Source organism: Furipterus horrens, unplaced genomic scaffold, assembly GCF_987537825.1.
Source record: "Furipterus horrens unplaced genomic scaffold, mFurHor1.1.pri manual_scaffold_8, whole genome shotgun sequence".
Classification (NCBI taxonomy): Eukaryota; Metazoa; Chordata; class Mammalia; order Chiroptera; family Furipteridae; genus Furipterus; species Furipterus horrens.
Window position 1 is genome coordinate 40,754,021 of NW_028327178.1, and position 223,317 is coordinate 40,977,337.

Genomic DNA, 223,317 nt, shown 5'->3' on the forward strand with positions numbered 1-223,317 from the left:
GTTTCTCTTGTATGTAATTAGTTGTTTTGCTCTTGCTCCCTTTAAAGTTTTCTTTTTATCTTTAACTTTTGTCATTTAAATTATAATATGTCTTGTGTGGTTCTCTTTGGGTTTATCTTGTTTGAGACCCTTGTGCTTTCTGGACTTGGGTGTCTGTTTCCTTTCCCAGGTTAGGGAAGTTTTCAGCCATTATTTCTTCATAAAAGTTTACTATCCCTTTCTCTCTTTTCCTTTGGGACCCCTATAATGTAAATGTTAGTATGCTTGATGTTGTCCTAAAAGTCCCTTAAACTAACCTCATTTTTAAAACTTCTTTTTTTTCTTTTGTTTTTCTAATTAGGCCATTTCCACTATTATATCTTACCAATCACTGATATGTTTTTCTTTATCATCTAATCTTCTGTTGATTTTCTCTAGCATATTTTTTGTTTCAGTTATTGTATTTCTCAACCCTGATTGGCTCTTTCTTGTATTTGTATTTTTGATTAAGTTCTCAGAAAAATGTTCTACTCTTCTCTATTCAGTGAGTATATTTATAACCATTACTTTGAATTCTTTATCAGGTAAGTTACTTACGTTAGTTTCATTAGGGTTTTATGGAGTTTTATCTTATTCTTTTGTTTGGAACATGTTCCTTTGTATCCTCATTTGTTTGGGTTTTATCTTATTCTTTTGTTTGGAATATGTTCCTTTGTATCCTCATTTGCTTGACTTTATGTATTTGTTTCTATGAATGAGGCAAAACAGCTACCTCTCCTAGTCTTGAAGGAGTGACCTGCAGAGGAGTGACTCCTATGTAGACTGTTTGTGCCAGGCAGCTTTGACACACTAGCTGGAGCTGGAGTAGATGGTGGTCAGGGAGTCCAAGGGTGCTCAATACTGGGACTGCTCTTGTGTGATGGCCAGTGCTTGCACAGACATAGTCAAGGGGTTTCAGGGCACTTTACATTAGGGCCAACCTGGCAGGATGGCTGGTGTGCACAGGCCAGAGGTCCTGGGACATGTCACACTGGGGTCACCTTTGCAGAAACTGCTGAAGTTAATTTGGGCCAGGGGCCTGGGACTCACTGGGGCAGCTTTGTCAATCCAGTTCAAGTGCCTAAACAGTGCTCCCACCCATGCTTTTAAAGTAGTAGGGAACACAAAACATGATATTTGCCAACATCTCTGATACTGGAGATAATTCCAGCAGTTCCCCATTCATTTGGCAAATACTGTAGGGTTAGTAAATTGATATCTTTTATGTATAGTCTAGGTGCCCTTTAAACTGCTGTTTTGTTTTGTTTTTTTCTGTGCTGAGGGCTGGTGAGTCTTTGTGTGGGCCCCTCAATAATTTCCCTCCCCACTGCAGGACTCAGAGTGGGGGTGGGGTTCTCATTATTACCTTGTCTCCATTTCTCCTACTTTTCTCTCTGTGGTCCTTCTATCATCTGTTGTGTAGAAGCTGTTCAATCAGTCTTCCCTCAATTGTTTTTCAGAAGAAATTGCTTTATATGTAGGTATACATTTGTTGTGTCCATGGAAGGAGGTGAATTCAGGGTCTTCATACACCACCAACTTGGACCCCTGCCCAATATTTTTTTCTTTACATTTAGTTTTCAGTAGTTTGATTATAATGTGTCTGGGTGTGGTTTTCTTCATGTTTATTCTGTTTTACTTTCATTGAACTTCTTGAATTTTCAAGTTAATTACTTTCACTAAATTTGAAAAGTTTTAAGCCATTCTTTTCCCAAATATCTCTTGAACAATTATTTTCTGCACCAATTTTTTTATTGTTTTAAATGTTAGGTTTTTGATGTAGTTTATGACTCTCTGAAGTTCTATTCAGTTTTTGTCAATCTTTTTCCTCTTGTTCTTCAACTTGGATGATTTCTATTAATCTCCCTCCAAGGTCACTGATGCTTTGTCATTTTCATTCTGTTGTTGAGCTCATTCAGTAGAGTGTATGTTTTAATACAATTTTGTTCTTTTCTAAAATTTAATTTCTTTGCTAAGAACTTTTATCTTTCCATTTATTTCATGTGTGTTTATCTTTACCTCATGGAGCTTATTTTAGTATCTGCTTTAAAGTCTTTGTTTTATAATTTCAACATCTATGTCTTCTTGAGTTTGGCATCTGTTGATTATCTTCTGTCCTGATAATTGGTCACATTTTTCTTGTCCTTGGTTTATTAAGTAATTTTGGATTGTATATAAACTTTTTCGACATTAAATTCTGTAGATATGACTCCTGTTAAAATTTCCTAAGAGATGTTTATTATTATTATTATTATTAATTATTATTATTACTGTTTTAGCAGGTAATCAACCCAGTAAGCTTCAGACTGTAAGTTTTTATAATCCCTTTCTAGACAGCAGGCAGGACATCAGAGTGTGCAGCATCTTCAAACCTGCTAGCAAGTGAGCAGATCCTCTGAGTCCCCCAGGGACTCTGGCCAACACCACAGTGGATTCCCAGCATGTCTCAGCCCCCAGTTGCTGGGCCAGCTGTTGGGCCACCTGCATCAACTTCACATGCAGCCAAAAGGGAATTCTCCTGTTTGCTGAAATTATATTCTGCTTGGTCACTGTGATAAGCTTTCATGCCTCAACACTAGAATTCTCCTCCTTGTCGGAGACTGAGATGATCCTTGCTATTTTCTTCTTTGTCTGTACTCAAGTGGCCTGCATACCAAGGTACAATTCATCAACTGGTCCTGGTGTGATTTCTTCAGAACCTCCATAGCAGCGCTTCTCTACCTGATTATCTCCATTGCTGTCCTTATTGAGAAAAAAGATCGCTCCAAAATCATTGAAGGGGTACTGAGCCTAATTGCTACATGCCTCTTTGGCTATGATGCCTATGTCACCTGCTCATTGAGACAGTAAAGACATACAGCAGCCCCTACTGACCCTGAAGATGGCCCTGTATGGTGAATTCCCTTCATTTCTCTCTCCAACCTGAAACTCTTCAAATGAATTAACTCCTACTACCCCTATAACGTTTACTGCCAATTCCCAGCTCTCTATGGAGGTAAAAATGCCTTTATTGGGAGAATTTGTTTTCCAGCCTTCCAATCAACCCTCCTGGCTATGGCCACCTTTATGGTTGTACCTAGGTCCCCATTATGCAGTATCCAAAGGGAGACACTAATTCTGCCTCGACTGTGCTCCAACCTGAGCCACAGAATGAATGAGGAAGGCACCACTGATTTTAGACTTTAGGCTCCAGCTTATAACCCCACTCCAAATAATCTCCTCAGTGTGGGGGGTGGTTCAGTGGAGTGATAAATAAATGATAAACAGATTGTTATAACAAAAAAAAATCACTTTTTGTGGGCAGTGGTTCCAATCTTAGTTCAGTTTCTAAACCTTGTTCATGCTGCTTTGAATCTGTTCAATACATACATCTCTAAGAGGTAAGTTTGAGACCTGGTTAGTGGTTTAATACTTAGTTGAAGTCTCAAAACTTTTGCTATGCCTGTATAACTGCTGCTGAGCAGTTGTGCACTTGGAGCCTGCCTTTGGGGCAAAGTCATAGGAAAAAAGAAGGTAATGATTGGAAAACTCATTCTCAAATGTGTTGTTTCTTTTAAGTTTTGACTCCAGATCACAATTGGCCTGGTTTTACATACTTGAAATAGTGCTCAGGTAATTTTTGTGTGTGTATTTTACCCAGGTATTTTAGTTGTAATCTGGAGGAGAAATAGGCTATAGTTGATATACTCTTTCTTGTTCACAATTGGAAGCCATACCTTGATAATTTATGTAAGGAAAAATTTTCTAAGGATTTTGTAAAGATATGAAAAATTAACATAATGGAGGACAGAGGTCATAGAAATCACACAGTCTAAAGGAACTCCCTCAGTAGTTGCCTGGTGTAAGATTGGTGTTAAGAGTGCTAAGTATAGACAACAACAATCAAGTGCAAACTTAAAATAACTTCCTGAAGACAGAGCTCAAACATTATAGTTAATGCTGAGATATCTCGATGCCCTTTCTCATACATTTCTTCAGCCTTGCACAAAAACCCTTTATTGACGTCTAGGATAGTGATATATTTATTTATTTTAACTTTTCTTTTTTGATTTAATGTTGATTGTATTTTTTTCCATTACCATTTAGTCCCCTTATACCACCCCCTCCCCAGCAATCACCACACTGTTGTCCATTTCCATGAGTCCTTTTTCCTTTTTGTTCAATCCCTCCACCCCCTCACCTCCCTCCCCACTAGCTGTCATCTTGCTCTCCACCTATGAGTCTGTCCCCATTTCCCTGTTAGTTCAGTTTGTTCATTAGATTCCACATATGATTGAAATCATATGGTATTTGTCTTTCTCTGGCTGGCTTATTTCACTTAGCACAATGTTCTCTAGGCCCATCGATACTATCGCAAAGAGTAAAACTTTCTTCTTTTTTATGGCTGAGTAGTATTCTATTGTGCAAATGTCCCATAGTTTTATTCACTCATCTCCTGATGGACACTTGAGCTGCTTCCATATCTTGGTGATTGTAAATAATGCTGCAATGAACATAGGGATGCTTATATTCTTTTGAATTAGTGTTTTGGGTTCCTTTGGATATGTTCCCAGAAGTGGGATTGCTGGGTGAAAAGGCAGATCCATTTTTAATTTTTTTGAGATATCTCCATACTGCTTTCCATAGTGGCTGCACCAGTCTCCATTCCCATCAAAACTGCACCAAGGTTCCCCTTTCTCCACATCGTCACCAGGAGTTATTTGTTGATTTATTGATGATAGCCATTCTGACAGGTTTGAGATGATATCTCATTGTGGTTTTAACTTGCATTTCTCTGATGATTAGTGACATTGAGCATCTTTTCATGCCTTTTGCCATGTATGTCTTCTTTGGAGAAATGCCCATTTAAGTCCTTTGCCTATTTTAAAATTGGGTTTGTTTGTTTGTTAGTATTGGTGTTGAGTTTTGTAAGTTCTTTATAAATTTTGGATATTAACCCCTTATCAGATGTATCAGTTAAAATGTTCTCCCATTCGGTGGATTATCTTTTTATTTTGCAGAGGACTTCCTTTGCTGTGCAAAAACTTTTTAGTTTGATGTAGTCTCATTTGTTTATTTTTTCTTTTGTTTTCTTTGATTAGGGAGATATACCTGATAAAATATTGCTATGAGCGATGTCCAAGATTTTGCTCCCTATGTTTTCTTCCACACGTTTTATGGTTTCAAGTCTAACATTTAAGTCTTTGATCTATTTTGAACTTATTTTTGTTGGTGTAAGTGTGTGGTCTAGTTTATTTTTTCTGCATGCATCTGTCCAATTTTCCTAACACCATTTATTGAATAGACCATCTTTAGCCTATTGTATGTGCTTGCTTCCTCTGTTGAATATTAATTGACTATAAAGGTGTGGGTTTATTTCTGGGCTCTCTATTCTGTTCCATTGATTTATGTACCTGTTTTTACACTAGTACTGTGCTGTTTTGAATACTATGGACTTGTCGTATAGTCTGATATCAGGTGGCATGATTCCTCCAACTTTGTTCTTCTTTCTCAAGATAACTATTGTACTGTGGGGCCTTGTGTGGTTCCATATAAATTTTTGAAATATTTGTTCTAGTTTTGAAAAATATCTCATTGGAATCTTGATAGGAATTGCATTGAATCTATAGATTGCTTTGGGTAGTAGGGACATTTTAGTGATGTTAATTCTTCCTATCCATGAATAGAGTATGTGCTTCCACTTATTTGTATCTTCTTCAATTTCTCATCAGTGTCTTATAATTTTCTGAGTACAGGTCTTTTATCTCTTTGGTTAGGTTTATTCCTAGGTATTTTATTGTTTTTGTAGCAATTGTGATTGTTTTCTTAATTTCCCTTTTTGCTAGTTTGTTACTGGCATGTAAAAATGCAACTGATTTCTGGATATTAATTTTGTATCTTGCTACTTTGCTGAATTCATTTATCAAGTCTATTAGTTCCTTGATGGACTCTGAGGTTCTCTGTGTACATAATCATATCATCTGCAAATAAAGACAGTTTTACTTCTTCCTTTCCAATTTGGATGTCTTTTATTTCTTCTTCTGGTGTGATTGCTGTGGCTAGGACTTCCAGTACTATGTTGAATAAGAGAGGTGAAAGCAGACATCCCTGTCTTGTCCCCATTCTTAAGGGAAACACTTGTAGTTTTTGTCCTTTGAGTATGATGCTGGCAGTGAGTTTGTCATATATGGCATTTATTATGTTTATGTATGTTCCCTGTATTGCCACTTTCCTGAGTTTTGATCATAAATGTATGCTGGATTTTATCAAATGCTTTTTCTGCATCTATTGATATGATCATGTGGTTTTTATCCTTCATTTTGTTTGTGTGGTGTATCACATTTATGATTTCCAAATGTTGTACCAACCTTGCATTCCTAGATTAAATCCCTCTTGATTATGTGTATGATCTTTTGAAGCAGTGCTATATTTGGTTTGGTAGTATTTTGTTCAGGATTTTAGCGTCTATGTTCATCAGGGAAATTGGCTTACACTTTTCTTTCTTTGTAGTGTCTTTATCTTGTTTTGGAATTAGGATAATGCTGGCCTCATAAATTGAGTTTGGGAGCTTTCCCTCTTCTTGAATTTTATGAAATAGTTTGAGAAGGAGAGGTGTTAGTTCTTCTCGGAATGTTTGTTAAAATTCACTGTGAAGCCAATCCGGTACAGGGCTTTTGTTTTTTGGGGGTGTTCTGATTACAGTTTCAATTTCATTAGGTGTAATCTGTCTATTCAGATTCTCTTATTCTTTCTGACTTAGTTTTGGAAGATTATATGTTTCTAGGAATTTATCCATTTTGTCCAGGTTGCCCAGTTTGTTGGCATATAGTTGTTCATATAGGATAGTGATTTAAAAATAATGCTACTCCAAGCTCTATGCATTCCATAAAGCCTTTTCAGGGACAAGAGTAGTGGGAAGTGGCTGGACTTGCTGGTGCTACTCCCTTCCTCAATTAGAGCTGCCCACCTTTGCTTTTCATATTGGACTGTATCATAAGATCTCATAACAATTAAGATTCACATTGCTTTAAAAAAACATAGAAAACCTCCAGTTTACAGTAAAGTCTGGGATTGATCAGCAATAGCCATATGTGGTAGTGCTTTCCAGCTCTTCTCCTCTGATGCTTGTAAAACAGCTGAGATACTGTAGAGAGGAAATACTGAGGACTTTTCAGGGATTGCCTAGTGCCCTAGGGAAGGTTCAGAGCAGTAAAATGTTTCTGCTCCCCTAATTTAAAGTGCCTGGCAGAATACTGGAAAATGCAACATTAGTGGTCATTAAAGTTTTCTTTTTCTTTTTTAATATCGTGGTAATAGAATTTAATTTTTAATTTTTTTTCATATTTAAAAAATTTTATTGTTCAATTACAGTTGTCCATAGAACCAGTGACATGGAAATAAAGAACAAACTGACAGTAACGACAATTGTTGGGGGAGGGGTATAACGGAGACAAAGTTTTCAAACCAAGATGATAGTGACCTGCTTTACCACCTTGGAGAATATTTGTCTTTTACAAGGCTCTTGAGAATGGCAAGTACTTAACATTTAAGGTATCAAGCTAGTGGGGAAAGAGACTCTCCCCTGGCTGTCTTATAACACCTTGATTATACAAAGTAAGTTAAAGTACCTTAAATCCACACTTTAGGGTTAGGATAAGGGCTCAGTAACAATAGCATTTAACAGTTCTTCTCCCAACTTTCTTTGCATATTCATGAAGTAGTACAAAAAGATGAAAATGCACAATAACCCTGAAATAAAGAATAAAAGTCAATTATAAAGGAGGTTTCTGGAAGTTTTTCTGTTATTAACTTTTCAATAGCACCAAATTAAGAAACAGAATTGACAAATGAGTCATGCAGCATCTTTTGAATCAGAAAAGCATAGCTGGAAAATAGGTAAGAAGAACTCTGTATCACACCTCCTTGCTGACTGCCCATAGTTTGGGGACACAGGGCTTTATTAATGAGAAAGCAAAGCAGCCATAGTCTTCAGTGTATGGAGGCAGATTTCTGAATGGCCAGAGTGCACCTGCCTGTCATTAACAGTCCCTCTTAACCAATTCAGTTTCTATAATTCCCATACACAATAAGGATAGGAGAAAGAAAATGGAGACCTTGAGATATGTAGTCCTCTTAAAGGTAAAAATTTCAGGTGAGGTAGAAATAGAGAAATCCAAAACATGGTGAAAGCCAGGGAGGAGTTGTCATGCACCACTCAATGTCATTAAAGAAGAGTAAATGCAGTTAAAGTCTCTAGGTTTAAATTTTTTCTTTTATATAGAGAATCAGGGAGTTATTCTATCTCATGTCAAAAGAACTACACAAGATAAATGTCTGTTAAGCAATAAAAACCAGAATAAGGTTTGTACATATCAAATCACAAAGTATTAGAGAATGAGAGTCCATCAGTACCTAAGTTAAATGGTGAGGGAACTGAATAGCAAAACTCTGAACCTTATCCGTTTTCAAACTTTGGGCCTAGATATTTTTCTCCCAACCCAAAGCTGAGAATAGGGGAGGTGGGAAAGTAACTTGGACCTATGGTATAAATTTCTGCAGCATAAGACAAGGAAAATAACCTCCTAAGAACTTAAAAAAAAAAACAAACCTCTTCATTTAATGCTAATTAACTATAGAAATGGAAGAAATTTTAGAAAGATTGTTTTTTAAAAGTCTACATTTCCATTGATTGATGAGTAGATGAACAAAATGTGGCATATATGTCCAATGAAATATTATTTAGCCTTAAAATAATAGAATTCTTACACATGCCACAACAATGGATGACTTGAAGACATTATACTAAGTGAAATAAGCCAGACACAAAAAAACAGGTATTGTATGATGCCACTTATATGAGGTACCTAGAATAGTCAAATTAATAGACACAAAAGGTAAAATAGTGGTTTCCAGAGGCTGAGTGGAACAAGGAATGGTAAGTTGGTGTTTAATGGACACAGAATTTCAGTTCATGAAGTTAGAAAGTTCTGAAGAAAGATGGTGATGATGGCTGTACAACAATGTGAGTGTACTTAGTGTTACTTTACTGTATACTTAAAATGGTTAAAATGGTAAATTTATATTATGTATATTTTACAATAAAAAATACCCCTCAAATCTATAAAAACCAAAGAAGCCAGTCACAAAAGAGTACATATTGTGTGATTCCATTTCTATGAAATTCTAAAACACATATAACTAACATATGGTGATAGAAATCAGAATATTGATTAACCTTAATGAGGAATTTATGGGACGAAGGAATGAGGAAATATTTGGAAGCGCTCACTGGGTGTATACATATATAAAACTCCATTGAATTGTACATTAAGATTTGTTATTTTACTAGATAGAAGTTACATCTTTTAAAAATCTGTGCCTCTACCCTGATCAGTGTGGCTCAGTTGGGCAAGAGGTCACCAGTTTGATTCCTGGTCAGGGCACATACCTGGGTGGTGGGTTCAGTCCCCGGTTGGGGCACATGCAAGAGGCAACTGATTTGATTGATATTTCTCTCTCACGTTGATGTTTCTTTTCCTCTCTTTCTCCCTCCCTTCCTCTTGCTCTAAAAAATACATAAATAAAATCTTTTTAAAAAACAATCTGTGCCCCTGACAATGAATGCGCTATTAAAAAAGAAGAGAGGCTAAATTGAAATGAAAACAGATTGAGATAAAAACAGGTTAGGAAAGTCTTCAGGGAAACCAAAATTTTAAAACGCAGTAACTCAAATTAAATCCATTCTGGAGGCTAGATATAGCTGAGTTTTCAGTGCAAAAAAATCAAATAAATGTTTTCAAAGACAAATTTGAGATGCTTCCCCAAAATGTAGAAGAAAAGGACAAAGAAAAATAGGAGGGACTAAAAAAAAAACAATTTATTTATAAAAATTGTGTATTTATTCTTACAAATTTAAACTCCAGACATCTTCAAAGTACTCTCCATTTTGGTGCAATACACTTATCGAGATGTTTTTCTACCACTCAAAACAGTTTTGAACTCCTCGATTTTTATGCCTTTTAGTGCTTCTGCTGGTTTTTGCTTCACCTCTTTCACATGGTCAAAACATTTCCCTTTGAGACCTTTTTTCATCACATAAAACAAACAAAAAAGTCACTCAGGGTGAGATCAGGTGAATAGGGAGGGTGGGGCACAGGGGTCATGTCGGGTTGTTTTTGGTTAAAAACTGCTGAACATTCAGCATAGCATGAGCAGGTGCACTCGTAAATCACCCATCATGAAATGGGCAAACGTGTTGAAAGAGTCTTAAAATATTTCTTCTGAAGCTGAACGCAACCTTTCACAACAATGCCAGCTGGTACATTGATACATGTGGGTTCCTAGAACACTCACCTAACAGGGGGAAGCCTGTATTGCAAGGGGCCTGTTGGTCAGAAGGTAACTCCAGTTTTTTGGGGGCCCCTCCTCATAAAGAGAGATAAGGAGAACAAAGATAGATTCTAAGTATTGAGAATAGATGTTTCAAAAGAAGAAAAATGTGATAAATGGAGCATAGGCAATAAATTAACATTATAAGAAAATTTTCTGGAGAGGCGAAAAAAGACCTGAGACTTGAGTACCCTCTTCCAGAAAAAAAATTGTGACAAGAGATCCACTAGTAGGATTATCCCAGTCAAGTTTTTGAATTTCAGAAATATGGAAATAATCCTAGATGAACTCCACAAGAAAATATTGCCTACAAAGTAGCAAAACACAGGTTGGCCTTTTACTTTTTCCCAGCGGCACTAAGTCTGAAAAAGATAATTGAGTAAATCCAATAAATTTTTAGGGCAAAAGCTGTAAGTCAAACAACATCTATTCATGTTGTCATTGCTGTATAAGGACAACATTCTAGACATATGCTAAATCTCATCTAAGTATTCCTCATGTTAAAATTATTTAAGGTTTTACTTTAGACCATTCAAAAATAGGCAAAAATTAAAAATTAAGAAAACAAATTCTCCACAAGAACTGGAAGCAAGTATAGAAATTAAAAGAAACAGCCCTGGCCAGGTGGTTCAGTTGGTTGGAGCATTATCTTGTGTACCTAAAGGTTGAGGGTTTGATTTCCAGTCAGGGTACATACCTAGGTTTTGAGTTCAATCTCCAGTCAGGCTCTCTCTCTCTCTCGCTCTCTCTCCTGCCCCTTTTCTCTGTCTCTAAAATCAATAAAAAAACATAGCCTTAAGTGATGATTAAAAAAACACAGAAGGAAGTTCCTCAAAAATTAAACATGGCACTTCCTTATAACCCAGTGATTCCACTTCTGGGTAAATATCTAAAGAAATGCTAAACACTAATTCAAAGAAATACATGCACCCATGTGTTTATTGCAGTATTATTTACAATAGCCAGGCTAAGGAAGCAACCCAAGTGCCCATCGATAAAGTGGATAAAAAAGTGGTGGTACATGTATACATCGGAAATATATTTGGCTATAAAAAAGAACAAAATCTTATCTTTCACAACAACATGGATGAACCTAGAGTTCATTATACTAAGTGAAATAAGTCAGAGAAAGACAAATGCCATATGATTTCACTCATATGGGGAACCTAAAGAACAAAATAAATGAACAAACAAAATAGAAACAGACTCATAAATAGAGAGAACAGACTGATGGTTGCCAGAGAGAAGGGGGGTTGTGGGGCTGGGAAAGAAGGTGAAGGATTAAGAAGTACTAATTGGCAGATACAAAACAGTCATGGGAATGTAAAGTACAGAATAGAGAATATAGTCAATAATATTCTAATATTATAAATGGGTACTTGAAATATCAGAGGGAATAACTTTGTAAAGTATATGATTGCTTAGCTACTATGCTGTATACCTGGACTAATACAAAATAATATTGAATGTAAACTGTAATTGAAAAATAAAATTAAAAAAAGAAATTAAATATACAGAATAAATCTAAATATTAGTTATAATTTAGTCACAAACTTAAAGGTAAGATTTTTAAACTTTAAAGAAAAAAGTAGGGAGAAAGATAAAGCTGGGAAGAAAATGTGCTAAGTTTCTCATCCAGGTAGAAAATTTTCAGAAGTTATAGTTTTATTCTTAATTTTATAATCATAAAAATGTATATTTAAAATTGTTTATGTTTAAAGGTAACTACTAGACTAAAAATAAGAATTCTTTATTCCAAAATCAAAATCATTACAGAAGCAAAAGGAAAAATAAGCTCAAGATTATAGTATAGCAAACTATAGTAAGCAAAGACAATGATTAAGTGGAAATTTTTTAAAAGAAAGAACAAGTGGAAACCATGGTACCTATGAGCCCTTTCTTTGCTTTAAAAAAAAAAAAGAACTATTGAATAAAGAAACCATTCAACAAAAAGAAGAATAAAAGTGAATAACTCAGGAGGAACTTATGCACAAAAGTGTTTAATGTAGCATTGTTTATAATAGCAAAAATTGGAACCAACTTACATGTCCATTATCAGGGTACTGGTTAAATTGTTGTGCATGCAAAAAATGAACTACAGTAGTCCCTCTCTACATCACGGTTCACTTATCATGGCCTCACTGTATCGCGGGATTTTTAAAAATATTATATATAACTATTTATCTCAGATTTTTCACTATATCGCGGGATTTTGCGGTACTGTATATATATGTTGTTAAAGTTACATAGCTTTAAGAGTGTAAAATATGTTTAAGAACATAAGTAGTGTTTATAAAACTGGAAAAGGCTTATAAGGGAGTGGGAAAGGTTAATAAGGGCCTGGGAACGGTTTATAAGTATCTGGGAAGGGTTTATAAAGCCTTAAAATATATATAAATACTAAAATAAGTGTAAGGTTCCTACTTCACAGATTTTCACCTATCGCGGGGGGGTATAGAACATAATACCCACAATAAGTAAGGGAATACTGTACTCTGTAGTTGTTTTAAAAAATAATATTTATACATTTACTGATACAGGACAATCTTCAAGATATATTATTAGGAAAGGTGGAAACATGGTTGAGTAAAATTCATATAATAATATGAACGATTGTGTGTTTAAGAAAAGAATACAGGAAACTGAACAGCTCTTGCCTTTTGTGTTAAGGGACTAAAGGCCTGAAGACAAAGATGGGAGGAAGAGTTACTTTTGATTGTATACTCTATTGTATCTTTTGGATTTATGTGTGTATTTCCTATACATGTATTAGCCATTCAAAAAATAATTATGTAAAGTTTATGGAATGTGGATTGGAACAAAACATGTCTCTCGACCTCTGTTAGTACTTAAACTCATTGTATGTGTATGATGCTGAAGTTTCTATATTTGGCCTATGTGCAGGGAGAAGTTGAAAAAATTAGCTCACAAACATAAGGAAAAGTACAAAACAGAACCACAAAGAAGCAGAGATGAGGACCTTTCAGGCCTGGAAAAACTAAGAGAGTATCATCGGTTCATAGAGGTTCTCAACTCCTAATTTCAGTCCCTCTTGACATCTAGTTAAACTTTCTGCTCTTGCTTAAATCACCTTATGTTGGTTTCTGTTTCCTCCAACAACCATAACAAAATGCCTAAAACCTTGGCAATACAGCTATAAATACAAATAGGAAAATCCCAAATAAACTGTTAGAAAAACGAATTCAACTGTATATTGAAAGAATGTGTGCATGTGTTTATCTCCAGGACTACAGGGAAACATAATATTAGCAATTTTATTTATATGATACATATATCAATAATTAGCTTAAGTAAAATAAAAGTTATAACATAACCTCAACATATACCAAAAAAGCACCTGATATATATATAACACATTTCTAAGAGTTTCAAAAATACTGGATAAATTCACATGACTCAGACATAGTTTTAACTGTAGTGAGATTATTCCATTTCAGCTCTCCTTGTACTCTAATTACTTCCAGCAGAGAGTTCAGTTTGGTGAACCAGTATATATCTTTAACACTTCTCTAACACTTACTAATGATTTAAAAATATATATTTTTTAATAAGAAAGGTTTGGCATCAGACCTTAAATAAACAGATTTTTAAACATTGTTTTGTATTATTTTGTTTATTTTATGCTTGCCTTTTATTTATGGGAAGTGATTCTGTTTTTCTATCTTCTATAATGAGAAAAAGTTTCCTTTTAAATTAAATTTACAATTTACAGTCAAGTTGGAGGCCTAAACAGACCCGCTGGGTCTCCCTCCATAACTAAGAAAGAATACAACTACCTCAAAACAAGAGACAATCAGAAGTTCCAGAAAATCAAGTTGCATGGAAGTCCAACAAAGATATAAAGAAGAAATACTCATCCAGACAGGTAGGAGGGTTGGAGCCGGGGTGGAGAGGACTTGGTGTCCTGGCAGCAGCAGTGGCGGCAGCGGCTTGCCAGGGGAAAGCGCAATCACATGTTTTAAAAAGTGGGGAGGACACGTGGGGAGTGTTCCCGGCTCCCGACCAGACCATGCAGCTCGTGGTCCCAGTGTCGGGGAAAATCGAGCCTCATTGCTTCTGACTGTGCAAACTGGTGGGGGTTGGGGTGGAGGCAGAAACTGCTGGTCTCTCAGCAGAGTCCACTTGTTTAAAGGGCCCCCACGGTCCTAGAATGTCCACAGATCCACCCACTCTGGGAACGACAGCCAGGGCAACAGGTAGAGAGGCGTCAGTCCCATATGAAAGTGGGAGAAGTGCCAGGAAAGTGCTGAGCAAGCAGCATTGTTCCCTCTCTGACCCCTCCCCCACAGACAGTGCCACAACGCGGTGAAACAGGTTGCCCTGTACTGACGAATCCCTAAGGCTCCGCCCCTTACAACGTAACAGGAGCAACAGCTCTACCTAAGACACAGAGGCAAACAAACACAGGAGCTGCCAAGATGAGGAGACAGAGAAGTATGGCCCAAAAGGGGGAACAGATCAAGGTTCCAGTGGCAGAACTAAGTGACGAGGAGATAGCCAACCTAACAGACACAGAATTCAAAACACTGCTGAAAAAGATGCTCACAGGCTTGACAGATATGCTTAAGTACAGCAAATGCATAAGGGAATAAGTGAAGGGCTATACTAAGTGAAATGAAGGAAAATCTACACAAAACGAAAGGTGAGGGGAAGGAAACCGAGGTTCAAATCAATGATTTGGAACTAAGAAAAAAAAAGTCAACAAGTACAGAATGAAGAAACAAGAATTGAAACAAATGAGGAGAGACTTAGGAACATCTGGGGCAACTTTAAACGTGCCAACATCCAAATCATAGGGGTGTCAGAAGGAGAAGAGGAAGAGCAAGAAATGGAAAGCTTATGTAAAAAAATAATGAAGGAAAACTTTTCAAATTTGGCTAAGGAAATAGACAAACAAACCCAGGAAGCACAGTCCCAAACAAGCTAGACCCAAGGAGGACCACACCAAGACACATCATAATTAAAATGCCAAAGTTTCAAGATAAAGAGAGAATCTTAAAAACAACAAGAGAAAATCAAAGAGTTACCTACAAAGGGGTGCCTATAAGACTATCAGCTGATTTCTCAAAAGAAATAGAATGAAGAGAGAATAATGGTTAAATAAATTATGGTAAACAACTGGGATGGAATATTATGCAGGTGTCAAAAGTTACGTTTAAGAAAAATGTTTCTATGATTATGTAAGGTGAAAAGAACAGTATACAAGACTGTACACACAGCATATAAAACAAGTCTTTGCAAGGGAAAAAAATGAAAGAAAAAATTGGAACTTCTCCATAGTAAGTGGTGGGAATATAGGTGATTTTTGGTCTCTGTCTTACTTTTCCTTATTTTCTAAAATTTAAAAAATAAGCATATTATATTTATAATGAAAAGAAAAACATAATCACTGCTTTTAAAGTCTTAGTTTATATACTAGAGCATGTCGTCGTCGGCAGCCGTCCGTCTCGAGAGACGATGGCGTAGCTTCTTGAGAGTCTATCTGCACCGCCGAGAATGGCTGTGCAGTCCGACTCGGGAGTGACAATCCCTGCCGCACTTGTTACAGGTGAAGGCAGATGGCTGTTGTTGCTGCTGTTGACGCTGCTTCCACCTCGATCTTTTCTGGACCGCCTCCTCGTTGCGCGCAGCCTCTGCGCGTGATGTACCTTGCCTGACCGCGAGCCTCCAGGCTAGGCGGTCGTCTGCTTGAACTTCCCATGTGTTGAGATTGATGGAGCATTGTGTCATGTCCTTTTTGCAGATGTCTTTGAACCGCAGTTTTGGGCGCCCTGTCATCCTCTGGCCTTCTGCTAGCTCGCCGTAGAGGAGGTCTTTGGGAATACGGCCTGCACCCATTCTTTTGACATGGCCGAGCCACCTGAGGCGTCTCTCACTAAGAACTGCATGCAAACTGCTCATGTTGGCTCGCTTCAGCACCTCGGTGTTGGGGACCTTATCCTGCCAGGCGACATGCAGGACGCGTCGCAGGCACCTCATGTGGAAGCTGTTGAGTTTCCTTTCGTGCCTTGCGTAGGTGGTCCACGTCTCGCTGCCATAGAGGAGAGTGCTGAGTACGCAGGCTTGGTAGATGCGCAGTCTGGTTTTCTCAGTGAGGCTGGAATTATTCCACGCTCGCTGGTTCAGTTTGGCCATAACTGTGGCTGCCCTGGCGATTCTCCGGTTGACCTCCAAGTCGACTGACAGAGAGCTCGAGATGGTGGACCCGAGGTAAGTGAAATCGTTGACAACCTCCAGGGTGTATCCGTCGATGGTGATGCATGGGGGAGTCCCCGTGCCTTGAGCCATGACGTTTGTCTTCGTCAGGCTGATGGCTAGTCCGAACTCCTTGCATGCGTGGGAAAGGCAAGTGACTAACTGCTGGAGTCCCTCTTCGGAGTGTGATGTCAAGGCTGCGTCGTCGGCGAAGAGCATCTCACGGATGAGCACCTCTTTGACTTTGGTCTTGGCTCGTAGACGGGCCAGGTTGTAGAGCTTGCCATCAGATCTGGTGTGAATGAAGACACCCTCGCTGCAGTCCTTAAAGGCGTATTGGAGGAGCATGGAGAAGAAGATTCCAAACAGCGTGGGCGCGAGGACGCAGCCCTGCTTTACTCCGCTGCTGACTGGGAAGACCTCAGAGGTTGCGCCGTTGTAGGACACCGTGCTGTGCATGTTGTCGTGAAAGGACATGACCACAGCAAGCAGATGTGGTGGACAGCCAATCTTCCGTAGCAAGCTGAAGAGTCCGCTTCGACTGACCAGATCAAACGCCTTCGTGAGGTCGATAAAGGCGAGGTAGAGTGGTTTATGCTGCTCGTGACACTTCTCCTGCAGCTGGTGTAGGGAGAAGATCATGTCCACTGTTGATCGGCCAGCTCTGAAGCCACACTGGGACTCTGGGTAGACGCGGGAAGCAAGGGTCTGCAGGCGGGCAAGAGCGACCCGGGCGAATACTTTGCCAACGGCGCTGAGGAGAGAGATGCCCCGGTAGTTGTTGCAGTCGCTGCGGTCTCCTTTGTTCTTGTACATGGTGATAATGTTGGCGTCCCTCATATCCTGGAGGATGTAACCCTCCTTCCAGCAGAGACAGAGTAGATGGTGGAGCGGCTGTAGCAGGACTGGTTGCCCGCTCTTTAGGATTTCTGGAGGGATTCCGTCGCTTCCTGGTGCTTTCCCGCAAGCGAGGCAGTCGATGGCTTTGCCGAGCTCTGCCGCAGTAGGTGGGGTGTCTAGCTCCTCCATGACTGGTAGGTCTGGGATGGCGTTAAGAGCAGTGTCTGTTACGGTGTTCCTCGTTGCGTACAGCTCGAGGTAGTGCTCGGTCCACCGCCGCATTTGCTGTTCCTGATCAGTGATGACCTCACCTGTCTTGGACTTAAGGGGGGGCGATCTTGGAGGGGATTGGGCCTGTTGCCTTCTTGATACCCTCATACATTCCCCGTGCGTTGCCTATATCGGCGGCTTCCTGGATGCTTCTGCACAGGTTTAGCCAATAGGTGTTGGCACAGTGGCGGGCGGTCTTCTGGACTTTGTTCCTGGCAGCCTGTAGAGCTTGAAGTGTACTGGGAGTGGGCGTGGCCTTGTAAGCCAGTAGGGCCTTCCTCTTAGCCTCGATCACGGGTTCCAATTCTTCCCAGTGAGCCTCGTACCAGTCAGCGTTCTTCCGCTCTTTCTTCCCGTAAGCAATAATGGCGGAGTTGTATATGGCGTCGCGGAGACGTGGCCAATTGGATTCGATAATGTCATCTGCCGCCATTCCCTCGCCGAGTGCATCTTCCATCCTGTTGATGAATTGCTGGGTCTTAACTGGGTTGCTGGCACAACTGGTGTTGATGTGTGGGCGACCCTTCATCTTGGAGTGGTGCAACCTCTTCGGCGTTATGCACACCTTGCTTACCACGAGGGCATGGTCCGTGTCGCAGTCTGCACTGTGGTAGCTGTGGGTGAGGAGGGTGCTGCCAATATCCGTTCTTCTGGTGATGACGAGGTCAAGCTGGTGCCAGTGGCGGGAGCGGGGGTGCCTGCATGACACCTGGTGGATCTCTTTGCACTTGAAGAATGTGTTTGTCACGCACAGGCCGTAGCACTAGAGCATGTATGAAGCAGCAATAACAAGAACAGAAACAAACAAATGTGTAAATTCAACTAACAGAGTACACTGTCTACAAACAAAAAGGGGTAAAGTGCCATTGTTATTAGCAAAGAATATGTAGAGTGCATATGGGTAATATTTACATGCTGATGGGTGGTTATGAGGGATTGTTAGATTGGACAAGTTCTCCCTCTCTCCTCCAAAGCTGTGAGGTGGCTGGGGGTGGGGCAGCAGGTCCAGGTGAGAGAGCTTGCTCTCTGCATCCACAGTCAGGACAAGGTGCTTTTAAGCTATGTCTCCTCCTTGGGGAGTGGCCCTACTCAGTCTAGGCACAGAACCCTATGGTTTTGGAGTCTGCTGACTGGCAGTGGAATGGGCTGACCTGGGCACTATGCAGCAAGGTGGAGAAGCCCAGTTTTTTGTCACCGGCAGAGGCAGCCTTGGAAGTTTATGAACAGAATACTGCACTGCTAGGGTGTGAGCTGCAAGGGAGACAGGTGCAGGGAGGCTACACCACCCAGAACCTTCTTTTTAGCAGACTGGGTCTGAATTGTGGCGTGTCAGCCAAGCTGTTAAACCAGGTATCCTGGGACTGTCCTCTTCCTCTCACAGTCTCACATGTCTAGGACATGGGGGCAAGCCTTGGTGAGGTCTTCTCAGCCCATCTTCTCTAGGAGTTCAGAAGCCAGAGTACTAAGAGGAGCCAGGATCTGTAACTGCTCTAGGAGGTGACTCTGCTAGTGTGGGCATCTGTGACCAGAGAGAAGAGGTAAGGCCAGGTGATGCCTAGTGTGAGCAGCCCATCATGGCATTGCTGATTCTCCTTACTTTTCTCTCCTGTTCCACTACAACCTTTTGTCTGCAGCTGTTTCCTCTCTTCACTTTCAGTCTTGAGCTGCAAGTGTTCCCAAACTGAAGACAGGGGGTGGAGGAGCCACAGACTGTGAAATATGGATACTGTGGGTTATATAGACCTCAGGTAATCATTCATCTCAAGGCTCACCCCAGAGCCTACTGGGCCATGGTTTGGGGGGACAAAGAGCTGTGAGTGATTTTTCAGAAGGGCTTTAGTCTCTGAATTGCAGCTATGTATTCAATAGCTGGCTAACTTGAGGATGATATCGAACAGGATGTCTGATCATAGAGAGCCTTGTGCTGTATGGGCCTGAACAGTGTGGCCTCATATTTGACCTTACCCTCCTCCTATGTGTGTGTGCATGTGTGTACACACAGACAGAGTTTGCACTCCCTAAGAGTGCATCCTGCCATCATGGGGAGCTGCTTTTCTGTGGTGTACTGTCCCAAGAGAGTGAAGGCAGAGGGCCATGTGAGGACTTTCTCCTAAGCTGTCCTCTTTCCCCAGTCGTAGGTGCATTTTGAGGTGTAGCTCTTTACTTGGTCACATCCTTGTGCTTGAGAAACTGTAGGACACTGACTGGACATTGTGTAGAAGTGTCATTTCTGGTATCTCTTTGGAATTTCTGTGCTTCATCCACTGGGCTTGCCCTTTCTTCATAGTCCCTTCCTACCCAGCTCCTACCTGTCCTTCAAAGTCCTGGATAGACCTAGCAGCTCAATAAGTGATTCCTGAATAAAATCCATGGCTGTGTGTCCTGGATCATATGGGAAGAAAATTCAAATATGACAGCACCTTCCCCCTTCTCTTCTTTGTTGGCATCTTTGTCCTTAGGGAGGCTGTCACTCTGGTCCACCTTGCTCATTAGATCCCAACCAGAGCCTGAATTCATGAGTGGCAGGGTCTTCATCTCCTTGATTCTTCCCCTACTTTTGCCTCAACTCTTATGGCACATGTCTCTTGTTACAGTAGTGCTCTCTTTATGCAATTCTGTTCTCAGGAGCACCAGAACCAAAGGGACCCAAGGCTTTCATAAGTCAGGCAGCCAGAGAATTTTACTCCTCTAACTCAAAGACACACTTCCTTCATGTTGAACAGGAAGCAGTTACAGAAGTATGACCTTTATCCCTATTCCCTCAAGAATGAGGAGTGAAAAATCTCAGGGGGGAACTGAGACAAGGGTCTCATGGTCTGGGGTATTCTTACTAAATGCTATCTTGGTTAAATGTTAAAATGTAGCACAATATTTTATAAACCAGCTGTAACAGGATGACTTGACAGGAACCCAACCCAGTAAGTATTTCCAACTGAAGTCAACATGTAATTGACCAAATAGTGTTTATAAGCAATGGCTAAGCCTTCTTTTGGGGAAGCAGAACTTTGGATATGAATCCTATCTCCTTCAGTTGTTGCAAGTAAATAAAACCTTGCAACAACCATGTCTCATTCCTGAATAGAGTACTCCAAGCTGTAAACCCCTTGAATTTGGTAACAGGATCAGTACCTCTTTTCCATTACAGAGATTTTAAGAAAGATGTTATAATACAGGAGCTGTTTGAATGATGGAAGGGAGGGAGAAATGGTGAAATGTCAGAGGGAGACATTTTTCTGTTTCCAGGTATTTGGTATGGAAGTATTAAAGTTGGACTGAAATGAATAATAAAAGTTATAATGAATAATAAAAAGGGAAGTACATATTGGGTGAACAGCCAGTCACTGCCCAAAAAGGCAATTCACCAGTTTAAGGGCCTTAAAGAGGAAGAGGAAAGAACCTAAAATGCAATGGGTCAGAAAGCACACTTGGACTCAGTGGAGTGGTACTGGGTAGGAGGTGAAAATTTGGATAGGAGGCTGCTGCAAAAATAAGAGAGGTATGTGACCAACTATTTGTTTCTGTTATTAAGTTCTTGATCTGTGCTTCCCTCTCTTACTGTGCTCATGCACCCCCCATCTCAGGGCATTCACAGAAATAACAGTACCCACCCTTGGAATAAATTTTAATATCAGTCATTTGCATAATTGAATATATTAGTGTGGTAACAAGAGGGTCTCCAAGATGACAATGGCATAGAGCAGGGAAGTAGTTGTTTTATATAAATCTGTTTCTCCATTATGTTTTTAGGGGCAATGCAAGTATTTTTGCAGTTGAATGGAACAACAGCTTCTAAGAAATAAAAAAACAGATGTTAGAGGAAGGCATTCCATGCTGAGTCAGAAGAAGCCTATAAGGGCACTCTGCACTCACAGCTTACCCTACACTTTTCCTTGCTATAATACATCCCCAACTCTCCCTGAGTGGCACCAAGGCTGTAGTATACCTAAAAATGTCAAAATATGCTGACTCCCAAGCTCAAATGTCCTTCGAAAGAGGTAAAGGAACATATTTTATCTGATTTACTTCTCAGATATAGAAAAATAAGTACATATACATTACTTTGAGGTAAATACTAATCATATAAAGCCAACCTCTTAAAAGAGAAATGAACCTAAATTTTCACAACTTTCAGTTTACTAAAGTTGTTCAGAATCAAGTAAAATTGTTCTACATTAAAAAATTTAATGCCCTTTTGGAATGTTATATTAAAAATAGTAAGTATCATATTTTCTTAGAAATATTAACTAAGTTTCTGTAGGAACTTAGCCATATCACATTCTTAATCCATTTGTGGTATGCATTTTTGAAATTACAGGCAATTTATGGCACTGAATTACAATTGATATGCAATATATAGTTTGTACCAGAACTTTTGGTATATATATTTTTAGACAGAGTAGACATTATACATTAAATTGAAAAAAACATAAAAACACAGGTAAAATGTTTATATGGGACTATGATAACTTTATAATAATTTTAAAATCTGGAAGCATTCCTTAACTTGTTTAAAAAGATTTATATTTCTTTTGTACAAAGGTTTTGTTGAAGTAAAAACAGTAAGTAAACATGAGTCAATTTGTCAGTCCTTTACAATGCTCTATTGCATATAGCTTTCTTCTATAGTGGTTAATATTAAAAAGTATAAAAGGTTCCCCCAATATATATATCTATATATGTATTTAAATATCAATAATTCTTTTCATGAAATCCAACTACTTTGGTTATCTATTGCTGAGAAACTATCCCAAAACTTATTGGTTTCAAGTAGCAATCATATTATTTGTTCATGAGTCTGCTGTGTGGGCAGTGCTCATAGGGATTAGCTTGTTTCTGCTCCACAAGGCATCATCTGGGATGTTTTTAATAGCTAGGTGCTGCTGGAATAGCACAACTTGGGTCATAAATCTGGAGTCTCTGTTTTCAAGGTCTACTGGATTCCTCAGTTGTCTTTTGTGTGATCTCTTCACGTGGTTAGTTAGCTTGGGTTTCCTCACACCCGGGTGATCTCAGTTTAGTTGGACTTGTAAGAGCACTAAACTGTTAATTGCCAGGCAGACTCTCAAAATTTAGGCCTGACACTGGCACACTGCCATTTTTGCTGCATTCTGTTGGTTAAAGCAGGTTATTAGGCCCCATTCAAGATTCAGTATAGGAGGGAATTCCACAGGGGAATGACTATTGGGAGACATGGTTCATTGGGGGCATCTTTGGAAGCTTGCTACCACATCAATGTTTAAGAAAGAAATTCCATAAACATTAAACTGAATCTATTTCCTACCAAATAACCAAAAGCAAAGGAATGCTCATCTTAATTGTCTTTCACTATACACAAGTCTATACCCAAATCTTTCTGATTTTTTCATGATCTCTATCAAGTATGCCTCATTCAAATTCTTTCAGCACTGAGTCTTTTCATTAAGTCCTAGAACAAGTCTCATCTAAATTAAACATTTCTAGGTGTTTGAATTCCAAAAACCAGAAAAATTAAGGTATGACTAACTATATATTTGTAGAGTTGTCAACTTTGTAATTTTTAAATTTGTAAGAACAATAAAAACTACTATTTAACATTACACTTGCTTCTTAAAGGAAAGTACATTTAATTTTTTAAAAACAATAATAAAAAGAATTTCAGACTTAAGGACAGTCTTAAATTAGAATTGCTTACTTTATGAAAACATATACCATTATGTCTTTATTCTTCTCATTTTAGTGCAGGTAAGGAAAGCTCTATCAATAACTGATACTGGTTCTTGGACCTAGTATTTGGGAACCTCTAGTCAAGTCACTGTTGCTGAACATCATCAAGGTACTTTATATTCTGAACCTTGCTAAAATCATCTCATATCTTTCCCTAGGGACTGTAATCATACTGATCACATTGCAAATTTTATAATTCCCTCTTTTACATGGAATCACTTAAATCTGTGCTAATGCAAATAATACAATTATGACATACTTGTTATTGTGTTAAGATTGGATAGTATTAGAATACTCAGCAGTTACGAACAGGGTCTTGGGAGCCAGACTGTCTCTGTACCAATCTGGGTCATCATAACCTTGAGCAAAAAACCCTTAACCTAAATAAATCTAAACTTGCTGCACCTCAGTTTCCCCATCTATGATGTAGGTATAATCATAGCCGAGTTCTTTTGAAGTTTTAATAAATACTATGTATAAAGTACATGGATTAGTGCCTAACACATGATAAGCATTCAGCATTTTGAGATTGATTTAGGATTGTAATATATGTGGTCCATCCAGAAAAAGTACAGCCATTGTTAATGAGAACAGTTTGTGTGACATTGATGTAACCTGGCAGCCAAGGAGAGTGCCCTGGATTACGCATGTGTGAATGATGATGACTTAACTGTACCAGTCAGTAGGGGCAGTAGATGCCATTGAGTGAGCATGTGTACTGTGTGACCATGATATGCAAGATGAGTAAAAAGAGCAACAAATATACATCAAATTTTGTGTTAAGCTTGAACATTCCTCTGTAGAAACTATTTGGACGATTCAGAAAGTTTTGGGGGATGATGCAATGAGTGCAGTGCAAATAAGAGTGTGGTACAAATGCTTCAAAGATCGTCAAGAATCTGTTGAAAGTGTTCCATGTTCTGGAAGGCCTGCAACAAACTAAAAGCCTGAGAATCCTGAATGTGTATGTGCTGCAATTAACAAAGATTGGTGACTGACAGTGAGAGAACTAGGAGCCGATGGGGGATTCCAAAAACTACTGTGTCCAAGATTTTGACACAGGATCTTGGTACAAAATGTGTTGTGGCAAAATTCGTCCCATAGCTTTTGCTACTAGAGCACAAGAAACAATGTGCTGCAGTTGCTAATGACATCATTCAAACCATTATCTATAAACCAGACTTCCTCAAGAAGGTAATAACTGAAGAGGAATAATGGGTCTATAACCATGATCTGGAAACGAAGGCCCAGTCATCCCAATGGAAGTTGTCTGGTTCTCCACGTCCGAGGGAGGCACAGCAAAATCAGAGCAAGATCAAGATTGTGTTAACTGTGTTTTTTGATTGGGAAGGTGTTGTCCATCACAAGTACGCCCATCCAAGCCAAATAATTAATAAGGAATACTACCTCACTATTTTTCATTGGATGAGAGACGCAATATGACAAAAATGGCTGCAGCTATGGGCAACTGGTGATTGGTAGCTTCATGACAACACGCCCACTCATGCATCACGTCTTATGCAGAGTTTTTTGGTGAAATATCTAATCACCTAGGTGACTCAGCCCCCATACAGCCCAGATTTGGTGCCTTGGGACTTCTGGCTTTTCTCAAAACTAAAGTACTTTTGAAAGGAAAGAGAGTTCAGACCGTCGATGAGACTCAGAAAAATATGATGGGGTAGCTGATGGTGATCGGGAGAACTGTGTGAGGTCTCAAGGTGCCTACTTTGAAGGAGACTGAGGCGTCATTGTCCTGTGTACAATGTTTCTTATATCTTCTTCAACAAATGTCTATATTTTTCATATTACATGGATGGATAATTTCTGGACAGACCTCCTATACCTTTAAGTGTAATCTCTAATATCCACAGTGCTTTTGAAGATTAGTCACAATTGGACAATACAATTTTAAAGTTGGAAGGAACTTTGATGTCATATAATTCTATCCTATTAAAGATAAGAACTTTTATTTAAAAATTACAAAGTATTGATACAGAGTCCATCTATATTATGGTAAAAGACAACTAGTGGGGGTTACAATTATTGGGATTAACCTTATAGATAAGTAAAATATGTAGACCCACATATATTTCTAGTAGCTCTGACAGATTGGTTTTCAGTCCCACTCATATTTATCAATGTCATTCATGTATTAACTACCCGCACTTTTTCTTAAGTGTCCAAATAGAAAGAAACATAATGCCACAGTCTCTGTGAAACGAAATTCCTAAGAATACCTAAAAATGGTAATAAAAAAGGACAAGCAGGGTTTAGAAAATTTTAGGGCAACTGCCAGATTTATTTTAAGCCCTATGCTTAAAAATAAATTTAATTCACATGACTGGCTTAAAATACTGGAGCCAAGAAAAGTCACTGCAAAAGCATTTAACGAAATACCTGAATTGTGTCCAGTTGTCTTTGATATCATTCTTGTAAACTTCCTATCTTAATTTATACAGTGGACTTTATATCTAAGTATTTCTTGTATATAATAAAATGAAAATAGAATAGTTTTTCAAATAATATAATATTTTCCTAACTTTTGACACATCAGAAAGTTGTTCAGATGCTGTTGAATGCTTTTTATATAGAAAAAAAATTGGTTCCTCTGTAGCATTTCCAGTGTGAGGTAAAACATCCATGTTTCATATTTCTAGCAATGCTTCTCTTGACCTATGAGCAAAAAACTGACATTGATTAAAAATAAGGTAGACTTCCTACTGAAAGAAATGAAGAACACTACTTTATCAGCAGATTGAGTAACAAGTCTTTCACCCTCTCATACCACAGTCAATGAAGCAATTAAATTAGGGAGGAAATGCCTATTATTTTCATGTTGTACATTAGCGCTGGTAAAATCACAATTCTGTTTCACTAACCGTTTTGAAATTGAAACAGGAATAAGAGAACAAGGGGAGTGGTAATTGTGTGGGAAAACAAAACTAATGATTTTTTTCCAGAGATTATTTTCCTTTCTTAAAAAAAATAAATTGAGCCTGACTTTCATTGACTATATTTTCTGGAGTTAATATTTTCATGCTCCCCTGGCACACACGCTCGGCTTATGAGGGCTGAGTGCTGATCTGCTTTCTAATTTTCCCATGGAATGTTGACGGCTTAAATGCTGTGGGGTTTACAGAGGGCCTAGGATTAAATACTATAGAAAACCAAACCCCGCTGGTGCTAAAATGCTGGTGCCTGCTGGGGAAAAAGCATCTTGACCTAAAAAAAAAAAAAAAAAAAAAAAAAGGCCCTTATCTCCAAAATAACAATAACAAGCACCCTTTCTTGTCAGAATTCTCTGGATGACTGCTGCCCAGAGGAAGCAGAGCTGGGGCAGCTGCCAGGATGCGATCAGAGTCAGCTAGAGTTCCGCCCCCGCCCCGACCTCCACAGCAGCTCTGCAGCCCTGTGTGGTTCCTCAAAGCCTGCCAAAGCAGGGGCTATGCCCCCCGCCGCACCCGTCGGCTTCTCCCGACTGCCAGCTTCCCTAGTCCGTTTGCGAGAGCTCCCGAACGTCCCGCCTTCCGTCCCACCAGGTTGGGTCCTGCGGGGGCGCCAGCACGCGCGCGCGCACGGGCCCCAACTGGTTCCCCTTCCGAGCATCCGCGCCCCGCATGCGCAGTTCGCGCCGGCGGTCTCCGTTTGTTTAAACAGGAAGGCGGACATATTAGTCCCTCACGGCCCCCTTCGCCCCACCCCCCCCCAGGCATTTGCCGTCGCCACTTGCTCTCTCCCCAGCACGGGCCACAGCGCCTCCCAGAAGTTCCCCCATCCGCAGCCGCCGGGGCCGACTCTTGTCTTCCTCACCGCCTGCTCTCCAGCCTCTCTAAGACTCCATCGGGCACCGACCTCGCCCTGCCCCGCCGAAACCAGCAGCAGACGCCCCAGCAGCGACGGGACAAAATGGGAAAGTGAGGAGCAGCTCTCGGCCGACACGGATCGGTGCGTCTGGCCGGGCCAAGTGGAGCCGGCGATGCGGGGCTAGACTGCCTACAGCGCTTCAGAGCCGAGCGGGCCCGGGCCGTGGCCCAAGCGGCGGCGGCGGCAGCTGGCACAGCTCCGCACCCGCCCTTCGCTTTCGCCTTTCCTCTTTTCCCTCCCTGCTGCCCAGAGGCGTCTCCACCCTGCTTCTCTTTCTCTCCCCCCTCCTGCCCTTCTCGGGACGGGGCACCCTCCATGGCGAAGGCGGCTGGGGCCCGCTAGCCTGAAGCACCTCGCGGGAGCTACAAGGCGGTGGCGACGGCGCTGTCGGCTGTCGTAAGGGGCTGCCTGGTGGGATGCGACTTTGGGCGTCCGAGCGGCTGTGGGTCGCTGTTGCCCCGGGCCGGGGGTCTGGAGAACAGAGATCCCCTAAGTGAGGGGAAGGAGGAGGGGGAACCGGGCACACCTGGTGACCCTAAGGTTCCGGCTCCTCCACCCCGCGGCTGCGAACCCACCGCCGGAGGAAGTTGGTTCAAATTGCTTTCCGCTGCTGGTGCTGGTACTGGTACGAGGGTATTGTCACAGTAGCAGCAACATGTCGACTGGGGACAGTTTTGAGACTCGGTTTGAAAAAATCGACAACCTGCTGCGGGATCCCAAATCGGAAGTGAATTCTGATTGTTTGCTGGTGAGTAGCACTGTTCTCTTTTGCTTATATGAGATTGTGTTTGCTTCCCTCTTGCTTTCAGTCTAGTTGGCTGCAAAAGAAAGTTGCAGCTACATATAATCTTGGGAAACACCTAAATCTAGTGTTTCTCCCCCGAAGAATCTTGGAGTACCACTAAAGTCTCATGCCGTAGTCTTGTTTGCCATTGGGCTGACTCTGGACTACTCTCTGATCTTTTAGCTCTCATTCAGTTCATCATTACACAAAAGATACTTCTAAATCTCTACTGCGGACGTCATATAAAAAGTTACCACGTCAAAGTTGTTACTACTACGTATATAGTTTGTTGAATGGCGATCTTAATATTAATTTTTCTGATCGGTTTGACAGTATTATTGGAAAGACCACTTTTCATTTGGGATTTAGTTCCTAGATTAGTATTTAGACGTGGAAGTGACAGTGGAAAATCGATATTGAGGAAGTGATTGAGTCAGAATGTCATAGGTGAGTTGAGTCTGAAGGAACATTTCACTGGATTATTTAAGTGTAAAAACCCAAGGAAATGATGGTAAGTCATCGCAATATTAATGTCTTTAACAATATTGTTGATTACAAAAGTACCACACAGATATTTATCCTGTCTGCCATTTAAAAAATTTTTTTATTGTTTTTTTCTATCGTGTCTGCCATTTTTGGTGGTGGTGTGCTTAATAATATCACTTCTAAAACATTCTAAAGAAGATTTTATGATGTGAAAGACCTAAATCCTATTTCAGAAATCCTTCAGTGGTTGACAGCATAGACAGGAATTGGAGTCTTTAAGTTCTGTCAGTTTCTTCTTCAGACACTAATACTTGCAAATTTTTTGTGAGTTTCTTTTACTTTACTGAACAACTAAAAGTTATATAATACTCTAGTCCAGACAAAACCATATAATCTCTAAAGTTTCAGAGAGGATGTATATGAATAGTAATTTACAGCCTCAGAATTAATGTTAGATGTACACAATATTTGGTACTAAGATTAAGTGAACAAAGTACTATAAATGCCATTCAGAGAAATGATACCCTATAAAAATTTCACCTTGAATCAGGAAAATCATGTAGATTACTTAAAATCAACATGCATTTTAGTTACTCTACATACCTGTGTGTATTTTAAAATGTGTATGGTTTTACAAGGAAGTTTTTTCCCCAAAGCTTTCAAAATTACTCTTAAGCATCCTTCATTATGGAAATGAGACTTGTGAGTTGATTGTTTGAAATGTTTCACCCACATTGCGGATGTTCTTCGTATTGAAAAACAGAAAAGAGAGTTGATATTTAATACAATTTAAAACATTTTATTGACTGAGAGAAGTGGGAGGAATTAGAACACGTCTTTCTAGTAAGGATTTCTATAACTTTTGAGAAGTTTGATTCTTCTTTTAGTATTTATTCAATTTCCATATAGTATGTTTGATTTTACTTTGCTTTTTGATCACCTTATTCCACCAAGTAGTAAGAAGGGTATAGTAGCTTAGTAGCTTTTTATTTATTTTTTTTTAACTTTAGTTGTCTTTTAGTCTGTTGCCATAGCTTCATTTGGTGGAAACGTCACAGATTTATTGAACTATGTAGACAACAAGGAAATGCAAGTTGTGGAGTCTTTCCTTGAAAGTTCTATCTATTGAGGAAAACAAGACCTAATTTCATATACATAACACAAGAAACAAAACACTTCACAGATTGAGAAAATATGGGATACATTTCAAGTAGTTGGTATAGGTAAGATATGTTCTTGAGTATTGAAAAGAAGCAGTCATTGCAAGTTGGGTGAGCCATGGTATGCTTATGATGGATGGATAGGATTTAGATAAGGTATTCATGGGGGGATGGAGGGTAGCATGAATATGTAGAGGGTGGAGACATGACTGGCTATGACATGTTTAAGTGAATAGAAGATAAAGTTGGTAGGATAGATTGGGGTTATAGTGTGGAGGATTTGATTGTTAGGCTAAGGAGTTTAGATTTTCTTTAGTATGTTGTAGTTATTAACATATTTGTAAACAAGACTGTGGCAGGATGAATGAAAAAAATGAACCTGGTAGCTGTGTGCAGGATGGGTTATGTGGAAAGAGACTGGAGATAGGATGAGATTGGGGAGCTTTTAAAAAATTATTATAAATAGTCCTGAAATTATTATTTAAGTCCAAAATTGGGGCATTAGAATGGGGAAGGAGGCGTTGATGAACTTGATTGGCAGGATTAGGGAGAAGAGGGAAGCAAAGAGAAAGAAACTAGTTGGATAATCCTAAAAATTTTGAGCCTAGGTTATATAGGGAGACTAATGAAAACATGGGTGAAAACAGCAAAGTCAGTTTTGGAAATAGCTTCGAAAGAATAAGCAACAGATAAATTCAGTTTTAGATTTATTGTATTATAGTAGATACTGGGATAACCACAAAGAAATGACCTGTATGTAGACTATTGGCTATTTGAAACAGCTCATATTTAAAGATAACAATTTGGAAATCATTTGTACAGAGATGCAAGTTGAAAGTGATACAATGATAAAAGGGTAAAAGATGAAAGTTGAACAAAAGAAATAGTCAAGAAGATAGGCAATCAAAGCTTTTCAGAGTTAGGATGACCAGGTATCTTGGACCCCAAGATTTCTAAAAGTATTTTAAGAAAGAAAATATTCAACAGGCAGATTTTTTTCCCCTTCTAATCCTATAATCTTGGCCCCTTTTTTGTTTGTTTAGTTTGTTTATTGATAGCCGTTGAAACTTTATTACAATATTAATCTGAACTTGTAAAGATTAAAATTTTCTTTTGAGACAAAATTCTTTTTTTCAGTTTTGTAGTGTGGAGCATGAATTTCCTTTGCATGATATTTCATGTTTATCATTAAGTAATCATTCATTCATTCTACCTTTGAGAAAGACCTATCAAATAATTTTATCTTTTTCTGTGGGTCTGTTCTTACTCTTCCCTCTCTGGACTTTGTACATCTTATATAGGGACAATATGTCTTTTAAATCCTCAGTGAGGATATGTTTTTATTGATTTTAACCTAGGTATGTGCCTTGACCAGGGATTGAACCCACAGCCTTTGGTATATGGGACGATGCTCCAGCCAACTGAGCCACCTGGCCAGGGTGGGACAATACCCCTTTTAAATTAATTGGCTTTCTCTATTATCTTGGCCTTTGATTTATTTAACTGATACTTAGTATGTATTATGTGCCATGTGCAGCACTCAAGTTCTAGGTTCTGTTTATTTTTTTATTTTTGTAATCTCAAATTATGTTTATTCTCCATTTCCTTGCCTAGGTCCTCTCTTCAGAAATGAAAGTTCCTAAACCTTTTGGTATTAGAAGACTTTGTTGGGGAATCTTTTAAATGACTACCCACCAAATAGTTTTTGTTGTTGTTGTTGAGGATGAGTATTAGTATTTATAAAATAATGTAGTAGGAAAAAGCACTGGTAAGTGGTTTTTCAACCTTTCCTTGAACGCATACTTTATTAAAGACTGTATAAGTCTGTTTTTCATATTGCAAATAGACATGCTAAAATAGTCTGCATATACTAAGATAATATTATGGTAACTATTTACTTGTTTCCTACTTCATCCGAATTGCTCAACCTTGTTTTTTTGTAAGTCACATCTTTCCAGGATCTTAATGATTCTATTGCCTAATGGTCCATGTTATAGTTTATAGTAATTATTAAGAGCTGTTTTACTTTTTCATCTTTTTTTTTCTTTACCTTAGAATTATTTTTATCTAGGGCTTGTTAACAATTTCCTCAATAGTTTTGTGTACTTTTGAAAACAGTAACAGGTAGAGTTTAATTAAGTCCTAACTTCTCCAGAAGAAAAAATGCACGTGATTTGTAAATTAAAAAGGAAGAACAAAAGTAAGTGGGTGGAAGGGTTAGGTATACACTTGTCTTGAAGCTTAATATTTCTTGAAAATACAGCTGTCTTGTCTGTAGCATGTGTAAAACACTCCTGCAGGATGCTAGTTAAGAGCATAACCTTTTTTCTAGTTTTTGTTTAGCTGGTGGAGGTGTAGCAATGGATGGGTAAGAAAGGAGAGAAGGGACCAATATTAGTTGAACAGTGCTTACAGAGTTCTAACACTGCTGTCCCCTTTGTACATTTTGTTGCTACCATATTTTATTAGTTAGTTTTTTAGAATGTAAAAAGCAAATCTAAGTTTGTTTTTGAGTTTTCCTTTAAATTCTCTTTTCCTGGGCTGCTTGACCCAGTGTTTTTCATCACTGATTTCTTTTTTTCTTAACCTTAGTCTCTGGCCTATAATATTTATCTTTCCACTCTCTTGGTGAATTTATACATTCTTACAGCTTCAACTACTATTATCATTATGCCGATGATATCCAAATCTTTATTTTTCAGTCTTGTTTGTTTGTTTTAAATCCTAAATATCTGACTGGCTACTAAGAATCTCTACTTAGATGTCATGTTATCATTCAGAATTCTCCTATTTCAAAATAAGCTTTCTCCAATGCACTTACCTGTTTTGTCATCACTACTGTTACTCTCCCTGTGGCTCAGCTGGAATTTTTGTTCTGAACTTTACCTTTGACAGTCTTGTCCACACATTGGATTATTTCAGCAGATTTTGGCTAGCATCCCAGATGCTAGATTATTGCTGTATAATACCCCCATGCGTCCTGCAGGTTGAATTGATCACATTAGGGTTATAGTGCTGGTGCTGAAAGAAGAGACCTGAAGTCATTAAATCTTTGGGCCTTAAAGCTATATGCCTGCCATTGTTCATAATATGTTAATTACATAATGGGTGTTACCAGTATCAGTTGCATACCTGGTTAATTTGGACCAAACTGTTTTGATGTTAATATGCTGCAAGAATTAAAAAACAACAACAAATTACTCCATTGATTTCAGCAAGTCTTTGTGTGGGGTCTAAACTTGGATTCAAATGTAGGCTCTGCAGTTTTCCTTCTAGGTGATTTTGGTGAGTTAACTCTTGAAAGCTGTTTCATTTTCAGGAAAGTGGGGGATAATAGTACTAGATTGTTTTAAGGATTAAGTAATATAGACAAAGCAATTATCACAGCATATGACATTTAGTAAGTATTTGTTAATTGGTAACTATTATTTTTGTCATATTTATAGTATGCCTTTATATTCTAGTCATTATGCTTATTCTAGAAGTTGATATTTATTGTCTTTTCTAAGTGCAGAGGGATTTGTCTGACACCTCAAGCCATGCCTATAAATTCATAACCCAGCTGTACTTTATTGAAATGTCTAAGCCAATTGTAACTGAAAATGGAGACAGTTAGATGGAATTCGGTAGAATGGGGAGGGGTTTTTGGAGACATTTATTCATTTAGTCATGATTTATAATATACCTGTTTTGTGCCAAGGGTTAAGATTAATAAGAAAAGCAATTGGGAGCTGGTGTGTGGAGATTTAGTTGTTGTCTTGCTCTCTTTCTGTGTGTATCTTTTATACTTTCAGTATGTGCTCTGTAAATGGATTCTTGCACTACAAGCACCCTGTGGGTGTATAGAGAGGTGGCTCAGAGTAGCAGCTGAGACATGAATTGGGCCATTCATTAACCTCTTGAGTCAGAAATGTTTTTAATCCTGAAGGAGCCACATATAAAATTTTATAATGAACAAAGAATACATTTTCAGTTTTAGTTTACATTTTGCATAACTTTACAGTTTAATTTCATGATTATAAGTTTTGATACTTGTGTATATGTGGTAAAAATTAGATTCTATTATGATACATGACAGAAAAGCCCACATATTAGGAAATACTACATATTGAGTTGTGTTGCTGAAGATAGTTCAGTACCTCCACTTCCCCATTCCTATCCCCACTGAAAAAGAGGTACATTCATTTAGTTTAAGTCTAAAGACTAGCTGATGACTACCACACACGTGTATGTATAAGAAGAGGAGTAGATAGTACTGGATAGTACTGCGTTTCGCAATGGAAAATATTTATTTCTTAAAGTATACTATTAGCATAGAATAGTGAAAAGAACACTGGACTAGAAACTGAGAGCACTGGCATATCCTTGTTTTGCTATTAACTCGCTGTAACCAAGTAAATCTTTTTTCTTATCTGGGCTTCAGTTTCCCCATTTGTAAAATGAAGAGTTAGGCCATATAATTGCTGATATCCATTGTGTCTCTAAAAATTCTGTGAGTCTTTAGTGTATTTCCGTAAAATCCTTAGAAGTTGTGTCATTAGTTTGTTATTTAAGAAGTAAAATTAAAAAACTTAAGTGGTGCTGAGGTAGAAACATAAGAATAGGAACCATCTTTTTAAGTGCTATTTTTGGAACTAGTTCTGTATAATCTTGGTAGATCATCCTAATTTTTAATTGTTATGTTTGGCACTTCCTCTTTTTTTGCATTTGTGACTTGTGTTCATAACTCTAGCGGTTTATACTTTTTGAACAGAGAAAGTAGTGATTGAATTACTCATTTGTGTATCCTTTAAAATGTATACATGTACTGTATTTTACTTCTCTAATATACCTGCCTTCCTTGTTTGGTAGTGTGAAATATTTGAATACATTTTTCTTATAGTTTCTAGATAATTAGTAGGAAGTTAGATGTTCAAATTTTGATGTCTCAGAGAGGGGAGAGGTTATCTTATACCTATGTCATATTTTAAAAGGTAGGCTAACCTGTTGCTCCACCTTTATTCTTATGTTTATTTTTATTATTTTGTTATTATTTCCATATTTTATTTATAGTCTTTTATTGCATACTTCCTATATTGACTTCTGGCAAGAACTGTAAGTCATCTTATATGAGGTTGTTCCCTGGAACTAATTTTGAAATAGTGGACTGCAGTTAACTCTTCTTTTTTCTCTTTATTATTGTTCATTTACTCATTCAGCAAAAGTTCATTTGGTATGTACCATTTGCTAGGTGCTCTGATAGGCACTAGGGACACCGTGGAGAGGAAGGCAAACATGGGTTCTGCTTTCATGGAATTTATAGTCTCAGGTGAAAGATAAATGATGAGCAAATGTGAATGAGGTCATATTTGAAGGAGAGGTAAGAGATATGATCGTGCCCTTTCTTTTTAAGTTTTGGGATATATTTAAAGATTTGTGGTAGAGTAGTGTAGGTGTATAATTTTCAGATATGAGTGTAGATTGTATCAGATTCACTTGAGGATTTCCTAATGATGTGATCTGGACCCATGCCCAGACAAACAAAATTGAAATTTTGGGGTATGAGTCCTAGGATTCTGCACAAGATTTGGATTCTAAGACATACTCAAGTTTAAAAACTATGGTTATAGTGTGAAGAACATAGATTTTAGTTTTGTTTGGTAACTTATAAATGGAAAAATTTGCACATACACTGATTTAGGGGAAATGGTATAGTGAATCCCCATTATCCAGATTCTGCAGTTTTCAAAAATTTGTCACACTTGCTTCATCGCTCACCATTTTTCTTGCCAAAATATTTAAAGATAAATCCCAGCTAGTCATTTTACCCTTATGTATTTCAATAAGCATTTTAAAGAAAACAACAACAAAGAACATTTTCTTATATTACCACAATGTCCATTATAGTGTCTTAAAATTAAAAGCTCATTGGTACCATTAATTCCCAATTTATACCCAAATTTCTCTGGTTGTCTAAAATAGTGTTTTTTAAAATTGCTTTATTAGAACCGGATTCCAAGTCCACATGTTGCTTTTGTTTACTAGGTCTTTTAAGTCTCTTTTTAATATCTAGAGTAGTCTTCTCCCTCCAATTCTTCTACCTTCCCCCCCCCCCGCCCCCTGCCATTGTTTTGTTGAGAAACTAGGTCATTGGTACTATACAGTGTTTCACATTATGGATTTTTCTTTTTGTTTCCTTGTGATATCTTTTAACTTGCTCCATTATCTTCCACGAGCCCCGTTTACTGTTAATTGGTAGTTAGAACTAAAAGCTTGATTTAATTATTTTGAATTTTTTGTCAAGAAGATTTCATAGATTGTATTTTCTTTTGAGTCACATCAAGAGGTACATAATATCTGGCTGCCTCACCCATCCTTATTGATGCTAAGGTTAATAAATGTGTTCAGGTGGTGACAGTCAGTAATAAATTCTTGTAAAAATCCTTCATCATCCTTTCATCTAATGGTTCCACCCATTTTAATGATCTGTTAAAATAGCTGAATCAGTTATTTCATTAGGCATAGTAAAGTAATGATTTTCTAATTATATTATTTCTTTCACACTTATTAACTGTAATTCTTCTGTTTCAAAAACTTAAGGATTTAATAACTTTCACTCATCTATAGGACTGTTTGCTTACCATGAAACAGAGTTCGTAAAATATAATATTAATGCCACTTTTCAGAGTAAGGTATTTTGGAGCCTTAGTGTGATAGACATGGTACTGTTTGAGGGAGGTTTAAGAAAGGCACTATTTACAAAGACATAGACAATATTTAAAGAAATCAGGATTAGTGCAGTACTCTGCAACTAGTAACAATGGAGAAGAGAGCTGCCATCACCTTTAGACCTGAAGGGACAAGGGAAGAGAGCAGTTGGGGAGGGTAGCTCACTGGAGAGGGCTGTTTGACAGGGGGTGTGGTTTTAAGTAGAGAGAAGCATGTTGATCTGGCAAAAAGGAAACCAGGGGAATATAGGAGTACGTATATTCCTGCTTTTACTTGCCTCTCACTCTTCAGTCTCCTAACTGTGGTTTCCCGTTGCCTGAAAAGCTAGTATGCAAAAGAACTTACTGATTCAGCCCATGAGCGTTAGCAAACAAGGTATACTCTGCTTTTATTCATTTATTTCTCTTTCTCTTTTTTTGAAATTTTTGACATCATTATGGAAACTATTTAAAAATATATATTTGGTGTGTGTCAGTCAACCTTTTTCATTCTTGCTGATGTTTGATTTTTCCTATCTTTGACTAATGGGACCATTTTTGCATTGGCTCCCGTCTTATTTGTGTATGACCCTAATAATCTTTGATAGAGCTTTCTTGTTTTTGTTTGTTTGTTTTTTGTGTGCGTGTGTGTGTGTGTGTGTGTAAGATGCCTAGGCTCATCTTGTACATTTCTTGCCCCTGACTTAGAAATCCCTTCCATAGTCTGGATGCTATGGAGTTGAAATTGCTTCTTGTCCTTGTTTACTGAATAGAGCTATGAAATTTTATTTTTGAAAAGAAGAAAAATGCTTTATGCTGATAATTCCAGTTTCTGTTTATCATCACTTGAGTTTGTATTTTTTCTTTTACATGAAAAATCTTAGTTCTACAACATTAACAGAAATACACCTTTGTTTGATTTCCAAGAATGTGGGTATTATAATACAGTGAAAGAAAAACTGAATAGGCAAGGGGAGATGTCTGAAGCCCTGAATTCTACTCTCTTAATTTAAGGGTACCTGCAGTGGACTGGTTTGGTCTGAGCTGCACAGCAGGAGATGAGCTTGAATCATCCCCAAACCATCCTTCCTACCCCCATCTGTGGAAAAATTATCTTTGATGAAACTGCTCCCTGGTGTCATAAAGGTTGGGGACCACTGCTATAATTGACTCTGTAAATTGTAATTGAGAAATTGTATGCCTTGAACAGATGATACCCAGTCTCTGAACCTTGATTTATTTTAGGAGTATACTACAAGATTCACTAATTGAAACGGTCTTCAAATTAATTTATCTTTAGATATGAATTTATTTAAATTTCCAAACTTATCAAAAATTCTCTTTTAGATATATATCTTCTATTTGTTCTTTCATAGATCGCTTAAATTTTACTACTTTTTTAAGGGAGAGAAGGGGGATAAGTGAGGGAAGGGTTTAGTCAAAGAACATGTATAAATGACTCATGGACATGGACAATGGGGGGTGTGACTGGGAGAAGGGGTGGGCTGGGTGGGGGAAGCATTGGGGGAAAAGTGGGACAACTGTAATTGAAAAACAATAATTTTTTAAAAAGTAGGACAAATAAAATGTTTTTATGATTATCATCCACTCTTAAAGTGTTTACTTATCTCACCCTAATTGTATTTCCTCTGCTTATTTCTAGTAATTTCTAGTCATGGAGATAGTATAGCTTAGTGGTTAAGAGCACGGACTCTGGAGTTCTACTATATAATTTTTAATTCCACCCAGGTCAGCCACTTACTATCCTTCTGACTTTAGGCAAAGTTTTTTTTTTTTTTTTTAATAGTTGATTCCCATTTATTTAAAGTTCCAAGGCAAAGTTCTTAACTTAAAAAAACAAAACAAAAACATTTATTTATATTATTATTATTTATTTATTTTTTTTAGAGAGAGGGGAAGGGAGGGAGAGTGAGAGGGAGAGAGACATCAATGTGTGGTTGCTTCGTGCATGCCCCCAAGAGGGGGCTGGGCCTGCAACCCAGGCATGTGCCCTGACTGGGAATTGAACCTGCGACCTTTTGGTTCACAGGCTGGCGCTCATTCTACTGAGCCAGACCAGCCAGGGCAAAGTTCTTAACTTTTTAGGACTGAAGCGCATCATCCTCAAGTAAGATTAATCATAAACTCTTATAGGGCTGTTAGGAATATTAAATGTGATAATGCAGGTAACGTGCTTTGAATAGTTGCCAGCATTTAGTAAATGGTAGCTGTCAATCATTATAATCGATGTCATCATTATATGTATTTTTATAGTTTGTCCTGGGAAAAAGACTTTTGTGCTAAGTAGATTATTATCCAACTCCCCACTCTGTAGGCCAGCTTTTTATTTAGTTTTGTGATTTTGGACAAGTTATCTAATGTCTTTGAGCCTGAATACATTTAATTTGCAAAATGAGAATCATGAAAATACTTCAAAGATTTTAATTATGAGTATTAAATGAAATAATTTATATGCAAGTACCATAGTTTCATCCAGGTGTTAATAGTTACTCCTTTTCTTGCTTTACTGTTGTGTGATAGCCCTGATGAAGATTCCACTGTAGTGAGAAATAATTCAATACTTGGAAACTTGTGAGAAGAGTGGAATGGGATTTTTTATTTGAAATGTTTCTTGAATCTGATCATTGCTTTCTGTTACTGCTGCCCTACCTACCCAAGTCTAAATTTTCAATCCAACATTCTTGGATTAGTGGGGCAGTAATCCATACTTTCTTTTTCTTAAATTTAGTGTTTTTTATCATGTGGTCTTAGCTTACCCATTTTCTTAGTTTTAATTCCTGCCAATCTCCAAAATAGTCTGGTCCAGGTGGGTTTTCTCACTTTCTACAGCATGTTGCCTGCTCCTAAATTGGCTCTCACAGCTCTAGGCCATATCATTCTCTCCCTTTGAGTTCTCTCCTATGACCTCTTCATCAGTTTTCTCATCTTCATAGTCTAACATAAATCACAACTGTGTTATACTGTGTTTTCTTTTCTGAACTCCTACAGTACTTATAATCTGTCTCATGTAGTTTAGAACTTGATCATAGTTATCTTATATGAGTCTGTCTACTGCCCTCATGAGAATCCATTGAGGGCTTAGCATAATTCTGGACATTATTATTCAATTAACACTTGTTGATTGTTGTGAGTGATAATACCCCTATTCTTTACCCCTGAATTAGTTGGGATTCCTATCAGTTGTATGTGATAGAATTCGACTTGAATTTTCTTACGCAAAAAGAATTTATAGATTCAGGGAAACCTGATCTCATTAAAAGTAAGATTCAGTTGAACTTCAATAAGCATTAGAACTTGGACCTCAAATGTGAGCAAATCTCTCCTTCTTTATTCTCTTATTCTTTCTTTGTAGACTGGTTTTAGTCACTTGTGGAAAATATGGCTGCCCAGAGCACTGGAACTTTGTATCTGTCAGCTCCAATTCCAGCTTCTGACCTCAGACCTTTGAAGCTCAAATCCAGAGTTCTGGAGTGAAAGAGTTATTGGTTCAGCTTGGGTCAGGTGCCCACCCCTCAACTGTAAGGAAGGTAGGATCCCATGAGAACTATGAGAATGGGGAGGCAATTCCCAGTAAATGAGGGCCATGAGGAAAGGCAGACAATAATATAGATATTCACTATACCACCCCTTTTCACTTTCCTGTTTTTTTTTGACGTTTGCTAAGTCACTAAAAACTCCAATAGCCATTTTCACAATTTATAAAACGGAGTTCATAATAATTTATTTCACAGTGGTGGTGAGCATTAAATATTTTTGTGAGGGTTTGAAGCTCACAAAAACAATAGTGTAAGGTAATGGTAAATAGCTGTCCAGTGCTCATCTGGCCTCGCTCAAAGCCTTTTTTAATTTTTTTTGCCTCTAGGAGCTTATCCTGCCATTCCCAGTTGCTAACTGGTTTTTTTGGCATTATCTGACTCAACCCCATCCCCCATATGTAGCTTCTACCATCTTTTTAAATAGAAAGGAAGAAGAAGTTAGTAACATCATGTAGCTGTTCTCATTTTTTTAGCGTATTTATTATACTTTAATGAATTCTAATAATAGTATAAATAAAAACAGTGGGCTTGTTCTGCAATTGTAGCATTCAGGCTTAGTTTCTGCCTCTTCCTTCCTTCTTATAGTAGTTGCAGAGTAGCCAATGAATTTAGTGAATTGAAGGCCAAGGGCTTCTAGAGATTTCTACTCCTTTTTACCTATATTAATTAGAAATATTGATCATAAAGGACTGAACACCTAACCCAAATTAGTTTAAACAATAACGGTAATAGAACAACAACAACAACAAAAGTAAAGAACATTTATTGCCCCTGAATAATTTATAGGAAGATTTGTTTTATTTTGTTTGGTTGATCTAATTGGGGTGGAGGAGGTGACCAAATTTGATAAAGAAGTCCAAAAAAGTGTTACTCTGAATCATCATTGTAACTCCTTAGTATCTTGTTCCTTTGCCGGTCAAAAGGAAAGTATCTCTTTTTGTAGGAACTTAAGACAGAATTGTTTAAATATGAACAGGCTATAAAAGAATAATTTACTATATTAAAAAAGATTTTTTGACAAACATAAGAGATTGGAAATTTAATGTTTCTATGAGATTTAATACATTTTTTCCTAAATGAAAACACATCTTGATTATTTAAATAGCTCTTGGGTTTCTGAGCTATTATTAATTTGGAGCAATTGATGCTTAACATAATGAGTTCTGTCCAGAAAAAGTCTAGCCATTGCTAATATAACGGGAACAGTTTGCGCAAAATTGATGTAATCTGGCAGCCAAGGAGAGTGGACTGGAATGTGCATGCGTGAACAATAACGACTTCACTGTACTAGTCAGTGGGGGCAGTAGATGCCATTGAGTGAGCATGTGTACTGTGTGGCCCTGAATTCAAAATGACTGAGCAAGTAGAGCAATGAATCTGCATCAGATTTTGCATTAAGCTTGAACATTCCTCTGCAGAAACTATTCAAATGATTCAGAAGGTCACAGCTATGGGTACCTGGTGATTAGCAGGCTCATCACAACAATGCACCCGCTCATGCATCATGTCTCGTGCAGGGTTTTTTGGCGAAACATCAAATCACCCAGGAGACTCAGCCCCGGTACAGTCCAGATTTGGCACCCTGTGACTTCTGGCTTTTCCCAAAACTAAAATCACCTTTGAAAGGGAAGAGATCTCAGTCCATCAGTGAGACTCAGGAAAGTATGACAGGGCAGCTGATGGTGATAGGGAGAACTTGTGAGGTCCCAAGGTGCCTATTTTGAAGGGGACTGAGGCCTCATTGTCTTATGCACAGTGTTTCTTGTATTTTGTGTCTTCTTCAATAAATATATCTTTTTCACATTACATGGCTGGATACATTCTGGACAGACCTCATATAAGCTCCTTAAGAGCAGGTATCTGATTGTCTAGTTTACTGATGTATCATTAGTCATTCCAGTGCCTGGAATATTTAGTTTTCAATAAATATTTGGGTGTTGAATTACTAGGAAATGTCTTTTGCTTCTTTCTGTGGCAGAAGCCAAGAATGACTGACAGAATGTTAAGCGATATGGTAAAATTGCCTTGGCCGGGTGACTCGGTTGGAGTGTCGTTCTGTACACCAAAAGGTCGCAGGTTTGATTCGCAGTCAGGGCACATACCTTAGTTGCAGATTTGATCCCCATTTGGGGTGTGTATGTGAGGTAGCTGCTCAATGTTTCTCACATCGATGTCTGTCTCTCTCCCCCCCACACCTCCCACTTTCTTTCTCTCAAAAAATCAGTAAACATGTCCTCTGGTGAGGATTAAGAAAAAGAGAGAGAGAGAGATGGTAAAATTGGTAGTTTAATTAAATCTAAGCTGTATGTATTCTAGGGAAATAACATTTTAAAACTATAAGCGGTCTGTGTAAAGATATAGGTGGGGCTTTTTTTCCCCCTTGCTATCTCTGAATTTTAGATGAAGTGCTAAAAACCAGTAATACCCTATTTTATGAGACTTTGCACATTCATTATTTTGTTTAATCTTTACAACAGTACTGTGGGCTGGGTGAGGCAAGTATTTGTCTCACTTTGTAAATGAAATTACACCTTAGAAAAGGTAAATGAATTGCCCAACAGCATATAGTGTATATAGATCCTTGTCTAGAGTACAGTGAAAAGAGCACCAAAGTTGTAGATAACATACCACTAAGAGAAGTGTTTCCACAGCACTTAGGAGACTGCTTTGTACACAGAATGTACTAACTGAAAAATACTTAAATTGACTAAAAAGTATGGGGATTGGTAAATGGAGTGTAGGAAGATGAGATATGAAGTAGTACGGGAAAGACCTTAGTGTTTATTGACTGGATTGGAGCAGTGATTTGGAATTTAACTGTATGAAAAATGGGAGCTAGTTTTTTGACTGAACCTGTAGTGTATTTCAAGGTTCAAATAGTTGCCTGCTAAAACATATCTTTATTGGATTTGACATATCAGGGAAGTGAGTGTTGGCAGGCAATCTAAGCTATGAAGCATGGTGATCTGAAGTAGAATAAAATTAACAATTACAGTGGTGTTGGTTAGTGACATCATGTACATAATTCGTAAGAGTAGGCAATAGTAACATTTTACTGAAGCGGTATGAAGTAAGATATGGGATGACTTGGGGAAATGTTAAAAAAATTAATATCCCTATAATTGGTTAATGGATTACTGTCTTAGAACTGAACATTTATCGGGCTGGGAATGGGCTAGGGGATTGACTACAAAGAGAGGTTGGAGGAAACATTTAGGGTGACAGAAGTTTTCTGTATCTTGATTGTGGTGGTGGTGGTAGTTGCTACACAACTGTATGCTTGTCAAAATTAATAGAACTATAAACCTAAAAAGGATAAATTTTACTTTATGTAAATTATACCTCAATAAGCTTTTTTAAAATGGAAAAAAATACTTATTTGGTGCAGGGATTAATGGTTCCATGACAGAACTGAACATTTGTTACTGTCAGTAACATGGCCTTTGAATATGAAGGATATGTCTGTGTGATTTTACTTATGTGTATATATGTATGTATCACTTGGGAAGGACCTGTGCTGACTGCATATTGAAGGATGACTGTTGGAAAACAACTGATATTTATGGACAGTGATAAAATTAGAGCTTTTTGGTACAAATGAGAATTTTGGAAATCTTGTATCTGCTACCTCAGATACAGCTTCCCAATGCCTGAAGACTTTCTCAAGAGGTTGATAGTGACATTAAATGTGAGTTTCCACTGTTGTATGATGAAATGTGTCAGTGTTTGGAAGAGTTCATAATTCAGTGAGCCATATTTTCTAACTGACCAATGCATGATGTTATAAAATCACTCATGAGAAAAATCCGTTCAAAGTGTAAGATAGATCAATAAATTTTAATGTTGCACAGTGAGTGCAAAAAGTTCATTGATACAGTTTCAGGTTCCATATTGCAACTGACCTTTAAGAAACACCTCTTGTCAAGTTTGGTGTAGTAGCAAACAATTTCCACAATTATTGGAAAATGCTATTAATATACTCTTCCCTTTTCCAACTAAGTATCTATATGAAGTCAGATTTTCTTATCTCAACCAGGACACTGTGTTGCAACAGAATGAATGCAGAAGTAGCTTTGAGAGTTCAGCTGTCTTCTATTAAGTGAGACAATGGAAATTTGTAAAAGTGTGAAATAATGCCATTCTTATCAATGAAAAATAGTTTTCATAAAAATATATTAACATATAATGAATTTATTTTTATTTTTGTCTTTTAATCAGTGTGCTAAGACTATTCATATTTATTTATTTATTTACTTATTATTTTTAATCCTCACCCAAAGATATGTTTATTGATTTTAGAGAGAGGGAAACATTGATCTGTTGCCTTGTGGACGTGCCCCAACTGGGGACCGAGCCCGCAACCTAGGTATGTGCCTTGACCAGGAATTGAACTCACAACCTTTTGGTGTGTGGATTGATGCTCCAACCAAATGAGCCACATAGTCAGGGCAGTTTGTGCTTTTTAAGGAATTGTCTGTCTCATTGAAGTTATCAAATTTATATGCGGAGTTCTTCATAATATTACCTCATTACCCTTTGTATAGCTGCAGAATCTATATGATAGTGCCTGTTTTATTTTTAATATTGGTAATCTGTGTTTTCTCTTTTTCTTTGTCAGTCTCGCTATGAGGTTGTCAGTTTTACTGATCTTGTCCAAGAACCAGCTTTTTGCTTCATTTAATTTTCACTTTGTTTTCTGTGTTCAATTTTACTGACTTTTGTTTTTTATTATTGCTTGTTTGCTTATATTTGCTCTTGTTTTATTTTACTCAGGTTCTTTTGAGAAAGGAACTTAGATTATTGATTCAAAATCATTAATCTTTTTCTAATATGAGTATTTAATACATTTCCCTTTCAGCACTGCTTAAACTGTATGCCACAGATTTTGATGTTTTATTTTCATCTTTATTTATTTCCATGTGTATTTTTATTTCTCTTGAGACTTTCTCTTTGAACATAGATTATTTAAAAATATTCAGTTTCCAAGTATTTGGACATTAGTCTCTGTTATTTATTTTAGTTTGATTACTTTTTGGTCAGAGAACATGCTCTGATTTTAATTCTTAAACATTTGTTAAGGAATGAAGTATGGCATAAAATATGGTCTGTCCTGTTAAGTATTTCATGAGCACTAATAAAGAATATATTTTGCTATTGTAGGTGGAATGTTCTATAAATGTCAGTTTGATTCTGTTGGTTCATGGTGTTGTTGAGTACTCCTTGGATGATTTTCTCTCCATTTCTATGAATTATTAAGAAAAACGTGTCAAGGTTGCCGACTAAATTTGTGGATTTATGGATTTCTCTTTATTTCTATCCAATTTGTTTTCCATATTTTGCTGCTCTGTTGTTTAGAAGAAATACATTTTAAAATTGCTATGCTTTTTTTTCCTATGAAATCCTTTTTTTAAGTATATTTTATTGATTATATTGTTACAATAGTTCCAATTTTTTCCCCTTTGCTCCCCTCCGCCCAGCACCTCCCCTCCCCCAACAATACCCCCCACAAATCCATGCCCATGGGTCCTACATACAAGCTTTCCTGCCTCACCCTTTCATGTATTCTTCTTCTTTTTTAAAATAATTAATTAATTAATTAATTTAACAATAAAAAAGAACAATCCCTCCCTCTCAGACTTAAGACCCTTTATAATTTTATAAAGGACAATGGGCAAAGGTCTCGAGCTCTTCTAGCTGCTTCAAGCTGGACATGGTCATCGTCCTACCTACACTTGGGTCTAGAAATCCCTAATAAAAGTGGGGGTGTGGAGGGGAGGGTGGCCTTCCCACATGGGGAAGGATCGTGGAGACTCCAGGTCGGTTGGCTGTCCCCGGACAACGGCATGCTTGGTTTAACAGGCTGGCATCCTTGTTGTATTCTGGAGGCACCAGATTTGGCAACAGGGTTAAAAGACATCATTCAATCCATAACCACTAGATGACAAATGACAGGAATTAATTTTTCAATGTCTCACATTAGGGAAAAGAAAGGATTCTTTGGAGGAAGGTGTGCCAGGTACATCTCACCTGTCCAAAACCCTTTTGCCCATTATACTTAGTTTGGGCTGAGGGAAATAGTTTAGGTTTCCCCTCTCTCATACCTCTGGGCTCTTTCTGTCCAAACCATTACAACAGAAAAGAGAAACCAGTTTTAAAGTGAAGCCTACGGACCACCCCATAGTTCACCAACCCAGCCACTTAGTTCAGCCAAACCATTGAGTCTCAGGATGCAGCGATGAAGACAGGATTAAGTGAGGCCTATATGTACAGACAATCACTCAGGTAATGAGATCATAGGCTTATGCCCTTTGGAAACAGAAAACACATGTTAATTTATGTAACATAACCCACATACAAGTCTCTAAATATGTAGGATTGTCTTATCGGAAAGACATCCAGTTGCAAGGCATTTGACATTCTTCTTGCCTGTAAATTAAACATCTTTGATAATACCACAGACATAGTATAACTTTCAGATGAAAACAAATTTTAAATAAAAAGAAACTTTAAAGATGGTTAGCAGCACTACTTTATAGTCTACCACTGAGCATTGTGATTTTCCTTGAATCACAATTTTTCTCCCTAAGATTACCCTCCTTGTCATTAAAGGAACTGCATTAAGTCCATTTTTAATTTATCATGTTCATTTGCATAAACACAAGAGCTGAAAATGATCACTTATGATATTTAGTTCTGCTTTGCTGGAACTTACACAAGGATCATTTAGGGTGACCTTCAATCTGCCCTTCAGGGCACAGAAGCAGAACCACATACCTGGCATTCAGCCTTGCCTGCACACACCTGTCTTTTCCAAGTTCCTTTCTAGTCATCTTTCAGGAAAACAACCTTCATTCCTTCCCTGGAAAATTTCCATGGACCGCACATCCAGCCAAGGTACCAGACCTTTTATCTCGTGGGCTTTTATTACCTTTGAAAGTCAATCCCAGTTCCCCGGGGCTTTTTGGTAACAACCAGAGCCCAAGCATGTCTCCTTTAGGCATGACATTCCAGTCAAAGTCTTAGTCAAAAAAAAAACCTCTATTAACAACTGGTCTTATTAGTTTTATGCAAAGAAACTTATGTCATTACTTCTTTAGAATGCCAAACTCTGGAGGGATCGATTAGGGAGAAAAATATACAGTGTGAAGGAAAATCCTTGTCCCTCCAACATTCACTGAACTTGCATTTCCATTCTTTATATTTTCATTCTTTCCCCCACTAAAGATTTTGTTTGTTTTTTCATTACAGTTGTCCCACTTTTTTCCCCCTCTTGCTTCCCTGCACCCTGCCCCCCCTTCTTCCACATTCAGTCCCCACTCAGTTGTCCATGTCCATGGGTCATTTATACATGTTCTTTGACTAGACCCTTCCCCTTCTTACCCCCTTCTCTCCCTCCCATCTCCCCCTTTGTTACTGTTAGTTTATTCCTTTTTTACATACCTCTGGTTCAATTTTGTTCATTTGTTTGTGTTGTTCATGAGTTTCCTGTAATAGGTGATAGCATAAGGTATTTTTCTTTCATTGCCTGGCTTATTTCGCTAAGCATAATTCTCTCTAGTTCCATCCATGTTGTTGCAAATGGTAGAAGTTCCTTCTTTCTTTCAGTACTTATTCATTGTCATTTCCCCCCTTTGTACTCGCGTTCCTCTCTGTCTCTCTCTGTTTCTTCATCTTCTTAAAGCAGACCCTTTAGCATCTCTTGCAATGCTGGTTTGGTGGAGATGTATTCTTTTAGCCTTCTTTTGTCTTGGCAACTCCTTATTTCACCTTCCATTTTGAATGAGAGTCTTGCTGGGCAGAGTATTCTTGGTTGTAGCCTTTGTTTTTCATTGCTTGGAATATTTTTTGCCATTCCCTTCTGGCTTGTAGTGTTTCTGCTGAGAAATCTGATGATAGCCTTGTTGGAGCTCCCTTGTATGTTATTAGTTGTTTCTCTCTTGCTGCTTTTAGGATTCTCTCTTTGTCTTTGAATGTTGCCATTTTAATTATGATGTGTCTTGAAGTGGGCCTGCTGGGGTTCATCTTCATTGGGACCCTTTGTGCTTCCTGGACTTGCGTGACTCTTTCTCTCCTCATGTTAGGGAAGTTTTCTGTCATTAGTTTTTCAAAGAGGTTTTCTATCCCTTGCTCTTCTTCTTCTCCTTCTGGAATTCCTATGATACGGATATTATTAAATTTCATGTTGTCCTGCAGCTGTCTTAGAGTCTCTTCAGTCTTGTTCAGTCTTTTTTCATTTTGTTGCACTGTCTGGGAGTTTTTGTCTAAGTTGTCCTCCAGCTCGCTGATCCGATCTTCTGCTTCCTCTAGCCTGCTTTTAATTCCTTGTATCTTGTTTTTCAATTCAGAGATCGTATTCTTCATTTCCTCCTGCCTCTTATTGATAGTTTCTATGTCCTTTTTCATGCTGGTGTAATTCTCAGTGAGTTCCTTGTAGTTTTTCTGGAGTTCCTTGTAGTTTCCCTGGAGTTCTTCGTCGTTCCTGCTGAGCTCATTGATTTTCTTCATAATCCATGTTTTGAATTCCACATCTGATAGTTTGCTCTCCTCTATTTCATGTAGCACTCTTTCTGGGGAATCTACGTTTCCTTTCGATGGGGGATTGTTTCTCTGTCTCCCCATTTTTGTGACTCCTATTGTTTGTTGGTGCTTCTTAGAATGATCTGCACTTCCTGGATCTGCCCCTGGTAGTGTCAGATCCTGTACCAGTCTGGGCCTAGGCAGCCTGTTGGAGACTTCCAGGGATCTACTGCCTTTGTCTGTCTCCTTTAGTGATAATCTAATCAATCTGTGATTAGCCATCAGGTTTAAGGACCGTGGGTGTGGCAACTTAATTCCTGTAGGCATGGCTTTTGTTTCTCCTCAGGCTGATGCCACTTGCAGGGGGGGCAATGGTCTGCCTGCAGTACTGGGGATGAGTCAGCACTGGGACCCGGCTGGCTGCTTCCCCAGCTCTCCCCTCAAAGCCAGCACACCAAACTCTCCCCAAGCGTCTCTAGTCCTCTCTGCCTTCCCTCCGCTCGAGCCCTGGGTAAGTGGGGGCCAAAATATTTTTGTATGTGATCCGCTTAAGAGCTCTTTTCCTCCTGCTGTTTCTCTCCGGCTACCAAGAAACCCTGTGGCTTTTCACTTTTCACAGCTGGTTACTATTTTACTTTCCACTCTGTTGCTGTAGGCTGCGAAGCTCAGCTAGGGGTTTAGACCCTGCTAAACCGGGAACCCCCGGCTGCTGAGCTGTTTCTCAGTCCCTTCAGCTGCCACCTGTGTGAGCCCAGCCAGCCCTTCCGCATCTCTGCACTCCCTACCGGTCACGTTGTGATGTAGCGGCCTTTTCTGTCTCTCCGTGGTTATAAGACTTCTCTCCAGCTAGTGTTCGGTTGGTTATTTCAGATGATTTCTCCAAAATTAAGTTGTAAATCCAGACTAGTTCTGGGAGGAGGTTAGTGTAGCTTCCACTTACTCTTCCGCCATCTTGTTTCTCTGCTATGCTTTCTTGGCGATTGACTATTATTATGTAATCTCCCTCTCTGTACTTAGGCATTTTCTTTGCTCTTAAGCCTACATTATTTTGTAATATACCCAATCCAACTCTTTTGATTTCTTTTTGTATGGTATATCATTCCTGACCCTTTTATTTTCAGCCTACCCATATTGTTACATTTGAAGTGAATTTCTTTTTTAATGTTTTTAGATAATATAATCCCTTCTTTCTTTCTTTCTTCTTTTCTTTTTTCTTTTCTTTTCTCTTTCTCTCTCTCTCTCTCTCTCTCTCTCTCTCTCTCTCTCTCTTTCTTGAAAGAAGGGGAGAGAAACGTCCCTGTGTGGTTGCCTCTTACTCGCGCCCCGAACTGGGGACCTGACGTACAACCTAGTCATGTGCCCTGACTTGAAGTGAATTTCTTGACTGTAGATAGGTTTGCCCCACCTCCGCCTTATTCTTTCCAAAATCTCTTCTTTAAGGATCAGTTCAAGTTTCATTTTCTTTAGGAAACCCTAGTTGATTAAGTAGTCCTTTTTCTGTTCATGTAATACCTACTTATTACACTGAGGATGCTGTATTATTTACTTTTTCTACCTAATAACCAAAGAACTCCCAAAGACAGGAAGTATTTATTATTATTATTTATTATTACTACTGCTGCTGCTGCTGCTGCTGTTGCTGCTGCTGCTGCTGCTGCTGCTGTATGTTTTCCTACAAGGGGAAGCAGACATAAATAAATGCAATATTACAATTAAATGTTATAATTCCTATAATAGGAAACACATAGGAGGTCATTATTAATATTTTGTCAGTGTGTTTGGGGAAGACAGCACACAGTAACTGACACTGAGGCAGTCTGGATATAAGTAATGTTCACATTCCAGCTAGAGAAAAGAGCAGGTGCAAAGGCAGTAGGGTAGGGTGAGCTCGGCCTCGTTGACATTACTACACACATGCTGGTGTTATTTAGGACAATTATAGTGCAAAAAAATTAAGTATTCTAAGTATTTAGTAAAACATACAATGGCACTTCCCAATTAGTCTCCAACTAAATATGTCGGCAGCCGTCCATCTCGAGAGACGATGGTGTAGCTTCTTAAGAGTCTATCTGCACCGCCGAGAATGGCTGTATAGTCCGACTCGGGAGTGACACGGTATCTGTCTCCTCCCGTGTTGAATCGACATCTTGCGATGACGCTGGAGTGTCCTCTCCAGTGAAGCTGAAGCTACAGAGCCTGGGCAGGGTGATATGGAGGGTCTGCTGTTGCCCATGCCCGTCCATCTCGAGAGACGATGGTGTAGCTTCTCAAGAGTCTATCTGCACCGCCGAGAATGGCTGTGCAGTCCGACTCGGGAGTGACACGGTATCTGTCTCCTCCCGTGTTGAATCGACATCTTATGATGACGCTGGAGTGTCCTCTCCAGTGAAGCTGAAGCTACAGAGCCTGGGCAGGGTGATATGGAGGGTCTGCTGTTGCCCATGCAGCAGACCCCCCCTCTCTTCGCAGCTGAAGGGTCCAAGGGAAAGACGGAGTCAATACAGCTTGGCTTCAGGTGCGCTGCAGGAGTTGCCGGTGTTGACTACAACGTCAAACCGCCTTAGGGACTCCGGGTCCGGATTTTCTGTCGGGGTTTACTCCCTTAGCCTTTCCCCTGAAGAGGTATGCTGCAAGGCAGCGGAGGTTTTTTGGAGTCAGAGTTTTCCTTCTCTGATGTGCCCTGACTGGAAGATCGAACCAGCGACACTTAGCTCGCAGGCCGACGCTCAATCCACTGAGCCAAACCAGCCAGGACATCTCCAACTAAATATAGACTTAATATAATGAGTACACACTAAGTTTAGACTGATATAACTTAGTTGAAGACTGATTGGGAAGTGCCATTGTAGAGATGTATGCACGTAGAGAAAATGAGCCTTAGGAAGTATTGGCATGTATATAGTAATGTCACGCTGGTTAAATAGATTTTAATTGTGTTTAACATCAAGTTCAAATTTTCTGAGGAAATTCTGTTTTTATTTCCATATTAGTGCTTACCGTTGAGAAATTCCCTGTTTACCCAGCAAAGAGATATTTATGTACCAAAAATATTTTCTTTAAATGGTACATTCTGTCATCAAGTTTGTCAGAAATCTTTTCGTACCAAGGGTCAGCCTAATTTAGAAGTAGTTTGGTTTTTCGGAAGCCTTGGTTTTACTGCTGTAATTGTAGTGGATTTTTTGGTAGTTTCTCAAAAATCATGTCCACATTTAGAATAGTAATCATTTTGAAATTTTAGTTAAAAATGAAAGTTTTTTATACATAGTATACCTTTCTTTCCTAGTGCTGTTGTATTCTCATTTTTTATAACAAATCTAATATTAATAATGGATCTAATCCTAAATCGTATTTTACATGGGACTCTTATTTTTGTAATTTAGACTATCCAGAAAACTAAAGTTTACAGCAGTGTTCAGTTGAATTGCTCCTGCTTTTCCTTTTACTTAAGCTCTCTTGTAAGGCAACACCACTGGAGCTTTTCCCTCTCCTAATGCCAGCATTTCTTAAGAAATGTGAAATGTAAATGTTCAGTTCTTTAGATTTTTGTAAAATGTTATACTTGCACTTAATTATACCTGCCTTTGTGTGTTTATGTGAAAGTACTTCTCCAGTATGACTAGCTTCTTTCACAATATACTGCTATAACTGATCTTCTATCATTCTTAAACTATGAGTAGCAAAGAATTTAATTACTGCAGTTCTTTGGTATTGATTGGTTCCTCCTATACATTCTCTCCCCTACAAATCTTAAATTGATGGTTAAGCTAGATGAGGAAACATGGGACAACAGTAATATTATAGAACAACAGTAAAAAAAAAAAAAAGGAAAAAAATAAATAAATTTTGGAAAAAAAAATTAAAAGTCCATTAAAGAAAAAAAGCTCGAGGATATCGAGGTTGGACATGTTGTGAAAGTAGAGGGTAGTTTTCATTCATGTCTAAATCTTAAAATTAAGTGAAAGAGTCATAGAATCATATGCTTTGGCTGTCATTCCCTGTGAATTGTTTTTGCTCTTTGAGGAATGTTACTTTCTGTTATGGTCCTGAATTCTGGTACTAGAATATAGACTTTAGGAAGCTAAATAATTTTAAATTATTTTATAGAACTTTGGAGTGTTGAATTAAAGTCAGGATTTATTGCCCCCATGTATGGATAGATACAGACACTCCTTGTGTTGTTTAGCTTCTTCACTGCATTAAAGTGGAAGCCCAGTCCTTCTCCTCTTCCTCATGTTTTGACTTTCCTTAGCCACTGTTGTTTTATGTTTTAGATTATGCTAGAAGAATACCTTCTTGTCCATTCTGTTTCTCTGATAAAGGGCATATAATTTTTGCTTATGGATGATACTGAAAAGCCATATACCATCCCATACTACTGTAGGCCCAGACACCTAATGGCCATTAGTGAAGCAGCTAGTTTCCTTTAACAAATGCATGATCAAATTCTGTGGTCAAGCAGAAGTCAGATGCCCCATGTTAAAAGAAAAAAATCATGGATGGGATTACTTCCGTGGGGAAGGGGACTTAACATTGTGATCTAAGACTTACTCTTAAGTTTTTATGACTACATCACTACAATTTATTTTCTCTTTATAATTTCTGTCAGTAGTGAGACTAACTTTCAGCACATGTTAGCTGAAGAAATAAAGGAAAGAGAAGGAAGCAGGACCGTTAAGGGCCAAATATTTCACATACTTCATTCATTTAATTTTCACAAATGTATTTTGAATTGTAGGTAGCTATCTTCATTTTATAAGAGAGAAAACTGAGGCTCAGAAAGATTGTGACTTGTTCTTCCAGCAGTAAAATACCCATATTTTTTTCTTTAAAATTGTTTTGCTTTATTTTTTCATGTTTGAATTATTTGAATCCATGGAATTAATTTTATTATTAAGCATGACTCAAAAATCATTCTTCTCCATAGTGCTGTCCTGTTATGCAAACAAAATTTACCAGAGTGACACTTTTTGTCCCATCTTGCCCCTGGCCTCACTATTGAAGGCGCAGTTCTCTTGCCCTTTCACTGCAACAAGTCGTATAGCAATGAGTAATGCTGTTCAGTTCAGTGGCATTTATTAAGCTCTTACTATGTATTTCAGTTTGGATACTTGTAGTCACAACAAATAGAAAATTTAATGCAAATTGAGTTAATCCATAAGGAAAATATATTAAGAAAGGTTGGGTAAAGTGGCTCCAAACAGAGCAGGTTAATTCAGTGGTTCAACAAACATCAAGGACTCAGGTTCCTTCCATCCTTTGACTCTGTTCTCCTCATTGGGTTTAGCTTTGTCCTCCTGCCAACTTCCTTGAGATTGCAAGATAGCTGCTATTAAGGTGTCGTATACAGACATGACAGTTCTCATGAGAAGAGGGACTATGTTTTACATGTATCTTTTCAAGAGAGAAGAAACTTTTCCCAGATATCTTTCTGTAGGTTTTCTCTCACGTCTCATGTACCAGATTATTACCATGTTCCTGTATTTAAGTTGAACACTGTCAAGAGTAATGAACCTCTATGTTTGCCTTGGATTAGACTAATCAGAACCAGCCTTCTGGAGTTAGGGACAGTCTTTCCCTCCTTGGAAACTCGTAGTCTCTTGGAGGAAAGTGGGTAACCTAAACAAAATCAGGGATAAATTAGGAAGGTAAAAATAATTGTTGTGGTACAAGAGCCAACAGTATCCGCTATGCTTTGAGTAAAATATAGTGCTCAGTTATGGGGTTTAGCTTACCAAAGTCACTTGAAATCTAACTGTGAAGATTGAAGTAAAAAAATAATTCTAATACAAGGAGAACTGTCCATTTTAATAGGTAGTTTAGGGGAAGTTGTGCAGAAGAGTAATGGTATACTAGAGAAAACATGGAATTTTGAGCCAGTGGTATATTAGAGGAAACTTAGGATTTTGAGTCCCAGCCAGTGTACTTTCTAGTTATAATTAGAAGAATGACTGGTGATTTTCTAATAATTTTTTTATCAGTACATCTTGGGTTTAAATATACATGTTTATTTTCAATTCCTAATTTCATTTTTGAGAGATTGGGGATTTTTTAAATTACATTTATCATGGTCATGTTATATCTATAACTACTAGACTAAGAGTATTTTGATTCTTACACAGCTTACCACCTAACTGTATGGCATTGGATAAGTCAATTAATATTTCTGATTGTTATTTGCCTTGGGTATAAAATGAGAGGATTAAGCAAGGTAAAATTTGAAGTTCTTTTCTCTCCAATATTTAGTAATTTTTCTAAAATCTTAACTTGGAGTAAGAGTAGAGGCAGTTGTTTTAATTATATTTACCAAATAGAGCATGTGAGTAAAATTTAATATATCCTTTACTGTTTAAGGTGTTATTTGATATTAGAAAATAATCTAGGCTAATAGAAATTTAGATGTGCTGAACCTTTTAAAACTGGAATGTGTCTTTGGAGGTAGACTTACTAGGAGGTCTTAAAATAGTAGTTATTATAAAGTATAATAATATATTGAGGTTATTGCATTATACCTACTTGCATCTCAGACAACGTTAAGGTGTCAAAATTTGGCCTAAAATTGTTCTTGTGTACCTGATTATACAATAGTGCCCTTCATCCACAGGGAATACATTCCAAAACCCTCAGTGGATGCCTGAAACTATGGAAAGTGCCAAACCCTGAATATACTGTTTTTCTGTATATACATACATACACTTTATGGCTTCTCTTTGGCATATCTGAACTATGAGCATTACTACTCTTGCACTTTGGGGGCTTTATTAAGTGACATGAAAGTTACTTGAACACAGGCACTGCAATAACGGGACAGTGATCTGATAACCAAGGTGGTTACTGAGTGACTAAAGGGTGGTAGCATATACAAGCACTGTGAGGATACGCTGGACAAAGGGCTGATTCACATCCTGGGCAGGATGGAGCTGGGATGGTGTGATATTTCATCATGTTACTCAGAATGGCACACAATTTAAAACTTTATTGTTTATTTTTTGAATTTTTTATTTAGTATTTTTGGACTGAGGTTGACCATGGGTAACAAACCACGAATTGGCAGCGGGGACTACTGTACTTGTACTCTCCTGTAGTCTGTATAATTTTTTGAAGTGACATGATGCACCAAAACTTAGAGTTTAGTCTAAGAAAAATATTGTTTCTTGAATATTGCAGTGGCTTTACTGTTGAACATAAAAATCATTGGTTTATTGTACATTTTATACCTACTTGTTTAGGTCATTTTTCAAGGTGCTGTGGAAGAAAATGAGATGTTAATTGTGATTTCTGCCTTAAAGAACTTAAAATCTATTCAGAAATTTAAAATATATTCATATTTAATTTACCTTTTCCTAGAAAACAGCAAATTCAGAAATTTATTGGTTTGCTTTTTTAATTTAGAACAGACCAGACATCAGCTGGTCTTTTTAAAAATCAAGTTCTCATATGAAAGTTCTCATCTCTTTTTGGTAAAAAGAATTAACAAATACTCAAACTGGTTATAAGACCCTAAGAAATGCATCTCAAGGATAGATGAACTTGTTTTAGTGGAGGAACTTTTTCTTCAACTTTGCATAAACCTCTGAATTTGAAAAGCTGTTATAGGGTAGGTTGATCTCTCTCTCTTCAAGCAGCTAGCAACATTGGTGTTATTAGCTGTCTTCTCCATGGTCAGTTCCCAATTCATGCAATGATATATTTTAAAGCCTTGACTCTCCTCTTTGGTTTCCTTGGGGAATATTTTAAGTATTCTAAAATAACTGGGTGATTCACACCTGTGGCTTAACATAAAATATAAACTATATATCCCCTGGCTTTAATTTCTCCTTTTATGAACATGACTGTACAGGGTCTGCAGAAGGTGCACTTTTCTTTTGCTACTTCTGTTTTTATTCTTGGGCTCTGCTGAGCAAACTAGATTTTCCCAGATAAATAAAGTGTTGTTATTTGGGTTATCTTAACTTAACATTGCGTACAGGCGGCGAGAATTCTCGTCATTTCTAAAAGGCATTTAAATTCCCCAGTACGCAATGTGTTAATATTCCGCCTGCTCCTGCTACATGGCTGGATATAACCTGAATAGATGTATTCCCACTTCAACACTGATTGTTACACCTTCACATTGCCCTGCACTTGTTTAGAAGTAAAAGTAAAAGCCAGTGTTTGTCTTTTACTAATGGCTACCCTAGAAAGTGCTTCAAAGAAAGAAAACTCTTATGAAACCCAATATATTTCCATAATTAAAAATATATCAAAATGCAGAATTTATTTTACACTATACTTCACATTTTAGGAACTACTCTTTAGCGTCTACCTTTTAAACTATATTATGTGTAATCACAGAGATAAGCCATTTGTTTTTTTATGCATGTCTGTAAAATAAAGACAAATGCAGTAGTAAGGGGATGGGCAGGAAAAAGTAAAATTTTATGCCCTGATGAGGGAAGAGTGCATGAGTCAGAATCATTTGTAGCCAATTGGTGATTGTGTTGATGCTCTTCTGTCTGGGAGAGTTAGAATATGAAAAATCTGTATAAGAAATAAAACCAAATGTTCTCTTCTCCCTGTACTCATGTAACCTTGTAGAAGGTATTAAATGAATGCAAGATGTATGAGAAAGGGCCAATTTAAAATTAAAAGGTGTATTTTATTCTTTATTCATAGAACAAGAAAGTGTTCATAGAGTGATCCAAAAAACTAACTGTTTGTTTGTTTATTTGTTTAGGATGGATTGGATGCTTTGGTATATGATTTGGATTTTCCTGCCTTAAGAAAAAACAAAAATATTGACAACTTTTTAAGCAGATGTAAGTAATTTTGTGGAGGTTAATGACAGACTATATATAATGAACTCTTGACTTAGGTAATTCAAGCCCTTTTTTTCCCCCTTCTGTCTACTCTGGTTATTTCATCAATAGTTTGTACATAAAATGAGTGAAATGGGAAAGAAACTTTATTAGTTAGTTTGGGTGCCTATTTGGAGAATCTAAAATATTTTTCAGAAAAGGGAATGAAAAGTAAATAACTAAAAGAAGTATATTAAAATAAGCATATACATACATGCACATTAAATTTCAATAAGGTTATATTTATTCTCTGTATTTCTTTTATAAATGAATTAGTTATTATATTTTAATACCTGCAGGTAAGAATAGATTACATATGAAAAGCCCTCCTGAGATATAGAATTTTTTCTTCATGAAAGCTGGCTTCTATTTAAGTTTTACAGTTATTCTTTTCTAAAAACATTGATTTGGGTTTTGATATTAGATATTATTTAAAATTTTGATTAAAGAACATTAAAATAGTTTCAGAGATTTGATAATAAGATTTAGATAATAAAATCTTCCCTACTCCATTCCTTTATTTCTGTTTCTTAAACAATACCTATTGACACATTTAGTTAAGGTTGTTTTTAGTGTTATCTTTCAATTTTGGTTATATATGTTTTGTTAGAAAGGTTTTATTTTTCTAAATAGTCAAAGGTTTTTACTTTTTGTAATTTATTTGATCATTTCTACACTTGGAAATCTTGCCTCAGAATTTTACTTATCAATTTTATGTTGTTTTAGTGTTCTTTTTTTAATAAAAATATTTATTCAGCCTTAATTTTATTTTGGAATATGGTCCCAGATTCTGAATGGGAACTTTTTAAGTATAAAAGTTTTATTAATTTCTCACATCTTACTGAAATGCAGGAAAATTTTATTATTGTTTACATTTACTTACCTCCCTACTTAACAGTAAGCAAAAGAACTAAAAAGATGGAGAAACATGACCATTTCTTATTTGAAGGGAGGCAGAGGATAAATGCACAATAATACAAAGGGGAGTGTATAATTTTGTAGAGTTAGTGTAGCAAGAATTGGACCACATGCTTTCTTAATATGTTATTCCTTTTGTTATGCAACATTCTTTCATATTAAGCATGCCTTTATATATTACATTTTATAAGCAGAAACATCAGTAGAAATAAGTAAAGTGAAAACATAAAGCTAAAGTAAACTATTTTAACTGATAAACTTGTGTACTTTAGTCCAGCTTTTATTCTTTGTCCTTGAAGCTATTTTTAAATTATTTTTTTCAATTACAGTTTACATTCAATATTATTTTGTATTAGTTTCACGTGTACAGCGTAGTGGTTAATCATATACTTAACGAAGTGTTGCCCCAATATTTCCACTACCTATCTGGCACCATACACCATTATTACAGTATTATTGACTGTATTTCATATGCTGTACTTTACATCCCTGTGACTATTTTGTAACTATGAATTTGTACTTCTAAATCCATTCACCTTTTTTTCACACAGCCCCCCATACTTCCTACGCTCTGGCAGTCATCTGTCTGTTCTCTATAGTCAGTTTCAATTTTGTTTGTTCATTTATTTTGCTCTTTATATTCCATCCACATATAAGTGAAATCATATGGTATTTGTGTTTTCTCTGACTACCTTATTTTACTTAGCACATTACCCTCTAGGTCCATCCATGTTGTTGCAAATGGTAAGATTTAATTTTTTAAAAATTATTATTGTTTTTCCTCAGTTTAGGACATACTTATTGATTTTAGAGAGAGGGGAAGGGAGGGAGAGAAAGACAGAGAAAATCATCACTGTGAGAGAAAGACATCGATCGGTTGCCTCTTGCATACACCCTGACATAGGACCAAATCTGCAACCTAGGGATGTGCATTGACTGGGAATTGAACCCACTACCTTTCGGTTTACAGGACAATGCTCCCAACGTACTGAGCCACACTGGCCAGGGCACATTTCATTCTTTTTTATGGCCGAGTAATGTTACATTGTATATATATAAATATATATACCGCATCTTCTTTATTTAGTCGTCTGTTGATGGGCACTTGTTATGTCTTGGCTATTGTAAATAATGCTGCAATGAACATAGGCCCATATATTTTTTTGAGTTAGTGTCTTGGGTTTCTTTGGATATATATCCAGAAGTAGAATCTCTGGATCATAAAGCAGTTTCATTTTTAATTTTTTTATGAACCTTCATGCTGTTTTACATGGTGGTTGTACCAATTTGTATTCCCACCAAGAGTCCATGAGCGTTCCCTTTTCTCCAGATCCTCGCCAACACTTGTTTGTAGATTTATTGATGATAGCTATTCTGACAAGTGTGAGGTGATATCTCATTGTGGTTTTAATTCGCATTTCTCAGACTATTAGTGACATAGAACATCTTTTCATATGCCTAGTGACCATCTGTATATCCTCTCTGGATAAGTGTCTATTAAAGCCCTCGGCCCATTTTGTTCTTGTCTCTGTCTTTTGTTTTATTTGTTTGTTTTGTTTTTTAGTTGGATTGCTTGGTTTTTGGTATTAAGTTATGAGTTCTTTATAAATTTTGGATATTAACTCCTTATTCGATGTATCATTGGTGAATATGTTCTCTCATTCAGTAGGTTGTCCTTTCATTTTTTTGATAGTTTGCTGTGCAAAATCTTTTTAGTTTGATGTAGCCCCATTTTATTTTTTCTTTTGTTTCCCTTGATTGAGGAGATGTATCAGAAAATATATTACTAAAAGAAATGTCCAAGATTTTACTGCCTATGTTTTCTAGAAATTTTGTGGTTTCGAGTCTCATATTTAAATATTTAATCCACTTTGAGTTTATTCTTGTATATGGTGTAAGAAAGATGTCTAGTTTCAGGTTTTTTTGCATGTATCTGTCCAGTTTTCTCAACATCATTTACTGAATGGACAGTCTTTACCCCATTGATGTTCTTGCCTCTTTTGTTAAATATCTATTAACCATAAAGGCGTAGATTTGTTTCTGGGCTCTCTGGCCTGTTCCATTGGTCTATATATCTGCTTTTATGCCAGTACCATGCTGTTTTGATTACTGTGGCCTTATAGTATAGTTTGGTATCAGGTACCATGATTCCTCCAACTTTGTTCTTCCTTCTCAAGATTGCTGTGGCTGTTTGGGGCCTTTTGTAGTTCCATATATATTTTTGGAATATTTGTTCTAGTTCTGTGAAATATGCCTTTGGTATCTTCATAGAAATTACACTGAATCTATAGATTGCTTTGCTTAGTATGGACATTTTAATGATGTTACTTCTTCCTGTCCATGAACACAGTATATGCTTCCACTTACAGTAGTCCCTCACTTATCACGGGTATTATGTTCTAGACCCCCCCGCGAAGCAGGAACCTTACATTTATTCTGCACTCTTAAACCTATGTAACTTTAACAACATACATAAACAGTACCACAGAATCCCGCGATATAGCGAAAAATCCATGATAAATAATTAAGTATAATATTTTTAAAAATCCCTCAATAAGTGAACCGCAATATAGAGAGGGACTACTGTACTGTATTTTTTTCAGTTTCTTTCTTCAATGTCTTATAATTTTCCAAGCACAGGCCTTTTACATTCTTGGTTAAAGTTATTCCTGGGTATTTTATTTTTCTGACGCTATTGTAAATGGGATTATTTTCTTAATTTTCCTTTATGATAGTCTAGTTTTTAAATTGCAGAAAATACAGAGAATAATAAAATAAAATTTTAGCAAATCATATCTAGCATCAAGTAAAAGTTGTGACCAAGGAGGGTTTATACCAGGATTGCAGTTAGTTTAAGGTTCAAAACTCAATTAGTGGAATTTACCATATTTACATATTAAAAAAGAAAATCCATAATATCACCTCAGTAGATATAGAAAAAGCATTTGATAACATTCAGTGTTTATTTTTTATTTAAAAATATCTCTCTCCCACCTGTGATTTGAAGGAAACCTTCCTTACCCTGATAAAGAGAATCTATAAAAAAAACAAACAAACCGATAGTTCAGATTATATTTGTATATGACTAAATGCTTTTTTATTTTTTTTTTAAGGTTAGGAAAAGTCAATCTTTTCTCACTGCTTTCATTCAACATTGTTTTAGAATTTTTAGTGCAATTAGGTAAATAAAGAACATATACATTAAAACAAAAGAAGTAAAATTTTATTTATTCATACAACATGCATTTCTATATAGAAAATCTTCAGGAGTCCACAAAAAAAAAAAAAAAAAAACTTCAGGAACTAATTAAATTAATTACAGTTGCAAGCTAGAAGGTTAATATATAAAAAACAATTCTCTTTCTGTATATTAGCATCAAGCAATTTGAAATAGACATTATAACAAATATAGCACTTAAAATAGAAGCAAAAACACGAAAAATTTAAGGATAAATTTAACAAAATATGTGTAAGACTTGTATACTGAAAACTACATCATATTACTGAGAGAAATTTTAAAAGACCAAAAAAAGTAGATATTCAATGTTCATGGATTGCGCAATTCAATAATAAAATATTTAGTAGCCCTGGCTGGTGTGGCTCAGTGGATTGAGCACCAGCTTATGAACCAGTGGGTTGCCGGTTTGATTCCCAGTCAGGGCACATGACTGGGTTGCAGACAAGAGGCAACCACACATTGATGTTTCTCTCCCTCTCTTTCTCTTTCCCTTCCCCTCTCTCTAAAAATAAATAAATAAAATCTTTAAAAGGAAAGAAAAGATACAGACAACGGGGAGGGATATGATTGCAGGAGAGGGGGCGGGCTGGGTGGGGGAGAGAAATGGGGAAAAAATGGGACAACTGTAATTGAAAAACCAAAAATAAAATAAATAAAATAAAATAAAATATTTAGTGTGCCCCAAATCAGTTGATCTATGGAGTCCATGTATTCTCAGAACCTAAACAGGCTTTTTGTATTAAGTACCAACAATTCTAAAATTCATATGGAAATTTGAAGGGTGGGATAGCTAAGCAATTTTGAAAAGTAAGCAAAATTGGAGGCCTAACATTACTGAATTTCAAGATTAAGACGGTGTAATTAATATTATTGAAAGAATAAACATGTAGATAAATAGAACAGAATAAAGTCCAGAAATAGACCCATACATATATGGTCAGTTGACTTTCAACAAGGCGATAGAGTAATTCAATATTTAGCTTTCTTTTGCATCATACAAAATTTAACTCAAAAGGATTGTAGATTTAAATGTAAGAGCTAAAACTGTTCTACTTCCAGAAGAAAACATAGAATACATTTGTGACTTTGGTTAGGCAAGGATTACTAAGATAGAACACAAGTAGCACAACCCATGGTTTGTTTGTTTTTTTAAAACATAAATTAGATTTCATCAAAATTCAAAACATTTTCTTTTTAGGAGACGTCTGCTAAGAAAATTAAAAGGTGAGCTACAAACAGAGAGAAAATAGTTGCAAAACATGAGAAAGGGAAATGAATAATAGTGTTTTTAACAAATGGATTTCCATATGCAAAAGAATGAAGTTCAACTCCCACCTCACACCATATGCAAAATTAATTCAGATATAAGAACTAAAACTTTAAACTCTTAGAAGAAAACATAAGCATAAGTCTTCATGACCTAAGTTAGACAGTTATTTTTTAGTACAACCCACAAAAGAAAAATAAATTGGTACATTGAAATTAAAATCTTTTGTGCTTCAGAGGACACTATCATGAAAGTAAAAGACCACCCATAAAATGGGAGAAAATGTTAGTAAATCACATACTGGATAAAGGATTGGTATCTGGAATATAGAAAGAAGGCTTGCAACTCAATAATGAAAACACAACTAGTTTTAAAATGGGCAAAGGATTTGAATAGACATTTCTCCAAAGAAGATACAGAAGTGGCCAATAAGCACATGAAAAGCTGTTAAACATGATTAGTCATTAGAAGGTTGCAATTTATGGCCACAGTGAGATACCAGAACACATCTATTGTATTAACTAAAAATTTTAAAACTGACAAAATCAAGTACATATACATGAAAAAGGTGGAGCAGTTGAATTCTGACACATTTTGGGTTGGTCTGTAAAATAATAAGGCACATTGTAAAACAGCTCAGCTCTTTTCTTATAAAGTTATACATGCATTTACCATATGACCTGGAATCGTACTTCTAGGTATGTATCCAAGAAAAATGGAAGTATGTGTCCACACAAAGACCTGTATAAGAATGTTTAAGGTGGCTTTATATTTGCTGTAAACTGGTAGCAACACAAATGCCCATTGGCTGGTAAATGGATAAACAAATTATGGTACATCCACATAGTGGAATACTCAACAGTGAAAAGGAGTAAGTTACTGATATATACAACAACATCAATAAATCTCAAAAGCATTGCAGTAAGTGGGAAAAAAAGCCAGGCACAAAAGGGTACATATTGTATAATTTCATTTACATGATGTAACATTTTTATTTGACTCCTGAAGTTGTATTTATGTAATATTTCACACAGTAATTTTATATAGATATTTATAGCTTTCATTAGTGAGTACATCAGAATTGTTTTTACTGAAGTTAATTGTATTATTTTGAATTACTTTTTTGTTGATAACTATCAGATGTAGTGATCTAAGAATACACCTGGAATATGGGATAAAATCCTTCTCTTTTGTATGTACTAAGTCTCACTAAAGTATAGCAACTTTAAAGTATAGCAGCTTAAAATATTTTAAACTTCAGGCCTAACTAACAGAAAGGGAAAAGAGAACCTGTGACCGTTTTACTGAATACTTAGTTAAATGTAAAGATTTACTATTCTGGACACTGGTATATAATACCTAAATAATGAGGACTACAAAGAAAATATTTTTCTGCCTCATGTAACTGATAAAGATTTTAAGGTGAGTTTTAGATAGGGATTAGTGAGATATCCAGGTAGAATAAGCTGTCTTGATAGGAGTTACATTTTTGAAGAACATATTGATGGGAGGTGGGGTGTAATTGGGAGGTTGAAGGAGGGAGAATTTGGGAACAGTGATTATGACTGTGTATGTCTGTAAACCATTATGAATGTGTCACTGAGACTTTGGGGTGTGAGATTCATATGTTAGTAGAAAAGTTTTTATTAAATAAGTTGAAACAAATTAGTCTTTGTTATTACTATTTAAATAAATATTTGTTAAACTAATTTTACCACATTATAAAAGAAGGTAATGGAAGCATGAAGAGCGTTATGTGAAGAGAACACATGAACCTGAGAGTAAAAATATGGTAGAGAACATTTGTTTGGATAAAAAATAAATAAACCCAGAAATGATATTTTATGGTAGTGTACTATATATATAGCTTTCCTAATATAGATTACAAAAGTGGCATGATTGCTGTGGTAGTAATGGTGTAGCTTATAAAAGGATGTAGAACAATTGATGAAATCTTTATTTGCTTTGCTAATAATTTAATTGTTGAAAAATTAATGAGAGTAATTGCTCTTCTGGGTTGTAATAAAAAAGGCTGAATTTGTTAGCATTTGGGAATTGTCAGAGACCTTGAAACAAAGCACTCCATTTACCTTAGACCAGTGGCACTGTTCATATTTGGGGTCTGATAACTCTTTGTTGTGGAGGGCTGGTCTTTGCACTGTAGGATGTTTAGCCACATCTCTGGCCTCTACCTTCTAGATTTCAGTAGCATACTCTCCCTCCTCTCCCCCAGTTGTGACAATCAAAAATCTTTCAAGACTTGGCCAACTGTCCCCTGTGGGTCATAATTTTCCTCAGCTGAAAACCAACTTTATGTCTGTGCAGGAAGGAAATACTGGACACAGGCATGTGCTCGAAGAATAGGAAATTTAATCCAATTTATTGGAAAGATAAAACCTATTAATAGTGATCTGAGTGAAGGATGATATTTCAAAAAGGGGTAAATATAAGAAGGTTGCAGCCAAAGAAACCAGGGTTATTCCACAGGGAAATCCCAGCCCAGATTGGAAAGGCTGTGAATGGCCATATTATATGTGAGTACATATCCAGGGATAAATGCAAAAGAGTAGCATTAATCTATAAAAATTGTGTTAGCCCAAAAGCCAATGATAATCCAAGACTTGTGAAAAATTCTGAAGAAACAAAAGTAATTTTGCCCCTCTAGGCCTTCCCTTTTGGAGCTATGGGTTCAAGATATATGAGAAAATGATAAATTCAGTACATGGGACCATATATTGTTGAATTATTTTTTGAATGTCCAGTCACTAAAGACATGAGAATAAGACTTTTTCTTTGAAACTGTAGTTCTTACAATCTTATGGAGGGACATACACACAGAAGAAGCAAATAGTAACTTACATAAACCTTTATAATTGTAGAAGTTTGTAGAGAATGTAATGATACATAGCTTCAGAAAGTAACATGTGAGTTGAGTCTTAAAGGATGGGTTAGATTTCTCAGTTGAGGAAGAACAATTGAGGCAAAGAGGAAACAGCATTTGTTAAGTTACAGAGCCATCAAAAGTATGATATCTTTGAGGAGCCAGGAGTTTGGTATAAATTGAACTTGTTTTATAATTAGGAGGAACGGGTAAGGAGGACAGATGGCAGAAGAGTCTGAAATGGCAGGTTGGGCCTTTCGGGTAAATGGATTAGATTTTTTTTAAAAAGGATTACATTGTGTCTTGTTATTTTTTGTTGTTTGTTTGGTTTTTTTTTTTCGTGAGTTTTAAAAATAAAGGAATTGAAGTTCAGGGAAAGAGAAGAAATTTTAGAACTTAAAATTAGTCTATACCCCCAGATCTAGGTAGATTACAACCTGGAATATTGAATTAACATGCTCATGTGATTTGGAGAAAAGGGAGCTACCATAAAATTAAAGATAAATAACCAAAGAAAAGGCAGATAAATGTAGATTTCTGATCTGGGGCAGTCTTCAACAGAGGCTTGAACTTTTTATTTGTTTACTACTACAGCTACTCTTGTTCAGGCTTCATTATCTCCACTTGAATGATTACAGTAAATCTGTCTGGTCTCACTCAGTGCATCTACTTTTGCTCACTTACAGTTAGTTATACACATTGCTACCAGAGGATTATTTTTAATTGAAAATTTGAGTCACATCTCAATCCCAGCTTTTTTGATTTTCCTAATGTGGTACTGTATGACCCTTCAAATTACATTCTTTTCTGTACTACTATCCTCGTGGGTTATTTTTTTTAGCTAAATTTTATGTAAATTTTTTATTATTATTTTATTGTTTATGCTATTACAGGTGTCCCCACTTTTTCCCCCTCTGCCCACCTTCACCCAGTCCTTTCCCCTCCCTCAAGGCAATCCCCACCACACTGTTGTCCATGTCCGTGGGTCATGCATATATATGTGTTCTTTTTGGTTCCTACTATTTGAATTTTCTTACATCTCAGGCACACAAGGTACATTTATTTCCTGGAAAGCACCTTGATACCTTTTCCACAGACTTTTTAGATGTTTTCCTTTTCTAGAATTCCTTTGAATCCCAACCAGCTTAAAGGAGTCGTCCTTTAAATTTCAAAAAAGCTTTTGCTTTAGCTTCCTAACGTTTAGACTGTCAGATGTCCTGCTGCTGGGTATGGGCTTTCATGGCATCTGTGCACTTACCACAGTTAGATTGTAGTTATTTGATTGTTACATTTTGCTTCTCCCTCCCTCATCACCAGATTGTGTCATCAGAGCAGGGTACTTGTATTTTTACTTTCAAGCCTGACTGAATATTAGGTACTCCTTAAATATTTGTTAAATGCATTTGAGGTCAAATGCTGACTGGTTAGAGATTATATAAAAAGTATTTCTTTGTTGATAGAGTTTGGACATGGTTACTGGTTTTTAAAAATTATTCTTGATTACTACATATTTCAGATGTATTGATAATAATATACCAGATATCTGTGTACCGATCATCACAATTAAACTAATATTTAACATTTTGCACTATTTGCTTCTGGTCTTTTGTTTAACATAAATGTTAAATTACAATCTAGGTCTTGGACCTCATGTCGTCCTCTTCCAGAGGTAACCAACCACTAGCCTAGAGTTGATATATTTAGTTACTGTTTCTTAAACATTCTCAGAATAGTGATTTCTGTTCCACCATATAGAATCATCACATCAAAAACAAGCGTACAAATAAATCAACAAACAAGCCACACATGACAAGAAGAAAATAAGTTCAGTTGCGATATAGAAAATAAAGTTTTTCCAAAAGTTTATATTTCATTATTGTAAAGGGTAAATCATTGTATCACTGTATAAAGGAGTAAATTACATGTATCATTGTAAAAAGGTTGTATCTAAAGTTCTTATTTATCTTTCGAAGTAATTATATTTGGTAACCAGCCATAATATTCCATAATATGGAGTTAAACCTTTTTGCTAATCGTTACCTTCTTAAATTTCTTCCAAAAATGCAATTTCATAGATTACACACATCTAATTATTTATATCTAAACAGGCAGTTTGTTCCTATTTTCCCCCATTTTCAATTGTTAATATGTCATTTCTCTGGCATGCTTCAAAACATAAAATATGTAATTTTTATCCATACTTTTTATATTTGTAAAATCATGATGCTTTTCTGTCTATTGAATGAGTATTATGATAGTTGAATGTTAGTGTTATCTTTAAATTTGCTGTTCATTAGTTGGAGGTTAAAATCAATAAATTTAATAATTTTAGTAATTATCTTATATTTTAAAAGCTATGAATAAATAAGTAATTTTCAGTTCCGCATGTTCTACTGATATCAACGAGCCTGTTGTTCATCCAAGGAAGTAAAAACAACTTGACTGTGTTTGCCTTAGCTCTTTGTGACATTGCACAAAAGGTACATATTGCTCAATAGAAAAGGGAAAACTTTTTTCTCATATTAAATTAAGGTATAATAATAATTTAAACAAAACATCAAAAGTTTTTATGGTTTATCCTAAGGGTATCTAATTACATTTATGAAATCATGTACTCTAATATTGAGGATGAATACTGCATTATCTGTAGTAAAATTAAAGAGGGTTTTCATGTACTTTGAATATAATTTTAGTTGTAGTTAGAAGTCTACACTTGTTGAGGAATTATAAGGAGCAAAAGTTCTGAAAACAAAGTTTATATATTATCTTTAATACAGCGTTGATTTCTACATTTAAAACGGATAAGTTTCGTGAGTGGAGGAGGATATAGAGTATATTGATCATGCATTATAATGAGTATACAATTCTATTTTGAAGCTTCTCAACTGATGAAAAAAATTAAAACTACTATTTGGTAATGTCATTAAAACTCCTTTCTTCACAACTAAGTATTAAGGTACATATAATTCTGCATTAATGTGGGTTATATCCAGCCAGAAAGCTTTGAAATGTAGTAGGGTTTTGGCATGTTTGATCTTTGGTTATTAAATCTATAAATGACTTGCATAGTTTGGTAACTTTAGTTGAATGTATTTACATTTTGTGGAGGCAGGACTGTAGTCACGATATTGTATTTGGGGATTATTTCTTTAAACTGGATTTTGAAGTTAAAGAAAAATAGTACTTTCTTGAAGGACACGAGACCAATATATCATCAGAGAGAGTCTAGAAGCACATCTTTTATTATATAAAAATTTGACATAAGCTTAAAATGGCACTTATGTCATTGGGGGAAAAGTAGATTATTCAGTAATTTGTATTGAGACAATTGGATATTCATATGAGAAGAAAATGAAATCCTCTGTAACATATATAAATGTAAAGACATAAAGTACTAGATGAAATAATAGGTATTGTTTTTATAGTCTTCAAGTAGGAAATGCCTTTTTTTTAAGCAGGATACCAGGGCTAGAAACTAAAGGAAACATTGAAAGAGTTTGGCATATTAAAACTATATAAAGAAAAACAAAGAACACCGATAAACTGCGAAAAATTACAACATACTTAACAGAATTATATCCCTATTATATGAAGAGATCCTTCCAGTCAATAAAAATGTGAAATATTTAAAAATGGGCAAAATAAATGAATATATAGTATAAAAGAGAAAAAATAAAAATGACCAATGAGCATTTGACACTTGAACAAATGCATTAATATTTTAAGAAATATGGGTTAAAATGAGAAAAAGATGCCACCCCTACCTCCACCTCATTCTGAATCAGAAAGATAAAAAAGAATAATATCTAGGATTGGTAAAAACGCAGTCATTTTGGACACCAGTTGGACAGTATATTTCAAAACTAATAATGTTCATGAGCATAACCTAATACTTAAAGAAATGTATCCTGCAAAAAGCCCTACAAATATACAGGAATGTTCATTATAGCAAATATGTATTGTTAGAGCAAAACATTAAAAATATATGAATCAATAGAATTCAGTCAGCTACGCAGTGTGTTTAGTGACAAGCAATCTCAAAATATCTTTTATGTCAAGTATGTGTAGAAACACATTTTTAAAAATGAATACATATATTTCATTGAATGAATAATTTTAAAAACGTTCTATAATAGTTGACACTTGGATTTCTTCTGGTTTTTCACTATTATAGGTAAGGCTGTGATGAATATTCTTGTACATACAACTTGGTATATTTGCTTTTTTCTTTCTTTGGAGTGAATTCTAGCAATTCTGAGTCAAAAGTTGTATCTAGCTTACATTTATATAATAAATAAATAAATAATATATATATATATATATATATATATATATATATATATATATATATATATATATATCTCCAAAATACAGTTTTATACCACAAGGTGAAATAGAAGTCAGAATTTTAGCTCTGACCAGTGTGGCTCAGTGGGTTGGGTGTTGTCCCATGAAGCAAAAGGTTGCTGGTTCATTTCCTGGTCAGGGCATGTTCCTAAATTGCGGGCTTGCTGCTAGAGGCAGCTGATCCATGTTTCTCTTACACAGCCATGTTTTTCCCCCTCTTTTATCATCCCTACCCCTCTCAAAAAAAATAAATTAAAAAAATATTTTTAAAAAAGTCAGAATTTTAAATTGGAGTCAAAACTGAATGTATTATGCAGTATGACCTAGGATATTACAAAGTTTAGAAAAGTTATTCAAATAAAGTATCACTTAATCGGGTAGATTTTTAAAATGAACTGTTAAATATCCTCTTTATTTACTTTTTACATATTTTGTAATAAATTTACAGAAGTTACAAAAATAATACAGAGATTCCTGTATGCCCTACAGTCATCTTTCCCTAATGTTACCATCTCTTATAAGTATGGTACATTGACAAGACTGAGAAATTAAAATTGGTATATTACTAGTAACTGCCTACTTAAATATCAGTTTCATCTTTTTCTTTTCTTCTTCTTCTTTTTTTTTTTTCTGGTTCCAGAATTCAATCTAGAATACTGCATTATATTTAGTTGCCATTTCTTCTCAGTCTTCTCTAGTCTGTGAAAGTTTTTCCATCTTTCCTGTTTTTTATGACCTTGACAGTTTTGAAAGTTTGATTTGTTTTGATGTTTTCCAGTAATTAGACTGGGGTTATGGGTTATGGGGATGAATTAGTACCACAGAGATGAAGTATACTTCTCATCACATTATATCTGGGATATGAGCTATCATGATTTATCAATGATAAAGTTAACCTATATCAAATGGTGTAAGATAGTGTTTACCAGGCCTCTCTCTGTTTTATTTTATTTTTATTTATTTTTATTTTTTTTACTATTTTCCCTTTCCATACTCTAGTACTTGGAATTTGGTCCCTACTCCAGCCCACACTCAAGGGAATGGGGATCAATAAGCCCCACTTCTAGATTCAAAAAGCTACATATTTTCTGTCACAGAGCAAAAGTTTTTGATTTTGATGTCTAATTTATCGATTATTTCTATTGAGGATTCTGCTTCTGGTGTCGTATGTAAAAACCATTGTCAAACCCAATTTTAACTATAAAATTCACCCATTTAAAGTATATAATTCATTGCTTTTTGTGTATTTAGTGTTGTGCAACCATTACCATAATCACTTTTAGAACGTTTCATCACCTCAAAAAGAAACCCCATACCCATTAGCAGTCATTCCCCATTTCTCCCCAAGCTTCCCAGCCCTAGGTAGTGAGTAACGTATTTTGTCTGTGCTGATTTGCCAATACAGTAATTTCCTGTAGGTGGAATCCTATAATATGTGGTCTTTTGTGACTGGCTTTTTGGACTTAGCATGATGTTTTCAAGGTTTATCTTTGTTGTAGCTTGTACTTCGTGTTTTTTAATTGTCAAATAACATTCTATTTTATGTGTGTGTCAACATTTTGTTTTGTTAATATTCATCAGTTGACAAACATTTGTATTGTTTTTATTTTTTGACTATTATGAATAATACTGTTATGAACATTTGTGTTCAAGGTTTTGTGTGGATATGTGTTTTCATTTCATTCCACATCTAGGTATGATGTGATACCCAGATAATTCTGGTTTAACATTATATATTTGATAATGCTGTTCAACATTTTGAGAAACCCAAGATTGATTTTTACATATATATTTTTATTATTTTGGAGTAGATGTTTGTGGCTTCTCTATTGTTCCTGAGTAGATAAGAGCTGGATGTAATTGATTGTCTCCATTTGTACAATATGTTATTGAATGTTTTTAATATTTTAGTAAGTATCATTGAACTCACACATACATTAGGGACATAACCATGAATGAAGTATAGTCTTCATTATTGAGGAAATGGGAACTACAGTCTAATGGAAGAAACATAAACAACTTCAGTCCAGATTGACAGATAAAATCTAGGGAAATAGTGGTGTCCTAGAGGAGGAAGTCATCCCATCTGCTTAAGGAGATCAGGAATGGCTGAGGAGAAGATACAGGATTAGATCTTGTATTATATAGTAACTTGGTCAAATAAAGTGAGGCAAGTCATTTTAGGCTGGTGATCAACATCTGCAAAGGCATGGAGATGTGAAGCAGTACAGCTGTGTGGGCAATTGCAAGTAACTGGGCATTGCTAGAGCATTCTTGGGGAGAGTATCTAGAAATAAAGGACTGAATCAGACAGTAACAAGATCTAAAAGCCTTTTTATGATATGTTGAAGAGTTTGGATTTTTTTTTGCTTCCTCAAACAGGGTGTGTGTGTGTATGTGTGTGTGTGTGTGTACGTACACACCATACACTGATGACACATGTTCCTGAAACTTGAATTTTATTTGAAGATTTGGGCATAAAAATTTTTTTGCATTAAAAAAATACATTTTTATCGATAAATATCACATTGTAAATTTTCCAGATAAATAATAGATTATTTTAGAGCTTGTATGGGCTGCTTTGACTACTCTAAAAGTATGCAAGGTATGCTGGATTTCTTTAGGCAAAGAATGGTAGTATTTTGGTCAACCAGTGTATTCTGCATAATTTTATTACCATATTTTATCTATTTTGATATTTTAAAAATCTTTTTCTTTTTAAAAATTGAGATGTGTCTTACAATCTAAAGCGATACCTACAACAACAGTGCATTTTATAATCTAAAATCTTAGCATAGGCAGAATACATCTCTTCTTCATTAGAAAGCAAAGAGTCATAGAAAACTTGAAACATACAGAAAGTGTGAGGAATAAAATAATCTGTAATCCCACCACACTCAGAGATGACTACAGTTGAATATAAGGGGAAAAAAGGAGTCAAGAATGCCCTCTAGGTTTTTGCCCCAAGCAAAATTGATCCATCAGCTGAAATGTGGGATCATGAATAGAGAGAACATCTCTTTGATTTTAGACATTAAATTTGCGGTGTTACCCAAGTAGATACATTTTGTAAGCAATTGAATATATAAATCTGAAATTTAAGAGAGAGGTCTGGTCTAGAGTAAATATTTTGGAGTTGTTGACCTGCAGATGGTTTTTAAAGCCCATGAAAGAAATGAGTGTAGATAGAGGAGAAAACACTATTGAAGACTGAGCCTTGAGATGCTCCATTGTTAAGAAATCTAGGAGACGGGAAAGAACCAGCAAAGGCAACGAAGAGGTAACCATTGAGGTTGAAAAATATACTCAGTATTATTGGAAGAATGTGTTATCCAGGAAGTAAAGAAAAGTTAAGAACCAGGAGAAAATGATCAAACTGTGTCAAAAACTGCTGATAGATCAAGATGAGGACTGACAATGGTCATTGGCTTAGCAAATGGTGGTCCTTGTGGCTTTGACAAGCAATTTTGGTTGGAAGGTAATGGCCAAAGCCCACGCAGGGTTGATTAAAGGCAAATATAGGAACAAAGAGTATATATAATCTTTGAAGAATTTTGTTTTAGTGGAGTTGAGTAATGGAGCAGTAGTTATTGAGAGAAATGGAATCAAGATGTTTAAGATGGGAATGAAAACAGCATGACAAGATCCATTTAGAGGACTTCCAGCCGAGATGGAGGCCTAGACAGACACGCTGTGTCTCCCTCCACAACTAAGAAGGAATACAGCTACCTCAGAACTAGAGACAACCAGAAGTTCCTGAAAATCGAGCTGCAAGGAAGTTCAACAGACAAAGACATAAAGAAGAAATACTTATCCAGACAGGTAGGAAGGGCGGAGTCGGGGTAGAAAGGACGCGGTGTGGTGGTGGCAGAAGCAGCAGGCTGGTGGAAAGCACAGTCACATATTTTAAAAAGAAGGGAGGGACACCTGGGGAGTGCTCCCAGCACCACACTAGACTATGTAGTTCACAGTCCCAGTGCCAGGGAAAATAAAGCCTCATTGCTTCTGAATTTGCAAACCAGTCAGGTTTGGGGCAGAGAAAGAAATTGCCAGTCTCTCAGGAAAGTCCCCTTGTTTAAAGGGCCCTCAGGGTCCAAGAATGTCCACAGACCCACCCACTTGGGAATGATGGCCAGAACAACAGCTTCTGAGGCACCAGTCCGATACGGAAGTGGGAGAAGTGCCTGGAAAAGAGGTGAGTGCTGAGCAAGTGGCATTGTTCCCTCTCAGAGCCCCTCCCCTGCGTGTGCACATAGCGCCACAGCGTGGTGAAATGGGTCACCCTGTACTGATGAATACCTAAGGCTCTGCCCCATACAACGTAACAGGTGCGACAGATCTACCTAAGACACAGAGGCAAAAAAACACAGGAGCCTGTAAAGATGAGGAGACAGAGAAGTATGGCTCAAAAGAGGGAACAGATCAAGGTTCCAGTGGGAGAACTAAGCGACGAGGAGATAGTCAACCTAACAAATGAGGAGATAGCCAACGTAACAGATGTAGAGTTCAAAACACTGGTGATAAAGATGCTCACAGACTTGACATCTGTCACACTTAAGTATGGCAAACACATACGGGAAGAAGTGAAGGCTATGCTAATGAAATGAAGGAAAATCCACACAAAGCCAGTGGTGAAGGGAAGGGAACCGGGTTTCAAATCAATGATTTGGATTAAAAGGAAGAAAAAAACAGTCAACCTCTACAGAATGAGGAAACAAGAATTGAAAAAACCGAGGAGAGGCGTAGGAACCTCTGGGACAACTTCAAACATGCCAACATCCAAATCAGGGGGTGCCAGAAAAAGAAGAGAAACAGCAAGAAATTGAAAGCTTATGTGAAAAAATAATGAAGGAAAACTCCCCAATTTGGTGAAGGAAATAGACATACAAGTCCAGGAAGCACAGAGAGTTCCAAACAAGCTAGACCCAAAGGGGACCACACCAAGACACATAATAATTAAAATGCCAAAGTTTCAAGATAAAGAGAGAATCTTAAAAGCAACAAGAAAAAAACAGAGTTACCTACAAAGGGGTGCCTATAAGACTGTCAGCTGATTTCTCAAAAGAAACTTTGCAGGCAAGAAGGGACTGGCAAGAAGTATTTAATGTGATGAAAAGCAAGGACCTGCAACAAAATTACTGTATCCAGCAAAGCTATCATTTAGAATGGAAGGGCAGATAAAGTGTTTCCCAAACAAGGTAAAGCTAAAAGAGTTCATCATCACCAAGCCCTTATTATATGAATGTTAAAAGGACTTATTTAAGAAAAGAAGATCAAAACTATGAGCATTAAAATGACAAACTTAAAACTATCAACCACTGAATCTAAAAAATTAAAACAAACTAAGCAAACAACCAGAATAGGAACAGAATCATAGGTATGGGATCATTCAGAGGGTATTCAGCTGGAAGGGGGAAGGGGGAGAAATGGGGAAATGATACAGGGATTAAGAAGCATAATTGGTTGGTACAAAATAGGGGGAAGTTAAGAATAATATAGGAAAGGGTAAAGCCAAAGAACTTATATGCACGACCCATGGACATGAACTAAGAAGGGGTGTGATTGCGGGAGGGAAGAAGGGTACTGGGAAGAAGAGAGCAAAGGGAAAAGAAATTGGGACAACTGTAACAACATAATCAATAAAATATGCAAAAGAAAAAATCTATTTAGAAAGGGGAAGACTTGATGATACAGGAGAAAGAGGTGAATAGCTAGAACAATGGTCTTGAACTAGTGGAAAATGATGACATTATTGGTGGAGGAGTTGATGTAAGATAGCAGTATTCTCCTCTAGTAAAAGGTGAAGCAACCAAATATATGAGTGCACATGCTGCTGGTTGAAAAAAATGGTACATAGTATCACCAGTGGACCATGGTGCCCTCATAGAGGAGCTGCATCTTCATTAAAGCAGAGGATGGCAAACTGTGGCCCACAGGTGAGAATGATAGTAATTCTGTGCCAGTATTCTTCTGATAGTTCCATTTGTTTTGGGGTAGTAGCCAACAAGGTCATTAGCTATGACTATCAGTGGGAGGACAGTGGGAGATCTGTGTGAGGTTTGAGAAGAAAGTGGGAAATACGGTCTCTAGCAGAGTCGGAGAGTGAACAGACTAGGGAAATACATGTTTACCAAGCAGTATTAAGGGCCAGAAGTTAAAGGTATTGAGAACCCAGGTTATTAGAAATATCATCTATGGGTATATTAAAATATTTAAGTATTAGAATATTGAAGAAATCAATAAACAGGAATTAAAATTATCTAACAATGAGATGTGGTGATTTAAGGGTCAATAGATGACAGCAACTATCAGAGGTAGTGGGAGATAACAACCTAATAAAATGAAAATCAAAGCTGGCAAATTTAGAATGGGAGTATAGAGATGGCAGTGGAGTTCACCTTTCTTAGGGCCAGTGGCATGAGGCATACGTGAGGGTAAAAGTCACCACTGGAAGGCTGCAGGGAAAATGGTGCCCTCAGAGGGGAGCTGGGTTTCCATTAAAGCAATGGTTGGCAAACTACAGCCAACAGGACAAATCTGGCCCACCACCTGCTCTTATATTTTTAAATAATTGATAAAAAGTCAAAAGAATAATACTGAAAATTACATGAAATTTTTATTTCAGTGTCTATAAATAAAGTTTTATTTGGACATAGCTATGCTTATTCTTTTATCTGTTGTCTGTGACTGCTTTTGTGCTATGTCTCTGTTGAGTAGTTGTGACAGAAATCATACATGGTATAGGTGTTGTCATTGCTTCACACTACTACTTGGTACACTGTAAATCACACTGACACAGTTATAACTTGACAGCGTTCCATGTGTGTATCACCATAGCAGAAATTTTCTTTACTCTTTATTGCCAGTGCATACCCATTGTGTCAAATCGGAAAAAAAGAGAAAAAAGGGAAATTGGTTGTCATTTTGAGGCACAGTGGAGTGTGGATTATTTTATCAAGTTAGATGGCAGAGCATTGTGTTCATTATGCATTGACACTATAACTATAAGAATATGATGACTATACATCGACAATACCCGAGTAAACATTCACAATAATATTCCCAACTCCAGAAAAGCAACAGTCAAAAATATAGAAAATTCAAAATGCAATATCTCATCACAGCAGGATTTTCTTCACAAAAATTAAAAAGGAATATGAGGCTGCAACCTTACGTAAATTTTTTTAAATTATTTATTTATTTTTGTTTATTTTCTTTTTAGAGAGAGAGGAAAGGAGAAAGAGAGGGATAGAAACATCACTGTGTGGTTGCCTCTAATGCGCCCCCAACTGGGGACCTGACGTGCAACCCTAGTTATGTGCCCTGACTGGGAATCAAACCACCGACACTTGGCTCGCGGGCCGATGCTCAGCTCAATCCACTGAGCCACAGCAGCCAGGTCATAAGTTTTTGCGTGTCTTATTTGTTAGCCAAGTGGGAAAGCTATTCACTGATGGTGAGTGTTTGCAGCACCAAAACAAATGTGTAAAGAGAAAAACTTGCTTAAGACTGTTAGCTTCTGTTGAATACTACTCAGCCATTAAAAAGAAGAAAATTTTACTCTTTGTGACAGCATGGATGGACCTGGAGAAGATTATGCTAAGTGAAATAAACCAGTCAGAGAGAGACAGATACCATATGATTTTACTCATATCATATGTGGAATCTAATGAACAAACTGAACTAACAAGCAACATAGAGACAGACTCATAGATAGAGAACAGGCTGACAGCTCTGGTGGTAGGGGGTTTAAGGGATGAAGAGATTGAGGAAAAAGGATCCATGGACATGGGCAACAGTGTGATGATTGTGTTGGGGAGGGGGGAATAAAGGGGATAAATGGTAGTGGGAGAAAATGCAATGGAAAAGTACAATAAAGATTAAATTTTAAAAATCCTTTTTAAAAAAGACTGTTAGCGCTCTGGCTGGTGTAGCTCAGTGGATTGAGCTCTTGAGCCCTGGCCTGCGAACCAAAGGGTCGCAGGTTCAATTCCCAGACAGGGCACATTCCTGGGTTGCAAGCCAGGTCCCCAGTTGGGGGCACGCGAGAGGCAACCAATAGATATATCTCTCGCACATTGATATTTCTCTCCCTCTTTCTCTCTCCCTTCTCCTCTAAAAATATAAAATAAAATCTTAAAAAAAAAAAAAAGACAGCATTTTGGCAAGGACAGTTGCTCAAAGAAGTGAGGACATTGGGAGCAGCGTCAAGTCAATTAAAAAACAAGACAATTTTGATTAATTTTTCTTGACTCTTGTTTATTTCAGAAGTCAATACTGACTTGAAATGACTGAAGAATTATCCTCAATGTATAGTTTTCAAGGAACAAGTACAGGCAAGAATATTTTTAAAGAAGTTGAGAAAACACTCAACTTGAAGTGGAGTGTGCTAAGATGTGTTAACAAGTTAAATGTGTTAAATATGTATAGTGCAGAAAAAGGCTTAGTTGGACAAACTAACAACGCTTTTGAAAACAAGGTGTTTAAAGCCTACAGTTATTTATGGTAAATATTTGAATCTATCCTGTGCCGTTGAACTACAGTGTCAGTGGTAAACGTTATTCATTCTCATGGACTGAAGCATCATCACCTCTAAAATTTTGTCAGAAATTGAAGCTGAACTTCCCAATTATCTTAGCGTACAGCAGTATGATGACTTAGTGGTGATAATTTTTATTGTGATTTTTTTAAAGTTAAGAACTATTGTGGATTAAATTGTCCCCTAACCCAATTTATATGCTAAAGTCTTAACCCCACTATGACTATATTTGGAGATAGGCTAATAAGGAGGAAATTAAAGTTAAATGAGGTCAGAAGGATAAGGCTCTGATAAGATAGAATTAGTGTCCTTAACCTGTGTGTACGCAGAAAGCCACTGGCTGCCCAACAAGCCAAGAAGAGAGGCCCCATCAGAAACTGGAAGGGTTGGCCCCCTAATTTTGGACTTCTATCCTCTAACATTGTTAAAAAATTAATGTCTGTTGTTTAAGCCACACAGTCAATGGTATTTTGTATGGAACTATGAGCTGACTAAGACAAGAACCAAAACAAAGGTTTTTCTGAAAAAGAAGAACCACTCTTAGCTGTCATTGAATTTTTATTGAACACTGATTGACTTTGGAAATAACTTATTGCTCCAGACTTGATAATGTTTCTCAATGAAGTCAACTTAAAAGGCAAAATAACACTTTTATGTAAAATTTAAATGTAATAAAGTCATTTTGACAACTAATATTGTTTGAATAAGAAGTAATATCAAGCTGCTTCGTAAAACATTTCTTGTGCTGTCAAAAATTAAAACAGGAAGCAAGATCTCCATTCCCACATAAATTTGCAGCAGATATATTTTCCGAGATCAAACTATAGAATTTATAGTCTATTTATGGCTCTAAACCTCATATCACCAGAGCCAGGGAGCCTTTCTCAACCTTGCAGGCTATTACATAATACATCATTTGGTTCAGGCCTTTCTTTTATCTGTTTTCCATATTGAGGTGCTTTCAACTTCATTGTGAAAAAAATATTTTTTAAAATTATTTATTTATTTGTTTGTTTATTTATTTTTGAGAGAGGGGAAAGGAGAAAGAGGGGGAGAAAAACATCACCGTGTGGTTGCCTCTTACTTGCGCCCCCAACTGGGGACCTGATGAGCAACCTAGTCATGTGCCCTGACTGGGAATCAAACCAGCGACACTTGGCTCGCAGGCCGACGCTCAATCCACTGAGCTACATACAGCAGCCAGGGCTTGTGAAAAATACTTTTGATGGTTAAATAATAATTTTATAACTACTAGCCTACAGGTAAAGTTCTAGCTCCTTAACCAGATTGGGTTTCTCCAGGCTCCTGCTAATCCTTACCATGAACTTGATACTCCAGCAATACAGAACTTCTTGTATACAGTTCCTCTGTGCCTTCCTTGTGTTGCCCATCTGCCTGGAGTAGTTTCTCTTTTCTTCTCCCCAACCTGGCTAACTGCTACTCTTCATATTAGACTCATTTGAGGTGTCATCTCCAGAAAGCCTTTTTAGCCACCTCCTTCCCAGGCAGGGTTGGATTAGGTGTCTTCTTTAGTACTCAACAAATTATGCTTATCTCCCTTATTGTTTGGAGTGTTTTGTTTTTTGTTTTAATTTTTTTTTCTGTTTTATTTGCTAGAGTTTGAACTTCTTAAGAACTACACTTTAGAATATATCCACAGTGATTACTATAGAGCCTGTATGGTAGACACAAATATTTGTGTAATAAATTAATTATCATCTAAATCATCCTGGTGCATCTTGCAGTAGATATGTACCCTAAAATTAAATGTACTTATGTTATCTCTGTGTGAAAATTTGCTCTGTGTTGCATGTGTTTATTGGTCATGAACACCAACACTTGGGTTGAAATGTGTGTTTAATAAGAAAGACAGTATTATATGCAGGTTTTATTAGGAACTAGGACTTAAGTTTAATAGCTATTTTGTACAACTCTGAAATGTGAAGCTTTTCCATGTAATCTCATGCCAGTGTTGACCCATGTGGATTAAAATAGTCCTATTTTAATCTATGACCAAATTTGGAATTAGAATATCTGTCCAGTGGGGATTTGTAAATTATTGTAGTTTGTAGCATGACAGGTTTATATAAATAATTGCAGTGATTCCCACTGTTTTAATTTAAAATCTAAGTTCAAATAGGTAAATGTAGTGATACAAGTATGTGATTCTTTAGCATATTTGCCTTTGCTGTCTTAAATTTTTATCTTTTTTAAAGGATCATTAAAACTGACTTGATGGAAAGAAATTTTTATTTCATTAAAATGTTTACTCATAGTCCCTCACTTCAAATCTGATGTGTACTTAAAATACCAGTAGTTAATAAACTAATTATTCTTAGTGTGTGTTTATAGTATATTTGTCAGATTTTAATGGAAACATTTCAACAGAGTGAAGTCATTTCAGAATTTATTTAAAACAATTCTTTGTACATTGAACCTTTCTCTGTTTTGTAATGTTACATTTTACTATATATTAAGTAATTCTCAATGAATTTCTTTGTTTCATTGTGTTTCTCAAGAAGATAAATGTGAAATAAGCAGTGTTATAATGCTTTAGTGATTTAAAATGAACTTTTCTTTTCATACAGATAAAGACACAATAAATAAAATCAGAGATTTACGAATGAAAGCTGAAGATTATGAAGTAGTGAAGGTGATTGGTAGAGGTGCATTTGGAGAAGTTCAATTGGTAGGTTATTTTAATAAGGTTGAAAAACAATAACTTTTTAAAATTAAAAATTCACCTGTAGTCTTAACATGTTATTTAGGAAAACATCATTTTTATAAAATAGGTGCTTTAATTGCTCTAGATATTCTGCCTAAGGATATGAAAGCTTAGGGTCAAATTAAGTAGTATGAAATATTTTCCTCACCTGTTTATGGGTAGAGGAAAGTTTTCAAGCATTATAAGAGAAACCTTTACTCTTAATATTAGACTATCTAAGTTTTATAAATAGGAAGCAGCATGCATCTCAGGATGGAGGTGGGACTGGTGTACTGTAATACAGAAAATAAAGATTTTTTTCTAACATGACTTTGCTTCTGCTAATTAAAGCTTTGGTTTATTTAATTGGGATAAATCCACAAAAGAGAAGGAAAAATACCTTAGAAGAATAATGTTAAATTTAGCAAGTTGTTAAAATTATTTATCAAATAGTTCTAGGAAACTTTGAGCTTTAAATTTAAATGTTAATGCAAAAGTTCATTATTTTTCATTTTCTATTTTAAAGGTAAGGCATAAATCCACCAGGAAAGTATATGCTATGAAGCTTCTCAGTAAATTTGAGATGATTAAGAGATCTGATTCTGCTTTTTTCTGGGAAGAAAGGGACATCATGGCTTTTGCTAACAGTCCTTGGGTTGTTCAGGTATGATATTGCTACTGTTTCATTTTTACTATACTAGTTTGTAACTAAACATATTTGAGAAGTTTAGTTTGTTTTCCAAAACAGTAATAGAGAATTCTTTGAAATTACAGAATTGTCTAATATACCATGATTTTTAAAATCATAAAATTTAATTTTATTGAATCATCTCCAGGAGGAAAGTAAGGGCAGAGCAAAATAATTATGTTTCTATAGAATTTAAATATTAGAAATTTTAAATAATATGCTTTGATTTGGTGAAAGTCATATATAATTATACTCTTAAGTAGATATTTATGTTTAATATTGAAGTTTAAGTTTATTTTCCAAATATGAGATATTTATTTAACTGTATTCGTCTATTTGTCTCTCTCATTTTGTGGAGAGGAAGAAATGGAAAAAATGAGGGGGAAAGTGAGTTAAGCTAGATCTCCAAATACTATTATGTTAGCTTTAGGCTATTTTGTGGAAAGAAGAGTCAGTAGTTGCAGGTCCTAGACTTGTCTTGACTGCCCTAGCCCTATCTATGAAGCTGTGGCCAAGTTACTTACATCTCTGGGCCTCAATTTACTTGCTTCAAAATGTGAAAGTTGGCTTTGATTCATTATTTTAAACTGTGTAGATACTCAGCTGAAGTCTCAGAAGGACAAGCAGAAATTTTGGGTAGGTTATAATTCTGGGTTTTCTGTTTCAGCCTCAACTATAGCAGGTGCATTTTTTTTTTATCTGTCATATATTGGGGTCCTTATGTAAGATTTCATATGGGGGAAGTAAGGTCTTCTGGTTTTAAAAAAGAAAAACTATTGGACTAGACCATTTCTAAATTCCTAACATGTATTTTGGGATTTATTTATTTACAGTACGTAATGACACATATCCTAACTAAGTATACTAGTAATTGGGATAAAAAGCGTATATAAAATGTTGAAGAGTCACATAATGAGACATTTATACTTGAATGTCTGCTCTCTTTTTATTAGCTGTGTATATCTTGGTTTCCTGGGCTCAATATTATATGACATTTTGGGCCAGATAATCCTTTATTTTTGTGGGCTCTTCTGTGCATTATAGAATTTTTATCAACATCCTGGCTTCTACCCAGGTAATGCCAGTAACAGCCCTCCCTACTCCCCCATAACAGTTCTAATAACAAAAAATGTGTTCAGATATGATTATTTCCGTGAGTTGGGGAGCAGGGAGAGAGAATTGTAACCTCAGATTTGGAACCACTGATAGAGAAAAAGCCCAGTGTTTTGTAGAGAGTTAAGACATATGATATAATTGTTACTTTTTGGGTTAAATTTATAATTTATATACTTAAAGCTTTGTTTTTCTTGATACATTGTCTGTAAATAAACTGCCACCACTATGAACAATGTTTAACTATGGTGCCCAATTGTATATCTGAGATAGCCATGAGATGTCATTCCCCCAAATATATTTTTGATTAAAATAACCAGATCTGTAACTGGAGTCATTAAACACTTGAAAAAGGAAGCATAAGAAGACTTTTTAAAAAAACATAAATGTCTAGATAAATTAGGTATCTTTTCTCTTAAGATTTATTTTATTAATTTTAGTTAGATTTGAATCTCATGTTTACTTAAAATGTTCTTTTGTAAAGTTGCTCTTTTTTTTTTTCACTTTAACCATGGTCATATAATAAATACATTTATGACTTGTGTTCTTGTCAATTTCATGTCAGTCCTGCTTTGACTCCAGCTGCTGCCCTCTTTCTGTTTCTTTGTTAGTTGTTACTGCTCCTCCTATTTACTGCTATTATTTATTGAGCATCTATTTTATTAAATGCTTTCTATATTCGCTAATTTTTTAAACAACTCTGAAAGGCAGTTAATCCCTATTAGATATACCCCGAATTTATAGGTTAATTTATGCTTTATTTATTAGACATTTATTAAGCATTCACTGATTGCCAGACATCCAGATGATGACTGAGCAGCAGGTATAAAAGTTGATCAAGATATAGTCCCTTACATTCTTCTGTAAGAGATTATAGTGACAGAGACTCAATTTAAGTAAATTGCCCAGCCACACATCTAATAAGGGACAACTGAGAGTGTAGCCCAGTTTTCAGACTTCTTGAGAATTGTGGTGTTAATATAAATTAAACAGGGGAGCAATGGGGGAAAAAAATGGGACAACTGTAATTCAAAACCAAATAATAAAAGAAAAAAAATAAATTAATTAAACAGTGAACCCCACTGAAGCACGAGTTAAGTTAGAGCCAAAATATCTCTTTGTTTAGAAGACTTGTATGAAACTATTATAATTTAATTAGTATAGAAATATATAGAGAAAAAATCTTCATCTAAATCCTCAGAAACTGTTAATTCCTTTGCATATGCAAGGGACTTTGTGGTGTTTATGTTTATGTTTGTTTCTGTTCTAAGCCCTGGCTGGTTTGGCTCAGTGGATTGAGCGTCGGCCTGCGAGCTAAGTGTCACTGGTTCGATCTTCCAGTCAGGGCACATCAGAGAAGGAAAACTCTGACTCCAAAAAACCTCCGCTGCCTTGCGGCATACCTCTTCAGGGGAAAGGCTAAGGGAGTAAACCCCGACAGAAAATCCGGAGCCGGAGTCCCTAAGGCGGTTTGACGTTGTAGTCAACACCGGCAACTCCTGCGGCGCACCTGAAGCCAAGCTGTATTGACTCCGTCTTTCCCTTGGACCCTTCAGCTGCGAAGAGAGGGGGGGTCTGCTGCATGGGCAACAGCAGACCCTCCATATCACCCTGCCCAGGCTCTGTAGCTTCAGCTCCACTGGAGAGGACACTCCAGCGTCATCGCAAGATGTCGATTCAACACGGGAGGAGACAGATACCGTGTCACTCCCGAGTTGGACTGCACAGCCATTCTCGGCGGTGCAGATAGACTCTTAAGAAGCTACACCATCGTCTCTCAAGACGGACGGCTGCCGACAGTTTCTGTTCTGTTTTTGCAATTTGACTGTTTTAATTAAATCTTTTAAATGAAACAATCTTGCCTGATCTTAATGAATTCTTTTTTTGTATTCGTATAGCTTTTTTATGCATTCCAAGATGATCGTTATCTCTACATGGTGATGGAATACATGCCTGGTGGAGACCTTGTAAACTTAATGAGCAACTATGATGTGCCTGAAAAATGGGCACGATTCTATACTGCAGAAGTAGTTCTTGCATTGGATGCAATCCATTCCATGGGTTTTATTCATAGGTAAGGATAAAAATGCTTTAAATTTTCTCATTGATTGACGAGAAAAGCTGAAAATACTTGAACTTTATTCAATTAGCATTTTCTACTCTACATCCTCTCACCTCTTCTCCTTCTATATGACATGAGTGGTATTTCAGAACTTAAAACCTTGAAATTTGTAGTTTTAACATTTCAGCTTAATGTTGCTATATGTGTACTTTTTACTGTCCCTTAGTCTGATTATGTAGCTTTTATTTGGTATTCTGTAAATTAAAAATTGTAAGCTGGTTTTTTGAGGTATGTGCCAGTGTTAAACAATTTTCATTTTTTAATATACAGATTAATTTGCTTGTGATTATTTTTATATACTTTTTATTATACAAATTAATTTGCTTTTAATTAGTGAATATATCATATTTATATGTTAGAATAATTTTACTTGTTCTGCAAACATCACTTGAATCCACTGTGAAGTTGCTATGCTGAGTTCCAAGGATACAAAAGTGAAAGTGTCTTAGACCCTGTCCTGGAAATATTTATGTACTTATGTTGAGAAATGTGTTTCAATTACTTTTTATTCCTAAGTGTTAAATTTTTTATGGTTATTCTCTCTCAAATGATTTTACAACCCCTCACCCCCAGAAGAATCAAACTACTTAAAAGAAAGGGGAATATTATATGTCTTCTTCTGAGGCATTAACATATAAAGAAGTTTCCCTGATGAAGTTAAATGTCTATGTGTGGATAGGGAGCACATACAGGTCAAAAGTGTCTTATCTGCACTGAGTGAGGATAAATAGCCTAAAATAAGTGCCTCATATAATTTTTATCAGTGTCTGATCTGATCTGTTTCAGAAATGCTCTTTTTTTCCCCCCCTCAGAGATGTGAAGCCTGATAACATGCTGCTGGATAAATCTGGACATTTGAAGTTAGCTGATTTTGGTACTTGTATGAAGATGAATAAGGTTAAATGATTAAATTTTAATTTAGTTTTTTTCTAATTCAAGGCATATGCTTTATAGAAAATGTTATAAGAATGTACTAACCATAGCTAGACTTGTACAGAATTGATGTGACTTGTCTCATTTGTTGAAATAGATGTTACGGTTTAGATTTGTATTAGTAACTTGTGATTAATTTTTTCCTCTGTATTTAGGGTAAGTGTAGATTGCTAGATTTACTAAATCCTTTATAATAAATGTAATATGCTACTTGTGACTAGAAATGGAAATAGTCCCTAAATACTAATGCAAAAATTAAAATTAGTTTCATAAATATTAGACTTCAATAATGTATATATTTTTAGTGTTTTACTTGGCTTTCTAGTAACATATATAAGATCTGACTATTTTAGTTGGGAATCAATCTTAAAAGATACCCATTCTCATTATTTATTTAATCAATAATGTATATAGCAAGTATGCTGCTTTATTTTGTTGAAACAGTTTATATTCTTTGAAAATTATCACACAACAATATCCATGAAGTTGTATTTATTATTTTAAAAGGAAATTATTGGTTAGAAGGAAACACTACATGAGAACTTTTTTGTGAACATTTAGTTCACAAAAACTTCTATTGCATTTATTCTAGCTAAAATAAGTAATAGGTATGTATAGTTTTTTTTTATTTTTTGATGGTTAAATGCATATTAGAGAGATATTCAGTGTGCTTAACACTATCATGGCCTTTTCCCATGCTTCACCATTTTATATTTGTACAGTTGATTCTTGCATGTATTCTTCAGTTTCAAGCATTATGAATTGAACAGCTATTTTAGTAAAAATATTTTCTGTATATAATCTATATATATGATTAAGCTATTTGTTCATTTTTGTTAAGTTTGCATTACATTTTGATATAGTTTATAGCTCAGAGATTTAGAGTTCTAGAGATTATATGTCATTTTAAGTATTTGAGACTTTATATCCTAATCCAAATTTGATCTGCATTTCTTTTTAGGAAGGTATGGTACGATGTGATACAGCTGTTGGAACACCTGATTATATTTCCCCTGAAGTATTAAAATCTCAAGGTGGTGATGGTTATTATGGACGAGAATGTGACTGGTGGTCAGTTGGAGTATTTTTATATGAAATGCTTGTAGGTGAGTAAAAAGAATTTTGTGTAGCTCTAAAATAGTTGTGTATCCCCAAACTTAACACTTAGTTTCTTCTATTAAAATACTTAACTACATTAGGCAGCGTTGATTGTGTTTATAGGAAACAAATTGATCTAAACCTATTTTGTGTGTGCTTTTAAAATCTATTTAGAAGATTAAAGCAACTTTTTTTTGAATTTTATTTTATTTTTATTGTTTTTTTAATTACAGTTGTCCCACTTTTTCCCTCAAAAGCAACTTTTTTATGTATTTCTTTTTACATATTAAGTGTGTGTTTTTAGTTTGTATATATTTAGTAATCTTTAAACAGGTAACACTGACTCTTCCTTTGAAACTGTTTTTTTTTTTTTTAATATATCTTATTGTGCTGTTTTTCTTTCTAATTTTCAGGTGATACACCTTTTTATGCAGATTCTTTGGTTGGAACTTACAGTAAGATTATGAACCATAAAAATTCACTTACCTTCCCTGATGATAATGACATATCAAAAGAAGCAAAAAATCTTATTTGTGCCTTCCTTACTGACAGGTAAATAATCTTGACATTGAATTTACTTATATTGATCTTAAGGAAGTTCTCATTTTGCTGCTCAGTTTTTAAGATCTATATCCGAGTGCTTGCATTTGTAGTATTGGAATAAAAATGTTGCGATTCCCAAAATCATTCATGATAGTGAAACCTAATATAATTTTATGATTTTCCAGATGCCTTTTCTGGATCTCAACTCACTTGCTTTACCAGAGAAACTTAGATATAATACGTCTTTTCTGATGGCTAGACCAGATGATTCTTTTTATTTCATTGTTACATTTTTAACTTGGTTAAGTACAAAAGTGATGGTATATTTTATTGATTCTGAGATTTTTTTACCATATTAACATCTCTGAAATTAGAGTGTATCTCACAAGCAATGGCATGTGTTAATTTCATTGGGAATTTTTTTTTCCTAGTGGTAGAACAGTAATGATACATCTTCCATTTGATGCCATTTAAGATAACACCATATTGTATAATTGAAATTTGCTGAAAGAGTAGAACTTAAATGTTCTCACACAGACAAAAAAGAGTTAAGTATGTGAAGTCATAGATGTGTTAATTAATTTGATGGGGAAATCCTTTCACAATGTGTACATATATCAAATCATCATGTTGTAGACTTTAAATATCTTAAAATTTTGTCAATATACCTTAATTGAGCAGGTGAAAAGATTTAATTATATACAGTATATGCTTGTTGAAACTAAGTAAATAGTGCAAAAGCATAAAAAATGTATATTTCCTACCTCCTTCTTTCTAGGGATAATCATTGTATAAATGTATATGCATGTATGTGTTAGAAGCAAAAGTAGCATATTAGTATACCTTTGTAGTTTAATTTTTAAATTTATACATGATCCAGATGACTTAACTAAGATTTCACTTAACATTATGATTGTATATTATTAATTTAAATACTATGGAGGCCTAATATTTTAAAATTTGTTTCAATTTCAGATTTACTTTAATTAAATTAACTTCTCCTTTAGTATGTTCCTTAGAATCTGAAATTTATAGTTTTTCAAATTTTTACATTTTAATGTACGTGCTATGTAGATATAGGTGCTGTGTTAGGTGCTAGGGATATAGAAATGAATAAGATACACACCTGCTGTTCTCCACTACCTCATAGTCCTTTGGGGGAGATAGATAAGCAAAAGAGACACTTATTATACAGACAGATATATACTCTGAATTAAGTAGTGTGTGGTATAGAGTCATGGAGAGGTTCCCCCATCCAGTCTGGGAGAGTCAGTGAAAACTTTTTATTCTTCATTGAATTTATTGGGGTGACATTGGTTAATAAAATTATATAGCTTTCAGGTGTACAGTTCTATAATATGCGATCTGTATATTGTATTGTGTGTTCATCATCCCAAGTCAAGTCTTTTTCCATAACCATTTATCCCCACTATACCCTCTTCTATCGCCCCCACCCCTCTTTTCCTCTGGTAATCACCATACTGTTGTCTGTGTCTATGTGTTTTTGTTTTTGTTCTTCACTTAATCCCTCAACTTTTCACCCAGCCCCACAACACTCCATCCCCTCTGTTAGCTTTCAGTTTGTTCTCTATTTATAAGTCTGTTTCTGTTTTGCTTGTTAGTTTATTTTGTTCATCATATTCCACATATGAGTGAAATCATATGGTACTTGTCTTTTTCTGACTGTCTTATTTCACTTAGCATAATGCGCTCCAGGTCTATCCATGCTGTCACAAAGGGTAAGATTTCCTTCTTTTTTTACAGCCACATTCTATAGTGAATAGTTCTTTTAAAAGTATCACAAAACTAAAGCAACTTATCTTTTAACTTCTGAAAAAAATTTGGAATTCAGGGTATTCTTGTTGTTTATAAGTGCTCTACTAGAGGACAAAAGTTGCTGAGTTCCTCTTTCAAAATGAGCTAACGGCACATCTTTAAACATTATGTGTTCACTCAAGAGGCCAGGAGGAACCAGTAGCTTGTCCCAGTAAAAAATTTCAGTTTTGTAGTAATGTCAAGAATTAGTTGTCATTGGTTTTTGTTTGGTCAGAAATATTTAATAGGATATAAAATTTAAATTTAAAATGCCTTTCTGAGTTTTTGTTAGCTTCTGGTGTGAAATAAAGTTGTTGGTTGCAAAAAATGTGTAACTACCACTATTTTAAAAACCTATCAAGAAAATGTACTGTGTTTTATTCATTATGCTTATGAAGGAGGGTGAGTGATTCACCTGGATTATCATTGTCAACAGAAAGTCATGGGGTATCAACAGATCTATTTTCTTACATACTTTTTAAAAAAAAACTTTAAATATTCTCAACTTTCAACTTTTTTATTTAAGCTGAAAATTAATATAGATCTATACTTATTTTGCACAGAATTAGCATTGTGCCCATAAATGTGGACAGATTATAATAATATTTTAAATGATTAATAACTTTTCTCCTTCCTTCTCTTTTCAGAGAGGTGAGATTAGGGCGAAATGGTGTAGAAGAAATCAAACGACATCTCTTCTTCAAAAATGATCAATGGGCTTGGGAAACACTTCGAGACAGTAAGTTATTTTTTTCTTGCATATTAGAGTAATTAGAAAGAACTATGGTAGCCTGTTGAAACAACCTTGCTATGTGTGTATCTAATGAAAACCTAAAGTACAGAGAAGTATATGGGTATTGCCCTAACCTACTTAAAGAGAGAATATTTGATAATATTGGGAAAATTGTACTGCTGCTTTTCTTAGATCTCTCTCAGGATAGATTAGATATAATACACTTGTAATGGAATTGGGTTCAGCAGTCATAATTTAATATTTGATCTTAGTTGAATTGCTCTTTGTTTTATTTTTTTCTGGTGTTTTTTTTTTCCTTTTTTAAATTGATTATGCTATTATAGTTGTTCCAATATTTCCCCCTTTGCCCTCTGCCACCCAGCAACCCCACTCCCTCTGGTGATCCCCTCCTTTGTTCATGTCCATGAGTAATGTATATAAGTTCTTTGGCAATTCCATTTCCTATACTTGCTCATACCCCTTCTTATTCCATAACGACCAATTTGTACTTTTTAATACCTTCACCTTTTCCATCATTCTCCCAGACTCCCCCCACAACTCGTCACCCTCCCAGTGTTCTCCATATTCATGATTCTGTTTCTGTTCTCTTGTTTGCTTAGTTTTTTTAGATTCAGTCGTTGATAGTTATGTATTTATTGCCATTTTAATGTTTATAGTTTTTATTTTCTTTTTTCTTAAATAAGTTCCTTTAACATTTCATATAATAACGGCTTGGTGATGATGAACTCCTTTAGCTTTACCTTGTCTGGGAAGCACTTTCTCTGTCCTTCCATTCTAAATGATAGCTTTGCTGGTTAGAGTAATCTTGGCTATAGGTACTTGCTTTTCATCACTTTGAATACTACTTGCCAGTCCCTTCTAGCCTGCAAAATTTCTTTTGAGAAATCAGCTGATAGTCTTAATGGGAACTCCTTTGTAGGTAACCCTCTTCTTTTCTCTTGCTGCATTTAAGGTTCTCTCTTTATCTTTAATCTTTGACATTTTAATTATAATGTGTCTTGGTGTGATCCTCTTTATATTCATCTTGTTTGGGATTCTCTCTGCTTCTTGGACTTGGGTGTCTATTTCCTTCACCAGATTAGGGAAGTTTTCTTCTATTTTTTTTTTTTTCAAATAGGTTTCCAATTTCTTGCTCTTTCTCTTCTATTTCTGGTACCCCTATGATGTGAACATTGGAACATTTGAAGTTGTCCCAGAGGCTCCTTACATTATCCTTGATTTTTTGGATTCTTTTTTTATTTTTTTGTCTTGCTGTACTGATTGGATATCTTTTTCTTCCTTAGGTTTCAGATCATTGATTTGATTCTTGGCTTCATCCACTCCACTGTTGATTCCCTGTAAATTGTTCTTTATTTCAATTAGTATATCCTTCCTTTCTGCCTGGGTCTTTTTAATGCTGTTGAAGTACCCACGGAGTTCCTTGAGCATCCTAATAACCAGTGTTCTGAACTCTGCACCTGATAGGTTGCTTATCTCCATTTCATGTAATTTTTCTTCTGGAGTTTTGATCTCTTCTTTCATTTGGGTCATGTTTCTTTGTCTCCTCATTTTGGCAGCCTCCCTGTGTTTGTTTCTGTGTATTAGGTAGAGCTGCTTTGACTCCATGTCTTGGTAGCATGACCTAATGTAGTAGGTGTCCTATAGGGTCCGGTGGCACCACCTCCCTGTCACGCAAAATGGGTACTCAAGGTGCACTCTTCGTGTGGGCTGAGTACTTTCTTCTCTTCTAGATGAGTCTTGATTGCTGTAGGCAGGTCAGTGGGAGGGATTTACCCAGTTCAGACAGCTGGTGGGACTGGCTGTGTCCCCTGGCCAACAAATACATCCCTCTGTGGCTTGTGAGGGGGTTGGGTGGTTGTCCGATGTGCTCTGTAGCTGTCCACTGGGTGCACAGGCTCTGGGGTTTCCTGGATGGTGCAGGCTAAGGTCAGCCTCCACCTGTGTTCTGTCTGGGGCCCCTTGACCTAAGCTATAAAGTGATCTTCAGATGACTGCTACTAGTGCAGAGCCTGGGGGAACTCAGAAGGAGTTACAGGAGCTGAGCTCAGCTGTTGCTTGTTTGAGCTAATTTACGAAGGTATGAAGCCTGCACCAAGCGCAGCTCTTCATATGGAAAAGCCACTGTTATCAGCTTGGGTGAGCCTGTAAATTGGATGGGGCAGACCCTTAGGCAATTGCCAGGGCAGGGCTCACTGTGTAAGTTGGGTTGATGGAGATTCAGATATGGTGCTGCCACACTGTGGCTCTGTGTAGTGTGTAGGGGAGGGCTCAGAAAAGGTACAGTGGCCTGCTGCGTGCAGTTTTGTCTGGGAGGAAGCTTTCCCCCAGCTCTCATATGGTGACACTTTAGTTTCTCCCGTATGCCACTGTTGCCCTTTAAGGTGCTGCCCCAGTGCTGGATCCCCAAGGGAGTGAGTCTGAGTAAGTCTCTGTGCCCTACAAGGTCCATTAAGAGGAGAGGTTTGAGAATCACACAGTTTATTTTGCCCTGTACCCCCACTGGTTTTTACAGCCAGAAGTTATGGGGACTTATCTCCAGGCACTGGAACCCTGGGCTGGTTGGCCTGGTGTGGGGCTGGGATCCCTCACTCCAGAGATATCCCTCCGTTTTATATCCACTCACGTGCATTTGGGACCAGGCAGTTCCATTTCTCTCTCCCTCTGTCCCCCTTGCCCATCTGGATGAATGTGGTTTTTTATTTCCTTAGTTGTCAGACTTCCATACAGCTTGATTTTATGACGGTTCTGAGTGATATTTGATCTCTAGTTTAGCTTTAATTTTTCTGTGGTTGGTTCAATAAATAATGGTTAATTAAAATGTATTCCTTGTGAAAATACAAGTTATTCTTTCATTTTTACTAGAATTAAAATAAAAGATGTTCTATTATTAATAAATACTAATAGAAGATTAATTTATATAAGGATATAGGATATTATGATATACCTGATTCTATCAGGCTTAAAGTTTTCAATTCACAAATAAAAATGTGTAGTGTGTAAGAAGTAAATTCAGTTAGTTTAGAACATTTCCCTATTTCAAAAAGAAAGTTTTATTATAAGAGTCACAGAAAATCTTGTTTAACATAGCTCAATCAAAATGATAATGGCACCAATTTTCCCGTCATCTTTATAAATTTGGGAGGCCAAGAATTTTCCTGTCCCCTATTGAAATCTCAGGAACTTTCTTCCCTTTTCACTATCAAAGAAAGGATAGTGTATACCAGTTCCTCATTTCCTGCTGTAACAATAGCAAGGAATAGTACTAATGGAAATGAACTCAGCTGTATGGTTTTAGGAACAGTTATAAATTAGGCATTTGTCTTAAGGACTGCCTGTCTAATTGAGACTTCCATAAGAGAAAAATCTTGTTGATTTTGAAGAAATAGATTATGTAGGTTTGCCAAAATTAGCCCAGTATTCTGCTTTGTAAAAGAAATGTTATATTGTCTTTGAGTACTGTGTATACTTGTACTGAATTACAAAATTGTGAGGAGGGAAAAAGGGAAGTAAGTTCTTGTGGAAGTTAAGAAATTATACTGTTAGACAGAATGACATTGAATAACCTGCTATCTAGAGAACTACAGGAGCAGCTTGACCGTGAGAGCATTTATTAATAGTTATACAATGGGAAGGAAGGAACTTCTTCCTCCTAAGTAACTGTGACATAGTTGTCGCCTTCATGCTGCATGAGAAACTTGCAAGACAGAGATGAGTAGAGTGAAGTGGTGAATGGTTGCATTGAAAAGCTTTGTGTTTTTATTCAAGTTATGTTCTTAGTAAAGTTTAAGAAGGCTGAAAACATACACGTTTAGAAATCCAAAGAAAATGTAAAAGAGGACTGGAGAAATACAAAGTATCTTTCGTATTGCTAAAGATATTTTATATTGCTTTAAATTCTTTTTTCAAAGTGAAGCAATGCATAAGTAACTCGAAGAACCACATAATAAATGACTCTAAAAGGTAGAGGCCTTTTTATTTTTGTATTGAAGAGCTGATAATAGAAGGGAGGTAACCTAGTCAACAAATATTGAACACTTACTATATGCTGAGTACTATTTTATTTCAGGCACTAAGAAAACAACAGTGATCAACAAACATTCTTTACCTTGTGGAGTTCATAGTCTAGTGGAACTGGGGAGTCCAAATCGATGGCATTTTATAATAATTGTTACACCTCCTTAATATAACTATAGTTATGAAAAAAGTGAATTGCTTCATTGATTTAAATCAGAAGAACTTTATATTTAAAGAATTTCTATAATTAGGTAATTTTGTTAGCATTATTATTTCTATATTTTTTAAAGCTCTGTATGGTCCTCTGTGGCTTTGCTATCATACACTTTTCCTAATCCTAATAGCTCCTATTTTGTGGTTACTGTAAAGAAAAAAAAGAAAGAAAGAAAAATTAAAGTGTGTGGAACTTACTGTTCTCTTTTTCCCTTTCCCTCTTCCTACCCCTTCTTCACTTCCTACCCCTAAAATGCCAAGAATACCTTTATTCTGAAATGACCTTTCTGACCTCCTAAGTTTTTTAAAATGATATAACAGTTTTAATTGTTTTCAACTCTCTCTATTATTATTATTATTATTATTTTTGGCAAAATTGCTTATCTTTTGCAAATAATAGCTCCTTTGGTGATTTTACCACATAAATGTCTTCAGGTAACAAGGCAATTAATCTTGACCATCTGTTGCTTGGTGGTGTGAGAGTAGGGTACAAAATAGCTTGATTTTTGGCAGAATTTCTTCAAGTTTTCTGATCTTATACACTCAATTTAGAGGCACAAAGTATTAAGTTTATAAAATTACTTTTCCATTCATTTGAGATAGAATTAAAGAAAGAACAGAAGTGGGTTTAAAAATAGAAGATAAAAAATAAGAAGACCTAAATGACTTGGCTACAGGTCACACTTCTAGCAAATGACAATGTCAGGATTCAAATCTAAGTCTATTTGACTGTAAAGCCTTTGATCTTCTGGAATACCATGTATCACTTAAAGATTTCTATGATTCAGTATTATACAGACTAGAAATGTAGGGAATCAATATTTGTTGGCAGTTAAATTGGGGGGAAAATGATAACATTTATTACACATTTTTAATAATACCATGTTAAATGTAATTCAGTCTGTAAGCACATATATACTCCATTCTTGGTTCTTTGAATTAAGTCTAGTGTCCTCTATTAGAGTTACATTCTTATGGGAGAGATTATTACTGTAGGGTTTATGAATAAAGAATTAAGAGTCTAGCAAGTTTCAGGGTATACGAGTTTAGACTTTCTCAGCCTTACATTGGGCTCTTTTAAAAAGAAGACACTTTAAGAAAAATTATCTCCCTTTATTGTGGTAAAGTATATATAACATCAGATTTACCATTTTGACCATATTTTTGGTGTACAGCTCAGTGGCCCTAATCACCTTTACCTTTTTTTGCAACTCTCACCACCATATATCCCCTAAATGTTTTTATTATTCCAAATTAAGTCTCTGTACACATTAAACAATAACTCTCCATTCTTCTTTAACTCCAACCCCACCCCTCCCATAGCCACTGTCCTACTTTCTGTCTCTATGAATTTGACTATTCTGGGTAATCAAATAAATAGAAACATACAATATTTATCTTTTTGAGATTGACTTATTTCACTTAGTTTTCAAGATTCATCCATGTTATATCATGTATCAGAATTTCATTTCAAGTCTGAATAATATTGCATTGTGTGTATATGTACCACATTTTTTTATCCATTCATTTGATAGTAGATACTTGGAGTGCTTGTATCTTCTAGATATTGTGAACACTGATTCTCTGAACATTGGTGTACCAATATATGCCAGAATCATTGCTTTCCATTCTTTTGAGTTAATTTTTGTCTGCAGTGTAAGGATACTGTTCCTGGTCTATACCCACTAAACGCTAGTAGCGTGCCTCTCTCAGTACAAGAACCAAAAATGTACTCATACAGCCGCCACTACCTCACCGCCACCACACCTTGCCCTCTGCACCCTGGCTCTTCATCTCTGCCCTTTCTACCCAACTGGATGAATATTTCTTCTTTAAATCATTGCAGAAAGAATCTTCTAAATCCAGAGTCAAGAAAAAAGCAACCAAGGTCACAGAAGCAAAAATGTAATGAAGAGAAATTTTAAAGTGAATAAGAAAATATCATTTACTGATGAAGGAGAGTTGGTTCAGCAGTGGCCACAGATGCAGAAGTCTGTCTTGAAGGATACTGAGGAAGAGGATGACACTGGTGGTATCAACTTAGATAAAGCAAAGGAAAGGCTTCATGAAGAGGACAAATTTGACAAAGAAGAATAATAGGAAGAAAATTAAGGCAAAGCATCAAAAGACTGAAAGAAAGGGAAGCCAGAAGAGAAGCCAGTAAGAGACATGCGAAGGCCAAAAATGAAGAAGCAGCCTTTCTGGATTGGAGTGATGATGATGATGATGATGGTTTTGATCAAAGCACACTTCCAGATCCAGATAAGTACAGAAGCTCTGAAGAATCAGATAGTGAAGATACAGAAAATAAATTTAATGATACCAAGAAGAAGCAGGGAATGAGTAAAAGGAACAACAATGAAGTGGAAGACACAGGACTCACAAGTCGTAACAGAAAGAAGGCAAAGTGGGAAATCATAGAGCTGTTGGATGTGGGCCTGTCTTTAGCAGAGGATGAAGAGCTGGTTTTGCATCTGCTCAAAAGTCAGAGCTAAATACTTCTGCTCTTCTCCTTGAAACCTCTGGTCATGGTTATGTGGGCAAGAAGCTGAAAAAGCAGTGGACTTTGGGTAACTTGGATAACATGAGTCCCAAACCCAGAGGACCCATTCTCCAGGCAGAAGTGAAAATCTTTCTAAGCTGCTTTCACAGGATGTGCTTGTGCCATCCCAATGTGCACTCAGAGTGAGGATGGAATACAAAATATCTTGCTCCCATTTTTCAGCTTGTGCTTTCTTAGTTTTATCTATGGGTTCCCACATCTTGTCATTGGAAATACTTTCTTTGTCTTAATAGTAAATTCTGGAGACCTTGTTTCATTGGTAGGATTTCCTTTCTTGCTTATGTTACAGAAATGTCTATGTGCTATTAAGTAAAGTAGCTCACGGTTTTGTTTATTTAATGTCTTTAAAGAGACGGAATATGATGGGCCAGCCCTAAGAAAGAATATTTTTGAATTGAGATGATTAATAATAAACCTTTTTTTTTTTTTTTTTTTTTTTTTTAAGTACCCAGACATTACCAAATGAGTTAGGGGAGAGGGAACAGTGTGCAAAATTGTTTTAACGTTGAGAACTACTCTCTTGAAGTAAAATTTATACCAAGGCCATAGTTAACTTAAGTACTTTAGTAAGAGAGAAAACTTTTTTCTTCTTCCTCATTTTACAAATTTAGAGTTGTTATTAGGAAGCTGGAGTAGTCTAGTCTGGCAGTTCTCTTGTTCATTAAGGAAAGAGAATGGTAGAAAGGTGTCTTCTTCTCATTCATTGTTAGTACTATTGCAGTTTCCTTGAGTTAAATATGTTGCTTCGTTCCCAGAGTCATCAAATAGTTCATTGTGTCTGAGACGCAAAACAATAGTTGTTTCTTGCCTGGAATACCCAGATAATTCAGTAGAAAAATGATTCCTCTATATAAAAGGTTAAGATCATGGAACCAGGTCAGTTAAGAAATATGAGATGATTGTATCTAGAATAATAATTCAATATTTTAACCATAATATTTCAGGATATTTATTATACTCCAGTATCTTTAAACCAAAAAGTAATTTTTCCTAAAACTTATTTTTCTACTTTATTATTTTATTGGTTATTCTATTAGAGTTGTCCCAATTTATTTTCCCTTCTTCCCTAACCCTCTGCCCACAGTCAGTCCCCTCTCCGTGTCCATGTCCATGAGTCATTCATACATGTTCTTTGACTAGTCCCTTCCCCTTCCTTCCACCATTCCTCCTCTCCCTCCTGCCCCCCTAAAGGTATCAGACATGTTTCCATGTCTCTGGTTCTATTTTTCTTGTTAGTTTATTTTGTCCATTAAATTCCAGTTATACATGAGGTCTTATGGTATTTGTCTTTCACTGACTGGCTTATTGCACTTAGCATAATAGTCTTCAACCTCTCCATGCTGTCACAAGAGGTAGGAGTTCCTTCTTTCTGCTGCATAGTGTTCCGTTGTGTAAATGTACCACAGTTTTTAAATCCACTCATCTACTCATGGCACTAGGGCTGTTACCAACACTTGGCTATTGTAAATAGCACTGCAATGAACATAGGGGTGTATAGGTTCTTTTGAAATGGTGTTTCAGGATTCTTAGGGTATATTCCAACTATGGAATTGCTGGGTTGTAAGGCAGTTCCGTTTTTAGTTTTTTGAGGAAATTCTATACTGTTTTCCACAGTGGTTGCACCAGTCTGCATTCCTACCAACAGTGCAGTAGGGTTCCCTTTCTCCACATCCTCGCCAGTACTTGTTTGTTGATTTATTAATGATGGCCATTCTGACAAGTGTGAGGTGATACCTCATTGCAGTTTTAATTTGCATCTCTCTGATGGCTAGTGGTGTCAAGCATTTTTTAAATATGTCTAGTCCCTCTGTATGTCCTGCTTGGAGAAGTGTCTGTTCAGGTTCTTTGCCCATTTTTTAATTGGGTTGTTTGTCTTTCTTGTGTTGAGTCATATGAATTCTTTTTATATTTTAGAGATTAAACCCTTTTCAGATGTATCATTGGCAAAAATGTTCTCCCATACAGTCAGTTCCCTTTTCATTTTGATGATGGTTTCTTTAGCTGTGCAGAAACTTTTTAATTTAATGTAGTCCCATTTGTTTATTTTTTCCTTTATTTTCCTAGGAGACATATTGGCAAATGTATTGCTACATGTGATATCTGAAATTTTACTGCCTATGTTTTTCCACTAGGACATTTATGGTATTACATCTTCTATTTAAGTCCTTTATCCATTTTGAGTTTATTCTGGTGTATGGTTTAAGTTTATAGTCTAGTTTCCTTTTTTTTTTTTTTTTTTTTTTTGCCTGTACCAGTCCAGTTCTTCCAAAACCATTTATTGAAGAGACTTTTTTTACTCCATTGTATGCTCCTGCCCTCTTCGTCAAATATTAATTGACCATAGAGACCTGGGTTTCTTTCTGGGCTCTCTTCTGTTCCATTGATCTATGTGTCTGTTCTTATGCCAGTATCAGACCGTCTTGATTACAGTGTCCTTGTATTGTTTAATATCAGCTATTGTGATTCCTCTGACTTTGTTCTTCTTTCTCAAGATTGCTGAAGCTATTCTGGGTCTTTTTTGGTTCCATATAAATTTTTGAAATATTTGTTCTAGATCTGTGAAATATGACATTAGTATTTTAATAGGAATTACATTGAATCTATATATTGCTTTGGGTAGTATGAACATTTTAATGATGTTAATTCTTCCAATCCATGCTTGCATTTATTTGTATCTTCCTCAATTTTTTTCTTCAATGTTCTGTAGATTTCCAAGTACAGGTCTTTTACGTCCTTGGTTAATTTATTCCTAGGTACTTTTATTTTTTTTGTTGCTATAGTAAATAGGATTTTTTTCTTAGTTTCTCTTTCTCATAATTCATTCTTGATGTACAAGAATGCCATCAATTTCTGAATAATAACTTTGTATCCTGCTTCTTTGCAGAATTCACTTACTCAGTCGAGTAGTTTCTTGGTGGAGCATGTAGGGTTTTCTATGTACACTATCATATAGTCTGCGAATAATGACAGTTTTATTTCCTCCTTTCAATTTTGAATGCCTTTTATTGTTCTTTCTTTCCTTCTTTCTTTTCTTTTCAGTTTTTTAAGTATATCTTATTGATTATGTTGTTACAGTAGTTCTTTCTTTTTTTCTCCTTTGCTCCCCTATGCCCAGTACCCCCTTCCCTCCAGCAATCCCACCTCCCTTAGTTCATGTCCATGGGTCGCGCATATAAGTTCTTTGGCTTCACCCTTTCCTATATTATTCTTAACTTCCCCCTGTCTAATTTGTACCAACCAATTATGCTTCTTAATCCCTGCACTATTTCTGACTTTTCTCCCCTTTCCCCCTCCAAATGATCCCGATACCTATGATTCATTTCCTGTTCTGGTTGTTTGCTTAGTTAGATTTTGTTTTTATTTTTTAAATTTAGTTGTTGATAGTTGTGAGTTTGTTGTCATCTTAGTGTTCGTAGTTTTGATCTTCTTTTTCTTAAGTAAGTCCCTTTGACATTTCATATAATAATGTCTTGGTGATGATGAACTCTTTTAGCTTTACCTTGTCTGGAAAGCACTTCATCTGCCCTTCCATTATAACTGATACCTTTGCTGGATAGAGTAATCTTGGTTGTAAGTCCTTTTCATCACATTGAATACTTGTTGCCAGTCCCTTCTTGTCTGCAAAGTTTCTTTTGAGAAATCAGCTGACAGTCTTATTGGCACCCCTTTGTAGGCAACTGTCCACTTCTCTCTTTCTGCTTTCAGGATTCTCTCTTTAATCTTTCACCTTTGGCATTTTAATCATGATGTATCTTTGTGTGGTCCCCTCTGGGTCCAGCTCACCAGGGACTGTCCGTGCTTCCTGGACTTGTATGTCTATTTCCTTCGCCAAATTTGGAAAGTTTTCCTCCATTATTTTTTCACATAACTTTCAATTTCTTTTCCTCTTCTTCTGGCACCCCTATGATTCGGATGTTGGCATGTTTAAAGTTGTCCCAGAGGTTCCCAAGTCTCTCTTCATTTTTTTCAATTCTTGTTTCCTCATTCTGCACCGGTTGATTGTTTTTTTCTTCCTTATAATCCCCGATTTTCTTCCCTTCACCATTGGTTTTGTGTGGATTTTCCTTCATTTCACTTAGCATAGCCTTCACTTCTTCCTTTATGTGTTTGCCATACTCAAGTGTATCTGTCAAACCTGTGAGCATTTTTATCACCAGTGTTTTGAACCATGCATATATTAGGTTGGCTATCTCCTCATTTGCTAGGTTGGTTCTCTCCTCGTCACTTAGTTCTCCCACTGGAACCTTGATCTGTTCCCTCTTTAGGGCCATACTTCTCTTTCTCCTCATCTTTAGAGGCTCCTGTGTTTGTTTTCCCCTGTGTTTTAGGTAGAGCTGTCGCTCCTGTTATGTTGTAAGGGGCAGAGCTTTAGGTATTCATCAGTACAGGGCGACCTGTTTCACCATGTTGTAGCATTGTTTGTGGGGGAGGGATCTGAGAGGGAATAATGCCGTTTGCCCAGCACTTGCCCCTTTTCCAGCCACTTCTCCCACTTCCATATGGGACTGGTGCCTCTCTAGCTATTACCCTGGCTGTCGTTCCCAGAGTGGATTGGTCTATGGATGTTCTGGGACCATGGGGGCCCGCCCTTTAAACAAGCAGACTCTGCTGAGAGACTGGCAGTTTCTGCCTCCACCCAACCCCCATTGGTTTGCACAGTCAGAAGCCAATGAGGCCTAATTTTTCCGTGTGCTGGGACTGTGAGCTGCACAGTCTGATGAGGAGCTGGGAATGCTCCCCAGGTGTCCCTCCTGGCTTTTTAAAAAGTGTAACTATGCTTTCCGTGGGCCTGCCACTGTCACCACTGCTGCCACCACCACACCGTGTCCTCTCCACCCCAGCTCTGCCCCTCCTACCTGTCTAGATGAGTATTTCTTCTTTATATCTTTGTTTGTTTGACTTCCGTGCAGTTTGATTTTCTGGAACTTCTGGTTGTCTCTAGTTTTGAGGTAGTTGTATTCCTTATTAGTTGTGGAGGGAGACGCAGCGTGTCTGTCTATGCCTCCATCTTGGCCGGAAGTCCTCTTTTTCTTTCTTTCTTTCTTTCTTCTTCTTCTTCTTCTTCTTCTTCTTCTTTTTTGGTCTAATCACCGTGGCTAGAACTTCCAACACTTTGAAGTGGTGGAATAAAAGCGGTGGAAGTGGGCACCTTTGTCTTGTTCCTGATCTTAAGGGAAATGCTTTTAGTTTGTGCCCATTGAGTATGGTGTTTGCAGTAGGTAAAAACTTATTTTTAGATATACTCTCTATAGCAGGCTCCAAGGACCATAGTAGTGGTATTAGTTTCATATAGTATTTTCTTTTGTATAATGAAGACTTAAGCATTGTCATGTGTGGTTTTATATTATTAAATATATATGAGCCTTGCCCCCATCAAGTTTATAACTCTTAAATATTCTGTATGTATATATTTTTAAATATTTATTCATTCATTCATTTCTCACCCAAGGATGTGCATATTGATTTTAGAGAGAGGAGGAGGGAGAAAGAGAGGGATAGAAACATCGATGTGAGAGAGGAACATCGATGTGAGAGAGAATCACCAATTAGCTGCCTTTCATATGCACCCCAACGGAAGACCTAACCTGCAACTTTTTCTACCTGAGCCATACCGACCAGTTTCCCTGCCATTTTTCCTTATAGACATTTCATAAATACCTCACCAAGTTGTTCCTTAATCACTTGATTCAGGGAAAGCAGCTAGTCTGAAAATATAATTCAGAATACCCTGCTCAATCAGAGAGATATTGAGTGAGGGGGAGGATCCTGATCATCTAGATTTTAGATTAAGTAAGGATATTTCAGTACTAAATTATTATTTCCAGGACTACTAAGAAGTAACCTTGATTCCTAGTTTGCTATAGAGCATATTAACAAACACAATACTCTATTTGAAACTAATCAACCTTGAGTACAATTCATTATGCTATAATTTCTGAAAAGTCTTTTGTAGTCCAAACTGCTTTTGCATATTTCATATTATGGAATTCTAAAACAAACCTTAATAATACTTTACTTGTAGTATTCAGATTAAACGTGAGATATGGATGGTAATTATAGGTAATTTTGAAGATAATTGTTTCAGAGAATTACACATGATCAATATCAATTGATTAATTATCCTAATAAAGCTTACTATAATACAATTCACCCCATTTGGAATGTGTGTTTGCAAGTTATTTGTATGTAAGAAACCATTAGTGGTTGGTATAGAATCTTTGTTTCACTTTATTTTTAAATTAAATTTGAAGTGAACTACTAATTTTGTTTTTATTTTTAGCTGTAGCACCAGTTGTACCTGATTTAAGTAGTGACATTGATACAAGCAACTTCGATGACTTGGAAGACGATAAAGGCGATGAGGAAACATTCCCTATACCTAAAGCTTTTGTTGGCAATCAACTCCCTTTTGTAGGATTTACATATTATAGCAACCGGAGGTAAGTATGATTTTAGGGATTGTCATATTAATTTCTTGGGGACATCTAAAAATCATTTTAAGAGCTTTAAGGTAGATTTTAGTGGTATATAAAGAGATAATATGCCATTTTTTTAGCATGGTATTTTTAGTATTCTGTATTTAATTTATTTCAGAGTTATTCGTGTTCAGGATATTGTTTTTCAGAAATTCTTTGTTACGTGATACATTATATATCTTCAAGTTAGCAATTAATAGGTCAAAAGATTCTATTAATACTATTTTGGATAATCTTGTTATCCAAAGAGTTCTGTCTTTATGCATTTTTACAGTAACCTAAATATAAGACAGTGTTGAATGCTTTTTGTCGCATCACCAACTAGGTAGGTAATTTGAGTTTTGACCCTTAGAGAAGTTCCATATTTTAAGTCTTTTTTTTTTTCTCCCTAACACTATATGAGTATAATATTATAGCTATCTTATATTGAAATAAATATACAGAGAAGCTCCTGAGTGGCTTTTGCTGAAGGATCCCTTTTTAAAAAATGTTTTATAAATTATTCTCTGGCTTGGTTTCTGAAACACTAGAGATGTTGTTGTAAACAACACCCAGTGTTTTTTTTAATTTCTGTAGATAATTGTAGTTACTTTATTTAGTTTTATCTCTACAAAGCTAATTTGAATTAGTTAAACATTATACTATTTGTGCTGTGTTATCATGCACTTGATTATGTTCTATGGTTTTTTCTTGTATTCATATGTTGCATATTCCACGCTTAACTTTCTGGGTTCTTAAAAGTAGAAATTGAACTCTGTTCTTAAGTACCCCACTACCTTATTGAGTAATATATTATTGTTTAGCAATTGCATTTAGGTTATGTGACTGGTCAAGGGGACTGTTGCTCTTAATAAAGAAAAAAATCAGAAAAATATTGATTAGCCTTATTGTAATATGCAAGGATATTTTGAATTACTGGCATAAAATAGAAAACTTTTGAAATAGTTACTCCTGAAATATAAACATACTTCCATTACCAAGAACAGATATCTTTATTGTTAAAGTATAGCTGAGTTAAAAATTATTTTTAATATAGCGTTAAACTTTTAGCTACATTCCTAATTATCTATCTCCTGTTTCATTAAAAAAAATACTTACCTGAATTACTGGATTTTATATAAAAGCAACAATATAATATGCAAAAGAACCTTTAAAGAAAAAATAGGAAGTAGAAGAGTGAATGGATGTGTACCATTGGTGTTCTTACATTTCCAGTGCTACATTCAGGGAAACTTATTAACTTTGCAGAAGGCTAAATATCAACTTTGGTTATACAGCATATTAAATTTAGACGATATCTTAATAGATCAAAGAGTGTGATCTCTTATCTAATTCAGATTCTACTGGCATTGCCATACACTTTGTTATATTATACAATGCAGAATCTTGCACTGAATTGTGAATTACTTAATAGTCAATGGAATTAAATTATAGTACATCTAGAGTTTGTCACTTGTCACATGGGATCTTTTTTCTACCAATCTGCTACATAGCCCATGTTGTTGTCTCCTGATTATTTTATTCTCTAATTGACTTGAATAATTTTCCAAGGAAAACATAGGAAGTGATATATTTTCCTGCTGTTTCTTTTAGAACATTGTTATATATGTTTAATGGTAATTAAAAGACACCTGATTATCTTCTGTTTTTCACTATTAATATCTAGTACATTAACAAGTGCCCCATAACAGCCATAAAGTATACTGTAGCTATTTGGTATCTTTTTGAGAGATCTCTACTGGTTAACCAAGGCAGTGGCTGTAGTGCTGGTGGTAGTAGATGTATTAATAATAGTGCAATGGTTATAGCATGGTAGAGGAAGCAGCAATAGCAGCAGCAGCAGTAGCAGCAGTAGTACCTTACCTGTACTCCATTTTTAAAAAGCAGAGCAAGTACAACACTGAATAAAATATAGCCCCGGCTGGTGTGGCTCAATGGATTGAGTACCAGCCTGCGAACCAAAGGGTCGCCAGTTCAATTCCCAGTCAGGGCACATGCCCGGTTGCAGGCCAGATCCCCGATTGGGGGCACACAAGTGGCAACCACACATCGGTGTTTCTCTCCTTCTCTTTCTCCCTCCCTTTCCCTCTCTCTAAAAATAAATAAAATCTTTTTAAAAATAAATATAGTATTTGTTATTGGACATTAAAGAGTTTCATGTTTTACTTTTAAAATCTTTTTTGCTTTCAGATATTTATCTTCAGGAAATCCTAATGATAACAGAACTAGCTCCAACACAGATAAAAGCTTGGTAGGTATTTTCTTACTCTTTTTTTAAAAGTCTTGTGGACAATGTATTTTGCATGCATCATATTAAGTAAAGATATATTGCTTCTGAATATGTAGTGAATTTCAATTTCTTTTTATTTCTTTATATTTTGACATTTAAGTAGTCTTTAATTTTTTAATTATAGTTGACATACAATATTCTATTAGTTTTAGGTGTACAAGCCTGTGATTAGATATTGTATAACTTTACTACGTGATCATCCTGATATATCTCGTACCCATCTGACACCATATATAGTTATTAGAATATTATTGAATACATTCCCTATGTTGTACTTTACATCTCCATGACTATTACAACCAATTTGTAATTCTTTTTTCTTTTTATAAATATTTTTATTTTATTTATTTGTTTTTAGAGAGAGGGGAAAGGAGAAAGAGAGGGAGAGAAACATCACTGTGTGTTTGCCTCTCACTCATGCCCCCAACTGGGGACCTGGCTTGCAACCTAGGCATGTGCTCTGACTGGGAGTTGAACCAGTGACACTCGGTTCACAGGCCGATGCTCAGTCCACTGAGCCACAGCAGCCAGGGCCAATTTGTAATTCTTAATCCTTCACCCTTTTCACCCATCCTCCCCTCCCAACCCCCTCCCATCTAGCAACTGTCAAAATGGTGAACTTAAAATTTTTTCTGTTTTTATTATTGACATTATTACAGGTGTCCCCATTTCCCCCTCCTTTGCCTACCTCCACCCAGTCCCCAACCCCCTTCCCTCTGGCCATCACCACACTGTTGTCTGTGTCCATGGGTTATGCATATGTGTTCTTTGGCTAATCCCTTTCACCCCTTTCATTCAGTGCCTCCTCCGCCCTCCCCTCTAATAGCTGTCAGTGTTCCATATATCTATCTATGCCTCTTTCTATTTTATTAAATATATTCCACATATAATTGAGATCATGTGGTATTTGTCTTTCTCTGACTGGCTTATTTCACTTAGCATAATAATCTCCAGATCCATATTGTCACAAAAGGTAAAAGTTTCTTCTTGTGTTGAACTTAAATTTTTATAGTACTTTTTACCTGCTGCTGCTCTCTAGTTTGACTTCTTGCCTAAATATCAAATGGTACATTATATGTGGAGGCAGATAATAACCTGTAAATTTCTATACAAGTGGACAGTCGTGGTCTTTCTAATCCCTTGGAATTAGGAATTTATGATAAATCAATGTATTGGTAAGGGTCTTGACAGGAAAACAGATGGCACATTTGAAAGATGTAAATGAAGAGAGTTTTGTATGTCTGATAAAATATGTTTAACACAAAATTTAACATTTTAACCAGTTTTTTAGTGTATAGTTCATTGGCATTAAGCACCTTCACATTGTTATGCAGCTATTACCACCATCCATCTCCAGAGCCTAGTCTTAACCCAGACTGAACTTTATATCCATTAAACTCCCCATTTTTCCCTTCCCCATCTCCGTAGTAACCATTATTATACTTTTTATCTCTATGAATTTGACTATTTTTGGTACCTCACATAAGCAGACTCACACAATTCTTGATTTTTTATGATTGGTTTAATTCACTTAGCATAATGTCCTCAAGGTTTGTCTTTGTAGAATGCATCAGAGTTTTATTCCTTTTTAAGGCCAAATATATTCTATTAAATATATAAACTGCATTTTGTTTATTCATCCATTAAATGAAGAGAGTTTAATGAAGGGACTATTAACAGTGGTAGGAGCTGAAAAACACCTTGAAATTACAGGGCAACAGAACCAAGGTAATCCAGTCTGGTGGATCTTCAGTGAGAGAAGGGAGAAGGGGGCAAATGGGGAGTGACTACTGGTTTTTGTCCACAGATAATTACTGGAAATAAATATTTGAGACATGAATCCTTTCTATTTTCATATAGCTCGTGTTCAGGAGATAGAGGTTAAAGTAAAAATCTTAACTTTTGAGAATTTTTTTGGGTAAACCAGACCTTTGTTATAAATATCAGAAATAATAATCTGGCCATTCTTTTTTTTTTTTTAACTCTTTGTGTACCATAGCCTACATAATTTTAACTGAGGAGGGCAGTAACAATCATTTTTTAGAAGCTTGATGTAATTATCCTCTTTCTCCTTGATATGTTAACTCTTAAATGTAAGAGAACATGTGATGGGAAGGGAAAGGAAGAAAAGGAGAAATTAACTATGTGAGTACCTGTTAACGCTTTGGGTCTTCTTTCTCTTTTAAATTCTTATTCCAATATAGCTATTTGCCAAGTTACATAGCTAACAAGAGTTCAGAAATCTTCAGAATTTAAGCACCTTTGACCTAGAGAAGGTGACAATAAGGAGCTACTGCAACCTAGTTCTCAGTATATTACTTATCTGTAGGATTAGTGGTACATCAGGACTTCAAAAAATATTCAGTGGAATCATGTTTTGTGGGAACTGGTCTTGTTTGGTGGTGATTGCCACAACTTTCAGTGGCTGCTACTTTTTATCTTTTACTCTGATAAGATCACAGGGGAGGAGGAAAACATTGGCATGCCTACTATTTCTGTTAAGGTAGAACTAAATACAAAAGTTAATTTAATTTTTAACTCTTTCTTGAAAAGCCTTCTAGCAGAGATGCTAGTGAACAACTTTGCAATTGCCAAATACCATGAATAATTTTTATCCCATGTCTTAATTTTCTGCTTTGCTGCATTTGTCACTAATTCCTTCTTAGAATTTGAAGTGTTTATATCTTTTTCATGTTCCCATTCTGTTTTTCTTTTTTCTTCGTGCCTCTTTGGATTTTATTTTCAGTCCACTTTGCAGGTTCTCTTTCCCACTTCCCACATCCTTTTACTCTTCCCTTTCTTCCCCTTAATTACTAAATGCTTCCCAGGGTGGTTCTGATCTTGGTTCTCTGTTCATTTTCTTTTTTTTTTCAACTACTCATGCTATATATTTATTGTTGTTCCTTTTCTGTAGGTAATCTCATACATATCCAGCTTGTTCCTCTGAGCTACAGACCTGAGTCTCTCTTTTCTTTCTAACTGGGCTTTTTCTGCACACCTCTCAGGCACCTCAACCTAGGCCAAAGCTAAATCCAGTTCTTTTCTCTCCATCCCCTCCCCAGCAGTTCTTACTGTGTTATTTACATTTGTAATGGTACTCTGTTCTTATTTCTAATCAGTTGTTAGGTTATAAATTCTGCCTTCTAATTGACACAGTTAGATATTCCCTCCTCTTGTTTCTACAGCCCCTGCCTTATATCAGCCCTACGTACTCTTTTGCCTGAACTGTTTCAGTAGCTTAACTGGTTGTCTAGAAGTTTTCTATGTTCTAATCTAGTCACCTTCTTATTACTGAAGTGATGTTTCTAAAATGCCAGTACTGTGTCACTTCTCTTTTTTTTTTTTTTGAGCAGTAAAGCGAGGCCTTTATTCACGAGTCTGCAGAGCCGGTCACTTCTCTTTTTAAAATGCTTATACATCTAAGCCCTCCTCTCCTATTCTTGCATACAAAGATCATGGTCCCGCTCACCTTTCAGATTTTATGTTAATTAATTCTCCCTATGATATTATGTGCTCTGCTTATACTTAATTTCTTTTCATTTCCCAAATATATCATATTTTCTTCTGCCTCTGCTTTTGGAAGGCTAAAATGCCTTCCTTCTACCACCTTTTCTGCTTGGTAATTATGTTTCATCTTGTAGGCTTTGTCTCAAACTTTACATCTTCCTGGAAGAACTGGATGTGACCTCTTCTCTCCTTCATGACATTTTATATAAAATTTTATTATGACTTACTACAGTATATTGTAATATTTTGTAATATTTGTGTATATGTCTATGGGTGACTGTAGGTTCTTTTCACCCTCTCATTCTCCTTTGCCCCACTATTTAACTGTTAGCTTCATGAGAACAGTTACCAAATCTTTTTTTATTTTTCTTTTACTATGCCCACCACAGTGCCTGACATATGTGTAGGTTTGGGGGGAAAATGCTTGTTAAATTAATAATAAAATGTCAGATAGAAAGGAAAAGTGTAAGATTGAATCAAACAATTCCTTTCTAAACAGTGTAAAATGGTAACATAAGCTTGCTATTTTTGAATTCTCTGTGAATATTCTTAGTAGAATGAATTTTGTTTTGTTTTCAATTAAAGCAGGAAAGTTTGCAAAAAACAATTTATAAGCTGGAAGAACAGCTGCATAATGAAATGCAATTAAAAGATGAAATGGAGCAGAAGTGCAGGTGAGAATTCACTTTGATTATGTTTTTTACATTAAAAGTTGTACAGCAAAGCTTATTTACAGCTTGCACTCTGCAAACACTTGGAAGTAGACAGAAGTAAGACAGGGATATAAAGGTTGCTCTTGATACACAAGCAATGAAGAATGCCTTGGTTAAAATTGGAAAGTAATATGTGTGTTGGCATTAGTTACAGATGTGTTTTTCTCAGAATGTAAGATGTATTTGTTCCCCATGATCTTTATTTTAAAACTATATAGTGTTGATTCACTTAGTGCCTGATTTATTGCTTTTCTCTCCCATTTTAATTTGGCAGTTGAAAGAACAAATTAATTTGTATTAAATAATATGCTTTCTAAAATGTAAATGTTTTTGGAGATTAAAATTCACTAAGTTTTAGATACAGACATCCTATTTTCCACTGCAGTCTTTATAGGGCAGTAATCAGAATTTTTTGCTATGAGTCTAAATAAGAGTGTATATTTATGAGAATATAGAAAGATTATTGTAACTAACAGCATAATGGTGAGTTACTTATTAGACACTTTTTATAATTACTTGTATCTTTAGTTGATATATTGAATAAGTGAAATACAGAGGTAATACAGAGATAAAGTATACAACAAATGGAATTGGGAAGAAAACAAGTAAAATTCTCACTGCATACCATTCCTGTTAGATTGAATAGTTAAACATATAATATAAACTTCTTTTTATAAAAGCACTTGAATGTAAGCAAATAATTAACTGATGCCAGGATTTGCAATGAATTTCTAAGTATAAAATATGGAAATAAGGGGAGTAAATAAACAGATGTTATTGCATACATGTTGAGAAGTTCCTACATCCAAAAAATACTATAATCAGAATTAAAAGGCAAATGACAAATTTGTGGTAGTGTTGGTGGGGATCTATTTGAGGAAGAAAATAAGAATGGCCGAAGTGGCCAACAATCACATGAAAATATACAGGGAGGTGGGGGAGAGGGGCGGGTGCCTAAGATGAGTCTGGGAAGATCAATAGAATCTAGATCTTAGAGGCCTTTGTTTTTGACAAGCTAAGAAATTTGTGATTTTTATCCTAAGGGTGATGGAAAAAACATTGAAAGTTAGTAAATTAAGAAGAAAAACAAACAAACAAAAAAACCAACCCTTAAAAATAGAAGTAAAAATCTGATCAAATTTATTTTTTAAAAAGAAGTCTGGTTAGTTGGCACCACTTGACATTTATTAATTCAACTATATGGGAATGAGGGAGGAAGATGAATCAAGGATGATCCCCAGGTGGTGTCCTTTACTTAGGGACACTTTGAGAAGAAGCAGATTAGTATTGTGGGTAGGGATGTGGAGCAGAGGGAATAAGTGTAGTCCTGGGAATGCTGAATAAAGTATTTGATGAGATATCCATCGAAACAGTTGTATGTACAACTTTGAAGCTCAGAATTACGTTCAGAGCCAAAGAAAATGAATTTTGATGGAAATAATATACTTTCAGTTTATCTCAAATTTTTGCACAAGTTGCTAGTGGGTATATTTACTGACTTATATATGCCACCTTTCCCTTCGTATACTTAATCTTGTATTAAAGGTTAAATGGCTAATTTTTATTTAGTAGGAAGTATTATATAAGTGATATCAGGGGTCCTTAACCTGAAATCCATCAAGGGTCCATAGATGATAGTCAAGGTCTTTAAACTTAGATGAGAAAAAGTGAATATTTTCTCTAACTTATAAGTGAAATTCAGCATTTCCTTTAATTATCAACATAGGCAATAATCAACAATAATTTGCAGTAACTGAATTTTGTATTACCAATAAAAATTATAAATATTTTATTATAATACAGTTACCTCTTTCATTTGTGCTCACTGCAACTTTGAAATTACTGCCAGTAGATCTTGTGTTTAATAAATTAAAGAAACACATATTACTGAATTGTACATTTTTTAAGTTTATGACTGTATTTCAGTATAATCTTGGCTTTTTTTAATCCTGTGTATTTTGTTTTATGCTTCTAAAAATATTATTCTGAATAAAGTCAATAGACTTCACCAGATTGCCAAAAAGATTCACAGCACAAAAAACGTGAAATATTAGTTAAATGGAAAAGAAAGAAATGTGTGGTCCCACTGATGGCCAATAAAAAATAAACATATTTCTAATCTATAATGCTTTTGTTTTTACAGGACTTCAAACATTAAACTAGACAAGATAATGAAAGAATTGGATGAAGAGGTACTTTTTATTTTCTAATTAGAAGTATTCCTTTTTGAGAATGTTTCCCCTTCTTTCAAATTTTTCATTTCCTGAGAAAATTACATTTGAACTTTATACTTTGAAATACAAGGAATTACGATGACAGCTCCACATTGGAGCTGCAGATTCAAGTGATATAGATTAGATTACACTTTAGTTTCTTTTGTAATTTTGTTGTAGAACACTTGAAATTTTAGCGGAGAAATTTAAGTGGTTCTTAATATTTGCAAAATATTAAGAGAAAGGAGCAAAAGAGTCAAGATCAGAAATTGAATCTGCAGCTATAACAAATAAGAAAGAGAAAGAATACAATTTTAAAAGGATTGACATTAACATAATTTCATGTGAACAAATGGGAAATATTTGATTTTTAAATTATTTATGTTTTCCATCGTCACTTAACAAGAAGTTTTTATTTTCAAGGAAACATAACATAAACATTTCTTGATACAGATGTTTGTTTACAAATATATAATACATTTTCATTCTTTTTGGTCAACTTGTAAATATCTTTCTACCACGTGTATGAAGGTCCTTTGAAAGGCATATACTCTATATTTTCTTCCTCTCATTGATTACTTCCTTTGTGCTTTCTAGATTTAATCTTTTTGATGGTTTTTGTGCTGTCTTAATTTTCTCTTCTATTAAGGAATAATAGCAGTGGTAAGGGTAATTTTCTCTTCTCTTAAGGAATAATGTCAGTGGTAAGGGTATAGTCATCTGAGAAGATTTAGGTAATATTTTACCAGCCTGCCATTGGACATTGTGTACTCAGCCTAGCACTATTTATTTGATAAGTATTTAAGAAATACTTTTTGCATATCCTCCATTATTTATTTCATTTCTAAAACAGATACAATTTAAGTGTGCTAGATTCAAGTTATTCAGCTTTCCAATTCAAGGTGGAAAGAGAAATTTTAATTATAACATTAGAATATAATAGTCCTTCCTTATCTGCTAGGAATATATTTCAGGACCCCTAGTGGATGCCTGAAACACACGATATACTATGACTTTTCTTTTTACATACATATTTTTTCACTTAAAGAAACCACTTTACAGCTTCCCTTTGGCATATCTAAATTGCCAGCATCACAACTCTTGTTCTTTGGGGCCATTATTAAGCAAAACACGACCACCGTTATACCATGACAGTCAGTTTGATAACCAAGTTGGGGAGTCTATAGTGACAGTATCGATATGCTAAACAGAGGGATGATTCACATCCCAAGCAGGATAGTGCAAGATCTTATCACACTGCTCAAGATGGTGTACAGCTCAAAACTTCGGAATTGTTTATTTCTGGAATTTTCCACTTAATATTTCTGGACCTCAGTTGACTGCAGGTAACTGAAACTGTGGAAAGTGGAGCCAGAAATAGTGTACTGCTATAATCTTGCCTCTGGGAAGATGGAGTAAAAGTACTTTTTCTATATTTCTCCTACAAAGCCTCGGCATTAATTACAAGACAAAAGTAAATAAGATTCTGAATAGTAAAGAGAAAGCAGACTAGCTAGAGGACTTGAGTCCCAAGAAAAGACACAGAAATGAGTACTGTGGCTTTTCTTTTTGCAGCATATATATCCCAGCCTGTGTGCTGGAAAACCAGCAATCTGGAAACACCAACAAGCACAGACAAGAAAAGCCAACAGACCAGAAAAAGGGCAGGCTAGCAAGTCAGAAAACTTACATAATTATAATCACTGCTCTAGTCAGCCAAACACAACATAAAAAATGTGGCGCCACTCTCACCAGCAAACACTGAACGAAAAGCCTAGATATTCAGCCCTCTGATGCAGTGATGTCAGAGAAAATCCAATGGAGGGACTTTCATATCCGCTAAGAAATCACAAACCTTCCCCTGCCTCCCCAGTCAGTGTTATTGGAAACCATGTAGGGAGCCTAGTTTTTCAAATCCACTCAACAAGGAATCCTTCCCACTCCCTGCTGGCGTGGTGTCAGAAAAGGTCAAGTAGAGAGTTTGAACCTTTACCAGTGAAATAATGAGCCTCCCTCCTACCCCCAGCCATGATGTTATCAATGGAGTGGAAGCCTAGTGGGATACAAGAACTCTCATTTCCATCCAACAGTAATGAGGATCAATGTGCCCACAATCTCTGTGTCAATAAAGATCAAGTGAAAACCTAGATTTTACCTCCATCTAGCAGAAAGAAGGCAGCACCCTCATAATCCCTCTAGAACAATGACAAATGAGACCTGCTAAAATCGAAGACTTAAATAAGATCTGCAGCATTGTAAAATAATACCTAAACTGTCCAGGTTTCTATTGAAACAATAAACAGATGCCAACACTGAGATAACATGTTAAATTATCTGATATGGATTTAAAGGAATCATCATAAATATGTTTCAGTGAGCAACTACAAATATACTTGAAACAAATGAAAAATTTAAGTTAGAAAGTCTCAGCAAAAAAATAGAAAGTCTTAGCAGAAACATAAAAGATATAAAGTAGAACCAACCAGAAATAATAGCAACTAAATAAAAATTTCAATTGAGTGAGCTTAACAGCACAGTGAAGAATACCAAGGAAAAACTCAGAGAACTTGAAGATAGAACAATAGAAATTACACAATCTGAATAGCAGTGAAAAAAAATGTATCATAGAAGTATACACTTAAAACCTTAAAACTGTATAATCTTATTAACCACTGTCACCCCAATAAACTTAGTTTAAAACACTTTTTTTTTTTTTTAAGTTCTAACATTTGGGTCATTGGAATTGCCAAAGGAGAGGAGGAAGAGGGCAAGAAAAATGGTGGTGGTAAATTCTACAAATTTGGCAAGCCATGAACCTACAGACAAACCTACAGGAAACGGAGTGAACCACAAAGAGACTAAACCCAAAGATATCCACACCAAGACACACAATAGTCAGATTTTTGAAAACTAATGACAAAGAAGAAATTTCGTGTTCAGAAAAAGACATTCAACTAGTGGGAAGATTATTGCAAATGACAGCATATTTCTTACCAGAAACCATGGAGGACAGGAGGAAGTGGCACAGTATTTTTCAATGGCTGAAAAAAAAAACCTGTCAACCCAGCATTCTGTGTGCAATGAGAAATCCTTTCCAGTGAAAATCAGCATTCTCAGATGATGGAAAGCTGAAGAGAAATTGTCACCTACATACCTTTCCTGAAAGATTTGCTAAAGAAAATTCTCTAAATAGAAAGGAAATGGTAAAAGACAAAATCTTGACATAGGTAAAAGAATCTTGACATATTAGGAAAAAAGAAAGAACAGAGTAAAAATATGGGTCAATACAATACACTTACCTTCTCTTGCGTTTTTTAACATTATTTTTGACAGTTGAACCAGAAATGACAGCATTAGCTAATGTGTTCTTAATATATGTAGAAGAAATACTTAAGATAATTATACACAGGAGGATAAAGAGATATAAAGGGAGGTAAACGTTTTATACTTTAATTAAACTAGTAATATATCAACAGCAGTAGATTGTGATAAACTATGTACTGTACATGTAAATAATACCTAAAGCAGCCACTGAAAAGTATTACAAATTGATACCCTAAAAAACACTGTAGATATATATATCAAAATAGAATTCTAAAAAATGTTCAAGTAACCCACAGAAAGACAAGAAAGAGAAAAAACAGCTAAAACAAAAATGGGAGACTTAACCTAGCATCAATGATTACATTAAATGTAAATTAAATATAGCAGCAATTTTTTAAATTGAGTTTAGAAAGAGAAAGAGGAATTAACCTGCCGTTCCACCCACTTATGCATTCATTGGTTGATTTCTGCTTGTGCCCTGACCAGGGACTCACCCAGCAAACTTGGTGTATCAGGACGATGTTCCAACTAACTGAGTTAACGGGGCCTAAATGTAGCATCAATTAAAAGAAATACAGTGTCAGAGAAGAATTTTTAAAATATACTAACTATATGCTATCTACCAGAAATTCTCTTTAAATGTAACAATACAGAGAATTTGAAAGTAAGAGGATGGAAAAATAAGTCATGCAAACATTAGCAAAAAGAAAGCAGCAATGGCAATCAGTATTAATTCGTATCAGGTAAGTTAGACTTCAAGACAAAGAATATTATTACTAGAGGCAGAGAAGTATATCATATAATGATAAAAAGGTCAGTCCACTAATAAATAACATCCCTAAATTTGTACTCATCAAACAACAAAGCTACAAAATAAGTGAGACAAAAGGAGAAATAGACAAATCCACAATTATTGTTGAAGACCTCAGTACCACTCCTTACATAGAGAATCAGCAAACATTTATGAGACTGAACCACACCATCAAAGAGCTAGTCATCGTTGATAGAATCCTCCACCCAACAACATCAAAATACACATTCTTTTCATGTACTCAAGGAACACATTTTAAGACCACATCCTGAGCAAACTTCTACAAATTTAAAAGAACTGAAGTCATACAGAATATGTTCTCTGACCAAAATATAATTAAACTAGAATGAATAGCAGAAAGATCAGGCAAATCTGCAAACACATGGAAACCAAACGACACACTTCTAAATAACCCATAGATAAAAGAGGAAATCTTGAAGCAAATGAACAAATATCTTAGAATATTAATTGTATCCCATAAAGTGAGTTTAAAAAGTTATGGCTCGTCATCTTTTAAAAAAATAGTTGAACGGTGAAAGTGAAATAAAACATAAAAAGTTATGGGATGCAACTACTATAGTACTCTAAGGGAAATTTGTATATTAAATGTTAACATTAGAAAAGATTAAAAGTCTCAAATCAATCACCTGTGTTTGCAACTCAAGAGCCTAGAAAAGAAGAGCAAAAAAAGGAAGGAAAAATAAAGATAAGAGTAGAGATCAATGAAATTGAAAACAAAAACATTAGAGAAAAATCAATGAAAACAAAAACCTAGCTCTTTGGAAAGATCAACAAAATTGACAAACCTCTAGCAAGATTGACAAGGGAAAAGGAGAAGACACAAATTTGCTGTATCAGAGATAACACAAGGCATACATATGCCAAAGAAATCATAAGGGTACACTGCAAAGAATTCAAAACACAAAAATGTGAAATTTAGATGAAATGGACTAATTCCTACAAAAATGCAAACTGCCACAACTCACACAATGTGAAAGGTTATTTGAATAGTCCTGTATCATTTTCTAAATGAATTTATAATTTAAGTGATCCCCAAAAAAGTAATCACCAGGACCAGATGGTTTTGCTAGAGAATTCTACTGTTTTATGAATTAAGACCAATTCTGTACTATCTCTTCCAAAATATATAAAAGGAGGGAACATTTCCCAATGAATTTTATGAGGGTAGAATTACTCAGATATGAAAACTTAATAAAGACATTACTACAAAGAAAACTGTGGGTCAGTATATCCTGAATTTATAACCAACTGATATTTTGAGAAAGGTGCAAAAACAATTCAATGGAGGAAGGATAGTAGTGCTGGAGCAATTAGATATTAGATATCCATAGGCTGAGATATGACCTCAACTTAAGTCTCACACCATATGTAAAAATTAACTCAAAATGGAGCATATATTTAAGTGTGAACATAAAAAGAACCTAGAAAAGAAGATCCTTGGATGAAAAATCCTCGTACCTTAACAGCTTAATAAAGACATGACACAACAAAACATCCATATAAGGAAAAAAAATTAATAAATTGAAGTTCATCAAAATGAACAATATTTTCTCTGTGAAAAAAAACCCTGATAAGGCCCTGGGCAGTGTGGCTCAGTTGGTAGGGGTATTGTCCCATAACTATAGGGTGGCGGGTTTGATTCCTGGTCAGGGCACATATCAAAATTACAACTATACTACAGAGCATCTCCCATTAGGACACCTAAAATCTAGCTGCATAGCAGTTCTACAGCTGGGGGTTTAAAGAAGAAGCCACATCAAGACTGGTGGAGGCCTGGAGACCAGAATGGGCTGGTCCCACACCCACATGTGGCTAAAAATCAGTTGGGATATCTTGTATGTGGAGGTGCTCCCTGAGTAGCAAGGGGTCCCAGCCCCACACCAGGCCACCAGACCCAGTGATCCAATGCTGGGAAGAGAAGTCCTGTAACTTCTGGCTGTAAAAATCAGCAAGGAGTAAGGATGAGTGAGGCAGGGCTTCTGGTGTCCCAGGCACTTCCTCTTAAAGAGCCAACACACTGATTACTCTGACTCACTCTCTCTGAGCTCTAGTGCTTCGATAGCAGCTCAAAAGGCTCCAGGGACATATGGAGAGGAACTAAATCTACTGTCATTAGGATGTGAGCTGGGAGGCAGCTTTCTCCCAGATAAAAGTGCTGGCAGAGGCCCATTGATCCTTTGATCAACCCTCCACCAATAGAACCAGCAGGGAGCCCATAAGTGAGTCTCTGTCAACCTGGCTTACACTGTTTGCCTTGCCCTGGTGATTCCCTGAGTTCCTGCCCCACCAAACTTCCTAGGGCCACCCAAGCTGTTCCCAGTGGTTTTTCCATTTGAATTGCCTCTTTTGGCTCATGCTTCAGACTTTTCTAAAATCTCTCAAGTAAGCAGTGTCTGGCCTCAGGATGCCTCATACCTCTTGCTAAGTGGCCCTAGACCTGGCACTAGCAGCAGCCTTCCTGGTTTCACAGCTTGGCCTCTCCTGGACACCTCCAAGCCCAACACAAGTAGTAGCCATTTTCAGATGACTTTGTAGCTCAAGCCAGGTGTCCCTCAAAAGAACACAGGTGGTGGCTGACTACACCTCCTGGGATTCGTCAAAGCACCTGGTGGACAGCTTCAGACCACGTCAAAGGATCACCACCCAATCATCTCTGCAAGTGACACACTCAAAGGTGGAATCTGTGGACACCAGAGCCCTGCTGTTGTAAGTCCTGCTCTGTGGGACAGGCCCCTGCACAGATGAACTGCCAGGGTGGTTCATGTTTGCAGCTAGTCCTTGCAGCTGATTGGCCTGGGGGTAAATCCCTTCCATGGACATGCCAACAGTAATCAAGGTTCAACTGCAACAGGAGGGTGTACACAGCCCATATGGCGGAGGTGGGGTGCATCTGGAGTGCTCAGCTTTGGTGATCATGGACCCTACATAACACCTACTACTTTAGTCCACTTCACTAACCCTGAGGACATAGAAGTTCTACCTAATACATAGAAACAAACACAGGGAGGCTGCCAAAATAAGGGAAGAAAGAAACATGTCCCATATGAAAGAACAGAACAAAACTCCAGAAAATGAACTAAACAAATGAAGACAAGCAGTCTACTAGATCTGAGTTCAAAATACTGGTTATAAAGTTGCTCAGTGAAGTTAGGGGAAGACTAATTGAATTTAGATAGTACTTCAACAGCATAAAAAAAGACATGGAAACCGTAGAAAAGAACTAGTCAGAATGAAGCATGCGCTAGCTGAAATGAAAAGTAATTTACAGAGAATTAACAGTGGAGTAGATGAAGTCAAGAATCAAACCAGCGATTTGGAATATAAGGCAAGCAAAATCACCCAATCAGAAGAGCAAAATGAAAAAAGAATTTTAAAAAATGAAAATAACGTAAGGAGCCTCTGGGACAACTTCAAGCAAAGTAACATTAGCATATGGAGATATCCAAAGGAGGAGAGAGTGAGCAAGGAAAAAAATACAATAAAAATTAAATAAAAATAAAAGTCTATTTGAAAGAATAATAAAGGAAAACTGCCCTAACCTGGTGATAAATAGACATACAAGTTCAGGAAGCACAGAGAGTCCCAAACAAATTGGACCCAAAGAGGACCACACCAAGACACATCATAATTAAAATTCCAAAAATTAAAGATAAAGAGAATCTGAAAAGCAGCAAGAGAAGAGAGAGGGGTTCCCATAAGACTACCAGCTGATTTCTCAAAAGAAACTGCAGGCAAGCAGGGACTGGCAAGAATAATTCAAAGTGATGAAAAGCAAGGACTTAAAACCAAGATTACTGTCCAGGAAAGCTATCATTAAGAATAGAAGAACAGATAAAGTGCTTCTCACACAAGATAATGCAAAAGGAGTTCATCACCACGAAGCTGTTATTATATGAAATTTTAAAGGGACTTATTTAAGATAAAGAAGATCAAAACTATGAACATTAAAATAACAACAAACTCAAAACTATGAACAACTGAATCTAAAAAACAAAGTAAGCAAACAACTAGAACAGGAACAGAATCATAGGTATGGAGATCATGTAGAGGGTTATCAGTGAGGAGGGGGAAGAGGGAGAATGGGGGCAAAGGTACAGGGATTATGAACCATAATTGGTAGGTACAAAAGAGACGGGAATGTTACTTGAAATATATGCACAACCCATGGACATGAACTACAGAGGGGTATTGCTAGAAGGAAGTGGGGTACTGGGCAGAGTGGGGGGGCAAAGGGGAAAAATTGGGACAACTGTAATAGCATAATCAATAAAATATACTTAAAAATTTTTTTAAGTTGTGAATGTGTTTTTTTCTTTTAACTTTCCTCTTCTTTATAGTTTCATTTTCTTAAACAGGAATTTCCTTCATTATTTTTGTTATGTACCAGTAGATAGATACATAGAATACCTTAGAAGAGGTAAGTTGTTGAGACAGGGAGAGGATTAAGGGTGACACACAGGGACTGGTTTACTTACTGCACAAACTGTAGCATTTGGTTCCATTTGAGCTTTGCACCATTTAATTATCAAATATGTTACTATTACCTAACTCCTTTCATAGTTCATATCTTAAATATAGGATGTAAATAAACCAAAATTTTGGAAGTATAATTCATTGTGGTTATCTTAAACTAATAAAACAACTCTCAATCTGATGGGTTTTTATATTCATGAAGTCAAAACTCCCTGAAAATTTTACTTGAAACAAAAAGCCCATCTTAAATCTTTATGTTTTGTTTTTAAGAACAATGTATTCTCAAATAAATGAGGAGTATTAGTTGCAATGGTAACTTTTGTCATTATAATTTCAGGGGAATCAAAGAAGAAGTCTAGAGTCTACAGTGTCTCAGATTGAGAAGGATAAAATGTTGCTACAGCATAGAGTTAATGAGTACCAAAGAAAAGCAGAACAGGAAAATGAAAAGAGGAGAAATGTGGAAAATGAAGGTAAATTATTACTTCTTTTGAAAAATGCTGGCATTCCTGTCTAATACTGTCATTGAGGTCTTTGGCATGAAGTTTTCTTAAATTTAGTGCCTATGATATATATTTAAAACACTAAGACACTTCATGAGCTAAATACCCATGTCCCAAGATAAATATATAACATGTTAAAGTCAGTAGTAATGTTTTAGGTGATTTTCATCCTATGTGCTTATTAAAATCTCCTGGAAAGCTTTAAAGAATACTGATACCTAAACTCCAGAGATTCTAATTTCATTGATCTAGATATGTGGCCTGAACGTCGGTATTTTTGTTAAGCTCTTTAGGTACTTCTAATAAGTAGCAACAATAGAGAACTCCTGAACTAGAATTTCAGGTGTTTAATGTTTGTGTTATAAATGCTTTTAAAATAGCTTTCTACACCCTTTGATCCAGTGATTTCACTTCTAAGAATTTTTACATACACACTTATGCACATGCACACTGATGTAGAAACAGGGCTATTCATTGTAGCAATTTTTTAAATGGAAAAAATTATAAACAAATATAATCAATGATATAATAAATTTTGTTATGCCTATATCATAGAATACTATGCATATTATGAAAGAATAAAGCATCTCTTTATATGTTATAAAGAATCTCTAAGATGTATCTTTAAGTGGAAAAAAAAGTAGATTGTTTAAAATAAGCATGCTTGTCTGTATAGCTTAAATGTGTATATATATATATATATAGATATGCATGTGAAAACATATTACATGTGTTTTTATATATTAGGGTGTGGATACATTTGACTGTCTTAGGAAGGATATGTAAGAAACTGATAATAGTTGTGGCTGGGGAGAAGAGTCAGAGGGACTAGGAGGCAATGCGGAGACATACTATATGGTATCTTTGGAGTTTTTAATCATTTAAAAAAAACAGAACTTTAAAGATTTGTACTATTCAGAAATAAATAATATTAAAACTGGCTTCATAACATTTCAGTAATAGGTTGATTTTATTAAGGAAATAAAAGAACTGAAATACTATAACTGTAGAAAAAATCGATTTTTGCATTCTGTATTATAAAACAGTGCTCTACTTTATGATGAATTTAAAATGTAAGTCCTTCCAAGGTGGAATTTCACTTTATGGGTGGACCTAGTGTAGCTAGCTGACTATTAGGGCCTAAGACTAAATTTCATTTATTTAAATGGAGTTATATGTTTCCTCCATGAAACTCTGTAATTTCTACATGTTATTCCTTTATTTACTAGTTTCTACATTAAAGGATCAGTTGGAAGACTTAAAGAAAGTAAGTCAGAATTCACAGCTTGCTAATGAGAAGCTGGCACAATTACAAAAGCAGGTAAGTTTTTGGAATGTGGTTTTTTAAAAATTAATATTTTATTGTGTTTTGGTCAAAAATCTATTTTCTTGCTCTTTTTTTTAAATAGCTGGAAGAAGCCAATGACTTACTTAGGACAGAATCAGACACAGCTGTAAGATTAAGGAAGAGTCACACAGAGATGAGCAAATCTGTCAGTCAGCTAGAGTCCCTGAACAGAGAATTGCAGGAGAGAAATAGAATTTTAGAGAATTCCAAATCACAAACAGACAAGGAGTATTACCAGCTGCAAGCTGCATTAGAAGCTGAACGAAGAGACAGAGGTCATGATTCTGAGATGATTGGAGACCTTCAAGGTAATATTTCTTACTGTGGTAAAATATATATAACATAAAATTTACCATTTTATTCATTTTTAAGTGTATGGTTCATTGGCATAAAGTACTTACATATTGTTATGCAGTCATCATGATTATCCATCTGCAGAACTTCTTTTCATCACCAACTAAAATTCTCTACCCTTTAAGCAGTCGTTCCCCATTATTAACTCCTCCCAACTCTTCGTAAACATCATTCTACTTTTTGTCTCCCTGAATTTGACTATCGTAAAAGTGGGATCATACAATATTGGTCCTTTTGTGTCTGTCTTGTTCCACTTAGCATAATGTCTTCAAGATTCGTCCATATTGTAGCATGTATCAGAATTTCTTTCCTTTTTAAGGCTGAATCATATTTCATTGTATAAATATGAGACATTTTGTTTATCAATAGAAGATAATTTTCTAAATTTAGTTTTTTATTTGTAATTCTGCTTAAAGCATAAAGTTTACCATCTTAATCCTTTTTAGGTGTAAGGTAATTATTTTTTATCATATTGCCCTCATAAAGAAAATTACCTTGGCAAAACCAGAAATAGCATTTTTCTTCTTTCAGTATGTCTACATTTGTATCACACTGTAATTTCTTTACTCTCATGAGCATTCCTGTGAGGTAGGTAATGTGAATATTTCTAATTTTACAGCCAGATTAGTGAAAATGTAATTTTAAGCATGCCTATCCACAAAAGTCTTATTCAAAGTGGGACTAACCCAAGCTGAGAGAATTATTAGTATTAAAACCTGGGAGTTCATTGTGTATTGTTGATAGAAATAGAAACTCAATTGCAGAAATAGAATCCCATTACAAATAAAGAATTAAGTACTTGAGAAAGTTAGCCCTAGAGATATCAGCAGTCTTTGTGAGTCTAAAAGGAAAAAGATTGATTATAACAGTGAATAAAGGAACAATTTTTATAATGGTAATACTATTCAGTTTGTTTTCAAAAAGATGCCTGGTTCTACCCACCTCTCATATATTTTTCTATTTTATATTCCCATTAGCAGCAGAATCTGTATTAACTAATCAAACAGATATGCATGGAAGTTGCTAGATTTCTCAGGGGAAAATTGGGGGTGGGGTGGTCCATTTTAACCTTAGTCATAGGATGGGAACATAGTTTGGGGTCTCATGGGGCATGATGTTAGCTGTAATTCTGTAGAGAAAGGTCAGGGTCAGTTTTTTTTGTGACTGTGGAAACGGAAATTAAGATCTCCTGTTGGTTCTTAGCTGAGGAGTGTTGTGCAATCTTATTTCTAGGCTTAAAATAGATCTAAATATAATCAGAAAAGTAACCTCATTGTATGTATTAGAAAAACCTCATACTTGACTTTCTTACATTGCTTTGCTAGGCCTTTTTATATAATTAACTGTGTGAAAGTCACTAAGTCACTTCATCTGCCTTCATTATTTAAACAAAGGAGAATAGAATAGGTGACCCCTGTAAATCCTTCCAGTTCTAAATTGTTTAAGTCTTTGATCTTCTGGTTATGACTGAGCTTTGAAGTGCTTGCCATAACAGAAGAGACCATCATCTATGTGTTTTAACAGTGGTTTTAATTGAATCTATTTTTTAGGTATTAGTAGTATTAAGAAAACTTTATAGCATGATTTATTATTTAGGTTTATCCTTTTTCAGTGCTTCCCTTGAGGCTTAATTTTTAATTTTTATCTGAATCAAAGCTCACATGCATTAAAAAATACATAAAACTTATATGAGCCTCAACATACATATAAAGATGCATTTTGGTTAAAAAAACAATTTTTACATTAATTTTTTATGGTCTTTTAAGAAATTTTAGGCCCCTCAGGTATAAATTTCTCATAGTCTAGGATCCTTGGGCTTTTGGTAGAGTCATGATTACTTCCCAGTTTCCTAGTTCAATGTCCTTCATGTATACTAGTGAGCAGAAGCATTTTCATGTGTATGGAAAAGACTTCCCAAATATAATTGGATAGTAAATATTTTAGGCTTTGTGGACCACATGATCTCGGTTATGTGTTCTTTTTACTTTTTACAACTCTTTGAAAATGGAAAAAAAAATACCAGAACACTTTTAGCTCGTGTCTGTAGAGAAATAGAATACGGGCCTGAAGTTTGTCAGCACCTATAAGGCTACTTTACAGACAAAATTAGCTTCCAAAAGTCCAGGCTATAGAGGCTTAAACAAAGTGAATGAACAAAGATCAAAATTTCATGGAGGAATGAAAATTTTAACTGAAATGATAAGCTCTCCATCTAGTTAATTTATCTGCGATTCTTCATATTTAAATGCAAAAAGACAAATGGTTTTAAGTTAACCATTTAAAACATCTTTTTAAAAATCCTGTTGTTTTAGTTGGTTTCCTCTTTAACTTTTTATTTTGGAAAGTTTCAATCATATACCATAGGAGAATACGATAATGACCCCCTAGGTAACCATTTTCCAGCTTCAGTAATCTTCATCTAGCAGACAGTCATGTTTTATTTAAAATTCCCTTCTCTTTCCTTACCATCCAACACTGAATTATTTTGAAGCAATTCACAGGCACCTCATTGTTTAATTTGTAAATATTTCAGTATCTCTTAAAGATAAAGGATTCTTTTTTTTTTTAATGACCACAATATGATTATCAAATCCAGAAGAAGGTTGATAATTATTTAATATGGTAGTATTGAGTATTGTAACATCTAGTCAATGCTCAGATTCTTCCAGTAGTCTCATAATTTTTTGTTGTTTTTGTATTTTGCTTGAATTGGGCTCCAGTTAAGATTCACACATTGCATTTATAATATGTCCCTTATGTTTTTTGTAAATCTATAGGTTCCCCTTCCCTTTTTTTGTTGTTTGTAGTTGTTGGTTGAAGAAGAAAGGTTTTTTTATTCTGTTGAACTCTCCCATTCTGAATTTTACTGATTCCATCGGTTAATATGTTGCTGTGTCCCATGTTGTACTTTAAATTGGTATTTCTGGAGGCTTGCTCTATTTCAGGTAGGACTTTGGCAAGAATGCTTGTAAGACATTTATGTACCAGGATTCACATAAAGTCTGGCTATCTCTTTGTGATGTTATAAGCCATTGATGATCATTGACTAAGATCCTTTGTTTCTTTAGGAGTTTGCAGTGCTAATGATCTGTTTTTGTAATTCTTCATTCCTTTATTAACTGAAATTATACTATAAACATCTTTTCACCAACTATGTAGTTATCTTGAGGTACAGCTTATAAAGGAAAGTCAAGTTAAATACTTGATTCTTTTCTTTTCCTTAAAAATTTTCAGAACAGTAAATTTATTTCCTCAGCATGCTCCAAAGGTAACCAGTGATGTTTTAAAATATATTTATGAACTTAAAATTTTAACATATTTAATACATTAGCTCACTGCAGTATACTTATTGATGCTCATTTGTGGCTAGTGAAAATCTCTTCCAGTTTAGACAGTGTCCTAGTAGTCCTGGATAGCATCTTTTCTTTTTGGTATGCACAATATATTTTCCAGGATCATTTTCTATCGTAGACCTGGAATGCCCATTAACAAGAAACCCAAGTTCTTTTTGTGGTATATGACATTCAGAGACTATAATCTGGATGCTGCAAGTATTCACTGCTATTGTATTGATAGATGTTTGTAGGACTTTTTAATGGACAAAGGTAGGAAATACTTGTTTTTCATTGTAATTGCTAATACCTTAATTTATTGTATTGTGATTAGAAACTATTATGTACCAGATATCTACCTGAACTATTTCTGGCTTTGTTGATAATACATTTATAGATATTAGTTGGGGCATTTGAAAATTGTGTAGGTTTTTTGCTTAATATGTTTTGAGTTTGTTTTTTGAAAGGAAAACAATAGATCAGTTTTCTAATCTAATCAAACAGTTTTCTAAGATTCCATTTATTCTTCCTCTCTTTAATCTGTCAATTTTTATAATGTATTTTAAAAGTTACCACTATTCCCTGGTTGGTGTGGCTCGGTTGGTTGGAACATTGTCCCATGAGCTGAAAGGTCGCAGATTTGATTCCCAGTCAGGGCACATGCCTGGGTTGCAGGTTCAGTCCCCAGTTGGGTCATGTATGAGATGTGTTTCTCTCACACTTTGATGTTTCTCTTCCTCTCTTTCTGCTTCCCTTTCCCTCTAAAAATCAATGAGCATGTCCTTGAGTGAGGATTTTATTTTTTTAAGTTACTCCATGAATTTGGCTTTTTTTTTTTCCTCCTAGCCCCCTTGTATTTGTAAAAGTTTTTCCTCTGCGTATTTTTTATTGAGGTGAAATTCACATAGCAAAAACTTAACCATTCAAAAGTGTACAGTTCAGCCCTGACCGGTGTGGCTCAGTTGGAGTGTTGTCCCATAACTGGAGGGTTGCAGGTTCAGTCCCTGGTCAGGGCACATGCAAAAGGCAACGTATTGGTGTTTCTCTCACATAGATGTTTCTCTCTCCCTTCCTGAATCCCTTTCTCTAAAAAGCAGTGAAAAAAAGAATGTCTTTTGGTGAGGACTTTTTTTAAAGAGTGAACCATTCAGTGGCATATAGTATATTCACAGTGTTCTGCAGTCACCTCCTGTATTTAATTTCAAATATTTTTGTTATTCCAAAAGAAAACCTTGTACGCATTAATCTGTTTCCCTGTCTATTCCCCTTGCCCTAGTCCCTGGCAATCAGCAATCTCGTCTCTATCTTTGAATTTACCTGTTCTGGATATTTCATATAAATGACAGCATGCCGTATCTTACCTTTTGTATTAGGCTTCTTTCACTTGGCACGTTTTTAAGATTCATCCATGTTGTAGCATAGATCAGTACTTTATTTATGGCTGAGTAATAGTCTGTTGCATGTTGCCCTGGCTGGTTTAGCTCAGTGGATTGAGCGTCGGCCTGCGAGCTAAGTGTCGCTGGTTCGATCTTCCAGTCAGGGTACATCAGAGAAGGAAAACTCTGACTCCAAAAAACCTCCGCTGCCTTGCGGCATACCTCTTCAGGGGAAAGGCTAAGGGAGTAAACCCCGACAGAAAATCCGGAGCCGGAGTCCCTAAGGCGGTTTGATGTTGTAGTCAACACCGGCAACTCCTGCGGCGCACCTGAAGCCAAGCTGTATTGACTCCGTCTTTCCCTTGGACCCTTCAGCTGCGAAGAGAGGGGGGGTCTGCTGCATGGGCAACAGCAGACCCTCCATATTACCCTGCCCAGGCTCTGTAGCTTCAGCGTCATCACAAGATGTCGATTCAACACGGGAGGAGACAGATACCATGTCACTCCCGAGTCGGACTGCACAGCCATTCTCGGCGGTGCAGATAGACTCTTAAGAAGCTACACCATCGTCTCTCGAGACGGACGGCTGCCGACGACGAATAGTCTGTTGCATGTAGATACTGTATTTTGCTTAGCCATTCATCTGTTGATGGACATTGAGTTATTTCCTGCTTTTGAATGTTGTGAATAACACTGCTTTGAACAAGGATTTTTTTGGCATATCTGTTTTCAAATCTTGGTTATATATCTAGAAGTAGAATTGCTTAGTCATGCAGTAATTCTTTGTTTAGCTTTTGAGGAACTTCCAAACTGTTTCCACAATGGCTGCACTATTTTACTTTCCCACCAGCAATGTGAAAGGGTTCTAGTTTCTCCACTTCCTTGGCAATACTTGCTATTTAACCATTTTTAGTCATAGACATCCTAATGGGTTTGAAATCGTGTCTCATTGTGGTTTTGATTAAATTTTCCTAATGACTAATGATGCTGAGCATCTTTTCATGGACTTACGGACCATTTATATATTCTTTTTGGAAAAGTATTCATGTCCTTTATCCATTTTTTAATTGGATCGTTTTTATTTATGTTGACTTTTAGAGTCTGGACAGTAGACCATATCAGATACATGATTTGCTTAATATTTAATTCCATTCTGTACATTGTCTTTGTACGTTCTTGATAGTGTCTTATAAGAGTTAAGTCCAGCTTATCTATGTTGTTCATGCTTTTGATATCGTATCTCAGAATACATTACCAAATTCAAGATTATGAAGATTTTACCCAATGTGTCCTAAAATTTTTATGGTTTTAGCACTTATATTTAGGTCTCTGACCTATCTAATTTTTGTATATGGTATGATGCAGGGATCCAGTATCCAGTTTTATTATTTTGCATGTAAATATCCAGTTGTCCCAGCACTGTCTGTTGAAGAGATTATTATCCCCCATTGAATGGTTTTGGCATTATTGTTGAAAATCAGTTGGCCATAGATACATGGATTTGTTTTTGGGTTCTCAGTTCTATTCCATTAGTCCATTATTTCTTAATGTCAGTACCATACTGTTCTGATATTAAGCAAAATTTGCTTTATAGCTAGTTTTGAAATAGGGAAGTTTGAGTTCTATAAGTTTGTTGTTCTTTTTCAATAGTTTGAACTATTCAGGGCTCCTTATAATTTCACATAATTTGAGGATCTGGTTTTCCTTTTCTGCATGAAAGACCTGTGAAATTTTGATAGGGATTGCATTGAATCTACAGAGCACTTTGGGTAGTATTGCCATCTTAACATATTAAGTCTTCCAGTCTATGAACACGCGATAGAGTTTCATTTATTTAGGTCTTTTTAAAATTCATTTCAGCAGTTTGTTTTTAGTTTGTCATGTACATGTTTTACACCTCCTTGGTTATTTTTATGTATGTTATTCTTTTAAATGCTCCAATAGAATCATTTTAATTTTATTTTTGTATTGTTCATTGAATACATTAGCTGTGGGTATTTCATAAATACCCTTCTTTGTTTATGTTTAATGCAGTATTGTTTGGTATGTTGAGGTTTTATTACTTCTATATCTTCATACTGGATTAGGATTGTATTATTATAAGTGATATTAAATGCATCTGACCTTGAGAGTTTTTTCCCTTATTTTGCACTCTCCTGTTATATGTTGCACATTCACTTACTTTCAGTTTTTGTGTGTAGTTGGTGGGCCTCATTTAGATTGTAGATTTCATATTTGAGGATATAAACACATTTAAATTTTTTTAAGTGGGATTTTCTGTTGAAACTTAACACATATACACATATTAAAATAAATAAAAATACACATTTGGAGAAATTTTTACAACATGAGCAGACATGCATAACAAGAATCCTAATTATGAAACTAACATTACCAGCAACCTAGAAGTTCCCCTGTGCTTCCTCTTAGTCACTAACCCCCTTATCCTCAAGTAATCATTGTTCTGACTAACACCATAAATTAGTGTTGCCCTTTTTTTAACATTTTATAAATGGAATCATGTAGTAAATATTCCTCTGTGTCTGTTTTATTTCATTCAACATTATGTTTGTGAGGTTCATCCATTTATTGTATGTAGCAATTGTTTATTTCTCCTTGCTGGATAATATTCCACTATTATATACAGTCACTACAATCATTCTGTGACAGATAGATATTCTGATTATTATCATTTGGAGGCTATTGTGGATAGTGCTGATATGAACTTTCTTGTACATATTCCTTTGGTAATCATACATATGGATCCTGATGACATATACTTTGGTGTTAGAGAGCCATAGAGTATATGTATATTTGTCTTTAGTAAGTACTTTCAAGTATTTCAGAGTAGCTGCACCAGTTTACATTCACCATCAGTGTGAGTTACAGTTTCCACATCCTCATCAAGGACAATACTTTTCCAACTGATTTTTGTCAGTCTTTTTTTTTTTTTTTAACTTTATTTTTATTTTATTTTTGTCAGTTTTGATGATGCATGATGATATTCCTTATAGGTTAATTTGTATTTCCCTGGTGGCAATTTGTAATGTGCTCTTTAGGTCTTTAGCCCATTTTTTATTGGATTGCTTGACTCTTTCTTTTTTTTAATATGCTTTATTGTTTGGATTTTTTTTTATTTTTTTGCTTTGTTCCTCAAATAGGATGTGTGTGCGTGTTTGTACACACCATACACTGATGACACATGTTTTTGAAACTTGAATTTTATTTGAAGATTTGGCCATAAAAATTTTTTTTGCATTAAAACATACATTTTTTTAATTTTTTTTTATTTTTTAATATGCTTTATTGACTATGCTGTTACAGTTGTCCCAATTTCTTTTCCCTTTGTTCCCTTCCACCCAGTGACATCCCTCCCTCCTGTTGTCCACCCACCATAGTCCATGCCCATTGGTTGTGCATATATTTCTTTTCAACATCTTCCTTTCTACTCCGCTCCCTCCTACGATGCTTCTTAATTCCTGTACCATCTCCCTCCCTTTCCCCACTTCCTCCAACCTGCTGACCTCCCCCCATAATGTTCCCCATACCTATAATTCTTTTCTCACTCGCGTTGCCTACTTAGTTTGCATTTATTTCAGTTCCCTAGCTTCTGTTGTTGGTTATTGTGATACAGTTTTCATTTTAATGTTCATAGTTTTGATCCTCTTCCTCCTAAACAAGTCCCTTTAACATTTCATATAACAGTGGTTTGGATCTGATGAACTCCTTCAGTTTTACTTTGTCCTGGAAGCACTTTCTCTGCCCTTCTATCCTGAATGACAGCTTCGCTGGATAGAGTAATCATGATCGTAGGTTTTTGCTTTTTATTACTTTGAATATTTCCTGCCAGTCCCTTTTTGCCTGCAAAGTTTCTTTTGAGAAATCAGCTGATTATCTTATTGGGACCCCTTTGTATGTAATTCTCTTCTTCTCTCTTGCTGCTTTTAAGATTCTCTCTTTAGCCTTAATTTTTGACATTTTGATTATAATGTGTCATGGTGTGGTTCTCCCTGGGTCCAGTTTTTTTGGAACTCTCTGTACTTCCTGGATCTATAAGTCTTATTTCCTTCCCTAAGTTAGGGAAGTTCTGCTTTATTATTTTTTCACATAACTTTTTCATTTCTAGCTCTTCTTCTTCACCTTCTGGCAGCCCTATGATTTGGATGTTGGCCTGCTTATAGCTGTCCAATAAGTTTCTGAGCCTCTCCTCATTTTCCTCATTTCTCGTTTCCTCTTTCTGCACTGGTTGACTGTTTATTCCTTCCCTATGTTCCGATTTGTTGATTTGATCCCTGGTTTTCTTGCCCTCACCATTAGTTTCGTATGTGTTTTTGTTCATTTCAGCAGGACTAGCCTTCATTCCTTCCCCGTCTTGTTTAAGATCTGCTGTTAGGTCTGTAAGCATTTTTATAACCAAAGCTCTGAACTGAGCCTCAGAAAGATTTCCTATCTTCTGAGCCGTTAGAGTAGATATTTGCTGTCTGGTCAGCTTCATCACTGGGATCTCTATCATGATCTGTGCTATCCTGACAGTTTTGTGTTTACCTTTGCTTCCTGGGCAGGGCTGTCACACCTCCTACACTACAGGGGACGGAGCCCCATGCATTGGTCACAACCGGGCATCCCATCTCACCACGTTGTTGCATTTTCTGCGTGGGTGTGGGTCCAAGATGGATTCCTGCCTTTCACTCCGCTGAGAGACCGGGAGCTTCCTCCTCCATCCCCACCGCCTCCGGGCCTCACGGTCCAAGGCAGTGAAGGTCTGCCTTCCCCAGCTTTGGAATCGCAAGCTGACGGGTGTGGTCTGCAGCCGGGGGTGCTCCCCAGGCACTTCTCACCTCCCCTTAAATATGGGTGTGTGTGCTTACTGCTGTCCTGCCTCCGTCACTGCTGCTGCCAGGGACAGCACAGTTTGAACTCTCCTCCCCGGCTTCGCCCCTCTTACCTTTCCAGAAGAGTACCACTTTATAACTTCATACATTGGACTTCCATTTATTTTCTGGAACTTCTGGTTATTTCTGGTTTTGCGGTAGTTGTATTCCTTCTTAGATGTGGAGGGAGATGGAGCGTGTCAGTCTAGGCCTGCATCTTGGCCAGAAGTCTCCTGTTTGTTTGCTTCCGTGTCCCAGGCAGAGCTGTCACTCGTACTACATTGTAAGGGGCGGAGCCTTAGGGATTCGTCAGTAACAGGTGACCTGTTTCACCACATTGTGGCGCTGTATGCAGGGGAGGGGTCTGAGAAGGAACAATGCTGCTTGCCCAGCACTCGCCCCTTTTCCAGGTACCTCTCCCACTTTTTCACTGGACTGGTGCCCCTCTAGCTGCTGCCCTGGCCGTTGTTCCCAGAGTGGTTGGGTCTACGGATGTTCTAGGTCCGTGGGGGCCCTTTAAACAAGCGGACTCTGCCGAGAGACTGTCAGTTTCTGCCTCCATCCCAACCCCCACTGGTCTGCACAGTCAGAAGCAATGAGGCTTGATTTTTGCCGGTGCTAGGACCATGAGCTGCGCAATCTGGTGAGGAGCTGGGAATGCTCCCCAGATTTCCGCTGGCCTGCCACTGTTGCTACTGATACCACCACCACACTATGTCCTCTCTGCCCCGGCTCTGCCCCTCCTGCCTGTCTGGAAGAGTATTTCTTCTTTATATCTTTGTTTGCTGGACTTCCATGCACTTTGATTTTCTGGAACTTCTGGTGGTTTCTAGTTTTGAGGTAGTTGTATTCCTTCTTAGTTGTGGAGGGAGACGCAGCACGTCTGTCTACGCCTCCATCTTAGACGGAAGTCATGCTTGACTCTTTCTTATTGGTTTATATGAATCCTAGATATTAGTTCTTTATCCAGTACATATATTGTCCTTTCCCATACTTTATGGTTTGCCTTTTCATACTTTAATGTTGTCTGCTGATTAACAGAATGTGCTACTTTTCTTATTTATTTTTTTAATCCTCCCCTGAGGATATGTTTTTATTGATTTGAGAGAGAGAGAGAGAGAGAGAGAACATTGATTGGTTGCCTCCTTTATGTGCCCTGAACAGAGATCAAACCTGCAACCTTGATATGTGTCCTAATTGTGGATTGAACCCACAACCCTTTTGTGTATGGGATGATGCTCCAACTAACTGAGCCATCTGGCCGGGGCCTCTTTTCTTATCTTTAATTCAGTCCAATTTATTTTTGTTTTCTTTTATGGTTAGTGCTGTAATTAATGTGGCCTATTAAATTTCTTGATTAAGTCAGGAAGATATTGATCCCTATTTATTTCTAGAAGTTTTAATCTAGTGGTTCTTTTTTCTTTTATTATATTTTTATATTTTTTATGTGAAGCTTCTTTACTGTCATGTATTGCACAGACAAGTAAGCTTTTTCCTAGCATTTTTTTTATAATAGAATAAATAAGGAACATAAACTATATTTTATTTAACATCTCTTACATGGGGTTACTAGGAATCTATAACACTGGGGAACACAGTTTTCGTTGATTTAGATCCAACACTTGTTCTTGGCTAACTTTTGGCATTTGAATCCAAAAATGACCCCAGTTTTTCCCTATCACTTTTTAAGGTACAGGATACCCTCCCTTTTTCCCCAAAATCATACACAATGTACATACAAAGGAAAATAAAGAAAAAATTACCTGAATATACTGTTTATTTAGAGTTATTTTATTCATACAAAGGCTATAGATTGTTACTGTAAGTCAAATTGTACAAGTAGTAAAGTTCTGCTAGCAAACATACATATTAAGATATTTTATTTTTTCAAACAACAGGCTTAGAGATGCCAAAATGAGATACTTGAAACAGTCTCCTTCAGTTGGCAAAGCTTTAGCAAATTGCTTCATGAGACCCAGTTTTATGTGCAGAGGTGGGAATATAATGTGCTTTCTGTCAACAAGTGGCTCATGTAGAATGTTTGGATCACCAGGTTTAAGGTCAGATCTTGGAGGCCAATTTGACTCCACCCAGTGCTTCTCATGAGCTCTACTATACCACATACGCAGAAAACAGGGATACTTGGTGTATCCGCGTTGCTGACCAAGAAGGAAGCAGACCATTTGAAGGTCAACACAGTTGATCCAATTGTGCTTGTGATATTGCAACAGATCAGTGACTCTCCTTATGTTTTCATATTCTTCACAAAAACAAACTGAATGGCCAACTGGGACTGCACCAAATAAATTGCCATTGTGGAGGAGGACACACTTCAAGCTCTGCTTTGAGCTATCGAAGAACAATTGCCATTCAGTTGCGTTCTGGATTGGAAATCCCAATTCCTCCATTAAACCATGTATATTAGGGCAATACACAAAGCCACCGTCACTTCGAAAGTACTGTAGAGTTGCACTTTCTCTTGATTGAAAGTAGGATACCTTCGCTCCTTTTTCAAGCAAGTTTTTCTCATGCAGTCTTGATGCTAGGAGTTCTGAATCTTCTTTGAATAGTCCCAAATCTCATGCCAAATCATTCAACTCATGCTGATCAAATCCCTTACGAACTGAGTCATCTTCATTTTCAAAATCTTCATCGTTGCTGTCACTTAGTTCTTCACCATACTCCTGTTTTTTGAAAGAGGGTAGTTCAATGAAAACTGGCACTGGGATTTCAGCTGAATGAGGTTCTGGGCGTATAGCTGATGGTAGGCTAGGGTACTCTTATTTTACATTTATTTTTCTTGTTATATCCTGACGTTTTCACTATACAAAAGTAACAGTCACTTGAATGATCTGTGGGCTCTCACCAAACCATAGGTATTCCAAATGGCAATTTATCACGTGTTCCCTTTGTCCACATCCGTAAACTCTCGACACACTGCTTGCACACCTTGTGAGGGGCCCAGGACTTACCTTGATCACCAAGTTTTACTTTAAAATATGCAAAATAGGCTTGCCTGACAAATGCGCTGATGTTCGTCCTTTGACTGGGAATAGTGAAACTGCCACAGATATAACAAAACGAATCAGGGTTGTTTAGGCACTTACAACAAGAAATAGCAGAGGCAGACATCTGAAGGAAAGGAAATAAGTATGTATGTAAATAAATAAATAAATTCTGTTAACTCCTAGTATACAGACAAGAACTCAGACTACACTTCGGAATATGATTCACTATCTAGAACAGCACACAACCTCTCACTACACTGTCTCATGTGTAACTGAATAGCCTAGACAAGTATGAACCTAATGCTGGTCTCCAAGGTTGTCCCCCACACCTCCCCACTTAAAGGAGGTTTGCTCTCAGCCAATAGGAGAGCACTAGTGCTTCCCTCAATCCAGCTCGATCCAGCCTAGAGTGGTTGCATTAGGATAAGCTGTAGAGAAAAAAAAATTGACTTGACAGAAGAAAACTAACTGCAGTTTTGAAATCAGCATGCCTAGTTAAGTCTAAAACAGCTGAAAAATCAAACTCAACAGGAATTATGTCAAAAATTGTTCCTCTGTGTAGTGGAGTCGACACATTTTTATTACTTTGTCTTATTTGGGAATTGGTTTATATAAACATGAAAAATTTAGTTTAACCCGAATATATGATTTTTGTATGGATTTTTAAAACCTATATTTTATGAAAACAGGAAGAGACATTTTTTAATAGCACTTTAACATTTAAACATCTTGCCACATTTGCTTTATCTCTCTCCATATAAACATACACATGCTTGCACTTTGTATTTTTGCCCAGTGATTTGAAAGATATTGGCAGGTGTTTCTTTCTCCTACGTGGACATAATGCCATTTTTGTTTGGTTTGTGAATACAGTTGTTTCATTACTCTCTAGCAGATAAGCAGTATCAGGTGCCAAAGATTTAATATTCATTTGTTCACTAAAGAGCTACTTCAGGCACACTAAAATATAGGAAGGAGGTAGAGTGAAGACTTAGGCAAGTACAACTTAGATATTTTTTCTGGTCCTTCATTTCCCTGCCAAGTCCTTGACTACTTTGTTTTTGTTTTATTTTATTTGTTTGTTTTTTAAATTTTATGTATTTTTAGAAAAGGGAAGGGAGAGAGAAAGAGGGAGAGAAACATCAATGTGCAAGGAAAACACTGATCAGTCTCCTCTCCCATGCCCCCAGCCAGGGACCTGGCCTGCAACCCGGGCATGTGCCATAATCTAGAATCGAATCTGTGGCTTGGGGTTCACAAGACAACACCCAACCCACTCAGCCATACCAGTCAGGGTCTAGGCCACTTTGAATCACAAATAAGGAAACAGATTCTGGCTTTTGAACTATGAACAAGACCATATAATGATATTCATTTTTGTTAAATTCTGTATGTATTAAAATTGTGTTTTAAATACGCATTAAGAACCTTAAAGGCATAAAGTATGTTATGAGGAGATTGCTAAGTATGAGTTGATGCCATTGTATGGCATGAGCTTTAGGTGGGTTAAAACTAAGCTTTGTTAGAATGTTTGAATTCCGCAAAACTCCATTTTTATAGAAAACTAAGTTAGTTTTAAATTAAATTAAATTTAAATTTAAGAGTGATTAAACACTTCAGAATTTATGACACATATAAAGCACTTAAATACTTGCCTTAATTAACTAAAGCGTTTAACCCTTAACATCATAGAAAGAGCACTTCATAAAGACTCAGGCAGATCTGATTTCTGGACCAAGCTCAAGCTGCATCTCTTTGACTATTTGTGAAATAAATAATATATACTAGGTGACCTCCAATTAGCATTGACATTTTTTATTGTATATTGTAGTTACTGTATATACTACCAAGAAAAATATTAATTTAATCTGGTCAGGATATTTAAAACAATTTTTTAATCTTAATAGTAATGCAGAACAAAGAGACTTGTTTTAATGACTATATAATATTTTTCTCACTTGATAGCACGAATTACATCTTTACAAGAGGAGGTGAAGCATCTTAAACATAATCTTGAAAGAGTAGAAGGAGAAAGGAAAGAGGCACAGGACATGCTTAATCATTCAGAAAAGGTAAATGATTTAGCATTACCAATTACAAGATAGTGTTTACTAGTTATCAAATAGTATAAGGTGGTTTTATAAAATAGCATTCATTCCTAATGTTTATATATTGTATTTCTAAAAGTTGTATGGTTGATTGGTTGGTTTTGTGGGACTGGTGTATGTGTCTTAATTAGGGCTTTTTATTGTGTTATTTTTGTTTCTACCCTTGAAGGGTATTAGTTTTTTGATATTATTTGATCACAAATTGCTTTGGTTTGGAAATACCTTTGCATAAGAAATTTTTTTTGTACGTGGGTATGATGAATGTGCTGAACCTTATTACTATCCTTATGAAGAAGGAAAACAAATGATCACATGTGCTTTTTCCATTTTGTTGGTAGGAATTAGCAAAATAGAAAATTCACAGTGATTGGTCTTTACATGTAGAATTTTCTTAATCCGAAATGTCATTGATTATCTTCTGCCCCTACCTTGCTTAAAAAAAAAAAAAAAAAAAAAAAGGATTAAATAGATAACAGGCAGATCTAGCTGTCGCTTTTGCGATGCCTCGCTGAAATGTTGTATGTTTACTAGATCCTCAGATAAATGATGAGAAAATCTACCAGTTATCTTGTCCTTTGTACATGTTTTGTGACAATCAGAATAGTTTTTTGATATCTAAGCCTGGTGTAAATGTAGAAACCGGATGAAAGAAAGAAGAATAGAAGAAACACCGAAACAGAAATGAAATACATTTTGACTTGATCTTTCATCAAAGCAACATAAATCTAGGTGTAGATACATATGTAGATAGAGATAGTTTATTGTTTAAAAAAGTGGTAGCAATTTTTTTTTTTTGAATTGAAGAATTGTCCTATTTATTTCTGACCCTAGCAATTAACCCTTCTAACATAATCGCCACCACAGCTTTGCCCTGCCATCAGCCATGGCTAATGATTCTAATGGGAAGGGGCAAGTATTTGGGGTAAAGAAAAGGTGACATTTTGCTTTTAAGTTTATATGATGTGAAATATATAAGAAAGTATAAAAAATAAACTTATGTCCTGAATAAAAATATTTAAGAAAGGTGATGTCACATTTCAGGCTGGTGGATTCATATATTATTTCTTGTGGGATATTATATAATGTAAGATTTAATATTCTATCTTTTGAACAGTATATTATATGACTCTCAATTTTATTTTACAGGAAAAGAATAATTTAGAGATAGATTTAAACTATAAGCTTAAATCATTACAACAGCGGTTAGAACAAGAGGTAAATGAACATAAAGTAACCAAAGCTCGTTTAACTGACAAACATCAATCCATTGAAGAGGCCAAGTCTGTTGCAATGTATGGTAAGTGTCAGTTTTAATATTTTCTACATGATTAGTTTTCAAATAATACCTACAGAAATTTTGATTTTGATCAAAATTTTACTTTATAGTATTACAAAATCTTAAACATTACAATTAATAACCTGGAAAGAGAATATTATCTGCCTTTTTCTCTGGATACCTTCCTTTTTATTTTTATTTTAATTTGTACTCAAGGATACATTTATTGATTTTAGAGAGAGGGGAATTGGGGTGGACGTCCATGTCAAAGAGACATCGATCGGCTACCAACTGGGTACATGCCCCAACTGGGGATTGAACTCGCAACCTAGCCATGTGCCCTGACTAGGGATAAAACCCATAACTTTTCTGTGCACAGGATGATGCTGCAACCAACTGAGCCACACCATCCAGGGTTGGATACCTTTCATTTTTTTAAAATAATAATTTCACCTGCTAGTTTCCTCACTTCACCGCCCTATACTACCCTCTGCTCCCTATAAAAGTCAGGAAGTTGCTCTTTTTTCCCAGTTTTTCAGTATTTTATTTACTTACTGACCCATTCTGGAACTTATTGTCTGTTAATTCATCTGCTTTCTTGCTCTGAACCCTCAATTTTCTCATTTATTTGTAATTCCATGGTATTAGGCCTCTAAACACAACCTTAGATCAGATCAACCAGCCACTTTCTCCACTTCATATAGTTCTTCAGATGAGTGTCAGCCCACTGCATTATCTCCTACCACAGTTGAAATGTCAATTTTTAGATACAGGTATCCCCTGTATAGGTACTTCTGTAACATGGTTTCACTCTTAACATGATATGATTGTAGAAGATATCCAAGAATTGCTGGTAGAAAAAGAAACTGATGAAGCAATTTTGGTTGCAATGACATCTGGAATGTGCCAAGATAACTTAGGGGATGATAGCACTGATGAAAACGAAGAAGTTAAACAGTTTACTCTACAAAGTGCAAAGAAAGGCCTAGACTTAGCCGAACAGTTAAGAGTCATATTTCTTAAATGAAGATCCTTGCACTGACAGGAGCACAAAGTTTAAGAGAGAACTTCGAAAGTGATTAGCACCATACAATGAAATTTATAAAGATCTCAGCTAAAAGAAAGCAATCTAAAATAACAGATTTTTGCAGAAAATAAAGCATAGAAATCAAGATAATGCTGAAGAAGATCTGGAGGATGAGGCTATCTTATCTTGTCAAAAAGAAAATGCATTCGGTTAATGGAGCTTAGTAGTGATGATGAAGAAAACATTACTTAATTCATATTAATATGTAATACTTTTGATGAAAATTGCTTTAATAAAGATATTTCTCTTAATTATAAAAATATAATAGTACGTTTTTTAAATTTTTGGAACCTAACCTCCCCTTTTTGTACTAGTTCTTTGTTTCATATAACATGGATTCGCATAACACGGCATTTGTTAGGAACCTAACAACCATGTTATACGGGGGTTACCTGTATATCACTCATTAGTTCCTTCTCCGAGACTTTTATTGTCTTCTCAAGCTTCCTTTGCCATTTCTTTATTACTCCATTGTTAGGTGAAATTTCCTCCTATTTCAAAAAGAAATCATGAAAGCATAGGTGTGAATTTCTTAAAATCTAGTTCTCTTACTTAACCCATCCTACTTCTTTACCCATCTTCAATATTTTTCCTGTCATTTTAGAGGAGGGTGATCCTTCTCCTGTCTTGGTGATATGTTCTAGCTGTACTCAGATCCAGTCTCTTATCTCATTCTAACTTATTACAGTAGTGTGCCCCCTTACCCATGGCTTCACTTTCTTCTGTTTCAGTTACCCGTGGTCATCTGAGGGTCAAAAATATTAAGTGAAAGATTCCAGAAATGAACAATTCATAAGTTTTAAATTGCATCCTGTTCTGAGTATCATGATGAAATCTCACAATGTCCTGCTCTGTTCCTCTAGGACGTGAATCATTCCTTTGTCAGTGCATCGATGCTGTATACATTCCACACCTTTTATTCTTGATTATCAGATCCACTGTTGCAATATTGCAATGCTTATGTTCAAGTAACCCTTATTATACTTAAAAATGACCCCAGAGCACAAGAGTAGTGATACTGGCCATTTGGATATGCCAAAGAGAAGCCATAAAGTGCTGTTACATACTGTCAGAAGGTCGATAGTTGCCTAATGCTATATCACAATTCCTATGTCATTCACTTTACTTCATCACATAGGCATTTTATCATTTCATATCATCACAAGAAGGGTGAATACAATACAATAAGATATTTTGAGAGAAACAGATCACATTCACCTAACCTTTTTTTTACAGTACATTGTTAAAATTGTTCTATTTTATTATTGTATATTATTGTTAATCTCTTACTGTCCCTAATTTATAAATTAAACTTTATTATAGGAGATATATAATTTATGTTTTTAAAAAGACCACTCCTGCTGTGTGGTGAATGCTTTTCAGAGGGGTAACAGAGGGAGATCAGCTAGAAGGCTATAGGGTATAGGCATTGGTGTTAGTAAAACTGAAAAGAATTAGCAATACGAAGGACAAGAGTTGGTGATAAATTGAGTGGAAAAGGGATAAAGAAGAAATCAAGAATCAAACTTTTAATAGCTAGATGTATGTTAATATATTTTGACATCGAGATGATGGATAGGAGTGGTTTGAAATGGGAAGGAAGTAATGGCATCTATTTAGATATGTTGATTTTGAAAAGTGTATTTGATATCCAGGTGGTGATGTCAAGTAGTCAATTGTATCTAATAAGTGTGAAGCTCAGGGGAGAGTATCAATTCAGGAGTCACACACATGGAGCCATATGAAGAACATGATAAAATCAGCAAAGGGAAGAATACAGTCAAAAGAGAATAATAATAATGGAACCCTAAGGCAGTCTAACTTTTGGAGGTCATGTAGAAGAGGAGAAACCAACAAAAGAAAGAACAGCCGAAAGAATAACGGAAAAACCAAGAGAGTATGGTATCAGAAGCTTGAAGAGTAAAGCATTGGGAAAAATGAGGAAGTAGTTCAATATATTGCAATCTGTTAAGGTCAGTGAAGATGGAGACATGGATATTGTGTGTCCTCTGAATTTTTTGCAAGATGTATGTTATTGGTTAACATGCAAAGAAGAGTTCTGGTGGAATGATGGAGATAGAAGCCAAATTGGAAAGAGATAAATGTATAATAGGTGAAGCACTAAGACAGTAAGTATAGATAGCTCTTTCAGAAGTTTGGCTATGAACAGAGATGGGTGGTAGCTGAAGAGGGATATGAGATCAGTAGAGGGTATTTAAGGAGATAATAAATTAGATTATTATGTTGATAGGAATGATTCAGTTGGGAGGAGGAAATTCTTGAGGCAGGAAAGAGATAAAATAATTGAAGGAACAAAGTCCAGAACAGAATAAAATGTGATGATTGTATTGGTACAGCTAAGTTTGTAGGTGTGGGGAGGAAGATGAGGAAGTTTCATTCTAATGGTTTCTTTTTGTCACCTAGATGGCAGTCTCTGAGAGTGTGAAAGCAGACTTAATAAGTTTGAACACTCTTAGTGCAATTACTATTTGCAAGATCATGCAGAAGTTAACCTCTCAGCACCTTAGTTACCACATATCAAAAAAGAACCTCAGTGTAGACTAATATCTTCTGTTAAAAATTAAAATAGGTGTTATACAATACCACCATGGAATCTTGTTTATCTGAGTTGCATAAATTAGAATTCCTATCATACCTTTAAGTCTCTTATAACTTTTCTGGAACAATGCAAGGTACAGATTAATAACCACAACCTATTTTTCAGCTTTTATCTGAACCACGTCCATCTTTCTCTTCAGTTATTCTCATGCCCTCCACCCCCACCCCTGATTATTTTTCCAGCTACAGTTTCACCTTGTGGTCTGAAAATGGCACTGATAATCTCTCATATAACTGGAAAAAAGGATTTAGAAGGTTTTATTTTATTACTTTATTGTATTTTATAACTTTTTTCCTTTAGATCTTCTATATAAATAATTGAAATAACATTATGACTTCTATAACAAATAACTTCATTAGAGCCCCAGGATAAAACAGGGACATTTTGCACCAGCTTGTCTTATATAGCCCATGAAAGCGAGAAGTAATGGAGTAACCCTGGCCAGGTAGTCAGGTGGTTCAAGCATTGTCCTGCTGCACCAAGGTTGCTGGCACATCCTAGAATCAACCAATGAATAAGTGGAACAACAAATTAATGTTCTCTCTCTCTCCCTCTCCCTCCCCCCCCTCCCTCCCTCCCTTCTCTTCTCTCCCTCTCTTCCCTCTTCTTCCATCCCTCTTTCTCCCTTCCTCTTTTCTTCTCTCCCTCCCTCTTCCACTCCAACTCTCCCTCTTTTCCTATCCTTCTCTCCCTCCCTTTCTCTCAAAAATCAATAAGTAAAAATTAAGGGAAAAAAAAAGAAAAGTAATGAAATATTCTTTATTTTAAATGTATGTTTGTAACTTTTTTTTTCAGAGATGGAAAAAAAGCTAAAGGAAGAGAGAGAAGCTCGAGAGAAGGCTGAAAATAGGGTTGTTCAGATTGAGAAACAGTGTTCCATGCTAGATGTTGATCTGAAACAATCTCAGCAGAAGCTTGAGCATTTGACTGAAAGTAAAGAAAGAATGGGGGATGAAGTAAGAAAAAGTACTGATTTTGTTCATCTTATAAAAGAGAAACAATCACGTTATGTCTGAAAAGCATTATCTATAATTTAAACAACATGGTGGAAATTTGAATGCTATATGATCACCACTATTTCCCTATCTCTTAGAATTTTTACCTTCAAATAGTTATTAAACATTCATACCATAGGGTCTGTATCATTTTGCACTGTGACAGTGCAACTGTGTAGAGGTATCATAGCTCCTCCCCTAAAGAAACTATCTGCTTTAAACAAACAAACAAACAAACCCGTCTTTATTGTAAAGTGTTCTGTAATCCCAAAGAAGAGCATTGCTGTTGGGTTTCCAAAAAAGTTTTCAAGTTAAACTTTAGTCTTCACTGGCTTAGACTGATAGAAATCACAGGGCACACATTTACAAAGCAATAAATAAAAAGACAAAATGACATTATATCCTTGTTGATACTATATGTATTTTAGAAATTATAAGATGAAAGTAATTAGTCCACACATGTAACTTAAGAGAGAAAGGGAAAACCAGAATAATCAGGAAAGACTTAACAAAAGAGGGATGAAACATTACCATTATTTTAAAGGTTAAGGAAGACCTCAAAAGGTAATAGTTGGTGGGAGGAACATTGTCAGTGAAGATAACAATGAAAGAGTGATTACTGAGTGCTTACAAGAAAGGTAAGTGAGGAACAAAAGGGACTTGATCTGACCAGAGAAGAAGAGACATGTTGATTGGTGATGGGAGAAACTTGGGAACCAAAGTATTAATAGTCTTAAACTTAAAATGGGAGATAGAGGTGAAAGACTCTTTAAGGGAAACTCCTCTGGTAGTAGTATATATAATGACCTAGAAAGAGGAGAAATTAGAGATACCTATTAGAGTCAGCTTGCAGAAAGAATGGATGTTGAAAGTTTGGAAGATAATATTTAGTCACTTAAAATAATTTTTGTCCATCTGTTGTTACCCACCTGTTTCTGTGCTAGGAGATGGGATACTGAATAATATAGGTATGGACTTGACTTCTGTGGACCTTACAGTCCAGAGGGAAAGACAGGCATGACATATATTTAAAAGATGAAGTAGTGAGTGGTGTACGAGTGTTATGTCTAATCAAATCTAGGAGTTAAGCAAGGTCTCAAAAACTTCGGAGGGTTATAGACTAGCACAAACAGTTATGAATGAACTAGTAAATTTAAGTACCCCTTAGGAAGTTCTCCCCGCAAAGTAGCTTTTATACTCATCTTCTACTCCAAAATTTCCACACAGGTTGGAGTAAGAAAAAAAACCAAAAAATTCCCCCAAAGATCTCATATCTGAAACTTGGGGATTAATTTGACTTAATTAATAGTAAATTCTGAAATAATAAACACATAGAAAAACGGAGACTTTAGAATACTGATATTCCCTGTTTATATAAGGCATTATAACATACTTGTAATTCGATTTGTATTCTTTAAATAATGTCAAATTAATTTAAAGAGATTTAAGATCACAATCATTTTTCTTTTTCATAGGTTAAGAATCTCATCTTGCAGTTGGAGCAGGAATCAAATAAGCGACTGTTGTTACAAAATGAATTGAAGACTCAAGCATTTGAGGCAGATAATTTAAAAGGTCTAGAAAAGCAGATGAAACAGGAAATAAATACTTTATTGGAAGCAAAGCGATTATTAGAATTTGAGTTAGCTCAGCTTACAAAGTAAGTCTCAAAAATAATATTTTTTATTTTTGTATTAATATTGCCTGTGTGTTTGATATTTTATGTGTATATAGATACATACTTAGAATTTGTTGAAAAGAAGGCTTAAACTAAAACATTTAGAAATAATTTACTTGCAAAGAAAGTTTACAGGGGAGTTCAGGCTTTGGAAGGACAAGCTTACTAAATAAAAAAAATACAGCTATTTAAAGGAAGAAAAATGTGATTATCAAGGGTACTTCTTCACAGTAAGTCTGCGTATGATGGGAAAAAACACAGTAGTCTCATGATTTTTATGTCCACAGAAATCATCTTTTTTCACATTTGAGTTACAAAAACCAGGGATAAACTTTTTATGAAGGATTCCATACCTTACAGGAAATGTTCAAGGTTTATTTTAGAGACTAGAATTAGACATGATAACCCTATATTTGTTTTGTTTTGTTCTTTTGGTTCATCTCAGAATGCAAAATGCGTTTTTTCTCCTTTTATTCTGAGATCTGATATGCCTGCTTACAGAAATGGAAACAAAGCAAAGTGTCAGTATTGCTTTCAGAACTTGTATAAGGACATGCTTCAAAAACTTAATATAAAAAATGGATGTATTTTATGCCAAGCCATGTCTGTTTATTTACTCCAAATTTATGTTATAATATCTTCATTTGTCAGCTTAATTTATAACACAATGATTCTTGGATAAAATGTCAGTTTTGATTTTGTTGGATTTTATTGGTGAAATTATTTTCTTCTTTTAGAATCACTGTTCTCACCAAGTAATGTTTTATAGCTTTCTTCTCCCAGAATAACTTTAACTCAGCATTCATTGAACATTTACTATGTACTTTCTATCAACCATTTATGCCTTATTAGATGCTGAAAACACAAAGCTATTAATATTTAATATGAAAATATAGCAGCTACAGATGGAATTGTTCATCTTTGAAAAGCTGTGTCTGTGGATTATGCTGTGTGTCTGTATTTTTGAGTCTGTTCCTTTACTTGAGTTGTGTTTTTGTGTGTATTATATCATGTAGTTAGTTGTCTGTGTTTCTTATCTCCCTTCTTTTTCCTCACCTGATTATTTACTTCTACCACTCTGCCCCACCCCACCCCCACCCCCGCTTCGTTCTTAATTGGCCATAATATATAGTACTGACTTATTTTTATTATGTACTAAATACTTTAATGTCCTTTTTTTTAATGACTTACTACGTAAGACCTTTTAAATGTATCCCTAAGAACGGTTTTCGCTACAAAAATTTATCAGAAAGAATCATTTTTATTTTTGCAATTTGTGTTAATCCACAATTAATATTCGTCTGAAAGTGATCTTCGTTAGAAAAGAATTCCGTCTGCTTTGCATAGCATCATTTTTATAAGGCGCAAAATGGAACCAGACAGTATGACCTAACCAAATAAAATGATACTAACCCAGTAAAGTAATATTGTATAATAAAGTATGATTTTTTAAAAACAAAGTCATTTTAGCAACTTTTTAATTAGCAACCTTAAGAAACAGAATGATATAAAGTCTGCTATAAATAGGAACATGTATTTACTATTTTCTTTTTTATCTGAAGACAATATAGAGGAAATGAAGGACAGATGCGGGAACTACAAGATCAGCTTGAAGCTGAGCAATATTTCTCGGTGAGAATCATTTTAACATTAAGACTGTTTCAAGACCTGACTTAAAGCAAAATTTAGGTTATTAGTGTTAACTCTTCATTCTGTTTCAAATAACTATGAAGTGCTTTTCTTCCTTTTTATATCTCCATTTCTGTATTTCATTTCTGAATCTGAGTTCATGGTCTTTAAGTTGTAAAGAAATGACCATTTTTGTGCAAATATTTCCAGAATTGCCATTCAAACTCTAGAGCTATATATGAGACTTTGTTAAGGGTTCAGCCTGCCTGGTAGCAAGTTTAGGTGGTTTAGAGTGCCAGTATTATCATGTCTGGTTCATGTAGGCATATTATAGTAGCCTATATACATATATTTGTTCAAGAGTTTTTTTTCCTTTTTATCTCTATATGCATTTTATACATCCATTTTGATTTTTCTCCATAAAAAATTACTCTAACCCTTACTTGTTCCAGGCTAAGTTATTTTCACTACTACTATTGATGGCATTTACAGCTTTGAAGCTTTATTGAAGCCTCTGAATTTTTTGTTTCTTTTGGTCGTCAAACTTGTTCTCTGCCATTTAAATACTTGAGAGTGGAATTGTTGGATCATAAGTTAGTTGCTTAGCTTTACAAGAAACTACCAACTGTTTTTTAACCCACTAATCACACTTATTTTTTTCCTATCACTTGTTTTGCAGACACTCTATAAAACCCAGGTAAAGGAACTTAAGGAAGAAATTGAAGAAAAAAACAGAGAAAATTTAAAGAAAATACAGGAACTACAAAATGAAAAGTATGTTCATTTTGCTTTAGAACAAGAATCAGTATTATAGCAAAGCATTTTGAACTTAAAGTTTAAAGGTAGAGAGTAGATGTGCCATTATTCTGATGACGATGATATAACAAGTCATGTTGGGCTAATTCAAAACATATCAAACCAGATTTAGGCTAAAGTGATACCCTCATCGTGAAGAAATAATTTAATATATTAACACTATTGCAATTGTACATAGATTCAGTGAACTGTGACAGTAAATTGTTTCCAGGGGCCTCTTAATTTTCAAACATCTGTTTGTATATAAATAGTTCATGCTGTGTTCCCAAGTCATTTTATGTTAGGTAAAGGTATTTAATGTTTTCCTCATGTGAACTTAACCTGTTATTCAGGTTAATTTCCATTGTGTATGTGCTTAGGGCCTTAGAAAGAGAAGATCTTGTAAAGCTACTTAACTGTAACAACTTCTCATAGCTAGTATCAAAACAGACACTAGAACCAGTTTTCTGACATTATTATATATTTTTAATAGAACCACCTTTGAAAGAAATTTTTTAAATTTAACTTTTATTGAAGCAAACAAATACATAAAATAATAAAACATATATAGTTATTTGAATTATATGACAAATATCATTATAACTATCACCCATGGAAGAAATGGAACTTTGCATTCTACCACAGAATTCCACTATACCCCCTCTCTAATTATACCATTACCCCTCCCCACCAGAAGAGTAATCACTATCGTAACACTTACCTGTTGAAAGAACTAGATCATTTGTGCTGTATAGTTTTCTCAGTTGTGACTTTGTTGATTCTTTTTCCATAGTTTATTAAATATTTTTATCCTCCTGTGTTTCCTGCAAATCAGTGGTTAAATCTGGAGTTGCTACTCACATGCAGCCATTAAATTTAAACTTCCATCCATTTAAATAAAATTAAAACTTTAGTTCATCATGTGTACTAGCCACATTTCAGGTGCTGAATAGTCACATGTAGTTAGTGTCTACCATATTGAATATTTCATCATTGTAGAAAATTTAATTGGACATCCCTAATCTGGAGGCTTAATCAGATTCAGATCTGGTTTTTAGAGTGGACCAGACTGCTTCATATATAAGTTTGTAATGTCTGGTTGACTGTTTGTATTGTTAGCAGTTATTGACACTCATTCTTAGATCCTTAATACATTAGGTGGAGACTAAAGTAGGTACAAAGTTATGTTTCCTGGTTAGTCGCTGTGACAGTGCTAGACTCCCATTGTATAGTCTGTGACCTATCATTCTATATTTATAGTGTAATATGCAATCCCAGGTTGTGTGCATTCACTGTGATGTGGACACCCAATCTACTACATACTATATTATTTTAGAGGATTGACATGTTTGCCTTTGTTTGATCTATTTAAGAGAAAAAATATATTTTTAAAGATTTTATTTACAGTATTCCCTCACTTATCACGGGTATTACATTCCAGACACACACACACACACACACACACACACTCCGCCGCCCCAAAGTAGGAACCTTACATTTATTCAACACTCTTAAACCTACGTAACTTTAATAACATGCATATAGAGTACCGCAAAATCCCGTGATAATAGCAAAAAATCTGCGATGAATAAATAAATATAATATTTTTAAAAATCCCACGATAAGTGAACCGCAATATAGCGATTGGAACTCTATTGTCTTTGTTTTTAGAGACAGGAGAAGGAAGGGAGAAAGGGAGAGAAACATCGATTAGTCACTTCTTGAATGCTCCCCAAACAGGGACCTGGCCCACAACCCAGGCATGTGCCCTAACCATAAATTGAACCTGTGACTTTTTGGTTTGTGGAACAACGGCCTACCCACTGAGCCATACCAGTCAGAGCAAGAGAAATATATTGATCATTAATATTATGCTAACTACTCTATTTCATGCCAGTGATATAATTATTAGTAAGTTATGGTTCTTTCAAGTGCTTCAGAATCTAGGTCAGAGACAGAATAAATTAATTAGATGACTGTGACAAAGTGTTATTGGAACATTTTAAAGGCATATACTTCATCTTACCATGTGGGATTCAGAAAACATCTCCCAGGTGACAAGAAAAAGAAGAGGAACACCCAAAGATGGCAGTGTAGGAAGCTGTGACTCACCTCTTCTCCCAACTGCATCAAAATTACAACAAAAAATATAGAACAACCATCACCCAGAACCATCAGAAATCAAGTGAAATGGAAGTCTACCAACTACAGAATCAAGTTGAATGGAAGTCTGACAAGTATGGAATTAAAGAGACTGCATCAATCCAGACTGGTAGGAGGGGTGCAGACGTAAATGGGCTGGTCCCACACCCATGTGTAATGGATAAAATTCGGGAGGCAATCTCAGTAGTGAGGACTCCCAGCACCACACCAACCCAGCATTCCAGGAGGATAAGTCCCCACAACTTACAGCTGCAAAAACCAGTGGGGATTGAGTCAGTGGAAGAAACTGCTGGAGCCCCAAGCAGATCCTCTTAAAGAACCCACACATGGACTCACCTACTCAGACTCACTCCCTCTGATCTCCAGCACCAGGGTAGCAGCTTGGAAGGCATCAGTGGCATACAGGGAGGAATTGAAGCGCCTGGCATCAAGGCGACCAGGCCATTGTCCCTATGCTAAATACTCTGCCCACCAAGCCAGCAAGCTGGTACCACATCTGAGACTTCCTTCAATCTGGCTAACACTGTTTGACCCACCTTGGAGATCCCCAGAGACTGCTCCAACCAATCTACAGGCCTACCCAAGCTCCCTTTCCATATAAATGGTTGGTCTTGGCTCATGCTTCTCAACTTCTTAATTCCTATCGAACAAGCAACAGCTGGCATTAGCAACAGTCAGCTTAGATTAACAACTTGGTTTTGCCATGGATTCTTCAAGCCCAGCACAAGTAGCAGCCATCTCAGATTGCTTTATACCTCAGGCAGGGTGCCCTAGGCAAAACACAAGTTGGGGCTGACCTTGTCCTGCACCACCCAGGAAACCCCAGGGCCAGTGCACCCAGTAGACAGCTAAAGACCATATTGGAGCACCACCATTCTGCATCTTTATAGCTTATACTCCACTGAGGGCAGAGGTGGTTGATCAGTGATCACAGCCAGTCCCTGCAGCTGACTGGCCTGGGTAAATTCCTCCCATTGATCTGCCAAGAGCAACCAAGTCTCAACTGCAAGAGGAGGGTGTACTCAGCCCACACGAAGGGCACAACTTGAACTCAACCTGGGTGATAGGGGAGGCAGTGCCACTGGACTTTATAGGACATCTATTACATTAGCCACACTACCACGATATGGAGTCAAAACAGCTCTACCTATTAATGTAGAAACAAACAAAGGGGCGCTGACAAAACAACTTGACAAAGAAACATGGGCCAAATAAAAGAACAGAAAAAGAACTAAATGACACAGAGATAGCCAGCCTATCAGATGCAGACTTCAAAACACTGGTGATAAGGATGCTCAGAGAACTTGTTGAGTATGGCAAAAGCATAAGGAAAGAAATGAAGGCTATGCTAAGTGAAGTAAAGAAAAATCCACCGAGAACCAACAGTGAAGGTTATTTCTTCCTTACATTCCAAATTGTTGGAACGTAAGGAAGAAATAGCCTTTCAACCAGAACAGAATGGAGAAATAAGAATTCATAAAAATGAGGAAAGTATAAGAAGACTCTGGGACATCTCCAAAAGGGCCAACGTCAGAATTATAGGGGTTCCAGAAGGAGAAGAGGAAGAGCAAGAAATTGAAAACTTACGTGAAAAAATAATGAAGGAAAACTTCCCTGATTTGGCGAAGAAAATAGATATACAAGTCCAGGAAGCACAGAGTCCCAAACAAGCTAGACCCAAAGAGGACCACATGAAGACACATCATAATTAAGATGCCAAAAGTTAAAGATAAAGAGGGAACCCTAAAAGCAGCAAAAGAAAAGCAGAGTTACCTACAAAGGATTTCCCATAAGACTATCAGCCGATTTCTCAAAAGAAACTTTGCAGGCAATAAGGGACTGGCAAACAGTATTCAAAGTGATGAAAAGCAAGGACCTACAACCAAGATTACTCTATCCAGCAAAGCTATCATTTAGAATGAGAGGACAGATAAAGGTAAAGCTAAAGGAGTTCATCACCACCAAGCCCTTATTATACAAAATGTTAAAGGGACTTATTTAAGAAAAAGAAGATCAAAACTATGAACATTAAAATGACAAAATACAACTATCAACTGAATCTAAAAAACAAACACAAATTAACCCTTTGAGTGCCAACATTGCTGTGAGTGACGCTGACAAATTTTCCCAAAAGTGCCCCAGCAACTCCTTTTTCGATGGCTATAAATGTAAATAACAATGGAATAATTTGTACTTTGTTTTGTTCTCTTTTTTTTTTTTGTACCTCAGGTTATATATTGATGTAATTTTTTCTTATGTTGATCCCTTTCGAATTACGCATGGCACTCAAAGGTTTAAGCAAACAACTAGAACAGGAGCAGAATAATAGATATGGAGATCATATGGAGGGTTACCAGTAGGGAGTGGGAAGAGGGGGAATAGGGGAAAAGGTACAGGGATAATGAAGCATAACTAGTAGGTACAAAATAGACAGGGGGTGTTAAGAATAGTATAGGAAATGGAGAAGCCAAAGAACTTATATGCAGGACTCATGGACATGAACTAAATGGGAGGTTTACTAGGGGGGAAAGGGTATTTGGCAGAGTGGGGAAAAGGGAGAAAAATTGGGAAAACTGTAATAACATAATCAATAAAATATACTTGAAAAAGAAAAAGAAGAATTTACCAGGGAATGGGATATGGGAAAAGGAGAGATATAGGCAAAAGCCAGTCTGTGATTTGGACAACAGCAAATAGCTTAGTTTGCAGGTAGGGAGATAGTTGGTGACAGGTAATACTAGAGAGAGAAACCTGAGTCAGATTACAAAGGGCCTTGTGTGTCAAGCTAAAGAGTTCCGAATTATCAAACACTGAAGAGTGGAAAGTTTTGTTTTTGTTCTCTGTTGCATATCCACATCACCTAGATCAGATCCTTGTAAAGAAAAAGTATTCAATAAATATTGATAGAATCAATGAAAATTCTAAGCCAGGGATTGACAAGATGGTGTTTTAGACGTCTCTACTCTTCAAAATGGAGAATGGGTTGGGGTGAGGCAAAGCTAGGTGAAAACAGGTAGTTCACTTAGGCAACCACTGGAATAATCTAGATGTAAAATTATATTGGACGTTCACAGTAAAAGAATTTCAGACCTATTGAGTTTGCTGTGCCTATGGAATATCCAAAGAGAAGTGGATACCAGACAGTTGAGTTTACTGCTTCAGAACTCAGAGACAAGATATGGACTTGAAGTTGATTTGACAATCATTGCATACTGAAATCACTAAGATGAGATTTATTAAGATGATTGTGTATATCAGAGTTTATAAACTTGTGAACTTACGATACCATACATTTAGCTGGGTTGAAGTTAGTTGGGTCTAAATATGGGTACATCATTGTGTGATTTGTATTGGTTTTAATAAGCTGAAGAGTTTTTATCCTCAGTTCTAACTACTTGCTGCCACATGGTAACACTGACCCAGTATTTCAAGATTTTCTGTTTTTTAAGAGAAGCCAGGAATTTCAATTTTTATCTAAAATGCTGGCCCAAACTGTGTGTGTGTGTGTGTGTGTGTGTGTGTAAGGAGGTATGAGGACACTTATGTGGACTCATTTGGCCCCCAGGACAGTAAGTTGTAACTCCTAGTATGTGATTAGAAGACATAAAGGCTGAGGACAGACAACTAGCTTCTATATTCTTAAGGACTGGGCAGAGGAAGGGAAGGGAAGTCACCAGTAATACAAGAAGAAAACCGCAGTTAGGGTATCACAAACATTAGGGGAATAGAATATTTCAAAAAAGAAAAAGTGATTTAAAGTGCCAAATACTAAGAAAGGTCAAGAAAAAGAAACTGTTCACTATATTTAAGGCTGTTGGTAAGAACAGTTCTTGAATAGGGATGGAAATAGATACTAAAATGGATTGAAACAAATGGGAAGGGTAGAAGTAGGGACAGAGTAGACAACAACTACATTGACCTCCTTACTATTTATCAAATGAATTAGTCACTCTTGCTTCAGGGCCTTTGGACTTGCTCTTCCCTTTGCCTGGAACAGTGTCCATTTAATATCCACACACCTTCCTCCTTCACCCTCTTCAGATCTAGATCTAAATGTCATCTCAGAGAACCCTTTCCTGAACACCCTTTTTAAAATCGCAAATGTCCCCCATACCAACCCCCTACAGTACAGTTAAGTTCAGTACTTTCTTCCCTATTTTATTTTCCTCTGTAGCACTTATTCTCGCCTAGTCGTCGGCAGCCGTCCGTCTCGAGAGACGATGGTGTAGCTTCTTAAGAGTCTATCTGCACCGCTGAGAATGGCTGTGCAGTCCGACTCGGGAGTGACACGGTATTTGTCTCCTCCCGTGTTGAATCGACATCTTGCGATGACGCTGGAGTGTCCTCTCCAGTGAAGCTGAAGCTACAGAGCCTGGGCAGGGTGATATGGAGGGTCTGCTGTTGCCCATGCAGCAGACCCCCCCTCTCTTCGCAGCTGAGGGATCCAAGGGAAAGACGGAGTCAATACAGCTTGGCTTCAGGTGCGCCGCAGGAGTTGCCGGTGTTGACTACAACGTCAAACCGCCTTAGGGACTCCGACTCCGGATTTTCTGTCGGGGTTTACTCCCTTAGCCTTTCCCCTGAGGAGGTATGCCGCAAGGCAGCGGAGGTTTTTTGGAATCAGAGTTTTCCTTCTCTGATGTGCCCTGACTGGATTCCCGCCTAGTATATTATAGAATTTGCTTACTTATTTTCTTGATTGTTTTTCTCTTTCCGACAGAACTTAAGCTCAATGAAGAAAGGAATTTTCAAAATGTTTTATTCTTAACTCTACTAGGACCTAGAATTGTACTTAGAACATTGTAGAAGCCCAATAAGTATGTTATATTAAAAATTTAAGAAACTTGACCCTGGCCAGGTGGCTCAGTAGATTGGAGCACTGTCCTGTACACCAAAAGGTTACAGGTTGGATTCTGGGTCAGAATACCTAGGTTGGGTTCGATCCCCGTTCAGGGCGCTTTCGGGAAGCAACCAATCGATGTTTCTCCCTCCCTTCTTGCTCTCTTTAAAATCAATAAAAACATATCCTTGGGTGAGGATTGAAATTTTTTTTCAAGAAACTTGGTTGTTAGGCAAGGAAATATAGCTGTAGCTAGAGGAGAAAGTGAAGGAGAAACATTTTTCTTTTAAAGGTAGCAGAAATTTGAGCATACTTAAATGAGACATAGGAAGGAAATCGGAGTAGGAAATTCTTTGATTCAAACAAAATTTCTGAGCACCTTCTGGGCCAGAGACTTTTATAGGCATTTAGAATTTAGCAATGAACAAGAACAAAGCTCCTGCTTATAACCCTATAACCTAGGAGAACTGGGAATTACTGATAAATTGATTTATTTAAGGAGATGGGGGGAAGGTGAGAGACTGGTCTTAAATATCAGTAAAGACAGGTCTTTCACTATGAGAGTTGTGAAGGAAGCCTAGATGAAAATAGTTGCAAATAATTTTATCCTGAGCAGTCTCATTCTTTCTTTCTCTTGCATATTTGCACAGCCTGGGATAGAAATGTAATTTGGGATAATAGGTCTTCTGGCATTTTAAAGTATAACTACAATAATTTATTCTGAATTTGATGCAAAGTGGTAAACCTCAGATGAGAGCATCCATCTGAAGCCCTGCAGAACCACCCCTAGTATTTATAGACTTATCAGTGGCAATATTTCCTATCTTTAAAATTTTTTTTTAAGATTTGAATTATCTTTTTAGAGAGAGGGGGAAGGGAGGAGAAAGAAGGAGAGAAACGTCAATCAGTTGCTTCTCACATGTCCCCAACTGGGGACCCACAACCCAGATGTGTGCCCTGACCAGGAATCAAACCGGCAGCCTTTTAGTTAACAGGCCATTGCTCAACTCATTGAGCCACACCAGCCAGGCCCAATGTTTCCTATATTTACCTAGTGTACTAATTCACCTACTCTTTTACACAACCATTTTATATGCATCTTCTCTCTCTCACCAACATACCTACTAATCCTAACTAAATCTGTACCTATAACTCCTGCCTTCCTTTTGATTAATGTAAATGGATAAAATTTGCTTTTACCTAAAGGTAGCCCTTCAGTCTCACTCCTTGCTGCCTTCTTAGGAATATGACTCCTATAATTCTCTCATCTTTCCTACATCAATTTTTCCTTTTCATAGTCATTCCTACTGTTGTATAGACATACAGCCAAATATTTTCTCAAAAATAACCCTCTTCTAACTGCATATTTGCTTCCAGCTCCTGTTTCATTTTCTGCTTCCTTTTTAAGCAAACTTCCTGAAAGTGACATACCATCTCTCTTCAGGTCCTCTTCACCCATTCTCTCTTGAACTTACTCCAGTCAGATATTTGCACTCATCAGTCTACTAAAATAACCCTTCTCAAGGTCACTGGTTACTTCTTAAAGTTAAATACAATAGTCAATTCTCAGTGCTTATGTTATTAACTGCAGCACCTGACATAGTTGGTTACTCTCAACAAAATTTCTGTACTTGGCTTTTGTGACATCACGTAATGTTTTTCTCTTACTGAACTGGCTACTGTTTCTCAACCTCCTTTGCTTCTTTGTCCCCTTCTGTCTGAGGCCTGTAAGGTTTAGAGGGTCCAAGGGATCACTCCCTACTTGCTCTTATCCAACATCACAACTTGAAATACTACTAGTGTACTAGTATATTCTCCCCTGAATTCCAGACTTGTATATTCAGCTATTTTATATCTCCACTTGAGTGTTTAATAAGCATCTCTATGTAACGTGTCTAGAAAAAATTCCTGTCTTCCTCACCTTGCCAACCTGCTCTTCCCTTTTTCCATTTCAGTATTAGCAATTCTATTATTCCCAGTCACTTCAGTCAAAAACTTGAAGTCATCCCCTCCACACCCCCACTATTATTAGGGATTTCTGAACCCAAGGGTAGGTAGGACGACGACCATGTCCAGCTTGAAGCAGCTAGAGGAGCTTGAGACCTTCACCCATTGTCCTTTACAAGATTACAAAGGGTCTTAATATCTGAGAGGGAGGGATAGTTATTTTTTACGAACCATGGGTATGAACTTGGGGGGGGATGCTGGGGGAGGGAGATACTGGGTGGAGGGGAGTAAAGGGGAAAAAATTGGAACTACTGTAACATCGTCGGCAACCGTCCGTCTCGAGAGACGATGGTGTAGCTTCTTAAGAGTCTATCTGCACCGCCAAGAATGGTTGTGCAGTCCGACTCGGGAGTGACACGGTATCTGTCTCCTCCCGTGTTGAATCGACATCTTGCGATGACGCTGGAGTGTCCTCTCCAGTGAAGCTGAAGCTACAGAGCCTGGGCAGGGTGATATGGAGGGTCTGCTGTTGCCCATGCAGCAGACCCCCCCTCTCTTCGCAGCTGAAGGATCCAAGGGAAAGACGGAGTCAATACAGCTTGGCTTCAGGTGCGCCGCAGGAGTTGCCGGTGTTGACTACAACGTCAAACCGCCTTAGGGACTCCGGCTCCGGATTTTCTGTCGGGGTTTACTCCCTTAGCCTTTCCCCTGAAGAGGTATGCCGCAAGGCAGCGGAGGTTTTTTGGAATCAGAGTTTTCCTTCTCTGATGTGCCCTGACTGGAAGATCGAACCAGCGACACTTAGCTCGCAGGCCGACGCTCAATCCACTGTGCCAAACCAGCCAGGGTGTGTATGTGTGTAGTTATAGAGGGTACATGACGAGAATAGCTTATTGAAGAGAAGCTCTTTGGGAAAAAGCAGGCAAACTGGAGTGATCTGGTCCTGATCTGAATGTCAATTCTGAAAAATCTCAAAATGAAATTCCAAGGAGCATTCCTAGAATATAATAGTTTGCAAATCTATGTATAAGTTGTCATAATATCATTGAATTTCAGAGCTGGAAAGGACCTCAAAAATAATTTAGTTTAACTGTCTTATTTTACCGATTTAATTAAGTTGAGCTGCAGGAAGTGAAAAGAGGTTGCCCAATGTCTCTGTCCAATTAGTTTGTGAGAGAACAGCAATAAGAACTTTTAAGTCTGGCCTCCAGAATTACAAGCCAGTGACTTTTTCCCTATGCCATGCTACCTCCCATTGCAGATCCACAACTAATTCCTTTTCAAAAGTAGACTGCTTGCCAGTCTACCTCTCTTAGTTAAGCACAATAGCAGGTACAAGATTAAAGAATTCTTTATTTCTTTATAGTTCTTCAAAGTGTGCACTTGTATTGAATAGAAAGTTGGTAACGGATTCAGTTTATTTTAGGCGATAAAAATTTATTTTTATCATTTAAATACTGTGTTTTTTAACTCACAAATATAAGCTGCATTTATTGTTTAAAAATTAAGAATAGCTCAGGTTCTATAAAGGTAATTGGATGTAAGATGTGCTAAATCTCAGGTTCTAGAAGAGTTCATTTTGAGTTCAGTCACTCTGAGCTCGTATGATTTCATCAATCAGAAAAATGTGGCAATCACTGCAACAATGAAAAAGTTATAAATTGTGCTTTTATGCATATGGTTATTGGAAGAATAAACTGAATTTGTTTGTATCCATTTCTCTCATAAACCTGTTGCAGAGAAACTCTTGCTACTCAGTTGGATCTAGCAGAAACAAAAGCTGAGTCTGAGCAATTGGCTCGAGGGCTTTTAGAAGAACAGTACTTTGAATTGAGCCAAGAAAGCAAGAAAGCTGCTTCAAGAAATAGACAAGAGATTACAGATAAAGATCACACTCTTAGTCGGGTAAGTGGTGATAGTCAAGTGAGTTATATGACTAAAAATTTAAATTAAAATAGGTTACATCTTAAACTTTAGACCAAATGTGTATGCATGTATTGACTTGTATATAGTGGTCAGTTTATACTCATGTATAAATAGTTCATATAATTTGAAACAATAATTAAGAATTGAAATTTCATTCAGTGTATTGGGATTCTTTTCCCCCTTCTGGCTATAGATCTTAATATATATTTTTTTGAGTTTCTTTTTTTTTATTTATTTTTATAAAGATTTTATTTATTTTTAGAGAGAGGGGAAGGAAGGGAGAAAGAGGAGAGAAACATCAATGTGTGGTTGCCACTCAGGTGCCCCCAATCAGGGACCTGGTCTGCAACCCAGGCATGTGCCCTGACTGGGAATTGAACCAGCAACCCTTTGGTTCACAGGCTTACACTCAGTCCACTAAGCCACATCAGCCAGGGCAGATCTTAATATATTTTATGTGACGAAATACTTAGTTTAAATTCATTTGTTGTATTATCTTAATACATTGGAACTGATTTTATGTCCAGAATTCTGTAAAATTCAGAGAAACTGTTTTGCGATGAGTAATTCTTTGTCGGTATCTACAAATCCATTATAGAAAAATCAGTACTACAAACAGTTACCTATTACTGAAATTTATACAACAGTCTAAAATAGATCTTGGGTCTAAAAAGAAGAGTTAAAGGAGGTTTTTCTTCTTTTGAAGCCACTGTCAAGTGCTTTGGTATAAGCAAAACTGGGTTCAAATCCCAGTTTAGTCCCTAAGACGTGAAATGGTCTTGGCCATTTTCTTTAACTTCTCCAAGCCTCAGATTCTTTTATATATAAAATAGAAATAATAATAGTCCACAGGATTTTTATGAAGATTAAATTAAATAATATGCATAGAATGGTGAATACCTTACTAAAAGTAATCAAACATTTTTATTTTTTATTTTTTTTAATTCTATTTCATTGTTTATGCTATTATAGTTGTCCCAAATTTTCCCCTTTTGTCCCCTTCCAGCCAGCCTCCCCCACTGCCTCAGGCAGCCCCCCGCCATTATCCATGTCATTGGGTCCTGCATATATGTTCTTTGTCTGTTCTCTGTGCTACATTTTACATCCCCATTTTGTACCAATTTGTACTTCTTAATCCTTTCACCATTTGCACCCATCCTCCCGACACCCTCCCATCTGGCAACCATCAAAACATTGTATCTGCTTGTGTTTTGTTTTTTATTCAATTGTTGATAAATATGTATATTGCCATTTTATTGTTCATTTTTTAAAAGATTTTATTTAATTTTAAAGAAAGGTGAAGGAAGGGAGAAAGATAGGGACACATCAAAGTGTGAGAGAGACATGGGTCAGTTGCCTCTCTCATGCCCCCAACTGGGGACCTGGCCCACAACCCAGTCATGTGCCCTGACTGGGAATCAAACTAACAGCATTTTGGTTCGCAGGCCATCGGTCAATCCACTGAACCACACTAGCTAGGGCTGTTCATATTTTTTTTTTCTTCTTCTTCTTAAAGAAGACCCTAACATTTCATATAATGCTAATTTGGTGACAATGAAGTCTTATAGGTTTTCTTTGACTGGGAAGCTCTTTATCTGTCCTTGGATTCTAAATGATAGCTTTGCTGGGTAGGGTAATCTTGGTTGTAGGTCCTTGTTTTTCATCAATTTGAATACTGTTTGCCAGTCCCTTCTAGCCTGAAAAGTTTCTTTTGAGAAATCAGATGACAGCCTTATGGGGGCTGCCTTGTAGGTAACTAGCTGCTTTTCTTTTGCTGCTTTTAAGATTCTCTTTTTTGTGTTTAACCTTTGGCATTTTAATTATGATGTGTCTTGGAGTAGGCCTCTTTGGGTCCATCTTGTTTGGGACTCTGTGCTTCCTGGACTTGTATATCTACTTCCTTCACCAAGTTAGGGGAGTTTTCTTTCATTATTTTTTCAAATAGGATTGCAGTTTCTTGTTGTACCCCTATGATGTGAATATTGGTACGCTTGTAGTTGTCCCAGAGGCTCCTTACAACTGTCCTCATTTTCTTGGATTCTTTTTTCTTCTTGCTGGTCTGGTTGGATGTTTTTGCTTCTTCATGTTCCAAATTGCTGATTTGATTCTTGGTTTCATCCACTCTACTGTTTATGCCCTGTAAATTGTTCTTTATTTCATTTAGTGTATCCTTTGTTTCTAACTGCAGCTTTTTTATGCTGTTGAGGTCCTCTCTAACTTCCTTGAGCCTCTTGATAACCAGTGATTTGATCTCTGCATCTAATAGATTGCTTTTCTTCATTTTGTTTAGTTCTGGAGGTTTGTTGTCTTTCATTTGGGCCATGTTTGTCTCCTCATTTTGGTAGCCTCCCTGTGTTTGTTTTTATGTATTAGATAGAGCTCCTATGTCTCCCAGGCTTGATAGAATAGCTTAATGTAATAGGTATCTTGTAGGGTCCAGTGGCACAGCCTCCACTACTACCCAAGCTAGATACTCAAGGTACACACCCAGGTGGGCTGTGTATACCTTCCTTTTGTAGTTAAGTCTTGATTGCTGTTGGCATGTCCAAGGTCAGCTGTGTCTGTCCAGGGTCACACAGCATTAGCTACAGAGTGATCTGCAGATTCCTGCTACTTGGAAGTACCAAGGAGAGGCCAAGCAGCTGTGAAGCAGGGCCTTCTGCTATTAGTGCCAGCCTGGACCCACTTAGTAAGTGATGCAGGGCTTGCCAAAGCCAGATGCTGCTTGTTTGAGAGAATTTAGGAAAATCTGAAGCATGGACCAAAACAAGCCATTCACATGGAAAAGCCACTGGAAACAGCTTGGATGGGCCTGAGAGTTGGGTGGGACAGTGCCAGCCGAAATCCCCAGGGTGGGGCAATGTGAGCCAGGTTGATAGAATCTCAGATATGGCACCCTCCTGCTGACTGTGGAGGGAGGGCTTACAGAAGGAACAATGGCCTCTGCCAGCATTACTGTCTGGGAGAAAGCTGTCCCACAACTCTCGCCCTTATGCCAGACAAGTCATATCCTCCCCATATGTCTCTGATGCCTTTCAAGCTGCTGCCCCCACACTGGAGGTCGAGGGAGTGAGTTTGAGTAAGTCTGTGCGCAGGCCCTTTAAGAAGAAATGCTTGGATTTGTTAGGACTTGAGGCCAAGATGGAAGCGTAGGTAGACACACTGTGTCTCCCTCCACAACTAAGAAGGAATACAACTACCTCAAAACTGGAGATAACCAGAAATTCCAGAAAATCTAGTTGCTTGGAAGTCCAACAAAGATATAAAGAAGAAATACTCATCCAGACAGGTAAGAAGGGCGGAGGCAGAGTGGAGAGGAAGTAGTGTGGCACCAATGATGGTGGAGGCAGCGGCAGTGGCAGGCCAGCAGGAAGTGCAGTCATACATAAAACTTGGGAGGGACACCTGGGGAGTGCTCCTAGCATTAGACCAGACCACACAGCTCATGGTTCCAGCGCTGGGGAAAATAATGCCTGATTGCTTCTGACTGTGAAAACCAGTGAGAGTTAAGGCAGAGGAAGAAACTGCCGGTCTCTCAGCAGAGTCTGTTTGTTTAGAGGACTCCACAGTCCTAGAACGTCTGCAGACCGACCCACTCTGGAAACCATGGCCAGGACAACAGCTAGAGAGGCACCAGTCCCATACAGAAGTGAGAGAAGTGCCTGGAAAAGGGGCGAGTGCTGAGTAAATGGCATTGGTCCCTTTCAGACTCTTCCCACACACACATTGCCACAATGCAGTAAAACAGGTCACCCTGTTCTGATGAATGCCTAAGGCTCCACCCTTTACAATGAAATAGGTGTGATAGCAAACACAGGGGCCTGTCAGTTGAGGAGACAGAGAAGTATGACTCAAAAAAAGGGAACGGATCAAGGTTCCAGTGAAAGGACTAAGCAACGAAGAGATAGCCAACCTAACAGATGAGGAGAAAGTCAACCTAACAGAAGCAGAGTTCAAAACATTGGTGATAAAGATGCTCACAAACTTGACAGATATGCTTGAGTACGACTAATGCAGAAGGGTGAGGGGTTTTTTGACCAGCAGGAACCCCAGCGTGGATGAAAATGACCCAGAAACAGTCTGCCTTTTCAGGGGAGCAAAAGGTGAGCAGTCTCATGCAGGAGAAATTCTCCCATTCCTTCCCTAGAGCCCAGTTTTATTTAGTAGCATAGGTGCAGGAATCTTGACAAGCATGATATTTCTGCTAAGTCAAACAGGATGAGGGTAAATCAGTTACAAAGTTTTGAATACCCCTGAAAAGGTCAGCCTCGCACTAGATGATTACTATCTCTTTTTATTACTTCCCTGTTATCAGAGGGACATGACGTCCCCAAGACTGCTTTCAGCCTGGATTTTATTGCCTCTGTTTTTAGGACATAGTGCGGAAGGTTACAATCTTCTCAACCATTACCATCTGTCCCCTGCAGAAGGGGAGAGTGAAGGCTATGAAAATGAAACACAGGAAAATCTACACGATACCAAAGGTGAAGGGAAGGAAATCGGGGTTCAGATCAATGATTTGTAACGTAAAGAAGAAATAAACAGTCTATCAGTACAGAAGGAGGAAACAAGAATTGAAAAAAATGAGGAGAGGCTTAGGAACCTCTGGGACAACTTTAAACATGCCAACATCCAAATCATTGAGTGCCGGAAGAAGAAGAGGAAGAGCAAGGAATTGAAAACTTTATGTGAAAAAATAAGGAAAACTTCCCAAATTTGGTGAAGGAAATAGACATACAAGTCCAAGAAGAACAGAGAGTCCCAAACAAGCTAGATCCAAAGAGGACTGTACCAAGACACATCATAAAATGCTAAAGGTTAAAGATAAAGAGAGAATCTTAAAAGCAGCAAGAGAAAAAAAGAATCAAGTTACCTACAAAGGGATGTCTATAAGACTGTCAGCTGATTTCTTCAAAGAAACTTTGTAAGCAAGAAGTATTCAAAGTGATGAAAAGCAAGGACCTACAACCAAGTCGTCTCTATCCAGTAAAGCTATCTTTTAGAATGGAAGGACAGTAAAGTGCTTCCCAGACAAGATAAAGCTAAAGGAGTTCATCATCACCAAGACCTTATTATTTGAAATTTTAAAGGGACTTATTTAGGAAAAAGAAGATCAAAACTATGAACATTAAAATGAAAACAAATACAACTATCAACAATTGAATCTAAAAAATAAAAACAAAAACAAACTAAGCAAACAACCAGAATAGGAACAGAATCCTAGGTATGGGGATCATTTGGAGGGTTATCAGTTGGGAAGGGAAAGGGGGAGAAATGGTGCAGAGATTAAAAAGCATAATTGGTTAGTAAAAAATAGACAGGGGGAAATTAAAAATACTGTAGGAAAAAGTGAAGCCAAAGAACTTATATGCATGACTCATGGACATGATCTAAGGGGGTTGGATTGCTGGAGGGAAGAAGGGTACTAGGTGGAGGGGAGCAAAGGGGGAAAAATTAGTACAACTGTAAAAGCATAATCAGTAAATTATACTTTAAAGAAAAGAGAGAGAAATTCTTAGTATTCCATCAGTTTCTATCTTCCACACCCTCAATCTCCACTGTTTTTTATAGCTAGAAGTTATGGAGACTTATCTTCCTGACACTGGAACTCTGGGCTGGGGGGCCTGGTATGGGGCTGGAACCCCTCACTCCTGAGATATTGCTCCTGATTTTTATTCGCTGCTTGTGGGTTTGGGACCAGCCTGTTCTGCATCTCTGCTCCTCCTACCCTTCTCAATGTGGTTTCTTCTTTAATTCATAGTCATAGGACTTCATTCAGTTCAATTTCTGACAGTTCTGGATGATGGTTTGATAGTTCACTTGTAATTTGGATATGGTTGTGAGAAGGCAAGCCTTGTTTACCTACACCGCCATCTTTTAACCTTATTAAAAGTAATCAAACTTTTTAATTGTCATGTTCATTTTCATTGAGATGATGAAACTGAGGCTCAGAAAGACTAAAGATCACAGAGCTAGAAAACTAAATACAAATTTTTTAGTTTACAGTCTAGTTCTCTTTCCATTACATTTTTCTTTCTTTTATTCATATGTATATATGTATATGTGCATGCATACACACAACGAACTATTTTTTGGAGGCTAACAATTGTTTTTTAAAAATATTAATTATAGTCACATATTTTAAACTAGAAAGCAAGCATTTTTATAGTTTTGCTTTAAATATAAGACTAGCAAAGAGACTGTACCTTAAACTTTTGTGTGCTTTGTTTAGCTCGAGGAAATGAACAGCATGCTAACCAAAGATATTGAATTATTAAGAAAAGAAAATGAAGAGCTAACTGATAAAATGAGGAAAGCAGAGGAAGGTATGTAGGGTTTTTTTCTTTTTCAAGCATGATTTTAAATCAGTTCAGAGTAAATCTTTAGCTGTTAATATTGTTAGGTTTTGGAAATAATTTGTTTTCATATGTTAATAACTTCTGTAGCCTGAAAATTATCTTAGTAGAGCTTAAATATTCTCACTCCTATAAAATAAATAAGGTAAACATGTGAGGTTATGGTATGTCACCTTGATGGGGGAGGAGCAAATCCTTTCAGCAATGTATAAACGGGGTAGGCAGAAGTAGGTTAACACTTGTGAGTATACAAAACAGGTTTTTCTTATATTTTTATTTATTATTATAATATTTATTTGTATTACAACTGTAAATCTGCTTTTTCCCACCCTGTATATCACATCCTCACATTTGTATACTTTAAATATTATACAGTTTTGTCAATTGTACCCTAGTAAAACTGAAAATAATATCTTAATGAAGTCACTGAAAGTTCCTTTGTGGTATATACTAATTTGATAATTAAGGACATTGCTGATTTGGAGTGCAGAAATTAAACTCATTAATGCCACACAGTAACATTTTATATAACTTGTTGACAGATTATAAATTGAAGAAAGAGGAGGAGATCAGTAATCTTAAGGCTGCCTATGAAAAGAATATCAGTACAGAACGAACCCTTAAAACACAGGTACTTGTGCTCAGCCTTTTCTATGTTTGTATATTCATAAGTTAATATTTGCTTTTTCTGCACTTTTTCTTGAGACTGAGGTTATAAGATTCAAGCTTTTCAGTGGAGCAAATAATGTGGTAGTCTCTCTTCATTAAATATGGAAGATATATTCAGAAAATAAGATTTCACTTGAGTAATGTGAGCTTCTCTAGTAATTTGACTCTAAGATATATTTTAGATTGTATAGAAGGCCTCTGACTGACAGTTGGAAAACTTAATGTAGCGAAAACACACTCGACTAAAGCCAAGAGAGAAGAATTGGGAATAATACAAGAAGTTATAGGCGTGGATGTATCATTTTGTTTTGTATTTAATGATGCAGCTAGATCAGATTTTTTCACACAAAAACATGATATCTTGTCATTTTATGAGGGTATCCAAAAGTTTAAATTCTTCATAAGGTCCTGTATACCTCAGTTGATTTTTACAGTAAAATAAATATTTTCTACTTTTTATTAAGTGATTATAATAGATCCTTACCACTGATCCACTCTCCCTCTCAGTAATCCAGTTGCAACTGGATTAGTAGTAATTAGTTGCAACTAATTTTCCAAATATGTACTTATTATCTGTTGAAAATCCTTCAGTGGAGGTTTTACTTAACCTTTATACCAAATCAGAGAGCATGAACAAAAAGATTGACATTTATTACATAAAGTTTAGGTCTGTAGAGCCCAATATAACATAAACTGAAAGAAAACAAACTAGGAAGAATATTTTCAGCAAATATAGATAAATATATAAAGAGAATCTGCAAATATGAACATAATTTAATAGAAAAAAGTAAGTAAGGTGCATTTGAAAGAAAAAGAAGCAGTCAAGATTTTTTAAAAGCTCAACCACAATAATAAATGGAAATTAAAATGAATTATCTTTTTGACAGTCAGATGAGCAGATTTAAATGTATAATAACCAGCTTTGGCAAGAACACAGGGAAAGTTTATATACTTTAATAGTGAAAAAATAAAACCACCGACCAATGTACTATTGATAAGTTATGATGAATCCATACAGTGGAATGCAAAAGAGCCATTGAAAATAAATGGAGATTCACATGTAATGATATGGGCACTTAAAAGAATCAACCAATGAATACATAAATAAGAGGAACAACAAATCCATATTTCCCTTTCTCTCTCCATCCTCTCTAAAATCAATATAATTTTAAAAAATTTTTCTTTCCCTTTTTTTTAAATCCTCACCTGAGGACATTTTGTTTTCATTGCTTTTAGAGAGAAGGGGAGAGAGGGAAAGAGAGAACCATCGATGCAGTGAGGTATCGATTGGTTGCCTCTTGTGCTCCCAAACTGGGGATCTTACACTCTCAGACTTTGGATGGAACCCACAAACCAGACATGTGCCCTGACTGTGAATTGAACCTGCAACCTTTCAGTTACAGGACAATGCTCCAACCAACTAAGCCATACCAGTCAGGGCAAAAAAAAAAACAACTTTTTTTTTTTTTTTAAAGAAAGAAACATGCAGGTCCTTCAGGAAGCCTTCCCTACTTCACCAACTCTCAGGCACTGCTCCTATAGTATTCTTACATGCCTCTTTCTTCTTGCTTACCACTCTACTGTAATGCTTGCTCTTGCTTGTCTGGCTCCTCCACCAGACTAGAATGCCTTTAGGGTATAAATTTACTCTCTCTATATCTGGTGCGTAGCACAGTACTTATATATAATATAAGTGCTGAATAATTGTTGAATGATAAGTGGCTTTGGCAAGCTTGTCTGGTTTTTACATTTGAACAGGGGGATAAGTCAGCAATTGTTGTTACTTGTGCTACCAGTTATCATGTCTCAACCTTCATTAGGCTATCCTAATTTTTATAGACCAGAAAAAATCCTTCTTCCTGATTTTGAATAAAAAAATATTTTTAAAGGAGATTTAAGTTGGATGGCTACACCGCAGTTCTTACTATTAATATTTTATTTTTTGAACAGGCTGTAAACAAGTTGGCAGAAATAATGAATCGAAAGGATTTTAAAATAGATAGAAAGAAAGCTAATACACAGGATTTGAGGAAGAAAGAAAAGGAAAATCGAAAGCTACAACTGGAACTCAACCAAGAAAGAGAGAAATTCAACCAGATGGTAGTGAAACATCAGAAGGAACTGAATGACATGCAAGCGGTAAGGTTTGTGTGTGTGCACATGTAGGGTTATTTTCTTAAATTGTTATTACTGTATATACCTATTATCTATTAATCTTATTTAGATTATATTTTTCATAAAGTTGCATAATTTGCTTTATACACTCCACAATTTATTATTACTCTAATATAAACTGTGATATTGATAAACCAGAAAGATGCCTTGTTGCCTATTAACCACTATATCTTAAGTAATTCTTACCTATTAGTATCAAACTGAAATTGACATATGGCTGGTATTATAGTGACTATAGTTGGAGTAGAATTTTTGGTATATTAGAGCTAAATTTGATATATTTAGTATATTTATTTTCTTTAATCAGGACTCACTTTTCTGAACTCAAAATGTCATACTTAGTTTTTGGATACTTCCTTGGTTGTTAATAGCACAAAACTGAGGACATGGTCTTTAGTCTTAGTCTTGGATCCAACAATTGACTCCATCATGTAAAAACCTTACCACACTGAGAAGCTTTCTGTACCATAGAAATTATTTCATTTGGAGCCCCTCAAAAAGCATTTCCTATTGTTTTAATAAGTGTTTATTTTTTTGTTTTTTGATGCCTTGTTTAAAAAAATACTCATTTAAAGCAAGAAGGGGAGGAACTTATCCAACAATTTATTCCTGAAGAAGAGGACTTAAATTTTTATAGTTGTATCAAAATCTGTAGTGGTAAATATTCATGAGGTTTTCTGTAAATTTATAGTTTTAGCCACTTTAGATTCCTTACAGTTCCATTACATTTTAATTTCTTGATGTTGGAAATTTGTTCTTGACTCTTCATATTTCCTTGGTATTGTTAAAAATAGCAATTGGTAGAAGAATGTACACATAGGAATGAACTTCAGATGCAGTTGGCTAGCAAAGAGAGTGATATCGAGCAGTTGCGTGCTAAACTTTTGGACCTTTCGGATTCTACAAGTGTTGCTAGTTTTCCTAGTGCTGATGAAACTGATGGAAACCTTCCAGGTAAGAATATTTCTATTACTTCAATCAAGTTGGCTTATTTCATGGAAATTAACGTATATTTCTCTCATTTGGTATTCCACCTCTTGTCAATTTTGTCCATGGATACTTAATAAGAAATTGATGTCTCTGATAACTAGAGTCTCTTGATGTTTGTATATTTAGTGCATAGTATGGAATAAAATTAGTCATAAGCGATCTGAGGCTATTGAAGTAGATCTAAGAGGCTCTACCTGAATAGAAATCTGAAGAACTTTCTGAGCCTACATTGAGCAGCCTAATTCCATGGGGAAAGTTAAAGCTGCTGCAATACCTCTCACTATTTTAAAAATATACATATATTTCACAAGTAGCAGCTCTTGAATGATTTGTGTATTTTTTGTGCTAAAACTAAGATTAGTACTTAATCAGAACCACAGCAGCTCTATATAAAAGTGTACCTAACGTAGCAGTGATAAACTTCAATCAGACTTTAAATTTCAATTTTAGAAAAATAGATATAGAGGGTTGGAAGATTTAGACAGAGGGGCAGGGAGTCAAGTAAAGGCAAAAGTAAGTAGCTAGGATTTCAGACTTTTTTTTTATGTCTTTATTTCTCCAGTGGAGAATCATTTAAAAAATAAACATGACTTCATTCTTGGGTTAATTGTAGTGCAAAGTGTAGTATGCATCTTTTTAACAGAATTGAGCGATACACTGTTTCAAATAACAAATGAAGTAAATAGGTTAACATGTACTATATATGTATTTTTATATTAAAACATGCATTACAAATTTTAAAGACATATATATACATTCGACATACCACACATTCTTAGTTCAGGGTTTTGGAAGTTTAGTTTGCATGGTCATAAGCTTGAAAATATATTTTAATTAGTGTATCTCCTGAATAATGCATGAATAAAGAGATTTTTATGAAGCAATATGTTTGATATTGTAAGGATTTTATTATATAACTCGTTATAAGAAACTTGATAAATTACTTAGAAAATTTTTACATTGTCTTCGTGGCCAAGGAAATGTGACTTAAAGTGGAAAGTGAATTCAGCTCTTACTTGTATACCATGTCATACCTGCCCTCATTCTTTTGTGGCCTTGCTAGCTCAAAATCACATATCTGGGAAGGATAGGGCTGGGAATGAATATATCTTATGCCAAAAGTCAAGGAATTTCTTCTGTTTTCTCAATTTTTGCTCTTTAAAACTTTATGCATGGCCCTGTCCAGTGTGTCTCAGTTGATTGGAGCATCCTTTTGTAACTGGATTGTGGGTTCAATTCCTGGTCAGGGCACTTTACCTAGGTTACAGGTTCAGTCTCCAGACCCAGCATGTATGGGAGGCAAACAGTCAATGCTTCTCCCTCACATTAATGTTTCTTTTTCTCCCTTCCTCTCTTTCTTCCTCTCTTTCTAAAAGCAAAGAAAAAATATCCTTGGGTGAGGTTAAAAAATTTTTTTTTAATAAAACCACCTGCCTGTTGAAAATCTTGTATGTGCATATTCTTTTTTAGAAAAATATTTTATTGTTTATGCTGTTACATTACTTAGTCTGCCCCCTACTCCCACAGTCAATCCGTTGTCCATGTCCATGGGTTATTCATATGAATTCCTTGACTAATCCCTTCATTAGTCCCCCTTCCCCCCTCCACTCTTAGAGCTGTCAATTTGTTCCATGTTTCTCTGCCTCTGGTTCTATTATTGTATGTCAGTTTATTTTGTTCATTAGATTCCACTTATAAGTGGGATCAATCGTATGGTATCTGTCTTTCACCAGGTGGCTTATTTCACTTAGCAAATAGTTTCTAGTTCAGTCTGTGCTGTCGCAAAATGTAAGAATTTCTTCTTTTTTACTGCTGGATAGTATTTCATTGTATAAATATGTACCACAGTTTTTTAATCCACTCATCTACTGTTGGACACTTAGGCTGTTTCCAAACCTTGGCTGTTGTAAATAATGCTACTTTAAACATAGCAGTGCATATATTCTTTTCAATTGGTGTTTCTGGTTTCTTAGGATATATTCCCAGAAGTGGAATTGCTGTGTCAAAAGGCAGTTCCATATTTAAATTTTAAGGAAATTCCATACTGTTTTCTGTAGTGGCTGCACCAGTCTGTATTCCCACCAACAGTGCACTAGGGTTCCCTTTTCTCCACATCCTCACCAACACTTGTTGTGTGTTGAATATTAATGATAGCCATTCTTATAGGTGTGAGGTGGTATCTCATTGTGGTTTTAATTTTCATGTCTCTGATGACTACTGAAGATGAGCGGTTTTTCATTTGTCTGTGGGCCATCCATATGTCCTCTCTCAAGAAATGTCTATTAGATCCTTTCCCATTTTTTAAAATTATATTTTATTTATTATGCTATTACAGTTGTCCTGATTTTTCTCCCTTTACCCCGCCTCCACCCCAGCACCCTCCAGTCCCTCAGGCAATCCCCACATCATTGTTCATGTCCATGGGTCATGTGTATAAGTTCTTTGGTTACTCCGTTTCCTACACTTTACATCCCCATGGCTACTCTGTAACTAACTATTTGTACTTCTTAAGCCCACCACCTCTTCACCCATTCCCCCACACCCACCTCACATCTGGCAACCATCAAAACTCTCCATATCCATGATTCTGTCTCTGTCCTTCTTGTTGCTTAGTTTGTTTTTTAGATTCATTTGTTGATAGACATGTATTTATTGCCATTTTATTGTTCATAGTTTTGATCTTTTCTTAAATAAGTCCCTTTAACATTTCATATAATAACAGTTTTTTGAGAATGGACTCCTTTAGTTTTTCCTTTGCTTTTCATGACTTTGAATATTTCTTGCCATTCCCTTCTAGCCTGCAAAGTTTCTTTTGAGAAATCAGCTGATATTCTTATGGGAACTCGCCTGTAGGCAATTAACTTCTTTTGCTGCTTTTAAGATTCTCTCTTTATCTTTAATCATTGGCATTTTAATTATGATGTGTCTTGGAGTGGGTCTCTTTGCACCTATCTTATTTGGGATTCTCTGTACTTCCTGGAATTGCATGTCTACCTCCTTCACCAAACTAGGGATGTTTTCTCTTCTTTTTCTGGCACCCCTGTGTTGTGAATGTTGGATCTCCTAAAGTTGTCCCATGGACTGCTTATACTATCCTCATTTTTGTGGATTCTTTTTTCTTCTTCTTGTTCTAATTGGTTGTGTTTTGCTTCCTTAAGTTCCAAATCATTCATTTGATTCTCAGCTTCATCCACTTTACTGAGGTTTCCCTGTAAATTTCTCTTTATTTCAATTAGTGTATCCTTCATTTCTGACTAGATTTGTTTTATGCTGCTGAGGTCCTTACTAAGTTCTTAGAACATGCTTATAACCAGTGTTTTGAACTCTACATCTGATAGATTGCTTATCTCCATTTCAATTAGCTCTTTTTCTGGAGTTTTGATCTGTTCTTTCATTTGGGCCATGTTTCTTTGTCTCCTCGTTTTGGCAGCCTCCCTGTGTTTGTTTCTATGTATTAGGTAGAACTGCTCTGACTCCGTGTCTTGGTAGCATGGCCTAATACATTAGGTGTCCTGTAGGGTTCATTGGCACAGACTCCCCTATCACCCAAGCTGGGTACTCAGGATGTGCCCTTTGTCTGGGCTGAGTACACACTCTTCTTGCAGTTGAGCCTTGGTTGCTGTTGGCAGATCAATGGGAGGAATTTACCCAGGCACTCAGCTGTAGGGATTGGCTGTAACCACTGATCACCACCCTCCACCCTCCATGGAATATCAGCTGTGCAGGGGCAGAGTGGTGGTGCTCCCAACATCATCTGTGGCAGTCCGTTGGGTGTGAGGGCCCTGGAATTTCCCAGATGATGCAGGCCAAGGTCAGCCCCTGCCTGTGCTCTGCCTGGGGCCATCCTGCCTGGGGTATAAAGCAATCTTGAAATGGCTGCTACTTAGCTGAGCTTGGAGATTCCCAGGTGACACCAAGCTGTGAATCTAGACTGGCTGCTGCTAGTACAGGACCTGGGGCTCACTGAGGCCAGTTGTTGCTTGTTTGAGAGGATTTAGGAAATAGTGCAGCATGAGCTAAGACCAGCCAACCATATGGAAAAACAGCTTGGGCAGGCCCGTAAGTTGGTTGGGGCGGAGTCTCTAGGGATCTCCAAGGCGGGTCAAACAGATATGGTAACAGCTTGCCAGATCTGTGGCTCTGTGGAGGGTGGATTTAGAAAAGAGACAATGACTTCTGCTTGCCTTGATGCCAGACACTTTAAGTTTCTCCCAGTATGTCACTGGTGCCTTTCAAGCTGCTACCCTGGTGCTGGACTCCTAGGGAGTGAGTCTGAGTAGGTGAATCCATGTGTGTGTTCTTTAAGAATAACTGCTTTGGGCTCTAGCTGTTTCTTCCACTGACTCAGTCCCCACTGATTTTTGCAGCCAGAAATTGTGGGGAATTATCTTCCTGGCACTGGAACCCTGGGTTGGGGGCCTGATGTGATGCTGGGACTCCTCGCTCCTGAGATATCCTTCCTGAATTTTTATCCACCACACATGGGTGAGAGACCAGCCCATTCTGCATCTGCGTCCCTCCTGCCAGTCTGCATAGATTGGTTTCTTAAATTCCATATTTGTTAGACTTCCATTCAACTCGATTTCTGAGGGTTCCGAGTGGTGGTGGTTCTACATTTTAGTTGTAAATTTGATGTGTGAAGAGGTGATCTTGTCTATCTATGCTTCTGTCTTAATGGGAAGTGTGTATATTCCTACGAGAGGATCACTTTGGATTTAAAAGGAACCTCTTGCTTGAGCTGTTGTTTGAACATCTTTCTGAAGATGGACTTCAATGAGTTGACTTTTAGAGGTGTTTGGCTACATTCTTTCAATTGTTGAACTGAATTCAGTGTAGGTTAAATATCCTGAGCAGGCTTTTCTGTCCTTATTCCATTGATTTCCCTTTAACTTTGTTTATGATGTTTTATTCTGCCTTGCTTTTCTTTGTATTAGGTTAAACATTTCAGACACTGATATATTTAGAAGATTTTAATTGAAAGATGAGTGTGGGGGACTTCTAAAAAGTGGAAGGTGATGAATTTTATCTTCCATTCTGGTTTGTTCAGGAAGGTTAACCTCAAAGGATCATCAGATGATTTGATTGGCTGACTTGGGTTAGGAATTAATTTAGGTTTCAGAATTCCAATCTCATACATCCACTTCAGAGTCAATCAGGAGAGATTTTAAGATGTTTCTACTGGCTTTATGTTAAGAATATTACTTCAAATAGCTGTGTATATTCAAATATATTTTTTAAGGTTTTCAAAGTTCAAACTTGGTAAGGGAAAAAATTAAAAATACTACTAGCCATTCTTCGTTGCTATAAAAGAAACCAGTTAAAGTACATCTTTCTGTATCACTGTGTTCTTAGTCTTAAAACTTATAAAGATCTCTCCACTGTTATACCTTTGATTTTCATATTGGAGGTAAAAATTATTGGATAATCATAGTTATTGTACCTCTGTGTGTGTCATTTTGATAGTATATTGAAAATTTGTATTGCATCTACCATTTACTAGATACCCAAAAACTGTCACTTGCAAATGAAGTTTAGGGTTCGCTGTCATATCCAGGAAAAATTATTAAAGAATTTTTAGTTTATTCTTACTTTGAGAGACTTACATACCATTCAGGTATTGGAAAGATTTTTCAAAAGTAATGACTAATGATTAACTTTACCTATTTTAGAAAATTAGTAAGTGAATTTAAAATAAGAAGACTAAATAGAATATGTTTACTTAACAATTAAAGGCCTTTTGAGATAGGGATCATATTTTTAGTTAAAAGAGGTGGTTTTTCTAAGTAGTTGGGTAGATGAACTGATATATGACTTTCATTATTTCTTAGATTTCATCACTTAATATAAAAAGTCTTGTTTAATTATCTTGTGTATCTAGATCTCAATTCTGTAATTTTTTTAACCTTTTTAAAAAATTTTTTTCAATTACAGTTGTCCCATTTTTCTCCCATTGCTCCCCCCTGCAGCCATCCCCTTCTCCCAGTCATTCCCCACCTCGTTGTCCATGTCCATGTGTCATTCATACATGTTCTTTGACTAGACCCTTCCCCTACTTACCCCACTTCTCCTTCCCCCCTGTCCCCTGATAACTGGTATTCTGTTCCTTGTTCAATTTTGTTCGTTTGTGTTGTTCATTAGTCTCCTGTATGAGGTGATATATGATTTTTTTTTTCATTGCCTGGCTTATTTCACTAAGCATAATTCTCTCTAGTTCCATCCATGTTGTCACAAATGGCAGGGGTTCCTTCTTTCTTTCTGCTGCATAGTATTCCATTGTGTAAATGTACCACAGTTTTTAAATCCACTCATCTACAGATGGGCACTTAAGCTATTTCCAGCACTTGGCTATTGTAAATAGCACTGCTATGAACATAGGGGTGCATAAGTTCTTTTGAATTGGGGTTTTAAGATTCCTCAGGTACAATCCTAGCAGTGGAATCGCTGGTTCAAAAGGCAGTTCCATTTTTAATCTTTTGAGGTAATTCCATACTGTTTCCCATAGTGGCTGCACCAGTCTGCATTCCCACCAACAGTGCACTAGGGTTCCCGTTTCTCCAAATCCTCGCCAGCATTTGTTGTTTGTTGATTTGTTGATGATGGCCATTCTGACAAGTGTAAAGTGGTATCTCATTGTGGTTTTTATTTGCACTTCTCTTGTGGCTAGTGATGTTGAGCATTCTTTCATGTGTTTATGGACCCTCTGTGTATCCTCCTTGGAGAAGTGTTTGTTCAGGTCCTTTGCTGATTTTTTATTGGGCTGTCTGTCTTCTTGGTGTTGAGATGTGTAAGTTCTTTATATTTTGGAGATTAATCCCTTGTCTGAGGTATCATTGGCAAATATGTTTCCCCATATGGTTGGTTTCCTTTTCATCTTGCTGATGTTTTCTTTTGCTGAGCAGAAACTCTAGTTTGATATAGTCCCATTTGTTTATTCTTTCCTTTATTTCCCTTGCCTCAGGAGATGTATCAGTGAAAATATTGCTACGTGGGACATCTGAAATTTTCCTGCCTGTGTTTTCCTCTGAGACTTTTATTGTGTCACGGCTTACATTTAAGTCTTTGATCCATCTTGAGTTTATTCTGGTGTGTGGTGTAAGTTTCTGATATAGTTTCAGTTTTTTACATATCCCTGTCTAGTTCTCCAAGCATTTTTTGTTGAAGAGGCTCTTCTCACTCCATTTTATGCTCCTTCTCCCTTTGTCAAATATTAGTGGACCATATAGACCTGGGTTTATTTCTGGGCTCTCTATTCTGTTCCATTGATCTGTATGTATGTCTGTAATTATGCCAGTACTAGACTGTCTTGATCACAGTGGCTTTGTAGTATAGTTTCATGTCTGGGATTGTGAGTCCTCCTCCTGTGTTCTTCTGTCTCAAGATTGCTTTGGCTATTCGGGGTCTTTTTTGGTTCCATAAAAATATTTGAGGTATTTGTTCTAGGTCTGTCAAATATGGTATTTTAATAGGGATTGCGCTGAATCTATAAATTGCTTTGGGTAGTATGGACATTTTAATGATCTTGATTCTTCCCATCCATGAACATGATATTTGCTTCCATTTATTTGTATCTTCCTTAATTTTTTTCTTCAGTGTTGTGTAGTTTTCTGAGTACAGGTCTTTTATGTCTTTGGTTAAGTTTATTCCGTATTTATTTTTCTTGTTGCTATAGTAAATGGGATTTCTTTTTTTAGTTTCTATCACTGATATTTTATTGTTGGTGTACAGAAATGCCTTTGATTTCTGAATATTGACTTTGTACCCTGCTATTTTACCAAATTCACTTATTATATCGAGTAGTCTCTTAGTGGGGTCTGTAGGGTTTTCTATGTACACTATCATGTCATCTGCAAATAATGACAGTTTTACTCCTTCTTTTCCAATTTGGGTGCCTTTTACTTCTTTTTCTTGTCTGATTGCTGTGGCTAGAACTTCCAACACTGTGTTGAATAGGAGTGGAGAGAGTGGACATCCTTGTCTTGTTCCTGATCTCTGAGGGCATGCTTTCAGTTTTTGTCCATTGAGTATGATGTTGGCTTCAGGTTTCTCATATATAGCCTTAATTATGTTGAGGTATGCTCCCTCTATTCCCATTTTGCTGAATGTTTTCATCATAAATGAGTGTTGTACTTTATCAAATCCTTTTTCTGCATCTATTGATGTGATCATGTGATTTTTGTCTTTCATTTTGTTTAGGTGGTGTATTATATTTATTTATTAGAAAATATTAAACCATCCTTGCATCCCTGGGATGAATCCCACTTGATTGTGGTGTATGATCTTTTTAATGTGTTGCTGGATCCTGTTTGCAAATATTTTGTTGAGGATTTTAGCATTTATGTTTATCAGCGATATTGGCCTGTAGCTTCCTTTCTTTGTTGTGTCTTGACTTGGTTTTGGAATTAGAGTAATACTGGCTTCATAGAAAGAGTTTGGGAGTTTTCCCTCTTCTTGGATTTTTTGGAATAGTTTGAGAAGGGCAGGCATTAGTTCTTCCCTCAATGTTTTGTAAATTTCGCCTGTGAAGCCATCCAGTCCAGGGCTTTTGTGTGCCGTGAGTTTTTTGATTACTGTTTCAATTTCACTCTTTGTTATCAGTCTGTTCATGCTTTCTACTTCTTCTTGATTCAGTTTTGGAAGATTATATGTTTCTAGAAATGTATCCATTTTATCTAGGTTGTCAAGTTTCTTGCCGTACAGTTGTTTGTAGTAATTCCTTACAATCCTTTGTATTTCTGTGATATCGGTCGTTATTTCTCCTTTTTTGTTTCTGATTTTGTTTATTTGGGTCCTTCCTCTCTCTTTTTTCCTTAATGAGGCAGGCTAAAGGCTTGTCAGTTTTGCTTATCTTTTTAAAGAACCAGCTCCTACTTTTGTTGATTTTTTAAATTGTTTATTTAGTCTGTATGTTATTTAATTCTGCGCTAGTCTTAACGATTTCCTTCCTTCTACTCTCCCTGGGCTTTGTTTGTTGTTGTTGTTCTAGTTCTTGTAGCTGTAGGGTTAGATTTTTTATTTGAGATTCTTCTGTCCTTTTTAGGTAGGCCTGTATTGCTATGAACTTTCCTCTCAGGACTGCTTCTGCTATGTCTCATAGGTTTTGGGCTGTTGTGTGGTTCATTATCATTAGTTTCCAGAAACTTCTTGATTTCTTCTTCTATGTCATTGTTAACCCATTCATTATTGAATATCATGTTATTCATTCTCCATAAGTTTAAATGTGTTTGAGTTTTTTCCTTGAGGTTGATTTTTAGTTTCAAGGCATTGTGGTCTGAGAAGATGCTTGATGTAATTTCACTTTTCTTCAATTTGTTGAGGCTTGTTTTGTGTCCTACCGTGTGATCTATCTTTGAAAATGTCCCATGTGCATTTGAAAAGAATGTATATTTTGCTTCTTTGGGGTGAAAAGTTCTATGTATGTCAGTTAAGTCCATTTGATCTAGTGTGTTGTTCAATGCCTCTATATCCTTGGTGATTCTTTGCTTCAAAGATCTGTCTCTTGTTGATAATGGGGTGTTAAAGTTCTCTACTATGAGTCTGTTGCTGTTGATATCCTTCTTGTAGTCTTCTAGTATTTTCCTTATATATTTGGGTACTTCTGTGTTGGGTGCATATATGTTTACCAGGGTTATATCTTCTTGATGGATTGTTCCCTTCAGTATTATGAAATGCCCTTCTTTGTCTCTTTTTATGGCCTTTGCTTTGAAACCTGTTTTGTCTGATATAAGTATTGCTACCCCATCTTTTTTTTCATGTTCATTTGCTTGGAATACTTTTTCCCATCCCTTCACTTTCAGTCTGTGTAAATCTTTTGTTTTGAGATGTGTCTTTTGTAGACAGCATATACGTGGGTCATGTTTTCATATCCATTCCGCGACCCTATATCTTTTGATTGGAACATTTAATCCATTTACATTTAAAGTTATTATTTACAGGTATTTATTCATTTCCCTTTGTACCTGAGTTCCTCTTCCTCTCTCTTTTTCTTCTTTTTCTTAAAGCATTCCCTTTAGCATCTCTTGCAATGCTGTTTTGGTGGAGATGTATCCTTTTTGTCTTTCTTTGTCTGCGAAACTCCTTATTTCACCTTCATTTCGAATGAGAGTCTTGCTGGGTAGTGTAGTCTTGGTTGTAGGCCTTTGTTTTTCATTGCTTGAAATATTTTTTGCCATTCCCTTCCGGCTTGCAGTGTTTCTGTTGAGAAATTGGTTGATAGCCTTATCGGAGCTGCCTTGTATGTTATTTGCTGTTTATCTCTTGCTGCTTTTAGGATTCTCTCTTTGTCTTTAAATGTTGCCATTTTAATTATGATGTGCCTTGGAGTGGGCCTTTTTGGGTTCATCTTCATTTGGACCCTCTGTGCTTCCTGAACTTGCATGACTTTTTCTCTCATCAAGTTTGGAAAATTTTCTGTCACTACTTTCAATCAGGTTTTCTATCTTATGCTCCTCTTCTTCACCTTCTTGTATCCCTATGATTCGAATATTTTTTTGTTTCATGTTGTCCAGCAGTTCTCTTACACCCTCTTCATTCTTTTTAAATATTTTTTCATTTTTGTTGTATTGCCTGGGAAATTTTTTTCTACATTGCCCTCAAACTCACTGATCCGATCCTCTGCTTCATTTAGCCTGCTTTTGATTGACTCTGCTGTGTTCTTCAGTTCAGAAGTTGTGTTCTTCATTTCTTCCTGGTTCTTATTAATAGTTTCTGTGTCCTCTTTTATGCTGGTGTAGTTCTCTGTAAGTTCCTTGTAGCTTCCCTGGAGTTCCTTATAGTTTCCTTGGAGTTCATTGTAATTTTCTTTGAGTTTGTCAAGTTCATTGAGCTTCCTTATAACCATGTGTTTGAATTCCATGTCTGATAGTTTGCTTACCTCCTTTTCACCTATCTCTCCTTCTGGGGATTCCTCTTTTTCTTTCATTGAAAGGTTGTTTCTGTGTCTCCCCATGTTGGATGCTTCTTATTTGTTTTTGTTTCTTAGATTTGTCTGCTTTGATTTCCCGCCTTTGAGGTATGAGATTCTGTATAGGAGACCTGGGGGATTCAGTGGTACAGTCTCTTTGATCTCCTGAGCCTGATGCTCTTGGGATGCCTTTTATGCCATTTGTTTAAGCTGTCTGGTTGTATTTCAGTTACTCTTTGGTGGATCCTTCCCTCTGGCTAGTTCATTGAGAGTCAACTGTGCCCACATTGTCTTGAATTCTTTCGTGGAGATGCTGTTAAAACATAAAGACACAACCCAGGCAAGAAACCCACACCCTCCAAGATATCCCCCACCCAAAATCCCACTATCAGCAGCAAATGAACCAGTATTAATGTAAATGTAAAGAGGTTAAGACTATTACACTATAGGAGAAACAGATAAGCATTGTTTTAAATGAAAGAAAGATGATTTTTGAGAGAGAAGATGATACAATAATAATAGTAGCAAGTAAGGTCAAGGCTATGCAATACAGTAAGTAATATTTACATTGTATGTTGAAAAAAGAGGGAAGAATGCAGAATGAAGTGACAAAGTGGAAGTGTATAGTATTAGGTTTATATAGCAGTTATATGCTATATGTTTAGTGTGAGAGGGAGGATAAACAAAACAGACAAACATACAAACAAAAATTAAAGAAGAGGAATAGAAGGGAGAGAAGATAGGAAACAGATTAAAGAAAGTTTTTACCTAGTACAACCTTTACGCACAGTCTTCTTTTTCTGGATCCGCCCCTGGTCAAAATTCCATGGGTGTCAAACCTTTTCTGGCTGGCTGGCTGTGAGGAGTTCTAGCTTGATTCTGGGGTTGCTGGTCTCTCACTCGTGAGCCTGGTGCAGCTCTGCTGTGAGCCGCACTTAGTTGAGCACCCTCCCCCTTGGCCCTGCGGCACCCTCAGCCCTCCTCAGGCTTGTCTAGGAACACTATTCTGCTGGCAGGCCAGCCTGCGCATGCCAGTAGTCTCTGCCCAGCTTCAAGTCCTGTGTCTGTTCCTCCAAAAAAGTCTCTGTGTTGCCTCCAAGCTGCAACACCGGCCTGCCTCCTTGCCTGTACACCTGCATGTGCCACTTGCCTGCCTGGAATCCCTACCGAATCTGCAGTTCTGCCATAGCTTTCCCTTATGAGCCCCTCTCCCCAGCTCAGTTTTGCTTTTTTGGTTGGTGGAGCCTTGCTGCGAGCTCCCATGGCGCAGACTTGTCAGTCCAGGGTTGCCAGCCCAGGGAGTCCCCACCTAGACTCAGTTCATACAGTTTCTCACAGTCTGGGCTGTTCACTGTCTTCCCACACCTCTGGCTGTTTCAACCAAAACTTCTTGATGACTCCCTCCGGGACTTTGCTGGTCGGTGCGCCTGTGGCAGGGGTAAGCCTCGAAGCAGATCCCAGCTAATGACCTGGTCAGCAGCTGCCCCTTTGGGGTGCGGTGTGGCACTTGAAGAGTGTAGGCCGAGCTTTCTGCCCTCTTTCATACTGTTCCCACACTCCCTTCCCTGTTCACACTATCTGAAATCCACACTCATTCTCTCTTCTCCGTGTTTGTACTCCAAGTCCTTCCGGGCAATGGGAGCAAGCAGACAACACTGCTACCTACTCTGCCACCATCTTTTCGTCCGTCTCTCCCATTATTTCAGCTTCTGCAATCTTAATGGGCATTTTATCATTAACTAGATTAAATCTTTCCTCTGAATTTCCCAACTCTGAAAAGCTTAGACAAAAGTTGTTACCTTTTCTCTGACATATAATCCTTTAAAGTTCTTAAAATCACTTGCTGTTTCTTACTTCATTTATGTCTTTTTCGTCCTTTCGGCTTTGTGGCAGGCTGTGGCCTAGCACACTGTGTAAATATAAAGATCACCCTTAGGATTAAGGTTTGCCTGTTGCCTAGATGACAAAAAACTAATGTAATAAATGTCTTTCCTTCTTCGTTCTCCCTCCTTCTTTTGTAACTATTGACCTAAGAATGTAAAAGTAATGAAACGTTTAGAGAAACACTTGTTATCAATACTCCATTAATATTCATTATTTCTTATTAATTAGCTGCATCATTCTCGTTCCATCCAGCTTGATCTAAAGCTGTGCCATTTAAACATTTAATGGTAGATTTCTTGATGTGTTTGTGACTTTGTCCAACTGTAACCAGTGACTTGAAGGTAATCAGTACACATGACTTGTCAAGGATTGATTGATTTCATTTTATTTTTTATACCATCTCTGAATGTAATTAAAATATGTTGGAATGGTTCTCTAGTTCTGTTTCTTAAGCACTGTATGGTTTATCCAGGTAATCTTCGGTAGTCTTCAGAGGCTAGCTTTGATGTTTGAATTGGCTGTAGCAAATATTGATTTATATGTAATTAGCCTCTCTATCTCTTATTTGGGTAAAGGAGTCAATTACTGATATTGCAATAATACACATTTAATTTTTTTGTAAGTTAAACTTGCTCTACAAATATAGAAAATATGGAGCCAAGTTTTTGTACCTCAGTAGCAGGTTATTAATGATAACCTAGATTTAGAAGTCATTGATATTTCTTATTCTGGGGAAGCTGATTTCTGTGTTTATGATGTAAAAGATGTAATTCACTACATTATACTTTTAGATTGCCACTTACATCACGAGTAGTCATGATTTTCAAGGAGGTCTTTACATATTAAAAAACCTGATAATTTAACTTGCATCTAAGACAGAAGTAGAGGAAACAGAGAGGAGAAGCTAGTATGTATTTTTTATGGGTGAGCCTAGTTCAGATATTTCTCTAAAAAGAATTCACCAGAAGAAAAACTAAAATTATGTTCCATAATATTATTGTTTTAAATTGGCAAAAACTACATATCCTCTACACCTTAGGTTGAGTTCCAAATTTCTTCATTTAAATTACAACAACTATAAAATTGGCCTTATTTGATTCATAAAATGCCTTTGGTACATAAAATTTCTATGGGAATGCTAAAATGACAGATAAAGTCATAACATCATATAATAATTCATTGAAAATATATTAAAGAAAACACAGGTCAATCCAAACCCAGAACCAGAAAGCATAAATACTTTTGACACTTATCCTCATAGAGAAATAACTGGGGGAGGAATATTTTGGCATATACAATTTTGTATAAATGTCAAGATTTTAATGGATTTCACATCTTTTATTTTCAATGAGAAGTTATCTGGTATTAAATAGATTTAGGAGTAAGAGGTGCAATTTTTGGCACACTTGAGGGAAATTTTCCTGGCAATAACTTATTTGCTTTTGTAAAAATATTTGTAAATGATCAGCTGCCTTCTGCATGTTATTTAATATAAAACTACCCTTTGGTGGTTAAATTATAACCATTATTTATAGAGGTGGCTTTATTTGGCTTTTTCTAAAAAAGCAGAATTGCAAAATAATCAACAAATTGCTATCAAGTATTTACTCTGTCACATACAGTGGGGTATATAAAAAATTGTTAGGATATGGTCCCTCTACTCAGAACATACTAAGGACCTACTTAAACAAAACAATTATTGAGGTACTAAACAGCATCTAAGAAGAAAGCTGAGAAGGAGATCATTTTGAACTGAAACTTCTCATTATTTCTTTCACTTTAACAACAAGTACAATTTAGGTGAAAGGGAATAACAAAAGCAAAGGACATTAAATACATGGAAGAAATTGGAACAAGAAGAACATGACCCCTAATTCAGTTATATGCAAAGCTTGTTAAAAGGACAGACCAGCTGCCCTGGCTAGTGTGGCTCAGTTGGTTGGAGCGTTCTCCCATAAACCAAAAGGTTGCAGGTTTGATTCCTGCTTATGGCACATGCCTAGATTGCAGGTTCAGTCCCATGTTGGGGCTACACAGGAGAGGCAACCAATCGATGTCCTCCCCCCACTCTCCCTCCCTTCCCCTCTCTCTAAAAATCGATAAGCATGTCCTTGGATGAGGATTAAAAACAAACACAGAACAGCATTGTGCTCTAGGAATATAAACTCAGAAATTAGGCTGCCTGGACAAACCTAGAGCTTTGACACTTACTCATAGAGTATCCTTAAGTAAGTCAGTTCCCCTTGCAAAGCCGCAGTCTCTTCATTGTAAATGGAAGATGGTAGTAGGATCTATTCTCTCCTATATTTCTAGGAATATAATACTCTGTAATCATGGGATCATACAAATTTTTTAGATATTGCTTGCAAAAAGAAATGTTCAGTAAATGTTATATATTGTTACTTTTACTGTAAGACTAAGCTGTTTTACAACTTTTATGTGAAGAAAGGCAAGCTTATATTCTGATTAGATCATGATTTGAGCCATAGTATAATCCATCACATTATAGTATTTTTGAGCCATAGTATAATCTATCACATTATAGTATTTTAAATTTGTTTCAAATATGAAATGTATATATACACACACATACACACACAATTAAATGCTCTTATCTCTAATCTGATATAGAATAACCACTTCTAATGGAATCATATTTTTCTCCTGAGTATTTCTAATAAGGGTTAATTATATTTAAACAGTAGTAATAGTTACTGTAAAATGCTTTGGTAGAATTAGTGAAGGAATTCCTGGTATGTACAGACTGGTTAAAATCTAAATGGTTAATCAGATGAGTTTTGTGTTCTTTTGCTGTTGATTAAATTCTGGTACCACAGTTAGTTAAAGGATTTTACACCTCTTTAGTTTGATAAAAATTGTAATGAACTTACCACTAGAATTAAGTACTCCACCAACTAATTTTGGACCGTTTTACTGAAATTGTTATGGGTGTTTTACCAAAAAGTTTATCAGAATATTGTACTGAGAAAACAAATAAAATGCTTGTCTTTTATTCTTTATATCTAGTTGATTCTGCCTGCATTCCTAATTTATTTATCTTCTATTCTTATCTTCTGTGAGTAATAGGACACTTCTGTACTTTTGCTTGCTCTTTCTTGTGTAAATCATGGCTCTGATTTGTTCCACTTGCTGCATTTTTCTTTTTTTTTTTTTTTTGTTTTTTTTTTTGCTAAGTATTTTTACATGAATGTTAAAAGATATTTAATTAAAGTCTTCTGTATCATTTCCCATTTAAGCTGTAGTCCATTCCAGTCTTGCCTGGCTCTTAAGGGTATTGTTGTTATTTCATACTTTTAAAACTGAGTACTAAACATTAATTTTATGGGAAAAGTGGCTTGGAAATTTTTCTGCAATCTTTGTATGGCCATTAAAGTTGATTTGTGTGATTGAAGCATGGAAGAGCAAATTATAGCACTTGTTCATTTAGTTGTTAAAATGCCTGTTGCTGCATGCTGTCAGACAACTTGTAAGAGCTTTACCTTTTGTTAGAATTTAAGACTAAATACTATGTATTCTCTTTCTCCTAGAGTCGAGAATTGAAGGTTGGCTTTCAATACCAAATAGAGGAAATATCAAACGATATGGCTGGAAGAAACAGGTACCATATGCCTCACTGTTTTGTAATTGATATTTTGTTATGTATTTAGTTTTAAAGCTTAGAACTTCTGTTAACTTCCCTATTATTAGCATTGATTTTAGATTAACACAATATAATTTAGACATAAGTGGCAGATATTATGACTTACTTTGAAGCAAGTTAATGTGGCTCTTATACTTTTCTCCCTTTTTTCTCATTTCAGTATGTTGTGGTAAGCAGCAAAAAAATTTTGTTCTATAACGATGAACAAGATAAGGAGCAATCCAATCCATCTATGGTATTGGATATAGAGTAAGTTGCCTTTGAATTTTAAGTCAATTGAGTGTTAACTTATGATAATCAATTAGTTTTAGATTTTGTCATTGTGAACACCCATGTAATCACCACCCAAGTCAAGATAAAAAACGTTTCTGCCATCCTAGAATGCTCACTTTTGCCTCCTCTCGGGGAAAAAAAAAAATTGAATTCTATCACTGAGATTAATTTTGCCTATTCTACAACTTAATAAGTAGAATTATACAGTGTGTACTTGCTTGTGCCTAGCTTCTTTCACTCAGCATAATGTTTTATGTGTAGTGATTGTCTTTTTTATTGCTAAGTAATTTTCCATTGAATGAAAATATCTCAATTTGTTCATTCATTGTTCTATTGACAGACATTTGGGTTGCTTCTAGGTTGGGACTATTACAAATAGCCTGCTATGAACCTTCCTTTTGGGCACTTAAGTTTTCATTTCTCGTGGGTAAATATCTAGGAGTGGAATCCTGGTTCATAGAATAAATCTGTTTAATCTTTTAAAAAAGTCTACCAGATAGTTTTAAAAATGGTTATACTATTTTATACTCACCAGTAATATGAGTTTCAGTTGCTACACATACTCACCAACATTTGCTGTTGTCTTTGATTTTTTTTCTGTTCTAATGGTTATGAAACACTATCATGGGGGCATGGGAGGGTGCAAATGGTGATAGAAGAAGACTTGCTTGAATTATACACCTGCAACCAATTGGGTTGGCCAAAAAGGTCGTTTGGTTTTTTCCCACAAGATGGCTCTCATAATGCTTAGTTGAGAATTGGTGAATTTTGTCTAGCCATTTTAATATTGAAGATGGGAGAAAATGTGCAACATTTTTGGGATATTATGCCTTATTAATTCAAGAAACTGAAATGCAAAAAGAGATTTATACAGTGTATGGAGAAGGTGCTGTGACTGATAGAACGTGTCAAAAGTGGTTTGCAAAGTTTTGTGGAGATTTCTCACTGGATGATTCTCCAGGTCAGGGAGACCAGTTGAAGTTGATAGCGATCAAATCGAGACATTAATTGAGAACATCAGTGTTCTACCATGAGGAAGATAGCTGACATACTCAAAATATCCAGATTAATAAAGCTGTTGGTGAAAATTAAAAATGTGTCTTTTATTTTATGGAAAAAACTAAACGGACTTTTTGGCTAACTTGGTATAATTTTCTTAACCAATGTCATCCCAATAAATTGAAGAAAAAAGAAAGAAATACTATCTCATTGTCTTAATTTGTACTCTTCTCATGATTGATGATGCCAGTAATCTTTTCGTATGTTTATTGGCCAGTTGTATATTTTTTCTTAAGTGTCTCCAAGTCTTATTCCCATTTTTAATTTGGGTTCCTTATCTTTTTAAAATTGATTTGTAGAAGTTCTGTATATAATCTGGATACAAACTCAATGGCAGAAATATTTAGTGCAAATATTTCCCAGTGCACAGATTATATGTACATTTTCTTTATGGTATCTTTTAACAGAGACCATTTATCATTTTTTAAAATAATTATTGCCTTTTGCAGTCTATCCAAGAAATTTTCTTTAAGAACTTTATTGGCCTAGATTTTACAATTAAGTTATGATTGATCTCAATTTATTTTTTATTTGGAAAGAGATAGTGATTGAAATTAGTAGTTTTTTTCCATGTGAATATCTGATTGGTTTTTTTTTTCCATATGAATATCTGTTGCAACACTATTTGTTTTCATATACTGACCCTTAATCCTCTATAATATTGCTGTTCACTTATTTTTATAGGCTTTTTTATTTTACAGGGCTTTTTTATATATACAGTCATATCATCTGTGTATAGATTCTTAAGATGACCACCACAGTCAGACAGAACAATTGCATCACAGGGATCTCTCATTTCACCCTCTTATAGCCACAGGAATTGCCTTTTCTCCATCCCTCCCTAATTCCTGGCAGCTGCTAATATGTTCTCCTTTTCTATAATTTTGTCATTGCAAGGATGTTATGTAAATAGAAGCAAATACTATGTAAACTTTTGAATTTTTTTTTTTTCACTCAGTGTAATTCCTCTGAGATCCATCCAAGTTGTAGTTTGTTTCTTTTAATTGTTGAGTAGTATTCTGTGGTACAGATATACCACAGTTTAACCATTCATTTGGATTGTTTCCAGTTTTTGGCTATTATAAATAAAGCTCCTGTGAACATTCATGTACAGATTTTCACATAGATATAAATTTTTATTTCTCTGGAGTAAAGACCTAGGAGTGAAATTACTGGGTCATATGGTTAGCACATGTTTAGTTTTCTAAAAAATTGCCATAGTCTTTTCCAGAATGGCTCTGCAATTTTACAGTTCTACCACAATTGTATGAGTGATCTGGTTTCTCTGCATCCTCATCAGCATTTGCTTCATTAGTATTTTTATTTTTAAAATTCTGATAGGTGTATAGTGTACCTACTGTGATTTTAATTTGCATTTTTCTAATGACTAATTTCTCTTCAAGAAGTGCTTGTTTGTATCTTTTATTGTAAATGACTTTATGATGGCCTATATCATATTTATTTTCATTTTAGTAAATTGTTTCATGTTCGACCTGTAACCCAAGGAGATGTTTATAGAGCTGAAACTGAAGAAATTCCTAAAATATTCCAGGTAAAAATCAGAAATTATAATTTCAGAAAATCTTTTACCTAAGTAATAACTATATTTTGTGAAGTAAACATATATATAACAAATGCTTTTGATACATGTGAAATTTGTACGTATAAATACAAGTTTTTTATTCTTCTTTTGCCATTCCTGAATATAGATACTATATGCAAATGAAGGTGAATGTAGAAAAGATGTAGAGATGGAACCAGTACAACAAGCTGAAAAAACTAATTTTCAAAATCACAAAGGCCATGAGTTCATTCCTACACTCTACCACTTTCCCGCCAACTGTGAGGCCTGTGCCAAACCTCTCTGGCATGTTTTTAAGCCACCCCCTGCCCTAGAATGTCGAAGATGCCATGTTAAGTGCCACAGAGATCACATAGATAAGAAAGAAGACTTAATCTCTCCATGTAAAGGTAAGGCATGACAGTTTTTACAAGTTAGAGAATTACATCCCAATAACTTTTTCAAGTGTAGCATTGCCTATACCAAATTGAAAAGAGGTTATAAGAATATTTTGACAGTGGTGGAGCAACACACAGCTATCATTTTACAGTAAGAGATTTAACTTCGTATATAATGTTCTTTAAAGAGAATCACCCCTTGTATGTGAAAAAGTATCCTTGAGAAATTATTCTAAATTGGAGAAAAGGGCTATAGTTGAGTTCCACTGTAATTTCCCCTTGAGTTTTTACCTCTGGCTTGTTTTCTTATCTAGTTTTCACTGCCTGAACCAGCATGCTGTATCAGAGACAAAATGTCTAGTTTAGGAGAGTAGCTAGAAGGACAGAATACAGGCCATAGCTATTTTAAGACAAGAAACTTGTGTGTTCTAAAAATACATTTATTTGTTTCACTTCTGCAATTTTTATATTTCTGATTTTATTTTATCTTTTATTAGTTTATAACTAATGTTTCCTTTTTAAATTTTCAGCCTTAACTAAGGAGAAAGAGATATTTTCCAAGCTTAATTAAGCATAGTAAATATTTTCAAACTTTAAGTACTTTTTAAGAGCTTTTTAAATTTTATGACTTTAATTATACTTTTTCTCTTATCATAGTAAGTTATGATGTAACATCAGCAAGAGATATGCTGTTGTTAGCCTGTTCTCAGGATGAACAAAAAAAATGGGTAACTCATTTAGTAAAGAAGATACCTAAGAATCCACCCTCTGGTTTTGTTCGTGCATCCCCTCGAACACTTTCTACAAGATCCACTGCAAATCAGTCTTTCCGGAAAGTGGTCAAAAATACATCTGGAAAAACTAGGTAAGGATTGAAATCTTACTCTTTTGAAGAGCAGGATGATAACTAATCCCGGGTGGAGGGATGAGCAAAAAGGAAAAAGGACTCTTGGGCATGGAAAATAGTGTGGTAATTGCTGAGGGGAGGAGGGTTTCAGGGTTTAAAGGTAATGGAAGAAAATAAAATAGAGATGAAATTTTTAAAAAAACTGAAATTGATTGAATAACGCCTATTAAAATTCAAATCTAATTGTGTTTTTACCCCATAGAGAGCATAATTTGTAGCTAGGTATTTATATATGATTTTAAATGACTTTACAAATCAGCGTAATTGGTTCCTACTAGAAATTAATAACATTTATAAATATAATATTTATTTAGTTCCATGTCAAATTTTGTCACTGGTTGGTATACACGGAATATATTTAACTCTTGAACATGTAAAAAATCTTGTGGCTTACCCCTTTTTTAATGAAAAAGGATTTGTATGAAACTTTGCTCATCTTTTATTTTTAACTACATTGGCAAAAGATTTTTTAAATAAAAATTACTTGGTATTATCAGCGACTATGGTGTTATAAATAAACTTCCTAGTTAAGTATCCTTTTGGGGGAGGGGGTCAACTGGTTTTGATGGAATTTTTTCAAAAATATTTATATGCTATGAAAAATAAATATAGGACATAACTAAACCCTTTCTTTTTATTATTTTAAAAGTTTTTATTAATTTGGGAGAGAGACATCGATTTGTTGTTCCACTTATTATCTATTCATTCATTGGTTAATTTTTGTATGTGCCCTGACCAAGGATCGAACCCATAACCTTGCGTATTGGGACAGTTCTCTAACCCAACTAAGCTACCCAGCCAGGGCCTAAACCATGGTTATAATAACTCATTAAGTTCTCGTTTTGTCATGACTAAATGAGACTTAAGGGAATTAGACAACTTGCACAATATCACACAGCTAACAAGTGGCATAGTCAGGATCGGATCCCATTTTCATCTGATTATAAAGCCTTTGCTTTTTCTCCTGTACCAGATACCAACTTTCCCTGGAGTGTAATCCCTGTATTAAGAGGGGCATTTGATTCTAGAAGCTGAGATCTATTTGCCTCTCTGCTACTATTACCCAAGTCTTCCAAGCAGGCTTAAGATTATCTTTAATTCATCCCATTTCTTCACTCCCTGTTGTCAGTAACCAAGTCTAATTTTTTGAAGAATCATACCCATTTTTCCTTCTGTGTTCTTCAGCTGCCATACTACTCCCGTGTATTATTGCTGTAGAATCCTGTATAAATCCCCTCCAGTATAGGATAAAAGCTGGATATAAAATTATTTAAGATTGGCCCAAAATAAAAAATAATTTAAAATTGATTATTATAGCTTTTTAAAAACACACACACACACACACATATATATATATATATATATCGTCGGCAGCCGTCCGTCTCGAGAGACGATGGTGTAGCTTCTTAAGAGTCTATCTGCACTGCCAAGAATGGTTGTGCAGTCCAACTCGGGAGTGACACGGTATCTGTCTCCTCCCGTGTTGAGTCGACATCTTGCGATGACGCTGGAGTGTCCTCTCCAGTGAAGCTACAAAGCGTGGGCAGGGTGATATGGAGGGCCAGCTGTTGCCCATGCAGCAGACCCCCCCTCTCTTCGCAGCTGAAGGATCCAAGGGGAAAGACAGAGTCAATACAGCTTGGCTTCAGGTGCGCCGCAGGAGTTGCCGGTGTTGACTACAATGTCAAACCGCCTTAGGGACTCCGGCTCCGGATTTTCTGTCGGGGTTTACTCCCTTAGCCTTTCCCCTGAAGAGGTATGCCGCAAGGCAGCGGAGGTTTTTTGGAATCAGAGTTTTCCTTCTCTGATGTGCCCTGACTGGAAGATCGAACCAGCGACACTTAGCTCGCAGGCCGACGCTCAATCCACTGAGCCAAACCAGCCAGGGATATATATATATATGTTTGAAATAGAATAGAAGCAAAAAGGGGATAATACTAAGTGTGTTTTTCCATTTTCTCATTCTTCAAATTTTAATTACTTGATATAAAGATAATGTAATTTACCTTTCCCTCCCACTGAGTGCATTTTTTAAGTTACAGTTTTTTCTCTTTTTCCCACCAACAGTTAACCGTGTGACCTAGCACCTTGTGGAATCGTGTGGAACGCTACCTGATAAACCAGGCTTCTTTAACCATGCAGGGCAGACAGGCTGTTCCTTTGACGCAATATCACAGGCTTCAGGGTTAGATTGCTGTTATTCTGTCATTGCTTTGGCACAAAAGCACATCGAGGGTTTTTTTTTGTTTGTTTCATTTTGTTTTGTTTTTTGCAAGTTTGCCTACAGGTAGATTAGATTAATTATTACTATGTAATGCAAATACAATTGGGGAAAAGCTTAGCTAGATATATATTTTTTGAAAAGGTGCTGCCTTTTGAATTTCTAAGAAAATGCCTGTCAATCATGATAGAACACAATTTCCTCATATGAGTGAGAGGAAAGGACTTTCACTTTTAAGTGGAATGGCCATTATTATCAAGATCAGCTCATGGAAGGAGTAAAGAAAATATCTCAAAATGAGACAACTGCAATTTTTTAAATGACTTCAGTTTTTGTGCTCTTACAAGACTACAGGAAACTATTTTAAGAAAGCAGTGACATCACTTGACTTCAGTGCCCTCACTGTGGAATTTAAAAGCCTTGCTGTTGATTGCCTATGGTGGACTTGATGGGAATAAATATTTTACATTATGCTTTACAAAATACTGTATGTGTTTCAGCAAGTTTGTAGATTGGGGAATGGGAGAAGGCAAAAAAAATTACATTTAATCTATGCATTTTTGCCAAGCCATATTGACTTATTTTACTACTAGAGACATTAGGAACTAACTGTACAAAAGAACCAAGTTTAAAAACATTTTGTGGGGTACATCATTTCTGTAATTATATAATGTTATTTCTTTGTGGTTTTAAGTGATAAAGACATTAAGTTAACAAACATATAAGAAATATATGCACTGTTTGAAATGTAAATTATTCTTAGAACACTTCAATGGGCGTTGCATTGAGCTTTTAGTGCCTTAATTTGAGAGAATTATTTTACTGCCATGACTAAATATAGATGTTTCAAAAAACATATTTTCAAAAAAATATGTGTGTCAGTGGGTTTTCATTGATAATTGGTGTAATTTTAAATATTCAGAGGCTTGTTGGACTTTCATAAATTAAATACAATCTTTGCATAAAACTACCTGCTAAAATAATGAATGACTTTATAAAACTGCAAAACATGTAGAAGATTGCACCAATATAAAATAAATTTATGACAATATGTCTGTGATGTTTTCCAGCTAACATAGGAATTACCAGATAAATACTATTAAACTCTTGTCCAATAACAAGAGTAGATTTGTATGGGCAGTATGATTTATTGTTTATTTTTTTAACCAAATACCTCCTCAGTAATTTATAATGGCTTTGCAGTAATGTATCAAATAAGAAGCACTGGAAAACTGATTCGTCTCTAGGATGATATGCATGTTTCAAGTGGTATTGAAAACCGCACTGATGGATATGTAATAATAAACATATCTGTTATTAATATGCTAATGACTCTGTGCTCATTTAATGAGAAATAAAAGTAATTTATGGATGGATACCTTTAATGATGACTGCTATGGTGTTTTTTCCTGGCTGGGATGAATAGAAACCATGCTATAAATTAGTTTCTGACTGTGTACAAATGTTTGTTCAATCCATGATTACATTAAAGTAAATTTTTAAAAGATAAAAACTGGTTTGGGCTCTGAAAGATGGCTACAGTTGAAATGAAAAGTTGACTAATGTCTGTTGGGAAGCAATTTTCCATGAATTTCTTGCATTTCTCACACCTTGTGAGCAGAAGCTCTGACAACCTTTCTTCCAGACTCTTTTCCAAGGAGATTTGTATAGTGAACAAACTTGGAAGATATTGTGACTCCTTGAGAGGAAAGCAGGTATGTCTACTGGTCAGTATAATAAAGATAATGTTCCCTCCAGGGCAAAAGTTGGCAGATTTGCTTGAACTCATTATAAAAGATTCAGGTACACTGAACTTGGGTTCCTCAGCAGGGCAAAAGTTGGCAGATTTGCTTGAACTCATTATAAAAGATTCAGGTATACTGAACTTGGGTTCCTCAGCTGTGATGCAAACCCACTGTATCCTCAAGCATCCACCTGACCCACTCTGCATCACTCCTATGGGACTTGGGGGGCCAGGGAAACTGACAGGAACAAGAAGCTCATGCTGTTACTGTAAAGTTGTTTGGCTGTGATCCAGGAGTCTCAGTCTTTTGTCAGGATCCATGAAACATTGGCAAGCTAACTTTTGCTTGCGAGTAGAGTTAAATCTCGACTTTTTTTCTTTTTTAATTTTTATTTTATTGCTCAATTACAGTTGTCCCAATTTTCCTCCCATTGCTCTCCCCTGCCCTGCCCACTGCCACCCCCAGCTCCTGCTCCTACAGTCAATCCCCACCCTGTTGTCCAACCCTGTTGTCCATGCTTGTTCCTTGACTAGACCCTTTGCCTTCTTTCCCCCGTTATCCCCCTCCCTCCTCCCCACTGGACACCTCAGACTCTTCACTGTTCTTGACAATGTCCTTACCATCTTCTTAGAACCATCACCATTACCTAATGTAGTAAGGTGTAATGTATTGTATAAGGACCAATAAAGTGCAAAGAACAGGGTTAATTCTAATTAAGCAAGAAAGGACTTTTCTTAAAATATTAACCTGAGCATAGAATGGTTGAGAACTGACAGAACTTTGAGGAATAACTCCAAATGCCACAATGCAGAACCAAGTTTATCAAGAGAACTGCTTCTCTTCTCAGTTCAGGAAACCACTAAATTCCAAAGTGTACTGACATGGTTTAAGGACCAGGAGAGTACCATAATAAGGAAGCCACACCACTGCTGGTTCTTTACAGTATTTTGCCATACCTGCTACACTTCACACCAAGTTAAATGCTTTGTACCACTCCTCTTGCCACTTAAGAACCTCATGTCTAGATACTGGTTCTCTGTCACCACAGCCTCAGAAAAATTACTTCATGATAATGCTTGCCAGCATTAGTATAGTCCCCATCTCACTTCTGCCTTCTTGGCTGAAACTAAATTATATTGAGCTAACAATTATATTCAGAACTCTAGCAAGTCTGGGGAATACAGCTTTTAGCTTTTCATGTACTTTACAAGAAGATTCACTAAGAATGTGGAATGGAGGTTCAGCATCAAGCCTGCTCATCCACCACACCTACAAGCTTGAGCTGAGACCAGGAACTCTGATCTAGAAAGAAAAAGAGTCACTCTAGTTCATAGGCTCAAAACAATTGTGAGTCCACTTGTCATTTGGGATTTCAGCTTAAAATAACTTAGCTACTCTTCAAGTAAAAAAAGTGAAAGAATTTAAACATGGCAACCAAACTATTTCATAAAATGTTTTCCTTTTCTTTTCCTATTGCTAGAAATTTTATAATACATTTAGTAACCACGTTAATAAATTTTGGATTTTACGGGTTTTACTGGGTTGCTAGTTTGAGTTTCAAGTTTTTATTTTTCATTTTCTAACATTTCCACAATTCTTTCTGCTCAGAAAGAAAACAACTGCAGGCTTACTTTTAGGAATACTGTGATTTCAGACCACCACAATAAATTGAGTTACATTAATTTTTTGGTTTCTCGGTAGATATAAAAGTTATGCTTACTAAATATAAAAAAGTACGTATCTTAATATTAAAATATATTGTTGCTAGAAAATGCTAGTCATCACCTGAGCCTTCAGTGAGTCTTGATTTTTTTGCTAGTGGAGGGTCTTTTCTCACTGTTTATGGCTGCTGACTGATTGGGGTAGTGGTTGCTGAAGTTTGGGGGGTTGTGGCAATTATTAAAAGTAAAACAATGAAGTTTGCCAAATAAATTACCTCTCCCTTTCACAAATGATTTTTCTGTAGCTTGCGATGCTGTCTGATAACATTTGATGCATAAAACTGTAACAGAGGTCCCCAAAAGTCCCCACAGCCCATGATTTGGTGGGTGGGGAAGGAGATAGTACAGCTTTTAAGGTACTTTGAATATCCATGGCAGGCTGGTAGCTGTGGCTAGTAAGACACTTTACATGTCAATGACAAAGATAGCCAAGCCATAAGGAAAGGAGCCAGCCATAAGGAAGGGAGCCATATGGTCTGTAAGGACGAAGAAGAGCTTCATGGTCTGCCGTGAAGTCTGCTGTGGAAGAAGGAGCCGTGCGGTTTTGAAAGGATGAAGCCATGTGGCCTGAGAGGGTAGACAGGAGCTGGCAACAAGGTCTGGGGTATAGGAAGAGAGCCATGATGTAGCAGCTAGTCAGCTTTGTAGGAGGGCTGGTCCACCATGGGAGAGGGCCATGTGGCCTGGGCTCATAAGAAAGCGGGCATGCTGCTGCTTTGATCGTGCCCCCTCCAGCTGACTCTGAAGCCACCAAGGACTCTGCCTTGCAGACCCGGACTCTATCTGGACTCTTGGAACTTGGGACATGTGGAGAGGACACTTTCAGGACTTCTGCCTTTCCTGAACTTCACGTGATCCAGTGTAGCACGGTGCATGCTTTTCTGAACTATTATACGGAGGCTGATTACAACATACCCCAGATCCTGAAGGACAGAGCTGACAGATAAGGAATGGGGAATATTGGGTTTGGGTTTGGCTTATAGTCTTGGGTAGCAAAGTAAGTGCTGGGTCTTGTGGGAAAATAGGGCTCTAAGCAGGAGTACTAGGCCCCCTCCCCCCAGGGTTGGAATGTTGTAAATAAAGACCTGTTTTTCTGAACACTAAGTTGGGTCTTAACACCAAGGCACCACGTAAATGAGCCCTGCTTTCCTCGGAAACAAAACTTTCAAAATTGAAGTCGTCTCAGAGCATGCTGTTTTATTAACTAGGTTTATGTAATGTTCTAAAGCCTTGTTGTCATTTCAACAATCTTGACAGCATCTTCATCAGGAGGTAGATTCCATCTCAAGAAACCAATTTATTCATTTATAAGAAGCAACTCCTCATTCATTTAAGTTTTATCATGAGATTGCAGCAATTCAGTCACATCTTTAAGCTCCACTTCTAATTCTAGTTCTCTTATTATTTGCACCACATCTATAGTTACTCCCTCAACTGAACTCCAGTCCCTGGTCCAGTCTTATCCCCAATCTGGGCACATACAGGAGGCACCCAATCAATACATCTTTCTCACATTGATGTTTCTCTCCTTATCTCCCTCTCTAAGAGCAGTGAAAAAATGTCCTTGGGTGAGAATTTTTTTTAAAAAATTGACTTAGCTGTTCTTGGTCTTCTGCATTCCTATATAAATTTTCAAAACGTTAATTTCCATGGTGGGGGGTGGGGATGACTGCTGGGCTTTTAGTTGGGACTGCATTCAACCTGTAGCTCAATCTGAGAACATCTTTACAATTTTGTTTTCCCAGTCTGAGTATGGTAAGCCACTGCACAGAAATAAAACTGACATAATTGCAAATCTTATAGTTGTGTATGTAGAAATCTAAAAGCATAAAGTTATAATTAAGTGAATTTTCAGAGGCCAGAGAATGCAAAATCAATATACAGAAATAAGTTGTTTTCTGTTTACTAGCAACTATTGGAAAGTGAAATTTTTTAATGATATCATTTACAATAAAATAAAATCCACTGAAAGATGTGTGAGACACCCATTAAGAAAATTATGGCCCTGGCTGGTGTGGCTCAATGGATTGAGCGCGGGCTTGCAAACCGAAAGGTCACTGGTTTGATTCCTGGTCAGTGCACATGCCTGGGTTGCGGGCCAGGTCCCCAGTTGGGGTGTGTAAGAGGCAACCAGTCTGTGTATTTCTCACACACTGATGTTTTTCTCCCTCTCTTTCTTCCTCCCTTTCCCTCTCTCTAAAAGTAAATAAATAAAATATTTTTTTAAAAAGAAAATTATGAAACATTCAGAAAAAGACCGAAGTACATGTAAATAATTTTTTTAAGTACAGCATTTTCATATAAAATTTCTAAACTAAATGGTTGTATTCTGAGGACCTAATGAGATTTTAGCCATTCTTTTTAATCCACACTTGGAAATGTTAGTCACTATTGTTCTTTATAATTTTTACTAAACAAATTGCTTTCTAGTTGAATAATAATGTGTGCATAAGGCTGTACTCAGTGCTTTAGGTATATTTTATTCCAAATCTTAATGCTTTTAACATTTTTTTAGCAAGATCTATGCTTATTGCAATAAATGAAAGAATTGCAAACGTACATGTGGTAAACTAAGGCTGCCCTGCCTAAACCCTACCCTCACTCTACTAATTTTTTAGTAACCAATAATACACACAATTTAGTGTGTTTGCTAATGGATTATTTCCAAAGTATATATAACTTGGGTTTTTGTGAGGGTAGGGAAAGACGGATATTAATTCCACTTCACATATTAAAAGCCTGAAATACAAAGAGATGAAATATCCTCTCTGTTTTGTCAAAATGAATGAATTGTTATATGACAACTAAAACACAATATTTTTCCTGAGCTCTAGTTTTCCATAAAGTATTCTGAGATGTTAGAAATACAGGGGGGAAATGAAAATGTTCAGAAACATCATATAATTCAAAGTTCTTAGAGTAATATTTGTTTAATTATATACATATGGTTCCTTGTAGGTTTTAAAAAGTTGCTATATAGGATGATTTGGCCATTAAATTGAATAAAGTGGTTTATTTGCCTATATCACCATCAGTGTGAATTAACATTTACTTAGACTAATTGTTTAAGAAAGTCTACAACTACTAACATAGCAAAAATGTAATATTAGTCCAGCTGAGTGAAAGGAAATATTCTGGATCTTTCTTCTCCTTTGGCTAAATGGATACTTCTTAGATCTCCTCATTATACCCAGTTAACCACAAAACTCTCTTGAGATTAGGGACAAATGAGGTCAAGTATATAACTACCAAAAAGAACAAAAACTCAAAAATATTTTCTCTACTGCATTCATTATTACCATGAGATACCTCAAGATCTTGAAACTATCAAAGATGAAACATGACTTTGAGCTTTATAAAAATAAACTAGAATGCATACCCATATGTATATGTAAATGCAGAGACTGTATCCACAAATTGATACAAAGTCCTACTAGTGCTTAGTAATAGTGGTTGCTTCTTTGAAAGGAGCTCAATGACTGGAAGCCAAAGATGGGAAGGAAAATTACTTTTTATTTGTACTTCTTTTGTACCTGTTGGGTTTTTTACATACATTTTATACAGTCAAAATAAATTAATACCTTTCAATTCAAAAAGTATCTTATTTAACTCTCACTAATAACTCTCTGAAGTAGGTATTACTATCCCTAATTTATAGAGGCAGAAACAACTTAAAATATTTGGTCCTCTGTTCTAGGACACACAGCTATAAATCTCAGTTTTCCATATGGAGTATGAAAGTTAACCCAACTTTGAAGAAAATCAGTCATGAATTAATCTTGATTCTTCTCTTTGTAGACTTTGGTAGATTTCACATATTATAACCTATTATTGAGGGGGGAAAACTTGGATTTCACTATCATGGTATGGAAAAAATGACTTGGTTTTCTAAGCTTTTTAGTAGGCCAAGATATGAATATAAAGGAACCCCCCCAAAATGCAAAATAACGCTAATACAGCAATGGGTGTCATTTTCTTTAAACTGGATTGAAAGCCTCTGACTAATTGAATACAGTAGTCCCTCACTGTATCGCAGGATTTAAAAAAATATTATATTTAATTATCGCGGGTTTTTCACTATATCGCAGGATTTTGTACTACTGTGTGTGTATGTTGTTAAAGTTATGTAGGTTTAAGAGTGTAGAATATGTTTAAGAATATAAGTAGTGTTTATAAAAGTGTTGAAAAGGTTAATAAGGGAATGGGAAAGGTTAATAAGGGACTGGGAACCGTTTATAAGTGTGTGGGAAGGGTTTATAAAGCCTTAAAATATATATAAATACTAAAATGTAAGATTCCTACTTCACGGATTTTCACCTATCATGAGGGAGTCTAGAACGTAATACCCGCGATAAGTGAGGGAATACTGTACACTTCATGAAGGAACTATTAAATAAATTAAAAGCCTTATGAGCCCTAAAGATATTTCTCCTTTATGATATATCATTGAACAGAAATTTTATTTACTAAAATTCATCTCTTGACATTGTTCAATTGGATACATATTGTACATTTTCATTATCTCATAATACTAAGAAACTAATAGTTTTTACATCATAATTCACTACATTCTATGTCAACTACAGCTAACTTCTATACTGCTATTTCTTTGATAATAATTCCTAAGTCTGTCCTGTTACAACATTGTTATTCTAATTACCTGTGTAATTACACTGCATTAAACACTGCTATCTAAATGCTCATTTATTTTATTCATTATGGTCATAGTATTGATATTTTTTATTCTGAAAAAAATTCAAAATGTATTTTATACCTACCACAGAATTAATAATAAAATGTTATTTTTATATTTGTTACAAATTGCTCTTTTAAAAAATAATAAAACATTAAAAATTTAATCAAAGTACTCTTTGTACTTCCTTATCATTCCTATTCTCTTCCTTTTCTCCCCCAAAGCAGTAACTGCATTAATTTCATATATATCATTCATTCATATTCTCGCCCTTTACTGAATATGGATGTATTTCTGAATATGCATATAAAGTTGTATGTAGCTTTTACATTTATATAAATTGCTTTCTACTTTCCACATGTAATATTCTGAAACTTGTTTATTTCATTCATCATTACTATTTATGGTATTTGTAACCTAAGTATTGACTTCATTACAAGAAATAAGAGCATTAGAACTTTCTATAATAACAGTTGTCTCCCAAATATGAACATTTTGTTTATGTAAACCTTAGAAACCTCTTGTAATTGGTTTTAAGTCAGCTTCACTATTATTGATTTTCTAAGAATATATTTATATAAAAATAATATTGTCAAATATAAACTGTACATTGAAATCTTTTATATTTTAGTGGCATATTCATTCCAACCAGGTTTTCAAGAATGTGCACTTGATAACACAGGAAAATTGAAATACCTTCATAATTATATACTTACTGAGATTTTTTCATTAGCTGACTTATTTCATGAATTAGTCTTTAATCGACCATAAATGCTCAAAAACTTAGAACAGGATTATATAATTAATAACGTCTCTTTAACTATAAAAGTAACAAATCAGCCTAGAAAAAGACATAATTAACAGAGCCACCAGATTCAGAAAAAAGACTAGGATTCCTACTATTCAACCTTATTCTGAGGATCTTGACAAAGAAAACAAGATAAGAAAAAGCAAGAAGTATTATAAATATTGAAAGGAAGAAGTAAAGGTGTCATTATTTGTTAATTATATGGTTTCTTTTTACCAAAAATGTTCAAAATGATCAACTGAAAAATTACAAGAACAAGAGAACTTAGTGATATGCAGCCTTCATAACTTTTGGTTAGATTCATACAATATTTTAAACTTTTAGTTACTAATTTTTTAAAAATTAGAATATTTTAATTAAAACCTGATTTCCAGTAACTTTCTCAGAAGTAAGTAACACTAAATCATACATACACAGCAGCAATTGCCTGGAATTGTTTCTGCTAGGGCATATGTTTAAATTCACCCAATCATTACCTGGACCAGTTAGTTGTGTTATCTGTGTGGTGTTTAAAATCCTCTGAATTTTTCAGTGCTGCCAAGAAGGTAACATTTAGCAGATTCGAGAGCCTTTCAAGGCAAGATTAAACTATACATGACACTGGGGAATATATGTGAAACATAAAAGACAAAAGGTTAAAATTCTAAAAATCCTGCCAACAGTAAAAAAAAAAGTGGGGAGAAAGGAAGGAGTCCTATAAAAAATAAGATAAATATGAAATAAGCCAGACACTGAAGAACAAATACATCATCCCACTTATATGAGGAATCTAAAATAGTCAAATTCATAGAGGCAGAGAGTTGAACCATGCATGGACCAGGATGTGCGGAGAAGAATAAATGGGGAAGTGTTGGTCTAAGGGTACCAAGTTTCAGTTATTCAAGGATAAGTCCTAGAGAACTACTACTACTGTACAGCATAGTACTTAAAGTTAATAATACTCCATTATATACTTTAATTTTTTCTGTGACAGTAGAGCTTATATTAAATATCCTTATTACAATAAATGGGGTGGTAGAAATATTTGGAGGTGATATGTTTATGACATTATGGCATCGATTTTGGCAATGGTTTCACATGTGTATACTTACCTACCCAGTCATCAAGTTGTATACATAAAATATGTACATCTTGCCCTGGCTGCTGTGGCTCAGTGGATTGAGCGTTGGCCTGCAAACCAAGTGTCGCTGGTTCGATTCCCAGTGAGGGCACATGACTAGGTTGCACGCCAGATCCCCAGTTGTGGGCGTATGAGAGGCAACTGCACATTGATGTTTCTCTCCCTCTCTTTCTCCTTTCCCCTCTCTAAAAACAGATAAATAAAATAAAAGTAACCTTGTTAAAAAATTAATTTTTAAAAAAGTACATCTTTTTCTATGTTACTGATACCTCAATAAAGTGGTTTAGAAAAAAAAGTATATATATAAGGCTTTTGATAGGGAATTTCACTTCCATGATGAATTTACCATGTGGAAATGCTCATATATATGCACCAAAATATATATGCATAAGGACATTTATTGCAATGTAAGTGTGCATTACTGAAACATTAGTGTCTTTTCATCATCATATCTGTGTTTCATGACCCCCTTGAACATAACTCTAACCCAGGCTTTATTTTCAGTGGTCTGTGTTCCTAAAGGAGAATTCAGATGGATGTTATCAATACTAAAGGAGAAAGCAAAGAAAGTTGGAGGGTGGGAAGGAACCTATGGAGGGTCCAAAATCCCATGTGGCTCTTGTATGAGGATTTTATAGGGATGGATGTGTAAGTACCAAGGAAAACTGGCCATTACAACCCAGGCTCTGAGGATGATTTCAATGGTAGCATCCAAATCGGGTAACAGTAATATCAGCAGTATTAGTGGCAACAACTATGGATTAAGTTCCATATCCCTCCCATTTTACTGGATTAAGAGAAGCTCCTGGGTTCCAGTGCAGGTGGGGCAAGAACCTAATTAACAACTGATACAAGAGTTACAATATATGTTGTCCAAACTGGGATGCTTTTGAAAGAGAAAGGGGGTTAATTACACCAAGACAACTAGTGTGAACTGGGATTTATGGTCACCCTACTGACAATAAATGTCTTATCTACTTTGGAAAACATGGAAAATACAGGAATATATATACATATATATACACATGTGTATACATGTATATCAGAGAAGGAAAACTCTTGACTCCAAAAAACCTCCGCTGCCTTGCGGCATACCTCTTCAGGGGAAAGGCTAAGGGAGTAAACCCCGACAGAAAATCCGGAGCCGGAGTCCCTAAGGCGGTTTGACGTTGTAGTCAACACCGGCAACTCCTGCGGCGCACCTGAAACCAAGCTGTATTGACTCCGTCTTTCCCTTGGATCCTTCAGCTGCGAAGAGAGGGGGGGTCTGCTGCATGGGCAACAGCAGACCCTCCATATCACCCTGCCCAGGCTCTGTAGCTTCAGCTTCACTGGAGAGGACACTCCAGCGTCATCGCAAGATGTCGATTCAACACGGGAGGAGACAGATACCGTGTCACTCCCGAGTCGGACTGCACAGCCATTCTCGGCGGTGCAGATAGACTCTTAAGAAGCTACACCATCGTCTCTCGAGACGGACGGCTGCCGACGATACATGTATATATCTACACATATGTATGCTACTGCATATAGAGAAACATTACATTTCTTTGGGTATCATAGAACAATTTATATCATCTTTATAATAAAAAATGTTTAATCAAAATATCAAATTTATTAACAACTGAATAACAAAATTCTATATAACCATGCTTAAAAATGGAAATATATGTACAGAAGTGGAAAGAAAACTACAGCATAAAAAAATTAAAGAAGCTTCCTTGTGGTTTTGTGCTGCATCAGTTGGTTATACTGGAACTATATTTCCCATAATTCCATGTGCTGTATGATACTGGACTGGAGTCTGCCAAAGGAGAAATTTGAGATTTGAGATGTGGAAGTAATGCATCAGACAGTGTCCTCTGAAGGTCTTCATGGTTAAATAGGGTGGCTTATCTGCATTATTATTTCTTTCAGGATTTTAATTTAGAAATCCTAGCCAACTATTAATTGTATTTGAAGATTCGTGTGATTTTTTTTTTTCAAGGAGATTATTTTCAAGATTACTAGACACTAATTATACAGGGACTCCTTGATTATAGAATACTTTCCATTATTGTCTGCAAAGCAATTTTTTGCAAGCTCTCTCAGTGTTTTTTTTGTTGTTGTTGTTTTTTCCAGCAGTTAGTCCTTATTTCAGAATATGGCACATAAAATTGCCCACAATCAGTAATTCATCCTTTATACTGCCCCTTGAAATAGTTATCTCTATTTTTATTGGCCTCAAGTGTATTAATTACATGTATTCAATATATTCTTTTAGAATCTACAGTGTAATTACAATTAGATTTTACACACAATTACACAATTGTATGTAAAATAAATTACACACAATTTATTATAATTGCCTCAGGTGTTACCTTATGTCTAGAGGGTATTTTTAACCTTCTTCCCAATTTCTCATGGATTTTATATAACTACTTATTTTTTAAGTCTCGGGATTTCACAGCTTTCACCTAAGTATCAGCCTCACTTTTAAAAAATTATTATTTCAACTATAACTTCTTTCACATAAAATCACTTTAGGCTTGAAGTAGCTTCCTGTTACTGAATTTTTATAGATATGGCTCCTTTTTGTTCTAGCACTATTTCAGCATATTTTTCTACTTTTAAGCAATATAGTTGATACCTAATCAGTTTTAGAAAAATTTGGAGAGAAAAAACATTGTATGAATGTTTGCATTAATACAATGCTAGCCTTAGTCTTGATCATGATTACATTACCATTACTTTAACTCTGTTACATACGTAGAAGAAATCTAGCTTTTATGATGTGGTTTAGAATCTTTAGGGTCTGTATAACCACCTTATTACAATTTTGCTTAGTAATCATTACAGATTAGTCAAGAGAGGCTAGATTATGCTGTGGTACTAAATAATCCTCTAAATCTCAGTGGTCTATGGAAACAAAGGTTTATTTCTCCCTCACATACTACATGGGTCAGCTGCAGCTTTGTTCCACATACTATTCACCCTAGGAAACCAGCTGATGAAGCAGCTTCTATCTGGAAGATCACTGATCATCATGGCAAGGGAAAGAGAACAAGGTGACTTGGACGCTAACTCAACGTTTCTGCCCAAACATGACACATGTCACTTCCACACCACATCCTCTCTGCCCCAGCTCAGCCCCTCCTACCTGTCTGGATGAGTATTTCTTCTTTATATCTTTGTTTGTTGGACTCCCATGCAACTCTGTTTTCCGGAACTTCTGACTGTCTCCAGTTTTGAGGTAGTTGTATTGCTTCTTAGGAAGGGAGATACAGCGTGTCTACTTCTGCCTCCATCTTGGCTGGACGTAGAGTTACATAATTTTAATGTTGGAAGTGATTTTAGAGATAATCCAACTCAAGCAACTTATTGTATCAATCAATACTCAGGAAGGAAATTGTAGCATGTCCATGTTCTAACTTAAAACTTGACACAAAGCAGGACAGAATCCAGGTCTCCCAACTTGAAATTGAATGCTGCTTCTAGCACATATCGCTTTGTTTCCATAACTTTTATTAAAATGTGCTTTTTAATAAGTTTCAGTATACGTTATCATTCACGACATTAAATGTAATTTCAGAAAACATTTTTATGTGTGGGTGGAAAAGTAAAGATGGAAGTCATGTTAGGATATAATTTTTAAAACCTATGCTTTTAAATTAGAAATCCTTTAGTTGAAAGTAAAAAACCCAACTCAAACTGGCTAAAGAAGAGAAAATTTATTGACTCGTGTTATTAATTGAAATGTTTAGGAGGATAATTGGTTCAAATGATGTTGTCAAGTATCCTTGTTATTTCCAGCTGTTTTCTCCTCTGTGTTGGCCTCCTTTTCACACAATTGTCTCATGTCATTGAAGCGCCAGGGTTACATTCTTAAAATGTAGCCATCTCAGCCAAAAGCCTAATCATTCCAGGAACCTGGGGAAATCTCATTGCTTGAGTCACATGTCTGTTCTCGAAAACATCACTATTGGCAGAGAGAAGCAGTGTTCTGATTGGTTACACCAGGGTCATGTGAGATCAGAGCCACACACACCATCTGTCCTGAGAGAGGTGGAAGGGTTGGTTTGCAAAGGAAAAATCAGGCTGCTCTTTGCAAACTAGACAAGAGGCAGGAACAAATGCTTCTCATAGCTGCTCGTTTCTCTGGTTCTCTATGGGGAAAACTAGAAAGTTTTGGCAAATTTTATAGTTTAAAAAAATTACCTGAGTAAAAACCATGAAATGAATTTGATAAACAGATATACAGTGGGAAATAACCTATGGGAATAATTACTGTAAGAAATTTTAGCGTAAACATGATTAAATTTTCTGTGGACTCAAAGAAATCTGAATGTGAGGATCAACAGGAAATGAAAATATGTATGATTAAAAGAGTCTTTTTATTTGGGAAGTATCTACATATTTTCCTCCTGTTTTTCTCCCAAAGACACTGCCCACTACCAATCTTTGTTAAAATGTGTGTAGTTCTCTAAAGGAGAGAAATTTCTAGTTTTGTTGCTACGTTTCCTGGGTGAGTTGCTAGAATAAAAACAAGAACACTGTTATTTTTCACAGCGCATCCTGTCACACAAATAAATCACTTGAGAGCACACAGCAGGTTTTAAATCAATATTTCTGGTACTGCCACCCAGTTTTCCACTTTAATTTTCTGCTTCAGTGTTCCAAAACCTTGCTTCAAATTACATGATAAACCAACTATCTCACTGTAGATTTTTTAAAAAGAATAAAGTAAAAATTTAGACTTTTAGATGCACTACTCAATAAAATGAGCTTCAGGATGTGCATGATATTTAAAACAGAAAAACAATGAATGAAATAAAAGTAGCTTACATGCTGTTTCTTGAGGATAATAGCACCTTGGAAGTTTACAAGAATCTGAGCCTTTCATTTCAAACTAGTCTAGAGAAGCATAGATGTCTCTGTCCTGGGATAATGAAATGTTTCTTCTATAGTCACATGAATTAATTTCCGGAACCAAATAAATGGCCTCCACTTCCATGTGAGAGTTGTGAAAGCAAGTGTCAGTTTCAGAAATTTAGTAGATGACTTTTCACATTAAAAAAAATCAAGTTGATCTAGCCTGACTGGTGTGGCTCAGTTGGTTGGAGCATTGTCCAGTAAACCCAAATATCACCGGTTTGTTTCCCAGTCAGGGCACATGCCTGGGTTGTGGGTTTGGTCCTCAGTTGGGGACTCTGTGAGAGGCAACTGATTGATGTTTCTCTCTCACATCAATGTTTCTGTCCTGAGGTGAGGATAAAAAAACAAAAATCAAGTTGACCTATATAACCTAAATCTTAAAGATGTTAATGTAACTAAATATGCATGGTCACTAGTTTTAAATAACTTAAAGGAATACCTGAATAATTATTCTTGAGTTAAACCTTATCAAAATACTTCACTTATTACTATAGTACCAGGAATATCATAATTAAAAATTGTTTACATAATTAAAGTAGTAATAAAGGAGCAAGAGCTGGGGTTAAAGTGGGAAAGTGATTAAAGAATGCCTTTCTCATTCTATAGTAATGATACTATTAGAATAGCCTAATGTCAGTATCTTTGAATAAAACATGTTTTTGCCCAATTTTACATGCTTTTGTACATAGTGTTAGTGAAGCTTTGAGTCATTTTAGTCTCTTTTGATGGCAGGACCAAAGACACATTTGGGGTCATTTATGGTTTTGTCACCCAACATCTATTTTCCTGTCTTCTTGTTTCAGCACCCTAATTTTGGGCAATCAGGGTGGGAGGAACTTCCCTTCTGCTATTGTGTTCTGATTATACAGTTGACCAAGGTGACCCCTCTAATTATGCAGTGTCAAGATTTTTGTTATACCAGTTGCGATGATTAATTTTATGTCAGCTTAACTGGGCCACAAAATTCCTGGACATTTGGTTAAACATTCTGTGAGGATGTTTCTGCATGAGATCAAAATTTGCACCAGTAGACTAAGGAAAGCGGGTTTCCCTCTCTAATGTGCATGGGCCTTGTGCAATCAATTGAGGATCTGAATGGAACAAAATGTTTGGGTAAAAGGCAATTCCTTCCTCCTGGCTACATGAGCTGGGACATTGGTCCTTTCTGGTTTTCAGACTCAGACAGAAATATCAGCTCCCCTCAGGTCACAAGCATGCTAACTTTGGGACTAAAAATTATGTCATTGGCTCTCCTGAGTCTCCAACTTGCTGGCTGTTGATCTTGGGAATTCTCAGCCTCCGTAATTGCATGAGCTAATTTCTTTTATAAGAAACACGGGAGACAGAGAAAAACAATTTAAGTGGTGCCATAAAGAAGCAAACCAACAACTCCAGAACACAGGACATTTTATAGTATGGAACAAGTTACCTGGCTTTTCTAAAACTCAATGGCATGAAAATAAAGGAAGGGAGGGAGAAAGGGAAGCTGCTTTACTTTAAAAGACTTTGAAACAATAACTATCCAATGTAATATATGAATCTCATCTGGATCCTGATTCCAGAAAAATAAAAAACAAAAACAGACAACAAACAAAAATAAAACAGTGGCAATGAAACACATTTAACAGACAATTGTGAAAGTTTGGTTATAGTTTTCATATTAGTTGATTCTAAGAAATTATTGTTATTGTGTTAGGTGTGATGATGACCTTATGGTTATATGAGAAACTAATCCATATAGTTTTAGAGATACTTAACTGAGACTCTTACACAAAGAAAGGAAAAAAGGCACATGAGGCAATTAGGTGAAACTTGAATTTTTGTTAAATCTGGACATTGGTAATATAGACCTTCACTGTACTAGTTCTAAAAGAGAGATTAGGCTATATTAAAAAGTATAAGTCCTTAGTTCAAAAGTTTACCCCTACTGATGAGAAGGATAAATTAAAATAAATGCATACTCAGACATATAACAATGAAACTGCATCATATTAAGAGCAAGAGAAAATTTTGAGTTACCAGAGAGAAACAAAACATTACCTAAAAAGTAACAAGTGTTAAATTAAAAAATAAAGTCATTTCAGCAATACTAAATGATAGAAGACAATGAAAGAATATCTTCAAAATACTAAGGGAAAGTTACACAGTTAATTTACTAATTCCAACTTAGCCACCCTATTATTAAGAATATGATTAAACTTCTGGCCAAGATGGAGGCCTAGGCTGACACGTTCCGTCTCCCTCCACAACTAAGAAGGACTACAACTACCACAAAACCAGAAATAACCAGAAGTTCCAGAAAATAAAGCTACACGGAAGTCCAACGTATGAAGTTATAAACAAGTGGTGCTCGTCTGGATGGGTAGGAGGAGCGAAGCCGGGGTGGAGAAATCAAGCTCTGCTGGTGGCAGCAGCAGCAGCAGTAACAGTGGCAGGACAGCAGTAAGCACAGACACACCCTTATTTAAGGGGAGGTGAGAAGTGCCAGGGGAGCACCTCCGGCTGCAGTCCAGACCCATACATAAGCTCGCGATTCCAAAAACGGGGAAAGCAGACCCCCATTGCCTCAGACTGTGAGGCCCAGAGGGTGTGGGGATGGAGGAGGAGGCTCCTGGTCTCTCAGCGGAGAGTGAACGGCAGGAATCCATCTTGGACCCTCACCCCCACACAAAGCACTACAATGTGGTGAGAAGGGTCGCCCAGTAAAAATGAGTACACGGGGCTCTGCCCCCTATAGCGTACGAGGTATGACAGCCCCGCCCAAGAAGGAAAGGTAAACAAACCTGTCAGGATGGCAGGGATAATGATAGAGAGATCAATCACGCAGCTGACCAGAAAACAAATACATGAATTAATGGACGATCAGATAGATAATCTTTCTGAGGCTCAGTTCAGAGCTATAGTTATCAGACAGCTTACAGAAATAACAGTGTGACTTAAGACGGGGAAGGAATGAAGGGTAGTCCTGCTGAAATGAATGAAAACACATACAAAACGAGTGGTTAGGGAAGGAAAACCAGGGATCAAATCAACAAATCGGAACATAGGGAAGGAACAAACAGTCAACCAGTGCAGAAAGAGGAAACAAAAAGTGAGGAAAGTGAGGAGAAGCTCAGAAACTTCTGGGACAACTATAAAAGAGCAAATATCCAAACTATAGGGTTGCCAGAAGGTGAAGAAGAAGAACTAGAAATTGAAAGATTATGTGAAAAAATAATGAAGCAGAACTTCCCTAACTTGGGAAAGGAAATAGACTTACAGATCCAGGAAGCACAGAGAGTTCCAAATAAACTGGACCCAGGGAGAACTACACCAAGACATATTATAATCAAAATGTCAAAAATTAATGATAAAAAGAGAATCTTAAAAGCAGTAAGAGAGAAGAATAGAATTATATACAAAGGGGTCCCAATTAGACTATCAGCTGATTTCTCAAAGGAGACTCTACTGGCAAGAAGAGACTGGCAAGAAATATTCAAAGTAATGAAAATCCAAAACCTACAGCCATGATTACTCTATCCAGCGAAGCTTTCATTCAGGATAGAAGGGCAGAGAAAGTGCTTCCAGGACAAAGTAAAACTGAAGGAGTTCATTAGATCCAAACCACTGTTATATGAGATGTTAAGGGACTTGTTTAGAAAAAGGAGGATCAAAACTATGAACATTAAATGAAAACTATATTACAACAATCAACAACAGAAGCTAGGGAATCAAAACAAAGGGAAACTAAGTAGGCAACAAGAGTGGAAAAAGAATTACAGGTATGGGGAACATATTGGGGGGAGGTCAGCAGGGAGGGAGAAGAGGGGAAAGGGAGGGAGATGATGCAGGAATTAAGAAGCATAGCAGGAGGGAGTGGAGTAGATAGGAAGATGTTGAAAAGAACTATATGCACAACCAATGGGCATGGACTAAGTGGGGGGGAACAATTGGGGGGAGGGGTCACTGGTGGAGGGGAGAAGAGGGAAAAGAAATTGGGACAATTGTAACAGCATAATCAATAGAACATATATTTTTTAAATGATTAAAATTAAGTTATTTGCAGTCAAATATGGACTAAGGGAGTCTACCATTCTCAGAAACTCACTAAAAATACATATTAAATGTTGTGCAGGGGAGATCCAATATAGCGGAGGGGTAGTGGAAGCTACACTAACCTCTTCCCAGCACCAATCTGGAATTACAATTTAATTGTGGAGAAATCATCTGGAATAACCAACTGAACACTAGCTGGAGAGAAGCCTTATAACCATGGATGGACAGAAAAGGCAACTTCATCACAACGTGACTGGTAGCAAGTGCAGACATGCAAGAGGGCTGGCTGGGCACCCATGAGTGGTAATGAAAGGATGGAGAAATATTTCAGCAGCCAGGGGTTCCCCCTGAGAAGGGTGGTGTCTAAACCCCCAGCTGTGCTTCCCAGCCTATAGCAAAGGAGTTGAGAGTAAAATAGCATCCAGCTGTGAAAAGTGAAAAGTCAAGTGTTTTTTGCTGGCCTGAGAGAAATGATTGGAGACAAAGAGCTCTAAACAGGACCATGTACAAAAATACATTGGCACCCACTTACCCTGGGCTCCAGCAGAGGGAGAGCAGAATGGACTAGAGATACTTAAAGAGAGTTTGGGGCAGTGGCTTTGAGGAGAGAACTGAGGGAGCAGCTGACCGGGTCCGAGTGCTGACTCATTTCCCATACTGCAAGCAGACCACTCCCCTCCAAGTGCCATCAGCCTCAGGGGAAGCAATAGCCCAAAGGAATTAATCTCCCCTCCCCTTGCCCCTGCCCACGGGTGCTTAAGCCTGATGGCCGATCACAGATTGAATAGATTAACAACTAAAAGAGACAGACAAAGGCAGTAGGTCTCTGGTAGTCCCCAACAGGCTGCATAGGCTCAGACTGGGACATGATCTGACATCATCAGGGGCAGATCCAGGAAGTAAAGAAAGTGTACACCTACAAGAGTATACAAGATGTGGTTGGAGGAGTGACCTTTAGTCAGCTAGCTGGAGGGAAGGACCCCACCAAAGAGCAACGCAACAACAATCAAAACCCAAGTACAACCAGACAGCACAAATAAATAGTATAAAGGGCATCCCAAGAGCATCAAGTTCCAGAGATCAAGGACACTGCCCCACTGAATCCCACAGGTCTATTACCACAGAAGTTCACTACACAGAGACAGGAAGTCAAAGCAGGTCAATCTAAGAAGCAGAAACAAACAAGAAGAGTCACAAAAAATGGGGAAACAAAGAAACGACACCCTCCATTGAAAGGAAAGAAAGAATACCCAGAGAGAGTGCTAAATGAAATAGAAGTAGGCAAACTATCAGACATGGAATTCCAAATAATGATTATAGGGAAGCTCAATGAGCTCCGCAAACTCAAAGAAAACTGTAAAGAACTACATGGAACTACAAAGAATTCCAGGGAAGCTACAAGGAACTTACTGAGAACTACGTGAGCATTAAAAAGGACATAGAACCGATCAATAAGAGCCAGGAGGAAATGAATAATAAAATTTCTGAATTGAAGAACACAGTAGAAAGAATCAAAAGCAGACTAGATGAAGCAGAAGATCAGGTCAGTGAGCTGGAAGACAGTATAGCAGAAAATTCCCAGACAGTGCAACAAATGAAAAAAGACTGAAAAAGAATGAAGAGGACTTAAGAGAGATGCAGGACAACATGAAATGTAATAACATTCGTATCATAGAAATACCAGAAGGAGAAGAGGAGCAAGGGACAGAAAACCTGTTTGGAAAAGTAATGATAGAAAATGTCCCTAACTTAATGAGAGAAAAAGTCATGCAAGTCCAGGAAGCACAGAGGATCCCAATGAAGAGTGACTCAAACAAACCCACTCCAAGGCACATCATAATTAAAATGTCAAAAATCAAAAACAAAGAGAGAATCCTAAAAGCAGCAAGAGAGAAATAGCTAATAATATATAAGGGAGCTCCAATAAAGCTATCAGCAGATTTCTCAACAGAAACACTACAAACCAGAGGGGAATGGCAAAATATATTCCAAGCAATGAAAAACAAAGGCCTACAACCAAGACTACTCTACCCAGCAAGGCTCTCATTCAAAATGGGAGGTGAAATAATGAATTGCCCAACAGAAGAAGACTAAAAGAATACATCTCCATCAAATTAGCATTGCAAGAGATGCTAAAGGGTCTGCTTTAAGAAAATAAAGAAAGAGAGAGAGAGACAGAGAGGAACACAGGTACAAAGGGTAAAAATGGCAATGAATAAGTACCTATCAATAATAACCTCAAAAGTAAATGGATTTAATGCTCCAATCAAAAGACATGGAGTAGGTGAGTGGATAAGAAAACATGACCCACAAATATGCTGTCTACAAGAGACCCACCTCAGAACAAAAGGTTTACACAGACTGAAAGTGAAGAAATGAAAAAAAATATTTCAAGCAAATGGACATGAAAAAAAACTGGCGTAGCTATCCTTATATCAGACAAAACATGGTTCACAACAAAGGCCATTAAAAGAGATAAATAAGGACATTTCATTATACTTAAGGGAACAATCCATCAAGAAGATATAACCATTGTAAACAGATGTGCACCCAACAAAGGAGCACTCAACTATATAAGGAAAATCTCGGAGGACTTCAAGGATATTGACAGCAACACACTGATAGTAGGGGACATTAGAACCCCGTTTTCAACAATGGGCAGATCTTCCAAGCAAAGAAATACCAAGGATAATGTGGCACTGAACAACACTCTAGATCAAATAGACTTAATTGATATATACAGAACCTTTCATGCCAAAGATGGATAGCAAAATATACATTCTTTTCAAATGCACATGGAACATTTTCAAAGACCAACCACATGGTAGGACACAAAACAAGACTCAACAAGTTCAGGAAAATTGAAATTATATCAGGCATCTTCTCAGATCACAATGGCTTGAAACTAGAAACGAACCTCAAGGAAAAAACTCAAAAACACTGAAATTCATGGAGACTGAATAACATGCTATTACTTAATGAATGGGTTAACAATAACATCAAGGAAGAAATAAAAAAGTTTCTGGAAACAAATGAAAATGAATTCACAACAGCCCAAAACCTATGGGACACAGTGAAGGCAGTCCTGAGAAAGAAGTTCATAGCAATATAGGCCTACCTAAAAAGGATAGAAGAATCTCAAATAAACAACCTAACCCTACACTTATGAGAACTAGAGGAACAACAACAAACAAAGCCCAGAGCAAGCACAGGGAAGGAAATCATCAAAATCAGAGCAGAATTAAATGACATAGAGACTAAAAGAATGGTTCGAAGGATTGATAAAACCAGGAGCTGGTTCTTCAAAAAGAGAAACAAAATTGACAAGCCTTTAACCAGACTCATCAAGAAAAAAAGAGAAGACCCAAATAAATAAAACCAGAAATAAAAGAGAAATCACAAATGATACCACAGAAATACAAAGGATTGTAAGAAATTACTATGAATAACTATATGACCAAAATTTGACAATCTGGGTGAAATGGACAAATCTGGAAACATATAATCTTCCAAAACTGAGTCAAGAAGAAGCAGAAAACCTGAATGAACTGATAACAACTAGTGAAATTGAAGCAGTAATAAAAAAAACTCCCTGCACATAAAAGCCCTGGACTGGATGGTTTCACAGGCGAATTTTACCAAACATTTAGGGAAGAACTAACTCCTATCCACCTCAAACTATTCCAAAAAATCCAAGAAGAGGGAAGACGCCCAAACTCTTTTTTTTTTTTACCCAGCTGTTGCATCAGTACCACATTCTATCATCAATGGGTACAAGCGGGTTCTGGCTTTGTCTGGGGAGACTGATTACACCTTCCCACTTGCTGAAAAGGTAAAAAGAACCTACCAGGACCGTGGTGGGTCTGGCAGTTAGCAAGGGGATAAATGGCAGCATGCTGAGTGAGCGCTTTTATGATTGTATTTTACATAGCAGATACATTTTATAAAAGTATACTTGAGGGATTAGGGGCAGGGGGGTGTGCTCTTGACTTTAGAAATGGCAAGAGGCCCAAAGAGGGGTTAGTTAATGGGTAAGGGTCTCTTTCAGGGAAGTCTTGAGGTTGTTCATTAAATTAGAGCTCTACAAAGGCCGATGGGTTGTGGGTGACCATTTTGACTGTGAACTTTTCCCCTTGCTTCAGGTCAAGGCCTTCTTGGCTGATCCATCTGCTTTTGTGGCTGATGCCCTGTGGCCACTGCCACCACTGTTGCTCCTGCTGCCACCGCAGCCCCAGCCAAGGCTGAAGCAAAGGAGGAGTCGGAGGAGTCGGACGAGGATATGGGATTTGGTCTCTGAGTAATCACCAAAAAGCAAACAGCTCAGCCAGCTTTATTTGTGAAGCAAGGAAATAAAGGCTTTCTTCTCTTAAAAGTCTCTGTACCCTTCATTTTGTTTTGAGGTTTATAATATTGTAAGCTAGAAACAAAAACCATAGAGCTTTATTTGGAGTTGATATTTGGGTGTCCTTTGTAAATGTAATGATGGTCTCCTAACATTCAATACTTTTTCTAGGCCCAGCCAGCTTTGACTAATTTTTTTTCTTTTGTAAAAAGAAAAAAATTAGATTTATTGGGGTAATTTTTTTTTTATTATACAAGAATTATTATTTCCATGGCCATGGGCCACTAATCTGGGTTCCTTTAAGATTCGAGTAGGGTTAATGTCAGTAAAGATAAGCACTCAGTGAGTGCCACTCAGTTTTTCAAACTGGATGGTGACCATTATTTTAAAGAGATTAAACATCTGATTGTTACAAGGGCAGTTGTGAATCCTACAAGGATGTACTTGTTGTGATTTGGTCTCTGGTCAAAAGTTCAAAAGTCATTGCTAATAGAGGGGCAATAACAGCTGTGCAGACCGCATTCTCTAAACTAGTTATAAAAAATAACTCCGAGGGCCATGGGGCCCTTCCCTCCTCTTAGCCTCCTGCCCTGTAGCCTGGGCTCCAGCACCCAGCCTGGGGCATTCTGGACTTGCCCTTGGGCAGGCTCCTCAGCTCCTGAATCCTTCCCTGACAGCCATATCCACCCTTGTTTTCTAACACCTTTGTCCACCACTGGGTTACAAACAGGACAAGACACTAGTTCCCTGTCTCCCTTTTACATAGGTCACTTCCTGCCATCTAGGAAACTACCATTCTCTAAAAAAAATGAGACCTGTAGACTCTGCGTAGCAGTCTGCAGGGCGCTTTCACTGAGTTACAAAATCCCTAGACTCGTCTCCCACGAAACCAGGCTGAGGTCACTGGGATACCCAGGCTCCCAAACTCTTTCTGTGAGGCCAGTGTTATCCTAATTCCAAAACCAGGTCAAGACACAACAAAGAAAGGAAACTACAGGCCAGTGTTATTGATGAAGATAGATGCTAAAATCCTGAACAAAATATTGGCAAACCGGATCAAGCAATACATTAAAAAGATCATACACCACAATTAAGTGGGTTTCATCCCAGGAATGCAAGGATGGTTTAATATTTGCAAATCAATAAACATAATACACCACCTAAACAAAATGAAAGACAAAAATCACATGATCTTAGCAATAGCTGCTGAAAAAGCACTTGATAAAGTTCAGCACTCACTTATGATAAAAATGCTCAGAAAACTGGGAATAGAGGGAGCATACCTCAACATAATAAAGGCCATATATGAGAAACCTTCTGCCAACATCATACTCAATGGGCAAAAACTAAAAGCTTTCCCTCTAAGATCAGGAATAAGACAAGGATGTCCACTCTCTCAACTTCTATTCAATATAGTTTTCAGAGTTCTAGCCACAGTGATCACACAAGAATAACAAATAGAAAGCATCCAATTGTAAAGGTGGAAGTAAAAGTGTCATTATTTGCAGACGACATGATAGTGTAATAGAAATCTCTATAGACTCCACCAAAAAAAAAAAAAAAATACTCGACATAATAAGTGAATTTGGCAAAATACCAGGATACAAAGTCAATATTCAGAAATCAAAGGCATTTCTGTACAGCAACAATGCAATATCAGAAATAGAAACTAGAAAAAAAATCCCATTTACTATAGCAACAAGAAAAATAAAGTACGTAGGAATAAACTTAACCAAGGAGGTAAAAAAATCTGTACTTGGAAAACCACAGAACATTGACAAAAGAAATTAAGGAAGATACAAATAAATGGAAGCATATGCCATGTTCATGGGTGGGAAGAATTAACATCATTAAAAGGTCCATACTACCCAAAGCCATTTATTGATTTAATGCAATCCCTATTAAAATACCAATGACATATTTCACAGACCTAGAAAAAATACTTCAAAAATTTATATGGAACCAAAACTGACCCCAAATATCCTCAGCAATCTTGAGAAAGAAGAACAAAGTAGGAGGAATCACAATACCTGATATCGAACTATATTAAAGTCCAAAGTAATGAAACAGTCTGGTACTGACATCAGAACAAGACATATAGATCAATGGAACAGGACAGGGAACCCAGAAATAAACCCAGGTCTGTATGGTCAATTAATATTTGACAAAGAGGGAAGGAAGATAAAATGGAGTTAAAATACCCTCTTCAACAAATGGTGTTGGGAGAACTTGACACGGACATGCAAAAAAATAAAACTAGACCACCAACTTACACCATACACCAGAATAAACTCATAGTGGATAAAAGACTTAAATGTCAGTGTGACACCATAATAGTCATAGAGGAAAACATAGGCAGTTAAAATCTCAGGTATCCATGCAGCAATATATTTGCCAATATATCTCCCAGAGCAAGAGAAATAAAGAAAAAGGTATCCATGCAGCAATATATTTGCCGATATATCTCCCAGAGCAAGAGAAATAAAGAAAAGAGTAAACAAATGAAACTACATCAACTAAAAAGTGAAAGAAAACATCATTAAGATGAAAAGGGAACCAACCCTATGAGAAAACATATTTGCCAATGATACTTCAGACAACGGATTGATCTCCAAAATATATAAAGAACATATACGACTCAACACCAAGAAGACAGACAGCCCAATAAAAAATGGGAAAAGGACCTGAACAGACACTTCTCCAAAGAGGACATACAGAGGGCCCATAGGTGTATGAAAGAATGCTCAACATCACTAGCCATCAGAGAGATGCAAATTAAAACCACAATGAGATACCACCCCACACCTGTCAGAATGGCCAACATTAACAAATCAATAAACAACAAGTGCTGTTGAGGATGTGGAGAAACGGGAACCCTACTGCACTGTTGGTGGGAATGCAGACTAGTGCAGTCACTATGGAAAACTGTATGGAACTTCCTCAAAAAACTAAAAATGGAACTGCCTTTTGATCCAGCGATTCCACTGCTAGGATTACACTCAAAGATTCCTGAAATACCAATTCAGAAGGACCGATGCACGCCTATGTTCATAGCAGCACTATTTACAATAGCCAAACACTGGAAACAGCCTAAGTACCCATCAGTGGATAAGTGAATCAAAAAACTGTGGTACATTTACATGATGGAATACTATGCAGCAGAAAGAAAGAACTCCTACATTTTGCAACAACATGGATGGAACGGGAGAGTATTATGCTTAGTGAAATAAGCCTGGCAGTGAAAGAAAAATGCCATATGATCTCACCTAATACAGGAGACTAATGAACAAAACAAACAAGCAAAATAGAACCAGAGGCATGGAAACAAGGAACAGATTGACAGTTTGCAGAGGGGAGAGGGGAGGGGGATGAGAGAAAAGTGGGGGAAAGAACGGGAAGAGTCTAGTCGAGGAATTAATATAAGTGACCCATGAACATGGACAACAAGCTGGGGATTTACTGTGGGAGTGGCAGAAGGTGGGCAGGGTAGGGGAGAGCAATGGGGGAAAATGGGACAACTGTAATAGAACAACAATAAAAGAAGGGGGAAAAAGTTATGCAGCACTTAAGTAAGTGATTTCATCACGTATGTAGTGATAGTGGAGATTATATAGTTTAGTGGAGACTAAAAGGTAATTAATATAGCTAATATTAATGGTATGATGTAAAATTCATTCATTCATTGTCTTGAGCAGAGTGTCATTGCCATCATGTCATTCTTATTCCCTCACCTTCAGGAGCTACCCCAATTTTTGTCCATCTTATTTTTGTTGATGCTATATAGAGGGTGGAGTAAAAGTAGGTTTGCTTGTATGGAAAAATAATACAATAATTAATAAATAATAAGAGAAGAATAAACTCTATGTTCAGTGCACTCACAACAACCTACTTTTGCCCCATCCTGTATTCTTAGTTTCTGTTGTTGATAATCTTTCACTACATGAGAGTGTTGGTATAGCTGAAAGATATAGAAACATGAAAGAGGAGATAGAACAGGGAAGGAGAAGCTAGAAATTCTACTTTCCCTATCTTAAATAGTTGCAGTCAAGAAACAGTCTAAGGTCTCATGGAACAAGAAATGGAGGTTTTATGTTAAAAATTTTAAAATAACCAATAGAAGAACTAAAACTTAAAATTAGAAAAGTTGGGAGAAGTAGGAAGGGCAAGGGGAGGAAGATATAATAAGCTACCTCCTCATACTTTACAGTGGGGATTCAATAGATATTATGTAAACTTGATAAATTAACAAAAAGAGTTATAAAAATATAATTTAGAATTATGAAGATGACCACCAGGAGCCCTAAGAGTTCAAGTCAGTTGCTTGTGAGAAGTGAGATTGAGGGAGAGGTGGGAAGAGATACACTTGTATTTTTCTTTAAGTGTTTTCTTGTTACTGTTTGAATTTTAAACATTGTACATGTATTCCCTTACTAATTTTAAAAGTAGAGAACATTAAAATGGTCTTTCTGCCTTCACTCATAGGGATCCCTACAAGAAAACTTTTGACTTAGGTTAGATCTTTGCTTTGGAATGAGAGATCATCTGGGAAAGTCTAGCACATGAAAATTTCAATATTACTTTTCTTATTTGTGATGTCTAGTGACTTTAAGAAGATAAAAAAAAATAACCCTAATTTTTTTATCCTGGCACTCAGGCTCTCTATAATCAAGTCCTACATTAGCTACTGTGCATTATCTATTGCCACAACCCTGCACATGTCCTCTGCTCTGTTCTAGCTAGTATCCTTCCTATCTTCCACATGCATAGTTATGACTTACTTTAATATTTTTTCTATATTTTCTGATAAACTATGAGCTCCTGCAATGCAGGGTCCATGAATAGACAATCAATAAATAATTATTGAATTAATGTATTTGATTATTATGAGGTTTGTTTTTGTCTCTCTAGAGCCCTCCAGCCTCTACTGCCTCCCACTTGCTTCAATTTCTTATTCTTCTCTGAATTCCTATAGCTAACACCAGCAATCCATTATTCAGCAAATATACAGGGTGCTTATTTCATGCTAGGTCTATGCAGGCCTACAGGATACAGAAATGAATAAGACAGACACAGTTGCAGTCCGGATAGGAAGCAGATAATACACAGATAGTGATCTAATTAAAATTATAAAATTATAAAATTAGAGTTCAACATAATCCTGAATTGTCTAATTGAATTAATCATCAAATATTTATGAAGGAGGCACAAAGAAATTTTCATAGTCTAGATGAAAAAATATATCTATTATATACATATATAAAAAGGACAGTAAATATTAAATGTTAAATAAGTGATGCCAAAAAAGCAATTGCTTAAAGAAACAGAAAATTTTGTTCTTTGTAAGGTTTAGAAATGTATCACGGAGATGAGATGTAAATGGGGAGAACCTGAGTCTAAGGTAGGGGCAGGTACCAAAAATGAAAGGCAGAAAGCATAGTAATTCAAGCATCGTTGAGTTTAATTGAAGCAGAAGGTAGTATAGGGATTTATTAGGTCAGAACAGTTTATTTGTCTCCAGTTGTGGAGATTTTTGTTTCTGAAAGAAACGTTTTGAGGGTGTGAATTACAAATCATTTTTTTCTGTTTTGCGTTCATAAATTAAAACTTCTGGAATTGAACTTAGCCTAGAAGGTAAATATATAAACATGAGTGCACCTGGTATTTGCACTGTTCTACATCAGCTCGATTTGATCATTATTCCTGACATATATGCACTCAACTAGCTATTTAAATCTTAGAACACTGAGAGCACTCAGGAACAGATATTATAATTTTCCTTTTACAAGTGAAAAAACTAAGCAAGTTCTTGTCACTTGTTTTAGGAAAACTTTATAAACCTGAACATTACTTACAAAAGAGTTCAACATTTGCTTTGCAGACACCACTCGTTTTACACCAAAATCCATTGTCTTCCTCATGCATAACAATAGAATTTAAGCTTGAATCCCTCTGTCCTGTGAGAGACCACATTTCCCAGACTTCCATGCAGCTAGGCCAGGAAATGTTTTCACCAATGAAATGTGAATGGACGTGATTTGTGCACATACTTCCCACTTTTCTCCCTTAAAAGGAAATTGCTACACTATAATTTTTCCCCTTTAATTTCTTCTTCCTGTGGGCTAAAACCCACAGCTCATCTTCAACAAGCTCCCTTAATGACTTGCTGCTCAAAACGGTGATTTCCTGAGAGCTTGTTATATATTACATAACATCCCAGAATTATTGATTTAGAATCTGCATTTCAACAGGGTCCTAGTGATTCACATTAAAGTTAAACTTGAGAAGCACTGATTTAGGGGATAACAGAGGAACTTTATGGATGTAATGTTTCCTTTGAACAACCCTCATGAAGCAGAGCCATTGCTCTCCCTCACTTATCCATAAATGGCTAGCAATTGAATTTAGAGGCCTCTTTATTATAGCAGCATTGCATTCACCCTAATATAATTTGTCTCATCTGTTGACTGAAAACTAGGTTATGCATTCACTTAAAATGCTTCCTGAACATATTTTGTAGGTAAAAAGTACTGTTGTAGCCCCCCCCCCCCCCAATTTGGGAATATAAGATCTATACAGAATGTACCCAGCCATGTAATATGAAAAATAAAGACAGTTGTTGAAGAAGATACAAGAACATTGTACATAGGACAATGACACCCCAGTCCCCTTCAAAGTAGGCACCTTAGGACCTCAAAAATATTATATTTATACATATTTAAATAGTTTGGACTATAAATATCTATATTATATATATAGTTTATAATTTAGTAAAGTGAAAAAGACATCAGAATATTAAAACTATAGGTGCTATAAGAAAGTGTAGTGACTATTTGCTGTTTTATTTTTTTATATACCTGTGGTAGAATAATGCTTCCCCAAAGACAGCCACGTCCTAATCTCTTGAACCTGTGAATGTTACCTCTCTGCAAAGGGTCTTTGTGGATATGATCAAAATAATTTTAAGGTGAGAAGATTATCCTAGATTCTCCAGGTGGGGCCCCTGTAATAACAGGAGGGAGGCAGAGGATCAGAGTGCAAGCAGCAGCTGTGAGGATGGAAGCAGGGGTTGGAGGAGTGCCATTGCTGGAATGGACATGAGACAAGGTATGTGGGCAGCCTCTAGGATTTGGGAAAGGTAATTAATGAATTCTTTATAGATCTTCCAGAAAGAGTGCAGTCTTGCCAACACCTTAAGGTTAAGACCATTCTTGGACTTCTGTCTGCCAGAACTGTAAGATGATAAATTTGTGTCGTTTTAGGCCACTAAATTTGTGGTAATTTGTTACAGCAGCTGTAAGAAACATAGTTCGTTTTGGGCAGCCCATACCCTATACCCCAATGTGTCTGAGTGGGAGGTAGAGCCAGACATTCCTTTCCTCATCATTGACCATTTATATATTCTTGCTTGGGACATGAAATCTTGAGGGAGTGAGGTAGACAAATGATTAGAAATTACTCATGAAGGTGGCGGCAAAAGTGTCCAGACTGTACCTGTGACATGACCTTGCCTATCTATGTTCCCTGGTGCCCATATCCCTTGGTTCGTATCCAATATCTATGCTTGGTTTGCTGCTTTTCCTATTGATTCTGCTAGTTTACCCTATATTCCACTGATCAATTCCTTCTCTGGTTTCTGTTTTTCATAGCCAAGATCTCTAAATCAGAGAGCCATGTAGTTAATGTGCACATATTTCAGTATTCCTAGTAGATTCTCCATATTATGACGGCAGGATGTTTGTTTGATTCATCTTCATATCCACAGTTCTATATTGAGTATCTTGCACTCAATGTATCCTCGTTGCATAAGACAGCAAACAGCTATACTGTAATGCTAACTTGATAGAAAAGGGTAATTGCAGGAGTAGGCTTTAAGTGTATATGAAAGTTAGCATTAAATGGAGACTTTAAAGTTGGATACAATTTCTGTTGACCAGATGAGGAGGGTGCATTCTAAGCAATAAACTGTACATAGTTTACTTTCTGTTATTAGGCACATTTTTTACACTTTATTTATCAACATTCAGGTTAAGATATTACCAATATATTCATTATTTAAAGACGTCAACCTTAAACAGAAGATTCCATCCATTAGACATACGTAAACCAGGGCTTAGCAATGTATGGTGCGTGGGGAAAGGTTGCTATCAT

The 223,317-nt window shown here is 36.4% G+C and overlaps 2 protein-coding genes and 1 pseudogene across 5 annotated transcripts; 2 read left to right on the forward strand and 1 right to left on the reverse strand.

The window, feature by feature from the left end:
- The first annotated feature begins 1,518 nt into the window (after positions 1–1,518).
- On the forward strand, positions 1,519–2,916 carry LOC150002785 (proteolipid protein 2 pseudogene; annotated as a pseudogene).
- Positions 2,917–7,386: 4,470 nt separating this feature from the next.
- Positions 7,387–27,596, reverse strand: LOC150002786 (uncharacterized). The gene is made up of 3 exons (XM_090285000.1): positions 27,226–27,596; positions 9,446–9,562; positions 7,387–7,746 (listed from the first exon to the last, which is right to left on the reverse strand). Exons 1-3 carry the CDS (start codon positions 27,594–27,596, stop codon positions 7,659–7,661), a joined length of 576 nt encoding a protein of 191 aa, XP_090141126.1. The 3' UTR covers positions 7,387–7,658.
- On the forward strand, positions 27,129–193,176 carry ROCK1 (Rho associated coiled-coil containing protein kinase 1). Of its 4 annotated transcripts, none has more exons than XM_090285751.1 (33): positions 27,129–28,027; positions 57,183–57,264; positions 81,082–81,182; positions 81,724–81,861; positions 84,897–85,072; positions 85,933–86,017; positions 87,015–87,159; positions 87,565–87,703; positions 90,157–90,248; positions 103,334–103,493; positions 105,720–105,780; positions 109,912–110,000; positions 112,183–112,231; positions 121,219–121,354; positions 122,614–122,705; positions 122,794–123,040; positions 137,639–137,745; positions 138,928–139,078; positions 143,560–143,720; positions 145,235–145,419; positions 147,000–147,069; positions 147,746–147,840; positions 158,551–158,716; positions 164,970–165,063; positions 165,636–165,724; positions 167,713–167,901; positions 168,732–168,891; positions 185,260–185,330; positions 185,533–185,621; positions 188,178–188,256; positions 188,414–188,675; positions 189,321–189,528; positions 191,638–193,176. In XM_090285751.1, the coding sequence occupies exons 1-33, from the start codon at positions 27,935–27,937 to the stop codon at positions 191,639–191,641; spliced, it is 4,065 nt and encodes a 1,354-aa protein (XP_090141877.1). In that variant the 5' UTR covers positions 27,129–27,934; the 3' UTR covers positions 191,642–193,176. The 4 variants fall into 4 exon arrangements, with proteins under 4 accessions (XP_090141877.1, XP_090141879.1, XP_090141878.1 ...); XM_090285753.1 differs by having other exon boundaries at positions 109,915–110,000; XM_090285752.1 differs by lacking the exon at positions 191,638–193,176 and having other exon boundaries at positions 189,321–189,532.
- Positions 193,177–223,317: the final 30,141 nt, after the last annotated feature.

Coding starts and splice junctions, on each gene's coding strand:
- LOC150002786 (XM_090285000.1), bottom strand. CDS start 27,596: ATGGAGGGTGCCCCGTCCCGAGAAGGGCAGGAGGGGGGAGAGAAAGAG. Junction 9,563..27,225: donor GAGAGGCTGGAGAGCAGGCG/GTGAGGAAGACA, acceptor TGTATTTTTTAG/AGCAAGAGGAAGGGAGGGAG. Junction 7,747..9,445: donor GGACTGAACCCACCACCCAG/GTATGTGCCCTG, acceptor TCTTTATTTCAG/GGTTATTGTGCATTTTCATC.
- ROCK1 (XM_090285751.1), top strand. CDS start 27,935: ATGTCGACTGGGGACAGTTTTGAGACTCGGTTTGAAAAAATCGACAAC. Junction 81,183..81,723: donor CATTTGGAGAAGTTCAATTG/GTAGGTTATTTT, acceptor TCTATTTTAAAG/GTAAGGCATAAATCCACCAG. Junction 185,622..188,177: donor TCTATGGTATTGGATATAGA/GTAAGTTGCCTT, acceptor TTTTCATTTTAG/TAAATTGTTTCATGTTCGAC.